A 236,031-nucleotide genomic window follows, 5' to 3' on the forward strand; every position below is an offset into this window, starting at 1 on the left:
TTCTGCTCAGTTTTCCCTTGGGGGGAGGTAACCTTACAACGGTAGCAACATAACCAACCGGTCTTAGGTCGGTCTGACTTCATCTTGGGTTTCTGTTCGTGTTTTATGAACAGGTTTGTTGTTGGAAGGGGAAAGGCAGCTCGAAGGAACATACAGTCACAGCTCTCCTGTTTCTAGTCCTCAGGCACAAAAACCCAGTTCTCTGCACCACGCACTGGCCGCGTCCCCAGAGACTCCTCCAGCCCCTTCTTGCAGTCACATCCCTCTCACTGGCAGCTGGGCGATGGTGAGTTGAAAGAAAAGCTGTGGGAAATTGATCTGAAAAGGGGGAGTAGCCTTAGAGGAGCTGGGGAATACCTCCTTTACCTAGCATTGCCTGGGGCTGTGGGCACACGGGGCACTCAGATTGGTCTTTGCTGCTAATGGACTGCTAGGAAATGCATTTTGGATGCTGTTATTAAACGAACAGCAGCAGCTACTTGCTTGTTTCCACAGGCGGCGCTTGGCTGGCTGCATGCCGGCTGCAGTGCTTCCCCAACCAGATGGGTTGGTTTTGAATTGAGTGCTGAGCACGTTCTGCTCATTCCTTTTTTTAAGCATGGAGCTAAAAACACGTTACAGGGCTATTTTAGCTACAAGTTAATAGTAAAGAACTTAATTGCTTAACATATATTTGTTTATAAACTTAATTTTGGCACGTAAAGTGTGGGGGAAGCCCCCAGTGTAGGGTCATCAGCCTCTTGAAACATCCTGGAAATGTGAACTCCAGAGCGTTCACTGCTCTTAAAATTTGGGTTTGCTTTGAGTATACATGTTTTTGTTTTATTTTGGTAAAAATGGGTAAAAATTGAACTCTCTGCCTTTCCCTCAGTGGGAGCAGCAGTAGGCCTGTCTCTGCTCTCGTTATATTTTGAGAGCTTCCTATTTTTGAGACCCCTGCTTCTCTACCAAAGCTGACATTGTCTGGTGTTTTCACAAGTCAGTGAGCAGCAGAGGGGGGAGAGGGGCTGACAGAGCATCTTGTTCTTAATCCCCACTTCTGGAAAAAGGCCAAAACAGTGTAGTCACCTGGGCAGAATGATGGAGTGCCTCCAGGTAACTTCAGCTGTAGCAGTTCCCTCTAGTGCTGGTATGCTTTTCTGCTTTTGTCTTATTGCTTTTCCACAAGTTTTTTTTTTTTTTTTTTTTTTCTTCCTCTCTTAATGCTTAACTGTTCTCTGCATGCTCAGGATTGCAGTGAGTGCCCAAGAAGCCATGAGATGCTTAGTTAAAGGACCAATTTAACTAAATGAGTGCTTTAATTGCTTAGTTAAAGGACCAATTGGGCCGTTTGACCATCTTGTGTAGAACAGATAAAGCAGTTTGGCCCGAACCGTGCATCTCAGCTCACATTTTTCACTGTACAGTGATCTTACTTTTCCTTGGGTTTCTTGTTTTACCTAACTAACCGTGCTCCAAATGCTGCCTTGGTTTGGGTCCTCCAATAAAGCAGATGGCTGATGGGCCGGGCAGCCTCTGCCAGCTCCTCCAGTTACTAGGTTTAATTGCCTTAATGATCTGTACCCGCACTCTTCTAGTGGCTCGTGTAGCCCTGAGGCTTGCAACAACTTGCAGTCCCTCTGTGAACAGCAGGACCAGAGCGATGCTGTCTTGAGGTGAGGACACCAGATCTTCCTGCAAGTGCTGGGTGAGGCAGTAGAGGTGAGGTTACTCTGCGAAAGTGGTGCTTGTCTGTTCTCCAGGGATCTGGCAAAGAAGTATTGGGTTCTTGACTTGAAAATAATACCAGTGGTCATAGTACTATAATACTGTAGCATTGGTGTGTAAAGGCAATGCTAGGGAAAGTTAAAATTGCAACAAGTCTGAAACGGAAGCCTGTAGAGGCTGGTAACTATTCACCAAGTTATTTTAGTATTAAGTACTAAATATTTAGTACTTTAGTATTAAGTATTTAGTATTTAGCTGGCCTTAGCTCGCATGTACTCTTCTAAAAGAATTACACTGGTATGTAAAGTGAATTCCATGAAAGGTGTTTGGGCTACATATGGCTCAAAGGATACTTTTGAGTGAGTATTGTAATATTCTTTGAGCATGATTCTAGGCTCTTAATTCCAGCAACTGCTCCTTCCTCTCCTTTTCACTCCACAGAACGTACGGCCTTGGGAACCTCGCATGTTTCCTCTTCTGGATTCTGCATGCCAAGGTGTGGGAACAGCACTTTGCCTTTCAAAATGATCTGTGAAGCTCAGATTTCTGGATGTTTGGTTGTTTTTATTCTCCCCAAATGTCCTTCCTTGCAAGTATTTAGTTCTGGGTTGGAGTGTTCAGGGGCGGGAGGAGCTCTAGAAACTTGGGGCAAGCCCAGGAATGTTTTTATATCGGGATGATTTTGATGCAGAGCTGTTTTCAGTCTATATTTGATAAAGTGGCAGTAAAAAAAATACCCAAGCATAGCCTAGACACATTCTGTAAAATAAATTTCTTCATTCAGTGATACTCTGGTTTAGAGTTCACATAGCTCAAAGGCTTCCCTCTGCCAGAGGGGTCTGGTTCTCTGGTGTAATGGTGCCTACAAACCTGCACACAGCCTGCAAATGGGTAACTGCAGTGTGGCAGGTAGGGCTAGGTGCCTTAGTTTGTATTAAGATAGGGAGTTCAGGAAAAAAAGAAAAAGCTCTAGGGTTAAATGGGGAACCACCACACCTGTATGCGGGTTTCTGTTAGTGTTTGTGTGAACCAAGGACTGTGCTCTTTAGGTTGGTTTGAGAAATGTGAAAATTGGAGAAGCCCCCAGCTTTGTCATTCATATTTTTCTGTAATTGAATGAAAACTAAAGCATGGAAGCATACTCAATTTTCTTTACTAGAATTTGACGTATTGTATAATTACATACAGATTACTTTCTGCCTGTCACTTGTTTTTTATTTTGAATGATGGGATTCACAAATAAAACATTAGTAGCTGAAGTGTTTTCAAAAGAGGAAAATTGGGGAAAATTGCCTCATAATGACTTACTACACAGTACTAGATGTGATTGTGGAAAGATACGACAAATCTGAACGTACCCAGCAGTGAAGGCTTGGTGCAGATCAGTTCATTGCATTTCAGTCCATCTGATTATTATTATTTTTTTTTTTTTTGAAGCCACAATAAGCACTACGTTTTCTTATGATTTGGCTCCCTACCCATGAACCTGTCTCTGGCTGAAATCCTTCGGGCTGAGATGGAGCCCAGGAGCATGATCCCAGCTGCTGACTGACCCAGCACTACTTCTCCCTGCAGAGGAAGCCTCCACAGCCCTGCCTGTTCCCAAGTGATGCTCTGGGATCTTCTGATGAAAGCAAGACAAATTCTGCTTAAGATTCACTCGGGAATTTATTAAAAGACTATCAGCATCAAAACTGGGTAGTTTTAAATAGGGTACGTTCACACCTTATTTACTCTCTAGTTACGTTTCTCAGTTTCCCTATCTATCTTCCCCTTTTTTTTTTTTTTTTCTCCCCAAAACACTGTTTATTAGATGATTTTCTCTCTGTAAGCTCTGCTCACTAAGGAGCAGTGCTCCCAGCCTGAGGATGATGAGGCTCTACCACATCCTGTGGCAGCCGGTTAGGGAACAAACAGCCTGGGCTGAAGCTGCGTGAGGTAAATGCTTTTTGTTTCTCCACAGGAACACAAAGATTACCTGCCCTATACCAAGGGCTCAGCTGTTTAGGAACAGTGAAGGGGAAAAAAAAAGAACCTAAGTTCTATAATTACTGTAATTACAGCTCCCAAGGGACAGTTGTGAGGAAGTGTGTGGGCCTGATGGGCAGCTGCAGGAGAGCGTGGGGCTCTCCACACAACTTGGCTGCCCAGGGAAGTGGTGGAGTCACCATCCCTGGTGGTCTTTAAAAGACATTTAGATGTAGAGCTCAGTGATATGGTTTAGTGGAGGACTGTTAGTGTTAGCTCAGAGGTTGGACTCAATGATCTTGAGGTCTCTTCCAACCTAGAAATTCTGTGATTTTGGCTTGTTTGCTTCGGGTGCTGCGCTGCCACCCTCCCCTTTGTTTCTGGTAGCGCTTTGTGGCAGTGGGCTTCCTCCCACGGAGCGGTTCGTTAAGGCTCTGCTAGGCTGCCGTGTTTTTTTGTCACAGAATCACAGAATTTCTAGGTTGGAAGAGACCTCTAGATCATCAAATCCAACCTCACATCCCTAAGCTCTACATCTAAACGTCTTTTCAAGTCCTCCAGGGATGGTGACTCCACCACTTCCCTGGGCAGACTTCCCTTTCGGTAAAGAAGTTCTTCCTTAAAAAAACAAACAAAACAAAACAAAAAAAACGCTTAAAAACCACCCCGAGCCGCTCTGTGAGGCGACCCAAACCCCCAAGCGGGAAGCGGGCGTGAGGCGCAGCGCAGGCGCCAAGATGGCGGCCGCGCCCTGTGTGTGTGTGTGAGGAGCCGGGGTGGGGGGGTGCGCTGCGGGGCGGGGTTTCCCGGTCCCCCCCGCGGGGGCGGAGCGCGGGGCGGGCGGCGCTCGACGCATGCGCGGCGCGGGGCGGGGGGGAGGCGCAGGGCCGCGGCGGCGGCGCTCGGTGAGGCCAACAATGGCGGCGGCGGTGGCGGCGGGAGGAGGAGGAGGAGGAGGAGGAGGAGCGGGGCCCGGGGCGGCCGCCGTGGCTGTGGCGGCGGCAGCGGCGGCCGCCGCGGCTGCTGGGGGCGGCCCGGGTTTGGCGGCGCTGTCGGTGGCTCGGCGGAAGGACGGCGGCCCGACGGGCAAGTTCTGGGAGAGCCCCGACACCGTGTCCCAGCTCGACTCGGTGCGCGTCTGGCTCGGGAAGCACTACAAGAAGGTGAGGGGTTGGGAAGGGGACGCCGACACCACCGGGGGGGACACCGGGAGCCTGAGGGGGTGTTGGCCTAAAGGGCGGGGGGGTGCAGCGGGGGCCGGCCCGAACAAAGGCGGCGGCGGCTGCTGGGGGGGGCTGGGCCTGGGGGGGGGTTAAATAGGGCCGGGGGGGGGCAGCTCCGGGAACCGGGGGCTGCTTTGGGACGAGCAGGGCCGGGGGGACGGCTGCGGTATCGGGGGGTGCTCAAACTGGGCCGGGGGGGCTGCTACGGTACCTGGGGGTGCTCAAACTGGGCTGGGGGGGCGGCTCCGGTACCCTGGGGCTGCTTAAATGGGGCTGGAGGGGGCAGCTCTGGTAACTGGGGGTGCTCCAGTACCTGGGGACTGCTCAAACTGGGCCAGAGGAGCGGCTCCGGTACCCGGGGGTTGCTCAAACTGGGCCAGAGGAGCGGCTCCGGTAGCCTGGGGCTGCTCAAACCGAGCCTGGGGGGCTGCTTCAGGGCTTGGGGACGGTCCCGGTCCCTGTCCCGGCCGTTCCAACACGAGCACAGCGGCTCCAGGCCGGGCCCTGCACTGCTGTGAGCTCCGAAACTGGCTGGGAAAGCGGCTCTGGGGTCGTGGCTGTTGGTAAGAACCCGTAACACAAAAAGCAGCAGCTCTCCTGTGTGGCCCTGCTCCCTGCCGTTACTGGCCGCCAGCAGCATCGTGATCCCGAGCTGGAAGAGCCCCGTGAACATCCAATATCTCAGGTGTGTGAAGTGACCCCAGGCTGGTACCGGTGTCCAGCAGCACCGGGTCCCCACGGCTGGCAGGAGCTGCTCCCGGTGCTGCCCCCCGAGCAGAGCCCCGCAGGTCGGATCACAGCACCCTACGCCCCTTATCTGTGCCACGCTCCGAAGCAACCCTCGTCGCTCATAATTAGGCTGCACTTAACAGCGTTACCGGCTGTAAAGATTAGATACCTCTGTTTGTTCCGTGGGCTCTGCGAGGTAATTAAAATTGGGTAAAGAACCCCCCCCCCCCCTCCACCCACCGGGCAAATGGATTTCAAAATATCGCTGCGGAAAATCCTTTAAAAATTGGGAAGTGATTCTTGGTTGGGGAGACAAAGAAACGGGTGATTGTTGTAGGCGCTGCTGGGGTTTAGAGAGTGTCTGCAAGGCTCCCGGTGGACGCTCTGCTTGGAGCTGGGTCGTGCTGCTTTGTGTGGTGGATGCTTCGCCCTTAATCCCGTTTTCCTGTAGCCCAGGTGGCAGCTTTGCTGTGCACGCACAGCCTCTTTCAGGAGAGCACGCAGTGAGCAGAGCTGACCTTGCCCAGCCCGCGCCAGCTCGGTGCTGCCTGCCCGGTGTCTGCAGCCCCGGGGGCACCGAGGAAGCCGTGGCCGTGTTGGAGAGAACCCAGCGAACCGCAGCGAGCACGGCCCAGGTGGCAGCCAGCAAGGGGACAGAGAATTGCCTTTGTGAATCTGCTCTTTCCCAGCTCCAGATTAGCCAGGTCTTCAAATCCACAAGAGTTCTCCGTGTCTCTGAAGTGCAGCTCGAAAAATAAGAGGTTCAAATAGTAGCGCGGGCAGCTTGTGCTGCGTAGCAGAAAACCAGCCCTTGTTAAGCAGGAGCAATGGGCTGCGTGGGCAGCGTGGCTGGTGATAAATTTGTCATGGTAGTGGCGTGGGTTTTGTGACCCCAGAAGGGTATCCTGCTGTCCCAGCACAAATCTCCCCTGCCCCGCTCCTCCGTGGCCAAAACGCCAGCAGCGAGGAAGCCAGCGATGGGCAAAAACACACTGGGGGCTCCTGCTGGGCAGGGGGGACTCAGCTGGTTAGTAAAGGGTGCTGCTACAGGGCGCAGGGACGTTGGGGCACGCTGTTTGTGAGGGCAGATACGATGACAGAAAACGAGATTGTTTGTTGAAGCCTTCAGCCCCGTCCTGGCTGCGTGTGGTGCATGAAAGCCGCCTTGTGCTGTTTCCCCAGGCTGGCAGCTGCAGGACCCCGCTTCGTCCCAGGCCCTGGTGTGGGTATTTGGGGCTCGTGTCTGAATCGTGCCGTGGTTCTAAGGCCTGGAGGAGCTGAGAGTCCCGTTTCGTAGCGTTTGGTGTCCCTTAGAAGCAGGAATTTGCACTTTAAAAGCGGAGGACAACAGGGCAACGCACTTATTGTATAAGCGCTCAGCGATCTCGGGTGTTCCGTGTTCAGTAATTCCTTTGACATTGAGCAACAGATGGCTTATGTGAAATGCCTTGTCATGAAGTATTTAAAATACCTCCTCTTTTTTTTAACTTTGCATGTGCTAAGAAGGATATGGAGAATAACCCCAGCCTTACAGTTGCAGTCCCTGAGGACCATTCCCAGCGCGTTAGCATCTCCAGCTTGACACTTTGGGAGATGTGGCTACTTCCTGGCTCCAAAAGCCGTGCCACTGAGACAGGAGGCTGCAAAAACATGTTTTTTTGGGGTGTTTTGTTCTATTTTTTTTAAAGAGCGAGGGGAATGTTGCCTTGGAAAGGAGTTAGAGGAGAAGACAGAGCACGGGCTGTCTGTAGGGACACTAACCCGTGTGAGGTAGGGCTTGGCAGCCCAGATGTTTTTCTGAATATTTAGGACCCACTTTTACGACTTCAGGTGTTCGGTGCTGGGAAGGGGCAGGGGTCTGGGTGCTGGGTGCTCGGCTGGGGGCCACCCACCCACTGCTTTGCCACGAGCTGAACCCGGGGTGCTGACCTGATCGCGTGTTTCTTGGCAGGCTGGCTGTGGTTTAATAGGAGGGAGGTTTTCCTTCGTGTTTGGAGTTCTTTTGTGCTTTCACCCTTAAAAAAAAAAAGAGCCATAAGCTAAATGAAAGTATTTTAATGCTGGTTTTCCCTTCCCCGTTACCTAGCTATTTGAGCTGAAATGTTCTTTGTTTGGGAGAAGGAAAGGGTTTTGTGTCAGGGCTACGCCGTGGAGCCGTAACGGGGTGATTTAAGGTTAGCAGCCACATCAGAACTGGACGTACAAATCTGTCCCTGGGGTCTGCGGCAAGGGCTCGTCCGGTGCAGCCGTAATGGCAGAGCTCGCTGGGGAAGGTAAGTGCTTGCTGCTGCTAGGAGTGGATGCAGTGGTTCTTGGATGACTTGAGTTATACTAAAAGGCTTCCCAGCGTGTGCGGTTGCTGTTTGATGCCAGCGCAGCTCAACGACGCGTCGTGTTTTTTGTGCTTGTAGTTGGCAGGGAGGTGTGCAGTACAGAGCAGCCTTGACCAAAACCCTCTTACACCGAAGCTGTTGGTCCATCGTTTCTAGAATTCATTGTTCAAAGGTCTTTATTTGCTGCAGAATCGCTCTCTGCTTCCGTCTGCTGTGCAGAGCAGTGCAGGTGTGTTGGGACTTCAGCCTTCTGTGCTCCCCCCACAGCCCCGAGAACCCCTCAGGAAATTATCCGCCTTAATTTTGTTTCACTACAGCCTACGAAGCCAGATCCGTTTGTGTTCCCGGCTGGTGTGCGTGATGAACGAGAGGTCCGGGTTCTTGTGCTTCCTTCTGAAGGCTTTGTCCTCGTTCAGGGGAAACCTCAGGCAGGGAAGTGCCTTTCCTGCACAAAGAAGGGGCAGAGCAGGGTGGCAGCGGGGGATTCCCAGCGCCTGCCTTCTGACAGCCTCCAGCCGGTGCCGCAGGGAGCAGCTGCCTGAGAACTCGTGTCGAAGATTGCATTTCCCAGGCATGCTCATGTCAACGTGCCTTTCTGAGGGAAAATGTTATGAAAAATGCAGGAAGCCAGCATCAAAACCTCACCTCTCAGACTCAGTTCTGTTCAGACAGGTGCCAGCCCTGCCTGCCCTGAGCCCCGTGTTACAACGGGAGCTCCTCAGCCCTTAAAACATAGCCACGTGTCCCCTGCTGCTGCTGGCAGTGCTGACTCCCAGCTGCAAATGACAAAGAAACCCCCAGCTTGGATGTTCCCTCCTCAGTTCTCATTTTCTGTTTTTGTTGCTTTGTGCGAAGAGCTCTGGTTCTTTCCTGAGTTACCTTCCTGTGGGATCCTCAGAGCAGGAGCTGAGATAACTGTACCTAGGGGATTATGCAGAAGGCAGAACGAGGCTTTGGTTTAGTGCCATAAAGAAGCTGTGAGCTTAAGTACACAAAATGGGTGGGAAGGGCGTGAGCTGAATGCAGCTTTGGGGTCAACGATTGCTTGTTTTGTTGCGTGGCTTCAGAGGAGATGTGCAAAAGCCACTTTTGTATTATTTTTTTTTTTTATAATCTACCTGGAGCGTGCCTCCTGTGCATGCTAAAGGCGTGCTGTCACAGTGTACTCTGTTTACTGGGGAAAAATTCTTCATCCCTCGATGTATGTATGCAAACAGAGAGTGCTGTGTGTAGCTGGGTGGACGGTTCCACCTCGAGGTAGCTGGACTCAAGCTGGAAGCAGCAGTTTTGCTTTTTGGATGTTTAACAGGTATGGCGTGTGAGCCTCTGCAAGACCAAAGCTGTTTTGGTAACAGGAACGGGATTATTTAATAGGATTGGGATTGTTTCATCCGCTGTGCTTTTGTTTTCATGCTCGTGCAGATCTCAGGTCTGTGGTGCAGCAGGTTCCTGCTTTGCCTGCCCCTCCGAATTTGTGTTTGGGTGCAGGGTGATGGGCCCGGCTGAGCTGCGAGGGCAGGGTTGTATTTGGACTTGGGTGAGGTGATGGTGTGGGGTCGAATGCCCAAAATGATGGGGACTTCGGGGCTGCTAGCTGTGACATGCTGCATCTGTGCACATCCAGGGTGCGACAGTCGCCTGTTCTAAACCTGTACAAAAAAATATCAATTAACAGCTTTAAAAATGCACAACGCTGTATGCATGGAAGTAATCCTTCTTGGTTTAGCAGCCCTTAATGAAAAAGGGTTCTGGCAGATCCAGCAGGAGGAGGGGAAGCGTTGTTCTGTGCCTCCCTGCTGGAGGGTTTTGCTGCCCGTGACAAAGGCAGGAGAGGGGCTCGCTCCCCGCTGAGCCGCAGCACCTGGCGAGGGGCTGGAAGTGCAGATGCTGGATTAAGTGAGGCATCTGGGCTAGTCACGTGCTGCATTTACTGTCCTGCCTGGCATCTGTAATTCAACAAAAGATTGCTTAAAACTGCTCTGAATTCAGCCACAGCAGGCAGGGCTTCTGGTTGGAAAATTATATGTATAAAAATAGTTGCTCACTGGGAGGAGAGCAAGGGTAGGGGTTTTAAAAAAGCCCGAGAGCAAACGTCTTCAGTTTTGGTTGGATTCTGACAGCAATAAAGACTGATTTATCGCTGTTCTGTATCTCTGTGGTAGCTGACGGGAATTAATAGGAATTGTTAATTGCAGAAAATCGTCACAACTGCCTCCTTTCATGCGGGAGAGAGGAGGAGCAAGGAATACGCAGCTTTGGAAGGACACCGAGGGAGTCTTCGGGGTGTTTGTGTCCTTTGTTGTGAAGTTTGAATTTTTCAGGTGTATGTCTGCTTGTTTTAACTCGAATCTTCAGGTAGTCAGATACTTTAACATCCGAATGGGAAAGTCAGCGTGTTTGTGGTGTCTTTCACTACATAGACGGGACTTTGGAAAGCTTAGTCCCTGCTAACACCACCCCTTTAAACCTTTGAAGGTTCTGGCTCTGGTTTTAAGTTATTTTTTTTCAGGTTTCTGGCTCCTTTTATTTTAAGAGGCTGTAGGAGAACCTGATATGGTACAAAAATGACTATAGGGTAGCTGATACTGCCCTGTATCCTATGTGAACAAGGAGTGGTTGTTCTGCTCTTGGAGGTCTGGCTTGCTGAGAAGAGTACATCTAGTAGGTGAATACAGTATACTACAAGTTCTGAAAACTCTGCAGCCTATTTTTTTTCTTAATTCCATGCTGTGATTTTTCCCTTTCCATGTATGCTTTCTGTTAGAAGTGTAACTTTGGGAAATGTTCATGTTGTTGCAAAGCATACGCTAAAGTTGCTGCAGAAAGCCTTGGGTATGTGTGGGCCAGAATTAGCCCGTTCCTTTAGTAGGATCTATGAAACAGATGGAAGTAGTTAATATTTATTTAAAACACCAGTGGCTGTCATGGATTGATGATGATTCACAGATAGGTCCCTATGTTTCAGGAGTACAGCTTGAAAAATGTGCGTCGTGCTTGTTCTGTGTGTACCCGATCCTCCCTCCCCTGCCAGCGATCCTTAAATCTTAAACTGTGCCCTGCAACTGAGAAAAGTGCTCTGGGGAATTACTAAACCAGCCTTCGCATTGTGTTATCCTCTATTCCAAGTGAGCGTGTGTGTTTTGTCTTTCAGTATGTTCAAGCAGATGCTCCTACCAATAAAACGCTGGCTGGGCTGGTGGTGCAGCTGCTGCAATTCCAGGAAGATGCCTTTGGAAAACATGTCACCAATCCTGCCTTCACAAAGCTTCCTGTGAGTACTGGGGTTAACCCTCTGCTGCTACAATAGCCTATTTTGTTCTTCATCCAGGGGCCGCGCTGCTGGCGTGCTTCCAGGTGACGGGGAGATGTGCGTGTCGTCTGAAGCTTTTGTCAGTGCATCCTCTGGAAGGGGTGAAATTGCACGCTGCTTTTTGAAAAGCAGGTTTTCAGTTCAACGCAGCTTATTTTCTATACGTTTGGAAATGATTTCCTGAATGCTGTGGGAAGGTTTAATTTGTGGTGCGCGTTCTGTGTAATCTGCTAAACCTTAAGTCGAATCCATTTGGATTGATGCACCCTAAATTGACTGAATAACGTGCACTTTTCAAAAAAAACAAGTTTAATCAACAGAAATGCCCAGTGAAACCTTCTATCCCGCGATGCTGTCAATGCTGAAAATTGGCTATGCTGTGTTTCTAGTAGTGCATAGTTACCTAGTTTGTCTAGGACAGTTTTCCAGCCACGCAGAATATTGGTATACGGAGATAATATTTTTGAAAATTGCTTTTACCATGTAAAATTCAAACGTGGTACATCATTCCCAGCACTATCTTAGTGATAATGTTCAGAGATCAGCCCTGTTGTGCTCGGAACCGTGTACACCATGAATAGATTCTTGCCTACATGAGTGTGAACTTTAAACACTTGGTGAAGAGGGGTGCAGCAGATGTTCAGGACAGTAAGCTCGGGATTTCAGTTGTGGAGGGCAGGGACTGCAGCATCCTCATGGTATCAAGCACCCAGTTGGCTTGTTTAGGGTAGGTTTTGCGGGCCAAGACAGCTGTCATAAATGGGTTTGTAAGCATTGTGGACAACAGCAGGAGGGTCTTCACTTACTGCCACAAAATGCTGGGAACTTAGGATGCTCTTGGATATAAAAATTCACTTGGGAATGTTTATAACTCATTCCAGTATCCTAACCCAAAGTTCTTCTGAAAATGAAAGTAATTCTATCTTTGCTTCACTACTTATAGAGTACTACTGTTTATTATTTTATGGTTGCTTTTTTCCAGCACAGTTTGCTTGTGTAACTTCTTTTGTTAAGAGTGTGAACTCATGCATGTTGTTTCCAGAAAGAGTTTTCAGACTGACTGACTGGGGGATTCTTGTGATGCTTGGGGACATACCAGGAAGCACCACGAGATGCCATTAAAATGTAGCTCACGTTCTTCCATTCTGATCTGGTGACATCTCAGTGGTGGTGAAAAGGATCAGAGATCAATGCTATGGTGCTTTGCTTTGGCAGTGTGGACCATAAAACTGTACCCATTTTTCAGGAACAAGTTGGCACTTAGTACAGGGTGTTAATTCTGAGCTTAAGTTCCTGTTGTTGGCAAAGATTTGGTACAGGAAAGGATCTGTAGCTGGATGTGGGTTAGATGAAGGACTGATACAGCGTACTTGCAGTCCTTGTCTTCTGATCACTGCATTTAAACGCATGTTGTCTAACCTTAATAGTTCTCAAATACAAAAATGTTGATTAATTGTCTTAAAGACAGCTTTGCATGTTTCAAGCAAAGATAATGGTAAGATACTAACTCTTAAAAGACAGCAAGCTGTGAGGTCAGTTGGCATTAATTGCCTTGTGCTGGATTTCGTTGTGTGGAAGTGTTGGGGAATCTGTAGGAGGCTGCTGACAGTTACATCTCGGCAGAACAAGTTTTGTCTAATTGCTAAAAGCTATTTTCCTTTCATTAAACCAGCTGCTGCTACTAGTATAAGAGGGTCCTGCTAGAGGCAGTAGGAATGGACGCCAGTCTGTGAGGGGAATTTGTGCTGCTCTTCACAGTGAGGTGTTGGCCGGACCTCCTGTGCATGTTGGCACGGCCAACACCTCCCAGAGCCACCGGTAAGACAGCCAATACTCCAGGGAAGGAATTACAGCCTGGAAGAGCTGTAATTCAGGCTCCTGATCAGCCCATAAGGGACTTGAGGTCGCTAAGAGTAGTGCTGAAACACGGGCAGCTCGAGCTCAGGTACGTGTGTGGTCGCCTTGGATCCTGACCTCTCTCTGCACACAGGAGGGCTCTCAACAGATGGAGGCCGGGAGCGGCTCTGCTCTCGTTGAGTGCTTGTGAAGGATTTTGTTTATGTTGTTCTTGGACGCTGGCGTATCAGATACCTCACAGAACTGCTTTTCTTTCCACCAGCAGCCCTAGAGCCAAGGAGGGCAATGTTTCGTTTAGTTCCCATGCTCCCATATTAGCTTCCTGATTGAGGAATGAATTTTAGGTGCTTGTCAGTAATGCCACGAGGATAGCTTGAAAAATGTGTGTCGTGCTTGTTCTGTGTGTGCCCAATCCTCCCTCCCCTGCCAGCGATCCTTTGGTGTTCGTTCTGTGTTACCAAACGTTCCTGAAGTGTCATTTAACTGAGTTAATGAAAATTACCTAGTCTGATTGAAAAAAGTAAGTTAAAAGCCAGATCAGAAATGTTTCTGATTAGGAAAAGCTGCCCCAAAGCTGCCGTGGGTGTGCAGTGCCTCCCTCTTTGTGTGCCCTCGGTTCCCTCAGAAGGCAGCTCGCAGGCAGCCACTGCTGTCTGGAGCCCAGCCACTAGGCCGCTCCCAGTTCTGTTTGCAGAATTGTGTGAGTTTTTTAACTGAGAAACATAAACCAGACAGATCCTGGTGTGTTCAGCACTCCTGAGGGAGGATGGGTTTAATTTCCCCTTCCAGTGTGGGGCTGGGGTCTCAGCAGCAGGCCCCTTGGGGTAGGCGCTGCCCCAGGGCTGTGAGGCGTGGGCTTGCATCCTTCCTCAGGCTGCCAGGGGACACGGACACCCAGGCAGAATGTGCCTTTCTGCTCTGGAAGCTTATCTGCGTGACTGACTGGCCTAATTTTATCGGTTGGGTTTATTATTAGAGCAGCTTTCTTTAGATGTGCCTGAAGTTGCCTGGGGAATGGACCTGTTTGCCTAAGTAAACTCTTGGAAAGTCCTGGTTTTGTATAAAAGTTGCCAAGAGCAGCGCCACAGTTATTAGAAAGAAGTTTGTAACTAATTACATGGCTTAAATAAACTTAAATCGCTTTCTTTTTGTGGTTCAGTCAAATTGATTTATTAGTCCTTTTGGAAACAATCTGTAACTGTAGAGAGAAGGCCTGGTGAACAGAAACAGTTTTAATTTGTTCTGTAATCATGACATGTCAGTTTCTTTAACCAGTTTAGTTCATAAATGCTGTTGCTTGTCTTTCTCCTTCCTGTTCCAAGTTGTGTATTGAGAACTTCAGATCCACAGCATGTCAGTACCCTGGGGACCATGCTTAACACAGATTCCAGTGCTGCTTCTGTCTGGCTCAGCTGTAGCTGAGCTCTCCAGTTCTCCTCCATTGCTAAGATTACTTGACAATAACTTATTTTTTCCAAGAATATACAAACATCGTCACGGGAGATATTAGCAAGGTAGCAAAAAGAATTCCAAACTAAAATTAGGGGAAAAAAAGTGCCTTTCTGTGTAGGCAGCAGTCCTGCTTGACTTCAGAGAACAGGCTTGGTGAGACTCAGCAGAGCTTTCTGTCCTGCTGCTGCTGTTGAATTTCACTTCTTGTCGGAGTACCTGTTTGTGAGAGTGAAGAAATGAGTTGGATTTAGCGTTTTAAGGCGGATCACACAGTGACAAGGTGTAGATGTCTGAACCTCAGCTGCCAAGTATGTATTCATTGTTAAGATGATGACATGAAAGTGAATGTCACTGTTCTCACTTTCCTTTCTGGCTCTAGGCAAAGTGCTTCATGGATTTCAAAGCTGGAGGTACATTATGTCACATTCTTGGTGCTGCTTACAAATATAAGAATGAACAGGGCTGGTAAGTTTTTATTTTGATTTATACACCTTCTGCATGAAATTAAGCACATGAAATGGCTATGCAACCTACTCGAGATTTAATACTTTCTGGAGAACTGGGTAGGCAAGGGAGTTGGAGATGGGAAGAGGAATTTTTTTTTCCCCTGTTTTGCGGATGATAGCTTTTTTTTTTTTTAAAGACATGCCCTCACTCCTAAATTTAAAGACAAGTTGTCCAAGTTTGAGCTCTTAAACTTCTAGGTTGGGAGCTAATTACAAACTTGAGACTTTTTTTTTTTTTTTTTTTTTTTACAATTTATGTGCTGTATAACTGAGCAAACTAACTGGTTATCTTACAATTTATTTTCCAGCTGTAAGATACAAATATATCTTACTGTACTGATTATAGGGTTTAGTTATGGCTAAGAAAATACAAATCATCACCATCACAAAGTAATAAATACAGTGATCCATTGCTTATCAACCTCCATAAATGAGAAACGTGAGTAGTTCAGACACTGCCCATGTAGCTGTTGACACTAGTATTAAAACTATTAATGTGATATCACAGTGGTGGTTTGACTTGTTCAATTCTAAAGTATAATTTTTACAAGAAGGCAGTAGCATGAATTATGGTATTTGAGAACATGGGAAAAAGAATTGAGAATGAGAAGTCATGAGATAAAAGTAAGCAGAGATTGTTCTCGTACATGAATTTTAATAGCTCTTGATCTGATGTTGTGCAGACCTGTAGGAGCATTCCTGGAATCGGCTGTTTCTGTGGCCCACAAGAGCAAATTAAAAGGCAAAAAATCAAGTTATTCTAGTACAGCTGGTTGTTTTTCAGGAGTTGTTTATACTCCTATCAGCTAATTGGCTCTCTAAGATGGTTATATCAGAAAGCCATTAGTCTTTTTTTTTTCCCCTACTCTGATATTGCCAACACCCAGGATGTGATATCTGTAACGTTCTGTGTGGCATCTCTTTCAAGAGCGCCTTGCTACCTTTCTGCCTTAAGGCAAAGGAGTTAAATATTCATGAGTAGGACATACTTAAACATTCCGCTTTCTTTCCTTAACAAATTTAGTTTTCATTCATTGAAATTTGTCAGCAAAGCTGAGATACACAGCTGCCTCCTCTCGTCTCACTCTCTTGCTGATTCCTCAAAACTAGTGGGTAGTGCCTTGTGTTTGTGCATGTGGGATGTAGAGGGAAGTAATACTTGAATTTAACTCTGTGGATCAGACTTAGATCTTGGAATGTATCCTTCACTGACTCAACCAAATAATATGTGGTGTTTTGCCTGAAATATGATATATTTTTTTAATGGTATGCATTGTCGCTCTTGCTTAACCTGTTTGTGAATGATCTGTCTTATAGGAGAAGTACCTTTCCTCGTCATAATAGGTATGTCTCAAAAATGCACTTATCCAGTGCAGCTGGACATACCTTGTCTATCACTGCAATTCACGTAGTTGTTGGCTAAAACCTGCCAGAGGGTATCAGTTAAACTGAGGACAGAGAATTGGTACTACCATTTTATCTAAATGGGCAACTACGAAGTGTTATTTCTTAATATATTGACATGCTTCTCTTAACGTATGGATTTCAGAAGCAGGTAAAAGTCTGGGGGCATGTATAGCATCAAGTGAATCTGGTGTAGATTTTAGGCAACCAAACGTAAAAATTTTGGTCAACCTTGAATGCTTTAAATGTCTTTTGTTTCACGGCTACTGAAGATTTTTTTTGGGGTGTCTTGGAAAATAGTTTGTATTTATTTGGCATTTGTTTTCTTTCACTTCCTTGAAGCTCTGTTACACTTACCTGAGAAGCATACATTTTAAATAGGCTATAAAGCTGTCAGTGCACAAATCCTGGAGAAGATCTTGGCATCTAGGTGTAAAATACTTTAATGCATTAAGTTGTGTTGTGCAGTGAACTGGCAGACTTCTTGATGACTTCTTCTACTTCTAGAAGTCAGCATTGAGCTTTCAACATGCACAATGCAGTCTAGAGAGGTCACAGTTTTCTTTTAAAATTAAAAGAAGATTCTAATAAACATGTCAAATGTTATCATTAAATTATTTGCCAGGTCCTAAGAGTCCATTTGAGGATAGAAACAGGCTTAGACTAATAGCGGATGTTTGCTGGTGCTGCTCAATGCTACAGCATATTTATGTGGTGCCACCTGCTTGGACAACTTCTTTTTGAAAATACTAGAAAGCCTCAGACGAAGAAAAACGTGGTGGCCTCAGCTGAGGGGTCTGTTAAATTTAGTAGTATAATGCTGGTGGGATGCCATTTTTGGGTAGTGATGGGTTTTGTGCCTCAAAATCAATTTTGCTTTGCTTACCTTCATTGTATATTTATGAACTTTTAAAGATTGATTTGCTGTGTTACTGGAAACAAGCTTGTGTTTAAAAGAAAGTGCCATTAAGGATGCGGCTGCAGCAATAAATTCTTGTGCTTGAAGTTGGGTGTGAAGTGAAAGCAGCCTGTCAGTCACCCCCGGGTAATTAGAGCACGGCTCCTTCGCTGCATTAAGTAGCATCTTGTGCTAAAATCCCGATTGCCGCCCCGACCGCCAGCTCAGCACTCTGGTTAAGTGCATTTTCAGGCTTATTGACAGCTTTTTTTTCAAAACTAGCAGCACAGCAGTGCACCAGGCAGTGTTTGACACCTAAGAGTCACCAAGCTGATCACCCAAAGATGCCGTCGTGCTGAGGTGTGCGGGGTCAGGCCCAAACCCCTCCGAGGCCCCTGCAGCCCCGTACCCAGTTAGTGGCCCTGAGTCGGTGCCAACGCAGGTGCTGAGCTGTGGCACTGGTGCCCTTACTGTCCAGCCTTTCCAGTTTTTTGGGACGCTGCTCCAGTTCTTCAGCTGAGGTGATTTCATCCATGACTTCTGCACGTGTCGGGGGACCTGGCAGAACACATGCTGAGGGCTCTCGGGGTTCTTCCTCCCCAGTAGAAAGTCTCAGACTGTGTCACTCCCTCCATTTCTTAAACCCGCACCGTTATTTCCAGAGTTTTTGATTACTTTGTCAATGAAGTGGGGAACTTGAAAGTACCAGAGTCCAATAAAGACGATCGTAAAATGCTGACATGGATTATTAGCGACCTACATGCTGGGGGTGGGGGTGTTTTGAGGCAGGTCTGTGGTTCAGGAGATCCCATATAATGGGTTGCTCTTTGTTCCTGGGTTAGCATCTGGGACTGGTGGGTGGGTGCAACTAAAAATAAGGAAAACACAAGAACTTGTTCGCGAGTTTCCCCCTCTAGTCATTGAAACCTACCTTGAATATTTGATTACGTTCCCTATTTAATTTTCCTTTGCAACTGTAGTGGAATGCACAACCCTGCTACAGGGTTTTTGCTGGACAATTTTGACCTTCATGTTTCCTAAACGTTTCACAAATCAGTTGCATTTTGCTGATTGCTTCATGGTGATTCTTTTTCTTGTGAGAGTTACCAAGTGAAGCAAAAATATTTCTGATTGTGCTTCAAATGTTGTTACATAGCTACCGCAATATACTGCTTTTTATGTCAAACATGAAAGATTCTTTACTACTGAATGGAGGAAAGTTATTTTTTTTAATATTTTTGAATCATTTCCTTCAACAGGCGGAGATTTGACCTGCAGAATCCATCCCGAATGGATCGAAACGTGGAGATGTTCATGAACATTGAGAAAACACTAGTGCAGGCAAGAAACTTGTACAAAACCAACTAGTTTCTCTGCATGTGTTCATGTGCTCAGGGAAAGTGATTCACTAGCACGTGTACCTTGGTTGTGATCCACTGAAGAGCTTCATCTGTAACTTCTGGGGGTGCATTTTAGACTCTCACTTGTATTATCAAATGTACAGGGTTACTACCAGAAGGTAGTAGGTAACAGCTGCGTGAAATCTGATTTGAAGTTATTTTTTTCCCTTTTTTTTTTTTTAATGCTGCATGTGAATAACAGAGTATTTTTCTCAAAGTCAAAAACCTGTGGCTTATACTCAAATAAGATAGTAAAAATGTAACTTTCAGGTGCTTGTCAAAAAAGGAAATAGGAGGAAGGACAGCAGAAATAAATGATACTTCCTTATTAAGAAGTATTACTATTGGATGGCTGCTTTAACACACAAAGTACATGTTAAAATTGCAAATAGAACAAATATATGTGTAGACTGTAGAAGTGCACAAATCTGCATGGCAGATGAATTCCTTTTCCCGTGAAGTCTTCCAGAACCTGTCAAAAATTCTTTGTAATCCAAGACACAGTTTTCATTAAAAATGCTTTTGTGAAAGTGGGAACATAAGAACAGCTACAGTGGGTTGAGTTCCTTCATCCATGATAATGTCCCTGACAGGGCTAACAGCAAATCTGCAGAGTCCAGATGTAAACACACAATAAGGCTGTGGTAGGGAGGTTGCGAGGGAACTAATATTGTCATAAGGATTTTGGAGCTGGAATTAATGTCTTGTCCCTGTCTGATACGTGCAGTTCCTTTTGAGCTTTTTCAAGCATTGGTGATTGTAACAGGCATTTTTTGGTTTATGTCACAGATGGCCTACTAATTTCTTATTTAATTTCCTATTCCCTCCTCCAGAACAACTGTCTGAGTAGACCAACCATCTACCTCATTCCAGATATAGAACTGAAGCTGGCTAATAAATTAAAGGATATTGTCAAACGCCACCAGGTAACTGTTATGTAGAATTACTTAAAACATGTGTCTCTTGTAACTTTATAAGACCAAGTGTATTTGTGTGCTTTCAGCATACCAGCTGCATTTGGATTGTGTCTCGACAGCACAAGGCAGCAGCAAGAAGTCAATTAAGACCAAATGTTAACTATTTGTAAAATGCCATTAGCAATTATCCTCACATGGAAACAGAATCATAACTCTGTTCAGAAAGTAAATCTGTTGAAGTTTAAAGTAGTAACCAGTTTGAGATTTATGATTTCTCAAAGACTTTGCTGCTGGGAATTCCTGCTTACATAGAGCAGAAGCTCACAGTTTATCCAAATGTGAGATCAAAAAGGTAGCGTGTCATACAACTATTCTAGATATGTGGGAACAAGCATATAGAAGTTTTAATCTTAAAAGAGGTAGTGATTTTTTTTCTTGATTTATTTTACTTGATTTTTGTCTTGTGCTGAACAGAGCACAAGCAACATCCGTCTCCTTTCAGGTAGTGTATTTCCCCAAGAGTTAACGTCTTGCCCTTGTGATTTAATACATTAAATGATGAACTGAACAAGATGAATAGCTTCATCTCTTCAAAATGTAAACAGTCTTGTCACTTGTCTTAAGAGAAATGTTCTGGAAAGCGAACTCTTCTGACAGATAGGACCAGGTGAAGAACTGGCTCTGGATGAGATAAAAGATTACTACTGGTTACAAGCTGTTTAACAAAAAGAGTAATGGAGACAGCACTGAAAATACCTTGATGCAAGTAAAAGGATATTATTTTAAAAGATCTGTAAACACTCTGGGTCCCTTCTCACCCAGACTGCGGTGGTTCTTCATCTGTGAATGATTTAAGGGACTCTGGTGACAAAACTGCCTGCTTTGAAAGGGATGTGAAGAAATAAAAACAAATTGTTTTGAATTCTGCTTTTTGAGTTCTCTTCCTTTGAAGAATTCAAATTCTCAGAATTCTTCAGAATTCTTAATTTGTGTCGCTGCCAGTGCTTGCTCACTGTCTTGATTTTTACCCATTGTCATTTTCTTCCTTTTCTTCCCCAGTAATGTAGCTCCTTTTCCCCAATGTTTTCATGTCCTGCTGCAGTCTGTACAGAAGAGCTGCATCGCTCTTGCCCCAGCAAAGTGGTAGTGGGATCTCTGGACTTAGGATCATCAGGAAGATGTTGTCCTCCCTGCAGTCTTTGCTGATGAAGATGTTACTGCTTCTCGTAGTCAGACCTTATCTGATTTTTTTTTATAAATGTTGAGGATTCTTTTCAGAAGAACCAGAATAATAATTTAGGATCTTGAAAGCAGTTAAAGAGTGAGATGAGCATTTATATCTATCTATTTAAAAAACAAAGTGTTCTGGCAGTAGAGAACTCGTACATCTTGTTATGCCTCCAGCTTCCAGTCGTATTCAGTTCAGCAGAGGCAGGAAATAAGCCTTATATTTTCCTTGCATCCTTCAGAAAGCTGATTTAAAGTTATCTATCCCTTTCTCTTCAGTCAACATAGCATCTAGAAAGATTTCCTGTTCTCCTAGTTTCTGTGTATTGTTTATTTGAAGCTCCTTAGGGAACAAATGAAACTTACTGATATGATTCATAAAGGTCAGGTTAGATACCTGGAGAGTTCTCTCCAGCTCGTGGGCAGTGAAGGGAGAATTTCCATTATTGTTCTTGAACTCTTTGCAGGTCCTTCAGTCATGCCTAACCACTTTTCTTCTCTTTGAATGATGGTAAATTCTTCTCACTTTCTAGCTTTCTTTTTTGCTGCTACTCAGAGCACCTCCTCTCCTTCTACCCAGTTGTGCAAACTCTTGCTTGGGGTAGAAACGATCGTTTCAGTCCCTGAAATCGGAGTAGTCTCTGAATATTTCTACCATAACATAATGCATCTTCATGCTTTTTGAAAATGTTCTTCTTTTGATGCTGATCACTCCTTCAAATAAGTTGTTCATATATCGTTTGCTTTAAACTGTCCCATCTGCTCTTAAGTCCTTTAAATAAATCTGTCAAATAGTTATGGAGTGTAAATCTTGAATAACATTTTCATAAAAAAAATTATAGCAAAGCATAATTCCTCTTCTGCAAAAGAGCCTGAGTTCTGTGAATTTCTGCTGTCTTTGCCAAAGGCTATTCATCTGTGGAGACTGGCAGTGTCTCTGCAGCAACTGGGAGAATCCAGCTGGTCCCCCTCATGAGGAAAGGAGAGGGTTTTCTTGATTATGTGGTATTATGCATTTCTTTAACAGATATCTAGTTATATAGCAGAATCTTTTTCCATGCTGATGTAGGTTCAGTAGGTGTATATATATATAATTGTGGCATCTACATAAACACAAGGAGTCTGCCTGTTGCTTCTCATACATGAAGAAAATTCTTCTAAACCTTCAAGAAGAAAAATTGTGCTTGTGTCTGAATATGTGACTAAAAGTTGTGTAAAGTTAATGTTTCTGATTTACTCCCTCCTGTGATGTAGGAGTCTTTTTACAAAGAGTAGGAGTTCTTGTCATTTAATGTACAGACTTGAATGCTGGGGATATCCTTCTCATGTTAGCCATTTCTAGTTAAGTTCCCGCTTGTCAGAGTTAATATTATGTAAATTGTAGTATTTAGAAATTGTCTCTTGAAATAATTGCTTTTTTCTAGCGCTTATTAGAGGTGGTATTCTTCATGGTTGCGTTGTGGTGAGCCTCGAATATTTCTAGGTTGCATGGAATGTGAGTGAAAAGAAATGATTGAGAAATTTGGGGTAACGTGAAGGTTTCTCATGCAGTGTTGTCTTTCATTTCACTCTTCCCACAGGGAACAGTAACTGAAGAGAAATCAAAGGCTACCCACCATGTTTATCCAAGTCCTACCTCAATGGATGATGGTAAAGATGCTTTCCAATTTTTTAAGTGGAAATAATCTTGCAACTACATTCTGTTAGCACTTACGGGAGACTTCACAGAGGCACAGAATGTTCTTAGCCTGCTCCTGAGAGCTACTTCCAAAGCGTTTTTAGGATAAAAAACTCCAAATCAAATCATCGTGTGTCCTACTTCTGTTATGTATAACACTCACGTCTTTAATTGAGGTAACGTTTTCAGGAAAGGGTGCATAACACTGACTACTCTTCAGTGATTGGGTTGGAAACTGAGCTGTTAATATTGAATGCATTATCCAGCATAATACAAAGCAAACCAACATTTTCTTTGTCCCAAATAACTTAACATGCTGAAGGGGACCAAAGCCTAAGGGTCTGGAAGAACTGAAGAAGAAATCAACTTAGATGAAAAAATGAAGGAATGATAATGGATGTGGGGGGGCTTAAAATTGAAGTTTCCACTGTGGTTTTTTTTTTTTTTTTTTTTCCTTCTTGGTGTGTCTGCCCCGTGTGCAAGAATTGGTTGAAATGTTGAGTGAAGCAGCATTAGGAAAACATGAGATGTGTGAAAGGTCGTAGATGCCAAAGAAAAAGGGAGTGAAAACTTTCTGCCGTGTTCCACTCTTCCCAGGCAATAGATTGGGAATGCTGATACGTTATCGTTGCATGTGGTTTGGCAAGGTGGATACAATAACATGTGGACTCGATAGATTTGGGTTGTTGGCTTTATTATAATGCAGTCTGTCTCTATAGGAAATAGGCACCTCAAAAGCAATTAAATAGTTGTATCCTTCAGCGAGCAGCTAAAACAAGCTCCTTATTTTTTCATCTTAAATATATTTCATTGTCTAGTGGATGATTGTTGTTGAGTCTGAGCTTTGCTATCATTAAGTTTGCTTTTTCTGGCAAGCCCTGGCATCTGATCTCCACTAGATGGAAGTGTTCACTTCCATACTGGAATGGTCATGGATTGTTTGTCCGCTGGTTCTTGGTTTTGTGTGTCCTGTACTTCTGGGAATATCGTGTCTAGCTACAGCTTTGTATTTATTTTTAACCACCTCAGGTTCTTGGAAAAGGGTTGAACACAGTAGTTTCTATCTGTCTTGTGGGCAGTGAACATGCAGGTGTGCTAGATAGAGCTCTCTTGCAAAGCCTGATTGCAGTAAGGTGAGAAAAAAGCTGTGAATTCAAGCAGGGTAACGCTATACAGGTGCAAATATTCAAGGTTTTTCTCTGGGACATACTTTTCTTTGAGTTGCAGGGGATAGGTCAGATGTGCAGTGTGCAGTTAAAAAAAAAACAAACAAAAAAAAAAACCACCTTAAAATACCAATCAAACTGAGCGTACACCCTATCACAAGATTAGCAAAGCATTAGTGCTGCTCAGTAAGCCTGTGTTAACACTGATGTGAAAGGAGAAATTTGAAATCCAAGTCTCACGAAACTCCTGGAAATGTTTTCTTCAAAGCTGGTTTCATCACCACTCCCCATCACATCACTCTCTTCCTTCAAAATTTTATTCTGTTCCTGCCGTCTTCTTAAGCATATGTTGAGGGTAGAACTTGGTACTGGAAAGAGGGTTTTGTGAAAGAAGTGTAAGCCAATAAAAGAAGGTAATGAGGGGATTCAGAAGTCATAAGGATTAAAAAAAAGGAAAAATTTACCAGCTGATGACAAAGCATTTGGGGATAAGTTTAGTTTTTCCATTTGCACAATTTAAAAAAAAAAAAAAAAAAAAGTCCTGACAGACTGGAGAATCTCTCTCTTGCTACTTCATTTCTGTTGTCTTTAATTAGTCTTTAGTGAACGTCATTTTGGAGGATTTGCTCTGTCTCATCCCAACCAGACAAAGCACCTGGGAGATGAGATGGGACAAGATGAGCTGACAGTGCTTCTACCTGTCAGCCAGCAACTCCCCTCCCTTCTGTGGAGGAGCAGATGACTGTTTCAAGCCCCACTGGGTCTTAATCATGAGCTTGTTAGGGTACGAATATATATGGCCAGGGCAGGAAATGTAATAATTCGCTGCATTAAAATGATTTTACTCGTGTAACATCTGTCGTATACAAGCAGAGCACGTGAATGTCTATGCATGGCAAAGTTAATGCAGGCAAGTGTATTACTGCTGCAGGTCAGGACACCGTAATTTCATTACAGTAGACTTCATCAGGGAGAATTGCAATGACTTCTCTATGCCTGGCTATGGAAAAGCAGACTGATGTTTGGTGTGCTAAGTCTGAATCTGATGCTAGATCTCTTTCCCCTTTGCAGATGAATGGCTGAGACCTGTGATGAAAAAAGACAAGCAGGTGCTGGTACACTGGGGATTCTTTCCAGACAGGTAAATAAAGGTGGGGGAGGAGAGCACACCCCAAATCTTTGTCAAGTTTGTTAAAGGCAAAGTACTGATTAGAACTTGCAAGTAGGTAAATCCACATCCTCAAACAAGCTGCTCCTTCAGGTTGCTGAATCCTAACTTTCCTGAAATAGGCTACAACTGTGCTCTTGTTCTGCAAAGCAGCAGGCTCAGACCTGTCTTTGACTCTTCCTAAAACGTAATCTAAACAGGCAGTACTGCATTCCTGTTGTTTTGGTTCTGAATGACTGAATGTCACTGTTTCTGTTCCAGAACAAGCAGTGGTTGTCTTACAAGTATAACCACTCAATAATTTAGTATTGTTTTTTTTTCCAAGAATTGAAAGGATTAATCAGTGGTTTTAACACTGATCTATGCATACTGATTTATGGTACTGTCAGGTGGGTGAAGTTAGAAAAGGAGTCTAGTCTTCTGCAGAGCCAGTAGGAAGGCTGCAGTTTCCAAAGGGCACAGTAAGCCTTTCTACAAAGTTAGTAAGACTTTAAAGCCAAAAAGGAGAATAGTGTGTGTGGGAAAAGTGGATATAAACAATAGCTAGATCCTACAGCAGGAGGGATTGAAGTAGAGCATGCAGACTTTTAGTCTAAGAGTGTAGTATCTCTTGCTTTAAACTCATAAGAACAGAAACGACTTAATTACTGCCAGAGTTTGAACAGGTGACTCAAATTTTATCTGTACCCCTGAATCTGGAGACTAGATGTGTGGTTTCAAGCTGGAGCTGACTTCACTGAGATGGATTCTAAATTCAAAAAGCTAATAACATGCGTTAGATGCCCTCGACACCTCCCTTTTCAGTGTGCCCTATTCCTGTAACAGAAACCAGTGATTATTCTTTTGTTTAACTTTCATTGAGTGGAAAATTATTTGCTATTCTATCCCAGCAGTATGATTTGAACATGTCAAAACTGCTGAATAAATATCCCTGCTGGTGATCTTTCTGGATGAGCAGCCCAGGGGACCAATTTTGTTGTTTTTTTTTTTTTCTGACTCTTCTCATTAGCTATGACACTTGGGTTCATGCCAATGAAATAGATGCTGAAATTGAAGATCCTCCAATTCCTGAAAAGCCATGGAAGGTAAGTCTCTCTTAAACAGTTTCTCAAAGTTATTGTATTGATATAGCTCATCCCCAGGTGTTACTGGCTAGATGTTTTAATGCGCTGCTGAGTATCAATGGCTGCATTTCCATATATATGGAAAAACAGCACTATTTCCAGAGCTGTAATGAAAATACCTGAAACATTTCCTTGGTCTGGGAAGGAATGCTGTTGAGAAATTTCTGGGGAGTGACAAGGGCAAATTAATGCATCTCTGATAATGCCAAAATTACCATGTTTATTTTGGCATGACTTGAGGTGGTTTGTGTTAAAAGTAAATCCTTCCCCTGCTGCTGAAACACAGCCATCTCTGGGATGAGACTGACTGGGCATGATAGTATTATACAGTATTTAAGGAGGGGGTTGGGGAAAATACTGTATCTTTATTTTTTTTTTTTTGAAGAATGTTGTTAGAGGAAGGAATTACTAGTTAGAAACCCCAGGTTATTTCACACCTCTCACTGGGTTTAAAGCATTTTTTGTGTGCAGAAAGTTCATCTGTTCCTGTAAGAATGGAAATCGCCAAAAATATTCGGGCTTAGATTATGTGGGAATTGAGTAGCTTCTTTGTGAGAATTTTGGAGAACTGAAAATCTGAATTTGAATTCTGTGGTCCAAATAAAATCTTGTCGTTCTTCTTGAATTATTATTGCTGTAGTGACAACTTAATTTCCAATAAAGTAAAAGCAAAGTAGAACCGTGGTGTGGTTTTAGATCACGTGTGGCCATGGGCTCCCTGGCCCCCTGTTTCACCTGGCTTATTTGTCTTGGCTCAGTACTGATGTAGGTACCAGCTTCTGCATGCCCTCAGTACCCTGCAGGGTGCAAGTTTCTTGATTTGACTGAATTTACCAAAAGCCTTGATATTGCTAAAGAATTGTGATACACGAATGCATGCAGCTGTCCCTAGAGTAAGAGCCAACGTGAACGTCTCTGAGAAAACCAGCGGCAGTTTAAAGAATCCCTGAGGGTCTCATCTCATCTTCCTTCATGGCAAGATTCACTCTAATGGGAGCTCTGCTCTTTGCTGATGTCACAGGGAGGAAAAAGATCTTTCTGATTTAGTTCATTGCAAGAGGACAATACAAAGCAATTGCAATCAAACAGTAGTAAATACTCCTTTATTGTCCTATTATTGGACTTCTTTTATACATAACATGGAATGTTGTTCTGTATCTGTGCTCCTGTGCTGCTAATCTGAATAGCAGAGTTAGGAAAGGGCAGCTCAGGTCAGAAGGTAATTTGGTCTCTTCAAACACTACTTATTCCTAGTTGTTCCTCAGAAATAAATGGCACATACTATGCTTTTTGTGTATAAATCCACTGAAGCTCAATTTATTTTCATTGTTCAGCTATGTGATGTGAACTAGAACTTATTTGAAGATGGTATTTTAAGTCAAGATAGTCAATGTTTTCTTTTCAAGATATGGCCAACTCTTCCTATTTTTTTTGTCTCCATTGTGGCACATTATATCTGCTAAGGTGATCGGTGTTGTACTTGGAGGATTTTGATGGTAATTTTTGGCATCAAAAACATACTATTTCTGGGACACTTAATATAGAGCAATTGTCCAGCTGTGAGAACTGACCTCGCTCTTCAGATGACTTAAAAATGACTGAGGAACAGACAAGGCATTAAGTAGGCTTGCAGGCATGTTCATCCTTTATTGCATTGCCTCAGAACTGGCATTATGCGTAAAACTCATCTGAGATGTCTGTAACTTCAGACCCTAAACAAAACTGCAGGTGTTCCCTTTGTACTATTATGTCTGCTGTGGAGTTAAGTTTAAAAAAAAAATAAAAATAAAAAACAACACGTCAATATATTGTTTTGTTCTTAAGGTTCATGCCAAGTGGATTTTGGACACAGATATATTCAATGAATGGATGAATGAAGAGGATTATGAGGTAGACGAGAACAGGAAATCAGTGAGTTTTCGGCAGAGAATCTCCATGAAAAATGAAGAGGTAGGTGGTTCTCTGCTTATGAGTGACCTGTTGAAAAAATTAATATTCCTTCTCTATGCAAAAGTTGCTAAAATTCAACCTGTTTGAACAGATTCAGGTACCTATGATAATACAATTTAGTTTAATTTTCGTCTGACGTTTCTTCTGTTACATCTTTTCAGAACTGTGTGTCCTTTTGATTTTTTTTAATTTTTTTTTTTTTACCCCCATCCCCCTTGCTGAGGACACTAAGAGATCAGACCCGCTTTGTACTTTCTCTTAAGCAAAACCAGGGAGTGCATTGAACAGTGTCATTTGATTTCCAAATTTTCCAATTTTTGTGTCCCTCCTGATGCAGGAAGTTAGGACTCGAAAACATGCCCGTTTAACCTTGAGGCCAGGCTGCTCACTGGGAAATCTTTCCTGATGGATAGAGTATATTGAACACATCAGAAATTAGCTGTTAAATCTTGCTCATATAGCACAGTTCTTACATAGATAGTTACTGGGGTATCTGGGGGATGGCTATAAAAAAGTTAAGGTTTTCCACAATGTCAGATGTGTATTTGGAAAGTATGGAGCTGAATATGGTGCTTGTTATATTACTACTTTTAGCTCCTTTGTTATAAGATGTATTAAGGAATAGTAGCCTACAGCGTTTCAATAACTGTGGTATTTGGGATGAGCTAATACCTTCATTTCTCTAACAGCCTGTACGTAGTCCAGAGAGGAGAGACAGGAAAGCAGCAGCAAGTACAAGGAAGAGAAAGCATTCTCCTTCTCCACCCCCCACTCCTGTGGAGTCAAGAAAAAAGACAGGGAAGAAAGGGTAAGTATCTAATTCCTGGAAGCTGAGGCTAATTTTCTTGAAGATACACTTATGGGAAGATCTGTCCTCTGTCACTTTTCACACCTTAGATAATAGTAGAATAATTATTTCTGCAATAGATTAGTGTGATTTTGCTAGTGCAATACATATAATTTCCCTGCTCCTCCACAGAAATGTATTGCCTGCAGGTGGAGGAGAATCTAGTGCAAGTCATGATATTATCTGTTCCTCAGTGACAAGGTTCAGTGCTGCATTGGGAGTAGTAGAACTTGCCAAATGAAAGTTACTCAGCTGCTTCTAAAATAAACCACTTCTGGTAGTGAAAGCAAATAGTATGTGTATGATTTTTGAAGCAGAGAGACACAAATTGCTGCATTTAACTGAGAAGTTTTTAATCTACATAGCCAGGTGTCTTAAAGTCCACTTCTCAAATGTCGCTTTACTGGAGTAGCACTTGTTGATTGCAGCTGGCCTACAGATTGGTGTTTTTTTGTTTCTTATCCCCTTGGTACTCATTCAACCTTTAAATAAAGGTCAAGATTATATGCATATAACAGCTTATCACTTATGGGGTTTGTGCATGGTATGGAGGAGAATACTTAAGTCCTTAACAATTCAAGTCTTGCTTAGTGGTCTTGTGGGGCTCTGGGAGGAAAAAAAAAAAAAAAAAAAAAAAGGACTGGAAATTTATCATCCGAGATGAGAAAGAATTAGCTTATTATCTGACTTTTCTGTTCCTAATGTCAAGTCTGAGTTAAATCCTGTAAGAAGCAGCTTAGGTGATTCTGGCTTTGTTTCCAAAAAGACTTTCTCTCTACACAGAATTGATCATAAAATACATTTTTTGTTAAAATGAGGCAGTGTGCCTTGAAATGGTCTGTCACATCCTCTGTTCTATGCAGCAGATGCCTTTTATTGCAACTTTAAAAAGGAAAAATGTATGCGAACCACTACTGCCTTGACTCTCACTAGTATGCAGGTGTTGCCAACATGCTGGAGACAGTTCTGGGTTGGAATTAAGAATTTATACAGTGGTGTTCTACAGTCTTGAAGCAAGATCATTAGTTATTTGAAACCAAGAGGTACTTCTGGGTGAGAATCTGATTACATTGCGAAATTGAACTTGATAGTGTCCTTTCAAATGTTATTTTATTTTAGCAATATGGAGGGACTAGTTTTTGTTAACTCCACAAGCACCAATGTTTTCACAAAAATATGTTAACCCAATCCTTTAATCCTGCTACCTAGTGAAGAATAATGTCTAGGTGAAAACGTCTGATGGTTGTAAGTTGTATATGATCTCTTTTAGACAAGCAGCCTTATATGGGAAAAGGAGAGGGCAGAAAGAAGAAGATGAGCAAGAAGATCTTACAAAGGACATGGAGGATCCCACACCGGTACCTAATATAGAAGAAGTGGTACTTCCCAAAAATGGTAAAATATGTATAAACTGGATTCTTTGAATGTTAAAAGAATTGCTTACACTGTATAGAGAAAATAAATGTGTTATCAAATCTTTGGAATACTTCGTGGCCATGGGGCCAGGTAGTCTGTGTTCATCCAAGCTGATCTAGACGAGAATCTGAATGTGACTTCCAAGAAAGGCAACGAATTCACCTTCTTCAGGCTTCTTGAAATACATTTATGACAGTCCACTTGAATGTTTAGTTATGCCTATTTTGGGCTTGCTCTTGCCCAGTATACTGAGTTCATGTGTTGGGGTATGAAGTTTTCTAGATTAAAAGAATTCTGATCAAGTTAGTGGAAACTCTAGTAACAGGCCTGATGCAAGGGAAAAGTGTTGATTTATGCAGTAAGTATAGGTCAGGAATAGGTTAGCTTAGCCAGTCCTTAACACCAAGACATTTTGGGTGTCACATAGTTTGGCGTTCATCTGGTTTGAATTTGCATGTAAGAATCGTTCCGTGCTGTGCAGGTGGGAAGAGCACAGTACAGTGACTGCCTCGATAGATGCTGCATTGTGTTCAGATGGGAGATTAGAGAGGAGCCAAATAAATGGTCTGTTGTTCTCCGACGACACTGACCAGATGAACTCTTCTGAACTGCAAAAACATGACCAACAAAATGGTTTATTGATGAGATAGTGAAAACATGTTAAACTTTGATAATTGTATCTTGTCTGATGATTAATCATTGGGATTTCAATCTTTCTTTTTACAGTGAACCCAAAGAAAGACAGTGAAAACACACCTGTGAAAGGAGGAACAGTAGCGGACCTCGGTAAAACAAATGCAAAAAGACACATGAGTGCACACACACCCCTCTTAGAGTAAAGTCGTGCCTGTGGGCAACAGAATAAATATTTTTAACTCTCAATTTTAAAAAGAATCTATAATTCTACTCTTCTATTGAATTAATTAATTTTTCATATGTATTCCAGCTGGAATGTACTTACTGTTTCCCTTTAAGGCTTTTTCCTTGTAGGCATTGTTTGTTTCTTCTGAAAGTGACATATGAGCTCTTTTTGGTATATTTTTTTTCTTATTGCGTGGATTAGGCATTAGGGTGAATCACAGGTTCCCTGAGCTTTGCTAGTCCTTCGGCATAAGAGAGAAACTAGTGTCCCATATCCTATTATACAAGGCTACATCTAGGGCACTGGGCCAGGCAGTAATTAATTATGGGTTCCTAAGTGTGGAAAAACTCTAATTATCCTTCCTCTGTATTTCTGCTCGTATGTGTTCCTTTGTCTGGGATCATTGGGTGCCTGCATATGGATGAGATTGTCTTAATGATGTGTGGTCCACTCTGCTTTTCTTCTCACTTCCCTCCCAAAACAAATGAAGCAGTCTTTCCAATTAAGCAATTGCATGGCTAGAAAGGATTCTGAGTAGTCAGGTGCATTTTATTAGTTTAATTCCTGATACTTTTACCTTTCAGATGAACAGGATGAGGAGACAGTGGCAACTGGAGGAAAGGTAATAACAGTCATTTCATACTGAATTTGGTAGAAACTGAGATCTGCATCTTCAGAAATTTACCCCTGTAATGTTTCTCAAGTGATATATGAAATCAAATTGGTTGCTGGTGGGCATGTTGGTTTGCTATTATAAAAATCCTGTGAATAGCGTGAGATTATTTTGTATTTACAAATCTAAGATTTTAGAAATAAGTAACAAAAACAGGTATAAAGTATTTTTAAAGAAACTGTTTTCAGATTCAGGTTTCTCAAAGGCTGTGCTTTTTCTTTAGGTTTCAGGACTAAATCTAAACCTTAAATACGTTTTCTGATCATTTTTAATGGATTTGCCTGTGTAGTGTCTGTATCTAATTGCCTTGTTGGTATGCCAGGCACTATTCTAAACAGCTTGCTGAGTAAGATGCCTGTCTGATCAGGCAGGTAAGAAAAAGATCACATCTGTGTTAGTTCATACATTGCAGGCCTGCTGACACAGATGAACGTGTCCTTAGTTACACATTAAGAAAATCTGACTTTCTCTTCATACTGATGTATTTCCAATCTTATTGTATTTAATTATAAATATCCAATATATATCTGTTTTACAGAAGTGCTTAAAAATACTTTTTCCAAGTTTTAAATTGGGGAAAAAAGGCCACTCTAGATAAGAAAAATGCTGTTTAGCTAGTAAGCAACCTTTGTTATAGGTTTTAGGCTCTGGTATCACACTAAGGAACAGTGGGTTTAAGTATCTTGGTATATATACACATGGACACGTTGCCAAAATTCTTAGGCGAGCAGTGTGTTTCAAGCTAGGGACACCATCTTGAAAAGACAGCAGGCTTTTCCAGTATGAGAAATACTCTTTTTTTTTTTTTTTTTTGGTGGTGCACTTTCTCCACCCCTGCACGTAGAATGACCCCTAACTGTGGAACTCATGCTGCAAGTGTTCTTTCCCTGTCAAGTTGGAAGAGGCTTGCTTTTATGTTCTATCCTAAATGTTTGTTGGTTATATTTTTTGGTGTGTTTTTTTTTTTTTTTGTTTGGTCATGGTTTTTCTCTTTACCGAATGTATTTTGAGAGGAGAAGGTTCTCTTTACTGAATGTGTTTTGAGAGGATAAGGATATTGAAGTTGTGGGGATGAAAAGAGGGTGGATTTCTTTTTGGAACAGCCAATGTCAGGTCACTAAATAGATTCAGAAGGATGCCTTGTTGTCTCTGGAGGAATTTAATTGCCTCAAAAGATGCAACATGGTGGTCTTAAAATCTTGCTTTAGGGACTTGATTGTTTTTAACAGCCTTTTCTGTTTCTTTGAAATCTGACTGGCTTGGTAATTCAGATAAAGAAAATCATTAAAAATTGAATTGCCTGTGGTAAGGTATGGAGCTCAACTATCAGTTGTTTTTTGTTAGAAATGCACAAGAAAAGTGATCTAGTGAAAGCCTTAAATTGCCTCTGCATACAATAATCTGTGCTGATGTCCTATGTAGTCTTAACTTTCTGATGGGCAAGCAGTGATTTCTTTAACCTGTTAACGCATGTGACCCATTATCAGCACTTCATGTCTCCTTGTTAGAACATCTCCTATTAACTTTATTATCAACAGCCTTCTTAAAGAAACCTCTGCCCCCTCGTTCTCGCATCTGGGATCTATTAGACTAAGTTCTAGCAGGAAAGGTTTGTCCATCTCCTGTAACAAACACAGGATGTTTATATTCTGTGCCAGAGTTTTCATGGCATGGTTACAATTTGAACTTAGTGTCTCTTCTTCACAACAGGGAAGTATCCAAGGCCAGCTTTATGATCGATTAATATGAGTTTATCCAAGCAAAAATGTAGGATAATGAGATGCAGTTTTGCAGACGTGAAATTATTACCACTGACAAGTGTTTCCCAGTAAAACTAAAAGAAACCAGATTCATTACTTCTCCTAATGTTCTTTTGAGGAGTGAGAAAGTTCACGGCAAAGAGTGGCAAAAAATAACTCGTCATTACAAATCATAAAAATTGGTGCAGCATCAGTATCTGGAGATGGCAGCAAGAGCAAGGCTGACAACTTGCAAAATTCTCTGGATTTGTGCTGTATTTATGTCTCGTTGCAGTATACTGCAGTATTGAAATGCAAAGACATGTTCTCCTATACTTAGACTTTAAATTTTATAGACAAGACTTGAAGCATGATCTAGCTGTATTGCCAAGTATGTTCGTAAGGTTTGACAACTGTCCCTGTAAAAGCTTTTTAGTGGCTTTATGCTTCCTTTATTTTTTTTATGAAAGCTGATTGTTTCTTGTCCCTGAGGCTTTCCTCACTGACAAGAGATTGCATCAAAAATTTTATGCTGCAGAGGATTGGAAAGCATTTGTTATAGGCTAACTCCGCTGTCTGAGAGTTCTTAGGTATCTTCTGTTGTTTGCCACATGTTAACCAGTGCATTCCCTCTGTGATACAGGAAGATGAAGACCCTAACAAAGGCGATCAAAGTCGGTCAATTGATCCAGGTGAAGATAACGTCACAGAACAGACCAACCACATCATTATTCCAAGCTATGCATCTTGGTTTGACTATAACTGGTAAGAAAGTCATTTGGTACCGGGCACGTAGAGTTTTGAAGGTGGTTTCTCGTAAGTCATGATAAGAGATGAAAGATTTTACTTCCTTTTGGGTCTAATTCCCGTGTATAGGTACATCTTTCCCACCCATAAATTTTCCCAATATGACTTCTGTCAGTTTTGGGGAATTGGCAGTGAGGAAGGGGATTTCAGATAGCATAGATATTCAGTCTACCGTATCAGCATTTTTTGTTTTGCATTGATTTTTAATTCCTTTTTCCTTCCCTACTTTCCTGATAACTTGCATGAGGATAAGTCCTCACAATTGTGCAGGGAGGTCAGGTGTTCCATTTCAAGATCCTCTTTGGAGACATAGGTTTGTGACTTGATATGACCACTTAACTTGCTAGGGTAACACTGATTTTCTCTCTATACTGAATTTTTTGTGGTGTGGGAATGAAAGTCTCTCTGCAAGTTAAAACTCTTAGGTAGGTTTTTGTTTGTTTTTAATAAAAAGTTACTTTGGAAACAGGATAAGGAATGGATGTCTGGGAAAGCTGTTCTTTGAGCATGCATTCCTTCGTAGCTCTAGGAATCAAGGCAGTGCTTGGACTGGAACCCAAAGAGAAACGCTAGGACACTTGAGTACAAGGATTCACGCCTTTGGTTCAATTTTCAGCTCTGGCAAACTTTATTACATGGAATCAGTTGCTTGGCTGATGTCTGTGCTAGTAGCTTGAGTTGACCTAAATCCTCCTAAACAGAACCATCCATTATTCTCAGTCCCCTTGCTCTCCCACTTGGAGATGGTCCTGGAAGCAGAAAAAGCAAGGAACGCAGCCTGAGTTTATAGGTGCTCCAGCTGCTTTTGAGCAGAGAAGCTCAAGGTGTACGTACAGCTCTGTCATGTGTGCAGAGTGAAATGCTGCGTAGCTTGAGCTAATTGAGGTGTACTTTAACCCGAGGTAGGTATGTCTATAGTCTCTGTGCTCAATTCCCTTTTGTGATATGAAGGTACAGTAATACTTCCCTACTGGGAAAATTATGTCAATGGTGACATTTTGTCATGAGCTGACTCTTCTGTTATTGTACAGGTACCCTCTGGGAGTAGTTGCTTAAAACCTCCTTGGGGTGCATTTGTGGTAGCAGTAGCTGTGAGGGTGTTCCTGAGAGCTAAAGCAGCCTGTGAAGCACAGCTCAGAGACTAATGCAGCATTTCTAAAGAAACAGAATGAACTTCTCACTGGCTCAGATGTAGCCGTGCTGACCTTATAAAAGGCAACCTCCAAACATCTCTGTGACAGGAAGAGTAGGTATCCATAAGGTAGCAAGATGTGAAAAAAGCTTTGATTTTTTGCATCCTAGTGCTCCAGAAACAATCTGCACATTAAGCTGATTCGGCTTTGAGGCTGAAATAGCAGCACAATTTTGGGACTGACATTTTGGTGTCCCTGAGCACTTCTTTCATCTGGAGAAAGGTTTCTGTAGTCCTGGGGATGTAGAGAGCATATACTTAGCGCTGTGCGGCCTCAGACTTCAGGTGTAACTGCTGTTGTGATGCCAGAAAGATGCTTCTTGTCTCATGTGAATATATAAAGTACTGTCTGCAGCCCTCCCAAATTGCAAATATTTCTTTGTGTCCAGTTGCAACAAATTTGAAGCAAGATGAGAAATAATTCTAATGTGCCTCTCTTAAAATCTATTATAAACTGCTGTTTTAGCATAGTCATTACTAAAATTAATTTTCTAGTAAACAGAGAAACTTTTTGATGCTCAATTCATTTTCAGTGTAATCGTTTATGCTATGGGTGATTTCATTGCAAGAACCAAATAATTTGCTTGCTACTAAAATCTAAACAGTTTATCAGTTAATCTTCCTCTTTAAGTTAATGTTCTTTGCAGGAATGACAAGAATGAGCAGTGTCAGTATTGAAGGCCAACTGCAGGTTTGGCCAAAAGCTGAGAAGATAGGAGAGAAGATCATGTATTAAAAAATAATTGTACTTCCTTTAAAAGTAACTACTCTTAAAGGACAATTTGTTCCGCAGATTTTAATTTGAATGATGTGCCATTGTATGAAGTTACCCTCAAGTTATTTTAACAAGTCCTGCATCTCTGATACTTTATAAAATATTTTTGAATCTTGAAGCCCTTTCCTCCTTTAGTACTAGGTGTATTAAATCTAATATCCCTTATAGAATTTGCATATTAAAAATTAAAAACAGTGGAGTAATTGAGGTCCATGTAGTCTGGCTTTTACTCACATTGGAATTTTGCTTTGCAGTCAAAACCTTCTTATATATTAATATATGCCATGGATTACCCCAAATGTTCTTGTTAATTATTTGTTGGTAGACCTCCACAGGTGCAATGACCCTTCAGGACTCAATTTCCTTGTTTATGTTAAAAATAGATCAATCCTATCTTTTATTTAGGGAATATGAGAATAAGTTGATGAACAAGTTGATTTTATAAGTTTTTACTGTGCTATTTACATTGTCAGGCTTGTAGTACATGCAGAATGGAAAATTCTAATAAAAGAATATTTACGTTTTACCTGTAACAGCTACACAAGGGAAAAAAATGATCTGTCAAATAACTAGAGCTGAATTAGCTGTGATTCTTACATTAGTCCACTCTTACATGCTGCATAGCACCTCGTGTATCGTTAGTTTTGCTGTTCCATACGTGGTCAGATTTAACCCCCTATTTCTTCTTGGAGTCCAAAGGAGAGGAATTATTTTTAAGAAAGTGTTAAGTTGCTCCAAATAGCCGTGGTTTGGATTTTAGTTTCCTAATTGACCAGGGAGGTGCTGGCAGTGCTCTTGAAGCCAGTCAGTCTCCTGCCTGACTTGTGAGCAGCAGTAATTTCTGTAGATAAGTTTTGGAGTTGGGTTCAAAGCATGCACTTACACTCCCGTCTTCTAAGTATATACCATAAAAGCGTGGTTTATTTGAGGAATTTTTGGTTTCTTGGGTGAATGCTAGTGGTAATTCGTTTAGAGAGTGGAAAGATGCCTCCATTGGAAGGCAGAACTTGTGAATGTGCAGATGAAAATGGGCTGCTGCTCAGTCTTCTCTTCAGAGTTTGTTTATGGTGGCACTGAGTACATAGTTTTGCTTCAAATCAGTGACTGAATGTTGTGATGCCTTTTTAATACGGTTTTGCTTAATTCAAAGGCTCGTGCTAGAATACTGAGGTTTCTAAAAAACTAAGTGTTTTCCTTCTCATAAATGTGCTCTCAAGATAGTCATTTGAAGGTGTGTAGAGTACTCTAAGATTATTTACGATTTGGCATTCGAATTGTGTATTTTTGTTACAGTATTCATGTGATTGAGCGTCGCGCTCTTCCTGAATTCTTCAACGGAAAAAACAAGTCCAAGACTCCAGAAATGTAAGTAAAATGTGAATATAGGCGTGTGAGAGTTCTGCAAGATACAGGAGCCTTTTGTGTCATGAATCCTTCAGACACTTTGTCTTGTACATGTGTTAAACAGATACTGTCAGTGCATAAAAGAAGGAAAGAGCACTGCACAACTACTACTTGTAGTTTGATAACGTCTGTGCATTATTGTAGTAGAGGTAAAACTTCATTATCAATGCAATAGTTATTAGTGGCTATCCAGGAAAAAAATCAAACTAGTTTTGCAGAAGTAATACCGGAACAAACTCCTGGACTTTTTTTTTGTGGTACAGGACATATCTTCCAGAGACATATTTAAAAAAATATAAATCCTGGTACTGTAGAACCTTAATGATCCTCCTGTTTTTCTTGCTCTCTTTTCATGACACGCTGTGTTTTTGAGACTTGAGAGTTTTGTGTTTAAGCACGGATGACAAGGTTTATTATAGGATGCTGTGTCAGACTGTGGAATGGATTTTCCACAGTTATCTGTGTTGATTTCATGGTTCCTTAAACAGGTGATGGGTAATTCTGAAAGAACAGGTGAAGGTTGGAAAGTGAATATTAGGTAGTCTGATTAAAATCAGAGAGCTGGAGTTGTGCAGTGCAGGAAGAAAAGCATTTGTTTATAGCTGTTCCAAACCCTTTAGTGACTTTTTAATTCTGATTGTGCCTCTTAAATGTAGGCAGAGTACTCTGGGTTGAATTTAGATCCAGTTTGACCCTATCTCATTGCCTTGCGGGGTCTGGTATCTGCAGCAGAACTTAAGTGTTCTTAATTTGAAATTATACAAACACAGTTGTTTATAAAGAGCTTTCAAGAAGTCTTAAAATAAATCACAATTGAATGCTGTCCAGAAATGTTGTAGGTCCTTCCAGACATCAAATTATTAATTTCTCCTTTGATTTAGTGAAGAGACAAGATATATAAGCTGGTGATTTTGCATCAATTGCTTATTTTTGAAATCTGCTGTAAATCTTATTATGTGCGTTAGTAAAAGTACGTATACATCTCCCCTTCCTTGAGAATTTTCTGTTACAACAGTAAACGTAGTTATTCAGAGCAGTCCTGAAAGGTGATTGATTAAAGGGAGATTGTTCAAAAGCTTTATGTTGACTGTGTACTTGTTTTTCTTAAAACGATTATCCTAAAACCTGAGAGTTCACAAAAAATCACAGTGAACACCACTGTATGCTCGTTGATTTGAGCAATAGAACCAGGCTAGTTAAGTTCACTTTATCATGGTAGCAGATCTTTGTTCAGTTGCAAAGCAGCTTTTGGGGATTTAAAAAACATTTTCTCGTGAACTGTGAAATAAAGTATTTGAGGGGTCTTCTCAGTGTGTTGTAACCTGTGCAAAACTGTGCATTTTTCATGCATAATTCTCCAAATGAGCTTCTCTTAGTGCAAATGATAGTGTTAATATCATCCTGTACTGTTCTTCCAACAGGTAAACCAAACAGGCTTCAGAAAGTGTTGTTGTAGCTGAATCTCTTCTCAGGCATGGCTGGTATTTCGCAAGGGTTCTGATCGGATTTTGAGGTAGAAAAGATAAATTAACCTTTTCAGACTGGAAGACCTCTGACAGTAGCTGCCAAATGCCCAGAGGAGGTCACGGAGAGGATGGAGCCAGGCCTGTTAGTGGGACAGCAGGAAAAAAAATAAACTGAATCCCATCAAGTTTGAGGTTGATACCAAGGGAACTTCTTGAACCCTGAGTGAAATGAAGTATTGGGATAGGGGCCTGGAGAAGTTGTGCAGTGTTCTTTCTCGAATGTTTCCTGGCTTACAAGACCCTAATTAACCCAGTCTGGATTCAGTGGTGGGTAGGAGATGTCTAGAGACCTTCTGAGGTCTCTTGTATGCTGACTGGTTTTTGAGTCTCTGCTCTTTGCTTCCAACTTCTCTATGTTTGAGTTTTGGAGGTAATTCCGTGTCCATAGCAATTCCAAAATGTATTTGACACTAACTCTGCTTTAAGTTTTACTCTTCAGTGTATTTTTCTTTGGTGGGCTTCTCGTGCTTCGTGTTTAAGGCTGCAAACAGGCAGAGTTGTGAAAACACCTTTCAAGGGTTCTCAGCCTTGTTCCTTAAGTTCCAGGTTTGGATAGTTAGTGGATAACTTTCCAGTAGCTGCAGCCAAAACCACAGCAATGGGTACCAGTTTGTGGCCCCCGTAAGTGAGGCCACCCAGTAACTGCCTGTTCCTCCTGGGCTGTTGGTTTGTCTGGAGAAAGCTTGGGGACAAACATGAAGAAACCTTGCAAATCAGGGACTCCCTTCACCCAGTCCTGTTATAATTCTGGGGATGTATTTTTGTCCCCGTGTAGGGATTGCAGGAGTAGCACGTGGTCTTGGCACTGTGTTTTGTAATAGAATAAACATCCTTCTGCGTGGAAATGTCTTGCCTACAGCTCTGTTTCCAGGCCAAACAAAATACCGTGTCTCAAGAGCTCACACAGGTTCCTTCTTGTGACAGTAGGGCCTGGGGCCTGGTTTCTGTCTGGAAAGGGTTTTAACTAAATACTAGTTGACTTTTCTTTCTTGCTGTTGACAAGTTATAGCCGATGGGGCATGTCACTCTTGAAAACAGATTCCCTTCAGGATAAACTTCAGGGATATTTCTGTCTTAGGCTTTTCTTTCTCCACCTAGTAATGTGACCTTATTATTAAGCTATTAAACTTGTTTCTGCAGCCAAGAGCACTTTAAGGTAGCCTTTCTCCAAGCAGGTGGCAACCCAGTTCTCTCCAGGAATATTCAGAAATCTTCCCAAATATTCCTCTATGGAAGAAGCTCCCTTTTGTTTCTCGCCTACCACAACAACATTCAACACCTGGTCCCACGGTGGTTTTCCAGCAAGTTCTATATATAACTTTAGAATGGAGGATGTGGGATTTTGGCAGGAATGGGTCCCTGCAGCATCTGTCTGCTTATGTCTTGCCTGTGAAAGACACTGGTGTTCATCCTCTGCATGATTTATGTTCTCGAGTATTGAGTGCTGGCTGCATTCAAGATGTTAAATTTTTAATAGGGGGAGGTAGAAATTGTCCATTTATAATGCACCTTCTTGAACAGATCTTTGCTTAGGGTCCTTGCCTGTGTCTGTTGGCAGATTTGGTTTTGTTCAATCTAAAGACCAGGGCGAGCAGTAACTTTATGGTAGGTTTTGTTCTGAACAGCTTGTATTAGGAAGCATTGGTACATTCCAGAAACTTATGAAAAAGATCGACCAGTAGTGTGTACAGAGCAGGAAATGGGCTGAACCCCAAAAATTGCTTACTTGGACTGTTGTGCACTGAAGTATGGGAGTCTCATGGGAGTAGCTTCTTCAGCTGTTCCCAGCTCAGTGCGTGGGGAGTGCTGTGCTGGCTTCTGGATTCTTTCCCTTTGCTTTTCAGAGATTTTTGTCTTCTCCATTTGGTTCTCTAACTTTTTCCTTGTTGGTATTTCAATGTATAAAAAGTCTTCATATAGAAACAGTAGTGTTCCATCCAGCATACAACTTCGGTTTTTCTGTGCAGCTTTTTTCCTTGCAGGCTCACAGAGAGGACCGGCTAGGATTATTTATCCTGTTTCTATGCCAGGACCAGGCCCTGTTAATGTTTTTTTGCAGCTTGCAGTCTGTTGAGCAAATACTCGGTTAGTGACCAAGTTATAGCTGTAGTCAGAGTGCTTTGGAGTGGGGCAAGAAGGACGACCTGTATTTGGCCTCTTTCCACCAAGGATGCTATGTCTGTCTTCTCGAAATTTGAAGCCAAAATGGAGTGGGTATACGACCAACTGTATATCCCTGATCTCTGCAAGTATTGTGTTTGTAGTAGAGCAGAAGCAAAGGTGTAAAAGAAGGTGTTAGCTTTCGTCTTCATAATGTTAGTGCTAGAAGAGCAGATGTATCAAGGAGTTAACCCATCTTTAACCTTCTGGCATATCTGGATACTACTGCTTTTGGTTGCAGTGCTTTCTGAGTACTCAACAAGTACTAGGTAACAATTTGAGCTGTTCAATTTTGAGTTTTACTTGCCCACAACTCTTTGTGTGATTGAGATTTAAGTGTGCTTTGTGCTGCTAATAGTTACAGAGAAAATCCAGAATGAAACATCTGGAAGAGATGGATGGACTGTATTCAGTATATAAAACATAAATTCTGCTTGCATATTTTGAAACTGATTTCACCTTACTACACTTCATCAAAAAAAACTATCTGGAGGTGTTTGCTTGTCAGTAATAAACGTGTTTGGAGAAGGTGAATCCTAAAATACATACTCTAAGCTTTGTTAGACACTGATGTACAATATGAACTATGTACCCATTGTCTTCCAGATACCTCGCTTACCGCAACTTCATGATTGACACCTATCGCTTAAACCCTCAGGAGTATTTGACCAGCACTGCCTGCAGAAGGAATCTGACTGGAGATGTGTGTGCTGTCATGAGGTAAAAAGCCAATCAAAAAACAAAACAAACAACAAAAAAAAATGGATCTTTCAGCCATTGCTTTCACTTTAACAAAAAGAAATAGAAGTGCTCCAGTATGACTGGATAGGTGCGGGAAATAGCCATTGTGCTGCTGATTAGCAGACTCTTCCATGTTTTATGGTAACCAGAATGTTATACTATCCTTTATTTATAATATTTTGTGTGCTGAACCATGCCTACAAAGTTTGGATCTTAACTTGTAATATTTAGGTTCTACTGTTTAGTACAGTGTGTGGAGTTCTTTTCAGACTTCCTCATTTTGCAGTTAAATTTTGTTGGTTTTATATGTTTCACCAGTCTTAAGTTTTGAGGTACAGCAGTGTCCTAGAGTCTGGAACTTTCTAAAAGTAGATCCAGTGAAGTACAGCTACAGATAGATGAGGGAATCAAACCAAGGGTTGTGTAGCCCTCACATGGATATTCCATCTGCACATGGCTCCATGCATGCAGCCCTGTCTCTGCTTTGCCATTGTCTTTCTTGATTTCCTGTTATCTCGAACCAAAATGTCATGCTTTGTTTTAGCTAACACACTGAAGTGATACTAGCAAGTCTGCGCAAAGCTTGTATGTAATATGCATTGGTCATTGTGATTAGTGGAGGATTTTAGGAGATTATGGACCAGCTTGATCCCAAACCAAAGCTGCTTCCTTCGCTGTCTCCTTTCTACATAACCAAAATGGCTTTGTTAAGATTTTAATTTGTCCTGTTGTCTCATAGAGTACATGCTTTTCTGGAGCAGTGGGGTCTCATCAACTACCAGGTGGATCCAGAAAGTCGTCCCATGGCAATGGGCCCTCCTCCTACTCCTCACTTCAACGTGCTCGCAGATACGCCCTCCGGCCTGATGCCTCTCCACATCCGCACTCCCCAGGTGAGCCCCATGGGTGGCACAAACTGTTTTTGCCTTAGATATGGGAAATTTATAGCTCTAGCCAGTGTCTTGGAACATCTTAATAGAATAATGTATGCGTGTTTTGCTGAAATGTTCTCCATCTAGGTTTGGGGCTTCAAGTAGTCAGATTCTCCATAGTCACGCCTGCTAGTGTTGTGTGTAAGTGATACTGTGTAAAGACATCTCTATAGGTCACATTCAGGTTTTTTGTTCGTTTTTGTTCTGCTTAACGTTGGTCTGAAAACCTTGAATAGCTTTCAGTTCCTGACCCTCTGACCTGTCTTTTGTTCTGTTTGTCTGCAGGTTCCAGCTGCTCAGCAGATGCTGAGTTTTCCTGAGAAAAACAAAGAGAAACCTACTGATCTACAGAACTTTGGACTTCGCACAGATATTTACTCAAAAAAGACTTTAGCAAAGGCAAGTCTGTTTGTTTTTTTTTTTCCCCGTGGCTTCTATTAAGCATTCTTCCTTAATTGTCCTCTACTAGATGACAGTGAAATGCCTTATGTTACTCTTTATATTCCTTTTTTAGGTTTCTTCCTTCTCAATGTAGGATGTTAGCATGCCTCACTCACAGTTGTATTGGATACCCAGTTTTGTAGAAGTGAAAATTGTGTGCCTATCGCAAGCTAGTCAGTTCTGTCAGTCTCCAGACACTGAACTCATGTTACGTTTTTTGGATGTTTTACTTGAATGCTTCAGAATCAACAAACTTACAAATAATTCAATACTGAAATCAAAATCTTTCAGCAGCATCTTTAACTGTCCTGTTTTCCAAGTCTGAGCAAGGTTTTCCAGACTGAGAGCTAGAAAGCCATTTAGTGACAAAAGGTGTCACAAAACCATTGCAGGGGACTTTTTAGCACTGTCATTGCAACATGCTGTATAATTAGTTAAGTTCTGAGATGCTGTTGCAGTGATGCTGCTGATTCCATAACCTGTTGACTTTAACTCCTGCTGGTGTCTGATGCTTGCGTGGGTACTTGATAGTGCTTGAAGCTACTGGAGGAATATGAGCTTACTACTTCAGCATAGCCTTCAGTCTGGAAGGTCTGCAGTGTTATGCTGATTACTGCCTCTCTCGGGCTGATGTCAGGCTAATTCTGTGTCAATGGTTTCTGTAAGTACAATGATTATTGTGCTAAGAGATCACAAGATAACTATATTAAATTGGAGGGAGAAAAAAACACTACAACACCACACAATGTTTTTAGAGATCAGCATTTTTTTTATAGAGCCTTATTCCACATCACATTTCATGGAGTGACACATTCTTTTAATTTAGAGAGAAATATTTACAAAGTTCATAAACCTTTCAGTAATTCTAGACTTTGGTTCTGTTTGCAAGCATCTGTAATAAATTTGAGCACACTTACTTGCAGAAGCTGATTTCCCTTTTTGCTTTGCATGTTTGTGGCTACTGCACTTGTGGCCATTCATGCCAGCCTGCTTGAGAACTGATCAGTAGCTCGATAGCTCACTTTGCTTAGTATTTCCTGTGGGCTAATGATGTTTTTGAAATGCATGTTGAGATAGGATAGATTTATGTACCCCTTTTCCTTCTGGTGTGGTTTCACACAGAGGCATCCAATCTAGATAACTTTGTTTTATAAGCAGTTGACAATATGATTTTGTCTTTATTTGATGTGTATAGATTAGGGTTACTGTAATAGTGGAAAAGTTTTCACCAAGAGTTTTGTAGCTTCTAGGAAATTTGAGAAGTTAACCCCAGGGTGCAAATTTGGGAGAAGTAACGATTGGAGCAAGTGATTGCTAAATATGCAGATTATCTTGCTACTACGACTGCTGTCTTTTCGGATAGCTCATCTCATTATCTGTTAAGATCTTTTTTCTCTTTACGGAGTTACTGCTTTTAGATAGCTGAATGGTATGTGTTGTTTTTTCTTTTGTTTTTGGACCAACCTGTGCTTTTACACTTACCAGTCTGCCTTGGAAGTATACCAGAGGTTTGAGAGGTGCTGAAGTTTGGTTGACATAACTCCTACTCTGTCGAGAAATGTGTCCTTTAAGCTGACAGTAGCCCAGTTGTGCCTGAATCGAGTAATTCTATCTCCCTGACTGCCAGCAGCATCCATCTTCTGCACAGCAGCTGATGAGGGGCAGTTAGATACCGTGCTCTGTTAGCTGCTGCTCTTCTTTGGTGTGAATTGTAGAATGCTCTGTGTAAACTGCTCTGTTCTTGACTTAATTTCACTGGCCAAAGTCAAACTGACTGAAAGTTGACTGTCATCAACTTTCCTGAGGGTTTTTATTATATAGAACATCATCTTTTCAGTTGGCTGAATTTGCATGCAAGGATAGGTGTGAGCCAGGAGAAAAACGTACCAAATCTGTACACCCCCCCAACCTCCCCAAAACATGAGGTAAAGCATTTCCCAGCATGTTTTAGCTATGTTAGGTAAACTTGTGAACTCAACTTGTGTATTAGATAACTAGGCAGTGGTGAGCTGTAGAAGGAATGTTTCAACAGGTAGGTGCTTTAGATATTGAGTGGATCAAATAACAAAAGATTCTTCCCCCCTTTTTTTTTTTTTTTTAAATTCTGTGCAAAGAAACACATTTCACTTTTTTTTCTTCTGTCTTTCGTAGAGTAAAGGTGCAAGTGCTGGAAGAGAATGGACAGAACAAGAGACGTTGCTGCTATTAGAAGTAAGTTCATGAGGGGGAAGGAATTCTTACATAACTGGAGGAGGAGTGTGGTTGAGTATCTGTGTGTACAAGGCTGCTGGTCTGTCTCTTGTGACTGTGGCTTCTGAACTGATGGTAAAAGGTTACAGCTCTCCCTCGAAACCCTCTCTTTATTTGACCATCATTGCTACAAGAATGCAACTACTAAAAAGAGATGGTAGTAACATCTGTGTACTCAAGGGACTTCATGAACTTTTAAGGTTCAGTTCTATTGAACTCGTATCTGCAACCCAGAAAATAAGCATTTGGGAATGTGTGCCTAAACTCAAGAACAGATCTTGCAACACAGAGAGGTCTTCTCAAGAATTGCACGAGATAACTGGAGTCACGTTGGTACCCTGAAAAATAGGTCAAAGAACGGTTGGCACACTAGATCAGGTCTTTGTCTCCAGATTGCTTAGTCTGAAGCTGTTGAATACGATAATTGAATCTTGAATTTCTCTTGAATTTCCTACCTGGGATGAAAACCATCACACAAGGTGTACTGCATAAGTACGTTCTGATCTTTCCTACTGCTGTCAGGGCAATGTGGTTTTTCATAGCGCTTTGTCAGAAGACTCTAGGTGGCCTGAAATAATTAATCTGCTGCCATTTCCTGTAAAAAGGAAAAAAAAAAATATATATATATATATAATTGTGTTCTGAGCTTTCATCACAGGAATGTTTTCTTGGGATAAATGTTGGGTGGGATTTTTTTCTTCCTTTCATATAATCCAGTTTTGTTACAATTCAGGATTTTTGCGAAATAATTCCATTTTGGGATTTTTCTTTTGTTTGTTTTTTAACTTACAGATAGCTTAAACTAGCATGAAGCTCTGTGATTGCTCTGGCCTTTTTTGTTGTTAATAAGCCCATTGAAAAGTTAAGAAACTTTATATGACAAAGTGTGAGCAATGGATATGAACTGTGCTGAACAATACTAAACTTTTGTGCGACTTCTTTTCTGAACTAGACAAAGTGCCTCAGCAGCAGCATGCTTTGATTCAGCCTTCACAGATACAGAAAGCGAGTTCATCAAATAGCCAAAACAGTTTTTTTATGTCAGACTGCACACTGTTTAGCCCACATTTTTGTGTCGGCATGTGGAAAAATTTTGCTTACAGGGTGAAAACAGCTAAGATATTGTTGGTGGTGTTCTTGTATGGAGCAAACTTAGGAGTAATATCTTGATACACTGTCGTCTTTGCTTACTGTTATTAAGATTTAAGATTCATTCTTTTATGTGTCTGTAACTTATGATCATACACAGCAAGTAGTAGCCTAATTAAATAATCCAGATGGCGTATTCATTTTTCTTTTAAAGAAAATAAAACAAAAAAAAAACCTCAAGTCTTCAGATTGCAAATTTATTTAATGTGAGTTTAAATTAATAATGTTCTTCGTGGATTTATCCTATGAATAAATCAGTGAAGAGAGTATATCAGTTCAAACATAAGTAATTCAGTTATAACAAGGCAGCCCAGTCCAATTAAATCCTCAGGGTAGCTTTGGGCAAATATACATGCAGTGGAGTTCCAAAGAATAAATCGTATCTAAAATAATTATTGTCCTTCCTCCCGTTGACTGAGTGAATAGGGGACGCGGGGGAATCTCGCTCCCCTCCCAGAACCATCTTCCCTGCCACACTGCTGCTCTGTGTCTCCGTGGAGTTGAAGGCACTTTCAGCTATTTATAGTAAGGACAACTGTTGGGAGAGCTAGTTTGTATAGCAGAAAAATAGGTAATGAAGGAGAAGGAGAGAAAAAAAAAACCCCTGCATGGCCATAAAAAGCAAAACTTAATGTAATATGCCAGTGTGACTAACGACGGGCAGACAAAGACACCCAACTTGAGATGGAATTAGGGAAAGTGAAATTAATGTTGAACATCAAATAAATACTTCCCCGTGAGGATGACCTGGTGAACTGAGGGGTTTGATTTCTTTAAGCACTGGGGCAAGATCAGAAGGAGGTGAAGGAGGTCAGGCGAGCGGTTTATAAGCAGTTAGGGACCATTGATCGCTGCGGTATTGAGCAGGCTGTCCAACGTGGCTCGTCCTTTGTTCATTCCCAATGCAAAGTATTCTTTCTGCAGAGCTGTTAAAACCCCTCTCTTTGTCTAGTTTGTGGTCTGCAACAGTTTCTGTATTGTTCTTTCCATCCTAGGCTCTGCTGGAGCACAGCCTTCCCTCCTTCCCCTTCCCTCCTTCCCTTACTCTGCTGCTTGCCCATTTAATCTTACACCCCGTGTTTTGGGGCCGGAGCAGGGAACCAGTGGCCTTCTGAAGGTGTAGTAGGGTTGGCTCCCTCCTCCCCACCCAATTTAAGTAATGAGGTTTTTGAGAGAAATACAAGACTTCAGCAAGGTAAAGCTTAAACCACTTCCAGGTCATTTTTCTGGCTTTCAACATCCACAATGTGCCCAAGTGCACAAGTGAAAAGCAAGTTGACTTCTATGCCAACTCCATTCAATTTGAAATTCAAATGGGATCTGTAAGTCAAGGAAACAGATGTTTACTGTTCATATGCAGCCTCTAGGATTAAATATTTTCGGAAGACTTCTGATAGGCCTTTGTTTGAGTTTGCAGATTTGTTTATTTTTCTTGTTTGGTTCGTTTAACTTAATAGGTCTAGAAATCAAATTGGTTTTTACTTTGCCTAGGTGACTTGATCATTAATCATATCAATAATGTAAAAGTTGTTTAGGATACTTAAGCTCTAATTTTATGCAATCTGAATGTTTAAATAATTAAGGTAGTTTTCAACAACAACAAAATCTGCTGAAGGGTAATATTACATTAGGCTATCACTTTTTTATGGTACTAATTCATTAGTTTTTTTTCTTGAAAATTAATGCCGAATCTTTGGTGTCTCATATTTGTTAAATTGTTAATTGAGGCTTGGCTGAAGCAACTTCAAAAGTGACTGGAATTAAGAATTACAAATCTTTGACTTAATCTGGAAGGTCCTTACTTTATCAGGTGTCTTACCTGCATAATAACAATTTCTTAACTTGAATACTTGCTGAGAGTCGGACTGGGTTGTAGTTCCTCGAAAGCTGATCCCTTTTTTGCTTCATGATACAGAATATATTTTCCTTTTTTCCTTGGTGTACTTTGCTCTTTTGTTTTCATTACATCTGCTGGATATTTAAAATGGACTTCATCATCATACATAGTGCAAGTAAAATAAATACTATTACTGCCCCAAAGAGCTTGGTGACTTAAGACATTAATGAGAGAGCACAAGAATGCCACTGCGGGGAGTACTGGGGGGAATTAAAAGAATTTGCTGAGGCTTTGTAGGATAAGCAAACTTATTTCTCTGTGAAGTTTATCATGTGAATGCAAAATGGGGAAATGCTAACTATTCAAATCTTACTATTAAATCCAAAGTCGTCTGACAGTTCTCTTTGGTATAGTAACAGCACAAAACTCGTGTAATGCTCTCAGTAGCTTAACTCATGTGCCAGCGAGATGTGTGTTCTTCTGTGGAATAATTTCACTACTGAAAAATTAGGATTTAAATAGTTGTTTGATACTGTTGTTGTTGCATCACCAAAATAACTAGTATCAAAAGGCTTTTTGCATAAAGCAGTAGTGTTCTTTGTGTTTGTTTGTTGTTTTTTTTTTTTTCCAGATTAGCTAATGTATATACCATGATCTTCATCTTTTACAGGCTCTGGAGATGTACAAAGATGACTGGAACAAAGTCTCGGAGCACGTTGGGAGCCGTACCCAGGATGAATGCATTCTCCATTTCCTGAGGCTTCCTATCGAAGACCCCTATTTGGAGAACTCCGATGCATCCCTTGGCCCGCTGGCTTACCAGCCCGTTCCTTTCAGCCAATCTGGCAACCCAGTGATGAGTACTGTTGCTTTTCTGGCATCGGTGGTGGATCCCCGGGTGGCATCAGCTGCAGCAAAGGCTGCATTAGGTATGAGTTTGCCCCAGAAGTTTTTTTTTTTTTTACCTTGTCTGTTCAACATTCTGCTCTGTCAGCCTGCTCTTAAAATCAACTGTTTATAGAGATTTTTCAGGATGGATAATAAGTTCTTCAGGTCTGCTAATACCCAGGTTTGTGTTCTGTTGTTACTGAACCCGCCAGTTTACAGACAAGCTAGAATAACTCCTAAAAGCCACTGAATATCTGAAGAGGGCTGGCATCCCCCCTTCTGTGCTCATTGAGTAGTAACAGTTTGTAAGCACTGCCCTGTAGTTGGTGTTGTGTGTGACCACTGTTGTTATTTAGCTCTTTTAAAATGCACAATGCTAAACCTCTAGTTTTCCTTTTAGCTTGTGTTGAAATTATAAGCCACGGTTATATTCCCTAAGAAACTCAGTGAAAGTGTTCCTCTTGCTTTTTTCTTTATTTTTGCATGTAAAAGGCATTTTTATATAACTGGGAGGAGAATCTCTTCTACTTGATTTGAGAGGGAAAATTATCTAAAGTGAAAAGAAAGAACATTGAAAATTGAGAATGCATTTTGTCACAAGATCTACCTGCATGCCTCTCTGAGAAAATAACTTAAAATTTACCATAAAACGCATGCAATATGACATATCTGTGTAATTTTTAACAGAGGAGTTTTCTCGAGTCAGAGAGGAAGTACCACTGGAGCTAGTTGAAGCTCACGTAAAGAAAGTACAAGAAGCAGCACGAGCCTCTGGGAAGGTGGATCCAACGTACGGGCTGGAGAGCAGTTGCATTGCTGGAACAGGTCCAGATGAGCCGGAGAAAATCGGTAGGCTGCCCGTCGGTTCTGCGTTTTGCAGAAATATCTGCAAATCAGATTTCAGCAGGCATTTTCTGACTCGTAATAAACCTTAAGCTCGCCTCCAACGGGAGATGGGAATGGTGGTAAGGAGCGCGTGTGACAGGCCATTCCACTTCTACTCTCTGCGGATTATTAACTCTTGACAATGAATTAATGAACTTAGGGCCAGCTTTAGTTTTAGCCATTTGTTTTCCTCCTGCTGGCTAAGTGAAAATGCCATCGCTTGGGATGTGTACAAGTCGAATGGGCAAAAATACCAGAGTGGAAGATTTCATGCCAGTTCCACGAGCATGAGAGCAGTTGAATGATGATGGCTTTCTAGCATCATAGTTATGGTAGAGCAAACAGAGGTTTATTGGCTCTTTGTGCTCCAGCTGAGCCTATAATGTTCTGTCACACCTTTTGGCAACTAGTTTTAGTGTAAGCATTGCACAGGGTACACTAACTGGTGGTAGCAGAAGAGCAGCTTTCTATTAAGAGGTGAACTGGTACGTGGTGGTTCTTGGCTCTGGCTGTTGTACGTTACACTGCATACTAACAAGCTCTTGTTTTGGAGTTCAACTGAACTATTTTCTGTGGTATTCAACAGATAGTGTGGTATGAAGTTTATCTGCAATTTTGACAGTTGCAAATTGTTTATTTGTCACTATGGTGAGTAAAGGTGCATCTTGCTGCAGCTCCCTATAAAGCTTTGTGCAAGCCCATTCCGTCTCCGTTTTGGCTCTTCTACAGCAGTGAAATGAGTGCAGAGGGACATTCAGCTACCTACCTGTTAACTTTCCCAAAGACTTCCATCCTCCTGCGTTTGGTACAGATCTACCAGCTTGTCAGTACATCTTAATTTTTCTCTCCATCATTGTTGGCTGCTGTTTTCTTCAGCTTACCACAAGCTGTTTTGGAGAGTTTAGTGACTGCATCTTTAAATGCCACGGTAGCTTTGGATAAAACTGAATGGAATGTAATCTGGGTCAGCTGGGAGGCTTGATTTGGGCTGTGCTTGTGTGTCTCCTACTTGACCTGCTGTCACCCTCTGTGTAGAGGCACAAGCAAGGTGCATGCTGTGTGATGGGACCGTGAGGGACCTGTGTGTTCCAGTTCTGTTCAGTTACCAACTGCTAGCTGTACAGCTGAAGATGCAGGACTACTATTTATGGTACTTAGTGTCCGATGCAGAACTACACTTGTAAATAGGATTTAAAAGTAGTGTTTAACTTTTTAAGGTGTTTCTTACGTGGAAAAAAAATTAACAGGCCACTCAATCCTTCTCATCTTTTTTTAGTCCTATGCTCAGTGGGACAGACTTGATGTCAGGCAGCTCGGTGCTTTGGAAAGAGAGAACATGTTGGAAAGGAAACACTGGCATCTGGAGTATCTGCAGTGCTCTGCACAGAACTGTCAAAAAGCATCAAAGCTCTGTTGAAAGTTCAAGGGGGTTGGTTTTATTTTCAAGTCTACTATGAAACAAATCTAGGTGTTACTCCATCTGAGACTAGGTTTAATGTGATGACTACTTTAAAGTAAACTAAGCTTAGGTTTATACATACATACGTTTTTTTTCTGCTGTGGCTCTGTTCAACTCTTCCCTGTTTTCTGAGTACAGGTTTCACTGTAGCATGCACATTAAGGACCTCTGTATCGTGTATACTTTGAGTCTTAATTCTTAAATCTGCAGCACAGTTGTGGAAGTTTATCATCGGCATCATTAGTGATATCGCTGGTCTGGCAGCCCTTTCTGTAGGAGAATTTGCACACAAGTTGCAAATAGAAATTCTGAAGTGCCTGTCATTTAATATGGGGAGTTGGAGAGCAGATGACCATAACACGATTATTTCTGAATGAGCTGTGTGGTGAGTTCTCTAAGTAATACTGTCCTGTTATAGCTAATGCGATTTGTATTGGGCTGTGACTAATGGAATAAATTAGGACAACAGCAGATGGTTCTCCCTGGGGGAGCTGCTCAGCAAGAGTGAACTGGGTCACTCCGCAATCTGCAGCGCCTTCCACCTCCAAAACAGCTTTGCACTGGAGGGCATAGGGGAATCCGTGGCTTGCACGTGCAGAGGTGTGTTGGATGTTGAAGTGCAGCGTTGTGGTGTGTAACTGCTGAAATGGAGCCGTTTGGCATGACTAGACCTGAGGTATTGTATCTACACGTCGCCACAGAGGACTAAAAATATCTACGGAGGGTTCCATACTGTAATTAAAGCTCATCAGTTGGTGTGTTTTAGAAATAAAATTATACCATAGCTCTGCAGTCTTTTGAAAGCTCTTAATATTGGCGAATTGTAGGCAGCGTGGAATGTGAAAGGGGGGAAATGGGACTGGAAGAGATTCCTGGAGCTTACATCGATATCCAAGAATCTCATTCTTGTCCTCATTGTTAAATTTCTAAAGGCTGATGATGCTTCTTTTTAGATGCATGTTGTAAAGCTTTGTTCGAATTAAGAATGGACTCGAGTGGTTCAGATTCTGTGATAAGCATGGCGGGTGCTGTCTTTTAGTTTCCAAGATGCTACCACAGCTGTGGGTTGTAGATTGTGATGGAGGAGATTCCCTGCGTTTGTTTTATTGAGTGAATGGAGGAGAGCAAACAAAGGAGCCTGTTCTCCAGGCCAGGGATTTTGCTCCAGAGAAGGGGAATATTTAGTGCACCTGTGGTGCGTAGTATCCCTCTTAGGTCTTTACTGAGTATGTGTGCTTTCTTAATAACTTTCCAAAGGTGATTAACTCCGTTGCCTGCATATATGTGCATTGAATTAGGCACGGGGGAGTCTCTGAAGTGCCTGTGTTGGAGGCAGTTACTCGTGGATTTTAGAAATACTCTACCAAGTATTTCACTGGAAGCATTTCCACTGGCACAAGTGCGTGGAGGCCTCCAGCTGTAGCTCATCTGTGACAGCAGGCACTGGGGGGATGGTGTCTGATTTAGGGGCTCCCCTACAACTGTAAGCGACTTAAACAGATGATTAAATTTAACACTTTATGGACGATCGTGTAACGTTCTCAAATACATATAGCAGAAAACGTACCCAGAAGGAGCTATTTTACTTCATTTTTGGCAGGATGATTTCTCATGCGGTCCCTAGGGTGTGCTTTCACTCTGAAATAACGCACGCATTGCTAAGATAAACAGACACTGAACAGTTCCTTCACTTTGCATGTGTGCAGGTGCCTGTAAGCTAGCTCCGTGCTGTTGGAGGATTGAGCCCATCAATCCCCTTGTGATGGACTCACACAGCTTCATGAATCTGGAATTCCTTCTCCGTGGCAGCCTTGGGGCCAGCTCTGGTGGCCATTGAGTCCTGACTTTCTTTGGAAGATAGAAATTTTGGCTTAGATGGTAACGTATTTATCACGTTCAGACCCAGGATTTTTCTACAGCTATGGTATATTTCCTCTCAATTAAGTATTAATATCTAAGCCTGACTTCTGACACGTTGCACGTGTCACCTTATTGAAAACAAAGGGGAAGGGATGCCTCGCGGGCAGCTCAAAGCTGGCTGCTGAGCTGAAACTCCTGTGCTGTGCATTTGTATGTAGGGTTTGGCTTCCTGTTCTTCTAGCGACAACAGAGGCTACTTATCTGCCTGTGCTGCAAGTGTCTGCTTGCTGGTGATGCAGTAAATTATGACAGTGGAAATTTTATGGTTTCCCTTGCTGACCTGAAGTCAATTTAACTTCTTTGTAGAGTCACTGGGCTCCATCAGAAGGCAGTTATAAATTCTTCATGTATTAGAACACAGCCCCCCCTGTTCCTGGAGATAACATGCAAAGCAGAACAAGTTGCCATAGAGCAACAAATATTTGCTGCTTCAGGTGTTTGAAGAAGGGTGTGGAGAGGTGGTGCTTTCTCCTCTGCAGGTGCTTTCTTCCTCTAGAGAGATGTTTTGTGACCATCTGTCTGCTGTTGATTTAAGAAATACCATTAATTTCTTTTCCCACATCCTGCAGGTTTCAAGGTATGATACCAGACCTGGCGAAGTGTTAAAGAGCTTCACTGGTGCCCTGTAAAAGGGATTATTGGGTCTTAAAGTTCTCTTCTCCTTTTTTTTATTAGGAACACGTATCTCTAATTAATCAATCCTCGTTTTCATTGTCAGTTCTGTTTTCATTACCTCATTCAATTACGTCGTCGTGTTTTTAACCTCTTTCAATCATTAAGGTGTTTGTATCTCACTGAAATGCGGGAGTAATTTCTGTCATTCTCATGCAGAGGGTCAGAAATTGGTGTTTTTTTTTTTTTAAATCTTCTCATACTTGAATTCAAAATTATTTTTTTTGAAGCTCTAATTGCTTAGAGGTACTTCCTGTAGCCCGTAAGCTAGAAACAAACCTGCTTGAATCCCAATAAACTTATTTAATGCCCAAACTAATAACTGATCGCTTTTTTTCTTGCTACATGTAGTATTTCAGCATGGTCTCCTCGACGTGTACAGGCACGGAATGGCTTATGCCAGTGGGAACTGCAGAGGCGTAGCGCTGTCACTGCAGATAGCGGCTCGCTGGCTAATAGAAGAGAACAGTTTTCAAAATCCATTGACTACAACCTGCCTAAAGTTGTCATCCTGATTTTAAAATAACCTTTTATCTTATAGCCAGGACTCGAAAACCTAAGCTAAATCAGGATGTTCACAACAATCTTACTGTCACACACACACACCTTCCCACTCTTCCTGTAGCTGGATGTGTCCCTCTGTAATACAAAAGTGTGCTGAGCTTAGGGAAAGGTTTACTAGATGTATTATGAAGCAGGGGAGAGTTGAAGGGCACTTGCCTTACTGAGAGATGCTGTATTTGCTTTTTTTTTTTCTTTGAGATTTTTTTTAAAGCTTGGGGGGAAAGAGTTTGACCTCTTAGGGTGCGTGTTTGCCTTGGGACGGCTTCTGTGGCAGGAGTCACTCAACAATGGTCTACAAGTAAAAAATAAATGCTTAATAAAACTTGCCCCAGTATGCATAGGGATTTAACAGCAAATGCCTTCAACCCCATGCTTGATAGGTAGCACGTTGTAAACCTTCACAGACTTGTCCTGTGCTGGTATCTTTGCTTTCTGCAGGTAATCACATGCTGTTAGTCACTGCTCCTCTTTATCTCGAGACTGGAAACCTTGACGTGCATCGTAATCAGAAAACCAAAACCACCACCCCAAGCTGATCTTAGGGTAGAAAGAGAGGTCGGTCCTATCTAACAGACCCGGGAACAAAGTGGCTTTTTGGATAGAGTGTGAAGATTTGTGTCCTACAGGACTTGACTTTATGGTGTTCTCAGGGGCAACTTGCATGATTGTTACCTCCAGCTTTATATCACATATGACTGGGAATGTGTATCTAGCCGGGAGTGCTGTCACCCATTTGGTGATCCTGAGCAAAAGGCATGCAGTTGCATGACAAAAACTTTGTAGAGATTTTTTTTTTTCCCTCCAGCAGACTATAAAGGAGAGGCTGCAGGTTTGTGGGGACTGCTCAGACTGGAAGCCCTTGGGAGGTGAGAGCAGTGTGGTGGTATGGGGTGCTGAGACCTGAATCCAGGCTGAGGAACCTGAGCTACAGGCTGTCAGCTTCTAGAACAGCAAACAAATCATCGCGTTATGAGCTCTTAAGACAGACATCTCCTCTTTTCCACTTAAAGCTCCAGTTTATGGACATTTTTTTGTAGCCCGCTTTACTCTGAGCTTCAGAACTGCTCTGCTCCTCCCTGCTTTTAAGTTTTGGGTTGTTCATGCAGACCTTTTTTCTTTCAGTTATACTGTATCCTGATGGTAGGAATCGTGGATCACGGAATCACAGAATGGTTTGGGTAGGAAGGGACCTTAAATATTATCAAATTCCACCCCCCTGCCCCAGCCCAGGCTGTTCCCAGCCCCATCCAGCCTGGCCTTGGGCACTGCCAGAGATGGGGCACCCACAGCTCCTGGGGGCAGCCTGCACCAGGCTTCACCGCCCGCAGAGGGAAGGATTTTGAGTATCTAACCTAAATCTGCCCTCTTTTACCTTAAAGCCATTGCCCCGTGTCCTATCCCTACAACCCCTGCCCAAGAGTCCCTCCCCAGCCCTCCTGCAGCCCCTGAAGGCCTCTGTGAGGTCTCCCTACAGCCTTCTCTGCTCCAGGCTGAACAACCCCAACTCCCTCGGCCTCTCCTCCCAGCAGAGCTGCTTCAGCCCCTTGAGCATCTCTGGGGCCTCCTCTTGACTCATTCTAATATGTCCAGGTCCTTCTGTGTGAAGTTCTTGGTGTCTGAGCTAAGCTGCACCAGAAATGAAAACTTCTGTACTCCTGTGCAGCACATTCCTAGTTTGAGCTCATGGTCTTTCACTCCACTAAACCAAGCACACTTGGAATGTTCTGCACCTTACCTCTCCTTTTTTTGGCTGTAAAAAAGCTTTCTCTTTAGTTTACCAGGAGGAATGACACTTCTAAGCGCAGGTTGGAGCTCTGCTTCTAGGCCTGAAACAGCTGGCTGAGAAAATCTAACCTAGGTTTTCCCTGAGCTGCTATTAGGTCACCAAATCCTAACTCAGAGTTACAACTTCAGAGAAGGTGTGTCCCTATCCACCATGAATTGAGTTTTGGTGGCAGATACTTCAGATAAGTAGGTTTATCTGCTTTAAACAAGCCAAGAGGAAAACCATCATCTCTGTCAGACATTGTTATTTTTCATATATATGTTGAAGGGATTCTTGTAAAAACCTTTCCACAGAACAATTGCTGCTGAAGGAAAACATTTTGTACATCTGTTTTGCTTCAGCGTAGCACGTGGGAATTCCCAGTATAGTAAGGGTTACAGAAAATGAGCACCCTTACACTAACCAGTGTCTTCAGAAGCTTAGAGATGGATAAAGGCTTTTCACCAGCAGATTTATACTGGTACGAAAGCATATGCTGGAGCCAGTGATCTCAGTAAGCTCCCTTTTTAATGCCTCCATACATTAAATTTTACTGGTGTCAGGTCTTTTGGGTCTCAGGTCCCAGACAAAGAGTACAGGATTGTGCTGAAGTTTCCCTTTTGTTCTTACAGAACATCTGGGTGCTGCAAACAGATCGGTGTTTCTTGGTCGAGTAAACAGTCCATATGGGAAATATATTGGGAAATAGTACTACATTATTCAGATTCCTTTGTGGTATTTGCTATCAATGCATTTGTTGTTATCCTCTTACCCTGAAGAGGCCTGCTTTCGTTAGCAGGAATGTTTATTTAAATGTTCTATAAAGCAGTAAATGAATGAACCAAAGGCTATAAACAAACCAAAAGATCTGTCCTGAGGACAGGGATATACTAACGGCTGTTAAAACACTTCTCTTACAGGGTGCATGCATTCAGCACATGGTAGCAGCATTACTGCTTTACTGCTGTAGCATTGACAGAAGATGGATTTTTTTTTTTCTTTTGCCTCGTTTTAGTCTCGCGTACCAGTTAGGCTATTTATCTCCCTTTGTAGGTGCCAAAATTAGAAGGGATGATAACTGGTCAGCTGGTACTCAGACAGCAGTCTGTAACTCAAGGGGGTCTGGCTCTGTTTTGCCAGAACCCTTCAGATGTCTCTGTTGTGGCTGTTTGAATGCCACGCAGACAGTAAATAAGAGGTTATTAGCTTGAAGAGCTCAGTCTCGTCAGCCAAAAACCAAAATGAGCAGCAGCAGGAAGCATATAGTCGAGTATCGAAGCTGAGGCTGGGCACTCCGAAGGTGCTTGTGGTCAAGGTCAGGTTTTTCTGTGTGTCTGGGAAACTCATTTTGGGTTCAAAATATGAAAAGTGCATAAAAGGCAGTGGGTGGTGTCCAGACCCACACACCCAAAGCGGTGAGAAACCTGCCAAGTGTCCAAATGGTTCGTGTTATGTGCTTCTAGCTTCTTGTGACAACACCGTTGTGTTCTTTGGTGTTAGCACTGAAGGCACACGTTAGCTCTGCTTTTTCAGAATATCTTGGAAATCATGCTCTTTACAAATCTGGGAGTGTTATTTTCTTGTTCTGTACCAAACCAACAACCAGCTCTTATGCTCAGATGCAATGCGTGGCTTGTTGAGTGCCTAGCTGGGAAGCTGCAGTTGGGTTTTTAAGGAGTTGTACTAATGTTTTGTTCTCAGAAAGCAAATAAAGCATTTGGGTTTAACTTGGATCCCTTCATTGATCTTTCTTCAATACAAAGCCTCAAGTATTGCTCTCATTTCAGCTGAGGAGGAAGCAAGAGAGTGAATGATTAAGGCCTGAGTGAGAGGATTGTCCAAGAACATCTATCGCAGGGCACCTTTTGGACCAGTTTCTTTGACTCAAGCATCATTGTTCAGTTCTGATTCACGGGGACCTCTAGTTCTACATCGCATGTGAAATACCTGGAAAATCGATTCGATTGTCTGTAACCACACGCCGTGCCTGGCATCAAGTGCTAGCAGGCAGTAACAAGATATTTGGCCTCGTGTGCTCTGTGCTGCTCCCCTTTTGGTAACTCATATGATGTAGGAACTCAAAAACATCTTAATTCTTCTAAATATGTTTCTGAGGGCTTGAATACTTCTCAGAGTGCTCTGGGGGAAAATATGCTTTGAGGTAAGCGCAGGGTCGGGCCGTACCTGAGAACCTGGTGGTCATGGTGTTTGTGCAGGGAGCAGCAGGTACCAAGGATGCAAAACGGGGCACGGGGCTGGGTTTCAAGCCAGAACCACCAAGGAGAAGAATTACTTGCCTCCAGTGCTTTTTGGGGTGAAAAACAGCAAGAGGTGCTTAGTGTTTAACATCAGTGTCAGCTTTAACAAATTGGCTAGGGCTCAGTATTCAGGTGTTGAATAATTATTTTAAAGTCTGCTTTGGCAAACTTCAACACAGAACTCCGGTATTTTCACCACCTGCAAGATGCAATTTAGATCTTCAGTTGACCTGCAACGCGCGACAGTGCTGCTGGGTGGACCTTTCATCAAAAGCAGCTCAGGGGATCTTGTGCTAAGGAGGAATTACAAGTCTGGCAGCACTGTAATTGAGGTTAATCATGCAGCTGACAACCATCTACAGAATCAAATTGGCTGTATTGGGAAAAACATTTTATAATACTTCGACTTACCAATGGGAATTACTATATGACTTGAATACTGCAGAGCTGTACATTATACTCTTCTTTATGTAACTAAGATAGATAGATTTGGGGTTTTCTCCCTGTGTGGGTAAATTGGGTGTTTGAGTAGAGCACAGATAACTTAATGCTTTGTCCTTCTTGTTGGACTGTAAATAAAAGCCTGTTAAATTTAAATGTGCAAGTAAACTTGATTTTTAAAGTAAGATTAGTTTAACAGAATTGGGTTTTCCAGGAGTTTAGTGCTGTATGGCTTTCTTCATAAGCTACTGTCAGTAGAGAACTGAAAATTGTAGTTAACTCTGAAATAAGTATAATAAGTGGATGTTGTGACAATTCTAAGTACTTTATTTATATTCTCAGATGGAGCTGAAGAAGAAAAAATGGAAACAGAAACAGATGGGCAGCAGTCTGAGAAGGTAAGCTTAGTTCAGCATGCTGTTTCTGAAAAGATACTTCTGATACTTATAGACCTAAATTACTAAATTCCAAAGTGTCTGCTAAAAAAAAGGTAGGTGGTAGTGTGCTGGTCAGTCCTTAGTGAATGAACAGCGTTCCCTAACAGTTCCCAGTCTTCCTAGTACTTCGTTTTCTAATGAGTGATTAAGTCACAGAGATGTTGCTTGTGCTGGACAAATGGCTGGCACGTTTTTTCCTAGTCCTGAGAAAAAGTTGGGACTGGGAGGAAATGCAAAGCAGGCAATATCAAACTAATTGTAGAGACTTAAGCTGCAGAAGGACATTGGTTTGTTCTGGTTCATGACTTGTAGTAGTCCAAAGCAAGTATCACTTTGAAGTCTTGCCCTAGAAAAGTTTGTCTTTTGGCAAATTGCCTTTCCGAAGTTGAATACAGCTTTCAGCTCCGTCAGGATTAGAGAGATCAGGGCTTTCCTGGAAAATGGTGAGTTGTTTGGATTCCTAGCAGTATTTGGCAACCATTCTTGAGTAGCTTGTGTGGAGCTGAACAGACGACCTGAATGATTATTAGCTATTGTCACAAGTCTCCAGTGGCAATGTGAGTTAGGTCTGTTCAGTCTGTGCCATCACTTATGGCTTTGTTGCCTGTTTCTGGAACCGTTCTCAGTTCCACGGATGTGGGCAAATGAGATCTGACTAAATGAAGGTGTCCATAGCTGAGCTGGTCAGTAAAACTCCTCTGCCCAAGAAGTCAGTGTTAAATTTTGGTTATAGGTGTGTGTAGTATGTGCTTTTGATGTCAGGTGCGATGCAGCCTGCCAATAAAGATCAGATTAGAAATTAATTCCTTCAGCCTGTTGATAATGCTTACAAGAATGCAAGTGTTTGAGGGGGGAGTTTCATAACATCGTGTCTACAAATGCAGTACCTCTTTTCAGACGGTCAACATTAGGTCTGGAACAATCACAGCCAGTGGCATTAAACTGCAATTAAAACTAATATGCTGGAATTCGAACATCACTCTGCTAAATGAATAGTGGTGGGCACTTATCTGCAACAACAGATGGTATTTCTGTGTTGCGTGCTTCATCAGAGGAATGAGATAAAGTGACGTAAGCATTGCTGTCTGTACACTTGATGTTACTTCTTGCTTGCTCTCAGATAGTTCTTACGCTGTATTCCTGATAAATAATCAGGTACATTTAGGTAGATGCATGTATAGAAGACTTCTTGGTTAGAGCTTGAAAAGATGCTTTGTTCTTTAAATCAGAATAAACGAGAAACATTTGGGTCAGTTTGGATTATTCATAAGCGGAAAATGATATTTCCAGTTCTATGCACGAAGCTGCTGCTGATTTTATGAATACTATCTTAAGGCACCTAGATTTTTAACAAATATTTCTATTTTACTTCTACTTTTCAACCATTGCTCTTTCCCACCAATTCCTGGACAGAAGCACCCTCCTGCAATATGTAATTCCATTGTAGTGTTTACTGCCACAAGATGCTGTTGTGACCATGAGCATTTGGAGGTGATGCATGTATTGCTGAAAACTGTATGAAAAACTGTATGGAAAAGATAGGAGAATGGTGCACAAACTACCAGAATAAATGGTGACAGCACGGGGAGTGGAAGATGTTCTTACCTGTCATCTTACTTCAGGGTTTCACGTACCTTCAGACGAAGCATTTTACCTGGGTTACTGAATCTGGTAGATTTCCGTCCAGTATGGCAGTTGCTTTGTCTGTTCAGATTGTGGGCATGGTTGTCAAAATGGGCTGAAGTAGAAGCCAGTCTTTAAAACTTAATCTCTTCCTTTATGATAGTGAATTAATTTGAAAGCTATAAACCATGTTAACATTGAATGTCTTGTGTAGCTCTCATTCTCCAAACAATCCTTCATCCCATTTAGGTTGAAAACAAAGTGGAGAGTGAAATTGAGGAAGGTGATAAAGCACAAGAAGGAGAAAACGAGAGAAACCCAGAAAAAGAACAAGATAGCGAAGTGACTGCAGACACCAAGACAGGTAATGATTCCCAGCTGTTCCTCAAGCTGCGTTAGCTTTAATAGCCTTCCTCTAAAATTGTTGGAATAGACTATAAACTCAACTGTGGCAGAAATATTTTGTCTTGCACATCAGGCTGCTTCATGGTTCAGTAGTAAATACTCTAGTTTAATTTCACTGCAAAGCTCAGGCACTAAATTCTTTCTTGAACTCGTTTTAGACCTCAGCTGAGCTGAGCTTTCATTGTGTGTTATGACTGGGTGAAGAAATTGCAATGGCAAAGTGAGTATAGGTCACAAATTCTTTTTTTCTGCCTGTATTACACACCATTTGATCATTTTTGATGCAAAGAAATGGGACTGCTCACTTCTATGCTTATAAGGTAATGTGCTAGCTCAATTTCCCTGTGAAGTGATGTGAAGCCTTTGTTTTGACAGGTTAGCAAGTCCGTTTTTTCCCTACCTAAGTTGTTACTCTTGTTATTTATTTTTAACACTTTCCCCTTGTACCTGGTGGATACATTGATCTTCACTGGAACTTGCAATCAGTATTTTAGCACCAGGTAGAACAAGCCATGCTTGGATTCACATACAAAAGCAGAGGTAATAATGGAGTTGATTTGGAAATGCAGCTACACGCGTCCTAATGAAAGAAAGCTGATGGCAGAAGATGAATTGACAGGATGAAAACTAAAAACGTTTAAACTAGCCGTATTTGTTGGATCAGATCCTCTAAAATTGTTCCCACATCAGCATTTGGGCGAGTAGCAGTAGTGTTACAGAGGAATGTGGCTGTGTGGATGAATGGATCTGTTTGGCCAATAGCAGTGCGTGAAGTGCAATTCCCGTCCTGAGTGATATTGTTAACAAAGGGAGAATGCACGTAACAAAGGTGGTGGGAAATCTCTTTCAGAAGAAAAGGAGACAGAAGAGAACAAGGAGAACGTTGATGCAAGCAAAGACAAAGAAAATGAGGCTGGGAAGAAGAAAGTGGAACATGAAATCTCGGAAGGAAACGTAGCTACAGCTGCAGCTGCTGCTCTTGCCTCAGCTGCCACCAAAGCAAAGGTTTGTTTTATGCAAATATGCGTTGGCTTGATTTCCAGCTCACGTTACAGCTGTTTTTAAAATGATCCTTTGTTCCAGATCTGTGGAATTTCATGTTCTGGTCTCTAATACCTTGAAAGACCACATGTCATCTTGAATTTATTCTGCTTGAACTACGAAGTGAAATTGTGTATAATTTAATTTAGGCTGCTATTTGTATGTTTATGAAGTCAATGAACTTCCATAAGAAAGAGCCCCAAAACTTTTGTCATCTTTTGTAAAGACTTTTCTCTGCTTAGTAGGTCTGGTTGTAATGTTGAAGGCATAGATCTGGATGGCAGCACCCTTACGTTGCCTTTCTTCTGTGCCAGTCTGTTCTGTGGCCTTCACACAAGCCCTCTGTACTTGGATCCTTTGTCTGTAAAAACAATGTGATGCTCAATTCCAGTGTTACAATTTGTTTTATAGACAACTTGATGATATTTGTGTTAAAAGGTGCTGTGTGTCTGTTAATGATAGACAAAAACATGCTTTTAAACTTCTGTTTGTCTGTAGCCTCTTAATGAGCTGTGGTTTGAATCAGTGTTCTGTCTAGTAGCTTTTTGTTACCCTGTAATTACTAATTGCATGCTGTCCTTTGTTCCTTTTCTTTTAGTAGGAACCAGACTGCCTTTACTTCTTTCAGAATATCTTTTCCTAAATCGGTTTTCTCTTTTCATATTTTTGGGGATTCACATTTTAGTTTGGGTTTCTTACAGCTTTGTGATTCAGTGCCATATTCCACAGCATTCCATCTACTTTATGGATACCAAAAGCAAAGCATGGATGGTATTTATTCCTGATGGATTTCCAGAACATAATGGTGGACATAATGAGGTGTTGTATGTGTTGTACTGACTTTCCAGTCTTTTTTTTTTTTCTTTTTTGCCCCTTGAACTTTAGACCTATTTTTCCCAGATGCATCCTGTGTATTGAGGAAGTATGATGATAGATGTTGTTGAAATAATACAATTCCTCCTTTATGAATCCGTGAGATTGAGGATATTTTTAGTTGGCTACCTTTCAAATTAGTTTCTAAAATCAAAAGCTGCATGAATTAACATTCCCCTTGCAGTCTTTTCCAACCTAAATGATTCTGTGATTCTATGATTTTCAGCCATGTTTTGTTTTAAAGTGTGGAATTTAATCTCTATTTTATGGAAGTCTTTCTCCAAATAATAAATTATATTCTACTTTCCTTCCTTTGGTGCTAATGAGTGCTAGAGGGAGAAGGGACTTTGCTAATGACAATTTTCATTATGATAATAATAATATTCTAGAAGAATTTTAGCTTTATATTACAGGAAATAGTATAATTAGGTTGTTCACACTTAGAGTAGAATTCAGGTTCAATAGGGATTTCTCTTTCCACTTGCATTAAAAAACCCAGACAGTATTAAGGCTTTCAGTGAGCTGTATCTTGCCTGAGAAAGTAATTCGTTTTTTCATATTAAGCTAAAGACCTGGTCATGTGAAGAGCTGTTAGTTATTTTCCTTGTGATTTTATACCGGAGGAATACTGCAGTTATCTGCTAAGGAGAAACAAGGGTCAAAGGCAGGCATCTGAAGTTGTTTTTCTTTTGTGGTAAGTAGCTGTACCAGTGAGTTCTGTTTGAGGAATGGCATCCAGCGAGTGTGCTCATCTGGGGGAGAGGCTCTGTATTCCTACACGGAGAATGAAGCAACATTTTAAATGCATTTTTACAGGTTATGGCTTTGGTACAAACACTATTAGAATTATTTAAGACCCTTTTTCTCATTTTCTTCTTGGATTCTTAAATCAATGTAAGCAGGTTTTTTTCTTTCTGCACATAAGCCTGGTGGTTTCACGCCAGTAGATAGCTCAGCACCACCGTGCTGCATTCTCACTCCCCCTCCTCAGAAGGAGAAGAGAAGAAAAAATGCTCATGGGTCGAAATAAGGACAAGGAGATTGCCCACAATGCTAATTGATGAGCAAAACAGACTTGGCATGACTATTATTGCTCCCCCCAGCCCCCCTGCTCCACTGGGGGCTCCTCCATGGGCTGCAGCATGGAGATCTGCTCCATGTGGGACCCATGGGTGCAGGGGGACAGCCTGCTCCACCAGGGGCCTCTCCACAGCCCACAGGGGAACTGCTGCTGCGTGCCTGGAGCACCTCCTGCCTCCTCCTTCACTCACCTTGGGGGCTGCATGGCAGAGACCATATGGCTTCTGAATTCCTGTTTTGAGATAGCTGTGATCTAATGCATCTTTTCTAGAAGCCGCTGATCTCAAAACTGCCAGTGATGCAACCCCCCTATAATTATCTGTAAGTTTTTTCCGTGGGTGGTTAACTTGCTGTTAAGCTTTATTTCTAGTCTGGTGCGCTTCAGCCACTATTGTACCACTGCAACGCTTTCCTATTGAATTAAAAAGTCTGGTTGGCAACTGCTTGTTCCACGTGTAGGCATTCAGAAATGTGAAATTCAGAAATAGAACAGACCCCGTTACTAAAATGATTTCTCCTTATTTGCGGGAAGCTATATCCTATTTTCTGTTTATAGGCAAATCAAATTGTCTTTAACTGGTTCCTTTTTGCTGCTGCTCTAGAAATTTGGTGTAGAACCTTCTTCATCTCCTGCTTGAACGTGTGCAGGACAGGATTCAGCAGTTCTTCTCCTTGTGTGCCTTGGTAAACCATAAAGATGGCAAATACAACTATTTCTTCTGTTTTCCTTTGCAAAAGACGGAGCCCTCCGGGCCTCAAAACAAAAGTGAGGTGAAGCACACGGTCTCCTTTCACAAAATAGAAGAGAGGAGGGAGAAGAAATCGTTTTCTCTGCCTGTTGCAGTTCCAGCTAATCTCCTGTGTGTGGATGAGAGGTTGTCACGCTCCCTGTGGTGTGTTGCAAGGACACTACCTGTCTTCCAGGTGTCTCATGCTCTGGTTTTACAGTTGCATGTACCCATAGTCACGCTCTTGCTGTGGTTAGCCCCTCTCCTAACTGAAGCAGGGGTTAAAAAGATCAGGAGTGGGTTAGGTTCTGTGAACCCGCCTGTAAGGTTTATTTGCTGGGTCTGTAGCTAGTCCTGCGATTCCTCTCCAAGTATTCACTCAGAAGGAATTTGTGAGCAGAGGAAGCAGTGGGTTTTGTGGCAGTGGGCATGATCCCAGGCAGGGAGGTGCTAATCCTCTTGTCCTCTTGGTGCTCACATGGGGAACAGAAGTTGTTCTGTAGCGGTGCTCAGCCAGAGGCTCTGCTGGCTTGGGGATGCTCAGCTCTTTCAGAGTGGCAGTGTCCCAGAAAAATGTCAAAATGTCATATTTTTTTTGCTTTCTGTTGCTTGTTAAGCACCTTGCTGCATCCATCTCATCAGTCAATTTAAATCACTGTTAACTTTTATCCGTTTTGTAAGCTTCAGAGTTGGCAACGACTTGTTCTTTGTCCACCTGAAAGCCCTGAGTAATGTCAGGCTAAGGAGTGCTTTCTTCACATCTCTTCAGAAACAAATTCTGTGAGGATTTCCTTTCTAACGTGTATTTTGAGACATCTTCTACCTAATCATGTGTCTTGCTGATCTTGTTAATTTGGTTTCATTATTAAAATTACACACATCAGGCAAGGCAAAATGACTGTCAAAGGCTTTGTGCACCAACAAAGGTGCCTTTGTCACTGACTTTTGTACAGAGCAGCCTGTTTTATTAAGCCATATTAATTGACGTTGTGTGTTCTAGTTCCGTCAGCCATTCAATTAGTTTATTTCAGGTGTTTGGTCATCAAGTTATCAAGTTTGGTCAGCACTTCAGTGAAGATCCTGCCTGAATTTCACACCAGCGTGCCAGCAGTTGAACTTGGGGGATTGTTCTGGTTCCCTAAAACTGGACCTTACTGAAAAGGACTTCCCAAGGACTTGCTTTATTGTTGGCGTGTTGTCATTCAACAGCGTTCATTTCCAGGAAAACATTAGTGGTGGAAACAACGTCAGAGATTTGAGAAATTCTGCTTCTGGTCAGGATTACCAGTTTTCTTTGCTTTTCTCCTTGGTATTTCTTCCAGTTCCGAGCAAAGATTTGGGACACAGCCTGCTTAATATGACTCCCTGCTTGCAGGTTGAGCTGGTTGAGATGAAGCATTTTTCTTCCTTATTCCCTTCTGCCCTCACCTTGCCCTTCTCAAAAGGCAGCCCCCTGTCCCCCAGCCCTCAGATGTGTCAGGCTGGCTCTGCCTCAGCACCCTGCTCAGGAAACATCCTGGGACTGCTGCTACAGAAACTGCCCAGCAGTGTGTGCCCATGGAAAGTGTTTTATTTTGAGTGTATTTTTAGTTTGAACAGTGGGCTTGCAGCAAAAGCTGGTAGAAGGCATCATTAGCATGCCTTTCACACTTGGCAAATGTGAAACGCTTTCACAGGTCGTCTTCTATCTACCTATCCTGTATATGTTATCTATCTCTTAAGTCGTGTACATATCTGTGTGTGTATGTGTTAAAGCTAAATCCTCGCGAGGAACCTGTTTGCATTTTTCTGCAGCTCTGTTTCACACTGTTTATATACAGCTTTGCAACCTGGTTATTGAAGGAAACCAGAGGGTGTGTTTTTTTTTTTTTCCAGTTTCTTTTCATAGATTCCTAGAGGTTTCTCTGCAGTCTCTGCCCTAGCCTGAGGTGGAACTGCTGCAGTAAGAAAGCTTATGATTTAGCAGTATGGTGTTGAATGTAATGGGAATATACTTAGCTAGATACATAGCTTCTAATTTAATTGAGCAAAAAAGAACGTAATGGCAGGGGCGTGCAAGTCATCTCAGTGTTTGTGTAGGTTTTTCCAGGTAAAAGCCTCCTGTGTGGGTTTTGGTGAGTGCTTGGATGACCTGCAGCTGACTGAGTATGACCCAACCTTTGCTTCTTTGTTTGCATTTCCCCTGAACATGCTGTGTTGCACATTCAAAAGGCTTTTGGGCAAAGCTGGTTTGCTTTCAAGCGCTGAGCATCCACGATACCATTTGTATATTTATGTAAAAGCTCAATCATCTTCCAAGGGCTTTTGGTTCTGAGCATAAAGTTGATAATCTAATACCCTGCTTTCTGTCCAGAAGTGGAACAGAATGGCTAAAGCCAGGTGTGGAGGTAGTTGGTAATTTGTTTACTTAAAGTGCTCTATTTTGTGAGATGCACGTAATGCAAAATCCTGTGTTTTATTCTCAGCACCTAGCAGCAGTGGAAGAAAGAAAGATCAAGTCCCTGGTTGCCCTTCTGGTGGAAACACAGATGAAGAAACTGGAGATAAAACTTCGCCATTTTGAGGAGCTGGAAACCATTATGGACAGAGAGAAAGAGGCAGTAAGTAGTGGGAACACTAATCTGAAATTCTGGAGTGTATCAGTCACTCCAAAGACTTCATGCCATCAGCAGTTTCACCTGTTTCTGACCTTTAGTCATTTCTTTCTACCCCAGCTCAAATTCGTAATTACCCCATACTGTTGTGTCTGAGCCCTCCTTCTCTGTCCAGAATCTCCCTTTTATCATAAGCAGCAAACTGGCAGTATCCCAGATTTGCTTCCCAATCCCTTTTCCTGTCATGGAAGCATGAGTGTGGACTCAGACCTGGGCCTGTGCGTAGGCCTTGTGACGTGAATGATAACTGACAGCAGAATGGCTTTTCCCTCTAAAGAGACTGAAATGGATGGAAACCTTGCTTCCCTAGAGGGAAGGGAAACCAGGAGTGTCTGCCTTCTATTCCTGACCCAGTTCAGATGGGAGGTGTGGTTTTAAGCAGGTAGCTCATTTTTTTGGAGGTCATTCTCAGTAGCTCTTGGAAAAAAAAAATCCTCAAAGTGAGATGCAGTGGCAGAAGGACACATGCTCAGGAGTAACAGCTTCTTATTTTGAGATGAGGGATTTGCCTGAGCTGGAGGGGTAACAGCAGGTGCAAGGAAGGAAACTGTAATGTCAAGAGATGAGAAAGGGTGATTGCTCATAGGGAACAGAAAGGTATCAAAGGAGAACAAAGCTCGAGTATCAAACCTGACAATGAAGCATGATCGATACGGAGGATACAGAGGAGGAGGAGCTGGGCAAGTAAAGCAGAGAAATTGTTCGTTTGACTACAGTCTGAGGCAGTAGCCAGGGCACAGATTGTGACTGAGGTCTAGCCAGCTGTAGAAAGTAGTGACCCCGAGAGAACACGTATGGGGCATCTCAGGCAGGGTTTGTGTTGTAACGCTGTTAGTACATCTCACTGAGGACTTGTGCATCCCAAAAATCAGCATATAATATGAGAGATGCTGTCTCAGCCTACCAGTGACTGGATTACACATCAATTACTGAGTGTTCTTCCATCAGTGGGGCTTTCAGAGAAGCAGTTTTTCTCTGACTACTGTAAACATGACCCAAAAACTCATTTTTATCAGAGAGCAGTCAATTTTTGCATTTTTCTGTTGTTTAGCTTGCTCATTTTTGTCAATAGGCAATTACTCCAGGTGTGTTGAAGATATTGACTCGTAGTTCTAGGGGTTTTCATGTTTGCCCTACCATGTGAATTTAATGGAATTTACATCCTCGTTTTGGCATTAATCACATTGATAGAATTTGATGAACTGTGGTCCTTTGTTGTAGCAGAATGTCAGCAAGAATTTCTAGATTGCTCAGCATCCTCAGCCATTTCAGTGTGGTGTCTGCCTCTGACACTGATTGGCAGTGCAAGAAATGGACCTAACTATTCTGAAAAGGTTCTCTGTAGATTTCTTTCTTTGGGGGATATATTCTATTACTGACAGGGTTTTTTCCACTTTGAGGCATATGACATTTTCCTTTTCAAAAAGTGCATACAAGTTTTTTTTTTCCTTGGCTTTCTAGCAGTTAAATTTGGACTTTTCACCTGTCACTATGGATATTTGGTGGAATAATTAAAGCAAAAATTTCCTTAGTGCTGTTACACACTATGCATATTTCCTTATTTGTTGCATGATAGTAAAGGTGCCTTCATTACAGTAAAGGTGAGGTGATTCCAAGTGTTGAAAGAACTCTGTGCTACAGACTGAAGAGTGTTAGGTTTTAGGCAAAACAAATGTACTTGGTGTTTAAGCTAAAGTAATTTCAGTGCTAATTCTGATTGTGTACCCAAGGATCCTGTTGGTAGGAGCCTTGTTGACCCAGAATTTATAATCACACGTGAATGTTTTTCTTTTACTGTTCCTGTTAGGGAGGAGTTATTTTCTGAAGATGGAATTTGTAGTATGGTGACAACTTGCATAAGTGTACACATAAAGCACTTGTAAGAGGCCCTTCCAATGGGAATCACTGCAAAAATACATTGCTACAAACCTGAAAATCATCAGGAGTGTAGTATTCATGAATGTGTACCTAAAGCACGTGGTGGCTTTAATGAGTTGAGCTGTGTAGGGGTTGTGCAGCAGACTGAAGCACGCTCATCTTTGCTGAGATAGCCAAGCTTCACTCTTGCCTGACATTAACCTGCAGATTTTATGGAGTTCAGAGAATGCAGATTACTGGTAATCTGCCCCAAAAAAATGCATTTTTACCACCGTCTTAATTCTGATCTGTACAGCAGAAGTCTGTAAGCCTGCTTTGGAACTGGTAGTGACATGCAAGAACCTAATGCAGAACCAGGGTATTTTGGGCTCTGCACCAGTTTTAAGACCAGCTTTTGTGCCATAACTTCTGTTTATGTGCCTTTCTCTTCTTCTGTACAACTTTATCTTCTCATCCTGAAGGGAGGGAATGTGTAAAAGGGAAGTTTTCACTAATTTTCTTAAGTACAAGGTGTGTTTTCGGATACTGGATGCTGTTTGGTAATGCTTAAAAAAGCATTTTTTGACTGCTCTGACCTCTTAGATGAAGTGTAGCAGGATAGGGTGCCATGAAGAGAGCAAAGCAGGAGCGTAAAAGAATATGAAAAGTATGGTGTAGCAGTTCTTCTTGCTTAAGCCTTTGTTTCGGGTCATTTGCAGTAATTCTCTTCTGAACTGCCTGTCACCTACCGAATCTGTTTCCATACATGCACAATTACACCATTGGTGTATGTGTCTCTTCTTTTTATCGAGTTCCTCCCACTAATGTATCAGATTGGTCAAGGACAAAGGAATCATGGCAGCATGAATAATCACATTGTGGTCCCTACATGCTGCAAAACAGCCCCCAACAAGGAGCATGTATTATTCATTAGCTCTGTCCCCATCTGGTTCTGCTGGTGAATGTGTGCTCTGTAGTGGAATTTCGTTTTCATCCCTGTTTTGTCAGCAGTCAAACTGCTAACACAAAGCATTGGTGGAGCTTCGGGATTTCTGGAGAACTTCCACGAGGTGGAAGTCTCCTTGGCAACCTGCTTTTCAGATAAATAATGGAGTAAATCTTAAACACTCATTCAAAATTTGTAAACTAACTGCACAAATGCTTGAGAAATATTGAGAAATATTTTCTGAAGCTTCTTTATCTTTTCATTTGGACATTACTTTAACTATGAAGTCATATAGTTTGCAAGCAATCTTTTTACATTAATTGGCCTAAGTTACATGAGGCTTTTCTTTAAATAATACTCATCTGTAATGCAAATCATTGGTGTTTGGATGTCAGGGTGCACAGGTCCTACACTTACAATGAAGGTACAGATCAGGGTCCTGCCTGTAGTCACTGAGCAATGCTTCTGCCTGCATCTTTGGTCCTTCCTTGGAATATCTTTGGTTTATTTCTCCTCATTCCAACACGCAGAAGATTGAGAGAAAAACGTCCAGTTACTGCTAGAACTGCATTGAGGCTGAGTGTTCTGTACAGTTATTATCGAGTAATGTGTTAATTTTATTACTGGGGGATTCTTTAGGACAAAACAAGGTGACTTCATCAGTTCCGGCTGGAAGCTGGCCTATACCCATTACCAAAAACTGCTGCAAATTTTTTGCTAATCAAATGCCGATCCTATTGAAATGGCTTAAATATGTAACTATGTTCTTCTCTTTGCATTTTTCCCCCATTTTTGACGTAGTTAGAGCAGCAGAGACAGCAGTTGCTGACAGAACGCCAGAATTTCCACATGGAACAGCTGAAATACGCTGAATTAAGGGCTCGTCAGCAAATGGAGCAGCAGCACAGTCAAAACCCACAGCAACCTCACCAGCACTCCGGTGGGCCTGGAATGAACCCGCTCGGGGCACCAGCACATCCAGGCCTACTGCCCCATCAGCAGCCCCCGCCGTACCCAATGATGCACCACCAGATGCCACCACCCCACCCACCACAGCCAGGTAAGAACTGGAAGGAGAAATCCCCCGTGGTTAGTTGTAACCACTCAGAGTAGATTAAAATAAGAGGAAAAGGTATTGCCGGATGAAATTGTACAAGGTTTTATGGATGTTCTGTTCTGTGGTGTTTTTATAATGGTGTTTCTTGTAAAATGGAAGCAGCTTGCTGGAATGGTTAGCTCCATGATCCTTGTGGGTCCCTTCCAGCTCGGGATAATCTCGCTTTGCCTGTAGTGCAGCTTCATTTTGGAGCTTATGTCCCAGTATTAGATGTGTGGGGAGAATCTGGGGGGACTGGAAGGGACGGATACCTTAGCAGTGTATATAAATACCTGATGGGAGGGAATGAGGAGGAGGGCACCAGGCTCTTCTCAGTTGCAGTCAGTGACAGACAGGCAGGGATGGGCACAAATTAAAACGTGAAATTCCATGTCAACACAACAAAACCCTTTTCTGTGATGATCCCCGAGCACTGGAGCAGGTTGCTTGGTGAGGCTGAGGGCTCTGTGCTTGGAGTTCGGTGCTCACTCCAAGCCTCTAAAGTGTTTGTTTCCTTTTTCTTTTTTTTTTTTTAAAGCTTGTGAGCTGCCACCAACTATCATTTTCAAATGCTTTTGAGCTTGTTTGTATTTCTTTAGACTTTTTTATGCCAAGTGATCTCTGCTCCTTCAACAGCAATCATTCCCTCAGATTCTCCAGTTCATGACACATCTAATCGGGTAAAAAACTTAAGGGAAAGGCCAAGAATGAGAAACAGAGGCAGAAAGCTCCTTAGGCAGCTTTATTTGGCAGGAGACCTGATTCTTATATGCTCCTATCCCCCTACTTAGGGCTTTGGTTTCTGCCTTCTGCCCTTCAGTTATGCTTGATGAGAGATGAGAATCACAGAGCTGTGTTGGTCAGGAAAATTGCTTGAAAGCCCAGCCTGCTGCTCAGGGCAAGCCTGGTGGGATCCGACAGCTGAGGGACTTGTTCTGTTGAGGTTTAGATGTGTTCAAGGGTGGAGATGTTCCTAATACCAAGGGATGGAGAAATTAGGTGGCCAAGTGACCATGTCTAACAAAAGGAGGAACATCCACTGAGAGTACAAAGTATTTCTGCCATTTATTCAAAACTACTACTTGTTTTTTGGCAAAATTAATAGCCCTGCTGTTAAGGGGCAGAGTTGCTAAGAGCATTTGTGGTTTTACCTTAAAACAATTTTAATATTGAAAGGGACTGGGACTATCAAGTGTTGCACTTGTGCTGTGAAGATGTTTGTGGGAATTAGAATTGAAGGCTTTGCTATACTTGCATGTTGTTGAAATGATTATTTAAACTAGAATGTCACCACCTGGAATGTATGAACCTGGTAGACTGGATTGCAGCAAAGAAGAGCTTTTGTCAGCTGTCAACTGCTTGACCTAAAGCCATTCTAAAAGATGGCCTGATTTGGTTATTAGCTAAAAATCTTTCAGAAGATCTTGTGTAGCTGAAGAAGCTGGAAAGTTTAGAGTATCGTGATCAAGAATAAGACATGGTAACCAAAATTGCAAAATAGATTGTTTTTGCCTTAATAAAAGCCTGAGGTAAGGGCAGTTTGGAAAAGCCCTCTGTTGAATGTATGCTCTGAAAAAGAGCAAAAGTGCTCAGTAAACTAGCAGGGTTTGCAGATGACCATGAAATGTGAGGCATCAAATCCAATTGTGTGAATCTCAGCAGTAACAAAAAGACAATTCAGTCAACAGCTGCAGAGCAATGCCCATTGGAGGGGAAGATAAGAGTCGTCCTGTGATCTAGATGCTTAAGCTGCCTTCTCAAGAGGTCAGGGTCAGCGAGTTCATTGAGCACTTGTGGACAAAAAGTTAATTCTGGAATTGTAGAATGGGGATGTGATAAAATATGCTATAATTTTTAGATTCAAATAATGCTGTAGTTTGATTTGTCTGTTGTATGCTGTATTGGCAATTCAGTTTGTTCATTTAGTGGAATGAAGAAACATTCTGTGAAATGGAAAAACGGCAAATTGAAAACAGTGTAAAGGGAGGGGGAATCATACTGCATATCATTAGACCCGCTCCTATTTACAGGGTGCTATCGAGGCTGAAAATGTAACAAGATTAAATGCATTGTTGTATTCACTAGGGGACTAATAAAGCCTGATTTCTGATATATTTGCATCCCTGCTTCACATAATGCCTTATTACTTCAGCCCCATCATAATCAGCCAGGCCCTCTGTATCTCCAGTGATCCCTTCCAGCGAGTACTATGCGGAGTGTGGTACTGTGTTAATTAGTCAGCACATCTCTTTTTCAGATTTGATTAAAGTCAGTCAATAGATCGACTCCCCCCCCTCCTGTTAGAGGGTGGCAAGCTGATGGACAAGGAGCAGCACTGCAGGCTCCCTGAGAGGGAAGCATCTGGTGCCGTCTGTCGGCGTGCAGGCACGGGAGGAGGTGGATCTTGCCTTTCACTGAGCCTGGTAGTTCATGGGCTTGGTATCTTTATGAAGGTGAGAATGCAGATAGGAGACTTGGAGTATCTGAAGGCAAAATCCTTTCCTCTGTACCGAGATTATCTCGAACTGATCCTGCCTAAAAAGCAAGATAGTCTGTTTTCCTCAGGCTCTTCAGTGGCAGAAACAAAATTTCTAGTTCTGTTAGAGACGCTTGGGAAGTCCACAACATAGCACCAGAGCTCCTTGGCTTCAGTGTGAGCTGGCTGAAGGCAGCAGAGCTTTGCATATCTCAAGGGCAAGGAGAGGAAAGAGAAGAGCTCGCTGTTCCTCGAGCAAGTTCAGGACTTACGTGCTGAGCCACTCCAGGCTGTATTTGTGGTAACAGGGATGCTTCAGCCCTCGGAGAAGGTAACTCACAGATTGACCTGACTTTCTGTTTAGGTAGCTTAAGCTGCCTGGTGTGTGACTTTGGTTTCTCTCACAAATCAGCACGTTGCAGCCTGGGTCTGTGCGCAGGCGGTGCATGTGACAGACACGAAGCTGCGATCTCCAGAAATCCTGCTGGAACCCTGAGGCACTCAGCGATTGCATTTCACATGTGCACACACCACGTATTGTATACATTTAAAAAAAAAAAAAAAAAAAAAGAAAGAAAAATCCCCTATTGCATCATACTGGTCCTACTGAATCTGTGTTAAATACCACAGAATTCCTATTGTAATAGTTCCTATTGTAATGTATGTATTTTCCTTAACTTCATTTTTTAGGGCATCTTAGTAGTAAGATAATTTCATGATACGCTTTTTCATGCATAGATCAGGAACAAATTTTGCTCCTCAGCTGCTAATTTGGGGTCCTTTGGAACAAACTGGGGAACTTGACCTTACTGGCTGTACGTCTGTGCCTGAAGTTCCCTCAGTGCGTACCTGCAGGGGAGTCTCCTGGTGTCATGGTGGAGATCTGAAATTCTGGAGGGTTTTTACATAGATTGACCTCACCTAGCAGACATAGTCCCAGCTAGAGAGGGCCGAGACACACATGTAGAAGAAATCTGAGAACTGTTTTTTGTCAGTGTTAGCCGAATTGGTGAACCTCGGGCTTCGGAGCTGTCAGTGTGCTGAATGCCGGTGCTGAGCTTGAAATCCTTTTTGCAAGAAAAACAATCAGTTTTGTACCCAAATTCTGTCTCTATCCATTAATAACCTGCTTCCCTGAAAGTGGACACTTCAAGGAACTCGAGTGATGCGTGATATGGAGTAATCCTTCCCTCAGGTACGAGGAGGTTGCTGGAGGCTGTTTGAGCCGCTGCCTGCTGGGCCGGCTGGCAGCTCCACAGGGGCTGACCCACTCAGTTTTGGCACTGGAGAAAAATCCCCAAACAACTTGGACCTGCCAGTGGGCAAGTTATCAAAATCTAATTGTGAATAAAGCAAAGCAGCAAGGCCCTGAGGGGGAAAGACACCTTCACCATTCCCTCTGCAGCTGCGTGGGCCTGACCCCAGGCCTTGGTTCTCATCAGTGTTACCAGCCAGGTTTCTGACCTTAACAGTGGCAAAAAGTGTAACTGTTGGGTCAGCAGACCATGAAGAAAAAGCTGAGTCGAATGTCTTTAAAGTGATTGACGTAAGCTGAAGAGATGGCAAGGAAACAAAGTGATGAAAAGGTCTGAAGGGCGTTTAGAAATGGAAGAAAGAAGTCGCTGCTTGCAGCTCCTCTGGATTCAGCGGCAGGCTGGGCCCTCTCTTAGCTAGTCAGAGCAAGCAGCAGCGTGATGGTTGAAAAGACACAGCTTGGAGTTGAAAATTGGAAGTAGGACTCTGCTGTGTCTGCCGTGACGTTCAGCTGAGCTTGGTGCCTGCTGCTCCAGCCTGGGTTTTGAGCTTGGCTGCCTTGAGCTTGTGCTTCGGCGCCTGGATGTGACCAGGTCCTGGTCAGCTCTGTGGTGCTGTTCACTGTTTTCAGACAAGTTGTTAACCCATTTCCTATGTTCTTAACCCATTTCCTACGTTTTTGACTACCACAACTCTTAACTTCATTTTGACTGAGCTTATTTTGTTCTCTCCAGTCCCTGGAAAGAAGGCATTTAAAATAAAGAAAAATAACGTTGGATTCCAGTTTTTCGCTGAAAAAATACACCTCATAATTAGAACATAAAATAAAATTCCAAATTTCTTCCTGTGCTCCTGGCCTTGCAGCTGGTTGCATCATCTGAAGCATGTTATAGGTTGCTCAGTGTTCAGGTTATCCATTAAATACTGAGAAGTGCCTTGCACAAGTGATGTCTGTGTGTGCTGTGAGAAACCTGCAGTTCTTGGAGGAAGGAGGAGGTGCGTGTACTAATAGCTGGGATTCGTTAACTCCTCCCTTCAGAGTGGATTTTCAGCTACTAAATCATTTCCAACCCAAAGCAGAAATAGAATAAAGAGGTAAGGATGCACCTTCCACCACGGCTGGATTAATAACTTTATAGCATTTTTCCCCAATATATTTTCCACATTTTTATTTTGTCGAAATACTTAAAAATAAAAATCAAAATTGAGCTACTAGTTGCTCTTTCCTGCTGAACTGGCTACAATCACAGGATATTTTTTGTCCAGATCAGGATTTTAGGGTTCGCTTCCTTCTGGTAAATATTTTCCAAGGACTGTCAGTGCTTCCTTTTTGCACATCACGAGCTTGCTGGCAGAGGACTTGCAGAGGGTCGTGACACGATAGGAAAGCAAAGTAATACATGTGGTAAACAGGTCTGTGGTATCCATCCCTAATGCCATAATCCATGCTTAATTGTGGCTTTGTAAGGTGTAGCAGTGGTTGGTAGTACAAAAACGTTATTAAAGCCAGATAATGTTCTGTGGCAGATTCCCAGCTGTGTCGTGGAAAGGCGGTTGTGCTGATTCCACTTTGGCAGGAGACGAGCGTGAACTTTTACCTTGACTTTACCTCGATTTCTTTGCTCTGCTTTCATGCTGAAGGCTGTTTGTGGGGCTGTGCAGTGGGCAGTTTGTACATGGTTTTGCCCTGCTGGTCATGATGGCAGGCAGGTTTAAAGCCTGTCTTTAGGGCCTGTGTCACATCACCTGCAAAATCCTGGGTGTCCAAAGGGTGCCGTGAGTAGGAAACGAGCTGACCAAGGGACCACGATTCCCCTTGGGGATGCCAGATGACATTTTGCTGATTTGCACCGTGCTGAACATCTGCAGAGCTTCCCCGGTGAGTTTGAGCAGCTCCCAGCTCCTTGCAAGGCGGTATTATTGAGTTTATATTAAAAAACCTTAATATTTGAAGGTTCCCAGTGCTGCTGTGCGTGAGGTTTGTCCTTGCTGGTGTAACACGCGAAGCAGCCTCTCGACAAAGGATCTCACACTGGGTTTTTCAGGCGAGCAGAGCAGCGTGGTGAGTTGTTGGCTGGCCCCAAAGCCTGCTGTGGTGTGCCCAGGTTTTCGGAGGTGCCCACACAACCCACTGATTCCCTGGCCAGGCATCGAATCCATCTGAGCGCACCGCGCTGGAGGGAAGCGCCAGAAACGCCGCGTGCAAGCCAAGTGGAAATTCAGCCTCTCCCCCGAGACTCGATGCGAAATGAGTTATTGTGCTTAATTATTCACAGTTCTTGGCTACGGGACCGCCTGCTGCAGCGTGTGTAGGGGGAGGACGTGCTGAAGGAGAGGCCGGTCGGAGCGTGGATTGCCGCGTCTTGTGGGCTCTGCTGGCGGCGAGGAGGAGCGCGTCTCGCAGCACTGCGGCGAGCCAGCCGGCGTGCCCAGAGCTGCTGTCTGCCTGCTCCCCCGTCAGGATTTCAAAATGCTTTCTCTGAAATCCTGGCCACGGAAAGGGGAAATGCCCTCACGTAGCGCTGCGTTACGTGGTAAATAGCAGAGGTGTGCAGGAGGACTGGCATCAGCTCGGGCTCTGTGCATCACACCCTGAATGCTACAAAAATCCTCGGTGTTTGCCACTGTAGTGCCCCTCGGGCAGCTGATTTAATAGAGGTAGAGGCTTATTTAATTGAGATAAATACCTTGGAGATCCTGCAAAAACTGCTCCTTGTGAGCTTCGCTCTAACGTGAATCTGCAGTCGGCAGTCTGGTGATAGTGGAGCGCTTCGGAGCAGGCATTAGGAAATGTCTCCAATCTCTAACGTGTAAAGGATTTTTTTTTTTTTTTTAGTCCGCTAAATCTCATTTTATTGAACCTTTTGGCTTTATCTCTTCCTGCGTCTGCTGTTTTTTAAGCTCTCCCCCTTATGTAGGTCACACTTCCACGTTTTATGCTTGAGCTGCTGTCTTGAAGCGGTATCTCTTGTGAAATGAAACAGCATATGATCTCTGTAGGAATGGCACTTCATTTTTGCCATGGTGGTAGTAGTAATTTCCCCTTTGATAATCCCAGTTTGGTTGGGTATCGCTTGATTACTGCTCAAATTCAGCATTTTGGACTTCTCTATGTGATAAGATTGTTCCTCTGCAAGTACCTTAAGCTCATTTTAAGACAAAATCGTTGCTTATCCCATCAGAAAGGCGACGAATGGCCAGCCAGCCCTGTACTCAGACACACTCTTCTCCAGCTTATAGGAAAAAACTGCGGTGCCACTTAATTTTAAATCTCCAAGAGAGAAAAATACTGACAGATACCTCGGTTCAGATAGCCGGAACTTGCTGGCGAGTGTTGTTAGAAGATTTGGAGTAACGATGCAATTCGAATTTACAAAGAAACAAATTTTTAAGTTGATTTAATTGGTGCTTACAACCTTATGTGAAGCATCCCTGTGCATGCAGTAAGCCTGATCCAGCTTCGGGTGTTTCAGACGAGGCTTTCCAGTACTAATCATTTCATTTGCATGGGCAGAGTCTTGCAGGCATGCAGTGCTCGAAGGAGGAAAGCCAAATTGTGCTTGGAGAGTTTCAGGCTTGTGTCAAAGGGCAGCTCCAAGACAGGGGATTTCTCAGTTCCTGGCTTTACCTGCTCTTCTGAAACACCGCTGGGATGTGCTGATTTTTTTCCAATTTTCTCCCCCATCAGCCTTTGTTTTGCCAGTGAATAACTTCCCTGATACCTGTGAATGTCTTGTCCTTTTGCTGCAAAGCCCTCTGCATCCCTGGGCTCTTCTGTCTCCCTTTTCTCATTTTGGCACAGGTTCAGACCTTCCACCGTGGTTTCAGCTGCCCTGTGTCTGCTTGGTAGCCTCCCTTTGTTTCTGGATGTCTGCAGATGCAGTTGTTCCCCTTCACTATTTTTTTGCAGTTGAAAACACAAGAGTTCATTAAAAAATAAAGATGTGCTCAAGCTAGAGTTCTTCCCAGCATAACAACGTCGTCGTGGCGCACCAGGCACGGCTGTCCTTGTCTTGTCTCCTTCCAGAGCACAACGTTTGAGTCAAGGTGAGGGAGGATGGGGACGTGGCCAGAAGCAGTGCTGATCCTGCTGGTGTGAGCTAACCCAGATCTGGACGCGTTGTGCCAGTGTTTAAGCTTGGCAGGCCAGTTTCTCCCTTCTCTGGCAAATTTGGCTTTTCACGAGTAGTTTGTGGCTTGGTTTGTGTGTGTACTGGGTCAGCGCAGAGGCTTGTGCAGCTGCCTTGGATCTGGTAGGGTATAAATCTTTCCTGGAAAGTAATTCCTTTGAGTTGGCAATAGCCAGGACACATTTCATAAGTGGAGAGAAGAGGCTTGCTTGGTATCAGTCAGCAAAGTGGCCAAACAAATCTCGTTTTCTTCTGGGTAGGTGAAGGTGGCTGGTGATGCAGGCTCTTGGTTTTGTGTTAAGTGTTTTAACAGAATTTTCAACGACTGAAATTCAAGCTGTCCTCTCGTATGCTGTGACTGCAGTGCCACAGGTCATCACGTAACGCCAGGCGTGTCAGAAGTGCCCACATCTGTCTCGTGCAGATCAGGAGCTGCCCTCGTGCAACGCTTCAGAGCTGACCTGCTACCACCGAGCTCGCAGAAGCCACCGAATCGGTTTCTGCACATCGACAGCCTTGCAGGATGGTGCAGAGCTGCCTGCTCCTCATCTCCCAGCTGTGCTGATTTCTGTATGCTGTAGGATAACCACAGGCTGAGGTTTCTGAGCTCTGCCCTGATACAGAACCGAGACACAACAGCCTTGTGCCGATCCCTCCAGCTCTGGAGGAGGGTGGTGTAGGATCTGTGGGTGTAAACCCAGCAGCACCGATCCTGGAGCTCCTGCCCCACTTGCAGCACGACTGGATGACCACATCTTTGATTCCCAAGCTGTGCTGGGTTGCTGCTTTCAGTGACACTGTTCTCGTGATGCCTGCCGTGTCCTGCCGTGCCCTTTCTGCCCACTCCTCAACCCCGAGTGAGCTGGACCAAAGCAGATGCGTCGATGCCCGTGGCAGTAAATTCCTGCCAAGTCTGCTTAAATCTTCGGCTATCCGAGCGCTGCGTGTCGATGTGCTTGAGGGCAGGGTGCCATGCAGGAGGACTGAGACAAGCAGGAGCCTTGTGAAACGCAGCGAGGACAAACACAAAGCCTGAGCCTGGGAGGGCTTGGACCATGCATGTTGTTAGACCACACATCTGGGGCACTGGGCACACCAGTATAAGAAAGATACGGATAAACTGGAGTCAGCTGAGGGCCACCAAAGACCATCAAGGGCTGCATCTTTCTGCATGGAGAGGCAAAGTTGTCCAGTGTAACGTTAGGAAATGCCCCACGTTTCCTCTCCTCTTCAGGCTGGTGACCGGAGGAGTAAGGATTCGAGTCACCTGCTCACCACCACCAGAGCAGGAAATCTTTGTCCCCAGCAGGAACAAAATAGGAGAGATTAAAGGCTCAAACGCGGGCAGGTTTTGTGGTTGGCTGCTGCTCTTTAATAAGAAGTGATGGAAATGCCACGGCGTGCGCTGCAGGCCACTCACCAGCGACGGTGTGTCTGGGGATAAACACGCAGTCCTTGTCTTTTGTGAATTTTGTGTTTGAGAAATTGGATGTTTCCACAGAGCTTCACATCTGCTGCTTGCAGGCGTGCTGGTCTTGCTCCTGCGATGGAGCAGCATCAGCTTGGTCCTTGGACCTCTTGTTGTGTGACCGTGAGCTCCCGTGTCGTGTTTTGCGGTCCAGTGCTTCCGAGTCTCTACGAATTTTGGGTGATTTTGGCATCGGGGCTGTACGAAGCCAGCGAGCTGTGGTGTGTTGGGTTCCTGGGCACCAGGGCTGTCACTGGGTCAGCTTTCAGCAGCAAGTGCTCCCTTATCCCCTGGTCCTGCCTTGCCTTTGTGCAAGGACAGCCTGCCTCTCTGCTGTGATGCTTCTATGTCCTGTTCTCAGAGCCTTCCCCGTTGGAGGGTTGTCATCGTGTTTTGTTTCACATAAATGGTGAAATACTTCAGGTTTTGGGGTAAAGTGTGCTCCTCCAGAGTAAGCCTTTACAACCCCTGCCTAATAGCTGCTTCACTAACTATGTATATATGTAAAAATAAATGTAATTAGATTACACAAAATAATCTCTTCAAATGAGGCTTTCAAGCAGCAATCAGCAAGTTTTGGTGTCCAAAGCTGCGCGGTCCTAACAGTTCCTTTACACTGCTGAAACATAAAGGTCTCTCACAGAGCTGATAAGCAAAGGAGATTTATTGGAACCTCCGTCACATCAGAGTAGGTTTTTTTTAACAGTGGAAATACTTATACAGTATAATTTTTAATTAAATGATTTAATTTCTCCCATTAAATTAATCCATTAGGCTCCGTGGCTGCTCTTTTTCATCAAGTGCTCTTAATTCAACGTCTCGTTTGTTCTAGCAGTTTGTTTCCTGTGCCTTTGTGTGGCTGGATATTAAATGCCATTTCAGCAAGGCTTCACGTAAAGAGCTCTGTGTTATCTTCCACCCACTTCTCCTGCTGATGCTTTTGAGAGATGACAAGTGCCCAGGAGTTCTTCCTGCTCCCATGTGCAGGCCGGCTTTTCTCACTTCTCAGTGAACAACTGGGCTGTTTTCTTCCCACATCCGTGTTTCTCCACGTCTCAGCACCTTGTCTCTTCGATGCTCTTGCAGGTCAGATGCCAGGGCCCGGCTCGATGATGCCTGGGCAGCCCATGCCAGGCCGGATGATGCCCAGCGTGGCGGCCAACATCCACCCGGCCGGCGGCGGTCCTCCCCCACCCGGCATGTCGCCGATGTCAGGGAACCTCATCGGACCCCGCGTTCCTCTAGCAGCTCCCAACGGCATGTGTAAGTGATCTCCTCCGGTAACGTTTCGTTTGTACCTGGCGTGGTGTGGCTTTTCTGTGGCTTGCCTCGCTGCTGGAAGAGTCACCGTGGTTGAAAACCCCTTCGTGTGCTGCGGGGAGAATATCTGTACGTGTTGGCAGCCAAAGACCGGTTCCCGAGGTGTGCTTGAAGCTTTAAGTGCTCGTCTCCCCTCTAGGCATCCAAACGTACTCCGTTGTCCTTTATTTTATTTATAACATCCGTTATTTTATTCATTATGGTGCTAAGGCTTCGTAGTCTTTGTCAGAAGCCTCTCTCGGCTAAGTCTGCGAGAATGCACAGCAGAGCCTCACGAACAAACTCCAGCTAAATCCTTAAATAGACCAGAATATAAAAACTGACAACTTAGCACTGTGGAATGAAAAAGAGGAAGTACTAATTTAAAAAAAAAAAAAAAAAAAAAGTATATTGGGAACGTTCCTTACATGGTATAAATACCCTGAAAATGAAGTCGATTTACGCCAGCCAAAAAAAAAAAAAAAGCTCAAGTCAGTAGCCACCGTGTGGGTGTTACTTGAATGAGCATGAGGATTGTGGCCAAACCCCGAGAGTAGAAGAAAAGCTGAATGGCTGGTGCAAGAAGGATGCTGCGGTGACTTCCTCGATAAATTCAGCCGTGTTACCTGCAGCCTGGGACAAGCTGCTGGCCTGCCTCGCTGCTGTCACCACCCAGCCAGGGATTGTAATCGCTTTGAGTACCTCTGGCAAAAAATAACTGGGAGAAGTCTGCCCGTTTGGGCTCCAAAAGCTGAAGGGAGTTGCCGAGGAGTACTGACTCACTGGTGTTAATCAGCATAAGCATGAATTACTTCTCCTTCAGATGCTATTTCTGTGCAGATCCTTGCTCTTTATTCTCCCGGTGCTCTAGCTTTCCTTAGTTTTTTTTTTCTTCCATTTTTCTGAGCCTCTACCTCTGGGAATATCTCATGTCAGGTTGTATTCCTGCCTGCTCTTTTCCTCTACCTCGGTTTCTTTTTTTTTTTTTTTTTTTCCCTCCCCTACTAAACAACTCGGTCATGTTCCATTAGCATCTCCTCCGTGCGCACGAAAGCTGGCCTTTTGTGGACCTCGTTTCTCCCCTTCCACTTGCTGCAGCTGTGGATTCCTCTGCTGTAACCTACATACGGCGTGCGGAGCTGAAGTGCAGGGCTGTGTGTGTGTGAGGTGCATTGTTCCATCTATTTTATTTTAAACAGCACGGGGCCGCGTCTAAAGGCTCGAGCACGGCGATGAGAAATTCGGACTCCAGCTCTGAAAGCTGCACGATGTGAACTTCACCACCCCGTGAGCTGCACGCCTCTCATCTTCCCTGTGCAAACGGGGAAGGTTTTTCCCCTCTTTCACAGGGCCCGTGCAGTGCTCAGGGGTAGGAGAGGCGCGATGAGACGTGCTGGGGGCTCCTGTGATGCTTCGAGGGGGGGAAGCCGCAGCCGTGGTCATTCCTGGGGCTGGTCTGAGCCAGCCACTTGGGCGTGCAGTGCTCCTCCAGCCGTGCAGCACCCAGCTCACCTTTTCTCTGCTGTCCTTGCAGATCCCCCCCCTGCGCAGCCGCCTCCACCAGCGGAAGGGGTGACCCCACCTCCGGCAGGAGCCCCGCCGGCCTCAGCAGCTCCCTAAGCAGTCGAGGAAGAAGGAACTTCTACAGCAGCATAGTGGTGACCAAAAATAACTCCTCAGTTACCTTCTGTTCCCCGGGGGGCTTTCGCCTCCTGTTCACCTGCCCCAGCAGTGTGTGTGTGCACACATCCCCGTGTACAAGCACACACACGCACACAGTCTCCTTCCCCTGCTCCCCTCCGCTCGCAGCCCGTCAGGATTTGGCATTCCTTTGGGAAATCTTTAGATCAGAAACGCCAGCGGTGCTCCCGTGTTGCTGGTGGGAAGCCCCTTACACTTCTTCTTGCCTTCCGGAGCGTCCTCAACTCTGGTTTTCTTTCATCTTGGTGTTTTGAGCTTTGGGTTCTCCTGGGAAGCATAGAAAAAAAAAATAGGAAAAAAAAATAATGAAGTTTTTAAGGTGGAGGCATTAACTGAGCTTTAGGATGCAGCACATGCCCCATGCCCAATCCACCTGTGGCTTCGTGCTTCAGGTTCTCCAGGCAGAACGAGCAAAGCATCAAGATCGGATGCTAAACCAGCGTTTTGGGCTGAAAAGGAAAATAAATAAGGGCGTGCTGTAGCACGGAAGGTGCAGGAATGCCAGCCATGTTCATTAGAGGTGTCTGATCATTAAGGACAGTAGCTGAGTCCTGGGGCTGCCTCGCTAACTTATTAAAGAAAATATTGATCCAGTGCGAATGAAGCCAGGAGGAAATCAATTGGAATAAAACCACTCAACGGTAGGAGTTTTCTTGCTCCAGTTTTTACCTTTCTTTCGCCTTTGAAGGTGGTAGTTGAACCTTCCCTCTGAGTAGTTTGGTACAGTAGCCAACTGAGGAATAAAAAAAACACGATTTTTAGTCCCTCTTTTTGGAGCATATACTTTTTACTTTTTAAAACGAACAAAATTGAAAAAAAGGAAAAAAAAAAAAAAAAGTAGGTAGCAAAGAAGTGCTAGCATACGGGATTGGGTTGGGGTGGCTGGGGTGCGAATGCCAGAACTACCTCCTGCGACAGCCGGCGTGGGCAGAGGGCAGCTGCTGCGGGATCGGGATCAGGAGAGCCCCTCGTGCACACAGCATCTGCTCCCCCACCGCCTCGAGGCTGCTGTCGGTGGGGCTGTGGCCGAGGGAAAAGTTTGGGAGGGATCTGAACGAGACCACTGGAGCAGTCCTGTGGGTACGATGCAGGACTCAGACAGCCCCGAGCTGCTGCTCTGCAGTCACCAGCAGCTTCCAAGGAACCCTTTGCCTGCCCCGAGACCTCTGTCCTGTCCCTAAACCGAGAGGGCTGGGCAGGTTTCACGCCAAGCATCTGGAGACTGCTCCTGTACTCAAAGGGCAGCTCTCGGGGCGGGGTACGAGGTGGTGTTTTGAGGCTTGGCCAGCGAGGGGTCTCCCAAATAACCCCAAACCCGCAGAACCCCGTTTGTCACCAGGCTTAAAAACAAGGCTTTGCTTTGAGGAGCGCTCAGGTCATCGACTCACCAACACGAACTTCATCAGGTTGGACTTCATCAGGTCCTGAGGGTGCCTGAGCGTGGGGTGAGCATTTCTGGGCTGGCTGCACGCCCGGGCAAGTGGCTGCGGCCTCGATACTCGCAGCGCATAGGAATAACGCTTTCCACTGTCAAGCTCTAAGAATCCACAGTGCCTAGCAGAGAACGGTCAGGGCCCGCCCGCCTTCCACCTTCCACCAAGGAAATTCCTTCCCAACCTTACCTTTCCCTGCAGGGGCTTTGGGGTGAGCGTTGGGATTCTGGTTCAGACCGTAGTCCGGTTTAGAATAACCTCAGGTTGTTTTTAGCGCGATCAACTTCAAATATAAAGGATCCAGATGGAGACTTATTTTTTACTGTACTAGTGATGATCCTACAGAGTACCTGAATTCTTGACACTGTTGTGTTTCTGTATAAATAATACATGTGCTGACTTTTTCATCCTGATCCTCTGTATAGGGCCGGTTTTATTCCTGCAACGCAGCCACCCAATTTTGTGAAATAAAAAAGTCTTTTTTGTACAAAGCTCGGGCCCCTTTGTCTGCAGTCTGGTTTCTCAGGGTGTGCGTTGGGGATTTGCTGAGTTGCTGCTGCTACAACTCGGGGCTGTTTGGGGCCGTGTCCGAACCACGGCGGGGCCAGCACAAAGCCAGAGCTTGGTACCAGCGAGCTGGGAGACATCTGAGCAAGGCAGGTGAGTGAAGGCCCTTCACAATGCACTCGGCGATCTGCTCTGGGGAATATTTCAGCTTTTAAAACCTTTCATGAATGTGGATGAGGTAGAACAGCATTCAAGGCCCAGGACGATTTTCTTTTTGATTCCTGCTGTCTCGCACCCTTGCTGTGCTACCGCTGCCTCGGACAACTGCTCACACTCACATCCCTGGCTGAATTAAACACCTGAAAGAACTGCTCAGAGGTGGCATTTCCAATAGAGGACTGGGCACACTGACCTAGCAGGGTCCCACCTGCCCTCTATTCCTCCACGAGCCTCACGGTTAATTGTTTAATTCAATCTTCAGATCTTCTGTCCTCTCCTGCAGGGCTGTAGGGGCTGCCGGGATGGGTTGCCCTTTGATTAAACTGGAACTGGGAGCCCAGCCTGGGGTTATCTGCCCAATGATAACCTGCAATTAACAATGATATCTGCAATTAACTGAGGAACTGCTTTTCCTCTGACAATGGCACTTCTTCCAGGGCACCCCGGCTCCGTGCACGCAGCATGTGCAGACCATTGTTCCCTGAAGCTGGAGAGCAAAAAGCACAGAAGCAGGAGATGTGAGAGGCATGAGAAGGTCTGGGAGGCATCCAGGGGAATGGGATCGGTTACACCAAGAGGTTGGGGTTTCCTCCTTTGTTGCAGGACAGCACAGGGAGGCACATTTGGGGTGAATTTTTGCTCCTCTTCACACCTCCGTCACGCTCAGGGTTCGCAGAGGAGCGGTGGGGCAGCAGCCCAGACAGCCACACGCGCACACGCCACGTCCTGAACCATCTCTGCATCTTAACAACATCCCCAAACTCCTGGCTGCTCTTGTCGTGCCTGGCAATACCAGCTCCACCGTGTGGTTCCTGAAAAGATCTTTTTTTAAAAAAAAAAAAAACTGAATTAAAGCAAAAACTGCGTGCTAGGACACCTAACGAGTTTGGGGAGCCTGAGGGTGCGCATTGTCCTCCGCTGTCCTCCTTGTTCCAATTCCTCCTCCTTTCCCATGAGAAACTAAAAGGAAGGATTTGGCGACTCTGGAAGCTCCTTTTCAAGCTGTGGCAGCCCCAGGTTGGCAGCAACGAGCACGGAGCTGCTCGGGATAACCCCGAGGGTGCTGCCAGCCCTCGGGGACAGGGGAAAGAGGCTCCCCAAGTGCCCCCCTGCCCCTGTGGCTCTGCTGCTCCCTTCCCAGCTCTGTAGGAACAGCTTTGTGCATTGTCTGTGCTTTCTCCATGCCTCGTCTGCTTGGAAATTGAAGCCTCTGGCCAGGGGTCACGGCTCGGGGACCCTTTTTGGCAGCCCCAGGGATGCTCCCTGCTGCTGGGAGGCTGCTGGGGGGCTCCTCCCACCTGGGGGTCACTGTGCAGGGTCTGAAATGCCTCTTTGGGGTGAATTTGGATTTATTTCCCCTCGTTTATTTCCCCTTCCAAGTTGAAGCGTGCTGGGAACCACCTGGTGTTAGTGCCAAAACCAGCAGTCTGCTGCTGAGCAGAGCCGTGGGGAGGGCGGTCGGGAGCAGCAGACGATGAGATTTGGGAAGACCTGGGCCCACAGCTCAGACAGCAAGGATCCATTTCACCCGAGAGGAGCCCAGGATGCAGTAGAGGACACGGGGAAGCGGAGGCAGCCTCGGTCCTGCAGCACTTGGAGGCTGCTCGGGGTGGTGCGTGCAGGGATTTCTGCAGCCTCTGGACCCGGCTCTCGCTGTTGTTTTGGCTTCTCTCCTTCAGACCAAGCAAAACCTGAGCCACAGAGGTCATTAAACACCCGTGGAAGGTGAGCATCCACCGGTGGGGCTCAGCACTTCTGCCCTCCCCAGCTTTTTTTCTCCTTTGTTTTCAGCTGGGCGAAGCGCTGTCCTCGCTCCGCGTCCTTCGCCGTTCAACGGCGCCTTTGATTCATCCTCTCCTCCTCCTTTCCAGCAGCAACCAAAGGAAAGCCTTGAAGCTTGAGAAGCCTTTCTGAAGTGCAGCGTGTTCGGTGCCACCTTCGCAAACCTCTGGGCCCCGTGCAGGTTTCTGCAGCTTGGAGGGGCCGCGAGGTGCTGCTGGCACCATCCCGGGCTGGGTTTGCTCTCACTCGTTGGTGCTGTGAGCCTGCAAAGGGTGCTGAGCACAGCCCGCAGGATCTAAGGGTGCCGTCCTGCTCGTAAGGACTGATTTATTTTCCTCAGGCTGATTTATTTTCCTTTATTTCTGTAAATCTTTGCAGATCAGAGCTGCTGCGCGAGCCCTGAGCTCTGCCCTGCCCGCAGCCGGGCTGCGCGCGAGCAGCTCTGAGCCTGCTGCCAAGGTGGGCTTTTTGGGGACCTGATGGCTCCTTTTGGGGACCTGATGGCTTCATCAGCCCCTGAGAGGGTCTGAGCAGCTCCAGCACCCCGGGGAAGCAGCTCCTGGCATCGAAACGTGCTCAGAGGGAGCCCTGAGGCTCTTTCCCTGCTCCTACACCCCAAGCACGGCTCCTGTCCTAGGTTTATGGCAATGTTCAGCTCAGCTCAGCTCTGCGGGGTTTGGCTGGTGCCTGGTAGGTGTGAGGTGTCTGAATTCATCCCCTTTTATGCCCCAGGAAGGGCTGGGATCAGCCGGGGGTTTAGGGCTGGCAGCTCGGCCACTGTCCTGCCCCTGGGTTGTTTTTAGCGCTGCTGGGGCTGGCAGATAAAAAATTGCCACCCGGCAATTAAAAAATTTGCCCCACGCCTCCCTCCCAGCCCTGTCCTCGCCCCCAGACCCCCTTCTACCATGGCCGAGCCCATTGCTGCGACACCGGGGACCCGCTGGGACCTCATCCCCTGCCCCATGGGGAGCACCCAGGTCCCCGCTGCCTCTTCCTCATCCTCATCCTCGGCTGCCGCTGCCCTCGGCGGCCCCAAGCCCGGTCCCCTTGGAAACAGCTCCGCGCCGGAGCCCCCGGTGCATTCAGGGGCGGAAGCGCGGGGAATATTAAGCAGGTGCAGCCCCTTCAATCCCCCTTTGAGCGGGGACAGAGCCGGGTTTGTTCGTGCTGCGGGGAGCCCGGCCAGGCGCAGCGCTGGGGGGGGGAGCGAGGGTGGGCACGGGGGGCACCCAAATTGAGCCCCGAGCATCCTGCTCTGAGCATCCTTTACCAGGGTGTGGGAGCGGTCGGTGTCTTTTTGCTGGGTCTTTTTTTTTTTTTTTGGTGGGTTGGAGGACACGAGGTGACCTTGGGGACCCTCGGGCTCTCCCCAAGCAGCTCGGAGAGGCGCGGTGCTCGCGGGGCCGCGTGGGTGTCACCGCCCCGAACCCCCTGCCCGGCCTCGAAGCACTGCAGGGACACCCGAACGGAGGAAAGCAGCACCGTGGGCACAGGGTGGGCCCCCTCAGCACCCCAAAATGCCCCCCGTGAGCACGCTGTCCCCATGCGTGCCGTGGTGTCCCCAGCACCGTGGTGTCCTCGTGTCCCCACGGGCGCTTGGGGACGCACGGGGCCACGTCCCCGCACCTTGGCGGCGGCACGCGGGGGATTTGGGAGCTGCCCCGGGGTGGGCAGGGGATCACACCCCCCCTATCCCCCAAAATACTTCCCCCGTGGCCCCTCTCGGCTCACCCCAGCCCTATTATCACACCGGTCACGTCCCCGGAGATGCTTTTCCTTCCCTGCTCAATCCGGCCTCTGTGCCGCCGCGGCCTCTCCGGCTCGTGATGGGCAGGGGGGGGGCCTGGAGCAGCCCCCGGCACAAATCCTGCCCCGTGCCCCCACCCTCACCCCCCCCCCAAAGGGCAGAATCGGCCCCCACACACCCAAAAATTGCCCCGTGCCCCCCACTTTGGGGAGCATTTTTGGGGAGAAAAGCGCTGAAGCGGCTGCCCCAGCACCGGGGGTGGGTCCCAGCCCTGCAGTGACCCCAGGGGAGGGGGGTGGGGGCCCCCCAGCTGGGGGGGGCTTTTTGGGGGGGTCCCTGTGCTGGTTGGAGGTGCTGGGGGGGGTCCTGGTGCAGGATACCCCCAATTCATCCTGCACAGTGTGGGGGGGGGCTCAGTGAGGGCTGCTGGGGGGGGTCCCACTATGGAGCCCCCCTGTTCTGCCCACGTCCCCCGGGGCTGTTTGGGGATGCTGAGAGGGGGGCAAGCGCTGGGGGGGGGGGGACACACAGAGACTGGCTGAGATTTGTGGTGCTGGGGAGGGATTTAGGGGGGAGATGGGGGAGATGGGGGGGTCCCGGTGCTGGGATTGCTATGGGAGGGGGGTCCGGGTGCTGGGAGGGATGCGGGGGGGAGACATTAGGGGTGTGGGGAGAGAGATGGGGGGGATTCGGGGTGCTGGGGAGGGATTTAGGGGGGAAATGGGGGGGTCCCGGTGCTGGGAGAGCTATGGGGGGGGGGGTCTGGGTGATGGAAGGGATGCAGGGGGGAGATATTGGGGATGGGGGGGAGAGAGATGGGGGGGTCCCGGTGCTGGGATTGCTATGGGGGGGGGTCCTGGTGCTGGGAGGGGTGCAGGGGGGAGACATTGGGGGTGTGGGGAGAGAGATGGGGGGGATTCGTGGTGCTGGGGAGGGATTTAGGGGGCAGATGGGGGGGTCCCGGTGCCGGGATCGCAATGGGGGGGGGGTCCCGGTGCTGGGAGAGCTCCGGGGGGGAGTCATTGATGCTGGGGGGGGGGGCGCAGCCCCTGGGTCCGGGCTTCTCCCGCGACCATCACCGGCATTTCGGGGCTGAGGGGGTTGAGGGTCCCACCCCGGTGCCCCCCCATCTGCACTCCCACCCCCCCCACACCCCCCCACACCCCCTCCACGGGCGGAGCCGGTGCCTCCCGCCCGCCCCCAGCCCAGCCCGGCCCGGCCCGGCCCCCCCCCCCCGGCTCCCCCCCCCCCAGGCGCGGAGCTCCGGCGGCGGCGGCGGCTGCGGGGCTCGGGAGCGGGGGCTCGGGCGGTGCCGGTGCCGGTCCCGGTTCCCGGTGCCGGTTCCCGGTGCCGGTGGCGGTGCCGTGGCCCCATCCATGCCGCCATGGCCCCCCCGCCCCGAGCCGCCCTCGCCCTGCTGCTGCTCGCCGCGATCGGCCCCGCCGCGCCCGGTACGTGCGGGGACACCGGGGGGGGGACACACACCGGGGGGGGGGTCCCACCGTATCCCCCCCCCCCCCGCCCAAGGGTGGGGGTCGGTGGGGCTGAGCCCACCTGTGGGAGGGAGGGGGGCGGCCCCCGAGGCTCTCGGGGATGGGCAGGGGCCGGGGGGGGGCTGCGGATGGGTGGGGGGGGGGGGGCGAGGGGATAAGGGGGGGGGGTTGGGGGTGGTGTGGGGGGGGCTGGGGGTGTTATAGGGGGCTGGGGGGTGTTATAGGGGGGCTGGGGTCCTTTTTAGGGGGCTGGGGTCCGCTATGGGGGGGCTGGGGGCCGTTATTGGGCGATTGGGATCTGCACTGGGGGGATTGGGATCCGCTATGGGGGGGGGATCGGGGTCCGTTTTAGGGGCTGGGATGCGCTCTAGAGGGTCCGGAGCCCCCCCCCGGAGGGAGTCGATCCCCTGGCAGGGAGTGGATCCCCTTGCCTGGGGGTGGGGGGGGGCAGGATCCCGTTATGTGCCTGGGGGTGGGGGCTGGATTCCCTTGCAGGGGCGGGATCCCCTCTGCAGGGCTGGATCCCCTCGTGGGGGGGGGGACTGGGGGCAGCAGGGGCAATGCTGGGGACCCCCGGGGGTGTCACAGCCTGGGGGGGGGCTCCCAGTGCGAGGTGGATCCCGGGGGGTCCTCAGGACCCCCCCTGACACCGCCGTGTCCTTGTGCTCCCCGCAGCGCCCCAGTGGCCCCCCCATAATGGCAGCGAGGCTGAAGGCAGAGCCTGGGGGGGGGGCGGCTCCCCGGAGAGGGACCCGGCAAACAGAGCCCCCCCGGGGACCCCCAGCAACAACAGCACCAACCCCGGGGGGGTCCCAGCGGCCGGCGAGACCCCATGGGGACCCCAGCTAGAGCCCCCCGGGGGGGGCACGGCCTCCACCACCCACCCGGCGCTGGGGTGCCCGGGGTGCGCCGCTGGCGGCGAGGGCGATGCCAGCGCCTTGCCCCCCACGCCCGGCTCGGCCGAGGACAACGAGGTGGCCACCGGTGTCACCTGGCCCGGTGACAGCAGCAGGGTGGCCATCGGCAGCCCCGAAGAGGCCGGCAGCGGCGAGCACCCCACGAAGGCCTCGCCGCCGGGGGGGCTCCCGGCCTCCCCGCCGAGCGTCCCCGGCCTCCCCAGCCCCGCTTTTGGCACCGGTTCGGCCGAATCCGAGCTGCTGCTGGCAGCCGGGGGCTCGGCCCCGGGGTTGGGGGACTCGGGGCAGGAGTTTTGGTCGGCCTCATCCAGCCCGGCCCCGGCGCAAGGGGCTCGTGGCCGTACGGAGAGGACCTGGCTGGAGGTGCTGGAGCCCGGCACGGCCGCGACGCCGCCACCGGGCACGGCCGAGCCTCCGGCCCCCGAAATCATCGACGTGGATTACTACGAGCTCTTCGAGGGCGCCGAGGGGTTGGGGGGTGGCCGGGGGGCCGGCGGCGCGGCTCGGAGGGAGCCGGGCGGCGGGGCCACGCCGTGGGGCCTCCACGAGCTCTACGACGACTTCACGCCCTTCGACGAGTCGGATTTCTACCCCACCACCTCCTTCTACGCCGAGGGCGACGAAGAGGAGGAGGACGAGGAGGACGAGCTGGATGAAGAAGAGGATGATGAGGAGGATGAGGAGGAAGACGGGGGTCTGGAGGACGAGAACGGCTACCGGCCGCCCCCCTCGGCCGTGCCCCGCGTCCCCCAGGCACCGCGGGGACCCCGAGCCAGCCCCCGACCACCACCGAGACCCCCCGGTGCCAACGGGGGCAGCCCCCCAGCAGCGCCGCGGCCCGGGGAGCGCCTGGTGCCGGAGAACGGCAGCGAGTGCCGGAGCGGCTTCGTGAGGCACAACGGCTCCTGCCGCTCCGTCTGCGACCTCGTCCCCAGCTACTGCCACAACGGTGGCCAGTGCTACCTGCTGGAGGGCCTCGGGGCTTTCTGCAGGTAGGGATTGGGGTGCCGGGGGGGGTGCTTCGCCCCGGGATGTGGGACATCTTGGGGGGTGGGCATGTCCCCGTGGAAGACGTCGGGGAGACCCCCAGCAGCATCCCGGAGGAGGGTGCAGGGTTTGGGGTGATGCTTGGGTGCCCCATAGCTGGCCCGTGTCCCCTTCCATGGGGCCGTGTCGCCTTCTATGGGGCCGTGTCCCCTTCCCCAAGGCCACGCCGGGGGCTGGGGGCCGGGGGCTCTCCATCGCCCGCTGCATCCAGGCAGGAATTGGGTCAGGGCTGCGCGGACGAGGCTCCGGCCGCGGCGCCTGTCGGGATTGGCACAAGGGGGGGGGGAGACGGACACGGGGAGGGCTCCAGCAGGGCTGTCCCTGCGAGGCCACGCTGCCTTTGGGGCAGGAATCCCCCCGGTGCCATCCCTTTATGGGGTCACGCACTAATCCCATCCCCACCGGTTGCCGTAATCCGCAGATGTCGGCTGCACCCGGAGCCCCCCAGGGGGGGGGATTTGGGGTGCGTGTTGGTGCCGGGGAGGGTTTTTTTTGGGGAAGGGGGGGGGGAGGACGGGACCCTGACCGCGTCCCCTCGTAGGTGCAACACGCAGGACTACACGTGGCACAAGGGGACGCGCTGCGAGGCCATCGTCACCGACTTCCAGGTGCTGTGCGTGGCCGTGGGCTCGGCCGCCCTGGTGCTGCTGCTGCTCTTCATGCTGACCGTCTGCTTCGCCAAGAAGCTCTACCTGCTCCGGACGGAGAACAGCAAACTGCGCAAGACCAAGTGAGCAGGGTGGCACGGGGGGACACACGACACGACCCCAAAACCCCTCGCGTCCCCCAAAGCGCCCATCCCCGCGTGCTTTTGGGGTGGCACGGGGTTGGGGTCGGTGGTAGAAATGCTGCTGCTGCTGCTGCGTGGTTAATCCTTTTTGAGCCTCTACTGGTTCCAGTTCATCTGCCCCACTGGGAACTGGGGGCACTGGGTTGGGGAGGGGGTGCGATGGGGTTTTGGGGTCATGGGGGGGTGGGGGGGGCTGCCACCACCCTTCTGGGGATGCTGTGGGGTGGGTGAAGGTCGGGGTCCTGTCCCCCCACCCCGTCCCCAGCCACTTTTCCCCCGTGTCCCCGGAGCCAGGCGAGGAGAAAGCGCTCCCGGCGCGGGTCCCTAATGAACTGTTAATTAGCGTTTGCCTGGGCCAAGTGTAATTAGCAGCAAAACTCCTGCCAGCCCTCGCGTCCCCCTCCGTGGCCGTGACTCCTGCCTGCCCCCGTCGCTCCCTCCACCTGGGGGCACCCCCCAAGACCCCATTCTCCCCCTAATCACTCCGTGGGGACCCCCACCCCAAAAAAAAAACCCCATGGCACTGCTCCCCCCCCGGCAGATACCGCACCCCGTCCGAGCTGCACAACGACAACTTCTCCCTCTCCACCATCGCCGAGGGCTCCCACCCAAACGTAAGGATGCTCGGGGGACACCGGGGGGGGGGGGGGGGGGTCCCCGTGCTGCTGGGCTTTTTGGGGTTTTGTGGGTTTTGGTCCCACCACCGCCGCTTTTTTCGGCTTGCCACAGAGAGACGCCAAGTGCCTCGCCGCCTGCGAGCCGCGGGAGGAGCGCGGAGCCCCCCCAGCCCGGGCCTGAGCCGTTTTCCCCGTCTTTCGACCCGATTTTAGCACCCGTAGTGCCTGCGAGAGACCCCCCCCCCCCCGGCAGGAGGCTCCTGCTTCTTGTGCCCCCGTCCCCGCCGTGCCCATTTGGGGCTGCGTGATCCCCAAACCGGAGGGGACAGCAAGGGGGGGGTGGGGGGACACCCCAGGAAGGGGTTTTTTTTTTTTTTTTTTTGGGGTGCGGCGGCACCAGGAGCGGAGGATAGAACAAAAATCAATAAATCAATAACAAAATGCAATAAATTAATAACAAAATGCAATAAATCCCACCCCACGGGGCTCCTGCCAGCGCTGCCTGGGGTCGCTGCTTGTCCTAGGGGGGGGGACACACGCGGCGGTGCGTGGTGGGCACGATTTTGGGTGCTGGAGGTGCCGGGGGGCTCGCCTGGGAACGAGCAGGGATGGGTTGAAACCCTTTTGTCTGCCCTTCCCGTGGGCTCAAAGCCACCAGGATTCCTTCTGGGGGATTTTTTTATTCCCCTCGGTGCCCTACAAGGGGCTGGGGGTGTGGGAAAGGGGAGGGGGGTGAGGTGGTGGTGGCGGCACGCCGGGGAGGTGGGGGCCTTTCCGTGCCTAAAAAGGGGGTAGGGGACGGAGAGGGGCTCTGCCAGGGAACGGGGACAGCACGAGGGAAAAGGTTTGAAACCCCAAAAGGGTGAGAGTGGGGGGAGAGAAGGGAGGAGAGGGGCTCGGGATGGGGGTGCCCAAGGCTGGAGGTGCCCAGAATTGGGGTGCTGGGGGTTTTGGGCACCGGGAGCGCGCCTTGGGGTGCTCCGTGGGGGTCTGCCCACCCAAAATCCCCAAACCCAGCCCTCCTTTCTCTCTCTTTCTCTCTCTAGGACGACCCCAACGCCCCCCACAAGCTGCAGGACTCCCTCAAATCCTGCCTGAAGGACGAGGAGCCGCCGAGCATCCCCAGCGCCGCGCCGGCCCCGCCAGAAACCGGCAAAGGGGGCGAGCCGGGGGGCTGCGGGGTGCCCTGCCTGCACAACAACCTGGCTTAGGGACCGGGGGGGGACACCCTAAACCAGGCTGGCCTCCCCGTGTCCCCCCACCCTCCCCGCCCGTGGCATGCTTTGGTGTGTTTTGTACAGGGGGACAGCGCGGGCAGCGCCGTGTCCTTGGGGTGTGTGCTTCGTGCTCCGTGTCCTGCCGCTTGGCTCCGTTCCGCGCCGTGGTTTCTAAGCCTCTGCTGTTACCGCGCCACTTTTTGGGGTTTTTTTGTACTTTTTTTTTATTTTTTTTTTTTTTCCCCCCTGTCCCGCAGCCCCAACCACCCCGCTTTTTTTTTTTTTTTGAAATATGAGTCAAAACATCAAAAAAAAAAAAAAAGAAAAAAGAAAAAAGGGGAGATGTTGAAATAAAATTTTTTTTGTTTTTTTTTTTTTAAACTGAAGCCTCTCTTGCCGGTGTCTGCGCTCTCCCAACACACGTTGCGGCTGCTAACCCTGACCCTAACCTCAACCCCAACCCCAACCCTAACCCTAAATCTAACCTCAACCCCAAACCCAACCCTAACCCTAAATCTAACCTCAAACCCAACCCTAACCCTAAATCTAACCTCAACCCCAAACCCAACCCTAACCCTAAATCTAACCTCAACCCCAAACCCAACCCTAACGCTAAAACTAACCCTAAACCTAACCCTAACAGGAACCCTAGCCCCAACCCCAATCCCGACCCCAACCCCGACCCCAACCCCAACCCTAACCCTAACCCTAACCCTAACCCTAACCCTAACCCCAACCCTAGCATCAACCCCAACCCCAATCCCACCCCCAACCCCAACCCCAATCCCAACCCCAACCCTAACCCCAACTCCAACCCCAACCCCAATCCCACCCCCAACCCCAACGCCAACCCCAATCTTGACCCAACCCTAACCCCAACCCTAACCCCGACCCCAACCCTAACCCCAACCCCAACCCCAACCCCAACCTTAACCCTAAACCTTTCCCTTCCCTTTTCCACGGTGGCGTTGGCCACGCTGCTGGTGGTGTAAATCAGGAAACCCCCCCCGATTTCCACCCGGGCTCGCAGGGGGGACGCGGCTCCGTGGCTCCCTGCCGGAGAGGATCTGGCTGGTTCCTTGGGGGGGAGAGAGAGGAAATTAAGCAATTAATTAAGAGGTGATTATCAGCGTGCCGTGCGCGAGGTGAGCTCCCCGGGGCCGGGCAGCGCTCAGGCTGCGGCTCGTCGCCTTTTGGCTGCTCGTGGCGCTCGCCATCGGCTGCTGGAGGGTTAATTAATTAATTCCCAGCCCCGTTTTGGGGGATTAACGCCCGGGAGCTGGCTCGGCACGGCCCCATTTCGGAGCCCTCTCACCTCCCCAAAGCTCTCTCACCCCGGTGCCCCTCTCGCTCCGGGGTTTTCATCCCTCGCCGTGCCTCAGTTTCCCCTCCGGCCGCTGCCACGTCCCCATCCCGCTGCCTGCCCCGAGGTTTGCCGGAGGACCGAGGAGCCCCGTGAGTTTTTCCATCCCCGTAGCCTCCTCCCAGCACACCCAGAGACCCAACCCTGTTAAATGGGGAGCTCGGGGATGGCCATTAAATTTAAATGCCTCGCTGGTTTCCTTTTAGGGGGGGGTGGCTTTTTGTGGCCGGGTGACGGCTGGCACGGGACACGGGACGAGGAGAGGGGGCTGGCACGGGAGCCACGTTTGTCCTCATCCCTTCCCTCGTCCCCTTTTCTCCCTCGGACACGTCCCGGGAGCAGCGTGGAGACAAGGAGCCTTTCTTCCCTCGGGCTGGCCATAATCCCGATGGCATAAGGGGCACGGAGGTCGGGCTGGTGGGACCGATCCCAAACCCTCCTCGGCCTCCTGGACCGTCTCCAGGAGCTGCCAAAACCCCATCCAGCCCTAAATGCACACATAGGGGGGGCTCCTGGGGACCCCAGGGCATCTCAGCTGCTAAGGGGAGCCCCCAGGTGATGTGTGGGGACCTTGGTGGCCACGGACAGGGGGATGCCACCGATTATTCCTTGATCCCAGCCTAACAGGGAGCAAACCCCGCGTGAAACCGAGCCCGCGCCGGGTTGAACCGAGAGGAGGAAAGGAAAATCCTCTTAGCTGGGCAAAAACTGAGCGCTGCTGAGCGTGGGGAGAGCAGCTGTGGCTGTGTTTGCTGATGCCAGCGAGGCTCCCACCCCGCTCCGTCGCCGCTTTCCAGCTGCGGGGCCGGGGGGACCTGCAGGGATTGGGATGAGGGGAGAGGCAGGAGGCGAGGAGGAGGCTGAGCACGGCCTGAGCTCGCTCCTGGCCCTGGTGAAGGGATGTGGAAGGCAAAGAAGCCAAAGACAAATGGGCTGAGAGCCTGGGTGAGGCTTTAGGGGCGCTGGCAGGGCTTCAGAGGAGCGCCGCGAGCAGCAAACCCAAAAGGAAATTGCCCCAGGAACAGGCTTGGATCCGTCACCGGCTCCTCGCTGCCCTCGGGCTCGGGAAAAAGGTTGGCAGAAAGTGGGAACGAGGTCGGATCACCAGGGACAGCCACACGGGGGGCACAGGCACGTGGGGGAATCCGACCGGCCAAAATGAGATGGGAATAGAAAGGAGAAAGGGCAGCGACAGCAGGAGGAGGGAGGTGATGGCAAGCGAGGGGCTGAGCCCTCAAAGGTTTGGTAAAACCAGCCCTAAACACGCCAGCTGCAATGAATAAGGGAGGTGCTCTCCACCCAGAGAGCGTTAATTGGGGTAAATGAGAAGGATAAGCAGTGTACGTGGCTTGGAGAGGGATTTTCTGAGCTTTATCCTCAGGAAACTGGCTGAAGGCACCTGGGACCTGATCCGGGAGCCCCGGCTCGGGGCCAAGCTCTCCTTTTTGCTAGGTGAGACCAAAAGGCAGCAGGGAAACACGGGCCGTGCTTCAGGGAGCTCACAATTCCACCGCAAAGAGCCGGCAGATGGAGACAAGCCGCTGGGCAGACAGCACAAAGCAACGGAGGCGACGCTGGGCCCGGTGCCCCCGTTTGATCCCCGTGGAGGTGTCTGTGCCATCACGTCCCTGGGGGGCTCCTCGGAGCTGGAAAAGGCTCGGGGAGTTTGCTTCCAGTTGTAAAATGACCTGGAAACTGAACCCAACCCTCGTGCATTATTCCCTCCAGCTGCTTTCTGCCACGGCAGGGCCGTGCCCTGTTTCTTGCTCGTTAACCTCTCCTGGCCCCGAAGCCCTAATGATCTTTCATGCTCCTTTGGCTGCCCAGCACTTCTTTGATTTGCCCAGCACTTTGATTTTGTTTGGGAACACCCCGGGCAGCTCGGGATCATCGGGGGAGGTAAATCAAAGGTTTTCTCCCTAAAAAATCTCTCTTCCCACACGCTCCCACCAAGGAGCCCGGTGATTTCAGTTAACCCTCCCCACCGTGTTCTTGGGAATTGCTTCAAACACCGCATGGTGAAGTGTTTTGATGTGTTTTGGTGGTTTCTTTTGGTGAATAATTGCTTTTTTGCCACTCGTTTTGGTCCCACATGGCTTAACGGTAAGCAGCACGGTTACCTACGGGTGCCACACGGCTCCTCGATGCCATAGGTGCAAGGTTCGCTGCATTGCAAACGCCACAAAAGCAAAAAAAGGCAGGATTTTATGTTTCATTCACAAATGGAAGGCTCTGTGGCTCCTGGAGGGGCTGGAAGGGAAGCGCTCCGGGGAGAGAAACGTGACGGTGCAGGCAAAAAGGTGGCCAGAAAACGCCCCGATCAGGGCTCTCCCAGCACATGGGAGAGCCCTGAGGTAGGAACAGCTCCGGGCTCTGCCAAATCCCTCTGTGAGCCAAACCCCAAGGGCTGGGAGGACAGGAGGCAGAGGGAAGCGAGGGAGTTAAGGCAGGGAGCCCGGCCGGAGCTGGTTCCCCACGCCCCGAGAGCGGAGCCGGGTTCCCAGCGCTCTGAAAAGGGTAGGAAAACAAAAGCCCAAGCGATGCGGGCTGTTAAAGCAGCTTTCAGCTGAAGCTCCTACAGCGAGGAAGCCGTCCAAGGGAAGGAGAGGAAGCCCTTTCACAGCTCTGCAACTGGTTAAAAGGCAGGAAGCACGGGGCTGACCCCAAAAAGTGGGTTTACTGCAGCAGAGAGAGGTGGCAAGGGGGTATCTCAGGGTCTGGGCGCCTCACCCAGCCTGTGCCTACGTTCTCTGAAAAGGATTGGGGAATAGGGTGGCAAATTTTACGGATAACACGCAAATAAACATCAAAAATAAAGGGGGAAGAAGAGCTGCAACGGCTCGACCAAATCCCCACGCAGCCCGCTGGCTTTTCTGCAGCTCTCCCAAACCAGAAGATGGGGGAAGCCTGAGGCTAAGGCGAGCGCTGCGTGGTCCCAAAACTCTTCTCCCAAACCCCAAAATTTGCAGCTCAGGGGCTTCCCAAGTTGCCCTCAGATCTCTCCTCCATGGCTTAGTCCCCTTTCTCCTACCAACTCACCCTCCTAAGCCCACAAAACCCTTGAATAGTTATAATTTGTGGTTCTTTCTAGCCCTGTGCTAACAGACTTATGTCTCCTGGCTCTTGCTCGGCGCTTGCCATTTCTCAGCATCTCCTGATGCCCCCTATTGCTCGCAGCAGACGAGGCAGTGCTGGGACCACGCAGCTCCTCCAGTCCCCTTGGCACATCCAGTGCTCCACACGCCTCCCTCAGCCGGGCAATCCTCCTTTATACTACAAAAAAGAGAGAAAAAAAAATTGCAAAATAAGGGGGCAAGCGCATTCAGTGCCAAAAAACGTGAATCCAGGTGCGGGGGGTGAAAATAACTCTACGTGATTTGGACGCTCACGGCTGCAGGCTGTAAATGAGCTGTTATTACTCGGGGAAGAAGCCAGGAATGATGTCGGCTCTGCTGTGAGAGCCCCAAATAAATGCTCTTCAGCACCCCAAGGTGTTGGTGACTTTTTGGGAAGTGTTGAGGACATTGGAGAGCCCTCGTGAAGCCACCAATGTGCCATGGCTTGGGCGAATGGCCGGGTATTGAGGGTGGTGGCTCGAGGTGTAGGGTCTGGGGGGAGTCCAGGCACTGGTGGCGGACCCCAGGGGTGATACTGGGCCCAGTCCCGTTACTGGTGTGGATGATGGGGGCAGGTCTGTAGGACTGAGGTGACCACGAGGCAGGCTGAGGGAGCCCTGGGGCTGAGCACTGCCAGCAGGCGGAGGGATGGCACCGCACAACCACGGCACCACAGCGGGGTCGGGGTGCCAAGGGACCCCCAAAACCCCCCCCATGGCCGTGCTCAGAGCCCCCAGCCCCATCCAGCCTGGCTTTGGGCACTGCCAGCGATGGGGCACCCCCAGCTCCTGGGGGCAGCTGCGCCAGCAAAACTGTGACAGATTTCCCCCTAATTTCCCCCTAATTTTCCCCGGCCGCCATTTTAACACCGGGGGGACCCCCGTTAATGGCGGGGGGGGGCTCATCCATCCTCCTCCCCCCCGCTCCCCTCCGTGAACACGGAACCGGAGGAAGGGGAGGGAGAAGAGGGCTCCGCCTGCCGCATGCGTGGCTGTGGTGTCCCCCCCCCCCTACACGCACACACAGCCCCGGTAAAGGGCAGCGGGAGGCAGCGGCAGCCCCCGGCCATGCTGGGGGAGCTCAACGAGCTCCTGGGCGCCTCCCCACAGCGCCCGGGCACGGTGAGGGCGGCGGTGGCGGTGGCGGGAAGGGGGGGTGATGGCGGAGGCGCAGGGGGTGCTGGGAGTTGTAGTCCGGGCGGGCGGCCGCCATGGCGCGGGCACGGCCACGCTGCCACCACAAGCACTGTCCCCATCACCACTATCAATGTCACTGCTGTCCCCATCTCTGTCCCCTCTGTCCCCACAACCCCGCCTGCAGCCCCTAAGGGGGCTGCCAGGCTTCTGCCCCCATCGGGCGTGGGGCTGCTGGGGGCTGTGGTCGTAAAATGGCTGGGCAAAAGAGTTGCCCCAAATGTTTTCTAGCCCCTCTGATGTATGTAGCCTGCTTTAGGCTGCTCTGTTCGTTTACTTTGTCCCTGTAGGGTGGGGTTTTGGGCTAGTTTGTGAGTCCTGTGAGGGGTGGCTGAAGGAAATGTGGGTGTTTGGTATGGAGGCTGAGGGGAGACCTCATTGCTCTCTGTAAATACCTATAAGGAAGGGGTGGGGAGCTGGGGTCGGCTTCTTCTCATCGATAAAATGGATAGGGCTAGAGGGAATGGCCTCAAGTTGTGCCAGGGGAGGTTCAGGTGGGAAATGAGGAGACATTTCTGTCAGAAAGAGCTGTCAGGCATCGGGACGGGTTGCCCAGGGAGGTGGTGGAGTCACCGTCCCTGGGGGTGTTCAAGGAGAGGTTGGATGTGGTGCCTGGGGACATGGTGTGATGGTGGCATTGGTGGCAGGGGGTGGTTGGAGCAGGTGATCTTGGAGGGCTTTTCCTGGGAAGGGGTCTCGGTGGACAGGGAAACCGGAGAGAAAATCGAGGGGAAGGACCGTGGCCAAGCAGCATCGTGGTTCGACACTGCAGCCCTGCAAAGTGGGGCTTGACGCAAATTGGGAATTCAGAAGAGCAAAACCGACAGGAGGTTTGGCCTCAAGATCCTGAGTTTTGACTTGGCAGCGTAGGCAGAACCTAGCAGAGGCGCCAGGCATCTGTGCGGGGATTTGCCTCAGATTTGTGTTGGCTCTTCCATCAGCCGGGGATGTGGACTTCCTACAACACACCCAGATGTCCTACCACACCTGGGCTACAAGGGCTGGCCAGAAATCAGTGTCCTGCTGCGCTTAAAAAGCACCAGCCCTTTGCAAATCTCTTCCCATCTCTGCCTTTCCATTTTCTGCATCGCCGTGGTTAAATCCGCGCCATTTTCCGAGTGCTGACTGCAGGGCTGGTAGGTGGAAGAAGCTGCTTGCCTGCGTGGGTGTATCTGAGATGTCACCACCGAACGCTTGTGACATCCGCCGCTGCCCTGCCGACTGATTTTGGCAGTTTCTAACAAGTCGCTGCAGCTTCTGCTTCGTAGCCTGCAGGTGGAAAGAGCGCGAAAGCAGCGTGCGGAGAGACCAGGGGCAGGCAGAGGGAGAAGGTGCTGCAAGAAGGAGGCCTTCCCTTTGAAAGTGCTTCATCCCAAGCCATTTCTGGCCTTGAGAAGGATGTGCAGGTGGGGGATGAGGGTCAAACTATGCACTCCCACGAGCTGTGGGGCAGCTGCTGCCTCTGGAGGTGCATGGTTTGGGCATTCCCATCACGTACACGTTGGTGATGGAGAGTTTTGGGCACAGTCTAAGCAGCTGCAGTGCGACAGCCAAGTGAGGATCGGCAGGATTAAAGGTCAATAATGGGAAGTTTTGAAGAAGCTAAATAATGTATGCTCTGCATGGCAGCATCCCACTGTGTCCTGCACAGCGTGCGTGGTAGCGAAGCGCAGAGCTTTCCGAGAGCTGTCAGGTGGACTTTGCTTCAGCGGGCATGAGGAGGGACGTGGGGCTGCCTTCAGGCTGACTGAATACAGGAGAGGAGTCCGAGGGGATGGAGCAGGAGCTGAACCAAGGAACACTTGAGCTTGTGCTATTTTAACAGAGACCCCTCCAGGCTTCACCTCTGAGGGTGCATCCCGGCGAGATTCCCACCGTGTGGTGCCTCCTGCTATTGTAATGACCACCGAGGTGCACCCTTTTTTTTTGGGGAAAAATGCTCTCTGGCTGGGGCAGAGCAGCCTCTCTGGACCCAAAGTCCTGCCTTGCATCCTGTGCAGACACGTTTATATATTTGCTGTTCCATTAGCACCGCTTCACAACACGTGTCAGGCATCGGGGAGCTGCCTGGTAGATGGCTTGCAAATTGCCTGCGGGTAGCGTGCTTGTTGCTGCGAAGGGCTTTTTGTTTTTCTTCTAATAGACTGGAAAAAAAAAAGCATTGTTAAGTTCTTTGTGATTAAAAACAACCCTTCTGTGATTTGTATTGATTAAAGAGAAATCCTGGCTAAGGTTGTAATGGCAACAAGCGCCTTGATGAGACGGGTGCTGATAACAAGCACGCGCTGATGAACTGAATTAATTTCCTGCGTGATCAAAACAAGGTTTATACTTCGTGCGGGGAGCTCTGCTCCTGTGGCTGTATTTAAATGGTACAAACGTGGTCTGGGGTTACACTCAGCAGGGCTGGGAGGACTGCCTGGGACAGTGGGAGCAGGGGTGGGAGCAGTGGAATTGGGAGCAGATCTGGTGGCTCTTGTCCCCGTGTCACCTGCGCCACTTTGTGCAGAGGGAGGAGGAGAGCTGGGAGGTGGAAATTGCTCTCAGCCACCCGTGGTGGAGGTGTCCAGCACCAGGAGCGTGAAAGCAAGCTGTGAAAGCTTCTTGGTGGGCACAGAGCGAGGGGTCCCGCCGGGTCTGAGTCCAACATAAGGGCTTTCAGGTGGTGGGCAGAGCTTCCACGGAGAGCTCAGCATCCACTGCTGCCTCTCCACGGATCAGCATCCTTTTGTAAACGGATGGGTGGCTGCAGTGCTGCTTCTGCCTCCTCTATCACCTGCAGATCCTCCTCTGGCTGCAGACCCAAGCAGGCACCTCGTCTACCCAGATGGAGCCTCTCGTCCTCTGTTCAGTTCTTTTGCTTCTTCTTTTCCAGGGCAAATTCACGCTGCTGCGGGACACCAGGACGGACGGCAGCTTCCTGGTGCACCATTTCCTTTCCTTCTACCTCAAAGGTACGTGAGCAGCAGGGCTCTGCGAGGCAAGGGCTTGTCTTCGCCTGGTCCTTGGAGCTTCCTTCCCCGAGCAGTGATTCTCCTTGAGCAGAGGCTGGTTTTGCAGAGCACGTGGCGTCCCTGGATTAGCACAAGGCGTCAGGATTTATGGATCCCAGTCCTGGCTTGTTCTTGGGACGTGCTCCATAGCCTTGGGCGCTTGGGACTTGCCCCGTAGCCTTCATCTCCCTGCAGCTCGTTTCGTCATCAGCGCAGGGCAGGCTGGAAATCACAGGGGCACCCCAGAGCGAGGTGATGAATGCGGTTCCTTCGCTACCAAGCCTTTCACAAACACAATTAAAATACAGCAGGAACAACTGAACAAGTAGATAAGCCGGGAGCGGGTCAACAAACAAACAAGCAGAGGGTTCGCCGAGTTGCCTAATTGCTTTTCGGCTCACCTTTCACCTGGGAACAACCTGCAGAGAGGGCGCTGGGTGCTTGGGCTCCTCCAGCTTTCTGCTGGCAAAGCAGCCGGCCCCGCAGATGTGCTCAGACCAAACTTCACCTTGAAACTCAGCTGAGAGCATCCTGCACCCCAGCTCCAGCTTCACCCTATTTTCCAAAACGAACCCGCGCTCCCCCGGCAGGGAGGAGCAGGCACAGGGATCTGGTTCGTGCCCAAGCCACAAGGCCGGGTCGTCACGTGCTGGCTTTCCCCAAAATTACGTTTGAGCGAGGTGGCTTTGTCAGCGTTGCTGGTTCTGGGTGTAATTCCACACAAGGTCACTCGCTCTGCGAGAGCCAAAACAGGGAATTTTGGCACGCCAGCGGTTTCAGTAGTTCGTGTCATGGTCGGCCGCTGGCCTCCTTGCAGCAGGACCAGCAAACAGTGCAGGGAGATCCCAGGGCAGAATGGCATGAAACAGAAAAAAAAGACCTACATTTTTTATTTTTTTCCTCTCTTTCCCGTTCTTTCCATTTCTTTTTAACCTGACAAAAATTTTCCCTAAATCGGGGGAACCCACAGAGAGGTGAAAATTGGGAGCCCGGCCGCGAGCAAGCGGAGGGGCTGCCTCGACCTGCCTCACTTCCAGGCTTTGGCAGACAGATCTGCAGCCTGGCTGCTGTGATTTGTGTGCCTCCACAATGGCAGCTTGCAAAAATTCGAAATAATAACGCGCCTTTTTTGTCTTCTCCCCCAGCTGGCTGTAAGGTTTGCTTCGTGGCCCTGCTCCAGTCCTTCAGTCACTACAACATCGTGGCACAGAAGCTGGTAAGTCTCCTGGCACGGGTGAGTAATTCCAGGCCCAGTTTCTGTTTTTTTTTTGGGGGGGGAAAGAAATGAGGATGAAGGATGGGAATTGCAGGTGAGCACAGATTCACGGGTCTTGATGGGGCCGACCAGGCTTGGTGCTCCTGCAGCAGGGAACAGAGGGATGTGATATGGGACAAAAGCCAGGTTTAGGATTAGGATCAGGCTTGTCTGATTAGGATGCTCACTGCAGCAGCCCCACTGGACCCCCCCTGCCTGCTTTCTTTAGGCTTAGAGGAGTTTTCTGGCGATCCCCAGACAAGCCCAGCCTGGTGGGTGTAATTTCACTGGTGCAGAGTCCATAGGGCCTCTCTGTGCTCCTGCACATGGCACAGGAGGGCTGGCTTTGTCCTCTGGCCTGTGGCTGCGTTGTCCTGAATCATTTTGGGCTGAAACACCCGTAATTCAGGATGATATCTGCGTGCTGCTCTTGGCCTCTGGAGTCCTGTAAACGTGGGAGGAATTTTGGTTTGGTATGTCACCTCATACTCCGTTTTCACCCTTTAAAAGGAGATGAATGGTCTGAGAGCTCAGACCTGAGCTAATTAAAAGGGACTGAGCAAACGAAGCATTTCCACGTGAGGCTGTGACTCTCGGCCAGGTGCTGAACGTGCATTTCCCCTGCAGAGCACATCCCCGCTGAGCAAACCAGGCGCTGTGAGCACCAAATAGTCCCTGCAGACAGCAGGAAACCTTGGGGGGAGCTTGCTGAGAGGGATGGGGACCCCCTGACCGTGTCTGCTCTCAAAGCAGCACCACATCTCGGTGGGTTTCTTCACGTGGGGAAATTTCCTGGCATGCAGTGTGCGTGCGGGCTCGCAGTAGGCGGCGGCGTCATCTCCCTCCTGGGGGAGCCCAAAAATCAGAGCAGACGGGTGCTGTGAGCTCGTCCTGAGCCCCGAGCAGCCGGAGGTCGGACCTCCGTGGGTTATTTCTGTCGGGGTTTCCCTAAGGTCTCGCCTTTGCTCGCTGCCTAAACAAACACCTCGGGTGGTTTTGGGCAGGGTGGTTCCGCTCGTGGACCTGCTTATGATCAGAGCCCTGTTTATGAGTGGAATTTTGGAATTTGCTCCGTTCGCAGCCGGCAGCGTGGGTGAGATCCGAGGCAGAAATCCTTCCCTCTGCGGGCTGCTGGAGCCAGGGGGACAGGACTCAGACTTTGCAGCGGTGTCCTGTGCTCCCCATTGAAATCTGATGTTATTTCCCACTTCCCCACAGCGTTGCCAGCTCTCAGCAGCCCAGAACCAGTTCCTTATCTCTTGGCCAAGTGCAGCGACTTCTTTTTTACTTGCAGGAAGAAGCTTCCCTGATTTTTTTTTGTGTTTTTTTTTTTTTTTTTTTGTGCCTGCCCTTCCTCCGCAGTAACGGCTTCACCTTTTCCTTTTCTCCTCACCCCGCTCCTGAGGATCCACGCTGAATTCTGAGGGACAATTAATGGTGTTACGGCCTTCCAGACAGCACGCTGGGCTGTAGGAAGACTTAATAGCACCGGGGCAGCTTGCCAGGTCGTGGTTCCACCCTCATTTTTACAACGTTTGCTTTCTTTTAAAGGAAAAACGCATTTATCCCTGCTCTTGCCTGCTCCCCCGTCCTGTGCTGCGACGCTGAGACCCCAAAACTGAGGACGCTGCCTGCTCAACCTCTGCTTGCCCCTGCAGGTGCTGCCCTGCAGGAAAAACCTCGCTGGATCTCCTCCTCACGGCGCACTTTGCACCGTGGCTGCTGCTCGAGTTCGTGACCGCTGCCTCGCCAGCTCCACCGCCAGCTCTCGCCTGCAAATATTTTGCTGGCCAGCGGCGAGTTTTTTGGCTTTTAGGGCCGTGGGTGAGAGCCGTTGTGCTCCTGTGTGGAGCTGGCAGCCCCCGTCACGCCGGGCTGTAATTTCAAAGGCATCTCCGGGCTCGATCGATAAGGGACGGGCTGCCAGAGATAAGGTCTGCGGGCGATAACGGAGCGTGGCGCTGCGAGGTGGTGAAAGCTTTCAGGCTGTGCTGCGGCTCCACAGCAAGGACGTTTGTTGTGGCAGGCCTTTTAGTGGCCGAGCAGGTGCCGTTGGCTGTTTTGGGCGTTTTTCTCACCGATTTTGAGCTGGCCGGGGGCTTCCCGTGCTGCTCCCTGAGGTGCTTGCTGCTCAGGTAGGCTGCAGCTGCGGTGTGGTGGCGTTAAACCTCATCCAGTGCTGCGTCTCTGGGACCTGGTTCCAGCTGGAAAATGAGCCTGGACGTGCTGGGCTCCCCCAGGAAGGTTCCCCTAGGAACATCAAGCACTGAGGGGCTCAAATTCCCCCGTTAGAGCCATCCACACGCTGCCCCAAGCTGCCTTTCCTTTGGGCTGCCTCCCTGCCCTCGATTCCTGAATTACCAACATCAAGAGTGAGCTCAGAGGCTGGTTTAAGTGCCAGTGAGACTCCTGCAGGCTCCAGAAATTCCCCGGGGGCTCAGGGCCGTGAGGCTGCCCCAAATCTTAGCCCTGCCCCAGGTATGTTGGTGTGGGTATGCAGTAGTTTAAGAGGTTTGTGTTAGCTCTGCGCCCCTGCCCTGCTCCTCGCGGGGTTTTAGTGAGGAATTATCACCCAGCAAAGCTGGATTCTGCTGTCTGGAGCCCTCTGCAGGAAGGGCAAACTTGGGGCCGAGTTAGGAACTGGCTGGGCACAGGTCTGGAGCCCTTCACCCCTGGCCGTGACCGAGGACGTTGCCTCCGAGCCCTTTCCTAATTGCTGCAGGCAGCAATTCCTGAAGGGATCTCTTCCCCTTAGGATTTCAGCAGGGCAGGGGGAGAGGTGTAAATCTGTCTTCCCTGTCATCAGCGCTGAGCCCGTGGCAACTGCTAAGCCCTGCAGGAGCTCGGGGTTAATCCTCCTGCAGAAGACCTCGTCCTTATCTGCTCAGACCTCCTCTCCTGGGGGGCTCTCCGTGCTCACAGAGCAGCCCCTGGCAGGGGTAGCTCATCGATCAGGTGCTGGGGATTGCTTTCTGATCTCTTGAAATAAAAAAATAAAGGAGGGAGGAAGGTGAAACGCTTGGAAAACCTCCGGGGCCTCTTCAGAAGGAGGTGCTGGGAGCGTGCCAGGCACCGTGCTCGAGCTCCTGGGGGAAAAGCTGCTCCGAGCCGTCGGCTCCGGCGTCCCCAGCTCTGTGCCCAAGTGTCCTGCAGCTCCCAGCAGGGCAAAAAGCAAAAAAAAAAAAAATAAAATAAATAACAATCAGGGAACTGCTTTCTCAGCATCCTCGCTTCTGGTTCCTGGCCCCTGGCTCAGCGCTGCTGCTGCTTCTTGAGGATTGCTGCACGGAGCAAAAAAACGTTTTGATTTCTGAGAGTCCTGTTGCGAATTTTCACCCAAAACGGGGGCTGAGGCAAGCTGGGGGGCTGCGGAATTGCCAAAAGCTGCCCTTGGTGGTAAAGGAGGATGAGATTGGTGAACCGAGCCTCGGGTTGGGATCCTCTGTGTGTGTGCCAGGGCTTTTTGTGCTGGATGTGCCCCGTCTCGAGGCAGGCTGAGAGCAGGAGCTGGGGCTGGAGCTCGTTGTTGTGGCCCCTTTTCCTCCTCCAAAGGGCTGAGGCTGCTTCCCAGCCGTGCTGCCACCTCCCAGGTATCAGGGTGCCCAGCTCGTGCCCTCCTCCAGGCGCGTGGGTTGTGCTGAGGAGCTGCCAGGGCGTCGATCTTGCCACAGCGATGATTGGAAAGCAGCGAAAACCCTTCAGCCAAGGAGGTGAAGCAATCAGCACCTGCCCACACCCTGCCCCTGTCTTCTCCCTGACTCTGGATAAGAATTTTCTCCCGCGCTGTCCTCCCAGGAGCAATTCCAGCTCATTTGCACACCCCAAATCACTGCAATTTCTTTTTTTCCCCCTGGCAAAATGAAGGGAAGTGACCGTGTCCACCAGCTCGTGCAGTTCCAGGAGTCACCGAGGCAGTGGCTTTATTTCAGTGAGATGAGATCTGATCCCAAACAGCCTCGCTGATCCTCTTGGATCTGCTTGCACCCTTTTTCTGGAGCTGTTTGCTCCACGCCGTGGTGTTTTCCTCTCCGCAGGGAGTCAGCCTGACAGCCGCCAGGGAGCGGGGCCAGCTCGTCTTCTTGGAGGGCCTCAAGTCCTGCCTCGACCTCTTGTTTGGGGAGAAGGAGCCGTCGGGAGACCCCAGTCCTCTCCAGTTCCTAAGGTAAGCCCTCCTCTGCTGCAGAGCAATTCCTGCCAAAGCAGAGAGCAGCAGCGAGGCCCTGGGCTGAGACCACGCTCCCCTTGAGCTTCCCTCCAGGGCTCAGTAGCTGTGCTTGACACCGGGACACACATTGGGATGGAAATGCCAGCACCAAACACATTGCTGTGCTTTCCCTGCTGCTCAGAGAGGGATTTTGCCCCCCCTTTTCCAGCATTTCGGGGCAATTTCTGCTCCCATCCTCGCTGCCAAGCGCGTTGTAGCTCTAGAGGAAGCGTATTTCAGCTCTCCAGCTGGCTTTTTGTGCAAATAACTCACAACCAACCAACCCAAACCCTTTGGGGTCGGGTGCAGGGGCTGGCAGGGAGGCACTGAACCCAGTTGTGGCACAGCGTTGGGGACAGCAGGGGTGGCACGGGCTGGCGATCCCCTTTTTGGGTCAGCGGGGTGAGGAGAGGGACAGGAGGGCGTGCAGAATCCCTCAGGGTCTCTTTTTAATTCCAGCGGGAGCACCTCCAACCTCAAAGCCCTGTTTGACTTCGTCCGGACCTCGCTGACACCCGCCGAGGGCGACTCGTGGCAGGGCCCCGTGCTGCTGGTGGACGACCTCAGCGTCCTGCTCAGCCTGGGCGCCTCGCCGGTGGCCGTGCTCGACTTCATCCACTACTGCCGGGTCGTGGTGTGCTCTCAGCTCCAGGTACCTCTCCCTCCGTGTGCTTCAACATCCCAGAGCCTCTGGAGGCAAAGCCTGGCTTTGTCTCCTTTACCTTCCTCTGCCTGGTAGGGTTTTGGAGGGCTTTGTCCCTCCAGACAGTTCAAATCATCATCCCAAGGACACTTTTGGGGGCTTGCATCAAAGCCTGGGGTCCCCCTGCAAGGTTCTTTGCAGCTGGTTTCCCAGGAGGTGCTGCAGGAAGGGCTCCCCGTGCCCCCGATGTGTGAACAGAGCTTTGGGGTGGAAAATGCCGTTTTTAAGAGCTCTCCAGAGATCGCTGCTCACCCCCATTTTTGTGTGCACGGGGGGAAGAGGCAGCTTGGGAAGGTGACGAGGAGTCTTGCAGGGGACAGAGATGAAATTCCAGCTCCTCCTGTGGTTGGAGGGACTGGGTCTCTGCTTCCAGCAGCCTTCAGCTTTTGTTCTGACAAAACCCAGCCAAAACTCGTTACAGCCACATCCATCCTTTGCTATTTACACCACGGCCACTTCTCTCTTTGCCTGAGTGAGAAATAAAATAGACAGCGTCAAATTTTGTTGTTCTCCACCTCAAATCGTGCCGGGGCGTTTGCCCTGTAAGTCCTGACAGGGGATGTTCAGCTCGCTGGGAATGTTTACCTCCAAAGCAGCTAAAAAAAAAAAAAAGATAAATCACGCTAACACGCTTCTATTTCTGCCCAAGATGTTCCGAAGCCTTCAAGTACATTTTAATTGATTGTGGCTTTGGTGTTATTTTAAGCCCTTGGCAAGCTGCACGGGCTGAGGCAGAGCCTCTGGGGAGGTTTGTAACGGAGCTGGCGCACACACACCCCCATGGATATACGGCGTACGGAGAGCAAGGTGTGTCCAAGAGGGGTCTGTGCCTTATATTTATTATCCCAGGGGACTCCAGAAGCAGGGGACACACCAGCAGATGCCCGAGCATTTTCCTCTCACTCCCTCCCCTTCCTCACCCCCAGCGGGTGGGCGAGGGGCTCAGCGCCTCCCGGCTCTCTCCTTCCAGGGGAACATCGTGGTGCTGGTTCACAGCGGCGAGGATGGAGCAGACGAGGAAAACGAGCTGCTCGGGACCGCCCTGGGTCATCACAGCGACCTGATCCTGTGGGCAGAGGGGCTGGCCACCGGCTTCTGCAAAGATATTCACGGAGAGGTAACGGAGCAGCGTGGTCTGCAGCCCCCAGCGTGGTCTCCAGGGTTTGCTGGAGCCCCCGGCCCCTTGTGGCTGCGGTGGGGATGTCTCAGTGAGGTCCTGCCCCCTGGAGACTTCCCATTTCTGCGGGATGGAAGGGGTTTACCCAGCACCAGGCCCTGCGCCACGGTGATCCAAAGGGATAACAGCTAGTTCCTGTGAAACTTTCTCAAATTATCACCTCCACGGATCTCAAGCCTGGCCCGGAGTGGTCTCTGTTGGGTTGGGAGGGCAGCGGGGTCGCTGGGGGCTGCCCCCAGGGGTGATAAACTGTCCCCAGGCACCGTGTGATGGATTTTGTGACAGCGACAGCCTTCCCTGGTGGCGCTGGGGGGCAGAGGGTGAGGATGCTGCAGCCCAAGGGGTGATGCTCCTCTTCCTTTCCCTTTGCAGATCAAAATAATTAAGAGGCTGTCGCTGCAGTCAACGGAGCAGGACGTCGTCCAGGTCTACCAGTACAAGATCCAGGAGAAGAACGTCACCTTCTTCGCGAGGGGGCTTTCTGCAGCCGTGCTGTGACGCAGCCAGCTCCAGGACAGCACCTTTTTGGCAGAGCTGCCACCGAACCACCCCGCCGGCCTCACCCCTGCCTTCCAGGAGCAAAACTCCCTCGCGGAGAGAGGCTTCGACGCGACACGCAAGCGTGGGCAGCGGCTTGCCAAGAGCTTATTGCATCCCTTCGTCCTCCCACCCCGTTCCCAACCTACCAAGGCCACGAGGAAGAGCGAAAAACGGCCGAGGGTGTCCCTCAGAGCGTGTGAGCACAGGCAGGAGGGTGCCCCGGGGGCCGGGCGTGCCTCGCCTTTTCCGCTGGTGCCAGGCGGTGCGGCGGCGGCGTGGCGGGGAGCCACCTCCCCACCCTGCCACTTGGCGAGGTGACGCAGAGAGGGCGGAGGAGGTGGGAGCGTGTGTCGCAACCCTTACCTTTCTCCCAGCTGGGGCGGAGAGGTTTGCTCAACGCCCCGTTAAAAAAAACAAAAAAAAAAAACAAAAAAAAACCCCACGGTGCTATTTATACGGCCGCTCACCTCGCCTTGCGCTGGCGTTAAGCCCTTGGGGCGGTTGCTCCTTGCTTTATTTTCCCTCTTTTCACATAAAACTGGCTGTGTCCGGGTGTTTGGGGTGTGAGCTCCCAGGCTCAGCCTTGGCTTTGGGTGATGGGTGCTTGTGTTTTTTGCTGTGCCCTGATCCTGATCCTAACCCTAACCCTAACCCCTCGCCCTGTTAACCCTAACCCCTAGCCCCCTAACCCCAACCCAATACCTGTCTGCATTTGAAGCACAGCCTGTTATTAAAATATCAAACATATATTGAAATTTTCCGGCACCTGCCTGTATTTAAAACGCTTCTGGGGGCTCCTGATCCCTCCTTTTAATTAAAACAAGGATGCGGGGAATTAAATAACCAAAACCAGTACCCGGGACTTGGTCGGGAGCTCCCCTGTGAGGGTGCTGAGGGGCACACGGAGGCGCTGGGCTGCGGGGGGAGCGGCCCCGGGGTCCTCGTCCCGGTCCCGGTCCCGGTCCCAAACCCGAGGTCCCGGCCCCAGCCCCTCCACGTGCTCCGCCAGCCCCCGGCCACTTCCGGGTTCTGGCATGAACGCCCCCCTAGCCACGCCCACAAATGGGCGTGTCCACGCGGGTGTGGGCGGAGTTACAGCGCCAAGGGGGCGTGGCCTGGCTGAGTGGGGCTGTGCGGCCCGGCAATGGGGGGCGTGGTTTGGTAGCGAGGGGGTGTGGCCTAACGGGAGGTGGGCGTGGTCACGGCGACGCCGGCGAGGGGGCGGGGCCTGCCCTGCGTGCTCGCGCCCGGCGGGGGGGGGGGTGGGGGCGGGGAGCGCCGGGAGCGCGCGCGCGGAGCCGGCGGGCGGCCGTGAGGTAAATCCCGCGGCGCCCCGGGGAGGGGGCGGGTTTAAGGCTTAAAAACGGGGCTAAAACGCCTCAAAACGGGCCAAACGCTGCAGGATCGGCCGCAGCGCGCCGCGGGGGGGGCCGTGAGGTGAGGAGGGGCCGCGGGGGAGGGGGGTGGGGGGCGTTGAGGCCGGGCCGCTGGTGGGAACCCCCCCAAAAAAAATAAAAGGGCCCAGCCTCGGGGCCCCCTCCCCGAATTTCTGCTCGGGAGGAGGCCGCAGGGGGGGTGTGGGGCTGGGTTGGGGCCTATTCGGGCTGTGCTGCGCTTCCGGGGGGTGTGTGGGGGGGAATCGGGGGTTTTTGGGGGGTTTCGAGGGAATTTAGGGGGATTTGGGGTGTGTGGGGGGGGAGTGGGATGGGGGAGGGAGGGGGAGAGGGGATGAAGGTGTTGGGGGGTGGGGGGGGGCTGTGGTGGGCAGGGGGTAATGGAGGGGATGGATGGGGCAGGGAGGTGCTCATCAGGTGGGTGGGTGGTCAGTTGGACAGGTAGGTAGGTGGGTAGGTAGGTAAGGAGTCAATCAGGTGGGTAGGTAGTCAAGCAGTTAAGTAGTCAATCAGGCAGGTAACTAGGCAGGTAGGTGGTCAATCGGGCAGGTAGGTAGGTGGGTAGGTAGGTAAGTAGTCGATCAGGTAGGTAAGTAGTCAATCAGACAGGTAACTAGGCAGGTAGATGGTCGATCAGGCAGGTAGGTAGTTGGGTTAGGTGGTCAATCGGGCAGGTAGGTGGTCAATGGGGCATGTAGGTGGTCAAGCAGGTAGTTAAGTAGTCAATCAGGCAGGTAACTAGGCAGGGAGGTGGTCAATCAGGCGGGTAGGTTGGCAGGTAGGTGGTCAATTGGGCAGGTAGGTGGTCAATCGAGCAGGTAACTAGGCGGGTAGGTGGTTGATCAGGCGGGTAGGTGGTCGATCAGGCAGGTAAGTAGTCAATCAGGCAGGTAACTAGGTGGGTAGGTGGTCAATCAGGCAGGTAGGTGGTCAGTCGGGCAGATAAGTAGGTAGGTAGTTAAGTAGTTGATCAGGTGGGTAGGTGGTCAGGCAGGTAGGTAGGTGGGTAGGTGGTCAGTCGGGCAGGTAGGTGGTCAAGAAGGTAGGTAAGTAGTCAATCAGGCGGGTAACTAGGTGGGTCGGTGGTCAGGCAGGCAGGTAAGTAGTCAGTTGGGCAGGTAGGTAGGCAGGTAGGTAAGTAAGTAGTTGATCAGGCAGGTAGGTAGGTGGGTAGATGGTCAGTCGGGCAGGTAGGTGGTTGATCAGGCGGGTAGGTGGTCAGGCAGGCAGGTAAGTAGTCAATTGGGCAGGCAGGTAGTTGGGTTAGGTGGTCAATCAAGGAGGTAGGTGGTCGATCAGGTAGGTAAGTAGTCAATGAGGGAGGTGGGTAGGTGGTCAGTTGGGTAAGGTAGGTGGTCAGTCGGGTGGGTAGGTAGTCAACCAAGTAGGTAGGTGGCCAACTGGGCTGGTAGGTAGTCAGGTAGTAGGTAAGTAGCCAATCAGGCAGGTAGGTGGCCAATCAGTTGGGCAGTGAGGTGGTCACTAGGTGGTCATTTGGGCAGGTAGGTGGTCAGGCAGGTGGGTAAGTGGGCCATCAGTCAGTCACCGGCTACCTTGGGGCTGCCCCACTGCTGTGGTTCCCCGGGGACTTTGCTTTGTGGTGCCGCGAGGATCGCTCGCCCCAGCCTTTGAAGTTTGGTTAAAGTTTAGGAATCGATTTCTGGCCTGGAGAGCAGGTGAGCACGGTAGGACGGGCGAGGATGAGACACAGGCAGAGCTGTTTGGGTCCCCGAGTGCTCTGCTCGTGGTTTCGTGCCTGCTGCCCGGACACCAGCACGATCCCGAGCGCGGTGCCCGCTTATCTGCCGGGCTGGTTGCACGAAAAAATGCTTCCAGTTCCGACACGGGGCACGGTCTCCTCCGTGGTGAAACCTGTAGCTGTTCTGACAGCACGCCGGCCTGATAAATTTAGGATTAGATGAGCGGTTGTGTAACGCAGAGAGGCGATTAGCTGGCTTGAATTCACCAGGAAGGAAAACACCCCGGGATTTTCACCGAATCCTCTCGCCGAAACAATTCCTCTCAGTATTTCCAGCCACAGTGCTGAGCTCCACACAATGCTGGGTATTTTTCCAAACGTGATTTCAGTGTAGCAGCATCACAGAAGAGCAGAGAAAAATCTGTTTTATATTTTTTTTCCCCCTGGGGAGCGTTAAAATAGGTTTCTGAGTGTCCCGATCTCAGCGATGAATGAGATCTGTCGGGCTTTCTCTGAAGACAGCCGTGCAGTCGGGGTTCTTTTCACTCAGTTTCTTGTCCAAGTTTGTGTGTTAATGCATAGAAAAGTCAGGTTCTTCTTCTCTGGCGAGCACAGAGTTTGAAAATACAACAGGTAGAGCCTGATGAATAAAAATATTAATTTCTGTGGTGCAACTGTATAGGTAGCACGCAGAGGGGGACTTGGCAGCGCTCTGTCCCTGCAGGGATGCGGGTAGCCAGGCTCCAGCTCTGTCCCCAAAGGGCTCGAGGTGCTTCCACAGCTCGCTTTGCCCCCCGAGCCCAGCCTTGAGCATGAACCAGGGGCAGAGGTAAGGCTGGGTTACGGCTCCTGTGGACTTCAGGAAGCAGAACGGCCGAATTCAGGCTAAATTTGAAGCTGGGGGGGTGTTTTATTGCCGAGATCTGTGGCTGCCTTGCTTCATCTTTAATTTAAATGACAAACCGGCCCCGTGCATGTGGTGGATGTGTCCTGATGCATCCTGCTCGCTGGATGGTTGCCTTCACCTGCATCTTTTCTCTTGTGTCCTCAGCTGAAGGCAGTCTCGGAATGGCCGGAGCCTGTCGTGCCTAGCAGGATTGGATTCCCTCGGGAAGAAAAACCGAGCCTGAGCTCCTGGCAGCAGCACGGTGAGTCTCAGCTGGAGCTGAGGAGAGGAGGAGGGTCCTGAGGGTCGCCTTTCTTTGCTAAAAAAGCCCAACGGCTCGTGAGTGGAGCATTGTGATAAAGATGCCGGGGGGAATAATAGCTGGTTTGTTTGGGGAAGACAATGCCCGAGCCAGGCTTCCAGGCTCGTTATCTCACAGAGGAGTTTTTGGGGATTGTTTCGCTGCTGGGAAGAAGGAGCTCGGCGAGCTGCCAGTCCTGGCTTTTTTGGTTATTAAAAAGAAAAATATTTGGTTCTGAGCGGTGCTGGAGCTGGCAGAAAGCTCCCCGGATCGGATGCTGATGGTCCTGGTGGCTTATTCGGGCTTGCTGAGCGCTGCTGCTGTAACCTAGAACCTGCTGAAAATCAATCCCGTGCAGGTGAGTCACCGGACTGATGCCTGCACTTGTGCCTGGAACACCTGAAGGTGCAGGCTTACATTTTAGAACGAAACCCCATCTGGTTAGAGCTGTGCATGACTTTTTTTGGGGGGTGGGAGGGGAACGACGCAGGGCAATACACGCTGAGCTTGGGTTCTTAATTTTTGAGTTCTGTTTTGAGGCAAACGATCCCGTCTAAGCTGTGGGCTTGGTTAAGCCAGCCCAAAATAACCCTAGCAGGGATCACCAGAGCTAGCTGCTGAATTCGATTCGTTGCAGGTGGTGAAAAAGGAAGGTGGTGATGCAAAAGGTGCCCGGAGCCTCGGTGCTGGCAGTGCAGGCTGCAGCAGCAGGAAAATGCCTGAAAAAAGCTCTCCTGCCCTTCCTGAGCGGGTTTCTGGGTGGTGAGGAGACGTCCAGACACCGTGAGCCAGCATCAGTGGCTCTTTCACGTGTCTTTATCCCCTACCAGAGAAATTTCTTTCTGAATTCATCACTTCAGAGCCCTTCCAGCTTCTGTTTTAGCTTATTGTCTGTACGTCTTGGAACTTCAGTCCCCGAAGCAGAAGTCCTTCACTGGGGGGAATATTTATGAAGTTCCTGGTAGTAACAGATACCTTATTCATCCGTACGGCGACCCTGGTGGTACTGCTTAAAAATTAATAGGCTGCTGCTCGGGCTTGTACCTGCAGAAAGCCCTGGGTGCGTCCAAAGAGCGTGTGCAGGAGGGAAAAGGGACTGAAAGTCTGGAAAAAGGGAAAAAGCTGCTGGAAACCCTTGTGCAGATGTGGTTTACCTGGGAGAACCTGAGCATTATTGTCCTCTTTAACTTTCACCTTGCTTTCAGCAGTTTTACGAGGTGCAGAAGGCCCGGTATTTATTGGGGCAGAAAGTCTTTAAAAGTAGCTGCAGTAGAAAGAGGTATTCAGGTATGCAGGCAGGGCTGTCTGCTTGAGAAACAGGCAATTTGGGTCTCTAGGCCTGAAGTAAATTCTTTTTTTTCTGTCCCGAAGGCCGGGTTTGAAGCAGGAAATGCATCCTCTGCAGCGACAGGAGCCCAAGCTGTAGGTAAAGGAATGGGGAAGAGGTCGTGCTAGTTCCAGCTATCGGTGTGGCAGGTAAATGGGTAACTGCCAAGGAATAAAATAATTCTGAATGTGTTAATAGGAAGGGGATGGCGGAGGGCAGAGCAGAGAGGAGATCTCTCGCTGTTTGTTCTCGTGGTATCTTTTGGAGCTGACTTTCTGCAGACTGAAGCCAGCTGGCCAGCGACTGATGCTGCTGACAGGCCGGGATGCAGGAGGAGCAGGCTCGCAGGCAGCCAGAAAAGTCAGATATTTTCGTTTTACGTCCTTAAAAGACAGGCTGGAAAAAAAAATGTGAAAGCTGCAGTGGGCGTCTTCTGTGAGGAACGGGATAGAGCAGGAGGCTGCGCTGAGGGGTTACTGTGGGGCCACAGGTTTGCCTCCAAGACCTGTGGGGTAAAACAGACTGCAGGTATTAAAGCCCTAAATGCCCTAAAAGCCCTTTGTGGCTGCCGTGTGTACCAGCAAGGCATCCCCACGTAACCCTGCGTACCTGTTGCATCACCCTCCTGATATTTTTGGGGAAAGCAACTCCCTAGCTGCTTGCTGTAAGGCAGCAGCGTCGATAAATACAAGGAGCTGCTTGCTCCAGAAGCAGCCGTGTGAGAGGCATCACCCGGGAAGGGGCTGCGAGGTTTTGTTGGTGTCTTGTCACCGAGCGTGGGTGCTGCTTGGCACAGGGGAAGAGTCCTGAACGAGAGGTCTGGGAAAGTGGCAGTGCCCCCCACAAGCCAGGGGAACACCTCGTGGGGTGTTTAATCCTGCCTCTTCCTCCCAAATAACGTGCCCGGTTGCTTTTCTAACCCGTGTGGCACGGGCAGAGAGCCCTGGGGTGGAGATGTCCACAGCTTCACTGCACGTTTTATTTTGGGCTGCTGCTTTGCAGCTTCCTGGGACGTTGCGTGGTGCTGGTGCTGGAGGAGGCAGCCCTTCCCTGGTCGTTTCCTCAGATGGCCTCGGGTTTTAGAGGTCTGTTGTATCCATTAGCTGCTCAAATCCTTTCCAGATGGAAAGTCTTCCCATATTATTGTTTTATGGAAACTGTTCCTTAATCACCCTTGGTTGGGCTTCTCTGTACCTCTAATTTTGCTGTGTGTCCTCTCTGAGGTGAGGAGGAGGAGGAAGAATGACCAGGAGGTGTTGCTGCTGTTGTCGCACCTTTCTTCCAGGTACCTCCTTCTAGTAAAATGATCAGACATTTGTTATGATCCTTTTTTAACCTCTTCTGATCGATTTCTGGCCGTTTGAAGGTCCTGCTCCTTCAGCACCCAACTGCTCAGCTTTTCAGCAGGCCCCCGTAAGGAGCTGAACCCGCTTGGAGAAGCCTAGGAAGACTTTCTGAATTGAATCTCCAATCTCCGTGCGGATTTGTGAGGCTGACTCTTCTCCTACGTGTTGTAATAATTATCCTCCCAGCCCAAAATTTTGTTGGCTGCTTTCTGCTGACTTCAGAGCCCGTGCCGTGGTGCACTTCCATATCCCAGTCATCTGTTAGCCCTACAGATTCCCTGGCAGGCCCGCTCCTGGTATCTGAATTGGGATTTATTATTACTTCTTATACCTTCCTCCAGCTGTTCCTCCACTCCTTTTTGGCCTGCTGCAGAATGTTTTGTAGGTAGTTTGCAAGAATTTTTCTCCCTATTTTCCTCGTTTGGACCCATCTTCAACTCCTGGCCAGATTTGCTGATGCTGTAGGCATTTCTCCTGAGCTTCCCATGGCTCCCAAACGATATCTTTAGATAGCTTCTGTTATCACCAAACATTTTGCTCTTCTAATTCCCTTTAAGGCTTTTTAAACACGATCTCTTCTTTTTTTAACGTAGTCTGCATTTTTTCCTTTGCTGTTCTGCGCATCGGTGGGTTTTTATTTTGGACTCTTATTCCTGGAAAGATGCAGCTTTGGTCATCCAGTGCAGAGCCACTGCCCAAACCTGCTGCCTGAACCCTTGGTGAGCTGGACAGTTACAAATTGGTGCTGATCTTACTGACAGGGAGGTTCAGTGACAAATCCATTGGATGGCAAATTCAGAGCTCCGTAACTCCTCGATTAAAGCGAAGGAATTGAATCTCTGCTTTAGCGTTCGGTAGGCTTTGATAAAATATCCTCAGGTAGGTTTGAGGCATTTGAAGGCGTCTTTTGGGAAAGGCTTGCTGCCATTTGTGTGTTCCTCGGCGCTTGTTCACCTCTTCCAAAACTCCTGGCAGTCTTTTAATGACTGTTACAATAACGGTGACTTGTGTTTAAGTAAATGCCGACTTCTTCACTGCTGGAAATGAATTAAAAGCCAGCCGCTGGCTTTTAGACCATCCCATTGTCTCCTTTGCCTTCTTTCTACTTATCTCATTAGAGTAGGAGTTTGCTACTGCCAGTTGCCAAAGGCCTGGAAAAATATCATCTTGTGGTTGCACTCTTAAAGTTCATTTGCAGCGGGTGTGTTGGAATCGTGGAAGAATCCACCTTGCCTAGAAATGCTCTGGATATTCACTGAGGGGCAAAGCAGGGCTCTCCAGAGGCCCTGTAAACTTGATGTGAGAGCACAAACCTTCTGTCCAAAACTTCGCTCAGCAGCTTAGTGCCAACACTGGAAATGAAAACGTCAGGGATTCGGGTGTGCCCTGCACCTTCTCTTCACTAAATTAAACCTTTTCCGAACTCATTTTGCAGGTTTTCTATCGTTTGTCTCCCTGTTACTGCCCCGTGTGAGGGGTACACTAGTGATACTTCTGCAGTGGTATTAAATGATGCTAAAACCATATTTTAAGAGAAGCTGCCTCATACGATTGAGTTTCTCTCTGTGTAGTAAATAGTGGAGCCCAGATCATCGCTAACGAGAGTCGGGTTGGGCAAGAGAAGAAAAAGATTGGGAAACGTCAGGAAGAAACGATTGAGAAATGTTTTCGTGTGCTTGGTAAGGCGTCAGTACGCTTCGCTTCGTTCGGCTGGGTGCGAAAAGAGGAGGAAACTTTGAAGCTTGTTGTTTTTGTAGAGATCTGGTGTTTTGTGGTGGAGCATCCCACCACTTCCTAAATGTCAACTAGGTGTCTGATGCCTACTGCGGTGCTCGTTGTTGTAGGAAGCAAAAAATGAGCTTTAATAGGAAACGGATTCAATGGGTTTGCTGCTCCTGGGCAGGAGTTTAGCTGAGGTTCTTCTCTTGGGGCATGAAGGTCCAAAAGACAGACAGAAAATGGGTTTGGAAGCTTGTTTTGGAGCGTTGGTCCCTCTTTGGTAGCTGCTTACGTTGTCTGGGATATTATGATGACTTCTGAAAGCTGATTTAAAAACCCAGCTCAACATTTTCAGTACTGTTCTGGCCTTCTATGGGATGGCGAGGATGCAGTCTGAAATCACACTTACCAAAGAGCTTCTGCTTTCTAGAGATAAGAAGTAGCCTTCCAGGAGGGAACAGGGGCAGCTCTGGAGCCTCGTTTCCCCAGGGCTGTGTTAGGATCGACCCGTTGGGGCCGGAGCCTTCGTGAGGTTAGTGCCGTGGTCGGGGTTTTCCCATCGGAAGCGTTCTGCTCCCCGTGACCCGCGTCCTCTCGCAGCACAAAGCACCTTATTCTTCTCCTGGGAACGCGAGGGGCTGGGTGTTGGAGCTGATTGTGTGGCATTTCTCTGAAGGAGGGCCGTGCCTCCAGCGGATTTCTTCCTTTCCCATCTCTGAAGGCTTCAGAAGCGCTTCGTCCCTGGCCCTGGCTGGAGGAGAATTCCCGCTTGGCGAGTGAGATGTGCTGAGAAGTGAGTTCCCGTGGTGTCTTCCCCTCTTCCTTCCCCTTCTGCTGCTGCTGCTGGGACGTTTTGGGCTGGGAGCAGAGCTCCGGAGGCTGCTGGCACCAGTCGCTGCTGGCATCTCGGGGTAGGAGCTGCCTCTGCAGCCCAACAGAGGGCAAGGAATCTTTTTTTTTTTCTTTGATTCATGGACAATCTGGCCTCTGGGTGTTTTGTGCCTCTCGCAGGATGCTTTGGGGTTTTTTGGTTGTTTTCTGGGGGACGTTGTGGCGAGTTTCGGGCATCGCAGTGAACGCAGATCCATAGAGAGGACTGAAGAGAGATCAGGGAGCTCTGTGGGTTGAGGGTGGGCTACAAATCAGGCGGTGAGCTCAGTCTGTGATGGCTCCTGAGGGTCCTGGAATAATCCAGGAGTGTGTAAAATTCCTGTAGCCGTGTGTGTGTGTACAAACACGTGCCTGTAGGATGTCAAAGTGCTGCGTGGAAGAGGTGGGACACGGATGTGACCAAGGCATTGTGCTCGGTGGATGCTCTGCTTGTGGCTCAAGATCTTAACTGGACCCCAAATCCATTTTTCCCTCAATTTTCAGTCTGGTTTTGAAGCAATCTGGCTAGCTTGGTCTTGAGTCCTCAAGACCCATTGGTCCTGCTGTCTCCTCTTCTTTTGTGATGACTGAAAGTGGAAGCTTAATTCTGATACCTCTGGGGATGGAAGATATTTGGGAAGCCCGTGCTGGCCTGACAGAGGCAAAATGTGTGATTGCAGCCCCGGGAGGGTGACTTGTTGCTGGATCAGGTGCTGAGCGATCGGGTTTTACGACTACCTAATGCTGAGGCATGCTCCAGAGAAGCTTTTTTGGAGGACTCGAATGTTTAAATCTATTTATCTTTTAAAAAATAAATAAATTACTGTTCACAATGAAGGAAAAAGCTTTCCCACACTTGGTGATTTTGCCTCTAAATAGGAGTTGGGGCTCCAAGTGCACGGGCATTTATTTAATGTCCTCTCTGCCTGCCTCGTGCAGTGCTCGAACAGCAGGTGAGTGACTTGGCTCTTCCTTGCTGAGGAAAGAAACCATCTGGGGCTGCAGCTAACCCCGAAGAAGAGGTTTTGGCTGCTGGAGGAACTCATTTCCATGTGTCAGAGGGTGCTGTACCCCAGGAAAAAGGGTGGCGACCTGGCACGCAACGCAGCACGTCGCGAAGTTTTGCTCCTCAGCTGCGCTCCCTCGTACGGAGCCTGCTCTGCTGTAGGGCAAGGTGCTGCTTGGGAACGGAGAAAATTTGGAAATTGAGGACTTTAAAAGCTAAACCTCGCTCTTTTGAGCCTGCTGTTTGCTTTTGTTTCCTACGCTGCACCTCCGACCCTCAGTGCCTTTCTTTTGCAGGCGAAGGGCACGAGGCGCGGTGCTGCAAGGGCAGAAGGAAACAGCCCAAGGTCTCATCTCCATTCCAACTTTGGCTTGGATCTGCAGTCATGCAAAACGGGGGAAAAAAGACACTCTGAGCGGATTCTATTTTAATATTTGTCCTGAACTCAGAGGCTTTCTTTTGAGTTACCTAACCTCTGTTTGCAAAACCGGCTTTGAACAGGAGCTGTTCCTGCCTTCCACTTTGGTGAGCACTGTTGCAGCACAAAGCTAACAGATTTCAGACTTGCAACCCCCCAAAAACCAGTAAGCACATGTTAGCTTTGGAACACTCAGGTTTTCCTTTTCATGCTGATATTTTTTCACATCAGGCAAAGCAAGCAAACCCGAAAGTCTCTCTGCATTCAGTAGAAACTGTTCCCGGTGGGATGCTGCCACCAGGATCCCTGCTAGAGGGCGAGGCTGGTGGTGCTGGTCCTGAACTTGCTTTTATTTTGGCTGCCTTCCCCCTTTTGTGATCGGCGAGTGCTTGAAAGGCTTTTTTTTTCCCCAATCCTTGTGTTTGCAGCATGCAGGAACCGCGTTACGAGTGTCGGTGGGGCTGATGTGAGGCGCGTTCCTTTTTGTTCCTTCCCCCTTTCTGCTTGCTTCAGCCTGGCCATCAGGTGAAGCCGTGTCCTGCTGTTGTGACGGGACAGGGGTGGCGTATGGGTGCTGAAAAGCAGCAGAATTCTGCTTTTAGGGACTTTTTAATGTTTGTTTTTCATCTTCTGCCTCGAGGTCAGGGGGATAAGCCTTATATGCGAGCCCCAACATAGAGTTGTGTAGCTCTAGCAAGACTCCTGATGGAAAAATCACTGGTGAGATGAAGTTCAGGATGTTCCAGCTTAATTTTCTGCATTTCCTTTCCCCTTCTACTAACGCAGGCTGAGCTCTGCTCCTGCTGTGCTTTCACCAGGGCTTTGATGTTGCTTTCAGTGATCAGTTTGGAGCAGGAGGCTCGTGTGTGCAGGGATTTCCTGCGTGTTTCCACTCCACAAACAGCTCTGGAAGATGGTTTTTGTTGTTGAAAGTTGAAAGTAAAATTTCTTTGGTTTATTCTCTCTTGAGCTCAAGAATTGAAAGGGGCAGGTAGGCAGTTCCCTATGCCCAGGACAGCGATGTCGATCCGTCCAGCAAGTCCTGGTGCCTTGCTGAGAGGTATTAACGAAAATATTTGTCCAGGTTTTTCATTTGGTCATGAGGCCGACGTGCCGGTGCTTCTGGTGCTAAAATCTGATTATTTTAGTTGTGCTTCCAGGGGGGGAAAAAAAATAAGTAGATTTGTTTTAAAATGGGCATGAAATAAAACTTCACCTGAAATTAAAAGCGTGATGGTTGTGCTTAGGGTTGCTTCCTCATCCCGTGTGCTGTCCCTTCAGGACGGTGATGGTGAGGAGCTCAAAACGCGGGGCTGCCTAAATTTAGGTCTTGTATGAGTTACCTGGAGCAGTCACGAATGGCATTCCTCTCGGATAAAAACACAAAACTTTGGGTTTGAACTCCAGGAAAAAAAAGTAAGTTGGTGGCTCAGCAAGCCGGCGGCGTTCGCTTTCATTTCTTTTTCTCCCTCCTGAGCTTTCCTCCTGATTTCTAGGTGGACAGGGTGCCCCCGAAGCCCTGCTGTACCCCGGGATGGCAGCGAGGTGACGGCCGCTGAGGATGACCCTGACTGAAAAGCTGCGCGAGAGGATATCGCGGGCCTTCTACAGCCACGGGCTGCTCTGCGCCTCCTACCCCATCCCCATCATCCTCTTCACGGGGCTCTGTATTTTGGCCTGCTGGTAAGTCACCAAATTCTGCCTGTCCTGGGCAGCTGGGCTGCTCTGGGGGCTCTTACAGCAGTGCTCGGGTTCCCCTGGTCTTGTGGGCTCTCCCAGAAGTCCTTTTTCCTTTATTTTTTTTCCTTAAATGTAGATTTTTGTCATCATTTTGTGTGGGACAAAAGAAAAGACAGGGCATTAAGTATTTTCATGTGGTTTAATAAGTAAATAGTAAAAACTAATCATTAAATCAATAAGTAAAAGTGATCCCCAAACACCTGGTGGGAAACATCACACAGCCATGCCAGGAACATGCTCAGGTTCCCCTGTCTTGTGGGCTATCCTAGAAGTCCTTTTTCCTTTATTTTTTTTTTTTCTTAAATGTAGATTTTTGTCATCATTTTGTGTGGGACAAAAGAAAAAGACAGGGAACAAAGTATCTCCATGTGGTTTAATAAGTAAATAAAAAAAAATAATCAGCAAATCAAAAACTAATCAGCAAATCAGTAAGTAAAAGTGATCCCCAAACACCTGGTGGAAGACATCAAAATCATAAATCGAAAATGGGGAGAAAATAAGTTGTTTTTTCTCTCTGTACTTGCGTATTTGGTTCTCCCTGAAGCTCGTACTCTTCAGCCCTTGCCTTGGCATGAATGTCTTGTTTGTTCTTGTGAATTCTCGACTTTCCTCGGGGACTGAGGTTTGAATGTGAGCTGTGGCTGAATATATTTTGACAATCCGAAACGTTACGTTCCCCTTAATCCTTTCCAGTGAGGCAATGGAAACACCGACTGGGGCTGTGACAACTTTGCTGCTCAGGTCTGTGCCGAGACGCACGCAGGTTCAGTCTGTGTGGTTTTAAGTCTTAAGGATCTCCTCTCCTGTGGTCAAAACAAGCCATGTGTGGTGAGATCTGCTTTTAGAAGGGCTCCACCTGTGCTGCTACAGGACAGTTTTTCTTTGAGCGTTGCTGAGGGTAAGACAGACTTCAACACATCAAACGTAAAAAGGCTGTTGAGGAGATTTGTTTCTGTGCTCTGAAAACCCATGGGATCACTTCTCGTGCCTACAGCTCCTGCAGGTTGTGAGCAGCAGCAGGGGCACAGCACGGAGCCAGTGCTTTCCTCGTTTTGCACTGCTTTGCACGATTTCTTTCAACTCTTAATGATAAAGTTTTATTTCCAGTTCTTCTGTTGGGCAGAAAGATGAAACTTTTACAAGGTCGAAGCGAGCGGGTTCTTTGTTCTGCTTATCATTTGATATGATTGCAAGTGATTAACTGTTGCCTTCAGCTCTGCTGGATGCAGATTTCAGGTGTCAGGGCTGCCATCCAGCACGGAGTTCCACCACGAGCCCCTAACCACCACGCCTCAGCTCTCTTGCTTGCTTTTTGCCTCTTCAGAGCTCCCAGTGCCATTAGCCTCCTATTTTCAGTTACCTTTCAGCTGCTGTTCCTGGGGGCAAATGCAGGAATTTGAGATGACTGCTTCAGTGTAGAACATTTATCCATTTATCCATACACATGCTGCAGGTTGGGAGGGGTCAAAATCAAAACTGCTTCTTAATGCCCCTCCTAAATTCCAGATTTCCCTGACAGGAGGAGGTCTGAGGTAGGATTGCTAGCATCTGTCCTGGCCAGAACTTGTATGCATCCTGTCTTTCTGGTACTGTGTTCAGAGCAATTTGAATCAGGGTGTTTTTTCACCAAGCTCCTGAAGCTTCAAACCAGGGTTTTTTTGGCAGATTAACTGCTTGTAATGGTGTATTTCTGCAAGTGTCTGCTTTGCTCAGTGCTGGTAGCCAAGGATTTTGTAATTATTGGCTACCTTTAGACTGCAGAAGCTTGCTGAAGACATCAAGCATAGTCAATAGTGTGTGTTTTCCTTAATAAGTTTCAGTAACTCAATTAAATTAAAAAAAAAGGGGGGGGGGGGGGGGCAAAAAATGGCCCTGGGAGGGACAGGGTTTAAAAAATACAATGACACCCTGTGAGAGGGAAAGAGCCTTGATAAAAACTGGAAGTGCAGCATGCTTAAAGTTATCCTTCTCTAGAAACACCTTTTGGGGATGTTTCAGTTCCTGTTCCGTGCTGCCCTGTGTTAACTGGTGTGAACTGGTGTGAACTGGGTGTTCATTCAGGCTTGGGAAGCAGCAGCACTGAGACCCAAACTCTTCAGGGTGCAGCCCTAATACAGCCGAGCATTTCAGCGTGGTGAGGCCGAGCTCTTGCAGGATATCTGCGGACAGGCACAAGTTTATGAAGTAGCTGCAGAAAGCAAATGATCAACGGGAGCTGCTTTCAGCTCCCTGTCAGTTTTCTCCGCAGCCAGGGCTGTGCTGATTTCTCAAGGTGTTTTAAATGCTCCCCCCAGCCACGTTTCCTTCCTGATGAGCCATCTTCTGTGCTCTCGAACAGAAAGAGGAAGCCGTGCTGCAAGGACCACAGAGCGATCGGAGAGCGACTCCTGTTTGCTGGTGCCTTTGCAGTTGCAGTCCACAGATTGTGCCTGCATCTAAAACAAGAAATAAAACTTTTATCCAGTTACAACAAAGCCATGCTATCAGTTAGCAGCTCCATTACATTTTGGGCTCCTCGACTTGTGCTAGAACGCATGTTCAGCTCAGTGAGGTGCTCATAAGCACGAGTCTGAGAGGTTTCTGCCTGGAATAATCTGATATTTGTGGCATGTGGCTGCGTGCAGTTGTTAGCCCTGTGGCTAGCACAGCTAGAGCTGCTGAAAGCTCACTCCCTGACACAAGGATAAAAATTACAACAGTAGAAACCCAGAGCAAGATATTCAGTCACTTTTCAGTTTGCCCCTGCACTAGAATCCTTCTGAGTAAGTATTTTCATGAGATTCAGTGAAATTTTACTGTTTTGGAGGGGCGGGGGTGCCCAGGCCAAAGGCAGGACTGTAATTTCTTAATCAGCCCGGCAGATTGTGTGAAATGGTTCACAACAACAGGAAAACGGCGTTGGCCAGCAGTCACCTCGCCGACTAGCAGGAAACTTCAGAAGTATTTTAGGAACTGATCCGGAGGGTGCATTGTTAGCTACTACACGACCTCGCTTCGGGCTGAAGCTGTCTCGCGCTTGTCGTGCGGTGAGTGTTTCATTCACTGCGTGCTTGCCACGTCCTCCTGCTCTGCCCTGGTGCCTGCTGCTGGCTGCTGCAGGACGAAACCACTCCAGTGGGTTTTATCCCGACGGTTATCAACAAGGAAGGAGCTGTGACAACTTGTTGGGAACGTCGCTCCCTGTCCCCGAAGCGTGTGGAAAAAAGAGAAGGTGGCAGAGTACAAGGGAAACACTCTGTATTCTTCCTCCTTACACGTATTTATTCAGCCAGATAACCACATCTAAGATGCAGCATATTGCTGAAGTCAAGGGTGGGGCCTGCATCCCGAAATCTTGAAAGGGAGAGAGGTGGAACTGTCTTTGTCTGCACCTGTGTGCTCTCAGAATCCAGGTGAGCCGGTAAAATCCTGCTACAGAAGAAATTAGCTCAGCTGTTCTCGTTTTCTTCCACAACACATCAGTAAACCAAGCCTGTCTTCGTGTTCAGATGTTCAGCTAACTCCTAAAAGCTGGAATAAACCACCTGGCCCACGATTACACAAGCACAAAGCCATGGAGTGGCCGAGGCTGGAGGCCCCCCCCAGGTCCCTCTGGTCCCAGCCCTGCTCCAGCAGCCCCCAGAGCTGGTGCCCAGCCCCAAGAGGGGCTGGGGGCTGCTCCCTGCACATCTCCAGCAGCATCCTGGCTGCAGTCTGCACACACAGCCACGTGTACACCCCCTTCTGAAAGCATTTTGCTATCTTACAGGCTCGTGGCAGCCCGTGGAGCTGCGTTGCCCACAGCTTCTTCATGTTCCACCTCCCCAGGGAGCACGGCCGCCCCTGGGAGCGCATGATGAAACGAGGAGCAACTTCTGTGTGGCCAGACCTCTCCCTGAGAAAGCAGACTGGCAGCACAGGGCAGGGAGAAGCTGTACGTGCGCTGCTCAGACCTCGTAGGGCCCTGTCAGTGGGAGGCAGCGCTGAACAAACACAATTTATCCAGCAGCAGGTATTGCCTGGGCGCTTCGTGAGGCCGAAGAGGGACCTGTTGCTGCCAAATATCTGCTCCCCAATACCCATTGGCAGGACCCCTTTTTGTCAAACATCAGATTTCTCATCAGCGACGGGATTTCAGGTCTTGGTGCTGCTTGGTTTGGGGCTGAAACGGTAAAAATCTTGTTCTGCAGCACGCGGGGTGGAGGCGGTAGCTATTTTAGGGCCCTGCATCTCCGCCCTCCCTGTTATCTAAGACCTGGCAGCTCCCCTCTCCTTCGTGTTCACCAGCAGAAGTCTTTTTGGGGGCGGCGATCTCCGCTTGGATTCTGTGAAGGAGGAATATGCAATTGTAGGGCTTGCGGTCCTGTCGCGCTGCCAGCTGCCTCGGGCTGCCCTGGCAGGTCTCCATCTTGGCCCTGGAAGCTGTCTTGGAAATATGTAAAGTAGCTGGATGAACATTTTTTGCTCGAACCCACCTCGTGCTTGGTAACTGCGAGCTGCTCTTGCTTGAATCCAGCGCTGCTGACTTGCAGATAATTTGTTTTTCTCCCCTTTGGGATTCGAGGAGGGGCGTCAGGGCGCGCTGTGACACGAGCAGCTACAAAGAGCCCTCCTCAAAACCAGCCCTTCTCCTTGAATTTCCCTCTGGCCTCTTTCGGATCTTCTTTTTTTTTTCCTCTCCTGTCTCTAAACTTTCCCCTCCGGTGTTCACCTCTTCCCCTGATGGTGAAAAAAAATCCCTAACGGAGAGAAATGCGAGGAGAAGCAAACCTGGAGGCTAAAAATCGCCGTCCTGTAATTCACCTGGAGATGGAAAGGACCCAGGCTTGTCCCAGCTCCCTGTCCCTGTTCAGTGGCTGTGGGGAGCCAGGATGCTTCTGACAACCTAGTATTAGCTCTTGGTATTTTTATTTGCCATTTTTTTAAAGTATCTCTTTATGAGATACGTTTTTAAAATAAAGTTTTAAATATTTTTTAAAGTATCATCTAAAGATGCTCTAACATTTGATGTCCAAAACAGCAGGTCTAGCGAGTTTCTTGCTATTTTTTTTTCACTTTTTTCGTTTGCTGTCCAAGGTATCTTTGACTAAATCAGCTGATATCCCACCTAAGGCTAACTAAATTCAAGAACTATTTTAACATCTCACCCAAACATTTGCAGTGAGTGTATACCAGAACCTGTGCCTTGCTTTTTCTTTCACCAGACGTTATCAAAACCCTACGTAAACCCAAATCCTCAACCATCACTGTGATACAAGTAAATATCTGCCCCCTTTGCTTACTGAGAACATTAATTTCCATCGCAGCTGGCTCAAGAGGAGGCAGCTTTTGGTGTCCACGTATCCTGGACATATCGAGGAAGAGCAAGGATCCCATCGATGTGCCTGCAGAAACTTTTAAGCTGGGGAGAGAAAACGTGGTGCCGTCCTGCATCGTGCAGGGGGAGGCAGTCTGAATAACCTGCAGGTTTGATTGCTGCCTAATTCCTCCCCTGTTGGATTAAAAACACGCACTGGGGGCAGCATACGGGTCTCTTCTCACGGCATCAGCCCTGTTCCATATTCATAATTTGAAGAAAGGAGTTGTGGGGAGGTGCTGGATGTGATTTGGATGCTGACAGGGTGACAAAGCGCCAGCCTACGAGGGTGCTGGAGTAAGGGTTCCCCTGGGAGCTGCAGCAGGATGGGATCCTTCGTAGTACACAGGTGTCTCGGGGGGCTTTTTGCCATCAGAGATGTCCCTTCTGTTCTTCCCCTCGTTTTACAGCCCTTGATCCTTCCAAGAAATGCTGCTTCATCTTTCCTTTATTGCGTTTGCGTGTGCTTTTGATTTTTTTTTTTTTTGGACAAATTTGAAAATCCTAAGGTGAAAAAAAATCCAACCAAAATGAACGTGTCCCTTGGTCATGAAGAAATAGCCAGAGGAGTTAGGAGTCGCTGTGCCCGGTGTTTTGGGAGGTGACTTGCACATCAGGATGGGAGTGGTTGGCTTCTGCCCCTGAACGGAACTTTTTTTGTTAAATAACTTCTACAACAGAAAAAAAAACAACACGATTCTCAACAAACCTTCGTATTAGCAGCAGTCAGGCAGTCTCTCATCGGTTACATTTTATGCTTCTGTGATTTTTGGATGCCTCTGATGCTTCTGGAAGCCGTGTACGAGCTGCCAGGGGTTGGATGAACTCGCTTCCTTCCCAGCTTCACGCAGCAAAAGCCGAGGCTCAGGAGCAGCAGGTACACAGCAGGAGGAAGCTTCATGAGAGAAGTCAGCGACACCCTCCTCCACTCCAAGCAACAACCATTTCTGTTGCTAAAAATGCATTTATCGAGCTGTAAATACACCACTAGCAGAGAACCAACGTGGAGCAACTGCGAGCCACTTCCAGAGGCTACTTCTTAAAATACAGAATGCTCTTTTTTCTGTTCCCATGGCGTGTAAGCTAGCACGTGAAGGCCTTCCTTCGTGGCCTCGAGCACAGAAAGGGCACATCAGAATCCAGCACTGCTTGACGGGACGTGCCCACCGCTGCCAGAGCATCAGTGGTGGTGGCCAGGTTGGTGTTGTGCAGGCAGCTGTGGGGAGGGAGGCTGCTGATACTCTCCCGGCTGTTCCTGCTGCTTCCACAGCCCTGCCAGCAGCTCCTGCAAGTGCTCCCTGATCCCAGCAGGGTGATGTTGCTGCTCATAACTCAGGTGAGGGAACCTCTGCACCTCCTGCGTCCACCCAGCACCTCCTGATCCATCCAACACCCGCTGCATCCACCCAGCACCTCCTGCATCCATCCAGCACCTGCCACAGGAATAAGGAATACAGGGAATTGTCCTTCTGAGGCCCTAAAATTTACAGGGGTTACACAGAGAAATGCACTTTTAGGTACTCTGAATCACAAATGTTTTCCTCGTGGCCTTTTTTAAGATCTTGTGCCCCTTTTTCAGGCATCAGCGTCAAAATCATTTAGTGAAGAAATCATTCTGCTGGTCTCCTCTTCGTTCAGCTTTGCTTATCACACCTAGATTTCTTAATTTCTTAATTTTAGCTGTGTGCAGGATGCTCGCTGTGTGCCTCTCCCCAGGTTTTGCTGCCAGCAGCCCCTTTATTTTCCTCTTCCTTCCCAGTGCACAGTGAAATAACAATCATAAGATGCGTTTTTGTCAGGCTAACAACAGAGCACACCTAACGAGCCTTGCTCCCCCTTCCAATCTTCTTTTCCAGCTTTTGTTGTTCGGCCCCAATCCTCGCCTGTAGGATGGTTGGGGCTAATCCCTGACACAGCAGAGTCCTGCAGGAAAACGGTGCCAAGGCCTTGGTGTGTATTGCCAGGAAAGCTCGGCCACGCTGACAGCTACGCCAGACAAAGGGAGCCCTGATAGCTGTGAGAAAAATCCCAAATCGTTGTCTTCAGAGAAGACCTTCTGTGAAGCTATTTTATTCGTGGTAGCAATGGCAGCATCCTGCCAATTAGGAGCAAATTTTAATAAACACAGCATAACCTTTTATTCCCTATTACCCGACACCTGATCACCCTGTTTCACTGGCTGAGTACCACAGGTTCACAAGCTACTCAACACTCCTCTATACCATATACGTACAATATATTTTTCTTCAACCCTTTAATTTCTCCTTTTTTCCTTTTTTTTCCTCCTTCCTTATGTTTTAAGAACCTGTGATCTTTGTTTTACCATTCTCACACTGCTCATCCTCTTTTTTCTTAAGCTTCCACCTTATTTTGGAACAGAGAGGCCTTCTACTGCCCCCTTACCTACTGAGCATTTCTCCTGATTATGACTACACAGCTACCTTGGACTACAGAAAAGTAATTCTCTACTGCAAAAAACACAACTTAATTTCTCACAATTCCCCCCACTTCTTTTCTTACTCCTACCATTGTTTTTGCACCTCTTCTCCTACTGCATTTTTGATTTTTTCCAACATGAAGGTGCAATACTCTTCTTCGGATGTCACGGGGGATGACAGATATTCAATGTCATTTTTATTACAATACCAACAAATAGTTGTTTGAGCCATTTCTATTCAGGTAGCCACGAAATTACTTTCTCCCAAATGTTTCTAAATCCCCAGAAAGTGTCACCTTGAGCTACTCTATGCAGGATCTTGTTGTGTTTTGTTTTTTTTTCCCCAAATATTTTGAGGTCAGTCAAATTCATCCCATTTGATCTACATATATACAGCAACTGGTATTAATTACAGTGCACACTCCTCCTTAGGAGGTTATTCATAAATCTAACACTATTTGATTCTAGAGTACTATTTTTGCAAACTTACCAAACTTACTTTCCAGTTCTTCAACATATTTACAATAGCTTTTTCTAATTTGCTCACCATTAACCAAGGTAAAAACCACCTTGCGAAACTGTAAAAAGCTAGAGAATTTTACTAAAGGATTGTCTGGGGTCCACTTAATTCTGCGTGTGGTCTCAAGGGGGCTTTGGCTTTGTGGGTCTTCAATAATAGTTACATCTGGAATTATCACCTCCGTGGTTTAAGCTCCTTTCCACCCTAGGGGCCGCTTTTTCCTGGCTTTATTGTATTTCTATAGCCAGTACCACCCCTTGCCATTCGGGACAGGCTGTCTGGTTACAGGATTCTCATCTTGTACCTGGTGTGTGTTATGTATATCAGCATTCCCGTGGCTACCATATTCAGTACAGTACAGATTATTCCCTACTTCATGGCTATTTCCACACCCAGGGTCAGTACTGTTGTCCCCTGAGTTTCTAGCATAATTTAAAAGGCACCTTTGGTAACAGAGTAAATTGTAGCCAGGATTATGTGCAGGGAGCTCAACTTCAAAATCTGTTCTTTCTCAGGACTGTGCTTGATCTGTCATCTTTAGAAATTTAGAGGATCCAGACACAGTTGCTGCTGGAAATAGCAATCAGGGACAAGGCCTCTTCAGTCTTTCCAGGCATCTGGGTGCAAATCCAACAATTATTTCAAGATAAAACTCGAGAGATGTTCTGCAGTCATTGGAAATGCTGATTTTTCCCTCCATCCTACCACTAATCCATTGAGAATAGGTATTGCTAAAATAAAATACATCGTTTCTATATATATATATATACCCCTATAATAATTAAGAAATAATAACTAAGAAAAACAATAAAAATCACAAACTAATAAGGATTCTTCTGGTGGGGATTAAGTACCCCCCTTTCTCCCACTTCCAGAGTGTTCCCTGATTCTGTGCAATTCAATCCCTTTTACTCATTAATTCATTAAGAATTCTTCTAAGGAGGATTTAAAGGTTTACAACAGATAATTTTAGCAGTTTTAACCTTAAAAGTCTTTGTTAATGCAGTCTCTCTGGTATCAGGGTTGGCGTGGAGCTGGGATCTCCGCTCTGTTTCATCCCTTCCCCTTCCAACTCTCTGGGCACTGCCCGTGTAACAGCAATCTTGCTTTTTCCTGACATGCTTTTAGTGACTTTAGAGACCCCCTGGAGCTGACACCGGTATCCTAAACTCCCCAAAACCACAGTTTTGAGCTAGTTTCGTGCATTCGTTGTGCAATAGCTGCTGCGGTGACCCGCAGGTCATAGGGGCCAAGGAAGATAAATATCACAGAGCTGCTTTGGTGTCTTCTTGCTGCTGGTGAAATGAAGTTAGTGACAAATACTGGAAATGTTTCAGGTTTTAATGAGGAAAAGCAGGTGATTAGGATGGGTTTTGGGTAGGAAAGTGGCCACCTAAGTACAGTCCTCATCTCATTTCTGTGCAGGCTGGGGAATCGCTGAGCCATGGCTGTGCTGTAGCACTACCTTTTGGGTGATAATTAATAATTTAGGTGCGTTCCTGCAAGGAGAACTGGTTTAAAAAAATAAAAAACCAAGCATGATGTTTCTCACTTCTGTCTTCACCGTAGCTACCCCCTGCTTAAGCTGCCATTACCTGGAACAGGGCCCGTGGAGTACAGCACCCCGGTGAAGGATTATTTTCCACCCTCTCCAGACCCCGTCTCGCAGCAAGGAGACCTCGGCGAGCGCCCTGACTGGGTATGGCTTCGGTGTGGGCGTGAAAATGAAAGAGCTGGAGCAGCTCTGCTGGGAGGAGAGGCCGAGGGGCTTGGGGTTGCTCAGCCTGGAGAGGAGAAGGCCCCGGGGAGACCTCACAGCGGCCTTCGGGGCCTGCAGGAGGGCTGGGAGGGAAGCTTGGGCAGGGGGTGTAGGGATAGGACACGGGGTGATGGTTTTAAGGTAAAAGAGGGCAGATTTAGGTTAGGTAGTCAAAATCTTTCACAGTGAGGGTGGTGAGGGCTGGCGCAGGCTGCCCCCAGTGCCCAAGGCCAGGCTGGATGGGGCTGGGGACAGGGGGCCCTGGGCATGGCAGGGGTTTGGAATTAGATCATCTTTAAGGTCCCTTCCAACCCAAACCATTCCACGAAAGCTGTGAAATGCAATTTAAGGGCCCGTTTTTCAAGGATTAACGCAGATAACCTTGTCCTAAGGCAAGCAGTAGATTTTATGAAGCGTTATTAGGTTTTAAATACATTTAATGAAGGGTTCTGGGATAACAGGCCCCAGTTTCCTAATGCCAGCTGAAGGCATGCAGTCTCCCTAGAGCAGCTACCACTTGACTGGTACCTATCATGCAGGTAAGCTGGACTCACACCCAAATGTTCAAGGGTAAGGAATTAATATTTCTTTTGCATGAACAGGATGGAGCCCCGATGCTTTCCAGGAAGGCTGAGAACAGGTCCAAGACATCAGGAACCAATTGTAAAATGACCCTTTGTAGCCTGCATTGTTCCTTTTCATTCCAGGGTCTCTGTGGAGTGGAAATTGGCTGTTGGCTTGATGTTTTTGATGCCTTCAGCTCTCCGCTCTCCCCACGTGTGCTCTTCTCATTGTGATTGATATCATTTAACCGAGAAGCTTTTTGCTTTTTGCTGTTATCTCAGGTTGATGCTGGCTGATTAAATCTCCTGCTTCCTTGCCTAGTGCTGCTAATTGAGCCCAAAATTCTGCCAGCACTGCAGCCCCTAGAGCAGGGGACAGCAGCCTGGGCACACAGACCAGGAAGAATTAAATGGCACGCAGCAGGATCAGCACAGGTTGGGGGAACCACCGTGTGGGAGAGGCATCTGTGAGAGGCAGCGAGTCCCCGCTGCTGCCTTTCCTTCCAAATTCAGCAGGATCTGGGAGCCTCTGCCTCACACAGAAGCACAATATACCGATGACAGAATGGTCAGTGGCAGTTTGCCTCTGTGAGAAACAGACTCTTTTTGTTCTCCTTAGGTTACTACTGCCATGTTTCACCTCTTAACTTGGGAGAGAAAAATATAGTCTGGCAAACCCCTTCCTGAAAGGTTGCCAAGCTGTGATCTAATTCTGCTAAGCAGCTTCCCACTCACCATGTGTTTTCATTCTCCCTCTGGTTTTCCCCACAGTATGTTGGTGCTCCTGTGGCCTACATTCAGCAGATCTTTGTGAAAGCTACCGTCTCCCCATGGCAGAAGAACTTCCTCGCCGTGGATGTGTTCCGTTCGCCGCTGTCCCGCGTCTTCCAGCTCGTGGAGGAGATCAGAAACCATGCCCTGAGAGACAGGTAGTTACTGTTTGTCAAGGATTTGTGGAGGAGGCAGACCCCCCCCGCTGCTGTGCACACCCGTCTTCTAAATTATTCCTCCTAAATCTGATTATTAGCTTTGAGTGTGTCAGATTCTCAAAATAAAATGAGAGGTCGCTGCTGAGCAGTGGTGGCATATCCCTCCTGCAGGTACAGCACTTTGGCTTTCGTGCTAGAGGACTTGCCTGTTCTTTAATTACTGATAATTGTCAGGAACCCTCCGGTCAGAGTCTTAGGCAGAGAGGTCTGGAATGGTCCTCTGAGGTTATACCTTTCATAGCAGGTAGCAGTTTCACATAATCCTTTTCATAAGCATGTGAGGTTTATATTAAAGCAGGTTCATTTGGCCCCACCATGCCTATTCTTCTACAATTTTGCATGGTCAGGAACCTTCTCCTGACTTTCCACTTTTGGCAGTGTTTAAGACTAGTTCATACCTGCTTGGTTTTGTCCTGATGCAGCCTTCGTGCAAAAATAGCTCTCCTCTGCTTCCAGATATTTACTGGGAAAACTCATTCTCCCCACCCTGCATCCTTGTTTGTTAAACTAAATTTAGGAAACTCTCAACATACGCTGTTAAGGTGGTTCTGTGTTCACTTTGTCAGCCTGGTTGCTCTTCCCTGCACTGTTCTTACTGCATCTCCCCTGTTCAGGAGATGAGAACTGTACACAGGATGCTCACTGAAGTCTCTTTTTACCTCATTTTCCATGGAAATGACTTTTCTGAAATACACTGAGGTTGCAAGTCCCTTTTTCATGGCCAATCACATCAGCATTTGTCAGGTGATTGATTGATGCCTCCACGTCCATCTCTCTTTTTATCATTTCCAGCTGATGAGCTCCTACCTGATAGCAGAATTTTTTTTTTAGTTCCCAAGTACACGGCCTTGCACTTTGTACAGTTAATAGGAACGGTATTAAATTTAGCCCAGCCCTTACAACATCCATTTCAGATACTCTGTTCCCTTTCTGTGTTAGCAGTGTTGCTTTATTTTCTGTCCTTGACAGATGTCTCTGTATCTTATTCCAAGGTTTTCAATAAAAATATAAAATAAATACTGGTTCTCCGAGCTGTCCATGAAAAATTCCACTTTGTTTTCTTCAAGACCAGCGGTTGCCCTTTCAGCAACCCCATGGCCATTTTCCTGTTAACACATTTCTTTAATGAATTACATTTTTTGTGCTAACTTCTGTCTTTCCCGTGATCTAAAGCATTTTCTGCATGGTACTGAATCAAAAGCCTAATTGGGCCTGAGTAGATGAGAACTTGCTGTGCTTTCTTTATCTAAGAAGTCAAGTATTAAAAAAAAAAAGGGATCACTCTGATTAGTTTGGCATATTCTCACTTTGAAAACCAAGAATACATTTTGCACATGTTAATTTGCTTCTGTTTTTTATAATGTGTTTCCCTTTGAGCTCCAAGTTTCTGTGTGTTGACAAGTTCTTGGCTGGTTGACTTTCCAAAGACAGAAAGGCTTTTCCTCCTTCTCTTTCTTTGTTCAGTGAGAATAATGACACCGACAACAGGCCAAGCGTGGTGAAAAATGGTGAAATTAGAGCCTTTGATCATCTCTTAGCTTTTTAGCCAGGAGCTTTCTTCATTCTTTGTCCTCTGATTCACATAGCTAGGGAACATCTGCTCTTTGTTCGTTTCCTGCTTCCCTGGCAGCATCCTTCATTGCTTCATTTTTGAGTGTTCCCTTAACCACTCTACCTGATGATTTGTCCTTTTTTAAAACCAATCCTTGTGAGATAGCCGTCTGCTTTCTCTGATAATATTTAGAAATGCCACTCCTGCTGTTAAATATAGAGCTTTTGCTAGCAGCTCTCAGAGCCTTGGCACTGACATTCTTTCTGTTTTCATGTCTTCCTTTATCACATGTGTATCTTTAGATATTATCTGTGCATAGCTGCCAATTACAGGTGAGAAACAACTTGCTCCTGGTATGTGGGTATGTGTGTCATCTGCTCATTGTCTTGCTGTGTTACCCTTGGTGAGCAATGAGGCAGTGTGGAAGCAACATTAAACTTACACAGCCACCAGAAGGAAAAGGCTAGGTAGGGATTTAGGCACTCAGACCTGGGATAAGGTCTTCCATTTGGTGTCAGACTTGCATATTTCAGGAAACATCTAGCTTTGAGAGAAATTCTGAAATTACCCCCGAAGTCATGAAGTTCCTTCCCATCGGTTGCTTTGTCCGTATCAAAGTTAAGTGCAGCTGATTTTCTTCATATGACAAAAAAAGCATACTTTTATACTAAAGTGGGACAGAAGCAGCTGATGATTGCTGACAACTGGACAGGAAACACAAGGTGATTATATTTGCATCAGCAATAAGATTGTTGAAGCTGTGAGCAGTCATCATTTGTAAAGTCAGAAGCGACCTGAAATTTGTTGTAGTGTAGCAGGCATTGGCTCGATTCATTATTTTTGGTATTCATCTCTGCATCTACAACGTACATTGGACTTGCTTCACAAATAAGAACTCTTATAGGCTTTTGTGCAGTATAAAAAGCTGTTGCTGTTATGTTTCAAAGTTAGTTAAAGCCTAAATATAAAACAGTAGTCTCCTTACTCTGCCTGGGGCTGTTATTGGAGGGGTCACAGCATCAGGCCTTTTGGATTCTCTTTTAGAAAGCTTCTGTTCCTATGAACACAGTGTTTTCTAGCATATTCTCTAGTATTTTGTCTTGACAGATGTGACTTTTCTAGGTAGCTTGCCCTGTAATGACAAGATAAAGATTCTGGAGGGAGTGCTGACAAAGTCATAACTCAGTCATCGTCGGTTGGGTTCCATATTTTCTCTCTGCAGTCATGATAGGAAAAAAATCCTCTAGAGAAGGCATTTTAAAATAGGACTCCAACACCTTCTCTGTAATCCGTGGGGCTGAAGCCAGGGAAAACTGGCCTCCAATGTCTTAAATTAGCCTTTGTTAAATATACTCTTCTTGCGCAAACCCCTCTGGTTGCCCATGCCACGGTGAGGGAAGTGTTCTCTTTTGGATCAGCTGCTCTGGCTCGTCTGGCCAAATGGTGTGCTGGTGGGTTTTGTAACTGAGCAGTCACAGTCAGATGCTATTGTAAGCCCAAGCTGAGTCTTTCCTGAGTTAATAGTTGATAAGGATTATGTAATGGTGCTAGCAGGAAGTTCTGGAACAAATCTACACCTTAAATTATCCACCTCAGGCATTCAACATATGTGGAAAGAAATATGCAGAAGAGTTGAAGGTCTTTTAAGAGTTCCAGGGAGACAGTTTCTCTGTAGACTGGAGGTATCTGAAACGTGGAACTGAAAATTGTGGCATCTAGGAAAGCTATGAGGCCATAAAGCATGCAGAGAAATGATAACAGGGTTCTGGAGTTTGCACACTGTTACGGTGAGGTCCCAGGCTGTGTCCTGAGGCTCCCGATCCTTTGTTATTAGGACAAGAGCAGTAACGTGGTGCTGAAGCTCCTTGGGGTGTTCATCTCAGCAGCTCTGCCTGATTGTGAAAGTTGTAACACGCACAGCGGCGTCTAATCTTTGTTTGCATTTCAGTTCTGGTGTCAAGAGCTTGGAGGAAGTTTGCCTTCAGGTTACGGACCTCCTCCCTGGCCTCAAGAAGCTGCGGAATCTGCTCCCCGAGCATGGCTGTCTGTTACTGTCTCCGGGCAACTTCTGGCAGAATGACCGAGAGCGATTCAACGCCGACCCAGATATTATCAAAACCATCCACCAGCATGAACCAAAGACTCTACAGACATCAGCTACTCTCAAAGGTAAGAGGCTGAAGTGCCAAAGAAGCCCCCTTTTCATAGGTTTAAAAATAACAGGTGAGTTGTCCAAGCCTTTTTGTTCTTCTTACTCTAGATATGCTCTGGCCTTTTTCCCTTGTGCCATTGTCTATTGTATTCAAAGACTGCCTCATTGTCACAGGCAAACATTCATCCTGCTCCCTCTTGTGCTTTTGCTGTCGTCTGCCTGCATATACCCCGAGATGACACTGGATTTCATTAAAGTATTTTTGCTTTCTTAATTAAAAAAAAAATTCTGACCGTGTCTGGGATCTTATTGTTCAGTGATTCCACAAGGCCAGGGGAAACGCTGTTCCTTTGTTTTGAAAGGAATTTTGTAGGTATCAGGAAGCCTGTTAATGTGACAGGTCTAAAAAGGGACTTGATATCCATAAAACAAGCTTATTTTAATGGTTATTTTTTGAGCATCCATAACGTATGCACGCTGTGGTTTGGAGCACATGGAGCCTCTCTTTGACAGCTCATTCACAAGCGAGATAGAGGTCCACAATATCCTGGGAATTCCTGGACGCTTGGAGCTTTGCTTAGGGCTGGGTGATGAGCTAGCTGAGAGTTTACGGGTTAGGATTAGAGGGCAGACTTCATCAGGTCAGGGAGAAGATGGGGATAACCAACCATCACAGGAAGTTTTTTCTTATGTTTAAGAAAACATCCCTCATCTTAATTTGTTCCCATTGCCTCTGGGCTCGACGGAGAAGAGGTGCTCCATCTTTATCTTTTTTTTTTGCCTCTTTTCCTGTTATCGTAACATTTTGTTCATGCCTGTGTTTTTGCAGATCTGCTGTTTGGACTCCCTGGAAAATACAGCGGGGTGAATCTGTACAACAGGAAGCGAGTGGTGTCGTACACTGTCACACTGGGCCTCCAGCGATACGACTCCAGGTAGGGAGCTGGAGCTGTGCTATTTTTACGTTAGGGATCCCTTATTCTGGACAAGTTAGCTCTTTGCTCTGCTCTGATTATTGCTATGTTTTTGTTTAATCCCCATTTTCTTGTGCTTTAGAGTATTTTGGCATCCTCTGAAGGTGCTACAGAAAAGCAGAATGCTGCTTTGGGGATAAAACTTGCTGTGCTTTAGGGAAATAAAGCACTATCAGTGCTGTTTCTTTCTTTATATATATTAAAAAAAAAAAGTAAATATAATACCCAAAGCTGCCAGTGGGAGTTCCTCTGATGATGGCTTCATCTGCACACCGAGCTGTCAACTGTTGCAGCCAAGGCCCAGTAGGTCTGTTTTGACCCAGTTCCCGGTGCGTGGAGTTTGAGTGTTTTGCTTTCCAGAAAGCAGTAATTCAGCTGGTACCAACTGTGAAACCCCTCTGGCAGTTTTGGCAAAGCTGCCTTGGATTGAGCAGATCTGAGGACGAAACGAGCTGCTCGGTGCTGCACAGATTTCCCCGAGGAATGCCTAGGACAAAATTGGCAGCACAGGAGTCGAAACCTGCCCTGCTGCTGCCCGTACAAGAGCCCTTCAGCCTCAAGGACTGTCATGTAGGGCCTGTCAGCAGCAGCGCTTACATAAAATTTAGGAGATGTTTGAGTCTACGGGATGTTCTGTTCCCCAGGGCCAAATTTTGTTGACGACGAGCCCTTGCTTTAAATAATTTTGCTGAGTCTGCACAGTTCCCTTGTGAATCTTCATAGAGATCAAGGTCTGGGAGATAGCCCACAGTGCAGATGTACTCTGCCCTCACTGAGCTCCTCCTTGGGATTGTTTGCTGGTTGCTGGACACGGTGTGAGTGACAACCCGCTTGCTTTTCACGTCAGGTTCCTCAGCAGCCTCCGTTCTCGCCTCAAGCTGCTGCACCCCAGCCCCAACTGCACGCTGCGAGAGGAGAACATCGTGCACGTCCACTTCAAGGAGGAGATCGGCATCGCTGAGCTGATCCCCCTCGTCACCACCTACATTATCCTCTTTGCCTACATCTACTTCTCCACACGTAGGTTTGTGGGGTGGAGAGCCTAGAGAGTAGAGCAAGCTAAAAATCCACCTGTAGATATATATACCTGCCAGCTGAGGGATGGGTGGTGGGGCACAATTTCCCGGGCTACATATGGGAAAAACGAGTTCCATCCATAGCACTGCAGTTCCTCCTGTTTCAGCAGCAAAGGTGATGTTGAAATTTCATCCTTGTGGTATCTTCTGAGGTGTTCCCTGTCTTACACAGCTTTAAATGCCGTAGTAGTGATGCTTTTTCCGATGTGGACAGACCAATTTGTGGTCATGCAGATCAAATACACGTTCTGAGCTTGTCACTTTAGACCTTACCAACCATATTTAAGTTCCTTTTTTCATGCCCCAGCAGTGCTGTACTGCCAGGATAAGCTGCAAGCTTCTGTCCCATCCCTGTAACAGTTCTTAGGTACTGTGAGGACGTGGGATCTGCATTTCAGACATGGAAGTGCCATTATTTCTGGGCTGCAGCGAGTAAAGTTCCTGCAGAAATAAGTCAGACTGAGGATCCCCTCGTGGCTTTTTATTAATGTGTCCTTCTCTTCTGCTTCGTAACAGAGATTTTCCATTCTGTTTTTCAGGGAAGATTGACATGGTGAAATCGAAATGGGGCCTGGCACTGGCAGCGGTCGTCACGGTGCTCAGCTCTCTGCTCATGTCAGTCGGGCTGTGCACGCTGTTTGGTTTGACCCCTACTCTTAACGGAGGGTACGTTTCCAGCACCAAACCCCTTCCCAAACAAGGGCAGACAGAGGTGAAATCATTTGCAAACAGCTGTTCGATGCTTAGCCCTTAAAATCTAGTGTTTTTCATATAAGCTTAGGTGACAGTGTTTACACACTGCTGTGTAAAATTATAAACAGACTTCTTGAGCTGAAGGACCTTGTGGTTTTTGTCTGTCCAGCAAAAAGACTCGACTGGGTCCCGGTCTTCCTGGAGCAGCCTTATTGCTTAGCATTTGGCTCTTTCAGCCTAAAGCAAAAGGTGTTATCGGGACAATGTCTTAATTATAAATCTGATTTCCTGGCAGCTGAGCAGGCTCCCAAATTTCTTCCTCCTGCAGTGACTTGTCTTAGCACCCCGAAGCGCTCGTTGCTTGATCTTGGGCTCGCTCAGAAGAATCTTTCAGAATGGCAGCGCTGCCCTGGTTGTGCCTGGGGGCCAGCTGGGGAACTTTGCAGCCATCTCTGACATTTGTCAGCTTTTCTTTTGGCTGGGGCTCCTGCACACGTTGCTGTTTGGCCTTTTGATGCGGTGATTACCGCTCATATTTGTGTCAAGGTTTGAAAACACCTGAGAACACCATTAATTAAAGTTCAATTCGGAATCTTTCTTTTGATTTTTCTGATCCCTTTCCTAAGTAATTAAGGACGTACCCACCGATTTCCTTCTCAACTCCTCCTTCCAGCCATATACTGCTGGAACAGTTCAAAGTTTGACCATGAGGGAGGTTTCTCAGTGCTGGTGATAGTTTACCAGGAGCCAGACCTAGGTGGAGGAGTTCTGAGAAGCCTGGAAGAGCTGCAAATAATTGACTTCAGAATCGAAATGATTTAATTATTTGTTCCTATTTTTCCCCCTGTGGTAACCAAGAGTCTTAATTATAGATCAAGCCCAGATCAAGATAGGATCTAGTGGAAATTTACAATTGTAAAGCAAATAAAAACAGTGTTTGGATGCAGATACATGGGGGGCATCCTATCTTGGTTCGGTCTGGTTTTAGTTAGTGCAATGACCAAGGCCTTTGTCTACTGTCAGCGTTACCGTTGTCACACATAAGGGCTAAACTAATCCAGTTATTCCTCCTGCAGGCTGGACAGTTGATCAGTTCTTGTTCCTTAAAGTAGTTTTCCTGCAAAAATTCTTTGCCTTAAAATGATTGCACAGATGATTTCCTTCGGGGTTGAAACTTAATCCTTGCAATATCTTGTAAGTGCTGTTTAACTGGATGAAGGACACTTGGGTTCTGTGGGGATGGGTTCTGATGACATCGAGGTTTTTATTTTCTGATGACATTAATATTTTTTTTAGCAGGTTGATTCTGCTCTTTTAGATAAATGCCACGTGCTGGTGATGGTGGTTGTACTTTTTGATGCAAGTGATAGGGAAGGATCCCTCAGGGCTTGATCTGGCTCCTCTCCTAAGTGCTGTAAACGTTTAGACACCATAGGGGAGAGAGGCACTTTGGCTAAAGCTTGCCTTTTCCTTTCCTAAATGCTCACAATTTTCAGTTCTCAGCAGTTGTTGCAGGTGGGATCATGCTGAAAGCAAGAAAGATCTGGATGAGACGAAAGCGGCATTAATATGTGAGCAAGCTGCACAGAGAATGGGTTGGGACTGCAGGTACCCAAGGGATCCTCCGACCTTTTCCTGATTCCCCAGTGTCTGCCAGAGCACTTTCCCTCTTGTTATCTGATTCCCGAGTGGGGACAGAGTGTTCTTGGTATGTCCTAGACCCGATGCTAACATGCTAGGGGTTGGCCGGCTTCAGGGTGCAGAGTCAGATTTGTTTGGTTAAACTCTGAGCTGAATTTTGACCTTTTTTATCTGTTTTGTTTACAGCAGAGCCTCCTAGATATGGGTGTGTTTGTTTTTAGTGGTACCCGGATTTACGATAAGCCTCTGTCCCTCACCAATTTTTGTAAGGTACTGAAGTAGAGCTCGGTGCTTAGAGATCAGTATCTGCTTACTGCTGCTGTATGATATTAAAAACCAGACCTTAATCATTATCAGTCATCTTTTATCTTGCTTTGATAGTTTCCCCTTGTCTTAAAGCGTATTTCAGATATTAATGAAGGCAAGGTTGAATGGGTGAGGTCTTATTAGTCTTATTTTACAGAAAAGAAGAGTAAATGGAGATTGGTGACGTGCTCTGCCCAGGATTTACGGCTGAGCAGTAGGTTATGCAGAATGCCCAGTTTGCTGAAGTGGGATACAACTGAGCTGGGGGACTCTGAAAGCCTCTGAACGATTCCAGAGCACAGCCACCACGAGCTGCTAGCTCAGCTGGGTTAAAGGAGTCATGATCTTAAATGACAACCTGCTTCTCTTTATTGATTTTAATTTTTTATATATGATTTTTTGTCCTAAATTGACTAGCTCAGATGCGAACATTTACATTTTAGATAGGAGAAGCTGATGTGATGGATCCATAAAGCTTCCAAGTGATACCTTCCAGGTTTATCTTCAGATAAGCCCAAGATTCTCCCTGTTCACATACATGCATGGAGTCAGGGAGCTGCAGGAGATGTTCTCTTCGTGATTCATGGGGCTGTTTCTGTTGACTACTAATTAATAATCTTCTGCAGTTGAAGCAACTGGTTAAGTAGGAGATAGTTGAGAGCATTATGGGTTTCCTTTTCCAATCTTGTACTGCCTTCTGAAGGGTTACTGCAGCTCGTCTGTGCTGGACAGCAAGTGCTTCGTGCAGGACCGTGTAAGGACAGGATTCTGCAGGAGCATGCCCTTACAGACCTCAAAGTCTTTATTTTTTTTTGATTTTGTTTTTGGTTTTGCTTTGAATGGAGCCCTTGCTGTTTCAGCCTGCCATTTGTTCAAGGAGCTGGAACGAAATCGCTGAGCTAAGCAGTGATCCCAGACAGGGATTTTTCCCCCAGCTGGACTTGTAAGGGAAGGGCTGCTGACAGCCCCACGTCTGCAAGGTTTGTTGAAGCCAACATCAGATGGCTTTGGGCTCTGGGAAGATGGTCCTTGGGGGTTGTGTAGTAGCAGAAAGCAGGAGGTGTTCTCCTGAAACCCTGGTGTTTAGATTTCTTGGCTCTGAGGGATCTGCCAAGGGCTGCGTGCAGCTGCATGCACACACGTTCTCCTCTTGGACCTGCACAGACCAGCACAGCACAAATTGATCCCCCCCTGAAAGGATGCAGCCCTCTTTTTGCTTAAGTTTAGCTGGAGGGAAACGAAGAGATTTACCACGTGCATGGATCAGCTTCTTCTCTCCTGCTGGGCTGGGCTGTAAGTAGATGAAAGAGAGAAAAAAAGTGAGAAGAGGGTTGGATAAAGTCACAGTGATGGCTTTTGGTAGTCTTTCTCTTCTGCTTGAATATATTCTGAAGGGCAAATCCATTGCAGGGCGTATTCTTGAGTCTTGGGTTGAAAATATCCCTGGGAGGGTTTAGTTTGTTCACATCCACATCCACGATGTTCACATCGTGTGTCTTCTTTACAGCCCGAGACCTGGCTGTTTGTTTCTTTGTTTTTGCAAGTTTATTTTCATGGAGTACTTAGCTGTGATTTAGCAAGATCTTCAATTGTACAATTGATGGTGGGACATGGTCCCTACCCTCCTGGTACAATGTTCTCTTGCTGACTGTTCCTGAGGCTGCTGCAGTGGTGCTCAAATCCATCTTTTTGATTTTCACCTCTTTGTGGAGACTTTGTCGCAGAGACTCTTTGAGGGGCGCTGTCCTTTGGGGCTCTTCTTTGGGGACCCAGGAGTTGGATTTGATGATCCTTGTGGATCCCTTGCAACCCGGATGTTCTATGATTCTGATTCCTGACCCTAAGGAGCATCGAGACTGATTTAGTGGTTGTCTACAATAGCTGTTTTTCAGAAAATCAGGCAATTTTGTAAAAACATTAATATCTATCCAAAGCAGATGAAATCACACCTCTCACCTCAGCACAGAATGACACTGCACAAGAAAGGGTTTAGCTGAGAGCAGTGGATAGTGTTTGCTGTTCACTTTCTTTACCCAAAGATCTCATTCTCATTTTTTTTTCCCCTGTTTCCCCCAGAGAGATATTTCCCTACTTGGTCGTGGTGATTGGCCTGGAGAACGTGCTGGTCCTCACCAAGTCGGTCGTCTCCACGCCTGTCGACCTGGAAGTGAAGCTGCGCATCGCCCAAGGTATGCACCTCCTCTGGGAAAATGCTGAGAGAGAAAAAAAAAAAAGGGGAAATTCCAAAACTGGGAGATGGGGAATTATCTTAATCGTGGTCTGTAGAGGAAACGAGGACTTTGTGCGTTGAATATGAATCGGTGATTGTATTCTTAAAGTCTTTTGTACTATTTTTGTTATTTTTTGTTATTTCTAAGAACTAACGTAAGCCTCTAACAGCGGGCACTGCTTTTTAAGATTCTTGACGGAAGCATTGGCAAAACAAGTTTTAAAAAGTGTTAGTAAGAGAGAGCTGTGTCTCCTGGTAAGGATATTTAGTGCCTGTCCTCGTGTCATGAATATTTTAAGTGCAGTCCACGGGTCGTAAGAAGTTCTGCTGAGGCTGTGACCAAATTATTGTCCCTGTTACAGATACACTCTGCAGCTGCATAGGGAGTTGAGTACACTCAAACCATGGATAAACGTAGTTTGCAAACTTAAAAGACATCTATAAACATGAGAGATTCTGGAGTGATCCCCAGAAAAATCTACTGAGCTTTGAAAATAAGAGTGGTTTGTAACCTCGATCAAAAACGGGACTCAAAAACTCACTGATTCCTGACTCGTCTGAATCCCTGCGTTGTCCTGCTCAGTACCCTCAGCCTGCTGAAATCAAGGTGGTTCTGTGAGCTGAGTCTTCTTCAGCTCCCCGTGTAGTTGGAGAAAAATCCATCTGCTGCTCTGGGGCTGGATGATAACCCGGCTGATAAACACGTTGGAATCTACAGGCTGATTATAAACACATACCCAAAGAGGTCGGCTGAATTTTAGCCTAAAAATGCCCTTTTTTGTCTGTTGACTATAGGGGTCTAATTTTAAAGCAGGGGAATCCAGGGAGGAGTCCTTTCAGCTCTGCTCACGCCCGCTCACTAGGGAACAGTCTCCTTTTACCTGTCTGCATGTTTTCTCCCCAGGCCTGAGCAACGAGAGCTGGTCAATCATGAAGAACATGGCCACAGAGCTCGGGATCATCCTGATCGGGTATTTCACCCTCGTCCCAGCCATCCAGGTGAGTTCTGAGCACTTTAAACACACAGGACAGAGGCTTGTGACCCCTGCACAAACACAGGATGCAATGCTCTGCTCTCAGCCCTCTTTTTAAGAGCACCCAGCTGCCTCTCAGGGCTTCTGGGGAAGAAGGAAGGGATCGTGTGCCACGGCAGGGACGTGTCTCCTGGGAGCAAATCATCCTGGAGCCTCACTGCTCACAGAAAAGTGCCACAGAAGTGTCTGTAGTAATGGTGTTCTACTCTAAGAATACACACAAAGCAGGGTGTGTAGGAAGAGGAACGTGATTTGTCAATGCCAGTTGATATAAGTGCAGTCAGGAGCTTTCTCTGCTATTTATTTGCCTCTCGGTCTCACAGGTGATACTGTCTAACACAACAAACTTTATTCTCTGTGGCTTAGCTGGCGTTACTGTGGCTGAGTAGCAGAAGAGGTGACTCAGGGAAATGCCTCCCTTTCCACTCTGGTTTCTCCAGGTGGTTTCGTGCAATCCCAAACGCTCCTCCCTGCATCTCCAAGTGTGTCCCAGACCCCTTGGCAGTGACCCCCTCTGTCTGCCCCATCATTTTGAGGCCTCTCACCCCCAGAACAAGGGGCTGGGCCCTGTGCTCCTTTCTGTTTGTGCAGGGGAGCTTCCTATCACGGAGCTGTGAGCTCGCTAATCCCCTTCAGCAGTGGAGGGGAAACCCAAAACCAGTGCAGGATCCCCTCTGGGGAAAGGGTGGGCGGTGTGTTTGGGGCTGTCTCACCGGATTTACAAGCCTTTGGGTTTTTTACAGCCACAGACATCACAGTCTCTGTTCCAGGGGTGAACAAACTGAAGCCTCAAAGAACCATCCAGTAGATTGGTTGTGCTGTTGGGTCTAACACTGAAAATGGTGTCAAGGTCTGGAAATTTCTAGCACAGATTTGAGCAGGTGCAGGCAGCAAGGCAGCAGCATCTGCGCAGCTGAAGGCCAGCGCTGGCCGCGCGTGGGCTGAGCGTGTCCTTGCTGTGACATTGGGGAACCACCAGCAGACAGACTGCAGATTAAAGTGAATGATAATCTAAGAAGATTAAACAGCCAGGTTGAACGGGAGCATTGCAGGCTGAACTTCACGGTCCTTGAGCCTCAGTGGCCAAGAGAAGTTCAGCAAGAGAGGAGCTCGAGCAGAATTCCTCAGGGTGCACTCAGCCACGTGTCCTGTCCTAATTTTTTTTATTTGAAGCTGATTGCAGAGGTTGCTCAGGTCAAACATCAGCATGATCCACCCTTTGGGTGTAAACTGGGCTCATTCCTAGGGTCTTTTAGCTCCTCGTCCTGGAAGAGGAGCCGTGGGAAGAGCAGCACGTCCCCACAGCCACACGTTGCCTTTATCAACGTGTTCAGCTTCAGGTGAGAAGAGAGCATACACCATAAATACCTCCTCGTTGTGAGGAACCTTTTGTTGCAGGGGTTGGAGCCCCCCCTTCTCCTTGCACCGTGGCTCTGGTGGTCCCAGCACGCTGCAGGGACGTGTCCTGGGTGCCCGTCCTGCATTCCCCACCTCCTTCTGGAGCTCACGCGCTGAAATTGGGTTCGGGTCTCGCTGTAGGGGGTGCAGAACCCAAGCATAAGAAGATTTCAGATTCCCAGGGCCAGCAGTTTCAGACAGCTCTAATCCTAAACGGAATGAGTGGGGGTATTAGTGGAATTAATATTTATATGTGGAGTTTGCCGTTTGTGGAGGTTTTTGCTGAGTGGAATCCAGCTGGGTGCTGCTTTCCCTCTGTTTTTCTCCTTTGGAGAGGAACCTGGGCTGTGTTTTCACCCCCAGAACGTCTCGGGGTGCTGTGTTTGCTCCCCAAACCTCCCGAGGAAGGGCTGAAGCTGCGGTCAGAGCCTCGTGCTGGTTTTGCTGGGAGGTCTGTTGGCCCCAGCGTTACTGCGAGAAGCTGGGGAAGACCCAGGCAGGAGGGGGACAAAAACAAATCTGTTCTGCAAATGGGGCTGGACTCTTCGATCTCCTCTTTAGCCCCAGGTTGCTGCTGGTGCCTGCTTTCGCTGTGCTTGATCTCTCCGAGTCCCTACATCTCCTCTGAGCCCTGACAGGTCGTGGCAGCGCCCTTATTTCTGCATTATTTCCTAATTTCTGCAGTGGCACCTGCTGGGGAAGCGCAGCATGGCAGGGAGCTCAGCGCCCATCCCTAAATAAGGACCCAACCCTAAATAAGCACCAGCTGAGGGTGTGATTTACACAGCCATGGTTTAGCTGGAGCCCTGGAGCTCCTCGTTGTGAGCACGGGGGGGGTACAGGGGCTTCGGTGGTCTTTGTGTGGTGGGAGGACACCCGGCTGAGCCCCGTCCCACTGCTCCTGGAGGAGTTTTCCATCAGGGGGAGGTTTATTGGTGCAGGGCAGGAGGTTTATTGGTGCAGGGCAGGAAACCAGCACTGCTGGGGGCTCTTTGGGCGTGCGATTTGCACACACAATCAGGGGGCTGAGAGCTTTGGGAGCAGGGACAGCGCCTCTGCTGTTTTCTCCTGGGACTCTTTGATGTTTTATGGCTAAGAACAAAAAATCTGAATGTGAATAAACGTGCTCCCGAGCTCTCACACTGCTCTAACACCAAGCTTTCAACCATTCCAAAGCCCCGATGGCAGGACTGTGGTCAGTAAAACACACTCAGGCCCGTTCCCTGGGCAGCAGGGTGCTGAGCTGCCCTTTTCCTGGCGTGGGGATATCCACCCCGTGTCCCTGAGCTGCCGGAGCTGATTTTTGTGTGTTTGTGCTGCCCGCAGGAGTTCTGCCTCTTCGCCGTGGTGGGCCTGGTGTCCGACTTCTTCCTGCAGATGTTCTTCTTCACCACCGTGCTCTCCATCGACATTCGCCGCATGGAGGTGAGGACGGGCTGGGAGCACGGCCTCGTACCGGGGCTCCTCCTGCTCTGCGAGCCTGCCCTGGGATTTGCACCCTCAAAAAAAAGAAGCAGTGAGCTGTAAAAAGGTCCTGGGACACGCGTGCAGGGATGGGGGACCCTTGGGTATGTAAAAAGGCAGATTGTGGGTATGTGGGCTGGAAGGGGAGGTGGTGAGCAACGTGGTTGGAAGGAGATGTGGTGAAAAACATGGTTGGGTGCAGAAGGAGACAGCAGAGGGAAGCTGGCTGAGAAGGAACCGAGGTGAAGAACGCATCAAAGGGCGGATGGGGGCAGATAACAGAGTCCTAGCTGATCCCGTAGATCCTTCCCGAGCTCGTTTTTCTCTGTTTTCCTGACTCCTGCTTCTCTCCTGGCAGCTTGCTGACCTGAACAAGCGGCTGCCCGCAGAAGCCTGCCTGCCCCCCGCCAAGGCCGTCAGCCGCTCGCAGCGCTACGAGCGGCAGCCAGCCCTGCGGCCCGCCACCCCCCACACCATCACCCTGCAGCCCTCGTCCTTCAGGAACCTGCGCCTCCCAAAAAGGCTGAGGGTCATCTACTTCTTCGCCAGGACCCGGCTGGCCCAGAGGCTCATCATGGTAGGCAGCGTGGTGGTGGCTCCCCTCGGGTCCCGCTGGCCTGACCCAAACAGGCTTCTGGGGGAAAATAATAAAAAAAAAATCAATATTTTTACACATCCTCGTTCCCCTGCAAGGCTTACACACCCCCACGGTGAATAATACAAGAAGTTCTTCCCTCAGAACATCCCTCTGCATGCATCAGCTGCAGGGCTTTGCTGTTTGCCTGATGTTTAGGAGGTAGCAGGCAATTTTCTGCTGTTTGCTCTGAGATATCTCTGCATAAGCAGATCTTCAAGGAACTGTACGAGGGGAAAGAGAAGGTATTTACGGAGCAGAAGTCATATTTGTTCCTGCAGGCAGTGTGGGACGAAGGCACGGAGATATTTCTCTCCATGAAAGACAAATTCTTTCACTTTTCTGGGTGTAAGAGGGACACCAGCTCCTGCCTCTGCTTGTCCCCAGTGCAGTCACCACCAGCAGGCTGGGGCGGGGAGCTCACAAAGTGGTGCTCAGGGGTCACCATAAAGGATAAGGAGCTGCCTGCAGCACGACCCTAACCGAGGGCAGGGCGCTCCCCTCGCTGGGGGGCTGCTGATCAGCTCAGCCAGGCGGTGATGGAGGTTGGGGCAGCAAGAAGAAGGCCGAGCACTGAATGATTTTGTCTCCTCTCTCCTCACGCAGGCCGGGACGGTGATCTGGATCGGAATCCTGGTCTACACGGACCCCGCCGGCCTCCGCACCTACCTCACCTCGCAGGTCACCGAGCAGAGCCCCCTGGGGGAGGCGGGTTTGCCTCCCATGCCTGTTCCCGGAGGGGTCCTGCCTGCTGGCGACCCCAAGCTCGATCTCTCGGTCTTCCCGGCGGACCCCGTGCAGCTGTCGGAAAACCAGACGCAGCAGCGGGAGCAGAAGTCGGGGTTGGATTCCCTGAGCAGGCTGGAGGCGAACCAGCACAGCTGGGCCCAGGGACCCGAGGGCAAAGGGAACGGGCAGACGGAGCTCGGGACTGAGGCAGAGGTCACCTGGGGAGCGGAGGATGAGGAGATCTGGAGGAAGCTTTCCTTCAGGCACTGGCCGTCCCTCTTCAGCTACTACAACATCACCCTGGCCAAAAGGTAAGTGCCCTTCTGCCCTTCGTCCTCCTGAGTTAGGTGATTTGTGTTCCACGTGGCTTGCTCCAAAAGCGTCTCGAGGAGCAACCTATTCAACAGGCTCTCCTGGGGTGCAGAGGTACCAAGCTGCTGGGCTGCTTGTCTGAAAATAAGGGCTGTGTTTCTTTTTTGTGCTTTTGGGTGTATTCCCTGCTTGTGACCCTCATCCTGGCTTGCATTTTTTTGGAGGTGACAAGCTCAGGTGACTCGTATGCTTGTCTGTAAGTGATGGGGGTGGTACGTGTGAGGAACAGAGACACTGAACAAACCTCTGGGTGATATCTGCTGGCCTCCAGCGTACAGGAAACCAGAGCAGATCACTTTTTCTTCACTTAAACCATCGTGATCCATCTGATCCCATCCGTAGCTCATTCCACTGCTGGCAGCCCGTCCTGGCTGCTGCTGAGAAGTTGAGCCGAGTTTGGGGTTTTTTGTCTTCCTTGTGCTTGCTGTTCCTAAGCTGTTCTTTGCCTCCATCCCTTCAGGTACATCAGCATCCTTCCAGCCATCCCGGTCACGCTCTACCTGAACCCCCAAGAGGCTTTAGAAGTGCGGCACCCCCAGGAGGCCAACCGCTACCACCCCTTCCTGGCTTCGAGCGGTGCCAAGCTGGGGGCTGCAGCTCAGCCTGACCAAGCCTCCCCCAAGCTGCAGGGGCACCGGGACGTCACCCTCTACAAGTAAGAGCCCTTGACACAACCTCAATACCATGCCTCAGCTCTCTGGAGACGCAGGGGGCTCTTTGGCTGCTCGGCTCTGCCCCAAAAAGGGGAAAAAGGGGAAAAAAAAAATGCATCGCAGAAACGTCGTACAACCGTCACACCCCGACCGTTGCACAGCTGGTCACACACGTTGAGGATTTGTCTTTGATGTATTTTAAGTGGATGGTTTTAACGGTGGTGTTAAAGCTGGTACTCCTAGCACACACGTTATGGGGTGTATCCATGGGAAACAGGAATTTTTCGGGGGGAATAAATGCCATGATCCAACCTTGGTTGTTAGATAAATCTCCCGTGCAAGCAGAGAATTTCCTTTCCTGCTGAGGAGACGAGCTCCCAGCTTGCCACCTGCATCTGCATCCTCCTTGGGCTGTGTTGAACACACTTTGTATCACCCTGATCCCCACGTAGCATTTTTTTTTCTTTCTTAACTGCGTGTTCTTCTTATGGACAAGTCTGAAAATCTCATGCAAATCAACGTTTTCCTGTAAAAACAAATCTTTAATATTTCAGAAATCACTACAGCTTGTTGGAAGTTTTTCTCAGCTGAAAACCTCGGACTTTTTGGCACGTGTTTGTAGTGTTTCAAACACTGCCCGTGAACTGCTGATGGGATCTTGAGCTCACCTTGTTCTCTGTGTGTCTCTCTCCCCACAGGGTGGCTGCGCTGGGCCTGGCCTCGGGCATCATCCTGGTCCTGCTGCTCTTCTGCCTGTACAAGGTGTTCTGCCCCAAAAACTATGGGCAGAACGGGCTGGCCCACAGCAGGAGGAAGCGGGGCGACCTCCCCTGCGACGACTACGGCTACTCCCCGCCCGAGACCGAGATCGTGCCCCTGGTTCTCAGGGGCCACCTCATGGTAGGTCGGGCAGGCGCAGTCGTCGTGAGAAAGGTAGCTCTGCATTCCTGGTATTTAATGCCTACTGAATCTTTATTTCTTCTTTCCCAAAAGCCAGTGGGTAGGTTTGAGCAGTCAAATACTGTTTCCAGTGCTAAAAACATCCCTGGGTGTCCACAGGAGTGCACTGCAGCTCAGCTCCCTCATTTTTCTTGAGGCAAAAGATTCTCCTCCCTGTTGGGAAATGAAATAAAGCGCTCAGCCCCCAGTCAGACGGAGGATGAACAAATATCCTACGTAGCAGTGTCTTCCAGATGAGCTGCCCCTCTGTCCCTGCGGAGCCTTTGTCTGCTGAGTGCTGTTTTATTTCTCAGACTGCAGCGTTTGCCTTTGTTTTGGGTGTCCCTGCAGCTCCTATCCGTTTGTGTTCCCACTGCATCATCCGGGATGATACAGTGGGAACAGACCCAGCTGATCCGGCGTCTTTTTGGGCTGTGTTTATCAGGGAAGGGGAAGGCAGCTGGGGTCTGGTGTGTTTTCAGCAGTCCAATGCACAGCCAGGACTTCAGGCGACGGGTCTTTTTCTCAGAGTATCCAGAGGTTGCTAAGCCAGCCCTGGCGTTTGGACGTGGAATTTATCACCTGTCCGGTGCCTCAGCCACGCGCACGGTGGCTCTGAGAGTGCAGAGGCCTGGCTGGTGCTCAGCTCTGCTCCTCCTTCCTTCCCAGGACATCGAGTGCCTGGCTAGCGACGGGATGCTGCTGGTCAGCTGCTGCCTGGTGGGCCAGATCCGGGTGTGGGATGCTCAGACCGGGGACTGCCTCACCGTTATTCCCAAACCGAGGTACGTGCCGCGTCTCTGCGGTCGCTCAGCAGCCAGCACAACCCCTTCTGGAAGAAATCAGCAGCCACAGTCCTCGGGGCAGCCTGGATCCCTGCCATACCACGCTTGTGCACACTCATTCTTGCTGTCTTTGTGGCTGTGCCGTCCCTGTCCACCTGTGCCCATCCCAAATTCTCTGAGGCGGTGAGGACGGGAGCGCTGACCCCCTGGTGCTGTCTTGCAGGTTGCGACGGGACAGCAGCGGCGTTTTTGATTACCAGGAGAGCTGGGATCACAGCCCGGACGGCAAGAACAGCCTGGACGACTCCTTTGAGAGCAGCCACCAGCTCAAGAGGATGCTCGGCCCGCCCCAGCCTCCCCTCTTCTGTGACCAGCCAGACCTCACCTCCCTCATCGACACCAACTTCTCCGAGCAGGTGAAGGTGCCCGAGTCGGAGACGCGGCTCCGGGCTGTGGGCGGGCGCCAAAAAGAGGCTGGCTACGACTTCAGCAGCCTGGTTGGCAAAGTGTACGAAGAGCACAGCACCTCCAACTGCATCGGCTTCACCGGCCTGCCCGCCCCGCACGGCCAGGCTGGGTCCCGCTCCCTGGGCTGCGGCAACGAGGAGGGAGGCTGCAGCAGCCGCAGGAGGAGCCTGGGGGACGAGTCTTTCACGGCCTTTGACAAATCATCGCCGCTTCCTTCCTGGGGAGGAGACTTGGAGAGCTCCGTCTGGAGCCTGGACCTGCAGGGGAACCTCATCGTGGCCGGCCGCAGTAACGGGAAGCTGGAGGTAAGGGACAGGTCCCATTCCTCTTCTGCACCGAGCAGCTCGGTGCTTCAGCTTAGTTCTCGTTTAGAACAACGCAGGAGTTGTGGTTTAGTGCCTGTTGCCACCTAAAACGGGTTTCCTGAAGTAGCTGAAGCAAATTCTCTTTGCTCAGTGCTTTGCTCATCGTCTTTCCTTGTTCTTTAGCACTGCCAAACTTCATTTCAAAGGAGGTTCTTAGTATAAGGAAAAAAAATGCCTCAGTGTTAAATAATAGCAGTGCTTTTTAAGGCTGAAGAAGCTTAAAGACCGCCACGTCGTTAGGTAGCGTTACTCGTTAACCATGAAGCAAAGTGAGATGAGAGGGAACTCGACAGGAGAGACACGGGTTTTGAAGCAAGCTTTCATTGGAGACGATACCTCCAACGAGAAACTTTCAGAAACAGTTCGATTTGAGCTTGGTTTTGGAAATTAAATGAGAATCTTTCCCTCAGGGTGACAGCAGCCTGCCCTGCGGCCGCTCGGTTTCACGGCCGGGCAGGCTCAGGGGCCTCCTGCTGTTGCTCACACTTTAACTCTTCCTCCTCCCAGGTGTGGGACGCCATCGAGGGCACCCTGCGCAGCAGTAACGAGGAAGGGCAGTCGGGCATCACGGCGCTCGTGTTCCTCAACCACAGGTGATGGCGTCGGTGCTTGGTGATCCCCACGGGGAGGAGAACGTGGTGTGAGCCATGCTCCCAGCTCTGGCACTCTGCTGGCTCTGCTGGAAGCTTCCTTCCCACCTCTCCACCTCGTGCAGAGCGTGGTGGGGGCGAGGTGTCCTGTGCCCCGTGCTCCGGGGCTGTTCCACACGTGTGTGCTCAGCCTTTCTGGTGGCTGAGTATCTGCAATAATTGCAAGAGCTGATGCCTTTGGGTCGCCACTTTCTGTTTGCTGTTAATTAAGCAGCTTTTCCATCTGCTGGCTGATTCTGTGGCCTGAGCTCGACGCAATGTCCAAGTCCCCTTGCAGTCAGGGGTGGCGTAGTTTGGTCCTGATGCTCTTTGCCCTGTGAGGAGCTGCTGCTCACGCGTGTGCATTTCTCCCCCAGGATCGTTGCTGCCCGGCTGAACGGCTCTCTGGACTTCTTCTCGCTAGAAACACACACGTCCTTCAACCACCTGCAGTTCCGAGGTAAGCGGGCGTCTCACACCCTCTTCAAAAGCTCTTGTCATCATGCTCCGCTCCAAAAAATCCCTGTTGCAGGATGCCAAACCAGACGTTGCGCAGGAATGAAGAATAATTTGGGAATTCCCTGTGGAGCTAAAGCATTTGGAGTGCTCGTTTTTTTCTCCAGTGCTTAAGTCTGGAGGCTGGGGGACACATTTTGGTGTCAGCTCTTCCCTGCACCTCGTTCCTCTCCCACCCCACACTTAATTTAATTAATTGCTCATGCAGCAAGGTCTGGTTTTGTTTGCACAGCACAGAGCCCCACGCAGCCAGGAGGTAGCATGGGGCTTCGGCACAGCCACACACAAATTAAATCACCTTTGTGTGTTGTTTTTTGTTCTTTTTTTTGTTGTTGTTTGTAATGCTGGGGTCATTTGAGTTCCTTCATTTGATCTCACTTGAGCTCTTCAGGGATCTGTCCTGCCGAAGTTGTAGGGCGCCGATTCCCAGCAGGGAGCTCTGCTGCTGAGCTGGGTGTTGGAGACGCTCGCTCTGTTTTTTTTATCATATCCCGGGACGGTTTTGGGTTGGCAGGACCTCAAAACCCACCCAGTTCACCCCCTGCTGTGGGCAGGCTCCCCTCCCACCACACCAGCTCGCTCAAAGGTGCTTTGCTTCAGCAGCTGTAGCTGCTGCTGGCATCAGCCAGGGCGGTAAGGTCGGACCAGGCTCAATTTCTCCCCGAATTCAGCCCCGAGGCATCCCTGATTTTGCCTCTCTGGCTGATTTTGGCCTCTCTGGGTGATGTTGGGCACTGACTTTGGGGCGTCGTGCTGCCCCGAGCACTCAGCCGTTTGTTTTGGCCGCAGGAGCCCCGAGCAGAAGCAGCATCCCCTCCTCCCCGGTGTTCAGCAGCAGCGACATCATCACGTGCCAGCTCACCCACACCGTGTCCTGCGCCCACCAGAAGCCCATCACGGCGCTGAAAGCCGCAGCGGGACGCCTGGTCACGGGCAGCCAGGACCACACGCTGCGGGTAAGGCTTTAGGGCTCCCTGCACGGCTGCTCTACGTGCTGGGGGCACGGCCTGTGCCTGCGGGGAGGCTGAGGGTGCACTCCTGCAGCTCCCAGCTCTACTCTGGATCTGCCTGGATCTGGCTCCTCAGCACAGTGAGGACAAAGCCCTGCACGAGGCAGCTTCCTAAACAGAGCAGGAGCTCCTGCTGAGGGCTGAGCGACTTCATAAAGAGCAATATCTGGGTTCTGGGTATTCCTCTTCCCCTCGTCCTTTCCAGCAGTAGTTCTTTCCCTTCTGCCACGCTCCCCCTGCCCCGTCACTGCCCGCCAGGCATTGCCCTCACCCCCTGCAGCAGCACCCAGGGGGCTCGCTGCCCTGCTGCCGGGAGAGGGGAGGGCAGCGAGGGGGGCCGACCTGAGAGCTTCGTTAGCAAGAGCTAATTAGCTTCATTGCTTCATTAGCAAGAGCCTGAGGGACGCTCATGGTTGCCCTTCTGCCCCGCAGGTGTTCCGGCTCGAGGACTCGTGCTGCCTGTTCACTCTCCAGGGCCACTCGGGAGCCATCACGGCTGTGTACATGGACCAGGTGAGGCAGCAGCTGGAGGAGCAGCTTTTATTTTTGGCTCTTCCTTTAGCCAGAGGCACCCAGGTCTGCGCCCTGTCTTCCTGCCCTCCTGGGGCCCAACCTTCTCCTGGAGTGGGATTTTCGTTTTTTGCTGCGCTGTTACCCCCAGCCCACGTACAGAAGCAGTGAAAACGCTGAGCCAGCAGCTCCGTTTTCCCTCCCACGCTTTCCTTTGGCAGCCTGGGATTATGCCCAGCGCGCTGGCAGTGCTTGCTTGTAGGATCACCCTGCATGTTTGGGGTCCAAGGCGCTGTGGGGTCAGGATTGGGGCTGCCCGCCCTGCCCCGAGGTGCCTGAGCTGCTCCTGTCCTTGCAGACGATGGTGCTGGCGAGCGGGGGCCAGGACGGTGCCATCTGCCTGTGGGACGTGCTGACGGGCAGCAAGGTGAGCCACATGTACGCCCACCGCGGGGACGTCACCTCGCTCACCTGCACCACCTCCTGCGTCATCAGCAGCGGCTTGGACGACGTGATCAGCATCTGGGACCGCAGCTCGGGCATCAAGCTCTACTCCATCCAGCAGGTGGGTAGCGGGGAAAGCTCCGGGGCGCTCGGAAAAGAACAGATTCGAGGTGAAATCGGGGCTTGAGCCCCTTTGGGGTGGCCGAGTGTGCTTACGGTGCTCTGTTTCCTCGCAGGAGATGGGGTGCGGAGCCAGCCTGGGCGTGATTTCGGACAACCTGCTGGTGACGGGCGGCCAGGGCTGCGTTTCCTTCTGGGACATCGGCTACGGCGACCTGCTGCAGACGGTCTACCTGGGGAAGAGCAACGAGTCGCAGCCCGCCCGGCAGATCCTGGTGCTGGAGAACGCCGCCATCGTCTGCAACTTCGGCAGCGAGCTCAGCCTGGTCTACGTGCCCTCGGTGCTGGAGAAATTGGACTGAGGAAGAAGAGGAGGAGGAGGAGGAGGAAGAGGAGGAGGAGAGGCAGGTGCTGGAGCCTGGAGGCGAAGCATCACATCTTCCTCGCTGGGTTTTTGCTGCGTTCAAACGTGTCCAGGACGGAGCCCTCAGCGCAGCGGGGCAGGAGGAGGCCCCCCGCGTGCAGCCCCACGTGCCTTGGAGCGCGGGCCCCGTGCTCCAGCAGCCCCCGCCCCTATTTATTTATGTGCTGTATATAGTTATTTATTCTGGCAGGAGGGCGGGGGAGCTGCAGGCCGTGGTGGAGCTGCCTCCCCCCTCCTCACCCTGCCCTTCCTCCTCCTCCTCCTCCTCCTCCTCCTCCTCGTCAGGGGAGGCGTTTCTCAGGTTGGGCCTCCCGGCGGAGGGGACGGAGGCACCCACGGGGCTGGGGAGAGGGGCACGGCCCGGCGACCACCCCACGCCCTGGCAGGGGAGCACGAGTTTTGCTTCCACGCCGCCGCTGGCCGTTCGTGGACCCCTGCTGATTGTAGAGGTGGGAGGGGGCGGCTGCAGGGGGGAGGGAGGGGGGCTGAAGTCCCCCCCTCTGCGCCGGCGCGGTGCCTCGGGTGGCCTTAGCCCTGCTGTACGCTTTGTTCTGTACAGTGGCAGCATTTTTGTACCGGATCGTGTTTTATAATGTGTACAAAGACACCCCCATTAAACGGAACTAACCCCCCCCCGAGGTTGTCCGGGTGGTGAAACGCTCCCCAAGGCCCTGTCCCCAGGGTCATGGGGACAACGCAGGGGGAGGGGACGTTTTTCCAGACCCCGCACAGCGCCAGATCGACCTCTTTATTTTAGTAGCAAAGAGCTGAAAAAGTCAGTTCGAAGGGAGTGAGAGAAAGTGGCGGGCGCCATACACCTGTACAAAGCTTGGGGGGGGGAAAGGCAGGGCCCCCCCTGCGCCCCCCAACCCCTCCAGGGGCCAACCCAGCACCCTGGGAGGCGGGAGGCCGGGGGCTGTGGCTGTAGTGCAGGATTTTGGGGGGTTCCAGGCCCCCCCCTCAGCTCTTGTTGAGCGTCCAGAGCGGGTCGAGCATGCTGAGGGGGTCGTCGGTGGGCCGGGGTCCCCGCAGCCCCTCGCCCGTCTGCGCCTGGAGGAAATTCTGCTTGTTCATCCGCTGCTTGCCCTTCAACGACGCGTCCAGGGTGAAGGCCTCGGGGGTGAGGGAGGCCAGCAGCTCCAGCGAGGAGGAGGAGGGAGCGGAGGCCGGGGGCTGCGGGGGTTGTGGAGGCCCCGGGGGGTCAGCCGGGGGGGGTTTGGGGGTCTCCTCCTCCACGTGGTTGCTGCTCTCGGCCTCAGGTAGGGGCTCGGGGGGCGCTGGGGGGGTTGGCTCAGGGATCGGGGCGGTGCTGCCATCCGTCACCCCATCCAAAACGCCATCGGGAAGCGCTGGCAGCGCCTCCGGGGGGGCAGAATCAGGCATGGGGGCGGGCTCGAGCCCCCAGCCCCCCCCAATTTCTCCCCCTGCTCCCGTGGGCTTGATGCTGAGCTTGGCGATGGTGGCCTGGATGGAGCTGATGGACAGGTCCCCCCCCAGCACCAGGTCCTGGGGGTCCTGGTGGAAGTAGAGCTGCGAGGAAAGAGCCCCGTGAGCCCCCGGGGGGGGGTGGGCACTGGTTTTTATCGCCCCCCCACACCCCCAGCTCCCTGCACCCACCTTGGGGGACGTGCTGTTGGGGGGCTTGGGGCCGGGCGTGCCCACCCCGTGGCGCTGCAGGACCTGCTCCGCGTGCTGCAGGACGGCCTCGTAGCAGAACTTGAGGTGGAGCTGCGGGGACGAGAGCGGGGTGAGCACCCCCCCCAGGACCTAGGGGCGCACCCCCAGGATTTAGGGGCACCCCCCCAGCATTTAGGGGCACCCCAATACCTCCCCCCTCACCCCGTTACCTTCTCCTGCAGCATGTGCTTGCGCTGCTGCCGCAGGCGCTTCACCAGCTGGGGCAGGTCGGGGATGCCGTTGCCCGCCTCCACCTCCTGCATGGCCGCGTAGAGCAGGCAGAAGGCGCCCGTACGGCCCACGCCGGAGCTGCCAGGGGAGACCCGACCCCATCAGGCACCCCACAGCCCCTAGAATCCCCCCTTTTTTGCCCTAAAAAGCCCCCCGCCGGGTGCCGCTCACCTGCAGTGCACCACGATGGGGGTGTGCAGCGGGCGCTGGTGCAGGTAGTGGCCGTGCACCTCCTGGATGAAGCGCAGGAGGCTCCCCTTGCTGTCGGGCAGACCCCTGGAGGGGGTTGAAGGGGCTTTTAGGAACCCCAAAACCCCCTCCCCACGCCCCGCTCCCCCTCCCCTCGGCCCCGTTAGCGTACAGCTCGGGCCAGGAGGTGAACTGCAGGTGGACCACGGTGCGCTTGAGGCTCTGGTCGCGGTACTGCAGGGTGATCATCCGCTCCACGTGGGTGGGGGTGGCCTTCAGCCCCGTGAGGATGAGGGTGACGGGGCCCTGCACCACCGGCTGGCCCCGCTCCGCCGGGAAGTACCGCAGCACCTTTTGCTGAGAGGAGGAGGGATATAGGGTCAGGGGGAGGGGTATAGGGTCAGGGAGGGGGATATAGGGGCAGGGGGAGGGATATAGGGGCAGGGGGAGGGATATAGGGGCAGGGGGAGGGATATAGGGGCAGTAGGGTCAGGGGGAGGGATATAGGGGCAGTAGGGTCAGGGGGAGGGATATAGGGGCAGTAGGGTCAGGGGGAGGGATATAGGGGCAGGGGGAAGGAATGGGGTGGCTCACGGCACCCCTTAAAGGCTCGCAGCACCCCATTGTGGGGACCAAGAGCGGTGATGAAGCCCAGGAGCTGGGATTTGGGACCACGCTCGGGGTTTTACCTTCTCCAGCTCCTGCTCCGACACCAGCATGACGACGACGGAGACCTTCTGCTCGTAGATCATCAGCCAGAAGTCGGCGGCGGTGCCCAGCAGCGGGGCCTGGGTGGCGATGACGGTGGGGCAGTAGGGCGAGAGGTCCTCCACCCGGCTGGCGTTGATGTAGTCGTCTTTCCCCGAGCGCAGCACCACGCGGTTCCTGTCGTAGGGCATGATGTCCTGGTGCCGGTTCTTCATGGAGTAGCAGCGGGCGATGGCGATGGAGAGCTGCCGGGCGTCGCGTTCCTGGGCGTCCTGCAGCTCCTTCCACACCGCGTCCAGTTGGGTGCCACCACCACCGCCACCGCCACCGCCACCAGCGGTGCTCGCCGGGTGCTCCAAACCCTCCAGGAGCCCTCGGAAACGCTGGAGCTCAGCCAGGAGGCGCAGGACCCGCTCGGGTTTCTCGTAGGGGTCCTTCTCGATCAGCTGCACGGCTTTGGGTTTTTGGCCCTCTTTGGCGTCCGCCTTGGTGGGCTGCAGCAGGGGTTGGCCCACGGCCGCCTTGGAGCCCCCGTGCTGGCTCTCGGGGCTGGAGGACAGCAGGTCGTCGGTGGAGGAGCTCTGCCGCTGGAATTGGGGCTCGCCAGGGGGCAGCGAGGGTGGGGGGCGCTGGGGGGGCTGTAGGGGCAGAGGGGGCTGCGGGGAGGGGGCCGGGGATGGGATCAGGGGGCCCTGAACCGCCGCGGGGCCTTGCAGCTGGCTCAGGACGGGGCTGGGAGAAGGGGCGGCGTGGGGGGGGGCGGATTGGGGGGCGGGGGAAGGCGGGGGGGGCCCCATGGGGGCAGGGCTGGGGCAAAAAGGGAGGGCCGGGGAGCTGGGGGGGGGCCCGGGTTGCAGCCCCCCCAGGGCGGGGTGGAGGGGTTGGGTTGGGGGCACGCTGGGCCCGGGGGGTCTGGGGAGGGGTCCGGGGAAGGGGAGGGTCCCCGTGGGGGGGGGGAGGCCGTGGGGGGGCAGCTTGTCCTGGCCGGGCAGGGGGTAGAGCTGGGGGCACAGCGGGGGCTGGGGAGGGGCTGGGGGGGGCTGCAGCTGCCCCACGGGGCCGGAATAGGGCTGCTGGGCAAATTGGGGGGGCAGCGGGGGGCGGGCAGGGGGTTGGAAGGGGAGGGGGAGCTGGGGGCGGGCTGGGGGGAGGAAAGGGGCTTGAGGGGGGAACTGTTGGGGGCCCCCCAGGCTTTGGGGGCGAGCTGGCAGCTCCATGGGGGGCTGCAGCTGTGCTGGGGGGGTGAAAGTGGGGTGGGGGTGCTGCCCGGGGGGGAAGGGGTGCCCAAAAGGCTGCTGCAGCCCCCCCGGGGCGTAGGGGAAGGAGGCAGGGGGGGCAGCGGGGCGCTGGGGGGGCAGGAAGCCGGCGGGGGGCACGGTAGGCCCCTGATTTGGGAGGCGGGGGGGGGCCGTGCAGCTGGAGATGGGGGCCTGGACGCTGTCCACGGTGGTGGTGGCCGGGCGGGGGGCCGGGCCCTGCTCGGGGGCACCCATGGGTGGGGGCTGAGCACCCCCGGGGGCCGGCCCCATAGCTGGGGGTCTGGGGGGGGCGGCTGCAGGCAGCCCGGCTTGGTTGACCCCGTAGGAAACAGCGGGGCCGTGCTGGGGGGAAGAACGAGGGGGCAGCACGTGGGGCACCCCATAAGCGGGCTGGGGCGGGCCCCGGAGCAAGGGGGCGGCCGGGAAGAGTTGGGGGGCAGAGGAAGGGGCTGAGCTGGGGGGGGGGACGGCGGCTTGGGGGGCAGAGGGCTGCAGGAGCTGCACCGGGAAGGCAGCGGGGGCAGAAGCGGGCACGGGGTAGTGGCCGGGGAGGGCAGGGAAGCGGGCGGGGTTGTAGGGTTGCAGGGGGGCGCTGGCCAGCCTGGCCGGGGGTAAAAAAACCTCGGGGGGGGCCGGGGGGCGCAGCCCGGCTGCTAAAGAGGGGTCGAGGGTGAGAGCGGCCAGGGTGGAAGGGGGCAAACGGGCCAGGTGGGCGGCCAGCACGTCGGGGGGGAGGCTGCGAAGCTCCTCGGGGAGATCGGCCAAGCCCAGGGAGCCGAGCGGAGCGGCCTCGGCGGCTTCGGGGCCGCCCCCGTCCAGCTCCGGAGGTTTCTTCTGCAAGGCAGGTTTGGGGGCCGTGGGGCGGGGGGGCGGCTGCTTCTTCAGCTCCCTGAAGTGGGAGGGGGTAGGAGGAGTCAGGGAGGGGCTGCCAGCCCTAAAAAATCCCCCCTCCTCCAGCCCTACAAGCCCTCAGCCACCCTACAGCCAACCCCGATCCCATAAGCGGCACCCAGAGGTGTTTCCCACCTCGCTGGGGTGTCCCAGCGACCCCACAGCGGGGCACGAAGCCCTAAATCCCCCCCCCCCTAAATTTGCAGAAGCTGGGGGGGGGGCACTTACTTCTCCAGGATCTGCTGGCGGTTGGCTTCGGCAGCCTGGCAGGCCGCCCGGGCTTTCTCCAGCAGCTTGGCAGCTTTCCCCTCCAGGTCGGTGTAAAAATCCTTCCCCTCTTGGGATTTCTTCATCAGGTCCTCGTAGGCTTCGTAGGAAGCCACCAAAGTCTGGACGGTGGTGTTCCACCTGGGGAGGTGGGACAGAGGGCTGAGCACCAGGGCTGGCGTGCAATTAGCAGCAAGCCCGTGCGTTAATTACCCTTTGTGTTGTGTTTCCCGACCCCACAGAGCCCCCCAAAACCCCACAAGCTGCTCCCCCTGCGCTCACTTGTGCTCCACCTCGGCCAGGGCCTTGCGCACGGCCGCGTATTTGACGTTGGCGTCCGTCAGCGCCTTGAGGACGTTCTCCTGGGCCGCCAGGTTCTGCTCCAGGTACACCTTGATCTGGTCGTATTTCTTCAGCTGCTCCTCGAAGAGTTTCTGCCGGGGAGAAAGGAGAAAGGGGGGGGGGAGTTGAGGGGCTGCGGGGAAACCCCCCCCCCCCCCACAGAGCCCCGGGGAGGTGGCAGGAGGAGCCCACCTTCATCTCGGAGCGGTCGGCGGTGACGAGGGAGGTGGTGATGTCGTCCTTCTGGATCATCTCCCGCAGCTGCTGCTCCAGGGACAGGCGCTGGTCCCGCATCTCCTGCACCTTCACCAGGATCCGCTTCAGGTTCTGCAGCACCTGCTTGTCGTCTGGGGGGGGGGAATTGGGAACATTCAGAGGGCGCGGCGTCCCCAAAACCCTCAAACTGCTCGTGGGGTGGGAAGCGAGGGCTTGGGGACAGCCTGCAGCCTGTCCTGGCACACCCAGGTTGGATGTTTGAGCCTCTGCTGGACTTATTTTATCCCCACGCCGTGATCTCAAGGTGCCAGGATGGCGATTTGGGCATTTTTGGGGGAGAAAAGCCCCCACAGCCCGCCTCGCACCGCCCCACGCAGCAGGCTGATGCCCCGAGAGCGTGGCTGATGTTGAAAAGAACCCAAAAAAAGCACCGGGGGGGTGCAGAAGCCGTGCCCCTCCCCACCTCGGGGCACGAAAACGATACCAGAGGGGCGCAGCGAGGCCAGGCGGGCTCCCAACTCACCTTCGGTCAACGAGGGCGAGGGCAGCGCCGCCCGGACCTGCTCCAGGGGCCCGCTGAGCAGGCGGAGGTTGCCGATGTGCAGGTTCATGGCTTTGTGCAGCTCGGTGTTGGTGAAGCTGGCCTTCTCGTGCACCTCCAGGTACTTGGAGCACTCCTTGCTCACCTCGGCCAGCCCGGAGGATGAAGGAGGCGGAGGGGAACCCGGCGGGGCCGGGCCCTTCCCCAGCAGCTCCTGGAGTTTCCGTTCCTGGGCTTCGTCTTCCTCCAGGAGGTCTCGGATCTCCTTCAGGGAGGCCTCCACGTCGGTGAAAACCCCGGAGAGGACTGGGAGGGAGAGACAGAGGATGGGAAGAGCTGAAAAAGTTCCCTGATCCCCACCACAAACCCTCCCGGCCCTCATCCGCTCCAGCCCTGAAGAACAGCCCGCGAGGAAGCACCACGTGCCGTGAGCAGCCACCAGGAAGTGTGATTTGGGGAAAAAAATTATAAAAAGTGCTGAATTTGTGAGTGGGGAAGCCGTTTCCGACACCGAAACGCAAGCAGGGCACGGCTCCGTGTCCCGTATCCCCCCCCGGGCCCTTACCCTGCATGGACTGGACGAGGTTTTTGACGGTGTCGGGGCGCACGCTGAGGGCGGCGCACTTCTCCATCAGGACGGGGGGGATGTGGCTGTACATCTCCAGGTTGTCCACGGTCTCGGGGTCCAGCTGCATCGAGTCCATGAACTGGCTGCGGGCAGGAACAAAGCCCTGAGAGGCGGCAGAAGCTCCCCCGTCAGCCTTCTGGGGTTCCCCAACCTCCCCGCCCCAAAGCAGGGGCTCTGAGGACCAGTTATCGGGGCCTGCTCGGAACTGGGCAAACTGGGAGCTCGCAGCAGGGTGCTGAGAGGGGAGGGGAGAGGCTGGGTGGGGCTCACACGTACTCCAGGACTTCGTTCTTGGCTTCGATCTTGGCCATCACGTCCCTCAGCAGCTTGGCCTTCTCCTCGCTGCAAGAAAAAAAAATCCTTTTAGGGTCGGGATGGGATATGGGAAAGCACCAGGACCCTGCAGGAATCAGCCCGGGGACATTTTGGGAAGGTTTAGGTGCCCCAAGGAAAGCCCTGCAGCTGGTGTGGCCCCCTCTGGACCCCGTTAAGAGGCCTGGAAGCTGGGCTGAGGCACGGGTTCCTTCCTCTGCCCTCTTTTGGGGTTGTTCCCTGCCCGGGACCCACCTGTAGAGCGAGGAGGCCTCGTGGGCAGCCATGGGAACCAGCTTGGCGAAGATATCGGGGCCGGTGACAGCGGGGTCCGTGGGGTTGACGGGGAGAGCTTTCACCAGCGGGGCACCTGCGGTCCCAAAACAAACACCTGCTGACCCCAAATCTCCACGGGGACGCTCCTCGGGTCCCAAAAGCCCTCCTCCTGCTCAGCACCTTCACCCCAAAAGCTCCCAGGGGAGCAGGCCGTTGCCAAACCCCACTGCTTGGGGTTCCCTGAGCGTGCACCCCGCCATCAGCAGCTCTCAGCCTCACCTTTCACCGACTGCAGGGTGTCCAAGGCGGGCACGGCTTCGTGGTAGATGAAGTCGTTGTCTTTTTTGGCCGAATTGTACCTAAAAACGAGACCTCAGGGTGACGGGAAGCAGGCAAAAAGGCCCCAAAAGCCCCAGACCCCAAATGAAACCGCTCCCTGGGGGTTTCTGCCCCCCTCCCCAGTTGTGTCCGGGGGATTTTTGCACACTCACTTGCCACCGATCACGTCCATGGTGAACCTCAGGGCTTCCTGGACGGTTTCGGGCTGGCCCTACAGAAACAGGAGTGAGTGGAGGCGAGGGAGGGGGATTGCTGCTGCCCCCATACCCCGAGCACGCCCCACACACAGCAGCAGCCCCTCCTCGGGCCCCAAAACAGGACCAAAACCCTCAGCTCCACACCCAGGAGCTGCCGGGCAAGAAACCCAGGCAGAATCCAGCCCCTCAGGCAGCCCCAGATCCCCTGTCCCACATTTTCAGGAGGAGTTAAAAGAAAAAAAAACAAACAAAAAACAACAATTCCTGCTGCCAGAGGGAGAAGGAACGCACCTTTGCCAGTTTTATAGCCTCGTTGAGTTTATCCAGGGCACTCTGGAAGTAAATGACCTGTGGGGAGAAGAAGAATTACTCCCAGGTTTGGGAGAGGTGCTGGAGATGGCACAGAAATTCAGTGCCTCTGCCCTGCACGGAGCACCAGCACCCCCCCCGAGGGCTGCAGCTTCCTTCAGGGGCTTTCCTGGTGCCCCTTTCCTGCTTCCCTCGGGGCTGTGGAAACCCCAGGGGGGGTGAAAATCTCCTCCGGGGCTCAACAGGACCTCGACCCAGGCTGCCACAGCTCTGCTTACCCTTTCCCCGAACTTCTGCTGCTCCTCGGCTTGTTTCCCCATGTGCAGCTGCAAAAAAAAAAAGAAGCGTCAGAGCTCCTCGTGGAAGGGAAATCACTCAGCCAAGAAATTCAGCCCCCCTGAGCCCCCCCAGATCCCGTTTGTTGGCCGTGAGGGGGGCTGAGAGCGAGGGGTGCCACCCCCCAGCCCCAAAAACTTACGTGGGCCACGGCGGCGAAGTAGTAAATCTTCATCTGGACCAGTTTCTTCCAATCTTTCTGGATTTTGCCCAGCAGCGAGGCTGTTTCCGAGTTCTCCAAGGCCCTGCAGGCCTCCTTGTAGTAATCCACCACCTGTGGGGTGCAAGGGGGGGGTTTTGGGGTGCCCCAAAGAGCCAGGCTCCCGTTTGAACCGAGAGCAGCCCCTGGAAGAGCTGGGTTGGGGCAGGTTTGGTGGCACCGGGTTCGGTTTGTCCAGCTGGCGGGTGCCCTGCTGGTCAGTTTGGGTTAAAAACGGGTTAAAAATGGGTTAAAAACGGTGTTCTAAGGAAATCTGCCACCCTTACGCCTGCCTTGGAGGAGCTGGGGGCTGCTCAGGGCTTGCTGCGATGCCACAGGGCCCGGACAGCCCGTCCCCAGGTGTCACCTGGCAGCTGTGACAGGAGTTGAGCACGGAAAAGATCCCCCAAAAACTCACCTGGGCGCTGATCCGGGCCACGAGGAAGCTTTTCCTGTTGTCCAGCATGGATTTCTCCAGCAGACACTCCTGCGCCTGGCCCTGTGGAGGCAACACTGGCTGTCCCCACGCTCAGATTCCTCTGAAATCCCCAAAATCCCTCCTGTAGCCAGCACCAGGACCCGCCAGTTACAGCCCCTTTGACTTGAAAACCCCATAGGATGCCCCAAAAGCGTGGCACGGAGCCCTGCTGCCTCCCGAGCCCACCTCAAAATCAGCAGGAGCCGCCCCGGGGGCAGCCAGGAGCCCGCTGGCCCCTTTCCTACCAGCATGAGGTTGATGTTGAGGTTGAGGATCTGGTGGCTCATGTCCACGCTGTAGGAGTGGGGGAAGTGATCCCGAAGGTAGGTGAAGGCCCCGGCAGCGCACTGGAAGTGGGTGCACGAAACCTTCATGCCCTGGGAAGACAAAAGAACGTGTTAGGTGTGCACAAACCACGCCAGAGAGTGGCTGGGAGGAGCCCGAGGGCACATTTGGCCTCAGAGCAGCGACACAGCAGAGGGCAGGGGGATAAAATCCAGCTCAGCGGGGCTAAAAACGCTCCCTGCACTGCTCACGGGCCCCCCAAGACCCCAAAAAGCAGCTCCCAGAGGCCAAAAGCTGAGTTTTGAACCCAAAAAGCTCTCAGGGGCGTGCATTGATGCTACAGCCGAGTCCTGAGGGCTGTCAGCACGTGGCTGCTGGCTCCCAGGGGGAAATAAAAACCCTTTTTAGGGATTTCTAGGGGCTGCTCGGGGGCTCTTACCTCCTCCGACACCCTCTTGTCCATGGCGCCCAGCATGGAGTGCAGCGCACCTGCGGGGAGAGGAGCAGGGCTCAGTGGAGCACCCACAACAGGCTCAAAACCCCAAAAACCAGGAGTTTCGCACCAAATCTGCGGGCAGCTGGCTCCAGGCAGAGACATTCAGCAAAGGGAAGCCCCAAACTGGCAGCAAACCCCCCAGCACCGAGTATTTAAGGCCCCCCCAGGGGGAACAGCCGCGTTTCTGACCCTCACCCAGGTTGTAGAGGATGCAGGCCTGCTCGTACTTGATGTCCTCGTGGGTCACCGTCTTGCCCGAGAAGATTTCGGTCCTGCAAGGAGAGAGGAGGGGGCTGCTTACCCCCTGCTCACCTTCCTGGCCCTTCCTCAGCCCCCCCAGAGCCACCCCGGGGGCATGGTGGCATTTTAGGATGTCCCCAGGCCACCCCAGCAGCAGGGGAAGCCGGCCAAAAAGCGCCGTAACAACCAAAAGTTTGGAATTATAGGACTTGAGCCCCAAACGTCAGGGAAAACTGCACCCCAGGAGGGCAGGAGGAGCCCCCCAAGGCCCTCACCAGGCGATGGGGACCGCGGCCTCCTGCTCAGCACCCATCGGGATCCGGCTCTGCAGGTAGTGGAGCTGCCCGAAGTATTTCCTCAGCGTGCTGCAGCCCTCGAAGTCCCTGGGGACGTTGACGGCGTTCTAGAGGGGAGAGAGAAAGAGGGAGGGAGGAGCATGAGGCAGAAAACATCGGGGCCGTGCAGGGAGCGAGCTGTCACCCAGCTCCCGTGGGCAAATGGGGGTGATTTGGGGCCGAGCCCACCCCGGGAGGGGGGCAGGGGGCTCACCTGCCGCAGCACCTCCAGCTTGCGCAGCTCCTCGTTGTAGTTCTCGGGGTTCTCCCCGTAGTTCTTCAGGACAAACTTGGAAGGGGAGGGGGAAAAAAAACAGGTGAGGGGGTGTGACAGAGCGCAGAGGTGTTCATAAACGCCAGGGGAAGGCAGATTTACAGAGATTTAAACTTCCCTCCACGTACAGGCGTGGAATAAATCCCCGGGGGAGGTGTTTGGGGCTGGCAGGACGGTGCTGAGCCGGCTGCGGGGCCTGACTCAGCCACGGGGCGGCTCCCGGTGTCACCCCGTGCCACGCCCGGTGTCACCGCACAGCTCCTCTGTGGCTGTGGCCCCCCAAAAAACCCAAGGGCAGGAGGAGGTGTGCCTGCCAGGAGACCCTGCCCGCTGTGGGTGAGGAGCTGCCTCTGCTGGGGGGCTCACAGAGGGGTGGGAGCTGGCCTGCATGGCAGCAAACATCAGGAAGGCTTCAGAAACGCACCCCCACAGCCAGGTGGGGATGGAAAGCTCAGGGGAGGTGATCCCAGCTCTGCCCCCTGCATCTTCCAGCCCAGGGGCAGGCCCCCAGCACCGTGCCCTGCCTGGGAAGGGCTCAGCACCGACCCTGCCTCTGCGGCTCCTTGCTCAGAGGCACCGCGGAGCCCCACACCGGCCCTGTCAGCACGCAGCAACACCCTTCAGGAAGGGGAATGAGGACGAGGCGCCCCGCCAGCGCCTGGGCAGCTTCTTCACGGCTCCTCAGGGCTCCCCTTGAGGCCTCCTGCGCGAGGAGGAACCGGGCCCAGAGGCCGGGACCGGCAGAGGGCGGGACGGGAGGCCGGCCACAAACCTGCCGACTCACCCCACACCCCCCCTCACCCTCCCCCACCTCCCCTCACCCCCCCATCCCCCCCCACACCCCCCTCAGCGCCCGGGCTCCCCTCACAGGCCTCAGCCCAGCCCCAGGCCTTCCCCGTGACCCCCCCATTACCTCCCTGTTCCCCTTCCCACCCCCCTCCCGTCCCCCTCACCTTCTTAACGGCGGCGTTGAAGGCGAACTCGCCGGCCTCCTTCAGGTCCAGCCAGATCATGGGCATGCGGGGCACGGCCTCCATGGCGCCCGCCGGCCCGGGCCGGGCCCCGCCGCTGCCGCCGCCGCCGCCACCGGCCCCGCCGCGCGGCGCCTGACGGGAAACCCAGGCCGCTTCCGGTCCCGCCCGGAAGCCACGCCCCCTCCCCAGCGCCGTTTCCATAGCGACTCGCCCCGCCCACCCCGCTGCGGAGCGGGGTTGCCATGGCGACGGCCAATAGGAAAAGGGGAGGTGTTGTCATGGCGACGCTGTTGCCATGGCAACGGGGGAGGATGAGGCCTAGGCCAGGCTTGCGGCCTGCACCGGGCGCTGCCAGGCCCGGCCCGCCCGGGGTCGCTCCTCACGGCCCGGGGGCGCCGCGGGGCCTCGGCCCCGGTCCCCCTGCGGCTTGGGCGGCCCCAGCCCGGCTCCCCCGGGGCTCCCCTGGGAGCCTGAGGGTGGCTGAGCCGGGGGGTGCTCGCCTCCAGGCCCAAGGGGGGTGCCTGAGGTGGGCGTCCTGCCAATTAGGAGCACGTTTTAATAACCATACACATTTTAATAAACACGTTTTAATAAACATTCACATTTTAATAAACATATTTTAATAAACATACTGTTATTCCCTATTACCTGACACCTGATCACCCCCTGTTTCACTGGCTGAGTACCACAGGTTCACAAGCTAACCCTAACCCCAACCCCATACCTATATATACACACTATACCATATATATACAATATATTTTTCTTCAACCCTTTAATTTCTCCTTTTTCCCTTTTTTTGTTCCCACCTTTCTTATGTTTTGAGAACCTGTGATCTCTGTTTCGCCGTTCCCACACTGCTCATCCTGTTTTTCTCACGCTTCCACCTTGTTTTGGAACAGTGAGGCCTTCCACTGCCCGCTTATCTTCTTGGCACTGCTCCTTGTTATGACTGCACAGCCACCTTGGACTACAGAAAATTAGTTTTCTACTGCAAAAACAACCTAGTTTCTCACACCTGCCGATGGCCCGAGGGCGCCCAGGCACCCAGGAAGGGCGGTGAGTGGGGGTCCAATGCACTCTGACCACCTCCTCTCAGGCTTTGGGGGGATTTAGTGCAGAATGTACCCATTTGAAGTGTTTGGAAATGGCACGGAATTTCCATCGAGCAGAGTGCAACAAATCACTTGACCAATTAGGCTCACCGGAGTGCAGCAATTACCTCTGACTCACAACACAAAGGTGAATTTCTGCCATCACGATGCCGGGCACACCCAGTGGGCTGGCACTGGTCAGGGATGTGACAGCGGCTGCAGGTCCAGCACTGCCCTCTTTTTCCCTGTATTTCCTCAGGGTGCTGCTGTCACACCAAGGCTCCATCCCTGCTGTTGCCAGCAACTGCCACACCAGAAAACCTTTGTATTACTCTGATGGTGTGCAGAGCCAAATTCACAGCTCTTGTGGCCAAAGAAAAGCACCAAAAATCCTCCACAACAAGGAAGCCCTTGCTCCTAAAGTCTGGAATATTTGGTTAGCCAGCAACGAGGCATCCTCTGGTTTCCTTCAGTACCAAGATGGGTTTGGCTGCTCTTGCAGCAGCTGTGGTCACTATCGCTCCCCCCCACACCCCTGCTTTTCTCTTCAGAGCTTCCTTCCATATGTTTCTAGAGATAACCGACCGATATCAAGGTCAAATTATAGAGCAGCGTGAGGATTACATCAGCCACAGTGTGCTGGGAGCTCTGGTGAGCAGCCTTTAAAGCTGCTGTACAAGCGATGCTCAGTGAGGGTGGCTTCCACTTCTGCTAATCAAACCAGACCCTTACTATCACACACACTTTCCACTTCTCTTTCCTGTAAGCATTTTCAAATTTCAGATGCGTGTTTTGTTGAGAAAGTTGATTGATGGCCACCCCGTGGACTACTGATGTTTTAAATGGTGCAAAAAAAGGCATCTTCTGTTTAGTGCTCAACCAGTAAGTCATGTAGAATCACAGAATCATTAAGGTTTTACAAGACCTCCAAGCTCACCTGGTCCAATACCCCCTACCACCAATGTCACCGCCACACCATGTCCCCAAGCACCACGTCCAACCTCTCCTTGAACACCCCCAGGGACGGTGATGCCACCACCTCCCTGGGCAACCAGTCCTGATGCCTGACTGCTCTTTCTGAGCAGAAATGTCTCCTCATTTCCCACCTGAACCTCTAGTTTAGGTTTCCCTCTAGTCCTATCACTAGTTACCTGTGAGAAGAGGCTGATCCCCAGCTCCCCACACCTTCCTTTCAGGTAGTTGGATAGATCAATGAGGTCTCCCCTGAGCCTCTTCTTCTCCAGACTAAACACCCCCAGTTTTCTCAGCCGAGACTCTTCTCCCAGACTCATTTTGGTTATTCCAGTGCTGGTCAGGTATTAGTGGTGTTTCCAGAAAAAAAAAAAAAAAGTCACATATGTCACATATTATTTACATTTTGAGTGTGATTCAGACTGCAGCTCCTCAAGAGCTGCTGCGATATGGGTCCGTACCATGGGCTCCATCCTTCAGGAGCACACTGCTCCAGCATGGGTCCCCCTTCTGGGCTCTGCTCACAGAGCCCTCCCCCTGCAACCCCGCTACCAAAACCTCAAATATTCGATCCTCAAATATTAACCAGCTTTCTTGGGCCCTTTTCTCTGCAGGGCCTTATCCCACAGGATTGGGTTCTTCCAAGCAGATCCATGAAGAGGCCAAATTCTGCTCTCCTGAAGCCCAGGGTTGGTTTTGTGTTTGCTTTTCACCCTCCTCCCTGCCTTTAGGATCCTGAACTCCACCATCTCACGCTCCCTGCAGCCAAGGCTGCCTTTGACCTTCCCATTCCCAGCAAGTCCACGTTGCTGGTGAGCATGAGGTCCATCAGAGCGTCTTTCCTTGTTGGCTGCTCTATCACTTGGAGAATAATAATAATAATAATAAATAAATAAATAAATAAAGGATTTAAAAAAAGGATAAAAAAAAAAAAAAATCACAGATGTGCTCCAGGATCCTCCTGGATTGTGTCCTGCTGTGCTATCCCCTCTTACAGGGCTGAAGCCCCCCATGAGCAGGGTCTGTGAGCAGGAGGCTGCTCTTTCTGTCAGTAGAGGGCCACATCTGCTCGCTCTTCCTGTAGCAGATGCACACCCTAGTGTCACCTTTTCCCGTTCTGCTTTTAATCAGTGGTCTGATTAAATCTTAATCTTAAGGTCTCAGTGAGCTCCTCATCTTCCCCCATGCACTCCAGCTGCTCTCTCACATGAAGGGCAACCTCCCCTCCTCATCTCCCCAGCCTCATCACAGCACACCAGCCATGGGATTTGTCCCACCACATCTCCCTGATCATTCCAAAGATGTCAGGGCACTAATTTAGGCTCCTTGGAGCTCTTTTTCCAAGCTTTGGGTTTGCTTCGGACCTGGGATAGGGTTGTCCCCAAACCAGAGACATGCTCCAAGCTGAAATTTCTCTGTCTCTGCTCAGATCTTCCTTCTGCCTGGCCATTGTGTGAGAAAATCTCACTAATTTATTTATTTATTTTTTTTCCATACAGGGTCTTTTGTGAAGCTATTTTATTCACAATTGCAATGCAAGCAGGAGCGCACAGTAAAAGTTTATCATAACCCTATATCCCCTATTACCTGACACCTGATTTCTCTCATTTCCTCACTAGCTATACCTTATATACCTATACTTATACCTTATATACTATACTTATACCTTATAGACCTATACCTTATATACCTACACACTTCTATACCATATAGGTACAATTTAATTTGACCAACCATTAATTTCTCTCTCTTTTTTTTTTTTTCTCCCATTCTTCTTTTGTGACTAGAGGGCTTGTGATTTTTGTTTTTACTGCTTTCATGCTGCTCATCCTGTTTTTCTGAGCTATCCTCCTTATTCTGGGACAGTGGGACCTTCCCTTTATCTGCTTAACGTACTCCCCACTGCCATGCCTGCACAATCACTTTTGAATACGCAAGGTTAGTGGAATTTTCCGCTGCAAAACCACCTTCTGTTGCAAAAACACAGCTTTGTTTCCCACATATCTATACCATTACCCAGCTCGGTAACCCAGGGCTACAAAAAAGCCAACAGGTCTTCCGTGAGAGACCAATTGTTGACATTCCTGGCCTTTTTTGACACCAGTAATGCCTCAGAGCACTCCATGTGCAGGTGGACGTGGGCACCCTGTCGATTGCTCAGCCAAGGACAACGAGGTGCTGCTGTTGTCCGAAAAAGTGGCTCCTTTACCCGGTGTGCAAGAAGCCGATTTCCACCCACTCAGGAGAGATATTGCTTTTATTCAGGCCTCAGAGCTCAGTGCAGTTTCCACAGATCAAGCACAGCCGATGTCGACTTCCTGGCTCCATGGAGACATTAAATTCATGACTATTCAGCGATCTAATACAAATTCATTCTAATCTACCTGAGTTTTGTGCTCATGTGGCATCATTCTTACTGGCTCCTTTTCAGGCCTTCCTGTGCATGCCTTCCTTTCTGTGGGGGCCCTTGGTGGTGTTCCCCGATGAAGCACCCTAACCCCTTTTATCCATCGATGGCCACATGTCACCTAAGCACAACCTCAGGCTACTTGCTATTGGCAACTTTCCTTCGTTTCTCCCAGAAGGAGCATTCTGTCCCTGATCAAAGGGAGCCTGGGTTAGAAGTTAACCACAATTTTTGTCCTGTGCTACGTACATGATACCTGATAAAGGGAAGCTCAATAAAAATAGACAATTCCTCTTCATTTCCAAGGGAGAGTTGGTTCCATTGCACCAGGACTTGGGGATCCTGTCTGTGTGTGTGAATGCCTGGTGGGGTGCCCAGAGCCAGGACACAAGAGCATGGGCACCGCTGGAGGCACAAGGACGCCCGCTGAGACATCAGGAAAGTCTTTTTTTGCTGTGCGGGTGTCTGAGTACTGGCACAGGCTGCCCAGAGCGGTGCTGGGGTCTCCATCCCTGGAGATGTCCAACACCCAGTGGACACGGTCCTGGGCAGCTGGAGTGGTGTCCAAAGGTGCCTCCAGCCCCAGGCCTTCAGCGGTTCCGTGGTGCTGGCACTCCTCGCACCCGCGTGATATAGTAACCCAGGGAAATCACCACGGTGAGGACAATCAGCCCACAAACCACACCTGTCCTGCAGCTGGACTGCTCCTTCTTCACCCTGCCTGCTCTGTACCTCTCCATGTGATACTCCACCTGCTCTTCTGTTAAAATGGGCTCCAGGTACATCTCATTGCTGTAGTACCAGTCCCCATTCACCCCCACCATGCAGCGGACCATCCCCATCAGCTCTGCGACCTGCTGGTCCCGTTTGGCTCCAGTTGCCCAGTTGTTGAAGCCGCAGTACCTGCTCCCACACCTCTTGATCAGCTCACGGAGAGCTTTGTTGTCAGTACAGGACACATAGTCGTGCAGAGATCTCTCCCCCATCTCTTCCGCACGGGTAAATATGACAATCGTGTGCCTGAAAACATCAGCTCCAAAGATGTCCTGCAGTCTCTCTGCGGCCTCCTCGTCCTCCTGGGTGAATCGGCCCAGCTGGGTCACCAGCAGCAGCGCGTGTGGGCCCGGGGAGGACAGCCTGATGCAGCGGATAATTTCTTGGCTCGCCTCAATGCTGTCACCTTTGGGGTTGAAAATGTCGGCCGTGTCAACCACCGTGAAGTCCTCGCCGTCCCAGTGCCCCTGTGCACTCGCACAGCTCACGGTCACTGGCTGGGTGGACACCTTGGACTCAAAGACACGCATTCCCGAGGAGGGTGTTCCCCGTGGCGCTTTTCCCCCCACCAGCCTTCCCGGCCAGGATCAGCCTCATCTCCAAGCCCCCGCCGACCCCGGGCAGCACGTGGACACGATGGATGGCCACGGCCACACTGCGGAGACAAAAGCAGACACCCAGAAGGGATTTTCACGAAAAGCGGGGATGGTTTCGAAGCCTCTGTGTGCCCCCGCTGTGCGAAGGGCTCGGGGGCTGCAGCTGGGTGCACGGACAGCAGCGAGGAACCGAAAATGAAAATAAAAGCCGGAGCTGCGAGGTGCTGCGGGGAAACAGAGCAGCGGGGCAGCCTCAGCGTGCGCAGGATCGTGGGGGGGGGGAAGGCAGTGGGGTGGCAGGGACCCTCGGGTGGTGGCAGGGACCCTCGGGTGGTGGCAGGGACCCTCGGGGCGGTGACACTCGTGCAGCCGGGGCCCCACGTGGGGCTGAGCACGGTGCCCAGGGGCTCCCCCGAGCTGGGGCTGTGCCCACGCCGAGCATGGGGAGCGAGGAGTGGGGAGAAGGGAAAGAGAGAGGAGGGGACAGCGGGAAGAGCCACTTCCCACCGCCCTGCGCCAGGTCCCCAGGCCCCCTCGGAGCCCTCCCCGCCGGCACAGAGCCTCGCAGCCCCTGCCCTCCCTCCCGTACCTTCCTGCACGTCCTGTGCTTGCTGCTTGCAACCTCCAGGAAGCGAAAGCGGTGAGGGAAGCAGCCCAAAGCAGGGCCCTCGTGTCAGCGGGATGGCACGCAGGGTGCAGGCAGTGCCAGCACCTCCTGCGGGGACTCAAGGAAGGGTCCCAAAAAAAGCAGCCGCCCTCTGGACCCCCGTGCTTCCAGCACGGGGCTGGGGGCTGCTGGCACCGCGGCCACTTTGCTTCGCAGGGAAGGACTCGGCAGGATTTGTGCCATCAGAAAGGCACCGATGCAGGGGACGAGGACATTTCCTGGGAGGAATTGCCCTGCTCTGTCCCTGCGCGTCCCCAAATCCACAACCGTCCCCGAAACGCCCCAGGCACGTCCCTGGCGTCGAGCTGGAGACGAAGCCAAACCAACTGAGCCGCCCCAAGCTTCGTGCTGTTGTTTTCACAGCAGCCCTGCAGCACGGTTAGGGCGAAAATCACCCACTTACCACCTTATTAAGCAACAGGGTACCAGGAAGAAGCAATCCAGCACTGCCCCGGTGGTGCAAGAAGCGGTTGTGCAGTGACACAACAACCCCCCAACCCTCAGAAAACACCCGGCACACAACGCACTGACCCCAGTACCCAGCACACACACGGATGTGGGGACCCAGAGACAGCAGGACACAGGGGCACAAGGACCCCAAGTGTCAGGGACATCGGGACCTGGCTCACAGGGGTCCCCACGGGCTCCAGCGCCCCCCGATTTGGGGCTGCACCGTGAAAAGAAGGCTGGGATGTCCCAGACACGCTCACACCCACGCTCCCAGCCAGCTCTCTTTATTCCCAGTGCACTCAGAGGCTTTGGCATGGCCCAGGGGAAGGGGGGGGACACAGGACGGGGGGCGCACGGGGCTGGGGGAGGCTCCTGGGCATGTGCCAGCAGGACGGAGCACGGGGCAGGGACGAGGACGCTGCTGTCCCCCCGACCCCACGCAGGGGGGCCACCGCGGCGCCGGTGGCAGTGCTTGAGGGTGAGGGGGGACACTCAGGGCGGCCACCCCCTCATCTTTCGGGCCAGTAGAGGACGAAACCGTCGCGGCTCTTGCGGAAATCGGGGCTGGCCAGGCCCGGCTTCTTCTCCACGGTCAGCAGCCTCTTGCGCCCGCGCAGGCTCAGCTGGATGCAGTCGGAGACGCGGACCTGCAGCTCTCTCTTGGTCCTGCAAGGGCACGGCCTCAGCGGGGGCGTTTTAGGGGGGTTGCCCCCCACCCCAGAAGGCTGTCCCCGGCCCTACTCACGCTCGGCAGTGCTCCAGCAGGACGCCCACCAGCTCGCCCACCCGGTTGTCCCCCGGCGGCTGCGTCTTGTGCAGGCAGACGGCCAGGTCGTCGTGGCTCTGCGTGTGGAAGACCACCAGCTGCGCCTGGCAGCTCGTCACGCTCAGCCCCGTCACCTGCGGGGTGTCACGATAGTGTCACGACACCACGAGGGTGTCACGACACCACGAGGGAGTCACGGCACCGCGGTGGTGCCACGGCACCGCAACGGGGACGGCGTGCCGCCCCCATCCCGGAGATCTACCCACGTGGGTGGGACACGGGGATATCGGAAGGGACAGGGACAGCCAGGACGGCCACCCCGGTGCCACCCGGTGCTGGGGACACTCACGGTGCTGAGGGGCAGCGCCCGCATCACCCGGTACTGCTGCCGGGGCTCCAGCTTGTAGAGGTGCTGGTCGGTGATGAGGATGGCGCGGTCGCGGCTCTTGTTGAAGCGGTTGATCTGCGGGGCAGGGACGAGTGAGGGGGGGGGGGGGGGGGTGACAAAGGGGGACACCGATGGGGACACGCCGGCCCCGCAGAGCCCCTCACCTTACGGACGTGTCCGGAGAAGAGGACGGAGCCGAAGTGCACCTTGTCCCGCAGAGCCTGCACGCGGCGGGCGAAGGGCAGCGCCAGCCCGGGGTTCTCGCTGGCCTGCGGGGAAGGCGGTGTAGGGTGGTCGGGAAGGGGGTGCGCAGCGGGTTGGGGTGGGATTTTGGGGTCCCGCCATCCACGCCGTGCCCTTACCGAGGACAGATAATCCCGTGCCCAGCCCCGTTGGCACCCCCAATCCTTCCGCAGCCCCTGCAGCACCTCCATAGCGGCCACCTTGGCCCGGATCTGCGCCATGTCCGAGGGGGGGATGTTCTTGACGATCTGCCTCGCTCTCCACCTGCGGGGTGGGGGGCGCACGGGGCGCTCAAACACCACGACCACCGCATCCCCGGCGCGGCCCCCGCTCGCCACGCACCCCCGCGCGTTGCTGGCACCTGCGGAAGAGCTGCTGGCTGTTCTCCTGGAAGCGCTCCAGCACGGCCGGCGGCACGGGCCAGGCCAGGCTCTTGCCGAAATCGGGCATGGCACGGACCCCCTGGAAGCGCCGCAGCAGCTCCCGCAGGTACGCCTTCACCTTGTGCCTCTTGTAGTAGCTCATGATGGTGTAGGCGGCGCGCAGGTAGCGGCAGCGCCGGCGGGCCAGGGCGCCGCGCCACGCCTGGAAGAGAGCAGCCGGCGCTTTGTCCCCGCCAAAATGCCACCCTCGGGGGGGATTTGGGGACCTAGGCGGTGGTGTCACCGCCTCCGGGGTGTGTGGCAGCGGTGGGGACCCTCCCCGTCGTCGTCCCCGTCCGTGGATGTGAGGTGGGGGTGCCAGGAGCACGGTGCCAGGCTCCGAGCCCTGCAGCGTGAGGCTCAGCGGGGGCGGTCCCCAAAGTGCTGCCCCTGCCCCAAAATGTGCTGCGGGGCTGGATGCGTCCCCTGAGCCCCCCCAGGAGTGTTTGGGGGAGCCCGGAGCCGGCCCCATCAGCCTGAGGGTCCAAAAAACCCACTCCTTGCGCCAACCCCGAGTCCTGCCCCCAATGTCACCCCAATGTCACCCCCATGCCACCCCACCTTCTGCAGCAGCAGCACGATGATGGGGATGAGCTGCGCCCGCTCCTGCTCGAGGCAGAAGAGGGTGCGGGGCGTGCGGATGAAGACCTTGCTGTGCCCATAAGCCACGTCGTCCTGGAAGCCGTGCTGCTCCAGCAGGGCTTGCGCCGCCTCGCGGTCGGTGGCCATCAGGTGGTTGGGCCACGTGTACTCGCACGTCATCTTGTACCTGGGGGGGTATAAAAGGGGTCGGGTGAGTGGGATGATGCACGAGGGCTGCTGAGGACCCCCTGTTGTGGGTCGTCGGGGCCGTACCGCAGCAGGAAGCGGTCGTAGGGCTGGCGGTAGGCGAAGCCGGCGCGGCGCACCCGCACGTTCTCCAGCAGCCCCAGGTAGGCGACCTGGTGGCGGCAGCGCTCCTCGTCGAAGAGCGTGGGCGACTTCTGGTCGTTGGGCTTGATGCAGCGCACGTAGTAGGGCTCCTAAGGAGGGGCTGGTTATAGGGGGACAGGGGGTGGCCCCGTTCCCCTGTCCCCGCACAGCTTGGCGCGCTCCCCGCGCCCGCGTGGCCCCAAACCTTGGGGCTGGCGTGGGGACAGGAGAGTTTGGTGGCTTGGGGACAACCCCACGTGGCTCGGGGACAGTTTGGGGTCGTGTCTGGCTGCACGGGGACACCTTGGCCATATAGGGATGCGCCTCGGGGACACGCACAGCTGGATTTAAGGATTTAGGGAGCCCACCCGGCTTGGGGACACGCCTCGGGAGCGCGTCCCGGTGGCTTGGGGACACTTTTAGCCGATTTGGGGACGCACCAGGTTGGCTTGGGGACACAAAGGGACGTGGCCAGCTGGTACCTTGGAGGCCAGGTTCTCCACCAGGGCCACGATGGAGTTCTTGAAGAGGGTGGCGGCCGTCAGCGGGCGCTTGGTGACCTCGGTGATGCTCTGCTCGCCGTCGGGCCACATGGCACGCAGCACGGGGTCGGCGCTGGGGACGGTGGCGGCGTGGGGCTGGTGACACCGGGCTCCTCTGCCACCTCCCGCCCCGTGGCAGCGTCCCCTGGCTGTGTCCCCAGCCCCTCGCTGTCCCCAACCTGTTGTAGAGCAGCCGCTTGAAGTCCTGGAAGAGTGTGTCCTTGTTCTTGTCCAGGAAGCCCTCCACCGAGTACCTGCGGGACGGGGACACCGTGCTGGGGGGGCAGGGATAATGGACCATGGACACCCCACAAGAGCCCCCACAGCCCTGCCATGACCCCAAATGTTCCCCCATGGCCTCTCAAAGTCCTCCGTGGCCCCAAGACCCCCACATGGGTTTTTGGTAGTTCCCCACAGTCCACCATGGATGCCCACAGTCCCCAGTGGCCACCCACACCCCCAAGTCCCCATATGACACCAAAACCCCACAAAGCACCCCATGGCCCGCTGTGGTTCTCCATGGCCAACCACGGACCCCCCAAGAGCCCCCACAGCCCCACCATGACCCCAAATGTTCCCCCATGCCCTCTCAAAGTCCTCTGTGGCCCCAAGACCCCCCCAGGGTTTTTTTGTGGTTCCCTACATCCCCGTGGCCCCCCGTGGTTCCCCAAAACCCCACGGCCCCCCATGGGTGCCCACCCAAACCCCCAAATCTCCAAACGACACCAAAACCCCATGGCCCGCTGTGGTTCTCCACGGCCCCATGGCCAACCATGGACACCCCAAGAGCCCCCACAGCCCCGCCATGACCCCAAATGTTCCCCCATGCCGTCTCAAACTCCTCCACAGCCCCAAAACCCCCCCAGGGTTTCTTCGTGGTGCCCCCCAGCCCCCATACGTGACATCTCCGGCGTAGTGCTTGATGCGGAAGTCGCGGTTGAACTCCATGGTCTTGTCTGTGGGGCAGAGCTGGGGGGGCAAAGAGGGTGTCAACCCCAGCCCACGGGCCCCCCCTTTTACTCCCCCCAGCCCCAAAAGCACCTTGCGGCTGCTGTAGTGGGGGTGGCGACCCAGGCGGGTGTCCATGGAGGCCAGGAAGAGCGCGTCGGTGACCGTCCCCACGGCCAAGCACGCCTCATCCAGCAGCGCCAGGATGCCACGGTGGGGCTGCTCCACCAGCTCCACGATGGGCTCGTTGCTGAAGTACTCGATCTAAGGAGGAAGGCAACGCGTCCCCAAAAATCACCTCCCGTCTCCCAGCACCCCAAAAAATCTCCCCCCCCCCGCCGGGTGATGCCGGCCCCGTGCGCGCTCACCTTCTGCCAGGCGATGCCCTCGCGCTGGTACTCGGCCTGCTCCTGCCGCAGGATGAGCTCGATGAAGAGCTGCTGCAGCTTCTCGTTGCAGTAGTTGATGCAGAACTGCTCGAAGCTGAGCCCGGGGGGGGAGTCAGGACGGCCACGGTCACCCGGCCCCCCGAGCTCACGGCCCTGCTGCTGTCCCTCCGGGTGTCCCTGCTAGGTGACATCCTCTCCAGGTGTCCCTCTGAGCCCTGTCCCCTCCACGCGCCCCTCCTGGGTCCCATCCCTTCCACGTCCCCTCCCCATCCCCAATCCCATCCCCAGTCCCTCCCAGGTGTCCCTTGTCCCCTCCTGGTCCTCCCCATCCCCAATCCCTTCCATTTGTCCCCCCCAGATGTCCCCTGTCCCCTCCTTCTCCTCCCCATCCCCAATCCCATCCCCAGTCCCCCCCAGATGTCCCCTGTCCCCTCCTTGTCCTCCCCATCCCCAATCCCATCCCCAGTCCCTCCCACGTGTCCCCTGTCCCTTCCTGGTCCTCCCCATCCCCAATCCCTTCCATGTGTCCCTCCCAGATGTCCCCTGTCCCCTCCTGGTCCTCCCCATCCCCAATCCCTTCCATTTGTCCCCCCCAGATGTCCCCTGTCCCCTCCTTCTCCTCCCCATCCCCAATCCCATCCCCAGTCCCCCCCAGATGTCCCCTGTCCCCTCCTTGTCCTCCCCATCCCCAATCCCATCCCCAGTCCCTCCCACGTGTCCCCTGTCCCTTCCTGGTCCTCCCCATCCCCAATCCCTTCCACGTGTCCCTCCCAGATGTCCCCTGTCCCCTCCTGGTCCTCCCCATCCCCAATCCCTTCCATTTGTCCCCCCCAGATGTCCCCTGTCCCCTCCTTCTCCTCCCCAACCCCAATCCCATCCCCAGTCCCCCCCAGATGTCCCCTGTCCCCTCCTTGTCCTCCCCATCCCCAATCCCATCCCCAGTCCCTCCCACGTGTCCCCTGTCCCTTCCTGGTCCTCCCCATCCCCAATCCCTTCCACGTGTCCCTCCCAGATGTCCCCTGTCCCCTCCTGGTCCTCCCCATCCCCAATCCCATCCCCAGTCCCTCCCAGATGTCCCCTGTCCCCACCTGGTCCACCCCATCCCCAATCCCTTCCATTTGTCACCCCACATGTCCCCTGTCCCCTCCTGGTCCTCCCCATCCCCAATCCCATCCCCAGTCCCCCCCAGATGTCCCCTGTCCCCTCCTGGTCCTCCCCATCCCCAATCCCATCCCCAGTCCCTCCCACGTGTCCCCTGTCCCCTCCTGGTCCTCCCCATCCCCAATCCCATCCCCAGTCCCTCCCAGATGTCCCCTGTCCCCACCTGGTCCACCCCATCCCCAATCCCTTCCATTTGTCACCCCAAATGTCCCCTGTCCCCTCCTGGTCCTCCCCATCCCCACATCCTCCCCATCTGTCCCCTCCTCATCCCTCCCATCCCATCCCCACTCCCCCACAACCCCTCCAAGGTTCTCCCCCATCCCCATCCCACCTCTCCCCCGCGTCCCTGTCCCCCCCCCCTCCCCTTCCACGGGGACCACGTCACCTGTTGGTGTCGAAGATCTCGAACCCGTAGATATCGAGGACGCCGATCACCGTGCCCTTGCCGTGCAGCCGCGCGTCGTAGCCCCGCGCCGCGATGCCGGCGTTGATGCGCCCCACGATCCAGCTGAAGAGCCGCTCGTAGACGGCCTGGGGACGGATTTCGGGGTCTCGGTGTGCACTCGGGGACCCCGGCGGTGGGGTTTTCCCGTTTCCCACCTCACCTTGGCGCAGGCGTCCCTGCCGTAGGCGGCCTCGGTGGGGCTGTGGCCCTTCTCGATCAGCTCCCCGCCGCCCGTGGCCACCGTGCGGGCCAGCAGCGCCTTGCGGAGCTGCTCGGGGGCCGTGGCCGTCAGCTGGGCCAGCGCCTGCAGCTGCTCCGGGGCCTCCAGCGCCGCCTCCTCGCCCTCCGCCACGAAGCGCACGTTGCCCTGCGGATACTGGGCTGTACTGGGTGGAACTGGGGCTGTGATGGTGGGGCTGGGCCGGGCTGGGCGGCGTGGGGTTGTGTTGGTGGGCACGGGGCCGTACGGGTGGGTGTGGGGTCATACTGGTGTGCACAGGATCGTAGTGGTGTGTGTGGGGTCATACTGGTGTGCACAGGACTATACTGGTGTGTCTGGGACCGTACTGGTGTGACAGGACCATACTGGTGCGTGTGGGACCAGACTGGTGTGCACAGGATCATAGTGGTGCACGTGGGACCATACTGGTGTGCACGGGACTATACTGGTGTATCAGGGACCATACTGGTGCACGTGGGACTATACTGGTGTGTGGGGGACCATACTGGTGCACGTGGGACTATACTGGTGTGGGGGGGACCATACTAGTGCATGTGGGACCATACTGGTGTGCACGGGACCATAATAGTGCACATGGGACCATACTGGTGCATCTGGGACCATACTGGTGTGCACAGGATCATAGTGGCATGTATGGGACCATACTAGTGCACATGGGACCATACTGGTCTACACAGGACCATACTGGTGCATGTGGGACCATATTGGTGTGCACAGGACCATACTGGTGCGAGTGGGACCATACTGGTGCACGTGGGACCAGACTGGTGTGCACAGGATCATAGTGGCGCATATGGGACCATACTGGTGCACGTGGGACCATACTGGTGTGCATGGGACTATACTGGTGCATCTGGGACCATACCGGTGCATGTAGGACCATACTGGTGCACATGGGACCATACTGGTGCACATGGGACCATACTGGTCCACGTGGGACCATACTGGTGCACTCACCAGGTGCAGGATGGCCGCCAGGATGCGGTGCACGGCGCCCACCTCCTCCGGGGAGAAGCCGATGATGGTCATCGCCTCCTCCACCGCCCGGAAGCCGTCCGCGTCGTTGCTGCCAGCCTGGGGGGGATGCGGGTGAAGAACGGGACCCCCGGGATCCCCGCCCACCCCACGCCCACCCCCAGCCCACTCACGCTGCTCTGGGCGCCCTCCCGGGTGTAGCGGTAGGCGCTGGGGTCCCGGCAGAGGTGCAGCGAGGCCAGCAGATCATCAGGGGCTCCCAGCAGCAGCTATGGGGCAGGGGGGGTGTCAGCACCCTGCCCTGGGGGGCACCAGGACCCCTGTCCCCGTCCCACCCAGCCTGGTGTCCCCTGACCTGTCCCAGTCTTGTCCCCACACTGTTGCACCCTGTCCTGTACTTCCCCATCCCATCCATCCCATTCCATCCCATTCATCCCATAGATCCCACCCATCCTTTCCCATCCCACCCATCCCCACCCCATCTGACCCATCCATCCCTTCTCATCCATCACGTCCCATCCCACAGATTCTCTTCATCCCATTCCCACCCCATCCATCCCCTCTCATCCCACCTGCCCCGTTTTATCCATCCTATCCCATCCCCATCCCACCCATCCTGTCCCATCCCACCTCTTCCATCCTGTTCCTATCCATCCATCCCATCCCATCCATTACGTCCCATCCCATAGATTCCATCCGTCCCATCCCCTCTCATCCCACCTGTCTCATCCCATCCTTTATATTATGTCTGATCCATCCTATCCCAGCCATCCTGTAACTTCCCATGGATCCCATCCCATTCTATCCCATCCCATGAGTCCCATCCCATTCCATCCCATCCCGTCCTGTCCCATCTACCCCATCTCATCGATCCCATCCCATCCCCATCCCATCTCATCCTATTCCACCAATCCCATCCCATCTCATCAATCCCGTCCCGTCCCATCCCATTGATCCCATCTCATCCTATCCCATCGATCCCATCCCATCAATCCCATCCTATCAATCCCATTCCATCTCATTCTATCCTATCAATCCCATCCCATCCATCCCATCAATCCCGTCCCATCCCATCCCATTGATCCCATCCCATCTCATTCTGTCCCATCAATCCCATCCCATCTCATCCTATCAATCCCATCCCATCCCATCAATCCCGTCCCGTCCCATCCCATCAATCCCGTCCCATCTCATCCCATCAATCCCGTCCCATCCCATCCCATTGATCCCATCAATCCCATTGATCCCATCCCATCTCATCCTATCAATCCCATCCCATCTCATCCCATCCCATCAATCCCATCCCATCCCATCCCATCTACCCCATCCCATTCCATCCCCATCCCATCTCATCCTATCCCATTGATCCCATCCCATCAATCCCATCTCATCCTATACCCATCCCATTGATCCCATCCCATCAATCCCATCCCACCCCACCCCACACCTGGTAGAAGGAGTGGAAGTTCCTCTCTCCCGGCTGCTGCTGGAGGATCCGGGACTGGAAGAGGCAGCAGCGGGTGGGTGCCGGGGGCCCAGCACCACGCCCCCATACCCACACCCCGCGCCCCGCGCCCCACACACCTTCTCCAGGAGGTAGTTATGGATATGGCCGCCTGTGGGGTCACCCTTGAAGTCGAAGTTGATGTCCATGTACTTGCCGAAGCGGCTGGAGTTGTCGTTGCGGTTGGTCTTGGCGTTGCCGAAAGCCTCCAGGACGCAGTTGGACTTGAGCAGCACGTTCTTCACCCTGCGCGGCGCGAGGACACGGCCCGCTGACCCCAAAACCCCCCCCTAACACCCCTCTTAGGGGCACCGAGCCCCCCGGGACCACCCCACTCTGCACGGAGACGTGGTGCCGGACCCACCTCTCCACCTCGGCGCGCTGGGTGGGGTTGGTGATGGCGGCGATGTACTGCATGATGTACTTGCTGGCCTCCGTCTTCCCCGCCCCGCTCTCACCTGAAAGAGAGGCAGGAGGTGGGCAAGGGCAGGCGATTACGGGTTCCCGACCCCCAACCTTTGGGGTGCCCCCTTTTTACCCGAAATGACGATGCAGGTGTCCTTGGCGCGGCGTTTCATGGCTTTGTAGGCGGCGTCGGCCAAGGCGAAGAGGTGCGGCGGGCGCTCGTAGAGCTCGCGGCCCCGGTACTGCTCCACCACGGCGGGGCCGTAAAGCCCCATGGGCCGGTACGGGTTCACCGCCACCACCACCTCCCCGATGTAGGTGTAGATGCGGCCCTTTGAGAACCTGCGGGCGGCGGGGCAGGATGAGACCCCGCCACGGGGCACCGCGGGCTCTTCCTGCGGGGTGTGGGCAGGAAACGGGGGCACCGCGGTTGGGATGGACGCACAGACGCATAAGGACGGACAGGATTTGCACCCCCCGGGGCTGCTTTCCCCACACCGCAAGGGATTTGGGGTCTCCCGGTGCTGGCGGCGCCCCCCGTCACCGCCCTAACAGGGTCGGCATCGCGGGGCGTTGCCCACATCCTCCTCCATCCAGTCATCCCCACCCCAAATCCCCAACCCCGTACCGTAGGCGCAGGTTCTCCATGAAGTGCTCCATGGTGACCTCGTCCAGCAGGACGAAGTCGGCCTTGCCGAATTCGGGGCCCTCCTGCTCCGCCATGCTGCGCCCACCCAACGCGGGGCGCCGCCCGACTTCCCCCCCCTGCTGCCGCCACCACCGCTGCTGCCGCCGCCACCGCCCCGGCTTCCTGCAGCGCAGGCGCCCCACGGGACTCGGGGTGGGGGTGGCCCGGCCCCGTCACCTCCCACCTCCCACGGGTGGGATGGGGACAGCGGGGGCCACGGGGTGGGGATTTGGGCTCGGCGCCACGCCCTGGGGCGCTCGGGTCACCCCCTGCAGCACCCATCCTCACGGGGAAGGGTGGGCGCTGGGTTTGGGTGGGTGGGGGGCGCGGGGTGGGCGCCATAGGGCTGTGAGCCCCCTGATTTTATCCATCGGGACCACTGCGGTGTCCCCAGCTGCGGTCACGCGGCGTCACTTCCCTCCGGAGGTAGCGCTGCTGCATCCACTGCATGCACTGCACCTGCTGCACGCATTGCGTGCACTACATCCACTGCGTGCACTACATCCACTGCGTGCACTACACACACCGCATGCACTACACACACTGCATGCACTACATCCACTGCATGCACTACGCACACTGCATGCACTACATCCACTGTGTGCACTACACACACTGCGCGCACTACATCCACTACGCCCGTTCCGGTGCCTGCCCGCATCCGGCCCCACGCCCACGGGCGCTGGTCGGTGCCTCCGGTGCACCAGGAGGGTGTGGGGTGGGGTTTTGGGGCCGTTCCATGTCCCAAATTCAACACCCGTTCATGAGGCTGGCTCCCCAAAATCCCAGGAAACGCAGCAAAGCTGCACGGGCGGCCCCAGGACCACAAAGAGACACCAGGAACGTGAGGAAATCGTGTTTATTGGTCTGATACAGCACTAAACAGGAGAGGTTTTACCCCAAAACGTCGCTACAGCGCTCACCCCTCCTCATACTTGACGCCGGGCCCTACGGAGAGCGGCAGATTTTGTTTTGGGGGCGGGGGATCCCAGCCCAAACCCCGTCCCTCCCAGAGGGCAGCGATCAGGACGCGAGCACCCCGTGGCATCGGGCAGCTCCTCGAGGTGTCTGGGTGCCAACGCGGGCTGGGGAATTTCTCCTGGAATTAAACACAGAGTTTTGTTAATCAGAAAAACAAACCAAGCTCAGTCAGATGCTTTTTTTTATCCAGGGTGACCCCAGTTTCCAGTGAGGGGCCCCCCAAGGCTTCACCTCACCTCTGTGGGATCCAGGCAGAGCACCACGGGGGGGCTCAGATCCCTGCCCACGCCTCGGCGGGCGGCTTCACGGCTGCGACCCCGCCACGGGAGGAGCCTCACAGGGCTGGAGCCGCCGCTCCTCTCTCCCCGCAGCCCATCGTGGTCCAAAATCGGGATTTAAACCCTGCAAAAAGAGTCAAGAGCGGTTAAAAAAGCCCCAGCAGGCACCGCAGGCAGGGTGAGCGCCACCTGGGTGTGTCCAAGACCCCCACGGCCTCCCCCAGGGGTGCAGGGGGAGGCCCCGGAGCTCCCGGGGTTGCTCTGGCAAGCGCTGCAGGAATGGTCGGGGCCACCGCAGGCCCCGCCACGCTGGAAGGCTTGCGGTGACCGCGGCTCGCCGGAGCCTGGCAGGTGCTGTGGGGGCAAGGGGATGTGCTTGGAGGACCGCAGCTCGGTGCCTCACCACCACGAGGGGCAGGCAGAGCGTGAGGAAAAACCCAACAAGGTGAAGAGAACCCTTATGGGGTGCAGGGCCTCAAATCCTACAGCATCAACAAAGCCTCCCTGTTACCTGCTGGGGCATTAACCAGCCCCATGGTTGTGGTTTTCCTTCAGGGACGCGTTTGGCGGCCCCAAAACCACCACGAGGCGGTTAAAAACTCAAAGTAAGCCTCTTCCGAACCCTCTGACACCGGTTAAAGGGCCATCAGGGCGGCCCCGCTAACTCACCTGCGGGATCCGTGCAGCTTCAGGCGTCTTCCTTAGCCATCAGAGGGGAGGCTCGGCCCTAAAAAGCAGCAGCGGGGCGTTAGGAGAGGAAAGGGACGGGAAGGGAGTGGCTCTGAAGACCCCAGTGGGAACGGGGACCCCCTCCCCAGCTGCCTGGAGCCCCTCAGGCCCCTCACACCCCCATAGGGGCCGGGCCCGTGTTTGGGATTTCTATAGCCTCCCCCAGGGGGGCACAAGGGGAGGCCTCAAACCACCCCGCGGCTGCTCTGGCAAGCGCTGCAGGAACGGCCGGGACCACGGCAGGCCCCGCCATGCTGGACGGCTTGCGGGGATGGGGGAGGGCGAAGCCTCAAAGGGAGGGAGCGAGGCCTCGCAGGGGGGGAGCAGGCCGCAGCTCCGCATCCCGGCCCGGCCGCCATAACCGAAAGCCATCCGGGGCGAATCCCGGCACCGCGCGGCTCCCTCACCCCTCCCGCGGCCATCACAGGCGGCTCCGGCGGCGGATGGCGGCGGATGGCGGCGGATGGAGAACGATGGCGGCGGCCCCGGCCTCCCCCCGCGGCCGCCATGGCTGCGGGAGCGCTGCGGCGCGTGACGTCACCACGCCGCCGCTGAGGCAGAGAGAGGGGGCGTGGCCTCGTGATAACCAGGCGTGGTTATGCAAATGAAGGGGGCGTGGCCGCGCTTCCCGCCGGAGCTGGAGGACTGACGTCAGTCCTCCAGGCGCCGCCGCCGCCGCGCGGGGCAGGCCGGGAAGGCGCCGCCCAAGATGGCGGCGGGCTGGAAGCGGGGCCGGGGGCGCTGAGGCGGCCGCGGGGCCCCGGGGCTCAACCGGGAGCTCCCCGAGCCGGGCCCGGCCCCCGCCGCTTCTTCTCCCCCCTTTCCACCACGCCGGGGATGCCCCGGGGGGGGCCGGGGCCGCCTCCGCAGCCGCTATGGAGGAGGAGGGCAGGAAGGGCCGCAAGGTGAGCGCGGCCCCGGGGCCAGGCCCCAAGCGGCGCCTCACGGCCCGGCCCCGGGGGGGGGGCTGAGGGGGGGGCGGGGAGCGGGGCTGCTGCTGCCGCGGGGCCTCGGGGACGCCTCTTCCCTGCCTTTTCCCCCGTTTTGCCCCCTTTTCCCCATCTATTCCCCCGTTTTTCCCCCCCTTTCCCCAGATTTCCCCTCCTTTTCCCCGTTTTCCCCCCTTTTCCCCCCGATTTCCCCCTCCTTCCCCCGATTTCCCCCGTGTTCCCCCTCTTTTTCCCCTTTTCCCCCCGTTTTCCCCCTCTTTTACCCCTTTTCACCCCATTTTCCCCCGTTTTCCCCCCGCTTTTCCCTTCTTCCCCCAATTTTCCCTCGATTTTCCCCCCTTTTTACCTATTTTCCCCATCTTTTCCCCCCTTTTCCCCCTCTTTTCCCCCTTTTCGCCCCATTTTTCCCCGTTTTCCCCCCGCTTTTCCCTTCTTCCCCCAATTTTCCCTCGATTTTCCCCCCTTTTTACCTCTTTCCCCCCCTTTTTCCCCCATTCTTCCCCTTTCCCCCCTCTCCTTGCCCCCCTTCCCCCCTCTCCCCATTTCCCTTCTCTCCCCCCATCTTGTCCTTTTATTCCCATTGCTTTGCTCACCTTTTACCCTTTTTTTTTTTTGCCTATTTTCACCATTTTACACCTCGTTTCACCACGAGATCCAGCCTGGGGCAGCTGCTCGCCGCGCAGAGCCCCCCTGGCTGCCAGCCTCCAAGCCCTGCCCTGGCTGTGGGGACAGCAGCGGGGCTCCTGGCCGAGCCCTGTGGCCACCAACACCTCAGTGGTGGCCACCGAGCCCCCGGTAGCCCCTCTCCCATCGAGTCCAGCCAGCACTGACCGACCTGGCAGCTCTGTGGGGCCCTGTAGCACACCCCAGGTAGGAAGGTTTGGCCCCATGCTCTTCCCAGGACCCCAAACCTGGGTCCTGGTGCTCAGGAGGGCCCCGTGGGGTCGGCAGCGTGTGGGGAGCACTCACACCTCGTGCAGAAGCTCTCCTCTCCCCGCCAACCTCTGATCCTCTATCAAAACCCCATCACTCCTCGCATCCTGCTCCCCAAAGCCACGCTCCCTGGTGTCCTGTGGGGCTGCAGGTCCGACTGGGACCAGTTCCCTGCCCGTTTTCTGCCCGTTTTCTGCCCGTTTTCCCTCGTGGTGGTGCCGAACCAGCTCTTTGCCACCCCCCTGCGGTGTTTTTGAGCTTGGAAACGCCGTCCAGGAGCTCGTTTGGCTGCCGGGACAGAGGTTCCCAGCCCTGGGGGCTTGGAGAGAAGCTCTTCCCCAGGGAAAAATCCCCTCGGGGTGTGGGTGAGCCGCAGGATTAGGGGTTGGGACGGGGCAGGGGAGTTCCTTCAGCCTTATTTGTGGGGCTGGGAGGAAAATCCTGCTCTGGGGCAGGGCTGGGAGGAGGAAAATCCTGCTTTGGGGCCGGACTGGGAGGAAAATCCTGCTTTGGGGCCACCTGAACGAGGGATGGGAGCAGCAGGAGCGTGTGCTGAGCATCCCCTGGGGGCACGGCCAGCCTGGAAGCCTCTGGAGGGTGACAAAGCAGCGTTGGGGACACGAGGAGAGCCCCCAACCCGAATATAACACTCTGAGGGACTCAGGAGGTGTGAAAACAGCCCCAAAACAGCCCCAAACCGCTCGGTTTTGGGTCTGCCCGTTTCCACCTCCCCTCCCGGGGTGCAAAGAAGGGAAATCACCCCCCAAAACCCTCAAGAGATGGATCCCCAGGCGGCGGGAGGTGCCAGGGAGCTGCACCCTCGGGTTTAAGGCTTAAAAAAAAGCTTTTTGGGCGCTTTCCTCAGCGTCTGGACCCAAAACTCTCCGACTTGATGGCTTTTTACCCAGCAGCGAGCTCCCCCCCCAAAAAAAATAGGGGTCACAGCGACCCATGGAGCCCCCAACCCTACAAAGGGGAAGCAAATTGGGTCGGAGAGGGCTCCGCTGCCTCCCTGGGGCAGCTCCAGCTCGGCCTCGCCGGGCTCCTGGGAGGCAGGAGGAGGAGCGGGGCCGGAGGAGGAACGAGGCTTGGCTAAAAATAGCCGGGGAAAAAATTCCTTTCCTCTTGCCTCGAAGGAAAATCCCACAGCCCGGCGCCTCGCCTCGCTCTCTCGGGGGTTTTTGACACTTTTTGGGCTTTTTCTCTCGTTTCCTTGAAGACCGACGTGGGTGCTGGCCCCCTTTTCTCCAGGAAATCGTCCCTAAATTACCTAAATTGAATAATCTGCTGCTCTGCGCCCTGCAGCAGCTGGGATCGCCCCGAGAGGGTTCCCTGGGGGGATTTGGGGCGATTTGGCCCCAAAGGAGATCCCAAAGCTGGTGGGGGGGGGTTGGTTTGGAGGGGATGGATGACTCAGGGTGCTGGAGAGCAGCCAGCAGGGTGGGGCGAGGAGCGACCCAGAACAAAAACCCTTTGGAATAAAACCCTACAGGACAAAACCCTTCCTCTCGTGCCCTGCCGAAGCACAAAGTTATTTTGACCTGGCCCTAAAGGGTGAGAGCCAAGCTGGGCGCCCCCAAAACCCGATGTTGAGACCCCCGAGTCCCCGCGGTGCCGGTTCATCCCTTTATCGAATCCCCCAAAGCCAGAGGGATGCTTGGAGCACCCTATAAAAGTGCCAAAATTAACAGAATTATGGGCATGGGGTGGCCCAGGTGTGGGGATGGGTGACTTGCAGCGGGGTGGGGAGGGATAAAGGTCCACGAGAAGGGTCCTGGTGGCACCAGGGTGGGCTCCAGAGACCCCTGTGCACCTCCAGCTGGTCCCACAGCTCTGTGTCTGCACCCGCTCCAGCGGCCATACGCCAAAAATCAGCCCAGGAACCCTGGCACGTGCAGGGCCGAGCAGGGAACGGGCTGTAGGGTCCATAAAACCTGCTGTAGGGGCGGTAAAATCAGCTGTAGAGTTGGTAAATTAGCTGTAGGGGCGGTAAAACCGGCTGTAGGGTCATAAAACCAGCTGTAGGGGTCGGTGAAATCAGCTGTAGGGTCCATAAAACTAGCTGTAGGGTTGGTAAATCAGCTGTAGGATCGGTAAAACCAGCTGTAGGGTCAATGAAACAGGCTGTAGGGTCAATGAAACTAGCTGTAGGGTTGGTAAATCAGCTGTGGGGTCTGTAAGGCCGGCTGTAGGGTCCATAAAGCCAGCTGTTGGGTCAGTAAAACCGGCTGTAGGGTTGGTAAAGCCAGCTGCAGGGTCAGTAAAATCGATTGTAGGGTCGGTAAATCAGCTGTAGGATCGGTAAAACCAGCTGTAGGGTCAATTAAACCAGCTGTAGGGTTGGTAAATCAGCTGTAGGGTCTGTAGAGTCAGTTGTAGGGTTGGTAAAACCAGCTATATGGTTGGTGAAACCAGCTATAGGGTCAGTAAAAACAACTGTAGGGTTGGTAAAGCTGTCTGTAGGGTCAATAAACCAGCTGTAGGGTCTGTAAAGCTAGCTGTAGGATCAGTAAAGCCAGCTGTAGGGTCAATAAAACTCTGTAGGGTCTGTAAAGCCAACTGTAGGGTTGGTGAAACCGGCTGTAGGGTCCATAAAACCAGCTGTAGGGTTGGTAAAAAAAGCTGTAGGGTCGGTAAATAAGCTGTAGGGTCTGCAAAGCCAGCTGTAGGGTTGGTAAAACCTGCTGTAGGGTTGGTAAAAACAACTGTAGGGTCAGTAAAACTGGCTGTAGGGTTGGTAAAACCGGCTGTAGGGTCAGTAAAGCCAGCTGTAGGGTCTGTAAAACCGGCTCTAGGGTCCATAAAACCGGCTGTAGGGTTGGTAAATCACCTGTAGGGTCAATAAAACCGGCTGTAGGGTCGGTAAAGCTGCCTATAGGGTCGGTAAATCAGCTGTTGGCTGCTTGCTGCCTCTGTAGGGGCTGAGCCCCCTCCCTGCCCGCCACCCCTCCGGCCTGTAATTCACCCCCCGCCTCGTTATCCCATTAATTACCCATAATTTTGGGGTGGATTCAAACATCCAGGAGGGGTCTGGAGTGGAAACGGCCCCAAATTTCGTGTTTGGGGCCAGCTCCTGCCCTGCTGGAGGCACCCCCATGCCCCTTACAGCAGCCCTTTACCCCCTGATCCTATATCTGCCTCTTTTGGGATCTTCCCCGCGGCTTCTGAATCCTGAAGGCATCCCCAGGTGGGGGCTGCCCTGTAGGGACACCCAAAAAAGCCTTTTCTGAACCCATTTTGCTGCACGGAGCTGGGCAAAGCACCTCACCGGGGGCTGCTTTTGGGGGCGGCCTCCTCCCGCCCCTATTTCCAAGCACTCGGCTGTCTGCTCAAACACCAAGCCCTAAAAAAAAAAAATCCCCGCAGCCCAAATGAAGCCAGAGCACCCAATTTTTACCAAAATGGCTGAAATTTGGAGGAGAAATTGCTCAAAACCCTCTCGGCTTTGGGATTATCACCCTACAGGCCTCACCTTCTGCTTCCTGGGGCTGGGATCATGCAATAACAAATCCCATGGGCCGCCAGCCCGACCCCAAACGGGGCTGCCCCCCCTCGGACCCTCCTCCTTCCCCAAAACCCCTTTTTTTTTTGGTGAGAACCGCCTGTTTTCGGCGTTTTCGCCGCTCGCAGGAGGAAGCTGCGGTTGGCGCGCTTCCGGGCCGCGATCTGCCAGCCTCCAGCAGCCGGGGACGGCTCCCCCCGAGGTTTTGGGATCCCCTCCTCGCTTTTTTGGGGTCGTCGATGGAGAGTGAGGTAGGTGCGGGCTGCCATCGACCCCAAAAACGCCGCCACCCTAAATTTGGGCTCCCCCAGGAGCAAAATCGGGGCCGAGCCCCGCTTGGAGGAGACCCCGATTCTCCGGGAGCGTCCCCAGCCCTGTCCCCGAGGGGATTTATTTGGGGTTCAGCTCAGATTTTGGGGCAGATCGGCGCAATTTTGGCACAGAAAGCGGAACCGGCCGGGCTGGCCCGCTTTTTCCACGTCATTTCTCCAAAACCAGCCCCGAAAACGAGATTTGGGGAAGCGTTTTGGGGCCGGCTGCCCTCGCGTTGGGGTTTTTTGGAGCCCTTTGGGCTCTTCCCACGTCGCGTTTTGGGGCCGGGCTGTCCCCGATGTCCTTGTGGCAGCGGGTACGGGTGGGGAGAGCTGGGATTTGCTGCTCGCAGGGGCTCTTCCCGACCACTTCCCTGCCCCATAAGTGATATTTTGGGGTTATTTCAGTCTCCTCCTCGTTGAAATCCCCAAAAAGCAGCTCGGTGAATCCCCTGGGTGCCGTTCCCTGCTCTTAGTTTGGGGTTTTTTGCCTCACCGGCCCTGCCTCACCCCTTGTGCGTGAGGAGAGGGGCAGGGGACGGAGGGATAGGCCGCAGGGGGACGGTTTTAAGGTAAAAAAAGGTGGGTTTGGGTTAGATCTGAGGCAGAAATCCTTCCCTGTGCGGGCAAAAATGGGAAAAAAAACACCTCTGTGTGGGAAAACGACGCCTTTGGACTCGTAGCTCTGACTCCTGACCCTACCAGCCCACGCTGGGCTCCCCAAATTTTGTTTCCCAGCCCTCCCTCACTCCCTGCCCTCTCTTTTTTCCCCTCCCTGCAGCCCGGGATCGTGTCCCCTTTCAAGCGAGTCTTCCTGAAGGGCGAGAAGGGCCGCGACAAGAAAGCCCAGGAGAAGGTGACGGAGCGACGGCCCCTCCACACCGTCCTGGTGTCCCTGCCCGACCGCGTCGAGCCGGACATCCTCCTGAACGACTACATCGAGAAGGAGGTGAAGGTAATTTCGGGGGAACCTCTCCCCCTCTTCCCCCAAACCCTCCCGGGGGCCCCCCGCAGGCAGCTGGCGGCTCTTTCGCTTTCTTTTTCCCCCCTCTCTCGTGGCTCTGCCTCGCCGGGTTACCTCCCTCTGCAGTTTTGAGGCCCTGATAGCCCTAAAACGCGAGGTTTACCTAAAAACGAGTGGGTTTTCGCGCTCGGGTGCTGTCTGGCAGCTCAAAGAAGGCTTCTGGGGGCCCGCTGAGTGTTTTGGGGTCACGCTAACCCCCCCTTTCTGCTTCTTTCCCAGTATTTAGGCCAGCTGACGTCCATCCCGGGCTACCTGAATCCCTCCAGCCGCACCGAGATCCTGCACCTGATCGATAACGCCAAGGTGAGCCACCAAAAAAACCTCTCAAACCCTCACAAAAAAGGCTCGGGGGGGGGTTTTAGGGCCAGAATCCCACCCCGAGCAGCATCCTCCCCCCGCCCTGCTACCGGGGGAGGACGGATTCAGTTTTTTAACAGCTCCCCTTGCTCCTTGCAGCGAGCTCACCAGCTCCCGGGGCAGCTGAGCCCCGAGCACGACGCCGTGATCAGCCTGTCGGCCTACAACATCAAGCTGGTGTGGCGGGACGGCGAGGATCTCATCCTCAGGGTCCCCATCCACGACATCGCCGCCGTCTCCTACATCCGCGACGACTCCGCTCACTTGATCGTGCTGAAAACGGGTAGGGGGGGGGGCCAGCGGGGCAAAAAGCTAAAAACCCTAAAAGCTCGGCGGCCATAAATGCCAGCAAAGGGGGTGTTTTGGGGCCAGCGGGGCAAAAAGAAGCCTTGCTGCCACTGACCCTAAAAGCTCGGCGGCCATAAATGCTAGCAAGGGGGTGTTTTGAGGCAATAAATGGTGTTTTGGGGGTGTGGGTGCCCCCGAGCTGTTCCAGTCCCTCCTTTTTTCTCCTTCTTGGGGCCGAGGAAGGGTTGGGATCCTGCCCCCGCGGGCGGTGGGGCTCACAAAATGCAAGCACGCCGGGTGAGGTGGAGGATGCTGGATCCGGGCCATGTTTTTGGGGGGTTGTGGGGGTGCAAAAACTCATCTCGTGCCCAGAAATTCCTCCCCCGGCCCCAACAGAATTGGGGTTGAGCTCCTTTGGGGCTGGAACAGCGACGATTTAGTGGATTACAAACCCTGCGACGGCAGAGGAAGGGCTGGGGAGCGAACAAACAGCCAGCTTACGGGGCTCTGATTCTGCTGCTAGCTTCCTGAGGCTGTCTGAGCCCTGGAAATGCAGGCAGAATTTGATGGAGGTGTCAGAAATCTGCTTGTGACATCTCCTTGTGTCTCTCTCTCAGCTCAGGACCCCGGGATCTCCCCCAGCCAGAGCCTCTGCGCCGAGAGCTCCAAGGCGCTGACGTCGGGCTCGCTGTCGGAGAGCGGCGTGGTGCCCGTGGAGGCTTGCTGCTTGGTGGTGCTGGCCACGGAGAACAAAGTAAGGCTCCAAAAAACATCACCCACGAGTCCAGAATCAGCCTCAAATCACACTGGGGGCGGGGGGGGGGGAGAGGTGCTGCTCCCCGGGGTGCTCGCACTAATTTGGGATGGAGGGCACGGAGCTGCAGTCCCGAGGGGCTGAAATGAGGGAGGGGAAGAGACAGGGCAGGGCTGGGGGTGGGATTTAGGAGCTGGGAGTGGGATTTAGGAGTTGGGGGTGGGATTTAGGAACTGAGAGTGGGATTTAGGAGCTGGGAGTGGGATTTAGGAGCTGGGAGCTGCTCGCCTGGCGTTAGGGCAGGGTGCTGAGATGCCACACGGCTCATTTCTCACCATCCCCTTGGGCCAGAGGAGCAGGGAGAGCTGACAGAGCTGCCCCGAAGCTCCAAATTTCTCACCTGAAGGCAGGCAGCGTCCCACAGCCCCGAAAAGCAGCTTCCCATCCCTTCAGGGGCAGACAGCAGCCCTATAAACATCCCCCTGCCCACGCAGCCCTGGCGGGGGAGCCGAGATAAAGGGGCTGCTGCCCCACACGCCTCCCCTTTCCCCCCCTCTCCCTCCCCAGGTGACGGCGGAGGAGCTGTGCTCCCTGCTCAGCCAAGTCTTCCAGATTGTTTACACCGAGTCCACCATCGACTTCTTGGACCGGGCAATATTCGATGGGGCGTCCACGCCGACGCGCCACCTGTCCCTGCACAGCGGTGAGTGCTCGTTTTTGGGATCCCTTTCCAGCCTCAGCCTCCCCCCCTCTGCCTCCCCGCCCTCCAAAGAGCACCAGCTCCGCCTTTCCCCTCCTTCAGGGGCTTCTCCGTGCTGAGAACAAGCCCCTTTTTTCTTTAACTGGAACAGCACCTGCCTGGAGATGCTCCCAGGCTGCGGGGAGCCAAAAAAAAAAATCAGCCTCTGCGTCCTTCCCCCTCGCCCTTCTCTGTTCCTGGGGGATGGAGGCAGCAAACCGAGCTCCGCATCCTCCCCGGGGGTTTTTTTTGCACCTCCCCTGGGGCTCCGTGCCCAGCCCTCTGCCCCCTCAGCCCCAAAATCTGAGCCACCAAGCTCCTGCCTCCCGAATTTCACCTCTCCACCACCTCCCTTGCAGATGACTCTTCTACAAAAGTGGACGTGAAGGAACCCTACGAGACAGAAGCGAGCACCGTGTAAGTCAAGGGCAGGTGCAGCACGACGCCACAGCCCCGGGGAGGAAGAAATCCTGGCTTAGGCAGCCCCGCTGCCAGCTTTAAGCCCCCCCCCAAACAAAATTGCTGTCTGCTGAGCCCGGCTGGAAGGTTTCCCAGCATCAGCAGTGTCTGGGGCGCGGCGCGGGGCTGCCAAATCAGCAACCTTGGGCGTTTTGTTCCGTGCTGCTGGCCCAAGGTCACGTAGGCACCCAGCTGACCTCCAAAAAGCAGCAACAGCAGCTGGGGGCTGAAAAAACTTGGCACGCAAAGCCCTGGCTTCGAGCTGGTGGACACCGTTTAAAGCTTAAAATCAGAGAATTTAAGATTTTAAATCGGTGAAGCGGAGAATTTAAGATTTAAATTCTCAGGAATTAAGATTTAAATGGTGTCTACCAGCTTAATCTCAAATTCTCCTATTTAAATCTTAAATTCACCGATTTAAATCTTAAATTCTCAGCTTTTAAGATTTAAGTTCTCAGAATTTAAGATTTAAATGGTGTCTACTGGCTTAATCTTAAGTTCTCCGATTTAAACCTTAAATCCTCCAATTCACCAATTTAAATCTTAAATTCTGAGAATTTAGATCTTAAATCTTAAGTTCTCTGATTCACCGATTTAAATCTTAAATTCTCAGATTTTAAGATTTAAGTTCTCAGAATTTAAGATTTAAATGGTGTCTACCAGCTTAATCTTAAATTCTCCAATTTAAATCTTAAATCTTAAGTTCTCCGATTCACCGATTTAAATCTTAAATTCTCATAATTTAAGATTTAAATCCTCAGATTTTAAGATTTAACCCCACAATAAGATGTTTTGGGGGACCTTTTTCCCCGGCGTTCTGAAATCAAAAGCACGTGGAGGGGGATTTCTCCCTCCCTAGAGCTCCGTGTGCAGCACATCCCAAATCTGAAGCGCTCCTCGTTGGTCCTGCTGCCCGGCAGCGCCCCTCCAGGAGCGGGGTGACCCGGAGCTCCTCGGGCTCGGGGGGATTTCCTCACCATCTCTCCTTGTTCCAGTTCCTTTCCAGAAGCCTTAGAGGCCGGTGACAGCTCCCCCTCCTCCTTCCTGCCCCAGCAGTCTCCCCACATCAAGACCGTCAGCGAGAGCGAGCTGAGCACCACGGCCACGGAGCTGCTGCAGGACTACATGATGACGGTAGGGACAGATTGCCTTCCCTTTTTGGGGTCTGCGTGCTTTTAGGAACACGTTTGCACCCTCAGCAGCCCTCTTTCTCTAAGAAACCTGCTTTGGGAGCAGGGTTGGACCCTCGTGTGGTGCCTTTTGCCCCCTGCAGCGCTGCGATTTTGTGCCCGAGCTCCTTTCTTTTGGCTTTGGGGCTTTCTGAGTGCTGTGGGTTCGTCACCTCGTCACGTTTAATAAGTCTGTGCTGGCGTGGGAACTCCTCACAGCATTTTCCAGGCAAATCCTGCTTCCTTCAGGCTCACGTTGTCCCCCTGCGGGAGCTCCTCCACCCCCTGCTCCCCCGGCGGCGCGCTGGGACGCATCACAACACCCCGACCCCATCGTTTCATCCCCCTGATCTCCCTCCGAGTGAGCGAGAGCGCTCCAAAAATAAACCCCTGCCCCTCTTGGCGTGCTTCTCTCCTCAGCTACGGACGAAGCTCTCCTCCCAGGAGATCCAGCAGTTCGCCATGCTGCTGCACGAGTACCGCAACGGGGCCTCCATCCACGAGTTCTGCATCAACCTGAAGCAGCTCTACGGGGACAGCAGGAAGTTCCTGCTGCTGGGTGAGCGGCTCCCCTTCTTTTTTCCCCCTTTTTTCACGCTGATCGAGGCTGCTGCTGGTTGTTTTGTGGGCTCGGGGTGAGCTCCTCGGGCGCCAGACGGCGAGCAGGGGGCGATGCTCGGGGTCCTGTGGGGTTTCTGCGTGCTGGTGGCACCCCGAAGCTGTTTATGGCACGGGACAGGTTTGGCGTTCATCCCTCTGCTCTGCACAGGGTTTTTTCGGGGATCTGCACCGTCAGGAAGTGAATTTATAACCCCAAAAGGACTGGCAGCACCCACGTGGCCCTGCGCAGCGCCAGGAGGCGGACGTTATATGGGAAGGGAGCAGGACCCTTCCATTTCCCCTCCCTAAAAGGGCGCTGAGAGCCTCAGGGGGCTCTTGGAGTCCCCTCACCTCCATCTCCCCGCTTAATTTTGGCTTCAATAACCCGAAACAGCACAAATAGGAAGAGCCTCCCCCCCCACCTAGCTCCACATCCCCCTCAACCCCAAATTTTTGGGTGTGTGGGGTTTCCTTCCAAGCATTTTGGGCGTCAGGCACACGTAGCCCCGCTTGATTTACCCACGCTGAGCTGTGAGCCCCCAGCGGGGTGCGGGGACAGATTAAAGGGTCCTGAGCCCCCCCCTCCGTTAATCACACGCTGATTAGGGTCACGGAGCTCAAAGCCCAGCAACGTGCTTCGGTGCTGAAGCAGCAGCCAGCCCTGCTGAGCTCCCAAAATCCCAACTCAGCCCCGTGAACTCTCCTCAACCCCATCCAGCAGCGTTTTGGGGCCGCGAGCCGGAGAGGCGGCCCCAACACCGCCGCGGCGAGCCCGGGGGCTGTGTGACACAGCTAAAAACTCCCATATTTCCCATTTTTCCCCCTATTTACCCGATTTCCTTCTTGTTTTCTCCTTCCCACGGGGCAGGCCTGCGGCCCTTCATTCCCGAAAAGGACAGCCAACACTTCGAGAACTTCCTGGAGACCATCGGGGTGAAGGACGGCCGCGGCATCATCACCGACAGCTTCGGCAGGTACCGGCGGACGCTCAGCACCACCTCCAACTCCACCACCAACGGCAACGGGGCCGCGGGCAGCTCGGACGAGCAGTCGGTGCCCTCGGAGGAGGACGAGTGGGACCGCATGATCTCCCACATCAGCAACGACATCGAGGCCCTGGGCTGCAGCATGGACCGCGACTCCTCCTGAGCTCCGGGAGAGGATTTTTTTTTTTTTTTTTAGGGGGATGGAGCAGGAGGGAATTCGGCTCCCGTCCTTATCAACAGCACAGCCGGCCCCAAAACTGACCCCAAAACTTCCTCTCGAGGCCTGGCTGTGCCGTGATGAGGATTTGGGGCAGGAGCCCGGCCTTCAGCCCACCCCGCCGTGGTTTTAGCACCAAAAGTAGGGCCGGGGGAGAGCCCCGAGCTGGCTGCAGCCCTCTCCCCCCCCGCCCGGTTTACAGTTTTGCACATGGTGTCCCCTCCTCGGACTGCTCTCCCCCTCCTCCCCCCCAAATTCCCAATGAAGTTGACCACAATGTGAATTATTTAAACCTTCGCCTCCCTGTCCTCAGAGCGTTTCGCACCCACGGGGAGCCAAGGAAGGGCTGCAGGGCCGAGTGGAGACGTTGTACATATTTTTTACAAACACCCAATTTGTGTTTTTTTTAACCCATCTCCCAGGAGAGGGGCTGCAGGGGGCACGGGGCTGGATTTGGGGCAGCCAGCCCGGCCCTACAACCAGGGGAGAGGGCAGCAGGGTCCCTGTCCTTACTCACAGGGGGGGAAAACCCCAAATTCTGGGCGTCCTGGGGAGAGATTTTCCTCATTTGGGGCAAATTCAGGATCGCTGCTGCAGCACAGAGCCCGAGGATGAAGGCGGGCAGGGGGAGGAAGAGGAGGATGAAGGACAGAGAGCATGGGGGGGGGCTCCAGCAGCCCGGAGCTGGCAGGGACAGCTCGCTGGGAGCCCAAACGCTTTGCTCAGCACCCTGCCCCCCCCCCAAAACACATTCCTCACCCTTTATCCCGGGGCTTTGTGGGGCTTTGGCTGCTTTTTGTGGGGTTTTGTGGCTGGGACATGGCCCCAGGGCACCCCGGGCAGCAACTTTTCCACCTCACCGGGCACAATTTGGGGGCTCCTCCTGCTCAGCCCCCAGCAGGAGACGACGGGGAGCCCCTGCACCCCCAGCAGCAGGGCTGCGAGGTTCATTTTTCTGTAAAAAATGAGAAAAAAAGCCAAACTCGAGAGCCAGGGGGAGCGTCAGTGGGGAGCATCAGCCCCCAGCCCTGGATCCGCCGAGCCCTCAGTGCCTTCTGAGCTAAAAAACCCCAAACCCACCCCAAAACACGCACAGACGCTCCCGTCGCTGCCTCCTCCAGAAAAATTGGGGAAGAAAAGGCTATTTTTGGAACAGTTGTGTACGGGGATCTCACCTAGCAGCTCTATTTTTTTTTTTTTTAATCCTCTGTTTCGAGATCCAGCCCTAAAATCCAGAGCTATGGGGTTGGGGTTCCCCATGGGGTCCCCCCCAGCCCCGTGCTGCCTCTCCCCACCCCACCGAGACCCCGGAGCCCCCCCTGTTTGGGGTCAGGGGCGTTTTTTGGTGTCTTTCTGTACGGAGCACGGCTCGAGGGAAATATAAACGCTGCACCCACCCCGCTTCGTCTCCTTGCTGAGCCCTCGCTCGCCTCCGGGAGCCCAAAACCCAACTCTGAGGCCCCCAAATTGGGGCTGTTCCCCCCCCCCAAACCCCCTAAAAACCCCCAGAGGGGACCCCAAATGAGCAGGCGTGGCGGCGGGGTGCGATCCCAGTGCTGCATGAGGCCGTTTATTGAGCATTACAGAGGCGAAGGCGCGGGGGGTAAAGGATGCTCGGGGTGGAGGGGGGGAAAAAAAAAAAAAGAGGAAAAGAACTGTGCACCTATACAGGGGGGGGCCGGGGGGCCCGGCTGCTACATGGTCAGCTCCTGTGGGGGGAAAAACACGGCGTCAGGCACTGCGGGATGGGGATAACCCCATAAAAAAAAACCAAAATCCTTTTTCCCTTTTCCCTGGCTCACCATGATGGCGTTGACGATGTCGTTGTTGTTGTGCCGGAGCGCCCGCACGGCTTTGGGGCGCGAGACGTTGGCTTGGGCCATGACCAGCTCGATGTCCCGCACCTCCAGCCCCGTCTCATCCACCTGCGGGATCGGGGACGGCGCCGTCACCCCCTCAAAAACCCCAAATGGGGCCTCTAAACCCGATCCCGACCCACCCTACCTCCTCCTCCTCCTCGCTCTCCTCCTTGATGGTGAGGGCGGGCGCCGTCTCGGTGATGAGGGGCGAGTGCTCCATGGGCACCTTGAATTTCTCCGCCGCCGCCTTGTGCACCTGCTGCGACAGGTCCTCGATCTGCGGGGACAAAAAGAGGGTCGGGGGCTGCCCCTTAAGGTCCTTTCCCACCTCCCCGACCCCAAAAAAATAAAATCCCACCTTGGCTTCCCCGAAAACGATGTAGATGTCGGAGGCGGGGCTCTTGAAGACGTCGGGCTTGGTGATGACGAAGAGGATGTTCTTGGATTTGCGGATGGTGATGCGGGTGACGCCGTGGATCTGCCTCAAGCCCAGCTTGGACATGGCCTGGGGGGGTTTTTTTGGGGTCACGCCTTGAAGGATCGACCCTACAGACCCTGCTGGGGCTTGTGGGTTCGAGCCCGGGGGTCTCCAACCCCCAGTAATGGGATAAAGTGGGATGAGGACACCCAGCTGTGACCCCAGGGATGGGGGCAGCACCCTGGGGAGCACGGGGGGCCTAACCCCAACCCCATATCCCCCAAAAAGAAACCCCATGGGACAGCAGCACCCATCCCATCCCGTCCCACCTTCCTGGCCTTCTTCTCGCTCCGGCTCTGCTTGGCTTTGCTGATGCTCTCCTCCCCCGTGCCCAGCGAGTGGGTGAGCGGTGCCTACGGGGACGGGGACAGCAGAAGCGACAGTGGGGTCGCCACGATCCCTCGGGTACCCCGGGATGTGGGGTTTTGAACCCCCCCAACCCTATACCTGGGTCTGCGCTGGCCGCGGCTCCGCGCTCTCGGGCTCCTCCAGCTCCGGGATGGATTCGTCGTTGCTCTCCGACTCGTTGCACGACCCTAAAAGAAGCCAAAAAGGATCGGGTTGGAGACGCCGCCGCCGCCCCAAACACCCCGAAAAAACCCCAAACGCCCCCAAAAATGACAGATCTCCCCCCTTTACCTTTATGGTTGGCCTCTCCCCGCCGCGGGGCCGCCTTGTCCTCCAGCAGGGCGATGGCAGGGAGGTGCTCGGCGGCGCCGGGGCAGCTGTAGGGCAGCTCGGCCTCGCTGGAGGAGCTCGATTCGGACTGCACCGAGCCCCGGGGTGCCCGGCGGGGTCCCCCCTCTGCCGCCTCCGACCCCCTGGTGGTTTTAGGGCCGCCCGGTGCCTTCCTGCCCCGCGCCTTCTCCTTCTGCGGGGACGGCTCCGGCGCTGCGGGGATGGGGGATGTTGGGGTCACCGCGGTCCCACAAGAAGGGGAAGATCCCTCACCCCAAAATTGGGCTTGGGAGGGACCCCAGAACCCCCTCCAGGGGTTGGTACCCGGGGTGCTCACCCCAAAACCAGTGCCACCCAACCCCACACACTTCTGGGGACAGGACATATTGGGGTCACCACGGTCCCAGAAGAAAGGGAAGCCCCCTCACCCCAAAACTGGGCTTGGTAGGGACCCAGGCACCGCCCCAGGGGTTGGTACCTGGGATGCTCACCCCAAAACCAGCACCACCCAACCCAAAACACCTCCGGGGATGGGAGATATTGGGGTCACCACGCTCCCAGAAGAAGAGGAAGCCCCATTACCCCAAATTGGGCTTGGTAGAGACCCCAGGCAGCCCCTCAGGGGTTGGTACATGAGATGCTCACCCCAAAACCAGCACCATCCAACCCGAAACACCTCTGGGGACCCCATGGGGATGGGAAATATTGGGGTCACCGTGGTCCCATAAGAAGGGGAAGCCCCACCATCCCAAATTGGGCTTAGTAGGGACCCCAGAACCCCCTCCAGGGGTTGATACCCGGGATGCTCACCCTGATCCCAACACCACCCAACCCCACACACCTCTGGGGACCCCACAGGGACGGGAGATATTGGGGTCACTGCAGCCCCACAAGAAGGGGAAGCCCCATTACCCCAAATTGGGCTTGGTAGGGACCCCAGGCAGCCCCCCAGAGGTTGGTACCCAGGATGCTCACCCTAAAACCAGCACCACCTGACCCCACACACTTCTGGGGACAAGACATATTGGGGTCACCATGGTCCCACAAGAAGGGGAAGCCCCATCACCCCAAAATTGGGCTTCGTAGAGACCCCAGAACCCCCTCCAGGGGTTGGTACCCGGGATGCTCACCCTGATCCCAGCACCACCCAACCCAAAACACCTCTGGGGACCCCACAAAGACCCCCACGGGGACGGAGGGCACCCTATGGGGACAGGGGACACCCTACGGGGTGGACTCTTACCCTCCAGCCTCTTCCTGGAGGCCGCTGGGGCCGTCGGGTGCTCCTCCAGCCTCTCGGCGAGCCCTGAGGTGTCCTCCGAGCGCGGCGGTGGCGAGGAAGAGGAGGATGAGGAGGAGACGGGAGGAGGCACTTGGATGAGTTTGGAGAGCGCCGGGCAGGCGGCCGGCACCGAAACCTCAACCGGCACCACCGGGACCTCTCGGGGTGCGGGGTCCTCGGGGGTCCCGGGCTCTGCTGGGGGGGCCGAGGGCACCGAAACGGCCTCGGGGGGGCTGGGGGCAGGCTCCCCGCGCTCCTCGGGGAGGGATCCCGCTGTCACCTCTTCCTCTTCTTCTTCTTCTTCATCATCTTCATCCTCCTCCTCCTCAGGGGGTGTCGGGGGGTGCTCGCCCTCCGCCGGGACTTTGGCATCGGGTTCTTCAGCGGGGGGCAGCGGGGGCTCCTCGTCCCACGGGGGGCAAACTGGAGGGGTGCAGGGGGGGCTCCCGGCATCGCCCGGCTCCTGGGGCTCTTTGGGTTCAGGCGCGGCCACGGCGCCTTCGGCCTCAGCCTGGGGGGGCTGCGGAGGCTCCGTAACAGCAGCAGCAGCGACGACGAGAGGGGGGCTTTGTCCCGGCCCCCCCGGTGCCAGGAGGTCCCCGAAGGCGCCCTGCAGCATGGTGGCCACGTGCCGGCGATCCTCCGCGCTCCCCGGCAAGGCACCGAGCGGTGGAGGTGGTGGTGAGGATGAGGAGGGTGAGGATGAGGATGAGGATGGCGGTGGGAGCAGTTCGAGGGGGGCCGGGGGGGTCCCCACGTACACCTCCCGCTCCGAGGCGGTGAAACGCAGCGGCGGGGGGTCGGAGGCCGGGGGCAGCAGGCAGAGAGCCATGCAGGGCCGGGGGGCCAGCGAGGAGGAGGAGGAGGAGGAAGGCAGGAGGCCGGGGGCGGCCGCTTCCCCCGCGCTGTCCTCGGGGGCGGTGAAGAAGCTGGAGTCGGTGCGGGAGCGCGAGGTGTCCAGCGGCTCGGGCGAGGAGTCCTCGGAGGAGGAGGAGGAAGAGGAGGAAGAGGAGGAGGAGGCGGTGGCGTCCCACTCAGCCTCCACGTTGGTCGAGGCCGGCTCCGGGCTCTGCTCCTGCTCCAGGTCCTCGCTGGAGGCTTCCTCGGGGTCCTCCACATCCCTCGCCTCGTCCTCGTCCCCCGGCTCCTCGGTGGCGGCGTTGCTGCCACCGTCGCTGGCGGCCGGCGGTGGGGACTCGCTGCCCGTGGCCTCCCCGTCCTCCCGGAGGGCCTCGTCCTCCTCGGGGGCCTCCTCCTGCTCCGGGAGCTCCTCCGTGACCCCGTCCTGCAGCTCGGGGGCGTCCTCATCCCCCTCATCCGGGGTGGGGTCCGTCCTGCCGGCCTCGTCCTCGGGGTCACCTTCTTGGGGCGGGCACGGAGGCTCCGGGGCCTCCACCGCCGTGGCCTCAACCTCGTGGTCGCCGTTGGTGGCGGGCAGGGCGGGGGCGTCCCCCCCATGGCCATGGGGTTGGGGGTCTTTGGTCTCCCCGGCGCAGGGGGGCTGCGGGGCGCTGGCGCTCGCCGCGGCCTCCAGATCCGCATCGGGGTCAGCCTCCGGCTGGGCCTCCGCCACTTTTGGGGTCTCCATCACTTTTTGGGCCTCCACCACTTTTGGGGTCTCCATCACCTCTGGGACCTCCACCACTTCTGGGGTCTCCATCACCTCCGGGACCTCCACCACTTTTTGGGTCTCCATCACCTCTGGGACCTCCACCACTTCTGGGGTTTCCATCATTTTTTGGGCCTCCACCACCTCTGGCGTCGCCTCCTCGGCCTCCTCCAAGGGCAGGGACTCCGTGGGGACAGCGGCCTCCACGTGGGGAGGCTCCTCCGGGACGGGGTCTGGCTCTTGCAGGACATCAGGCTCCGTGGTGGAGGCTTCCTCAGGCTCCGAGGAGGATGAGGAGGGGCTGAAGGCCTCCCCCGTCGGCTCCACGTTGACTTCTGTAGCAGGAGCCTCAACGGAGGCCACCTCAGAGGCCGCCACCACCTCCTCCTCCTCATCCTCTTCATCTTCCTCTTCATCCTCAACCTCCTCCTCTTCCTCAGCCGGGTGGGCACCGTCCCGCTCCCCCTTTGCGGAAACCTCCAAAATTTGAGGCCCGGAGGCTGCCTCGTGCCTGGGGGACCCCCCCGGCGACGCCCTCTCCTCCCGGCCTCGCAGATGGAGCTCGATGTCCCCGGAGGAAGGCTCGGCGTCCCCGGCGGAGGCCGGGGGAAGGGGGTGGTGACCCCCCGAGCCCCCCACCAACGCGTGGCGCTCGGTGCCGTAGAGCCGCTCGTCCTCCTCGCCGTCGTAGGAGGCCGAGTCGGAGGAGGCCGAGGTGTCGTCGCGGAAGGCGAAGGACTCGTCCACCCCCTCGTTGATGGAGGTCTCGGAGAGCGAGCGGAGGAAGGAGGCCGAGGTGCTGGCGTCTTCCTCCTCCTCCTCTTCCTCATCTTCATCCTCATCCTCCTCGGAGAGGGGCTCGGCCGCCGGCGGGGCCGGCACCAAAGTGATCTCCACGGCCTCGGCCTCGAAGAGGAGGCTGCCGCGGAAGGGCAGCAGGGCCGCGGGGATGAGGCCGCCGGGGGAGCCTTCATCCCCCAGCACCTCCCCACTACCCCCATCCTCATCCTCACCCTCCTCCTCCTCCTCTTCCTCCTCCTCCTCCTGCCTCGCCGAGGCCTCATCCTCAGAGGAGGAGGAGGAGGAGGAGGAGGAGGAGGATGAGGAGCGGTGGGTGAAGGCCGCCGGCCCGGCCTCGCCGTCGGGGGCCTCAACCAGGAGATTTGGGGAGCAGGACGGGGAGGTGCTGGCCGTGCCCGAAGACCCCCAGCTGCCCCCCTCGGCCGTCATATAGGATCCGGAGGGGGACGTGGGGGGGGAGCCCAACCCCTCGCTCCCCGCGTCCCCCCCATCTTCATCCTCCTCCTCCTCCTCCTCATCCTCCTCCTCCTTTTGGGGTCGAGCCCCCCCGGTCCTCACGGGGGTGGAGGGGGCGGTGAAGAAGAGGTCGGGGTCCAGGTTGGCGGCCTGGGGTGGGGGGGGGGGTCGGTTAAAAGGGTGGGGGGTTTCGGGAGGGTTTTTGGGGGGGCAGCTCGTCTCCTCGCCCATCACGATGCGGGTGTCCAAGGGGTCGGCGGGGAGGGTTATAGGGGGCGGAGGGGGGTTTTGGGGAGGGGGGGGGGGGCAGCCCTTGTTGTTGATGGGGCCGTGCTCGGCCCCATGGGGGGTGGAGGGGCCGGGGGGGGCGTCGCAGCTGGCCCCCTCGGGTTGGGGGCGAGCCTCCTCCTTGGTGGGCATCGGGGGGGTCACGACGGCGGCGACGGCAGCGACGTCCCCTGGGGGGGCTGTGGAGAGAGTGGGGTGAGTGTAGGGGGGGGTAGGGAACCCCCTATGTCCTCATAGACCCCCCCCCCAAAAATAAATAAATGGGGTAGAGCCCCCCCCCTTTGTGTTCTTACCTAAGGAGGGGGGGGGCTTTTTGTCCCTAATTTAAGGCCAGGGGGGCTGGGGAGGATTATAGGGGTGACCCCCCCCCCAAAAAAATAATAAATCCCACTATTTGAGGTTTTGGGGTGGGGGGAGCAGCCAGATCCCCCCATACCCAATTCCATCCCCTGGATGACACAGCAGCACCCAGGGCATTTAGGGCTTGGGGGGGGTAACCCTAAGCATTGAGACCCCCCCAATTTTGGGGGAGAACATAACTGACCCCCCCACCCCAAAATCCATCACACCCTAATCCTCATCACTGCATGGAGTTTAGGGTCCTGACCCCAAAGACAGGAGGGGCACGCAGCCCTCCCCACCCCATAAAACCCCAAAAAAGCCCCATAAAACACCCAAAAAGCCCCAAATCACCCCAAAAAGCCCCAAATCACCCCAAAAAGCCCCAAACCACCCCCCAAAAAGCCCCCCCATTACCTAGGGCTCTTAGGGGGGGCTCCATAGGGCAGGGGAGGCTCCAGCAGCACCCAGAGCCCCCCCCAGCCCCCAGGGGGATTTTATAGGGGCGAGGGGGGGGGGGCGGGGCTGTGGGGCTGCTGGGAAGGGGGAGGGGCCGCCCCGGGGATTTTTTTTTTTTTTTTTTTTTTTTTTGGGGGGGGGTCCCATAAAGGATGGGGACACTTTTTGGGGTGGTTTTGGGGGTGTAGCAGTCCCCTCTCTATTTTTTTTGGGGTGATGTTTGTGCTGCACCTATGGGGTATGGGGGGGGCTGTGCCTTATGGGGGGGGGGCTTTGGGATCCCCATTTGCACCCAGGATGGGGATGGGGGGGGTGAGGGGGGGCTTTTTGTCCCCAAATTAAGCTTTGGGGGGGGATACAGGGGGCTGGGGGCAATGGGGTTGGGGCACCCCCACTCTGTCCCTGTAGGGTTAAACCCCTGTGCCCCCCCCAGCCCCAAACTCACTATGGGGACCCCCCCCAGCTCTGTAGGGTCCTTTTAACCCCTTACTGCCCATGGGGGGGGGTCCCGATTCCCTCCCCTGGCCCCATTTGGGCACTGCCCCCCCCCGATATCCCCCACTCCCTGGGGGGGGGCAGTGGGATGGGGGCACCACTGGGGACCCCCCCCCCGGCCCTATATCTGTGGGGTGACCTTGGGGCGCGGTGACCGATGGCCCTTGGGTGTGGGGGGGGGGGGCGTGGGCACCCTTGGGTGCTGTGGGGTCTCCCGGTACCGGGGGCACATTTTGGGGTCGGGGGGGGCAGGGTGGTGTCCCTCCCCCCATATGGGGGGGGGGCAGGAAAGCCTCAGGTCGAGCGCTGCCACCCCGTGTCCTCCGTCCCCGTGTCCTCCTCTGTCCCCGTCCTCTGTCCCTACAACCTCCAGCCCTATATCCTCCGACCCTACAGCCTCCAGCCCTATATCCTCCAGCCCCACAGCCTCTGTCCCTACAGCCTCCAGCCCTATATCCTCCGTCCCTGCAGCCCCACAGCCTCCAGCCCTACATCCTCCGACCCTATAGCCTCTGTCCCCACAACCTCCAGCCCTCCGACCCTACAGCCTCCATCCCTGCAGCCCCACAGCCCCTGTCCCTACAGCCTCCATCCCTCCGACCCTCCGTTCCTGCCGCCCTACATCCTCTGTCCTTGCATCCTCTGACCCCACAGCCTCCAGCCCTACATCCTCCAGCCCCACAGCCCCCATCCCCACAGCCCCCATCCCCGTGCCCTCCATCCTCTGTCCCTCCAGCCCTGCAGCCCCACAACCTCCATTCCTCCAGCCTCCAGCCCCACAGCCTCCAGCCCCACAGCTTCCATCCCTGCAGCCCCACAGCCCTCCAACCTCCAGCCCTGCAGTCCCTGACCCTACAGCCTCTATGCCCCCAGCCCCACAGCCTCTGGCCCCCCAGCCTCCATCCCTACAGCCTCCATCCCCCCAGCCCCACATTCTCCAGCCCCACAGCCTCCATCCCTACAGCCTCTGTCCCTGCAGCCCTATAGCCTCTGGCCCCACACCCCCCATCCCTGCAGCCTCCATCCCTTCAGCCCCACAGCCTCCATGCCCCCAGCCCCACATTCTCCAGCCCCACAGCCTCCATCCCTATAGCCTCTGGCCCCACACCCTCCATCCCTGCACCCCCCAGCCCCACAGCCTCCATCCCTGCAGCCCTATAGCCTCCGGCCCCACACCCTCCAGCCCTACAGCTTCCATCCCCCCAGCCCCACATCCTCCATCCCTTCATCCTCCGACCCCACAGCCTCCATTCCTCCAGCCCCACATCCTCTGTCCCTACAGCCTCTGTCCCTGCAGCCCTACAGCCTCCATCCCCCCAGCCCCACATCCTCCAGCCCCACAGCCTCCAGCCCTGCAGCCCTATAGCCCTATAGCCTCTGGCCCCACAGCCTCCATCCCCCCAGCCCCACATCCTCCATCCCCACACCCTCCATCCTCCATCCCCTTCCCCTCCCCTCTCCCTTCCCCTCCCTCCCCCCCCATTATTTTAGGGCCTCCAGCCCCTCACCTGCCAGCGGCGAACCCGGGCGAGGCTGGAGGCCGGGAGCGAGGCCGGGAGCGAGGCCGGGAGCCTCCGCCTGCGACCCCGGGGGGCTGGAGGCCGCCTCTCCGGGCATGGCCGAGGGGCTTTGGCTTTGGCTTTGGGTTTGGGGGGTTTGGGGACCCCCCCCACCCCCCCAACCCCAAAAGCCCCCCCCTCAGCCCCGGCTTCGCTTCGGCGACGTTGGGCGACGGCGGCTGCGCCGGGCGAGGCTGAGCATCGGTGTTTGAGGGGGGGGGGCACACACACAGAGCCCCGTCATCCCGGATGATGTCAGCAGGTTTGGTGCTTTTTTTTTTTTATTATTATCCCTCCCCCTTTTTTTTTTTTTTTTTTTTAATCCCTTTATTTATTTATTTAGCCCCGAAACAGCACAAGGGGCGTGCGCCACTGCGGCGCTGCAGCACCCCCCGGGGGGGGGGGGGGGGGGCGCGTTTTTCCCCCTCCCTTTCATTATTTCCCCCGTTATTTCCCCTATAATTTATTTTTTAAACAAAAATCAGCCCCCCCCCTGTACCCCCACACCCCCTTTCCCATATTAACGAGGGCTCGGAGCCCCCCCCCGCGCCCCCTAAAACCCGCTGACGCCGCACGTTTCGGGTCCCCCCCGCGGTGTCCCCAAACCCTGTGTGTGTGTCCCCCCCCCCCCCAGGGGTTTGGGGACAAGCTGGTGCCACCCCCCCCCCGGTGTCCCCACCTCTCCTCCCGTTTCCATGGCGATGGGGCCGGCTCCCTGCTGATGCTTGGGGTGGGGGGGTCACACATTTGGGTACCCCCCCGCTGTGCCGCCAGACCCCATCCAGGGCGCACAGATGGCCCTTAAAAGAATTGGGGGGGACACCTCGCACCCATGGGACACCCCCAGGACACCCAGAGCCCTTTTGGGGTAACCACCACAGTTATCCAGACCCCAAAACCCCCCCCCAAATCCTTCTGCCCCCCCCCAAAAAAAATCAAAGCCCGAGGCGGGTGCTGGCGCGCTGCCGGTGCCAGGAGCAGCCCCGGCCGTGACTCAGCAGCTGCGGCCTCGGCCCCATAGCAGGGCCCTGCCGGGGGGGCTCCGACCCCATTAGGGGGGTGAGGGACGTGGGGAGGGGTGGCGGTGACCCCACAGCCGAAAACTTGCTGTTTTTAGCCCAAATGGTGGCTTAATCCCCCCAAAAAAACCCTCCTGGTGGGGTTTTGCCGGCTGGGGGGGGGCGTGGAGCGGGGACAAAGGGGTTGGGGGGCTCCCCGGGGGTGCATTTGGGGTCCTGCTGCCCCCCTGAGGCTTCACCCCTCATCCTCAGCTCTGTGGGGTGGCCCAACCCCAAAAGCAGCATTTTGGGGGGGCAGAGACCACCCCAACCCTTCCCCTGCTCCCCCACACCCCAAAAACAGCCCCCAAAAGCCCGGCCCCGAGCGGCGCAGCCCCCCCAGCCCCGTAGATGCAGCAGGGCAGAGCGGGGTGGTTTATTAGGGGAGGTTTATTTATTTGGGGGGGGGGTTTTGGGGCCACGCTAGCTCGCCAAATCCTTGGCCAGGGCCTTGTTGAGCTTGTCCCTGAGGTAGGCCGCCCGCTGCCGCTCCAGCTTCAGCTCCAGGAACTCGTAGTGGGGGACCTGGAAAGGGGGAAAAAATAAAAGGGTGAGGGTTTGGGGTCGTAATACGGGATTATTTGGGGTTGGGGGGGTGCTGTGCGTGGCTTGGTTTTGTCCCCGCAGCCCCACAAGCAGGGGCAGGGGGCCCATGAAGCACGGCCCCGTTGCTGTGGCAGCCCCTGGGCCGGTCCCCGCCACGGGGTGGAGGCGGGCACCGAATTTGACAAGGCTGCGGGCTCCGAAAGTGACCATTTCCTCCTGATTTGCCCCCAAAAAATCTCCAGCTACGATTCGGGGGGGGGCACAGCACCTCAAACTGCAGTTTTTTGGGCAGAACGTGGCCGAATTCGGGCTTTTTGTAGGGTGAGAGCCCCCCGGGGCCATGCGTCTCGCTGCCCCCGCTGCCAGCAGGGCCATAATTCCCCCCCCAGGGCCATAATTCCCTCCCCCCGGTCTATAATTCCCCCCCCCAGGTCTATAATTACCCCCCCAGGCTATAATTACCCCCCCAGGAGGCTCATTAATGCCCCGGGGCAGGGATTAGGGCGCTAAGCCCCTGCCTGCTGTCCTCCCCGATTACTGAGCCCCCCCCTCCTGGCGGCTAATCCCGCTGTAGGATCGCTGGGGGGCTTCTAGGGGGGCTCTGCCCCGCTGCACCCAGCCCCCAGGAGTAGGGGGAAGAGGGGCAAAAAGCTCCCAAAACCTCTCCCCCTTTTGGGGATCAGGGTTAGGGACGGCTCGAGGGTGACCCTAAACACAGTAGGGTCACCCCCTGGGTGCCGTCCCGCTCCTCCGACCCCAAAAAAACGAGGAAAAGGGGGCAGAGGGAGGAAGATTTCACCTAAAAAGAGGTGAAAAGCAAAAAATTTGTGGCTACTCACGTCCACCACCACGAAGCCGGCCGCCTGCACGTGGCGCCGGGCCATGGCGTAGCGGCCCAGCAGCTCCTTGCCCCTATTGCTGAAATTTGGGAACTCCCACCTGAGGAAGGCGACCCTACAAAGGGGAAAAAGGGGAAAAGGGGATGTCAAGAGGGCAGGGGGAAGGAGGGAGCTCGGCCCCGAGCTGGTTTTTGGGCTCCCAGCCCCAACCTCCTGGCTCCCGGAGGCAGCGGCTTCGTCCCTTCGGCGTGGAGGAGGTGGGGGGCGGCGAAATCCTTTATGGGGAGGGGTTTGTTCTCGGCGTTCACCACCACCTCAGCGTCTGCAGGGAGCAAAAAAACACAAAAGGGAGGCTTTTAGGGACACCAGGATGCCGCCCTACAGCTCCCTTCCCACCCACGCAGCCTCAGGACACGGCGCCGAGAGGCTGCACGGGAAGGGACGACCCCAAAACGTGGGGATTAAGCCCCAAAATCGAACCCTCTCCCTCCTGGTGGTGCGAGGAGAGGGGCGAGCTCACCGATGTGCCAGCCGTAGATGGTGGGGGCGTCGAAACGTGCCCTGTCCTGGCTGCCCAGCACCCCCGTCAGGGCTTCCCGCAGGCTGCCCTGCAGCTGGCTGGCTCCTTCCCCCGCCGACCCCGCAGTTCCCCAAATATTTGGGGTCAGGAACGGGCCCCCGTACTCGGGGTTCTCCAACCTGGCCGCGGCGTTGATGTGCAGCAGCTTCACCCGCAGGTTTTGGGCTTTGGGGGACGGATCGGCTGGCGGGGAGAGGGAAAAAAAAGCAGAAATTAGGGTGAAGAGCCCCAAAACGAGCAGCCCCAGGGGCACAGGCACGGTGGGGGTGTCTGTGGCACGGTTTTGTCCCCAAAGTCCCACGGGAAAAGGGGGACGAGGGGCCCATGGGCGACAGAGCTCGCTGTGGCAGCCGGCTGGCCGGTCCCCGCCACGGAGGAGGAGGCAGGGACCGAATTTGACGGGGCTGCGCCTCCCTGGGGGGCAAAATTGGGGTGAAAAACACCAAATCTTGGCTTCTCGAGGTCTAAATTTGTAGGGACGGCGCCCTGGGGGGGGGGGGGTCTTCACCTTGGATGCAGGCGCAGAAATCGGGCGCCAGGGCTCGCTGCAGGTAGTGGGGCTGGGCTTGCTGCAGCACGCACAGCGACCACACCAGGTCGGTCAGCAGCTGGGGCTCCAGCCCGGCCAGCTGGTCCCGAAGCTCCTCGTGGACCTAAAAAACACAAAAAAAACACAGAAAAAAAAGCACCCCGAGGCTCCCACGGTGCCCCAACCCCCTCTGTTTGCTGCTCAAAGCTTTGGGACCGCTCCACGGCAGCCTGGTGGTTTTTTTTTTTCCCTGCAATGCCTCAAAAATTAAATTAATTGGAAGGGTGGTCGGACTAAATGAGCTTGGAGGGCTTCTCTAACCCTCAGGATTGGGATTTTTGGGGCTGTTCCTCCTTGGGTGGGCTTGCTGGTCCCGTTAGAGCAGCTCAGGAGGGGTTTTTCAGCCTGTCCTGAGCTGTGGGGTCCCAATTCCCATCCCCACAGGGGTTCTGGAGCCTTCCCAGACCCATTTTTGGCTCGGGATGCGTCAGGAAAAGGAAGGAGGAAGCTTGTACCATGTTAAAGAAATCCTCGCTGCCGCTGGGCTGGAAGTTGAGGCGGGCGAAGGAGAGGATGATGCTGCACAGGTGGGCGGCCGAGAGCTGCTTGGCGTTGTCCAGGGCGTACTGAGGGACACGGGAGGCAAAAAAAAACAGAGGTGGAGCGAGCAGGGACAGGAAAAAGACTCAAAAAACCAACCAGGGATACACCCAGCCCCACGGCAGGGCAGGAAAACGCAGGCACAGGATCCCTCAGGACATTTTTAGGCTTTTTTTAATTTTTTTTTTTAGGGGAAAGCTGAGCTCTGGGGTGTTTTCTTGCACCTCCTCACCTGCGCGATGGCCTCGAAGAGGGGGAGGCTGAGCCACTTGAGGAGGGCGAAGGACCTGATGCAGCGCGTCACCTCGCCCGGCGCCATGGTGGCCACGTGGGGCTGCAGGTCGGTGGCCAGCTTCTGGAAGACCTGGGGCTGGTGGAAATTCAGTTTTCCTTTAAAGGGGCAAAAGAAGAAAGAAAAAAAAAAGAAAAGCGGCAGCCGCTGACACCCAGCTGGCACGGGAGCTGGCGGGGTGCCACCAGGCTGATTTTAGGGCCAGGAGGGGGCTTGGGGGCATCCAGGAGGGGCGTGAGCCCCCCCCTAAGGTTGTTTCTTATGGGATAATCCTTATTTTTTTGGGATAAACCCGACCCACGCAGGCTATCGTGCTGCAGGGGTTGGTGGAAGATCTGTTCCCGCTGCCAAAAGGCAGACGGGGAAGCGAGGAGCAGCTCTCCCCCGGCTGCCTCGCCCCAATTTGCCTTCAGGAGCACGCAGCACTGCACGAAGAGGGGCTGGAGAAGCACAGAAATCAAGGCTGGTTGCACAAATTATTAATTAACCTGCTGTGAAACGGAGCTGGGGTACTGGGGGGGTGATCTCAGCTAACTGCTGGGCTGCCCGCTGCCCTAAATGCCCTTCTGGAACATTCTCCACGCCCCCAGAGCGCTCTCCTCACCCCCATTTCCCTTCCTTCCTGCAGGCTGGAAGGAAAACCAGGGTGTAATTCTGACCACACACACCCAGGCCGTGCCCAAACGGGCTCTGGGGTGAGGCAGCAGCACGGAGCTGAGCGTGCACGCCCTGAGCTGCCACAGGAGGTCTCCCTCAGCGAAAAAAACGTGCTGGGAGCACCAGGAAGAGCTGAGGGGCAGGGAAATGTCGTGCTGTCAGCGTGTGGGGCTGGAAACGAGGTGGCTGTGCTGGCTGGCACCCCGCTGCCAGCCTCCCTGCTCTGTCCCAGCTCACCCCGAGGATCTCAGAGTGCAAATCGAGCACCCCACAGGAGCTGAGCTGGCCTCAACGGGTCCCAGAGCGACCCAGGGGCTCACCATAAGCAAAAATCAGGTCCGTGAGGGTGGCGAGGCCGAGCTCGGTGTGTTTCTGCAGGAGGTGGTAGGAGAGGGCGCGCAGCAGGGGCACGCAGCGGCGGTTCTGGTACGCCAGGGCCAGGGTGATCTTGCGGATATCTTCGGGGCCGAACTGCTCCGCCAGCTCCAGGGCCTGAAAAAAAAAAAAAAAAGGCTGAGATGTCAGGGGGAGGCAGGCAGGGAGCTGTGGATGAGGGGTGTGAGGTGGCGCTGCCCCAGGTGGCGGTGGTTGAGGGGGTTCTGGCACAAAATGAGGGGGTTCTGGCACAAAATGAGGGATTCCGGCACAAAATAAGGGATTCTGGCACAAAATAAGGGGGTTCTAGCACAAAATGAGGGATTCCGGCACAAAATGAGGGGGTTCTGGCACAAAATGAGGGGGTTCCGGCACAAAATGAGGGATTCCGGCACAAAATGAGGGGGTTCTGGCACAAAATGAGGGGATTCTGGCACAAAATGAGGGGATTCCGGCACAAAATGAGGGGATTCCGGCACAAAATAAGGGGATTCCGGCACAAAATAAGGGGATTCTGGCACAAAATAAGGGATTCCGGCACAAAATAAGGTGGTTCTAGCACAAAATAAGGGGATTCTGGCACAAAACAAGGGGATTCCAGCCTCACAGAGCAGCACATCAGCCTTCAGGCGGCTCAGAGCAGCGCATTCAGGCAGCTCCCACCTGCAAACTCCCCTCCTGCGTGGCTCCTGGGGGGGGGGAAACGCTTCTCCTGAGCACCTGAGCTGCTCCGAGAGCTGCCCGTGGGCACGCAGCAGAGCGTTATTACAGAGCTGTGCGTGGAATTAACACCCCTCTGCTTGGCAGGCTGAGCAGCTGCCCTCAGGGGATGTCCTGAGGCTGGTTTTTTCCCCTAAAAAATGATGATTTGAAGGGAAGGGAGCAAACAGAGCTCCTGGAGCCCCACCTTGTCCTCCAGGCGATCCATCAGGGCCGGGGAGACGTGGCCGACCTTGGCCATCAGCGTCACCACGCTGCGGGTGCCCTCCAGCTCCGTCCAGCGCAGCTCCAGCTTCCTGACCACCTCGGCCAGCAGTTTGTTGTCCTTTTGGGGCCTGGAGGCCAGGAATTCGGCCAGGGAGGCGAGCTGGCGGAAGGTGAGGCGGCGCAGCCTCCACAGCACCTCGTGCTCCACCGACTGCATCTCCCGGCTGCTGCTCTGCAGCCCCAGCGAGTAGAGGCTCTTCAGCACGTTCACCAGGGTGTTGTTCCACACCTGGGAGATCTGGGGAGACAAAAAGACCATAAAAATCATCGATCAGAGAGAGATGGGGCAAAAAGATGGCATCGCCCTGTGGTTATGGAGAGAGCTGGTGCTCAGGGCGCTTGCACCAGGCGGCTCTGAGCAAATAAAACCTCCAACTTCCCCTCCAACCCTTTATCTAAAGTCCTAAAACGGTGCTCTTCAAGTTTTTGGGGCTGAAAAGATGAAGGAGGACGCAGCTGAGGGGCAGGCTGCTGGCCCCCGGGCACCTCAGAGCCTTTTCCCTGCGCCCTGCTGTGCCTCAAGCCCTAAGGTTTGGGATCTTTGGCTGCTCGAGGTGTTGCAACGTGGTTAATGACTGCCTGCTCTGCCTGTTTCAGCATGGGGTTGGACCTGCTGATCTCTTGGGGTCCCTTCCAACCCCTACAACTCCGTGAATCTCTAATTTTAGTTTATTTTATGTCATTTTAGTCTGCATCTGAGCACCTGCAGATCCCCTTCTTACATCCCACACTGCGTTAGCCACGACCGCAGGCTGCGGCAGCAGCTTTTTGGAGAAAGACAGCCGTGTACAGAGAGATTTTGCTTCATTAACTCTCAGCTAATTGCCTTCACAGCCACCCCTCTGGGCAGCGAGGCCGCGCTGCCAGCTCCTCGCTCTCCTTGCACAGCTCGGCCCTGCCAGCTCTGAGGGATCCCTGTTTTTAAGGACACGTCCTGCTGATGTGGGGACCCTCTTTTGAGCCGAACCCGGTGCTGTTGGGCTCCGAAACGCCTCAGCCACCAACCCCGTGAGCAGGTGGCAGCTTCGGCTCGCAGAAACAACTAAAAATGAGTGGGGAAGGAGAAAAGCCCGCCAGAAAAGGGGAAGGAGGAGGGAGGGGGCAGCTTGGGGGCTGTGCTACGTGTCCGGGCACCCACCTGCGAGTCCATCACGCCGAGGAGCTGCTTGAAGCGAGGGTCCTGCAGCAAACCCTGCGCCTCCAGCTGCTGCTGGGCGGCCAGGCGGGACAGGCGGCTGATAACCAGCGAGGCCTGGTTGCTGCTCAGCCCCGGCTCCTCGCTCAGCTCCAGCAGCTCCCGGGGCCCCTGGGCCGCCTCCAGCAGCTCCCTCAGCGCCCTGGGCCCGGCCCCTCGGCTCTCCTCAGCCTTTTCCTTGACGGCCGAGCCCTCGGCGGCGGCTCCCGGGGCGTGAAGCGAGGAGGCCCGGGGGGGCTGGCGGAGGCCTGAGGCAGCGCCGGGCCCCAGGGAGATGGCGGCGAGGTGGCGCCAGCAGCAGCGCCCCACCAGCCGGGCCGCCATGCTGGGGGGGAAGCCGGGGCTCAGCGCTGCATCGCGGGGAGGCTGCGAAAAAAAAATTCAAATTAATTAATTTCGAAAAAGAGGCCCCAAAACGCGCCCCCCCCCCCCCCCCCTTTTCTCCAGGCCCTTCCGTGCCCTACCGCGCCCCGGCCCCGCCGTACAGCACGCCCCGTGGCCAGGCGCGCACTGATGACGTCACGGCAGCGACGCTGATTCTTATTGGTTCGCCGCGCGGCGCGCCGCGCGCTGATTGGTTGGGGGTAGTGGGAGAGAGGAAAGCGGCTTCCGGTGTACGGCAGCTGGGGGCCGCCATTTTGTGCGCAGGGCTCGGCCCCTGCCCTTGTGCTGGGTCAGGGAGGGAGGGAGGGGGGGGCGCGGGCCTCTGTTGGGGGAAATCCGGCCCTTTTTTACCAATTCGGCAATAAAAAAGCATTTTATGATGTTGGACAACTTCCTCGTGGCTCATGCTTGGCCTTTGGCCATGTTTGTTGCCCTTTCGGGGCCGTTCCTCCTCCTCCTCCTCCTGGCTCCGTGCCCGCCGGGTCACACGAACACCGAACACCCAAAGCCAGAACCCGGAAAAAATAAAAAATAAATTAAAAAAAATAGTCCAATCTGCACAGAACCACCCCAAAACCCAGCCCCTGTGTGTGTGGGGCCCTGCCCCTGCGCCCCTCCTCCCAGCTCCTCCCGGCCCCACAACCCAAAGACCCCCGGCTGCTCCTGGGGCCTCCTGCCCCACAGACCCTGCATTGACCCCGTTGCCTTCCTTTGGCCTCCATTCCCCTCCTTTAGCCTCCATTGCCCTCAGTTGGGCTCCATTGCCCTTTTTTTGCCCTCCATTGGCCTCCTTTGGCCTCCTTTGGTCTGCTTTGGCCTCCATTGGCCTCCATTCCCCTCCTTTGGCCTTCTTTGGCCTCCAATGCTCTCCATTCCCCTCCATTCCCCTCCATTGGACTCCTTTGGCCTCTTTTGCCCTCCATTGCACTCCATTGCCCTCCATTGGCCTCCTTTGGTCTCCTTTGGCCTCCATTCCCCTCCACTGGCCTCCATTACCCATTTTTTTTTTCCTCAATCGCCCTCCTTTGGCCTCTAGCATGCTCCTTTGCCCTCCTTTGCACTCCATTGGCCTCCATTCCCCTCCATTGGCCTCCATTTTCCTCCATTCCCCTCCATTGGCTTCCTTTGGCCTCAATTTCCCTCCTTTTACCTCCTTTGGCCTCCACTGCCCTCCTTTGCCCTCCATCTCCCTCCTCTGACTCCCTCCACCCCCCTTTGCCCTCCTTCCCCCTCTCCTCCCCACCCTGGCTGCCTACAGGGGCCGTGGCCCCGCGGTTGCCCCGCGGCAGAGCCGTGGCAGATTTACGGCCTCCCGGCACTTCCCAGCCTCGACGCCCACCTTCGGGGCCGGCGCCGAGCGCGTTTTGGGGCCGCCCTTGCGCCGCCGCTCCCCTGCGCCTGTTTGCTCAGGGCCGGCGGCCTCCCCCCTGCGGAAAACCCCGGCCGTGCCCCAAAAAAAAAAGCACGGGGGGCTCATAAAAGGGGGCTCAGCTCCCAAAACCGGGCACGAGGAGGAGGCTGAGTGGGGGAATGAGGCCACAGTGGGGTCCTGGTGCCACCCTGGGGCTGATGCCACCTCAGGTTGAGGAGCCCTGGCAGGAGCCGGTGCTGTGCAAGTGTCACAGCCCCAAGTCCCTATTAACATTCCAATTAATTAACGTCACTATTTAAGTCCCTATTAATGTCCCTATTAACGTCCCTATTAATGTACCTATTAACGTCCCTATTAACGTCCCAATAAACGTCCCTTGCACCCGCTGTGTCCGTGTCCGTCCCTTGCACCCCTTCGTGTCCCTGCTGCACCCCACAGGCACCCCCCGAGTGCTGCTGTCCCCACGGGGATGTCCCCAGGCTGTCCCCAACGGGTCCCCTCCCCATATTCCTGCCCCTATAGGGCCGCCGTCCCCATGGTGTTCCCGGGGTGTCCCCAGGGTGTCCCCAGGGTGTCCCCTCCCCAGGGAGCAGCGCAGAGGGCACGGAGCAGGGCAGGGCACGGCCACGTCCCCACCACCCCCCCGCCCCCCGTCACCCCTCGCCCCTCGCCCCGCCGCTTCCCCCTCCCCAAAATGCCAACGGCCGCCTTGTGGCTGCCCCCGTCGGGCCCCGAAATTTCCGCCGAGGCCGCGTTGCACAAGGCCGGGGCCGCTAAAAGGCGGCGGGGGCTGCGGGGCGGCACGGGGCGAGGATGGCGAGCTGCTGGGTGCTGCTGCTGCTGGGCCTGGGGGGGGCCTGCGCCCTGCCCGCCCCGGCCCCCCTCGCCTACAGCCAGGCGCTGGCCCAGGCCGTGGACTCCTTCAACCAGCGCCCCGAGGTGCAGAACGCCTTCAGGCTGCTCAGCGCCGACCCCGAGCCCGCCCCGGTGAGCACGCGGCGAGGGGACACGCTGGGGACAGCCTGGGGACATCTTGGGGGCACCCTGGGGACACTGGGGGGACGTCCTGGGGACACCCTTGGGGATATTTTGGGGATATCGCGGGGACAAGCTGGGTGTATCAAGGGGGATGATGAGGGGACATCTTGGGGACACCCTGGGGACACTTTGGGGACACCGAGGGGACATTGGGGTGACATTCTGGGGACACCCTTGGGGATATTTTTGGGATATCATGGGGACAAGCTGGGTGTATCAAGGGGGATGATGAGGGGGCATCTTGGGGACACCCTTAGGACACCCTGGGGACACCTTGGGGACCCCTTGGGGACACTTTGGGATACCTTGGGGACACCCTGGGGACATTGGGGGGACATCCTGGGGACACCCTTGGGGATATTTTTGGGATATCGTGGGGATAACCTGGGTATATCAAGGGGGATGATGAGGGGACATCTTGGGGACACCCTGGGGACACTTTGGGGACACCGAGGGGACATTGGGGTGACATTCTGGGGACACCCTTGGGGATATTTTTGGGATATCATGGGGACAAGCTGGGTGTATCAAGGGGGATGATGAGGGGGCATCTTGGGGACACCCTTAGGACACCCTGGGGACACCTTGGGGACACCCTGGGGACACTGGGGGGACATCCTGGGGACACCCTTGGGGATATTTTGGGGATATCATAGGGACAAGCTGGGTATATCAAGGGGGATGATTTGGGGACATCTTGGGGACACCCTTAGGACACTTTGGGGACACCTTGGGGACACCCTGGGGACATTGGGGAAACATCCTGGGGACACCCATGGGGATATTCTTGGGATATCATGGGGACAACCTGGGTATATCAAGGGGGATGATTTGGGGACCCCTTGGGGACACTTTGGGATACCTTGGGGACACCCTGGGGACACCCTGGGGGCACCCTGGGGACAGCCTGGGGACAGCGAGGGGACATCGAGGGGACACTTTCGGGAGACCCTGGGGACATTGGGGGGACGACCTGGGGACACCCTTGGGGATATTTTGGGGATATCGTGGGGACAATCTGGGTATATCAAGGGGAATGATGAGGGGACATCTTGGGGACACCTTGGAGACACCCTCAGGACATGAAGGGACACTGAGGGGTCATTGGGGTGACGTCCTGGGGACACCCTTGGGGGTATTTTTGGGATATCGTGGGGATAACCTGGTATATCAAGGGGGATGATGAGGGGACATCTTGGGGACACCCTTAGGACACCCTGGGGACACCTTGGGGACACTTTGGGATACCTTGGGGACACCCTGGGGACACCTTGGGGACACCTTGGGGACATCGAGGGGACATTGGGGTGATGTCCTGGGGACACCCTTGGGGATATTTTGGGGCTACCATGGGAACAACCTGGTTGTATTGAGAGGGATGATGAGGGGACATCCTGGGGACACCCTTAGGACACTTTGGGGACACCAAGGGGACATCCTGGTGACATTGGGATGATATTCTGGGGACACTCTTGGGATATTTTTGGGATATCACTGGGATAACCTGGTTGTATCAAGGGGGATGATTTGGGGACCCCTTGGGGACACTTTGGGATCCCTTGGGGACACCCTGGGGACACCAAAGGGACACTGAGGGGACACCCTGGGGACATTGAGGGGACATTGGGGTGACATCCTGGGGACACCCTTGGGGATATTTTTGGGATCTCATGGGGACAACCTGGGTATATCAAGGGGGATGATTTGGGGACCCCTTGGGGACACTTTGGGATAACTTGGGGACACCCTTAGGACACCCTGGGGACACCGTGGGGACATCTTGGGGACACCCTTGGGGACATGAAAGGGACACTAAGGGATGTCTTGGGGACACCTTGTGGCCATCAAAGGGACTTCTTGGGGACACCTTGGGGACACAGAGGGTGCACCGGGGGGACGGGGCAGGGGACGCTCTGAGGACACCCTGGGGGTATCGGTGGGACAGCATGGAGTCCCTGGGGGACACCCTGGGGACATTGAGGGGACACTGGGGGTATTGGGGGGGTAATGGGGGGCATTTTGGGGACACCAATGGGACAACTTGGAGAAACTGGGGGATACTGGGGGGATATCAAGGGGATATTGAGGGGACACTGGGGGGGGCATTGAGGGGATGTTTTGGGGACGTTTTGGGGACATCAATGGGACTCCTTGGAGCAACTGGGGGGACATCTTAGGGACGTGAAGGGGACACTGGGGGGACATTTTGGGGACATTTTGGGGACACCAATGGGACTCCTTGGAGCAACTGGGGGGAAACTGGGGGGACATTTTGGGGACACTCTGGGGACACCAATGGGACACCTTGGGGAAACTGGGGGGACATTGGGGGCATATCAAGGGGACATTGAGGGGACACTGGGGGGGCATTGAGGGGACATTTTGGGGACACCCTGGGGACACCTATGGGACACTTTGGGTAAACTGGGGGGGACACTGGGGAGGCATTGGGGGGACATTTTGGGGACATTTTGGGGGCATCAATGGGACTCCTTGGAGCAACTGGGGGCACATCTTAGGGACGTGAAGGGGACACTGGGGGGACATTTTGGGGACATTTTGGGGACACCTAGGGACACTTTGGAGAAACTGGGGTGACACTGGGGAGATATCAAGGGGACATTGAGGGGACACTGGGGGGGCATTGAGGGGACATTTTGGGGACACCCTGGGGACACCTATGGGACACTTTGGGTAAACTGGGGGGACACTGGGGAGGCATTGGGGGGACATTTTGGGGAAATTTTGGGGACATTTTGGGGGCATCAATGGGACTCCTTGGAGAAACTGGGGGGACGCTGGGGGGATACCAAGGGGACGTGAAGGGGGCATTGAGGGGACATTTTGGGGACATTTTGGGGACACCAACGGGACACCTTGGAGCGACTGGGGGGTGGCTGTCACCGTGTCCCCCCCGTGTCCCCGCAGGATGTCCAGCTCAGCTCCCTGCGGAGCCTCAACTTCACCATCATGGAGACGCGCTGCCCCGCGCGCACCGGCGCCCGCCCCGACTCCTGCGACTTCAAGGAGGATGGGGTGAGCGCCTCGAGGGTTCGGGGGGGTCCCTTGGGGTCTTTGGGGACGGGGACAGAGGTGACAACCCCATGGGGGGGGGCTGCGAGACCCCGTTATCATCCCCCACCCCATGCCCGCAGCTGATCAAGGATTGCTCCGGCCCCGTGGTGCTGCAGAGCGGCCGCCCCGCGCTCGATGTCACCTGCGTGGACTCCACGATGGACGTGAGTGGGGGGGACACCACGGGGGGGTTGGGGACATTACGGGGTGTCCCCAAGGATGCTCGGGGCGCTCGGACCCCCCCCCCCAGTGCTGGTGGAGAGCAGGGGGGACGCACAGGCTGTGGGGTGGCCCCAAGGATGTTGGGGACCCCCCTTGTGCCGGTGGCTCTCCGGGGGGGACCTTCCTCGGAGGGAGGGGGGCGCGTGGGGACCCTCGGGGTGTGTCCCCCCCCCTCGGTGACACCGCTTTGTCCCCGCAGTCCCGCCAGGTCAAGCGCTTCTGGCAGCTGGTGCCGCTGGCCATCAAGCTCTATAGGGCCTGGAAGAGGAAATGAGGCCCCCCCGCAGCCCCCCGATGCCATTGTCCCCCCCCTTTTGGTGTCCCCCCCCCCCAAATAAAGCTGCTTCCCGGCCGTGCCGTGTCCCCTCTGTGTGCTTTTGGGGCGCGGGGGGCACGGGGTGATGGGGATTGGGGTGGTTTTGGGGGGCAGCGGTGTGGGGGGAGCGGGGTCTGCCCCGTGGGGGCCCCAAAATGATGTCTCCCCCCCCCCACAGTGCACCCACGGGCACGTTTTGAGCATGGGGACTTGTGGATATGGGGCACGTGGCCCGGTATGGGGTGGGGACAGCCACGTCCCATAAAAATTGGGGACAACCACGGGATGGACGGGGCACGGGGGGGGCAGGTTTTGAAGTGTGGGGCTGCGTGAGGCTGTGGGGACGTTTCAGGGGACATGGGGGACATGGGGACAGCACCACAGCTTCATCTCTTAGGGCACCCCATCCCAAACCCCACTGATGGCCCCAGTGGCCCCGTGCTGATCCCTCCTCCCCCCCAGGGGCATTTGGGGACATCCTGGGCTGGGAGGGGGCTCTTTGGGGACACAACCCCTGCGATTTGGGGACAAAACAGCACAAGGACGGGATGGGAACCACTTGTGGGGTCGGGGGGGCTCCGCAATGCCCGTTATGGGGTCAGGGATGGGGTCCTCATAGGACGCTTTGCAGGGGACGGGGGCGAAAAACCCAGCTGGGAAATGCCCCGGGGACCCCCCCCACCCCGTGCCTGTTTCCCCCTGGGGACTCGGGGACATCTGTGGGGACGGGAGGCAAGGAGAGAGCCGGGGTCAGGCTGTGGGGTCGCGCTCGGCCCCGTTTATTTGCTCAGCCGAAGCTGACGGAGGCGTGGGCTTGCACGCGGATGTGGACCCGGGGCCGAAAACGTCGGACCTTGCCCAGGAAGCGGCCGAATCGGCCCCGCTGGACGAGCACCGGCTGCGGGGGGGAAAGGTGGAGTGTCAGCAGGACCCCAAATGTGGGACCCCAAATGTGGGAGCCCAAATCTAGGAGCCCAAATCAGGGACCCCAAATCTGGGACCTCAAATGTGGGACCCCAAATCTGGGACCCCAAATCTGGGACCTCAAATCTGGGAACCCAAATGGGACCCCAAATGTGGGACCCCAAATGTGGGACCCCAAATCTGGGAGCCCAAATCGGGGACCCCAAATGTGGGACCCCCAAATCTAGGACCCCAAATCTGGGACCCCAAATGTAGGAGCCCAAATCTAGGACCCTAAATGTGGGATCCCCAAATCTAGGACCCCAAATCTGGGACCCCAAATCTGGCAGCCCAAATGTGGGACCCCAAATGTAGGACCCCAAATCTGAGCCCCGCACGCGCCCAGGACCCTCCCGTCCCTCCCCCTGCTGCCCCTAGGATGGTGCTGTGGGGTCGTGGCAGCTCATCCCCGGAAATTTTGGGGACGGGGACACCGCGGGACACGGGGAAGGAGCAAAAGCTCAGCCCCCACCCCGTCCCCACCCATGGGTGCCCCCAAACTCACGTCGGAGGAGGCGTCGGAGCAGCGCAGGTCGATGTCGGGGGTGCCCTGCTGGAACGTCACCGGCCCCGAGCACTCCTTGATGGCCTGGGGACACGCACGGGGTCACCCCACGTGTCCCAAAAGGGTTGTGTCCCCCCCCCAGGACCCCCAAAACCTCACCCCGTTCTCCTTGAAGTCGCAGTCGTCGGTGGGGACCCGCGAGCCCGGGGCGCAGTCGGTCTCCATCAGGGTGAAGTTGAGCGCCCGCAGCGTGTTCAGGTCGATGCCCTGCAGGGAACGGTCACGGCGGGGGCCCCCCCGGGGTGAAAACACCCCCCCAAACCCATCGCCAGGGGTCCCCTCCATGTCCCCAAGGTGGCCCCAAGAAGTCCCTTCGATGGGCACAAGGGGTCCCCAAGGGATCCCAAAGTGGCCCCAAGGGGTGCCCGCATCATCCCTCTTGATATACCCAGGTTGTCCCCATGATATCCCAAAAATATCCCCAAGGATGTCCCCAGGACCCCACCCCAATGTCCCCAGGGTGTCCCCAGGGTGTCCCCAAGGTGTCCCCAAGGTATCCCAGAGTGTCCCCAAGGGGTCCCCAAATCATCCCCCTTGATACAACCAGGTAATCCCAGTGATATCCCAAAAATATCCCCATGGGTGTCCCCAGGATGTTTCCCCAATGTCCCCAGGGTGTCCCCTTGGTGTCCCCAAAGTGTCCTAAGGGTGTCCCCAAGATGTCCCCTCATCACCCCTCTTGATATACCCAGATTGTCCCCACGATATCCCAAAAATATCTCCGAGGGTGTCCCCAGGGTGTCCCCAAGGTGTCCCCAGGGTGTCCCCAAAGGATCCCAAAGTGTCCCCAAGGGGTCCCCTCCTCATCCCTCTTGATATACCCAGGTTGTCCCCATGATAGCCCCAAAATAGCCCCAAGGGTGTCCCCAGGACGTCCCCCCAGTGTCCCCAGGCTGTCCCCTCGCTGCCCCTCGCCGCGTGCTCACCGGGGCGGGCTCGGGGTCGGCGCTGAGCAGCCTGAAGGCGTTCTGCACCTCGGGGCGCTGGTTGAAGGAGTCCACGGCCTGGGCCAGCGCCTGGCTGTAGGAGAGGGGGGCCGGGGCGGGCAGGGCGCAGGCCCCCCCCAGGCCCAGCAGCAGCAGCACCCAGCAGCTCGCCATCCTCGCCCCGTGCCGCCCCGCAGCCCCCGCCGCCTTTTAGCGGCCCCGGCCTTGTGCAACGCGGCCTCGGCGGAAATTTCGGGGCCCGACGGGGGCAGCCACAAGGCGGCCGTTGGCATTTTGGGGAGGGGGAAGCGGCGGGGCGAGGGGCGAGGGCTGACGGGGGGCGGGGGGGTGGTGGGGACGTGGCCGTGCCCTGCCCTGCTCCGTGCCCTCTGCGCTGCTCCCTGGGGAGGGGACACCCTGGGGACACTCTGGGGACATCGTGCCCATGGGGACAGCGGCCCTATAGGGGCAGGAATATGGGGAGGGGACCCGTTGGGGACAGCCTGGGGACATCCCCGTGGGGACAGCAGCACTCGGGGGGTGCCTGTGGGGTGCAGCAGGGACACGAAGGGGTGCAAGGGACGGACACGGACACAGCGGGTGCAAGGGACGTTTATTGGGACGTTAATTGGGACATTAATAGGGACGTTAATAGGGTCGGGGGTCCATGAAGCCCCCACGACACCGGTTCTCCATCGGGGGCTCCTCAGGACCCTCTGGGGTTGTTGTGGCTCCGCCGGCCCCGGGTCCAGAGGTGGCCGCGGTCCCGTAGGCGCTGCCTGAGGCTGGCCCAGCGCTCCCGGATCCAGGCCCCCCAGTTGCGACCGGGCTGTGGGAAGAAGCAGCGGGGTCACCCCTGGGGGCCTCACATCCCCCCCATAATGTCCCCCCGGTGTCCCCTCGTGTCCTCACCCTCGTGTGGCAGCTCGGGCAGGCGGCCGGCGGCGTCCCCGCGGGCTGGCACCAGGCGTCCTGCACGAGGAAAGTCAGCTCCTGCTGGGGCTGTGGGGGAAACGAGACCCTCAAAACGGGGACGGGACCCTCTGTGGGGTCACCCCCAGCCCCCGTTTGGCACTCACCCAGCCGGGTTGGGGTCCCGTCACCCGCAGCCGCAGGGCGCAGGGAGCCTTGGAGCCGCGGTGGAGCAGCCGCAGGGCCTCCAGCACGGCCTGAAGGGAGCCCGAGGGCCAGCGCCACGGCCGGGAGGGTGGCAGGGATCCATCTTGTCCCGGGGTCACCGATCCCTCCGATCCTATGGGTACGGAGCCGGGAACCTCGGCCGTCGGGGTTCCCTCCAGCTCCGGCACTGGGGACGTGTCCGGCTGCGGCGAGATGGCCGCGGCGGGCGCCAGGAGCAGCAGCAGGAGCAGCCAGCACGGCCTCATCCTGCCCTCAGCCTCCTCCTCGTGCCCGGTTTTGGGAGCTGAGCCCCTTTTTATGAGCCCCCCGTGCTGTTTTTTTTTGGGGCACGGCCGGGGTTTTCCGCAGGGGGGAGGCCGCCGGCCCTGAGCAAACAGGTGCAGGGGAGCGGCGGCGCAAGGGCGGCCCCAAAACGCGCTGGGCGCCGGCCCCGAAGGTGGGCGTCGAGGCTGGGAAGTGCCGGGAGGCCGTAAATCTGCCACGGCTCTGCCGCGGGGCAACCGCGGGGCCACGGCCCCTGTAGGCTGCCGGGGTGGGGAGGAGAGGGGGAAGGAGGGGAAAGGGGGGTGGAGGGAGTCAGAGGAGGGTGACGGAGGGCAAAGGGGGGCAAAGGAAGGCAAAAAGAGGGCAATGGAGGCCAATGGAGGGCAAAAAAGGGTAATGGAGCCCAACTGAGGCCAATGGAGGCTAAAGGAGGCCAGTGGAGGCCAAAGGAGGGCAAAGGAGAGCATTGGAGTCCAATGGAGGGCAAAAAAGAGTAATGAAGGCCAATTGAGACCAATGGAGGCCAAAGGAGGCCAATGGAGGGTAATGGAGGGCAATGGGGGCCAAAGGAGGCCAAAGGAGGGCAAAGGAGGTAAAAGGAGGGAAATTGAGGCCAAAGGAGGCCAAAGGAGAGCAATGGAGGCCATAAGAGGCCAAAGGAGGCCGATGGAGGGCAAAGGAGGGCAATTGAGGACAAAAATGGGTAAAGGAGGCCAATGGAGGGGAATGGAGGCTAATGGAGGCCAAAGCAGACCAAAGGAGGCTAAAGGAGGCCAATGGAGGGCAAAGGAGTCCAAAAGAGCTTGATGGAGGCCAAAGGAGTCCAGTGGAGGGGAATGGAGGCCAAAAGAGGCCAAAGGAGGCCAAAGGAGGGGAATGGAGGCTAATGGGGGCCAAAGGAGGCCTATGGAGGCCCATGGAGGCCCATAGAGGCCAATGGAGGCTGAAGGAGGCCAAAGGAGGGCAATGGAGGCCAAAGGAAGGCAACGGGGTCAATGCAGGGTCTGTGGGGCAGGAGCCCCAAGGAGCAGCCGGGGGCTTTTGGGTTGTGGGGCCGGGAGGAGCCGAGGGGAGGCCGCGTGGCGCAGGGGCAGGGCCCCACACGCACAGGGGCTGGGTTTTGGGGTGGTTCTGTGCAGATTGGACTATTTTTTAAAGTTTATTTATTATTTTTTCCGGGTTCTGGCTTTGGGTGTTTGGTGTTCGTGTGACCCGGCGGGCGCGGAGCCAGGAGGAGGAGGAGGAGGAACGGCCCCGAAAGGGCAACAAACATGGCCAAAGGCCAAGCATGAGCCACGAGGAAGTTGTCCAACATCATAAAATGCTTTTTATTGTCAACGAAGTGAACGAGGGGCCCCGAAACATCCTTATTTCAGCTCCATGCGGGACGGGGTTCATGGGACAGGGGCTGTGGGCCCTCTCCTGCAGGGCAGATTCGGTCCCGGGGATTTAGGATGGTGCCGGGGCCCTGAGGCCGAAGGCTCGCGGGGTCCCCGGGCTGTGCCGACCTTTGGAGCGGGGCTGCCCCGAGCCGCTGGGCTGAAGGATAAGAAATCAGGGTGGGCTTCATCCCTAAAAGGGGGATGTTGCCCCCGCGGGGACCTCAGCCCCGAAATATTTGGGGAAAAAGGGGACGTGGGGGGGGTCTCACCGGCTGCCGGCCGCACTCCAGCATCGACAGCGGCACGTCGGGCAGGAAGGCGAAGACGGAGATTTGGGCTACGCAGTGCTGGACCTGGAGGGGTCAGGGGGGAGAAACGGAGGGAAGGGGGCTCCCAGAAAGCCCCCACCCTATTTAGGGACAGCGGGGAAGCCAACCCCTGAGGGATCGAATTCCCAGCTCCGGCACGGGGAGGAAGCAAACGGCCCCAAAGGAGCTCCCCGACCCCGTGCTGGGCTGCTTGTCCCGAGGCAGGGCAGAGCTTTTGGGCTCCCTCCTTGGTGTTTTTGGGGTCACCCCACACCTACCTGGCCCGGCCGGGCCCTGCAGCCAGCGTTTCGGGGCGCCGCGGGGTTTTTGGGGCAGGCCGTCTCGCGGGCGGTGAGGTTGATGGTGAAGTGCGTGCCCCAGTCGAACTCCTGCGGGGTGGTTAAATAGGGACGGCGTCCCCTTAACCCCAAAAGCATTAAAGGGGGGGGGAGGGAGGGTTCCCGAGCTCGGCCCTACCGTCCTGCTGACTCCCTGCAGCTTCAGCAGCTTCAGCCCGCTGCCCGCATCCTGCCCGTGCGCCTCCAGCACGGCTCGGGCCAGCTCGCGGGGTGCCGGTGGCACTGGGAGCACTGGGAGAACTGGGAGCACCAGGAGCAGCACGCCCAGCAGTGGGGTTTCCATCGGGGTTGGGGTTATCCGAAAGTGAGGAATGAGGAGAGAAGGAGCGAGGAGGGGAGGCTTCCAGCACGGCGCCACGCACGGGAAGGGATCGGGTTGCCGGTGTTTTTCTTGGAGAGCCAGCTCGGGGTGGCCGCCCCGGCAAATCCCCGAACCTGGCAGCTCCCTGCGTTCCTGGAAACCTTCCTCGCGTCTTGCAGGCACCCCCCAGCACTGTTTTTGCTGGTTTTTATCCCAAAAAGGGTGGCGGGCCCCTACCGGAATGGCTCAGAGCCCCGGGGTGAGCCCCAACCCAGGAATCGCTGCTCGCATCTCTCTCTCTGGCTCCAGCACACGACAACATCTGCAGGAACGCATCTTTAATGGGTTTTTTGAACTCAAATGTTTTAATTTTCCACAGGGCAGGGGATGGCACCGAGCAGGGCAGGGCAGAGCTGGCACCGTGCTCTCCCAAGTTGCCCCCTACCACGAGCCACGTGCCCCCAAATCCGGGCTTTTTCCAGTTTTCCTCCCCCAAAGCCTCCTCAAAGCTGGCAATCCTCGTCCTCTCCCCTTTCTCTTTGGTTCAGCAAAGCAAAAAAACCCCAAGGAACGAGCCCCGCACGGGGCCGGCGGCGCCTCCTCACCCGTGAGAGGTTTTGAGAGCCTCGGTTCCCTCACCCACCGCTCTGCAACACGCAGCCTGGAAAGCAACTCCGATCCCAAGGTGTTTTTTTTTTTTTTTTTTGTATATTTTTCCTTTTTTGTGTGTGTTTTTCTTTTTTTTTCTTTTATAAAGTGTCTTAGCAGCACGGGAACCCCCCCCCCCCCAAAAGGAATTCGCCCCCCCAGCGAAGCCGTCCGTGGGTGCAGGGAGGCAGAGGAGCGCTCGACAGCTCGACCTAAAATATCCACAGTACCCGAATATACAGACATCCACATTTACACCCCGAGTCCAAAAATCCCAAGCGGGGATGGAGGAGAAGCAGGGGCTCGGCTGGGGGAGCTGTGGGGCGCCCCAAACCTCCCCAAAACCCCAAAACTTGGGCACAAGACGGACGCGAGCCCCCGTGGCTGCCCCCCGGCGGGGTTAGTGTTTGGGGGGGGGCTCCATCCCATCGCCTCTCCTGGCTGCTTTTTTGGGAAATCCTGAGGGAAAAGGTTCATTTTCTTCGTCTCGACAGACATGAGGGGGACGCCGATCTTTTCGGGGCACCTTTCTGATCGCCACCCCGGCTCCCCCGCCGCCGCTGGGGCAATCCCGGGACCGTTGCTTAGTGTCATTTTCGTTTGGCGTTCCCCCTCCGAAGCCGGCGGCTGGTTTAACCGTCCCCCCCCTCTTCTCCTCTTCCTCCTTTCTCCACCGTGCGGCTCTTGCGGAGAGGTTTTCCCCATCGAGCTGAAGAAAGCCCCGGGAGCGGCGCCTTGCGCAAGAAGCACCTCGAGGCGCAGAGCCTGGATGCGTCCCCGAGGACCCGAGCTGCTGGGTTTGGGTCGTTTTGATAAACTGGGGAAGGTCCAGGGGTGCCCAGCAGCAGCCGACAACACCAAACACTCAAGTTGATCGACCCCTCGGGACGCCAGGGCTGTTTTGGGGCTGTTTTAGGGCCGTTTTGGTGCTGGCAGAGGTGCGTGGGCATTCCCCCGAGTCCTCAAAGTGGCCGTTGCCGTGTCACAACCGGGGTTGCTCCCCAAAAAGCCCGCAGCTTGGCTTCCCAAAGTCTCAGGCCGTCGTGGCTCAGTGCTATTTGTCAAACAAGTGGGGAGAGAGGAAGGATTTGCTCAGCCACGGGGCCGCAGGAGC

The 236,031-nt window shown here is 52.6% G+C and overlaps 11 protein-coding genes, 1 long non-coding RNA gene, 3 other non-coding genes and 1 pseudogene across 19 annotated transcripts; 6 read left to right on the top strand and 10 right to left on the bottom strand.

The window, feature by feature from the left end:
* Positions 1-4,592: 4,592 nt before the first annotated feature.
* Positions 4,593-86,612, top strand: SMARCC1 (SWI/SNF related, matrix associated, actin dependent regulator of chromatin subfamily c member 1). Its single transcript, XM_032182993.1, has 29 exons — positions 4,593-4,838; positions 11,112-11,231; positions 14,959-15,044; positions 16,403-16,429; positions 18,647-18,728; positions 19,621-19,713; positions 22,512-22,581; positions 24,847-24,916; positions 25,953-26,028; positions 27,892-28,017; positions 28,707-28,825; positions 30,135-30,259; positions 31,007-31,066; positions 31,727-31,764; positions 34,198-34,319; positions 37,622-37,693; positions 42,025-42,138; positions 42,899-43,052; positions 43,377-43,490; positions 45,684-45,743; positions 49,439-49,697; positions 50,344-50,505; positions 59,963-60,018; positions 61,930-62,044; positions 62,936-63,090; positions 68,273-68,407; positions 72,066-72,324; positions 82,775-82,951; positions 84,522-86,612. The coding sequence occupies exons 1-29, from the start codon at positions 4,593-4,595 to the stop codon at positions 84,605-84,607; spliced, it is 3,378 nt and encodes a 1,125-aa protein (XP_032038884.1). The 3' UTR covers positions 84,608-86,612.
* Positions 86,613-91,760: 5,148 nt separating this feature from the next.
* CSPG5 (chondroitin sulfate proteoglycan 5) lies at positions 91,761-96,689 on the top strand. The gene is made up of 5 exons (XM_032183277.1): positions 91,761-91,827; positions 92,545-93,778; positions 94,375-94,563; positions 95,165-95,237; positions 96,287-96,689. Exons 1-5 carry the CDS (start codon positions 91,761-91,763, stop codon positions 96,449-96,451), a joined length of 1,728 nt encoding a protein of 575 aa, XP_032039168.1. The 3' UTR covers positions 96,452-96,689.
* A 5,257-nt stretch (positions 96,690-101,946) lies between these two features.
* ELP6 (elongator acetyltransferase complex subunit 6) lies at positions 101,947-113,428 on the top strand. Its single transcript, XM_032183012.1, has 7 exons — positions 101,947-102,057; positions 105,005-105,083; positions 106,268-106,338; positions 110,412-110,539; positions 111,041-111,233; positions 112,255-112,401; positions 112,834-113,428. Exons 1-7 carry the CDS (start codon positions 102,004-102,006, stop codon positions 112,957-112,959), a joined length of 798 nt encoding a protein of 265 aa, XP_032038903.1. The 5' UTR covers positions 101,947-102,003; the 3' UTR covers positions 112,960-113,428.
* An 874-nt stretch (positions 113,429-114,302) lies between these two features.
* SCAP (SREBF chaperone) lies at positions 114,303-161,057 on the top strand. 5 transcript variants are annotated; one of them, XM_032182984.1, is made up of 24 exons: positions 114,303-114,317; positions 117,146-117,242; positions 125,464-125,650; positions 135,569-135,698; positions 137,093-137,250; positions 140,811-141,031; positions 141,844-141,949; positions 142,836-143,008; positions 143,604-143,730; positions 147,781-147,893; positions 148,839-148,933; positions 151,693-151,791; positions 152,189-152,407; positions 153,071-153,504; positions 154,026-154,220; positions 154,917-155,118; positions 155,827-155,942; positions 156,166-156,715; positions 157,283-157,368; positions 157,782-157,864; positions 158,710-158,876; positions 159,363-159,443; positions 159,799-160,005; positions 160,121-161,057. In XM_032182984.1, the coding sequence occupies exons 3-24, from the start codon at positions 125,529-125,531 to the stop codon at positions 160,364-160,366; spliced, it is 3,930 nt and encodes a 1,309-aa protein (XP_032038875.1). In that variant the 5' UTR covers positions 114,303-114,317; positions 117,146-117,242; positions 125,464-125,528; the 3' UTR covers positions 160,367-161,057. The 5 variants fall into 5 exon arrangements, with proteins under 5 accessions (XP_032038875.1, XP_032038874.1, XP_032038873.1 ...); XM_032182983.1 differs by having other exon boundaries at positions 114,315-114,438; XM_032182982.1 differs by lacking the exons at positions 114,303-114,317; positions 117,146-117,242 and adding an exon at positions 122,393-122,466.
* Positions 161,058-161,161: 104 nt separating this feature from the next.
* PTPN23 (protein tyrosine phosphatase non-receptor type 23) lies at positions 161,162-172,490 on the bottom strand. The gene is made up of 26 exons (XM_032183279.1): positions 172,407-172,490; positions 171,394-171,468; positions 171,120-171,247; positions 170,800-170,876; positions 170,548-170,597; positions 170,069-170,200; positions 169,764-169,844; positions 169,289-169,420; positions 169,089-169,136; positions 168,793-168,849; positions 168,457-168,515; positions 168,245-168,324; positions 167,945-168,059; positions 167,654-167,719; positions 167,315-167,460; positions 166,732-167,055; positions 166,185-166,339; positions 165,933-166,084; positions 165,612-165,791; positions 164,407-165,381; positions 163,215-164,040; positions 162,698-162,882; positions 162,508-162,612; positions 162,276-162,414; positions 162,046-162,156; positions 161,162-161,958 (listed from the first exon to the last, which is right to left on the bottom strand). The coding sequence occupies exons 1-26, from the start codon at positions 172,488-172,490 to the stop codon at positions 161,389-161,391; spliced, it is 5,052 nt and encodes a 1,683-aa protein (XP_032039170.1). The 3' UTR covers positions 161,162-161,388.
* Positions 172,491-177,490: 5,000 nt separating this feature from the next.
* LOC116486806 lies at positions 177,491-178,271 on the bottom strand (annotated as a pseudogene).
* A 1,625-nt stretch (positions 178,272-179,896) lies between these two features.
* MYO1G (myosin IG) lies at positions 179,897-189,451 on the bottom strand. The gene is made up of 22 exons (XM_032183288.1): positions 189,357-189,451; positions 188,862-189,070; positions 188,688-188,781; positions 188,404-188,569; positions 188,267-188,320; positions 186,993-187,088; positions 186,802-186,918; positions 185,764-185,970; positions 185,544-185,689; positions 183,977-184,091; positions 183,702-183,872; positions 183,559-183,629; positions 182,840-182,914; positions 182,601-182,733; positions 182,062-182,228; positions 181,768-181,975; positions 181,146-181,369; positions 180,904-181,048; positions 180,706-180,810; positions 180,503-180,616; positions 180,133-180,287; positions 179,897-180,053 (listed from the first exon to the last, which is right to left on the bottom strand). The coding sequence occupies exons 1-22, from the start codon at positions 189,449-189,451 to the stop codon at positions 179,897-179,899; spliced, it is 3,024 nt and encodes a 1,007-aa protein (XP_032039179.1).
* An 806-nt stretch (positions 189,452-190,257) lies between these two features.
* On the bottom strand, positions 190,258-191,931 carry LOC116486203. The gene is made up of 4 exons (XR_004252936.1): positions 191,812-191,931; positions 191,345-191,402; positions 190,634-190,799; positions 190,258-190,515 (listed from the first exon to the last, which is right to left on the bottom strand). It is a non-coding gene; the product is annotated as an uncharacterized LOC116486203 (long non-coding RNA).
* Positions 191,540-191,673, bottom strand: LOC116486929. The gene has a single exon (XR_004253032.1). It is a non-coding gene; the product is annotated as a small nucleolar RNA SNORA9 (small nucleolar RNA).
* A 240-nt stretch (positions 191,932-192,171) lies between the features above and the next one.
* Positions 192,172-203,661, top strand: CCM2 (CCM2 scaffold protein). The gene is made up of 10 exons (XM_032180773.1): positions 192,172-192,309; positions 197,882-198,055; positions 198,344-198,427; positions 198,581-198,764; positions 199,387-199,523; positions 200,091-200,226; positions 200,622-200,679; positions 201,717-201,855; positions 202,311-202,449; positions 203,359-203,661. Exons 1-10 carry the CDS (start codon positions 192,280-192,282, stop codon positions 203,637-203,639), a joined length of 1,362 nt encoding a protein of 453 aa, XP_032036664.1. The 5' UTR covers positions 192,172-192,279; the 3' UTR covers positions 203,640-203,661.
* Positions 203,662-205,236: 1,575 nt separating this feature from the next.
* On the bottom strand, positions 205,237-214,253 carry NACAD (NAC alpha domain containing). Its single transcript, XM_032180771.1, has 9 exons — positions 213,946-214,253; positions 207,952-211,323; positions 206,670-206,921; positions 206,478-206,566; positions 206,300-206,383; positions 205,911-206,057; positions 205,698-205,829; positions 205,496-205,618; positions 205,237-205,402 (listed from the first exon to the last, which is right to left on the bottom strand). Exons 1-9 carry the CDS (start codon positions 214,052-214,054, stop codon positions 205,388-205,390), a joined length of 4,323 nt encoding a protein of 1,440 aa, XP_032036662.1. The 5' UTR covers positions 214,055-214,253; the 3' UTR covers positions 205,237-205,387.
* A 1,181-nt stretch (positions 214,254-215,434) lies between these two features.
* On the bottom strand, positions 215,435-222,143 carry TBRG4 (transforming growth factor beta regulator 4). Its single transcript, XM_032180772.1, has 11 exons — positions 222,119-222,143; positions 221,598-222,020; positions 220,380-220,697; positions 219,418-219,589; positions 218,381-218,538; positions 218,064-218,174; positions 217,528-217,672; positions 216,960-217,202; positions 216,650-216,761; positions 216,440-216,554; positions 215,435-215,579 (listed from the first exon to the last, which is right to left on the bottom strand). Exons 2-11 carry the CDS (start codon positions 221,976-221,978, stop codon positions 215,478-215,480), a joined length of 1,857 nt encoding a protein of 618 aa, XP_032036663.1. The 5' UTR covers positions 221,979-222,020; positions 222,119-222,143; the 3' UTR covers positions 215,435-215,477.
* Positions 215,651-215,792, bottom strand: LOC116486927. Its single transcript, XR_004253030.1, has one exon. It is a non-coding gene; the product is annotated as a small nucleolar RNA SNORA5 (small nucleolar RNA).
* On the bottom strand, positions 217,284-217,428 carry LOC116486928. Its single transcript, XR_004253031.1, has one exon. It is a non-coding gene; the product is annotated as a small nucleolar RNA SNORA5 (small nucleolar RNA).
* Positions 222,144-224,223: 2,080 nt separating the features above from the next.
* On the top strand, positions 224,224-228,021 carry LOC116485445 (cathelicidin-3-like). Its single transcript, XM_032180774.1, has 4 exons — positions 224,224-224,397; positions 227,377-227,484; positions 227,604-227,687; positions 227,945-228,021. The coding sequence occupies exons 1-4, from the start codon at positions 224,224-224,226 to the stop codon at positions 228,017-228,019; spliced, it is 441 nt and encodes a 146-aa protein (XP_032036665.1). The 3' UTR covers positions 228,020-228,021.
* Positions 228,022-228,827: 806 nt separating this feature from the next.
* Positions 228,828-230,689, bottom strand: LOC116486457 (cathelicidin-2-like). The gene is made up of 4 exons (XM_032182711.1): positions 230,516-230,689; positions 229,689-229,796; positions 229,530-229,613; positions 228,828-228,959 (listed from the first exon to the last, which is right to left on the bottom strand). Exons 1-4 carry the CDS (start codon positions 230,687-230,689, stop codon positions 228,849-228,851), a joined length of 477 nt encoding a protein of 158 aa, XP_032038602.1. The 3' UTR covers positions 228,828-228,848.
* Positions 230,690-236,031: the final 5,342 nt, after the last annotated feature.

The sequence above is a fragment of the Aythya fuligula genome, chromosome 2, assembly GCF_009819795.1.
Source record: "Aythya fuligula isolate bAytFul2 chromosome 2, bAytFul2.pri, whole genome shotgun sequence".
NCBI classification, from domain to species: Eukaryota; Metazoa; Chordata; class Aves; order Anseriformes; family Anatidae; genus Aythya; species Aythya fuligula.

Coding starts and splice junctions, on each gene's coding strand:
- PTPN23 (XM_032183279.1), bottom strand. CDS start 172,490: ATGGAGGCCGTGCCCCGCATGCCCATGATCTGGCTGGACCTGAAGGAG. Junction 170,877..171,119: donor GCCGCGGTCCCCATCGCCTG/GTGAGGGCCTTG, acceptor CTCTCCTTGCAG/GACCGAAATCTTCTCGGGCA. Junction 165,382..165,611: donor CGCCAGCAGATCCTGGAGAA/GTAAGTGCCCCC, acceptor CTCCCACTTCAG/GGAGCTGAAGAAGCAGCCGC.
- MYO1G (XM_032183288.1), bottom strand. CDS start 189,451: ATGGCGGAGCAGGAGGGCCCCGAATTCGGCAAGGCCGACTTCGTCCTG. Junction 183,873..183,976: donor AGGGCATCGCCTGGCAGAAG/GTGAGCGCGCAC, acceptor CTTCCTCCTTAG/ATCGAGTACTTCAGCAACGA. Junction 180,617..180,705: donor TCTCCGGACACGTCCGTAAG/GTGAGGGGCTCT, acceptor CCTGCCCCGCAG/ATCAACCGCTTCAACAAGAG.
- SCAP (XM_032182984.1), top strand. CDS start 125,529: ATGACCCTGACTGAAAAGCTGCGCGAGAGGATATCGCGGGCCTTCTAC. Junction 148,934..151,692: donor CCCTCGTCCCAGCCATCCAG/GTGAGTTCTGAG, acceptor TGCTGCCCGCAG/GAGTTCTGCCTCTTCGCCGT. Junction 155,943..156,165: donor ACCGTTATTCCCAAACCGAG/GTACGTGCCGCG, acceptor GCTGTCTTGCAG/GTTGCGACGGGACAGCAGCG.
- CSPG5 (XM_032183277.1), top strand. CDS start 91,761: ATGGCCCCCCCGCCCCGAGCCGCCCTCGCCCTGCTGCTGCTCGCCGCG. Junction 91,828..92,544: donor GATCGGCCCCGCCGCGCCCG/GTACGTGCGGGG, acceptor TGCTCCCCGCAG/CGCCCCAGTGGCCCCCCCAT. Junction 93,779..94,374: donor GGCCTCGGGGCTTTCTGCAG/GTAGGGATTGGG, acceptor GTCCCCTCGTAG/GTGCAACACGCAGGACTACA.
- CCM2 (XM_032180773.1), top strand. CDS start 192,280: ATGGAGGAGGAGGGCAGGAAGGGCCGCAAG. Junction 198,765..199,386: donor CTTGATCGTGCTGAAAACGG/GTAGGGGGGGGG, acceptor TCTCTCTCTCAG/CTCAGGACCCCGGGATCTCC. Junction 199,524..200,090: donor TGCTGGCCACGGAGAACAAA/GTAAGGCTCCAA, acceptor CTCCCTCCCCAG/GTGACGGCGGAGGAGCTGTG.
- LOC116486457 (XM_032182711.1), bottom strand. CDS start 230,689: ATGGCGAGCTGCTGGGTGCTGCTGCTGCTGGGCCTGGGGGGGGCCTGC. Junction 229,797..230,515: donor CCGACCCCGAGCCCGCCCCG/GTGAGCACGCGG, acceptor CGTTCCCTGCAG/GGCATCGACCTGAACACGCT. Junction 229,614..229,688: donor GCGACTTCAAGGAGAACGGG/GTGAGGTTTTGG, acceptor GCGTGTCCCCAG/GCCATCAAGGAGTGCTCGGG.
- ELP6 (XM_032183012.1), top strand. CDS start 102,004: ATGCTGGGGGAGCTCAACGAGCTCCTGGGCGCCTCCCCACAGCGCCCG. Junction 106,339..110,411: donor ACATCGTGGCACAGAAGCTG/GTAAGTCTCCTG, acceptor TCCTCTCCGCAG/GGAGTCAGCCTGACAGCCGC. Junction 112,402..112,833: donor GCAAAGATATTCACGGAGAG/GTAACGGAGCAG, acceptor TTCCCTTTGCAG/ATCAAAATAATTAAGAGGCT.
- NACAD (XM_032180771.1), bottom strand. CDS start 214,054: ATGCCCGGAGAGGCGGCCTCCAGCCCCCCGGGGTCGCAGGCGGAGGCT. Junction 206,922..207,951: donor CTCCAGGAAGAGGCTGGAGG/GTAAGAGTCCAC, acceptor CCATCCCCGCAG/CGCCGGAGCCGTCCCCGCAG. Junction 205,619..205,697: donor AGAGCGAGGAGGAGGAGGAG/GTAGGGTGGGTC, acceptor CCGATCCCGCAG/GTGGATGAGACGGGGCTGGA.
- SMARCC1 (XM_032182993.1), top strand. CDS start 4,593: ATGGCGGCGGCGGTGGCGGCGGGAGGAGGAGGAGGAGGAGGAGGAGGA. Junction 42,139..42,898: donor GATGTGTGTGCTGTCATGAG/GTAAAAAGCCAA, acceptor GTTGTCTCATAG/AGTACATGCTTTTCTGGAGC. Junction 43,491..45,683: donor CAAAAAAGACTTTAGCAAAG/GCAAGTCTGTTT, acceptor TGTCTTTCGTAG/AGTAAAGGTGCAAGTGCTGG.
- TBRG4 (XM_032180772.1), bottom strand. CDS start 221,978: ATGGCGGCCCGGCTGGTGGGGCGCTGCTGCTGGCGCCACCTCGCCGCC. Junction 218,175..218,380: donor TCTTCGAGGCCATCGCGCAG/GTGAGGAGGTGC, acceptor CGTGTCCCTCAG/TACGCCCTGGACAACGCCAA. Junction 216,555..216,649: donor CTGCCTCCGGGAGCCAGGAG/GTTGGGGCTGGG, acceptor TCCCCTTTGTAG/GGTCGCCTTCCTCAGGTGGG.
- LOC116485445 (XM_032180774.1), top strand. CDS start 224,224: ATGGCGAGCTGCTGGGTGCTGCTGCTGCTGGGCCTGGGGGGGGCCTGC. Junction 224,398..227,376: donor CCGACCCCGAGCCCGCCCCG/GTGAGCACGCGG, acceptor GTGTCCCCGCAG/GATGTCCAGCTCAGCTCCCT. Junction 227,688..227,944: donor GCGTGGACTCCACGATGGAC/GTGAGTGGGGGG, acceptor TTGTCCCCGCAG/TCCCGCCAGGTCAAGCGCTT.